The sequence below is a fragment of the Motacilla alba genome, chromosome 9 (genome assembly GCF_015832195.1).
Source record: "Motacilla alba alba isolate MOTALB_02 chromosome 9, Motacilla_alba_V1.0_pri, whole genome shotgun sequence".
NCBI lineage: Eukaryota > Metazoa > Chordata > Aves > Passeriformes > Motacillidae > Motacilla > Motacilla alba.
In genome coordinates this window covers 18,475,234-18,761,916 of record NC_052024.1, presented here as the reverse complement: position 1 = coordinate 18,761,916, position 286,683 = coordinate 18,475,234, and the positions used below count along the sequence as shown (strand labels likewise).

The 286,683-nt window shown below is 40.9% G+C and overlaps 5 protein-coding genes across 22 annotated transcripts; 3 read left to right on the top strand and 2 right to left on the bottom strand.

Annotated features, from left to right (window-relative positions):
- The first annotated feature begins 38,365 nt into the window (after positions 1 to 38,365).
- Positions 38,366 to 48,148, top strand: ACTL6A (actin like 6A). 2 transcript variants are annotated; one of them, XM_038145389.1, is made up of 14 exons: positions 38,366 to 38,722; positions 39,515 to 39,591; positions 39,790 to 39,964; positions 40,321 to 40,421; positions 41,680 to 41,777; positions 42,462 to 42,556; positions 42,783 to 42,889; positions 42,972 to 43,061; positions 43,249 to 43,310; positions 43,635 to 43,749; positions 44,071 to 44,151; positions 45,089 to 45,184; positions 46,188 to 46,274; positions 46,863 to 48,148. In XM_038145389.1, exons 1-14 carry the CDS (start codon positions 38,698 to 38,700, stop codon positions 46,941 to 46,943), a joined length of 1,290 nt encoding a protein of 429 aa, XP_038001317.1. In that variant the 5' UTR covers positions 38,366 to 38,697; the 3' UTR covers positions 46,944 to 48,148. The 2 variants fall into 2 exon arrangements, with proteins under 2 accessions (XP_038001317.1, XP_038001318.1); XM_038145390.1 differs by lacking the exon at positions 38,366 to 38,722 and adding an exon at positions 38,756 to 38,961.
- Positions 48,149 to 49,283: 1,135 nt separating this feature from the next.
- Positions 49,284 to 53,786, bottom strand: MRPL47 (mitochondrial ribosomal protein L47). The gene is made up of 7 exons (XM_038145391.1): positions 53,300 to 53,786; positions 52,451 to 52,596; positions 51,816 to 51,876; positions 51,069 to 51,165; positions 50,374 to 50,504; positions 50,005 to 50,100; positions 49,284 to 49,581 (listed from the first exon to the last, which is right to left on the bottom strand). Exons 1-7 carry the CDS (start codon positions 53,749 to 53,751, stop codon positions 49,464 to 49,466), a joined length of 1,101 nt encoding a protein of 366 aa, XP_038001319.1. The 5' UTR covers positions 53,752 to 53,786; the 3' UTR covers positions 49,284 to 49,463.
- Positions 53,787 to 53,939: 153 nt separating this feature from the next.
- NDUFB5 (NADH:ubiquinone oxidoreductase subunit B5) lies at positions 53,940 to 57,803 on the top strand. The gene is made up of 6 exons (XM_038145392.1): positions 53,940 to 53,989; positions 54,212 to 54,344; positions 55,243 to 55,309; positions 55,937 to 55,998; positions 56,871 to 56,977; positions 57,553 to 57,803. Exons 1-6 carry the CDS (start codon positions 53,955 to 53,957, stop codon positions 57,671 to 57,673), a joined length of 525 nt encoding a protein of 174 aa, XP_038001320.1. The 5' UTR covers positions 53,940 to 53,954; the 3' UTR covers positions 57,674 to 57,803.
- A 2,077-nt stretch (positions 57,804 to 59,880) lies between these two features.
- On the top strand, positions 59,881 to 110,750 carry USP13 (ubiquitin specific peptidase 13). The gene is made up of 21 exons (XM_038145388.1): positions 59,881 to 60,162; positions 69,752 to 69,877; positions 73,876 to 73,936; positions 82,910 to 83,031; positions 83,452 to 83,594; positions 83,795 to 83,979; positions 88,917 to 89,011; positions 90,629 to 90,816; positions 92,298 to 92,369; positions 92,630 to 92,723; positions 95,871 to 95,996; positions 97,841 to 97,994; positions 99,275 to 99,449; positions 99,828 to 99,916; positions 100,276 to 100,398; positions 101,803 to 101,829; positions 102,544 to 102,687; positions 103,650 to 103,816; positions 104,331 to 104,493; positions 106,009 to 106,093; positions 106,726 to 110,750. Exons 1-21 carry the CDS (start codon positions 60,010 to 60,012, stop codon positions 106,817 to 106,819), a joined length of 2,586 nt encoding a protein of 861 aa, XP_038001316.1. The 5' UTR covers positions 59,881 to 60,009; the 3' UTR covers positions 106,820 to 110,750.
- Positions 110,751 to 118,082: 7,332 nt separating this feature from the next.
- On the bottom strand, positions 118,083 to 219,153 carry PEX5L (peroxisomal biogenesis factor 5 like). Of its 17 annotated transcripts, XM_038145581.1 has the most exons (18): positions 218,846 to 219,153; positions 217,845 to 217,938; positions 154,657 to 154,722; positions 152,762 to 152,866; positions 151,404 to 151,442; positions 140,793 to 140,904; positions 138,752 to 138,961; positions 137,555 to 137,681; positions 136,948 to 137,044; positions 136,444 to 136,518; positions 131,498 to 131,593; positions 125,010 to 125,126; positions 123,946 to 124,089; positions 123,007 to 123,077; positions 122,043 to 122,240; positions 120,560 to 120,725; positions 120,025 to 120,182; positions 118,083 to 119,396 (listed from the first exon to the last, which is right to left on the bottom strand). In XM_038145581.1, exons 2-18 carry the CDS (start codon positions 217,863 to 217,865, stop codon positions 119,195 to 119,197), a joined length of 2,004 nt encoding a protein of 667 aa, XP_038001509.1. In that variant the 5' UTR covers positions 217,866 to 217,938; positions 218,846 to 219,153; the 3' UTR covers positions 118,083 to 119,194. The 17 variants fall into 17 exon arrangements, with proteins under 17 accessions (XP_038001509.1, XP_038001512.1, XP_038001507.1 ...); XM_038145584.1 differs by lacking the exon at positions 154,657 to 154,722 and having other exon boundaries at positions 218,846 to 219,149; XM_038145579.1 differs by lacking the exon at positions 218,846 to 219,153 and having other exon boundaries at positions 217,845 to 218,269.
- Positions 219,154 to 286,683: the final 67,530 nt, after the last annotated feature.

Genomic DNA, 286,683 nt, shown 5'->3' with positions numbered 1-286,683 from the left:
GAGCTGATGTGGGGACCCAGAGATTTCACCGGAGGGTAGGACCCTTGGGAGTGGGGACCTGGGGATGGGGACACGGGGACATCAGTGACAGGGAGATGGGGGTCCAGGGAGCAAGACGTGGGTGGTGAGGAGCTGTGGAGGGCAAGGGTGGCAGTGGGGATGGGGACATGGGATGTGAGGACCCCCTGGAGCCAAGGGGAGCACTGCCTTCCATGGACCTTCGGGTTGCTGAGCACCCCGGGGCAGGCAGCCCCCTGCTGCCCCCAGGATCCATGGCTGATGCTCCACTGGAGTGGCCTGGGAGGGACCTGGGGGCTCACTGGAGAAAAGGAGGCTCAGGGGGACCTTACTGCTCTCCACAAGTCCCTGACAGGAGGGTGCAGCTGGGTGGGGTCAGGCTCTGCTCCCAGGGAACCAGCCATAACCTCAAGCCATGGGGTGTTCAGCTTGGACATTCCTTCCATCAGAAGGAATTTCTTCAAAGGGATTGAAGGTGGTGGGGTCACTGTCCCTGGAGGTGTTGAAAGAAAGACTGGTCATGGCACTCAGTGCCACGGTCTGGTTGATATGGTGCTGTTCAGTCAGAGGCTGAACATGGTCATCTCAGAAGTCTTCTCCAACCCAATTGATTCCGTGATCAATTAAAGTCCTATCTCCTCCTGAGCACGCAGCAGGGTGTGGTGTTTCTCTCTGCTTAGCAGCAGAACTCCACTGAACCTGGCAGATCAGTAATGTGGGGGGGAAAAAGTGAAGTGTGGAATGGGTACTCAGATCCTGGGTGTCCCTCACAAAGCTGCGATCCCACATCCCCTGGTGGGGCAGCCCTCCTCACACCAGCATGTGGCAGACAGACAGACAGACCATCAGAGGCTGACTGCCAGGGGTCTGTCAGTCGTGTTGGATCTGTCTGACCATTCCACGGCTGATGCTCCTGCTGCATCAAATTGCCAAACTACAACCACAGCCAGCCAGAGACCTGGGAGGACGTGGGACAGCTGCTCTGGCCACACCTCTGGGTCTCTCCTGCTCCCCTGACCCTGATGCCACGGGGACACCTGTGCAGGAGTCAGAGCCTGAGCACAGCCCTTAGCAGCCCTGCTCAGCCCTCCAGCACCGACCACGGCACACTTGCACCATCCATCTTCTCAGCACGGGTCTGCCACACCCTCAGCAACACAAACTGTCAAATTTTTGCAAAATATTTTCCATGAGTACCAAAACCTCTGTGAGTAAAGCAGTCTTTGAGCTATTAGTGTGTTACTGATACATGGCCCAGTATTAATGACAGCACGTGCTGGAACATACAGTACATACTGTAATGAAACAGCTCATTGCTTACCCTAAATCAGCCTGAAAAAACATGCACATTCCCTGACTGACTCAAGCCTATGATTTTAATAGCTTTGTCCTGGTTGCAAAGTCTGTGTTGTGCTTCCCTGTTCTGCAATACATCTGTCTTCCATTTATCCAAAGGACAGATGCCATTCAGCAATGTGTTTACTTTGCATTTAATGAGTGATCGCAGCAAAAATCAACAAGGAAAGGGTTTGATTTTGTTGGACCGTACTTGAGGAAAATACACTTGTCTCAGAGTCACTGTATCACCACATAAGTAACTTAAATTTTTATAAAGGGGAGAAACTGGTGCAAGGATAGTTCTCCCTTAAAATATACTTGATCCCTCACATTCTTCCTAATACAATCTTCAGAACCCTCAGGAGTGATTACTGACAAGATACCATCCCAGAATGAGCACACCATTTCTCGTCTTCTGTTTTCAAACAAGTCTGGAAAATAACAGCAAGGAAAGCCCTAGAAAAGTTCAGATGGTATTTGGGTAGCTACATATTATTCAATTATCAGGTCTTGTCCCTCCAGCGCTAACTAAACATTTAAAATTACATAATTTATCCTTATGACTCATTTGGGAGACAGGGAAGATTCTTCAGTTGCAGGCAGTGAAAATGAAGCACACAGGACGGGGTTCTCCACAGGGGAACTCATCCTGCAGGGTGGCATTGATGTGGCTGTGGTGGTCCAAGGCAAACAGCAATATCCTGTCTTGGACCAACCAGCACGAATAACAGCAACTGCCCGTTCTTATAAAACTCACCTCATCCACTGGGTAGACAGTTTAGTTATTTATTAGATGAAGTTACAAATTCCTAATGAAATAGAAATCCCCAGTTTTCCTGCTGGCAGTGTTTTACCACCAGCTTTTATCCAGTTCAGCTTCTGATCACTGGTTTCACATGCCAAACCCCACTCTGCAAAATCAGAGCTACCCCTAATGAAGCCATTCTTATGCCAGTTCTGCAATATGCTTTGTATTATTTTAGAATTTATATAAGGCATCAATTTGTTCTGCAGTGAAACAGAAATCTTGAGACACAGTGCCAGATTAGTTTTTAAAATCAATATCCTGATCAGTTTCTCTAACATGTTCCCTTTGAATTATGAGCTACTCCAGCCAACGCAGCAACTTTGGTTTCTGATAGATTAAATGCTACTGGAGGCCTGTGGTGCTTGGAGTCCTGCCCAGTGAGTCTGAAACACCTCCGAAGGGAAGGCAGAGGAAGGGAACCTGTTTGGAGATTGTGCTGATTCAGCTGTAACTGAAAACCTCAGCCAGGACAGCTCCAGCAGCGCCCTAAACACCCTCTGGATGGAAATTTGTGAAACAATGTGTTAGATCAGTGAGGGAGTATGAGGAAGCAATGAGACATTTTCTAAAAAACTTCCCAGTCTTTCTAAAAATCTTCCCAGCCAGGCAGAGCTGAGGCTGAAAGGCAAAAAAATGGACAGGGTCACGTATAATCTAAATTACTAAAAATGCCACCAGAGCCTCTGCATGTCTTTTCTTGGTTCCAGAGAAATGTAGGGTTCACTGTCAGCCTGGTACTTTGCCTGTACCAGAAAGCCCCTACATTTCATTAGCCCATTATCTAATTGCTTCCCAAAACACTTCAGGATACACATGAAGGTGTCGTGTTTGCTCAGGAGACAAGTAAAAGGAAAAAAAAAAAAACAACCCATAGCTAAGAGACACAGATCCAGAGGGAATCCCCTGCACTGGTGTGACTGAATCACACAACCCCTTTGACTGACTTCAGGAAAACAAAAGAAAAAATAAATTGCTCATTCAGACTTCAGAATTAATTTATTGAAGGGGCAGTCCACTTCCTTTACACCTCTACAGTGTCAGGGCTGGTTTCCTTTCAGGGTTGTTTGTGTCACTGCTCTCCCCACAGTTGCACCACTGCCTTTGCTTTATCCTCTTTCTTTGTTAATGTCTGACAGCTCTTCTGCCACTGCAGTCTGCAGCTCTTCGGGGGAGATGTGATAATCTACATCTCTTCTCCCTCACTTTGCATCTTTCTTTCCAGATCTAGGAACTAAAATGGAACTTAACCCCTTATTGATAAGTGAGCAATCTCACTTCATTTTATTCAAACCTTATGGAGAGCGAGAGACTTAAAAGTTCACTTAATTTACTGATTGAATTACTTGCTAAGCAGGATTACACATATTATCTTTATATTCTATATACATGATGGAAAACATATCCTCCTTCAGACATCCCTTCCTCAGTTCATTCCTAAATATGACAGCAAAGGTTTTCCTGCTTTGTCTTCAATCTCCTGGTTTTACTCTTACTGGACTGTAGCATTCACTCCTTCCTTCCAGACCCCTCTGCTTTCCCAGGGCACAGCTGGTGTGGGACAGATCCTCTCCTCTCCCACTACTCTTCTGTCACCCCACAGCTGATGCAGAGTGGCCTTTCAGAGCACCAGGGAGTGGTGATCTCTGCACACCAGGTGATGCTCCCCATGAAAGCATCTGAGGTGGAAGTTCAGTTCACGCTGTTTCCATGTGTCTAGAATTCCTGGCAGGAATGTGTGAGGTACCTGCACTGGCTGCTCACCACCAGCTCTGCTCCATGGATCTCTGATTAATGGGGAGGTGGAGGGGAACGTCCTTGCTGTGTTTTATCAGTGTCCCTGTGTTACCAAGACACAGGGAACCTCAATTTCTAGGGCTGCCAATCCAGCAGTTCCTTTTATATCCTCATGCTAATTTTCAAATATTTTATTCAAATTAAAAATTAAGGAAAAATAATGTAAGCACAAAGCAAAATAATGACAGTGGACGTCAGTGTATTTACTTTTTGAGGTCCTGTAAAATAATTTATCAAGCTACACAGCTGGATCATTGTGCAGCTGCAGGTGACTCATCCTTTTAGGAGAACTGAACAATCACTGAACACTATTTAAATAGAAGAAAGGGGAGTGGGGATATATGGATAGATGCTTTACGTGCGGCCTATATATATGCATGCATTTCTGAATATATTAGTATTTCTTTCAGATAAAATGATGAAGGATACTCGTGGAACCACTGAAAGTGCTCTTTGTAAAAGAAAATCAAAGGGGCTGAAAAAGCCATTTGAACTAAAGTGCTCCCATCTAAGATCAGTTTGACACTGGGATCAGTCGTGGGTTTCACATGCTTGCTGGAATTAGCAGGGTACTTCACTGGTATAATTTGCAGGGTATTTCACTGATATGATTTGCAGGGTATTTCACTGCTGGAATTAGCAGGGTACTTCACTGATAGAATTTGCAGTGTATTTCACTGCTGGAATTTGCAGGATACTTCACAGATATAATTTGCAGGGTATTTTACTGCTGTCTGAGATGACTTGGTGAGGCAAAGGCAGAGCTCTTCTCAATCACGGTGCTTCTGCAGTTCTCTGCTGCTGCAGCCCAGCCCACTGGCAAGGATGGCACGTGAGGGCTGAGAAAACTCCACAGTGTGTTTTAGAAATCCTCTGATTCCTTCTGGAGGGGGAGAGGAGTAAGCAAGGAGAGGAAGGGGAATCTTATTTAAAACCTACACAGAAAAATGTAAGAGTGTGCCTACAAATGCCAGCCTTAGGGAAAGAAGCCTCTCATCAGCTCTGTACCTCTGGCAGCACCTTTGCTCACCCTGGCCAGGGAGAAGGCTCCTTTCTGCCATGGGTGGGGAATGGAAATAGACACTTCCATAAAGTGCTGTCTGCTCAAATGTCACGATGTTGGCTTTCTGCCCCATTTTCAGCTGCAGAGAACAGCAGATGGGAGGGGCAGAAACAACGAAGATCCCTTTTTAACTCTCAGTTTGAAAAATCTCCCAGTCCTTTTCAGCCAAGTAGGCCTTCTCCCACCTATTCTGAGCATGGCATTTTCCACATCCTGCTTTGGAAACTACACTAACTTCACCATATACCAAACATAATCCTCAACCCCCAGCATTTTACAGGGTGTGCAGTAGGGAGCAAACAAGGACTAATGTGCTGCCCAGAGAACAGCAAGTGATCACTTTTTGTGAGTTTTCAGTTACTTCCTCAACCAGTGAAGAGTATAATGTACATTAAAGTTGTGTGCCAGGTATAAAGTGTAAGGAGTGCAGACAAAAGAGAAAATGAATAGTCATGAAAGGAGCTTAACAAAGCATTCAGTAACTGACATGGGTAGTAAAAGTGTGGAATTAGGAAGAAAGGAGTATGAAAGAAGAATTATTTTGTTCAGTCTGTTCAGAAATTGTTTGGCCTTTTCATGGAACAAGACAGGAAGCCAAATGAATAAGCACGATCAGGAATATTCATTACCTTTAGAAATTCTAACAAATATCAGCCACTTTCTAATCACAACAAAACCAAACCGCTTTTCACATTTTTAATGAAAGATTCTTGCATTCCACTGCTACCTAATCTTAGGAAATCACAGGTGTAATATTTTTCAGTATGCGTATCCACAGAGTGCCACCCACAAGCACACTCACATCCGAAGCCCTGCAGCACATAACCTCAACACTGTCCCCTTGAGCACAGTTCATGGCAGCTTCCTGCAGGCTGCAGAGCACCAAGCTCCCAGGTGCCACACTGGCAAATGCTTCAGTGAAGATCAGTAAAATGAACCAAGAATTTACCTCTGTGAGCTGCAGCTGCATTACACTAAAGTTCACAAATTCACTTTTGGGATCTAAGCTAACTCTTGGGTGTAGGGCAGCAAGAAATACTCACTGCAGTCAAGGGTTGCATTCAGAATAATTACAGATGGTTTCCTCTTCCCCTGGACTTTGAGGCTGGGCACACACCAAGCTGTCAGCAGTGGTACTCAAGCTTGTAGTTTTGAAGTTTTGCCATTGAACTTACAAAACATTTGGTACCCAAAGAGTTTTATGTTCATGAATCAGGACATCTGACAGGAGAGGCTGGGATGCCAGGTCAGCAGGGAGACAGAGAGCATTTTTAGGGAGCTTTTCAGCATAATGCTGCTGCTAGCTCTTTACCTCCATCAGCATCTACAGTGCTGCTCTGACCCCAGGCATTCCTGAGGGAAAAGGGATTCAGTTGTGAATTTATGATGCTGGAAATGGCACTGTGGAGGAACAAGGTAGAGGAATGACACTGCCTCTGGTGTCATCTGCAACACTTTTATAGGGCTGTAAGTAATATAAAGTTATATAACAACTGTGCCCTTAACAAACCACTGTGCCCTGCTGGTGAACACTTTATCCAAATTAAACTGGGGAGGGAGGGAATAGAGAGAACATTAAAGTTTAAGGAGAGAGCCGTTCATACCCTCTGCAGAGCCAGTGCAGATCTGTACTGTGGCTGTGTACCAGTAGTTAGTTACTAGGATTTGCTACTTGCATATCACACCTAAATGGGCTGAAGTGTCCAGAACATTTGGGATTTTCTGCAGGTTGAAGGCTAAGATGTCTGTGGTGGTTTGGATGTGTGCATCAATGACGGTGACTCAACATTTAGAGCTAATTCAGAAAGGAAAATGAAGAACAGAGGCTTACTGGGTTTAACTGATAGGCACTTTTAGAAGCACATGGAATAAAATACCTGGTTTTATGTGTGTTTTCCTTCAGTAAATAGCATAAGTAGTTGCATGGTTCTTTTTTGTCAAAGCTTTTGGACTGTTCTTCAACTATGAATCTCTTTCTCTGGGAAAGTAAGGCACGGAATGGTGTAAACAGCTTGTCAAGCAACCAGTGGCAGAGCCAAAATCAGAATTCAGATTGCTTGCCCACCTGTTTCCTTTCATCCTTGCTGCTGAGCAAGTTACCCAACACGTGAGCTTTTCAGATGGAAGAACAAGCGAGCAAATAAAGAAGTGAAATTAAACATAAGCAGAGTGAAAATGACCAGAATGAGAAACTAAACAAACAAACTGCAAAAAAGAAATAGTAAAAACACTATAAAATAAAATCAGAGATTGCAATAAAGAAATAATTTCCATTTTAACGCATGAGAGGTAATGGTGTGCTAATGATTTTCCTCATACACAGAGGGCTTTGGTCCAAAACTCTGAATGAAACCATTCATGCTCTCGTGTGTATTTTTTTACCAGAAGTTATCTGTGCTCCTAACCCAAGATGCTCCTGATTTCTGTTCTGTTGCCAGCCTGTTTTCACTGTGTGTCATCCCAGTGCTGGGGAAGGCATCAGCCTGACAGCTCCACAGGCTGGAGTTCCCCCTCTGAGTGCAGGGAAGGATGCAAGGCAGGAGGCAGCTGCTCCCCCAGAGCCTCAGCTCTGCCCTGCCCCAAAACAGCCCTGGCCTGCGAGAGTCACTTGGGGACAAGGGCAGTGCTGGCTTTTGTGGTGCTCCTTCTGTTGGAGCTGGGCCAAGGCACAGCTCACATCATCCATCAGGCTCTGCTGACACGGGAACAACTCCTGGTCACTCGTGGCCTGGGCTGGGTTGCACTGGGCAACAGGCCATGAACAAAAATCCTATGTGAGCCATTCCCAGCTCCTCTGAGCCATTCAAGGCCCTGTAACTCAGCAAAAGAAGAGGCACTTTTTAAAATGAAGCTTCTGACAGATGACAGGGAAGCAGTCGCCCCCGCACACACCTGATTCACTCACGGCTCTGAACTGGCATTCCTTCAGGAGCTGCGATGGGCCCAGAGCTGCTGATTCAAAGACACTTGGAATAAGAACTCAAGATTGAAAGGTTTTTGTTCCTTCCTGGCTTGGTGCTTCTTTCCTTGGCCTGCTCTGCCTGCCCATGCTGAATGTCAATCAGCAGAGAAGTTGCACCTTTGCAAAGAAGCCCCAAATATCTTGGCAAATACATTACCAAGCAAGTGGAAAAACCCCAAGGTTTCCACTAATCCAAAGAAAAGGCTGGAGTAGAGTGGTGGAGCTGAAAGCTGGACAGGGACAAAGGATGAGGAATTGATAAAGCTGTACATTCTTGTTGAAGCTATAGCAGACACAGAAGTGTCTTTTCCAGAAAAGATTTCTAAATGATGCTTGTAGTGCATCCACAGCTGATTCTCAGAGACATTTGCATCAAATATCCCTGGAAAAATTCCCTCAAGGAAACTGCCAGAATGAATTGCTAATTGCACATGCAGAGAATCTTACGTCAAAGTGGCTGTGATCAACCCAAAGTATTTCTCAAAAAAGGCAATTGCATTTTTATTCAAGTCTCTGCCACCTTATAATTGACAGCTATTTGATGTTCTTGGAATGAGTAACAGCTCAGTTTATTACGAATTTCTTAAATCCTGCAGTTAGGACCAGCCTAAGTGAGCAAACAGAGATAGCTGATTTGAATTCAGCAAATTCAAGTCTCCCTCTTTGATGGTCTGATGAAACTGGATCATCTTGATCTTTTGTTACTACTGAATAGCTGGGAATAGGTTTCTTTTGCAACCTGTCAGTTTGACAGCTCCATTTAGAACAGGAGCTGTTTTCCTGATGATTTCTATGTGAAGCTCTAAGTGACTGAGCGTTTTATCATTTAATTTTAGGTAGCAAATGTTTTGTATTTACTATGTTTAACAGCATTTTCAAGGTCAATATAGCAGGATATTCCCTACAATTGTTTAAATTATTAATAAAACATTTTGAATCTTAGAAATAAATACAATGGTTTTAAGATGGCTGGTTAAATTCTGCAGCTCCATTGATTAGAATCCTAAATAACTCCATTCATTTAATGAAATTCATTGCAGTTTCAAGCACCTGTAACAGGGAAAAAAAACTTTACCTAATTTTTTTTTGCAATGCTAAAACAGAAAGAACAAATGAGCACTCAGTAATGCCAATATGGATCCTAACATTATCTCCATTGGGATGTAACAAAAAGATATTTAATCTTTTAAGGCTCAATCATGTTCAACAGTGCCAATTACACAGGCAGGGTAGGCTTCTCAGAGCAAGTATGAGAAGAGGTTTGGCAGCTCTTTGGATATCTTCAAGTTTCCTGCAAGATCCCACTGCAACAAGGAAGTGGAGAGTTGAGCACTAGACCTGGCACAGTAACCTCATTGATCCCTCAATTATTTCTGCTAAAAGAAAGACAAATAAATATAGCAAGAGGAACTGGAGAAGTCAGGCCATGCTGGCTTGTGTGTGCACTGCAGAAATTAGTAGCAGAGGCAGAAATGGGGTAATGTCCCTGCATGATTAACTTCAGACCACCCTGATTAGTGGCAAATAGGAGAGAGCTATAGATCTATACAAATGTCATTAGAGCGAGGGCTGTAATGTGATTCAGGGAGGTGGCTGCAGTGGTAGCTGGTCCCTTGACACACAGACAGATGGTGTTTTAGCAGTGTTGTTTCACCCCTGTGCTAAAGAGCAAGAACCCAGCAGAAATGTGTGTCTGTGTGAGGAGGGAAGCAGGGGCTTGGTGTTATTGGCATCACTGGGCATCAAACTGGTGACTTAAACTGGCTGGGGGAGAGTCAGGGCCCAAGGCAAAACATCCTTCAAACCCTGCACCAATGCAATGGGGTTTGATCTTTCCAGCATTCAAAGTAAAGAATATTTCCTTTCCCACTGTTCCCCTGTCTTTTCTTTCTTTCATTCCTGTTCACTTTGCTTCATCTTGAAGTCCTACAGGCCAAGCAGCACCTGCCAGGGCAGCTCTGCAGCAGCTTCTGCTGCACAGTTCTGTTTCAGGGGCTCACCAGTCCCAGTCCCACTGCCTGGGCTCCAGCCAGCCCTGCCCATGCTCAGATTGCTTTTTCTGGGGATTTTTTGGCAGTTGTCTTCCCATAAAAGGGCAATTTTTAACTCTTCTCTCAAGGGAACTGGTGAGAAACAAACTTTCTTTAGGATAATAAGAGAATGATGTTTGCAACTCCATAAAACTTTTGGGATTGTTTTTATAATTTAACCTGGTGGTCTCTGTGATATGGCAGCATCATCTACTTCAAGGCATTATACCCGGAGAGCCAGAAGCAAGTCTGTAGGGAGTTGCCCCACTCCTTTTCTACCCTTCAGCTAATTAAGAATGACTGAGCCCCTCTCTGATGAGTTGCAGGGTCTGGATATGCCCAGTGCACCAACCTCAGTGCATTCATAAGCAAATGGATTTTTGTCATCAAATGATAAAGTTTAAGGAATAACTGAATCTTAGTATATTTATATCCAAACAGTTTCCATCCATTAAAAAACCCCAAAATTGTAAACGAAAAAACCACACCACACAACACAAAATGACAGTGAGCATATAGGACAGAAGGAGGTTAACCATTTGAAACCTTGATTGTCCATTTTACATTGATGATTAGGTTCTTTAAAGGCTAATTGCAGCTGATCTCTTTTTTTAACATTTTATGCTGTCTGCCATCAATCTACAAAGCACAAGAATACAGTTTTCTGGTTTACAACCTCGATTTAATGCTGTTTGTAAACACTGGGGAACAAATGCAGCAATGTCATGCAACTGATGAGCAAGGCCCTGAAGCACAGCTCACAAAACCATATTCCATATATCCATCTTCTAAGGGACATAACACAGTCACTGTTCATCTTCCTTCGTGGTCATGCTGTTCACACCAGTGGGAGGACGCTCCCTCCTGACATATGACTGGGCAAAACATTAGTGTGCCTTGAGAACACCCCCTGTCACAGCGTTCAGGCACTCTGTGTCCAGGCAGAGATGGATGGAATGAAAATATTCTGGGATGGGAGAGAGGGGAGATGGTTCATAGGCTTTGGCACTTCCTTGGAGCCCTGGTGAGGTGAGCAGTAAATGATGTCACCGATACGCCGGAAGTCCCTGACAAAGCAGGGAACCAAGTCCCCAGTGCTGAGGGACCTTCTAGCACAGCTATTTCTGTGACCATGCTGTATTTGTAAATTCACAGGGGAAGCAGAGGGATTATGCACAGAAGACAGTGCTGTGCTTGCTGTTTGTTCTGGACACAGAATAATACCCCGAGCTTCCTCTGAGAGCCTGCAGAGGACATGGGCTAAAAGAAAGCCTCTGAGAGGAAGTGCTGAAAAGTAAATAGGCAGCACAGGCAACGCTGCTGAGACACTGCAGAAGTCAGGCACTGTATCAGAGTTTTGGTCTGTACTCTGAACGTAAGCATGGGAGACAGAAATGGCCATATAATTCTTTCTGCTATATATAATTACATTCTTAACCTCTTTTTCTTTTTTCCTTTTTCTGATAAAGAGGAAATAATTCATTTCCAGGAATATAAGTGGCTTTAATTCACTTAGACCAAGCCTCTTTCTTTTTCTTTTCTTTTTTTTTTTTCCTGATTCAGTGCCTGACTCAGAACCATCATTCTTACCACTTCTGTCAGACTATCCCACATTTCCCAGTGGTTTTTACTACTGCAGTTTGGAAGCACTCTTTGTTCTTACAGTCCCAGTGCCTACCAAGGCTTTTCTTTGCATGTTCTTTGACATTTTTTCCCTAGGAGCCGGATCCTTGTGTCCTTACATGTGAGCCAAATCTCCCAATGAATTTGCAAACATGCAGGATCAGCAACTTAAACAGTTTATTTGTTCTTCGGGGTTTTCTGTGTTTGCAGGAAAAAGGACGCCTATAGGCAAACACTGCATCACCAGGTTTCATCTGCACAAAAGGGAAGCTTAGAGAGGAAGGAAGGCACAGCAGTGCAGAGTTAACGATTAAAAACAAAAACAGCCTTCTCAGGGGTTTTTTTCTGAGAGGATGGTGGTGGCAGATGCAGTTACAGGACACTAAACTTGTTTCTTGAAATACATCAAAAGACTCCTTTGCTGGGTTTGGCTCAGTGTCAGCAGTAATAGCTGATTCCAGTGTGTTGTCAGAATAATATAAATCTTTGGCTGTATTTTTGAGACACCTTTCAGCTTGGGTATCTATACTACATTGGCATTTAGGAACCTGGAATTTCTAACGGCCTGGCACCTCAGGCTGAGAACTGCCTGCTCCCATTTACTTCAGCTTTGGTGTTGGCATCAGAGGATTCTGGCCGGGCACGTTAGGGAATGTAATGTATTCGGTTTGTGCCCTACATATAAGTTGAGATCAGCATCAACGACCAGATCCAATCTGCAGCCTTAATTCAAACAAACAGCACTGCTGACAACATGATTGCTGTGGATAAGGACTCCATCTCACAAACTTAGATATCAGAGAATTTTCAAATTTCACTTTAATACAGGTGGTCCCTCTTCTGATGTCAGAAATTTTATGGCAAGTAGTGTTGGTGATGAGCCAAGGCTTGACACGATCTAACTGTATAATTTTGTGAAAATTTGTGGTGAGACAGGACCATTAATATTTTATTCTGCAGTAGAATGAAAACCTTTTTTTGCTCTCTGTCTGCTGTGCACATACAGAACAGAGGTATTGCTACGGATCAGTGGATTTTCCAGCCAGAGAGATTATTCTGATCTCTCAGCCTGGCATTTTCCAGCAACAGTCAAATGAATTTCCTGAGAAGTTTGTGCATCAGATCCCTTAACTTGCCAATATTAATTTGGATCACACGTGTGTAGTCTTATGTGGACAAACCCTCAGCTTGCTGTGCATGTGGAACATCGCGTTTCTTCCGCAGCTATGCCAGTGACCCACACTAATGGACACATGCCTCATTTCCAGTCTGACTCTATCTGGACTCAACTTCCTGCTATTGCATCTAAGTACATTCCAGAAATATATTTTGTTGAATTGTTCACCATTTCAATGGGATAGAGTTTGGGACATGTCATACTGATTAAGATGTACTTCCCCAGGTGTTTTACAAAGACTTTTACCCTAATTCTGTTAATTATCTAGATCCACCATTCTTATATTTTCTACAAAAATCAAGCAGATCCATTCACAGACATGTACCCACCCAGTTTTGTTTTCTACACTGCTTCAATTTCAGCTGAGATCATTTCCATTCATGGCAGGTCCATTTGTACACAAACAGCAAAGGACAGGGGTCTGACTGCTCAGCTGAAGTCAGAGGTTCAGGTACTTCTACCTCTCACTGGGAGCGTACACCTCTGTATTCAACCCTGAAAACAGAACATAGGAGACAGTGCCACCACCTACCGAAGTTTATGCCACATCAGCACCCCTTTGCCAGCATTCCAACAGAAAATCACGTTTTGCAAAGGCTATTTTCCCCCACTGACATTAAAATCAGTGTCAAGGCCATCAGGGAAAGCATCAAGCGGGCACAAAGTCTGCCACAAGATCTCAGCTGTTTGTGCTACTGCATGAGCCTTTATCCCTGATGGCATCCCCCAGAGCAGAGAGAATCATCCTTGTATGAGAAAATTCAGATAAATCCATGCTGGAACAATGCAATGCTCTGGAACACTGAAACAGCTTGTGGATGTAAAAATCATTCACCAGTACAAAACCAGGGCGTTGCTGCATTGTCTGCAGGAGACAGCGACATTCAGCCCTCGGGGGAAACAGCAAGGAAAAATGAATGCAGCAGGAAATCTTTCTAAACAAGAAGTTGGCCACATGCTAACAGCCATATGCACTTTATTTCATAAAAGCTTCCCTGTGTTTCTATTTCTTATTATAATTCTCTTTAAGGTGCTGATCCTTCAGGTAAGAGTCACCTAAACATAGTCGTCTTCCTGAAAAAAAAACCAAACTCACAGACCCTTGGAATGAGGAAATATTCCTCTATTATTATTATTATTATATTTTACCCCTCTGGACACTAACACTGGATATAGAATTTCTTACATCTTATTTTTCTTTTTTTTTGGTGCCTGTTTTGCAGGTTGAAGAAAATGACTGTAAATCAGTTTGCATTCAAAACACCACACTTGCACCTAAAAGAACAGGATATTACACCATTAAAAATAAGATTCAGTATAATGGAAAAATTTTCTGACTGACAGCATGGCACCTTTTGAGTCATAAATTCTCATTTTTATAGGACAAAAGGGACTATCACAATCACTGTCTGAATTCCTATATAACAGAGACAATGTAATTTTAAACAACAATTCCTACGTCAATCCCTTCTGATCTGCAAGAAAAACTTCTACTTTACATCTCACACCCTGCAAGCAGAATACCCAGGCATTGTTCATCTTTGCCCATAACAATTATCAAACAGATTTACAAAAAACTGATAAGCAATAGGACAGAATCACATCCTAGTTCAAAACAAATTTGAACACAGATGAATCAGCACACGGAAATAACGATAGGATGACAGTATCTTTCAGAGACATCATCTTTTACAGGCGAAGCACAAGGTAAAATCAAACTATTTTATACTTCACGAAGTTCCTGTAATTGGATCTTGCAAAATGGCTAAATGCTGTAATGGATCTGTTGCTTCATTAGCACACTCTGACATCCTGCAGCAGCGCATCCATCAGGCTCCTCATTCCCTCTGGGGAAGGCTCCTGCAAGGGGCTGCCACAGACAGAGTCAGGCTCTGCAGGATCAGCAGACCTGGGGGTTTTGCTGTGCCCTGGCTGCAAACCAGGGAGGCTGGGGCCAGGATGCCAAATTTGGAGGGAGAGCAGGTTGTCCTCCCTGCTAAGGGGACCAGTGATAGTTACAAGTGATTTCTGATGGCTTTGAATCACCGTGAAGCTGGTGTGGGCGAGAACAAAGGGGTGAGACACAGATTACACTTTGGCCAAGGGAGCTTCAGGCCAGTTTGGAACTTGTAATGAGAATCTCTGGAGTTTGTCTGGGAGAGTCACAGCTTTATATTTCTACCCCTGCCTCCCTTTATACAGTAAGTTAAGAAGTGTAAAAAATACTGTTAGGAGTAGCTCAGGTTAGATCTCCTAAGAGCATTGGTAGACCTAGTTGAACATTTCTGTGCATGGCCTAATTAGTATAAAAAAAAACCAAGATGAGATTTTCAAAGGTGGTGAGACACCCAGTCCTGTGTTAATCTTAACTTTCACCTTATATTGCTTCTGTATTTATGTGTGCCTTCTTTTAATTAGATCAACCTTAATTTGGAACAGTTTAATATCTGAAACACCTTATTAATATCACAGAAACATTAAACAGAAGTTTGCATTAGAAAACTGGAAGTAAGTTAAGACCTGAAAATGTGGCCTCTGTCTTCAAGCCTGTCTTAGTTGATAAATCTGTAATCAAGGCCTAAAGGTTGTAACATTTATGCCAAATAGCCCCAAAACATAGGATGAGCAGGATACTTTCCTGAACTTGCAGACTGGGGGCACCATCTATGTCCACATGTAGTTTTTACTGTACATTATTTCTTAACCTTGAACACTTCATCTTGCAAATTAGTATTGCTTTGTGTTTTATCTTTTAAAAGAGCTGTGGTTATACTGGCAGTAGCACTGACATGGTTCTGCGAATCCCACAGTTACAGTAAGGACTGCAAAACACAGATCACTCAGATCAAATTAACCTAAACAGTGGGAAATAAACATAAAAAGCTCACTTACCATGAGACAGTTCTGGAATTGCACCAGGGATGAACCTGTCTCTGTGGGCTCTCCCAGCTCACAAATCCTAAAGCATCACCTGCACCGGGGTGATGCCCAACGTTGCTGCCCTTGCATTTGAACAGAAAGCCCCTCAGCTGAGCTCAAGCTCTTTGCCTCCCCATCCACTGGTGGTTTAAGCAGACATTTGATTTTTCTGTTCTGTGTTTGCTGTAACTATTCATAGCAGCTAATAACTGACACCCTCGGGGCTGTGATGTCAGCACACTCCGCACCCACGGAGCTCTCCCGAGCCAAGCCCAGAGCTCAGCATGCTCAGCTGCTCCTCAGGCAGGCTAAGGGACTGACACACCACAGCCCAGCTCAGACATGCCAAACAGGAGGAAGCTCATCTCTCTTAAAGAAATTTCTTCCTCTCGTAAGTAATCTGCAGGCAAGATTTGAAAAAGGGTATTTGTTTTTTGAGGCTGCCGAGTCCTTAGTGCAGTACTAATCAAAGCCCAGCCTCGCTGGCCATCCTCCTGTCAGTGTCACATGCAAAAGTTTAGTGCACTTTTGGAATTAACACCAGTCCACTATACACATCACAAAGAAAGCTACTGAACAGGCAGTGAATGGCAGCCCATCTTTGCTAGTGATCTCAGCAGAGAGGCAACAGTGATCACGGACACCGAACCTTTCCACTCACCAATATTTGCTTCCAGTGTATTTAATGATTCATCACCCTAGAAACCTCCATTTGGTTGGGTGCATGAGGCATTTCTAATTTCCTTTCAAAAGATGAAGCTCCATTCCCTTGCTTATCATATAGCTCTACTTTACACCTCTCACATTTAAGTTAATTTTTCTGAAAATAGCTACACCCAACTGTAGAACTCTAGAGAAGTTAACACTCTTTGTAAGATGGTACCAATGTTTCCTTCAAATTGTTAAAAACCTCTCACCTTCCAGGACTGCATGATGTTTTCTACCCCAATTATATTCCAATGTTTTATCACATTCATCCTTCCACTGATAAGTGCACTCAGGTTCATTCCCACCTCTGCTACTTCCAGTTCACAAAGCCCCAGGTTACAGGTGAGGTTATTATTGAACCCAGAGTATCTGGTTTGTACAGTATGAGACTTATTTATATGACATCACCAGCAAGCTGGTAAAAAAGTTAGCCTAATCCTTTTTGAATATCAAGACAGTCTTCCTCAACATTGGCAATGCCTACCAATGTGTCTAACCCAGGAATTTCACCTGACTACACTGGTAAATATGTTAAATAGACCCAGAGAAACCCAGAGAAACACCACTAGCAACATTTCTCCAGCCTTGCCACTTTCTTTGGAATAGAACTTTAGCCAGCTCACAGTTCTTGTGTTCACCACTTCCTCTTCCAAATTCAAACCCAACTTCCTATGGGGTATCAGTTGCCGGATAAGTGGAGGAAGTTCACCCTGCATTATGTTTTCCCAGGTGCAAGAGCACAAATTTGTCCTTGTTGAACTTCATAAGTAGGGAAAAGGGGTTTAGGCTGTGGAGCAGCACCCAGCACTGTGTGAGAGCCAGAGCAGTCCCCGGGCCGGGGCTCTGTGAGCAGTGCCCTGCCCTGCAGGGTGCTCCTCCATCCCTGTGCCCAGCATTTCTGGTCACTGGTGCTCCCAGCACAGCTGCAAGCTCCCACAGCTGCTCAGGAGAGCTCTCTGCTCTTCCTTGGATTTCCCTGGCTCTGGGATTCCCCCCTGGCACCTCACCCAGGACTCAGCCACAGGAGGTGCCCCTGCCCCAGCTGCCTCAAGGAGTGAGTATTTACACTGTCACCCGGATTGTAAATACTGCACACGCTTCCTGGTGACATTATCAGCTGAACTGGATCTCCTCTCTATAAAGGGCCACTTAGTACGAGGAGGAAGTTCCTTCTTACTGCTTTATTTAGGGATGGTGGATGCTGATGCAAGATCTGGTGATGAATGTCAGCCAATGTCAGCTTTCTTGTACCATGAACCATATTATTGTCATTGTTCCCCTGCTTCATTTGGTCTAAAAATAGCTTCCTATTACTATTATGTTACACCAGGTCAGGCTTTTTTACGGACAAATATACAGGAAAAAAGCATGTGCTCATATTTTTAATTCCTGGTTGCAGCACTAAGTAAAACATACAGTGAATATCAGGATCAAATCATAGCATCTGTCTGTTAGGATTTGTTGGTATAGAGCTGTCACCCACACGGCTCCTTGTCTGGTATTAAACAAGACAAGTGCAACAGAGAAACATGAGAAGTGTTAATAGTGCTGCAAGTCAGCTGCAAAGAACTTCCAAAGCTAGGCCCTGGATGCAAACTTTTCAGCAATTAAACTGAAAACTGTATATTTAACAATAAATTTAAAAAAAATTAAGTTTAAAAAATCTATCTGTTTGAATGAAAAGCCAAATTTTACATATCTACCTTTCAAAGTAAAAATACTGGTTTTTTTATTAAATCACATATGGCACAAAAACTATTGCTCTTGGTTCGGCTCTGTTTTTCAGAGATGTTATTGATCTAAACAACACAAGTTATGATTTTGCCTGGGGCTTTTATGAAACTTAGCACTAATTAGAGAAATAACCTTCCACGTGTAGGTAGGAACATAGAGGAGAGTCCCTGACTTGGTTAAAAGTGCAATGCACAGACCTAAGATCAGCCCCGTCCATCAGACAAGTGATTCAGCCTCCACACACGAGCTCTGTGTGTCATATAAAGAGCAGAAAGAGAAGCCTGAGGACAAAAAGGAAGTTTCCCAAGGAAAGAACGTTGTCAGTTTGGGCACAAAGTTGCCTTTGCAGTGGCCCTGCATGGGCTGTGTTTAACACCAGCCCAGGGGCTCAGGGCAGGCACTTCACCCAAGATTCCCACAAAATCACTGAAGGGTGTCCAGCTCCTCCAGAGGAGCTTCAGAGCAGAAGCCATACTTGTGGACTCTGAACTGCTTTCTGAAATAACATCCTCTGTATTTAATCTGTCAGTTGTCCAGGAAAAATTGCCTTCCTCATTTAGGCACCTGTGTTAGGCATGCAAGGTTAGACAATAGGAATTGCCTTGCCCATCTCCTTCCCCGAGCCTCTGCACCCCATCTCTGTTACTATCCCAAATTTGGCTGCAGCTGAAGTAGCAGATTTTATCAGAGCTGTAACTGGTTCAACCACACTCTTCCTGCTCTGACACTTCTGGTTGTTTGCATGCCTAAACAGCACCTCAGTCTTTGATCCCCTCTTGAGAGCATGCGCTCTTAAATGGGATTATTTTTAGTTCTGTGTCTGTGACCATCTCCTCCAAGATGAAAGAGCATGGGATGACAATGCCTACGTAGCTTTGGGGACTGCTTTCATCCTGATTCGTGGAAATCCTTTTACAGGAATAGCACACTGCGTTTTTATAGACACACAGTGACTGTTAGTCTCCTGGACTTCACCTGAATATCAATTTATTTACTTGTAATTTGTCACACTTTGATAAAATAATTTCTCATTTCTGAGAACACAGCACACTGATTAATAAAAACCCCAGTCCACTACTTGTCCTTCCTACTATGGTTTGTAGGCATAGAACACATTGATACATTTTCCTGTGACAAGTGACACAGAAGAGTGGCTTAAACTTTTTGAACAGAAAAATTGTAACAAAATTCTTATGAGAAAATACATTATGCATGTGATTGACTTCATTATAAAACACATTGAGATCTGTGGATGAAGACTACTAAATAAAAACTAATTATTATGTTTTAGGTTGGAAAAGACCTCTAAGATCACCAAGGCCAACCTTTAACGTCTCATTGCCAAATCCACCACTAACCCATGTCCCCAGGTGCCACATCTCCACATCCTTTAAATACATCTGGGTGTGGTGACTCATCCACTGCCCTGGGCACCTGTGCCAGGACGTGACAATCCTTTCCATGAAGAAACTCTTCCAAATATCCAATTTAAACCTCCCCTGGTGCACCTTGAGGCCATTTCCTCTTTTATTATCACTTATTATTTGGGAGAAGAGACCAACACCCACCTCACTACAACCTCCTTCATGTCACTGAGTACTTTGGTGCTGCTCTGTGACAAATCCAAGCTTTACTTGAAACCTACCTCATCATCTGTGTGTTACCATATTTCTTCAGAGAAATTGGCTATTTAAGAGTCTGAATGCCTGAAAATAGAATTACTATTTGCTCTCACACCAGCTTTCCTCTGTACTACAAACTGAATGAAAACAAAGCAGATACAAATGGACAGTTTTATTGTCAAGCTGATTAGATTTTATAAAGCCATTCAGAAATTTATTTTGAGCATACCCTGTACTTCTGTAAGACCAAAAATATTGCTCTCAATTCTGTAAGATTTCAGGTTTTTCTTGACAACACCCCTGCTCCTTTTGGATGGTTTTTAGTCTTTTTTAAACTTCTTTAACAGGCAAACTGAATCCTGCCTCTTGACAGCATACCAACATACCTAAAACAAGAAAGTCTATGTGCTGAATGCTTCTTTTGCTACCAGCTTCAGATCAAGTCTTTGATGAGAAAAACACATTCTTTTTTGAAAGCTGAAACACGTCAGCAAATGCTGCTGCAATGTATCTGCTTTACTATAAAGAAAAGCCTCTTTAAGAAAAGGCTGTGAATTCACATTCCCAATCCAAACTGTGCGTCACACTCTGAATTTCCTGGTCTGATAGCACCACTAAAATGCCTCCCAGAGACTAAATTCAGCCTTGATTCAGGTTTGTGTGGCCAGCAGAGAATTAAGGAAACCCCTCAGCAGGGTCTAATGGCTCTAACAGCTTCTGTGCTAACTCCCAGATTCCCTCCTCATAGAATGCAGCCAGGGAAAGGAGCATTCATCAAAAACAAGTATTTCAGAGGAAGATGAAAGAATCCCTATCCAAAGTAGGCAATTCAGAAGTAGTCCAGCCTCTAAATGACACTTCTTTTTAGCCTCCATTGAACATTAATGATTACAACTCTACATTTCTAACTTGTTTTATGATGTTCTTTCTACATTACATCACACTACTCCGTGTATAAAAACAATGGAATGAAAGCCTCTAATTTTAGCTGTCATAAGTTAAAGAATAAATGGCAGCAGAAGCTTTCACATATAATTGCAGGATTTTAGGTGACTACAGAAAAAATTCTCTTTTCTGTACGTGCACAAACGCTCAACCCTTCCAGCAAAATTTCAGTACAAAGTTGTGTGTGCTCAGGAGGTAATGGTGAAGGTGTCACTGTGCTCAGAAATAGAGCCAACTTTCCCCTGTCACATTCAGCTTATTAATAACCCCTTATTTCTGTCGCAATGGCACATGTCTCTCCACTCCTTGTTATTGTTATGCAACTGGAAGAGCTTTCAGAATCTCTCCTGGCTGAGCTTGAACAGGTAAACTGTAAAACCCAGCTTGAATTGAGCTTTATGCCGAGATGCTACTGCAATTCACACGATGAATGCTGAGTGACACAGAGTACGCAATTATGCAAGAAGAGTGTTTGCAACAAGCCATCTTGGAAGTGCTTCCATTTGTGAGAGGATTTTTTCATATTCTGAATCTGAATACATTAAAAAGCCTGTAATCACTTAATAGAGTCAAATTTGCAATTCTTAATTCTGAATATCTTCTATAACGAAATGAGCTTCTCAATTCTTGTGATTAACTTGCAAACAAAGCCAAATACAAGAAGCTGGCTCAGAAAAATCAATGCAGGAAATCACTGCCAGATTTCTCATAAATATTTCTGCCTTAGAAACCACTGGAATTTACACTCTCTTTATCACACATTTTATAGGACTATATGCAATTACAGCACTTCCTACACAAAATGATACAGATCTGGGTAAGATCTTGTATAAATGGATATGAAAATTCTATACAACCTACTGGCAAATTGCCAAAGTGGCCCTTGTGCTTAGAAAACAGCACATTGATCTCATCTGGTCTCTGTGTTTACACGTGTATGCCAATATTGCCACAAAGCTGCTTTGTTAGATGTGCATTTTCATGACCTTGAAGCTCAGGATAATGTATTTCTCATTCTATTCAGCATCATCACACAAGGGTATCTACAATCATTATAAAAAATCTCCAGTCAGAGAAGTGGGGGAAAAAAAAAGGGACTTGGACTGCTCAGTTTCTAAATTAAGCTATATCTGAAGTTAAAAATAGCCCTTCCAACTGAAGATGCTATGCTGCCTGAATTTAAATAGCCTGCTTCTTTCCCTGGCAGATAACATTTATTGTGTTCTGTGCTGCGAAAAAAAAAAAAAAAAAAAGAAAAAAAGATAAAAGCCTTCTATAAGGAGGATACCTTTAATTTTCTGTCCAATTTCACTTCACCTACCACGACACAATTAAAGAAAGTCAGTGTTCTACCTGGGAATTGTATCCATTTTGCCACAGATGCATTCCTCCAGTTTTGCTAAAAGAGATATAAAATAATGCATGTTATATACGTGTGACCTTTTCTAGCTCTTCCTGCAGAATTTTCTGGGAAGGTCTGTAGTAAGAATATTGTCTGAAATGCAATCAGATTTCTACCACACATCCTAAAACTGCTTGTGCCATCTTTTGTTTTCATTTACTTACATACACATACACACACACACACATATATATATAAAAGTATAAAAATATAAAAGTATATAAATTATATGTATTTATAGATATTTCATTGCTGTTTCTGGATAAAAAGAAGTATGAAATGCAGTTGCACACAGTACATGTGAAATGGTTTGCTCACCACCTTTCCCCAAAGCACTGAATGGCAAAGCACTGAATGAAAAGGAGGAGAAGCTGTATCCCTTTCCTCTCCAGCCCTAACACAGAGCCAGCATAAGGATTTCCATATTATCCATATTCCTACTGTAGTCAGAGGCTGAGAGGTCACAATTAAGCTACACAGGGCCTGCTAGTGCTACTCACATAGTAACTCCAGCATTGGTCTCTAGCACATGAAGATTGGAAAGGTAAAAATTCTTTCAAGCCACCCTGGCCCTTCTCACCAGTTTGAGTCAGTTCTTTTTGTCAGAATTTCTGGTGCCCCAATCTGCACAGTTTTAAATTAGAGTCCCTGTATCCCATGCTCACCCTGGGAAACTGTTAATTTTCCTCAATATTCATTCTAAATTTACTGTGACTTAATTTCATCGTTTTCTGAGATTAAAATCAATCAGATTCACTTTTACCTTTTAGGCAAGAAAATAAGAAAGGTGCACTTCTAATGTTCAAAGTGAAACTTGAATCTTGCTGTATTGAGACAACTCTGCTTTCCCCCTCTTTGTTAAATTGCAGATTTTATATGAGCATTCCCAAAGGAATAGCAAAGAGAGACCCAGGAATAGGTAAATGAAAGATGAGATGGATATAAATGCTCCTCTAACCCCCGAGCAAGACTTTCACATTAGTCACTTTGCGGACTAAAAGCCTGAAAGATCCCCAAAAGCTTTATAAGCATCAATAATATTTGCAATAATGTAAGCCAGAGGCAGTGATGTAAATTCTGCAGCCCCTAATTGAATAAAACACCCATGGAAGTCAATAGGAATTGCAGTCAATTAAGCTGTAAATATTTCAGGCCCTGAGCTTTTTACATAATGTTACTACATGGCATCTCTGAGTACTTTCATCCGTGCAGGGCAATGAGTGCTCAGAAGCCCCTGTGGAAGCAGACAGGGCTGGGGCAGGCACACGAGGCCAGGTGTGCAGTCACCAACTCCCACCACGACCTGGCAGGGTGCCAGTTCACTTATCCAGGTGAGAATCTGAGGCTGCTTTCACCTGAAGGCATCAAGCAGCAAGGGCGGTTGTAAGGATCGGGGCTGAATTTGGCTCCTATTTTAGGTGAAATGATAAATAAAATTAAATCCTTGTGAAATTTGATGTGTGTGCCCAGGGCCCTTCGGAGGAATGCAAATTCTCTGACCAAGGAAGCCGAGCAGTATTCAGAGCTGTTAATTACTTACCAGTAAATGGTAGGTGTGTGGTGAGTCCTGCCATGGACAGAACAGTTCACGCTGTCCTTTGCTGTCACACCCTAACTCTGCTTTATCCCAGCTGCGAGAAATGAGACCTACACGTGCTACTCTGAGAAGTGGCAGGGGAAGGAGGGTTTGTGTGCAGCCCTGGCACTGAGGGTGGTTTAGGATCTCTGCTGCTGCTGGAGACAGGGCTGTGGCTGCCAGAAGCCATTCGCATTGCGCTGTGTCAGGAGCTTCACTAAAGCACACAATAATGCCTGTAATGAGTCTCCAGAATCACATTTGTGAGGCCTGCAGAATGTTTCTCTTTCCCAATGTGAATTACTGAGTCATCCTCTTCATGTGAGACAGACTGAATTCTCTTCCCAAAGAGCTCCTTTGAATCACTATTACCACCAGATAACAGATGTTGCTCTCCAGGAAAGTTTTTTCATACAAGCTCTTATAATCATGGGGATTATTTCAACTTGACCTTGTAACTACAACAGAAAAACAGGATGAACTGGGGGGTCTCAGAGGACTGTGTGCTCCAGTACTTTGCATATCTAAGTAGCTAGGCCTTGAACAACATGGCTACTCAAAACACTACACAAACAGTAACAGGAACACCCATAGACTTATAAGGTAAATACTACTAATCCCCAGTTCACAAAGCAGAGGAAACAAGCCCTGAAGTGTTTAATGGACTTGTCTGGCATCACACAGCAGCTACATAACAATTCAGCAATAAGTGATGTATGTTCAAAAGCATCTCTCTTTGAAACTTAGAGCCTATGGATGTGCAATGAAACTCAAGTTAAATACTTTGAAAATAGGACCAAAATGATAAATTGGAAGCTTTGAGTAAAGTGCTCTAAAATGCCCATCTTCTATCAACCACTTCTGTTTCAAACCACAAGACATTTTCTCTCCCAGTACTTGCTCAAAGTGAACCTTACCACACACTTTAAAAAGACACACTGGAAGTGCTGTAACACTTTCCAAATTTCAGCCTTTCCTAACCATGCATATTGCTGGGCAAGCAGCAGTAACTTTCCTTCTGCATGCCTTTGTTGTGTTCCTGAATTGCAGTTTTGGACGATGAAGCACATTTTCACCACTCTTTTTTCAAAAATGCCAGTAACTGACAGTTTAAAACAAGACATTTACATTGCAAGTATTCTGTGCCTTGTGGGGCCACTTTAACTAAGTTCATGCAATTAAATTATTCTCTAATGCTCTGAAAACACACTGACCATGATTTCACAACAGAGTTTTGGAGTTACATCACCAGATCCCAGAAGCAACAGAGCTGTGCTTACTTATAGCAGTGGACAGTGAGGCCCAGGTAATGAAATAACAGCCTGGATTCCAAACAGTGATAACAAAATGCAAAACCATAAGGCTTTGGTTTGATAGAAATGAATTAGTAAATTTTTCATCTGATGTTCTCATTAACCACTACAGTCACAAATTAAAACTCACAGTATTCCTGTGAGATGTAGATCCAGAGAGATATTGCTCATTAAAAAACCTACAAACCAACCAACCAACAACGTAATCTGTTCCAGATCATGGATAGATGATGTCTACCAGATAAAATAATCCATCAGGTCAGGAGAACTGACCTCCAACAGCAAAGGCCACAGCTCAGGCTCAGCTGTCCAGAGCAAAGATAGCACCAATCCTGTTATCAATAGTGATGTGCTTTGTCATACACTGTGTTTAGGAACTATTGCTCCCTCAATGACTATTCACCTTCATTTATTTTTTGCCTTCTGTTTGGACTACTGAATGGTTTTAGACATTCTTGAACTTATCCAGCCTGTCTCAGTCTCTCCTGGAGAGATTTTTCCTTTTGGCTTCTCTTTTGCCATCCTGCCATGTCCCCCCTTTCATCAGCATCTCCTTGGTTTTCAGCCTGTGCCATACTTTCCCATCCTGGTCTGAAGCCTGACTTTTTGTCCGTGGATCAGTTTGTGCTGCTAATTATTCCTCTCCCCAGGGCCACAGATACCTTGCCTGAACTACTGGTAGTTATCCTCTGCACAATACAGCTATGGAGCATTTTCAAGTTGGAAAGAGAGATGGTGAAGCAGATAGAAGGTGGACAGAAAGATAAAGACTGAGGCTTGTTACCCACCATCTTCTCCAGGAAGGTTTACCTCTGAATCTCTCATTTGAAAACCTACTTTCCTAATTACCTGCCTTTATCTAAATGTCATCATGTTATTTCTCTGTCAAAAGACACCACCTAGAATAATACAAAACCATCATTTTGAGGTTCTGCTTCCCAGATTACTATAAAGAATGAAATCATATGGAATGCTGATAAACATTAGATAACAATAAATTTTCTTTGAGCTTACTGATTTTTTCCTCTACTGTGCAAGCATTTAATATTATTCATATCCTAAACTGCTTAGAAGTGATACCCAGCACACAGATGTCAAAAAACAGCAACAATTTTTAGAAAGGGGGAACTTTCTGAGCAAACATATTTTCTCAACAGCCTGATGAAAAGATCATTTTCATCTCAGAGTTTTAAAATTGTCACTCTGAATTCTCTTCTCTCTCACATATACACATCCAGACTCACTGCTGCGCTCCAGTTGCTTTGATAATGCAAAGCTATCATAAACACATCTGAACACATGGCAACACCTAAAATTTAGCAACTGGAATTTACCACGCTAAATCAAGTGCCCCAATATATTTTTCTACTGGGGAGAAGTGTGAGCCAAAATTACACTCTATATATATTTGCAGTAAGCAGAAAATAGAGTAGAATAAATACACGCTTTATTCTGGTTTATATATACTGTGCCCATCAGGACAGGTGAGATTGCCAGGACATGAAGCACATGTGCAGATGCACATATATTAAGCAGCAAATGGTAATTCTGATGAGACAGTTACTAATTTGAACTTTGATATATTGGCAATTCTACAGAAAAACAATACAACCACCTCATCAATTGTCCTTCTCTCCCAGGAAGCCATCACACAAACAAGGAACTGTGCCAGAGGAATTCTAAGGGGGGGTCATTTAAAACAGCAACAACAGAAACCAAATGAAACCATCCCAAACCAACCACTTCAGCCACATCCATCACAACCCAGATTACACCTAAACACTGCGTAGAAACTTCTGAGGTCACTGGGAACATCTGAATAGATTTTTTGCCTCCTTTCTCATGTATTGTTTAGGTGCCCTCTCACGCAAAAGAACAAAATCTGGGCCCATTCTGTGAGGCAATGACCACCAGCAGCTTACATTACTGATCCCAGTGCCACAAAAAAGGTTTGCAGCCTGAAGGCTCTGTTTTCTCTTTGTCCATAGGTGAGCAGAGAGTCACCTGTGAGCCTGCAAGTGGCTATTCGACAGAAAACATTTAAAAACAACAGGAGTTCAACATCTTCAGCAGCCTGTGGGACAGGACTCCTTTCTGGATATTCAGTTCCCAGCTGATGAGGCCTAATACACACATACAGCACAATGAAGAATATCCAGGACTTCCCATTTGCCTGAGAGGCAACCACACTTCATGCTCTGAAATCTGCATTACAACACTCTGAGGGTTTCTTATTTTTAATTAATTATTCTGAAAATGTTTTGGGGATGAGTGGATGTATATGGTGATTGCAGTGCTAAGAGAGGCTGTGGGGTTCATAATTACAAAGAGAATAGAATCCTGCCCTCCTGTATATGCAGCAATACTAAGATTCCATTGTTCACATTAGGTAAAACCTCTCTAATTTCAAGGTCAGCTACATGTATAACAACAACAACTACGACAACAGCAACAAAATAAAGTAATGATGCTCAATGCTTTGAATAAATCCAGACAGGACAGTTAATAAAACAGAAAATTCCTCACTTACCTCAATAGTTGCAAGCTGTTATTTCATACTCTGTAAACTTTCCCTCCCTGCTAACTAAACAAAAGTTCTGCAATCTCGATGCTAGAATAGCTCTCAAATACATACTGCAGAATACCAAAAAAGAGAAAGCCTATGTTGTCCTTACTAGCAGGCATCTCTCCAGGGATGATTGGTCATTACCCTGGCAACCCTCACAAATGGCAAATGACGTAAAGAGAGTGGGAAAAAAAGCCACTGAGAGAAGAAAGCACTATATGCATTATAGATAGTTCTGGGAATCCATGCTCACATATGCATTAAATGGCTTCAGAGGAGCACAGGGACCTTCCATTTTGCAGAGCTGCCTGCTGAGGTGAATAAGAAACTTTCTAATTTTTTTCTTAATCAAAACATTGGGAGCATCTCTAAGTATTTAATTGAAGCAAATTGGGGGTTGATTATTTTAATAATTCAGACACTGGGTTTATTCTCTTTTACTTTTTCAATTCTGTTTATATTTCCCATTAAAATAGCTCACAGTCATATTCAGACAAGGGTGGATGTATTTTTCATTATTCCTTTTCACCTTATTTGTTGCTACATAAAGTTACCTATTATTATATTTATTCCCTTTATGTCTCATACCCTCATTTTTCCCTAACAATTCATTTGTACAAATTGTACAAGAGTTCCCATGTTTATGTCATTAAAATATTAGCCATTGTATTCAGTGTTACTGATAATTATGCCTAAAGAAGATGTAGCGCTAGCCAAACACCAGGGGACAAAATAAAAAGCATTTTGCTATTTTTGCACAGAACGGTTACAGTGAATTTGATCATACTATGATCTGTCTGTCACACAGCAAGAGGAATTTGGGTGTGGTTACTTCCACAATTAGATTTTAAAAAGCACAAGTAAGATAAAAAGGAAATCTGCTTTGAGATTGTTTAGCATCTGTACCACTCTACAATTCAATAAAACTGAAGGAATTCTGGGTACAAAACCCAAGAAAAGCATCTTCCACCCCTGCTTGAATGTGTTCCCAATTACAGTCCAGGATCAGGCATCCTTCTCCCTGCTCTTCTTTAGACCTCAGATCTCTGCATTCCTAAATGTGCAAAAAACAACTTTCCAAGAGCATACTGGAGAGCATTAGCACTCAGATAATTTCATAACCTAAAGGAAAGGGCACAATTCTCTGAAATAAGAACTGAAGAAGTAAGTGAGGTGAGGTGCCTGCTCTAACCACGTAGCTATTATGTAAAAGTTGGATGGAAATGGCTCTACCATGACAACTGAGTTTCCTGTTGAACTGATGAAAACACGTTAGATGTATTTGAACTCTGCCCCACTCCAAACCTGAATTGAAATGGAAGTGACCAGCAGCTTCCAACAGGATATTTCTGTCCCTAGCTGCCTAAATTCAATTAGTTACAGTTTTATGGAGTAAAAGTTAGCACTCACTGCAATTCAGATTGTTATTATTTTCCAAATCTACTACTCCATTGCAATCAGGAGGAAGGTGTTACACTTGTCTCATGACAATTTTCCAAAAAGCCATTGGAAGTGACTGAGTTTCATCACCAAAGAAGTAATGAACAGAAAGGATACTCCATAATGCTCCATTAGGTGTACTTTATTTATTTGCTGAAGACAACTCATTTTTAATTATTTAAACTCTGGCAACATCATACTAGCAAATGTAGTGCTGGGTTGTGATTGACAAATATCTTGGTCTGAGCAAAGTGAAATCTCAGTGTAACATTACCTCTGATACATCTTTTTCCTCACAGGAGGACAAGGATTACTTTGTGTTTAGAAACCACAGAAAGCAAAGTTTAGCCATTTGTGCAGGGCCAATGAAAGCTCTATGTTCCCATAAATCTTCACCCTGATGGTCCAAGTCTAAGCTTCCAATTTTTTTTTTTTACAATTACTCTTTGCTGAAATTGAGATCCAACTACAAACTTTCCACCAACCTTCCACTCATTACCAAAACTAAACAAAACTCCTGCCATTGGTGTTCCCAAAGTTGCTTTTGTAAGAACAAATGTGGTCTGCCATGGAAATATTTTGTATTACATGTTAGTAGATGTAAGACCAAAAGTATTGAAATACACAAAAATTTTGTGTGTTTTTGCAACACAGATTGCACAGAGATTTCTGTGTTTTGTGGTCTTAACAAAACCTTCATATTTTCAGATCATATCCAGGCCTGTCACCTTGCCTTTGCCTGAGCATGTGAGATTGACTCATGTGAATGTTCTGGGCAGCACAGCAGGGACAAATCCAGCCAATGAGTGGGGAGATGGGGAAGACACTGGTGCAAAGCTGCACCAGGAAAAAAGAGTTTTAAATGGAGTCTTAGGAAGAGGCACAAATTAAAAAAGGGTTGCCAGTCCTTAAAGGACCCTTTCTATACAGTGGTATAATTTGCCAACACATTAGCAAATTAAATTAAAAATTCATCAGTATGTTAAAAAAGACTGGAGACAGGAATCACTCAGTAAGTAAATTATTACTGATTTTAAGTGATTCATCACAGAAAAGGATCAGCTCACTCAAGTGAGTGGGAATTAAAAGATTTCAGCATTTTTCTGGCTCCACCATTTAAATGCTTGTGAAATGCATCCTGTTGCAGAATCCATTCACTTAACTATGCCTGTAGTGACCCGGTGGAAAGGACAATCACATCCTCTCCATACTTTCCAAATTCTGTCTTTTCTCTTAGGTGTGTCTACTCCAGTCTGGTTTTCAGCTGGAAAAAAATGAGCTCAGGTTTAGCAGGTTTATGTCCTTTATGCCATAGAGTCACAGAAAAAATCCCAAACCTATCAGAACATATTATCTCTCCAGAAGCCCTTACACTGTCACGTCATGTAAACATCAAAGGGGAGAATGATTTTTGTTTCCCAGGCTATGGATATGATTCTGAACAATACCCTGTTAAATAAGGACAATATATTCTTTTTTCCTTCTCTGTCCTTCTAGAAGAAGGACAGACGTGTGCCTTGCCAGATGATGCCAAACCCATTATTAGTGTCCTTGCACTTCTCCATTAGCAATATTGCAGCAAGACCAGCTGATGTCAAGGGTGTTCATGCTGAAAGATAATATTCCTTAGGAGGAGAAATTACAGCCTTTTAGCATTCTCTGGCTTTCCCACAATTCAGCTTTATCTGGGAACATTATTCCAGTGAAATTCAGTGAGATAAACTAAGGACTAGAAAGTACTAACTTTCAGAAAATGCAAACATCTGAACAGGAGCACACTGCTGTAAAGCAGCATCCTTCACTACCCCATTTTAATCAAATCCATAGACAAAGTCTGCATTTTAACACAGACGCATCCAAACACAGGATGACTCCATATTTTTCCCAGGTCCTGCATTTGCCATCCAGCACCTTGGCGACCCAGACCTGCCTCTGCTGACCCCATAAACCCTGTGCTAAAATACTCCAGCGGGTGACAATCACTGTAACGGGGAATGCTGGGGCAGGAACACTGGAGCAGCTCTGACCAGAGGGGACAACAGCAAGTCCCATCATCCCAACACACCAGAGGGGGTAAGGTCACCTGTGCAGGTGACACCTGTAGAGTCTTTGCTGGCTCACTCTCAGGGCTGCTGGTTCAGATTGGCCAACCCAGCCAAGCAAACCACAATCCTGAGGGGTGCTGCAGCCTTGGGATCCTCACAGCTTGGACTGCAACTCACAGTAGGCAGCAGATCTGAGGTGCCCAGCACTGGCTCTCCCTGTGCTGGCACTGGTGAGCCTAAGAGCACTTGTACACATGTAGAGAAACCATGTCTGCAGCTTTGATTAAGGCAGATCTAAACAAGCCATTGAAAATACGCAGCTTCTGGGAAATACAGCTTAAAAGGCCTGGCTTCCTCCAGTTTTGTTTCATGTTTAGATTCTTTGTGTGTCTCAAAAAAGCAAAAACTTCTGATCAAAGCTTTTACTAGGATAAAGATACTCATGCAGTCTGTGTTCTACATGGATGATCTGTTGCCAGCTAATATAATGCAGCTCGTGCTGCAACCTTATCATTTGTGGAAGCAATCAAAAAGGTAGCATGAGCCCAGTTTCCTAAAACACTGGTTTAAAAATACCTGAGACTTGCTTACATCAGTTCTCCCCACCATAAAGCATCCCATTGCTAGACTGTCTTCCATCTCTGTTCTTCTTGACTGGTCAATGAAATCAAGCAATTTATAGATACAAAATACCAAGATTTTCATGGAGTGGTGCTTTTATATGCTGTTTATGCCCTGTGAGAAAGAACATCCCTGACCACCCTCCTAGCCAGGATTCTCTATGCCACGCTTAATTCTCATATATAGGAGTAAATAATGAAGACTACCCACCCATGTAAGCTGACATATCAGGACTCAAGGAAGATCCATCATCAGCAGATCTGATCAGGTTCTCTACTGTACCACATCTTTTTCTGATAACACTTGGAAACACTCATTCCTCTCCATTTCACTTGCAAGGAAGATGTCTTGAGCCTGATGCACACAGTTTTGCTGTACTGAAATAAAAGACACTGTGTCAGTGTGGTGAGAGAGAAGAATCAGTCTCCAAGATAGCCACATAAGACAAAGGAATTACAAAAGTGCATGTGATATAAAAGTCAGAATTCCTAGATTAGTCATAAAATATGCCATGAACATGTTTGTTAAGGCAATTTCAAATCATCAAACAATAAACATCAACAAATGCAAATATCTTATACATACCATCCCAATACTTTTTAAAATGGAGCATAATGCAGATGTGTGTTGATGCTGTATTTCAGCAGCTGACACTTTTGAACAGCTGTAGCATGACTGCCCTGGAATAGATCTTTTGTGAATAAATATCCAGATAAAGCACTGCAATCTGAAGCTTCCCTCTATAAACTGGTAATTCTTAATAAAAACAAACCCTTTTCTCATCAGACTTCTTGCTGCAATGCAACTGCATTGCTCTACACGCTCATTTTGGATGACAGAGTACCTACTTGTCACAGTAATGACATGAATGAATTCAAGAAAGAAGGGACAATCACTTTGCAAACATGCCCATCCAGCAAATACACCATTGCTTTTCCTCACTGCTGTTTAATAATTTAGTTTACAACAGTATATATAGATCTATTTGGTGATACAGTAATACATGAATCTAAACCTCCAAGCCAATACTTTGGTTTTTGAAGCCCAGCAGAAATAATGCTGCTCTCACTTGTATTGCAAACCCTGCAGCACTCTGTGGATTGCCAGTGTCTCTGCCCCTGCTTTGCCTGTGCCCTCTCCTGATGGCAGAGCACACAGGACAAACGTGGTTACACCAACACCTCCCCTGCACAACAAACATTTCCTGATGCCAAGTGCAAACAGCTTTCTAAAGTAAACCAGACCCAGGTTCCAAGCCCGATGACACAAACGCGTCACTAGGTCTGTAGGGTCAGTGGTGAGCACATCCCTAGAGCTCTGCTCCCCACACTGCCTCATTTCACCCCCAGAGTCTCCACACTGCACCACAGTTTGAAAATGCTACTGAGGCAAGCCAGCACCTCCTGGAAAGGCAGGAACAGGGATTTGAACCTTGCCATGCTGCATCTGGCCAGGAAGCAGAGCAGTGCCCCGTGCTGCCTGCTCGGCTCTTACAACCACACTCCCACTGGCACAGTGGGAAGCGCAGGGGATCAATGCCCTCATTAATGGCAGGGCTCAGGTGACACAAAGATTTGTCAGGCTAAGCTGGTTCCCAGCTGTAAGGAGCTTTGTTTCTGCAGATGGGAGGTACTGAGCCAGGTCAGGGTTGGCCCAGCTGCCAAGAAAATAAGCCCTGCAAGAATCCAAAGCGACTACAGACCAAGCACTAAGCCTGAAACAGTGAGTTCTGCCAGAGCTGAGCCAAGTGAGACGTAAGTGCACAAGAGACTCATTTGAGAAGGGCAATGCAGGCACACTTCAGTTCTGGCCAGGGCCAGCTCAGCCCAGAAGACCAATTACCTCAGAACCAGTTCCAGGCAAGTATTGCTGTACATTGCTGATCAAATCTGGCTCTGTGATCCTTACTCTGCCTGAGCTAAACAATGGAAAGGTCTGGAGGCCTCTGATTTGGTTTCCCAGGAGCCACTTACAGTACAGAACTGTGAAGTAGGTCTGTTATTACATGGTTTTCCCCCTGTTCTCCAGCATAGCCTAGTCACTATCACTCCAGGCAGTCAGATGGAATCTCAGCATGCTCTCTGAAATCGAGTCAGGCCATCCATTGGTGAGGGAAAGCTGACTGTGCATTAATGGCAAGCACCATCACCTCTTCCTTCAGTCATGCTCTTCAATAAGAGTGAGTCATGGCTCTTTTGCAGAACTAGTTAAACACACCAGCTCCAAAAGAAGATTCTGGAACATATAACCTCAGGACTGCCTGGCTGGAGTCACAGAGAGATTTCAGACACATCTCCTTTCCTCAGAATTTTCAATTGCTAAGAACCAAACAGCCTCTACAGTGGCCATCCAAGTTTAAGGTGTGTCTGTCTTTAGTCCATTTGATATGAAACAGAATTCAGTGCTTGGACTCCAGTTTGAGAAAAGAACCTAAAAGTCACTGTGCCAGTGTTGAGGCTTATTAGTGAGGCTCAGCATTTAATTTCTGTTCTTGGTCATTTTCTGCAGGACAGTGATACTCAGCCTGCCTGTGAGGAAGGGGAGTGTTTAAATGGACAAAGCACCCAAGTACTTTAGCAAAGAAAGTGGAAAGCTGAGAGGTCATACAAAGTTATTGAGTGAATAAGTATTAATGATTATTTTGCTTTTCCATCTACAGATGCCTTCCTAGTTCAAATAAACATTTAAGACCTCATCTGAAAGTAGGAAAAATAAAACCTTTAACATGCATTTTGCAATGAAGAAACAAGGAGGAACCCAGACATGATGAATAAGCCATTGTCCCAGCCAGTCTGCTGGCACTGCAGCCTGGGAGACTGGCTGGCAGCTGTAGGGCACAGCTCAAAAGCAACAGGCCATCAGCCACCCCACGGGGAAGTGCTGCTTGTTGAGAAACAAAAAATCATTCTGTTCAGTTTTGGCTTGACATGTACATTACTTTCTACATTGCTTTATGTCACCAAAAAGGTGAATGAACTTGAAAGACTGAAGTCTTAAAAATCTCAAAGCAATAATTAGGAAACTTCTGTTTCTCCAGATTATTGCTGATGGAATTAATTTTTGCCTATGAGTGATTGTCGTAATACGACACGAAGAGACGACACGGACACTGCTGCTCTCCAGGTGAACAAAAAGAGGGACATTTATTTTCTGACTCCAACATTTATAGTTTTCCAAAAGTGACAGTGGATTGGAGGGTGACAGTGCCACCTCTCCAATGACACTGGACAGACCAAGAGTCCATCAATTCTCTCCTCCTCCATGAAAGAATGCAAAACATAAGTTGTTTACAGAACTGTGTGTGAGAAAGTTTGTTACAAGAATGCAAACATCAGAAGGCTTAGCAAAGTCTTAGAAAATCAGGGTGACAAGTGATCATCATAATTTGATGTCTTGGTTCATGCCATACTTTTAAATGAGTCTTCTCTTTATTCCCATGGACAATTTATGCCAGTGTCTGGCTCTAGAATTACTACATAATGTCAGATACTGTAAATCAGTATGTGATACTCCCATGAAAAGCACATGGTTTGTGTTACACCTGCATCCACAACTCCTGCCAAGATATTATGGCTATTTGTACCAATATGGAAACCTAGATAAAATACAGTTATTGTTCCTATCTACCTTGGTTTTATAATCCTTACCTCTGATGAAAGTAAGCAAAAATTATTAAAAGACCCCCAAATATTTGCGTTAATTACGGAAAGTGGTAGCAAAAATACAGATTTCACCTGCTCTTATGCAAACATAGGATGATGTGCAGGAGTTCACTGAAATAATCTGAAATTAGCAACTCTGCTTACAGAGGTTAGACTCTGCTGAAAACAGATGCCTCAAGTCTATTTCTCTTGTGCATGGAACAGCGCAGGGTTATCCACCTGCTGCAAAGCAAAGTCACTGCAGAACCTTGTCAAGCCACAGTGATGATGCTCTGCACACTTTCCACTGATGGAAACGCCTGGAACAGTGCAAGGAAGACAAAAGCAGGACCTAGACAGTTGTCAGTATGTATTTCCTTCCCCTTATACCCCAGACTTCTTGTGAATTGCATGGATTTGGCTTTATTCCTTGTGGCTATCAAATCCTGAGGCTTCTAGATACCAACATGATTTCCAGGGCATGTTCTTGTGTTGAAGAAATACTGAAGAAAACTAAAGCAGCAGAATGCTGTGTTGGTTTCTATCTTGCAGATCAGTCACAAGCAGCTGTTGTGCAGAGAGCAGGGTCTGGCTTAAAGTGTCACTTATCCCATGAATACAAGGAATCATCACTGCAAAATAAAGTACAAGAAGGAGCTAAATGAAGAACCTCTGACATGGCAATTCCAAATTTTCTGAACTGCTTTTCCCATCTGCAATTAATTCCTCCTCCTCAAAGAACTACGCCTTGAGTATTAGTGCCACATACTGGAAATCATGATAACATACTCATTTGAAAATATTTCCTGACACAAAATGAAGGTGCACTGGCTTTACAATGTATAGTTAAAGAAACAGCAGGATTTATCTTTCTAATGCTAGCATCTATATGTTGTAGTTGTATTGTACTATAAATTATAAAAGAATTTCTTAATTGCATGATAAAATGGTGACATTTGCTTCTTAAAGAAACAGAGACTCAAACTGTGTGTCAAATTAAGTTCCTTGTCCTTGAGAGTTAGCAAATCAAATAATCTCCTTTTACTGTCATAACTGTGCTTAAAGAACCCAACTCAAGTGGTTGTCCCTTGGAACGATTGGATTTTACTCCTTTTCCCATGTTTTGACACCCTCCCCCTCAAAGGGGGATTGCTGTTGACCAGCCCAATGTTAACTGCAGTATCTTAGGAGCTGCAGTACAAACACACACATCTAGGCTGCTCTTCCTCTTCACCAGCATAAAGCTTGCTGAGATTTGTAGTGATTCGTTAAATTCTCAACACCTTTACCAAGCTTATTTATTCAGCTTCCAGAACAAAACTACTGGGTACACCAAATGTGAGTTTTATCTCCCTGATTAAATTCAGTGTAAGTAGGGAGGTATAACTGAAACTTTAGCCACAGGTTAGGAAAAAACCCTCAAAGTTTTGTAGGAAGTTCTGAACTCCCTATCCAAGCAAGACACAGCAAGCTCACACCATTAATTTTTGTTTTATGGTGAAAATACAAGAAACATTTCTTTTTATCATTTATAGTCCAATAATTAGGTGCTATTAAGACTGCTCATTATGTTATCCAAAACTTTATAGCTAAATATAAATGTAATAAGTAAAATATTGTATTAAGCAGGCTAAATCTAATCACTTGAAGATCCTTGCTACAGTATTACAAAAATAAGCTACATATCTTAGGTAAACTTTAAAAGAACACACAGCTTCCCATCCCCTCCAAAAACACCTATCTCATGTAAAAATTCAAAAAGGCGCACACCAGGAACACTTGCCCTTTAAGCCAATTCCCTTGTTCTCCAGTTAAACTTTTAGTCTTCTCTAATGCTAACTGCTGGTTAGGCCTGAGGTCTTTCTTTTGTTTTCTCTAATTCCTACAGCTTTATAGTTACCCATCTCTAGCTGTTCTGGCTGAACACCAGGTTTGGCTGAGTGCTCTGACACCAAACAAGGCGATGTGAAATCCTAACTACAAGTTCAGCTGTAAAACTGGCAGCTGAACTGCCCAGCTCTGAGACACACCAGCCCCGGGGACCAAGGGCTCTGCTCCAAGCAAGAAAGGAACCACACGAGGCAGGGCTATCGAGATAGGCTTCAAAAGCTTTTTGTTCTCACTGGAAGAGCCCAACAGAGCAGTGACAGCAGCAGCGGAATCACAGAATCAGTTAGGTTGGAAAAGATCTCTGAGATCATCGAGTCCAACCTGTGCCTGGCTCAGTTTGAGATGATTTCCTCTGGTCCTGTCGCTGGTTGCCCAGGGGAGGAGGCTGATCCCACCTGTTACAGCCTCCTGTCAGGTGGAACTGGGGAGGGCCCAGGAGCAGCGGCTCCTTTCCACAGTCCCGAAGTTTTGGAGTCATCCCGCTCCTCAGGTGGCAGCACGTTCGCCCTGCGAGCCCTCAGGATTCACAAGCCGCCTCTCCCCACTCCAGCAAACCCGGCAGCCTTCCCTATCTTCCCCACGTCCAGTTCTGGGCTCCTCAATACAAGAGGACAGGGAGCTCCTGGAGCCGCTGCAGCGGAGGATGATGAAGGGACTGGAGCGTTTCATGAGGAGAAGCTGAGGGAGCAGAGCCTCTTCAGCCTCGGGAGGAGGTGAGCTCAACAATGTCGGCAGGGAGGTGTCAGAGGATGGATCGGGCCCTTCTCAGGCGGTGCTGAGCAACAGAACAAGAGACACCGAGCAGAAACTGATGCACAGGAAGTTCCACCAGAACATGAGTAAGAACTTTCCTGTGCAATGACCGCTCACTAGAGCGGATTGCCCATAGAAGATGTGGAGTCGCCCTAACTGGAGATACCCCAGAACCCTGTGGACGCAGTCCTGTGCCACGTGCTCTGGGACGACCCTGCTGGCGCTGGGAAGTGCGACCAGAGGATGCACTGTGGTCCCTTCCCGCCTGAACCATTCTGTGATTCCTCTCACGGTACCCGGCTCACCTGCCCAGCTCCTCTCACCCCGCGCCTCCTCTGCCCTCACCCCGTCCCCTCCCGCCGCCGCTCCCCTCACACCGTCCCCCCCCGCCCTGCACTCCCTCGCCCGCCCGCCCTCCGCGTCCGGCTTCGGGATTGGCTGTCCGCGGCAAGGCCCCGCCTTCCGCCGGCCGGGATTGGTCGGTTCTGCCCGCGCGGCGCTGCCATTGGCGGGCGGGCGACGGCGCTGCGGGTCGGGCCGCGCCGCGGGCGGGGAGCGTGGCCGGGCCGCTTTTGTTGCTGGGTCGGCGGCGAGAGGAGCGGGCGGGGAGCGCGGGGCCCGCGGACACCGGGGCAGGCGGGGAGCGGGGCCGGGCGGCGCGGCGCGGGCACGGCGGACGGCGGGGCCGGGCCCGGGCCCAGCGGCAGCCATGAGCGGCGGCGTGTACGGGGGAGGTGAGTCCGGCGCCGCCCTCCCCTCCCCCGCCCCGCGAGGCGGCGCGTGCAGCCCCGGCGGGCGCTTCCCGCCTCCCTCAGCCCGGCCCGGCGCTGCCGCGGCCCCTCCGCGGCCCACGCGTGAGGAGGAGGAGGCGGCGGCGGGCCTTGTTTGTGTTGTTTGTGTCTCTCGCGGCCCCGAGGTGCCTCCGCCGGGGACCGCTCGCACCGCGGCCTTGGGCAGGATCCGCCGTACCAAGGTCCGGAGAAGGTCCCCGCACTTTGGGAGCCGGGTGTGGTTCTCCCGAGCCCCTCTGCACACCCCCTGTGACAACAGATCGTTTCCGACAGGTTTCCTTTAGGATGGGCATAGATCAGCAGGGATCGGGCCCGTAGGGATGGGCGCTTCGCGCTCTGACCCCTTCCCTCACAGTGTTGATGTTTTCAGTCCCACCTTCCTCATCCTCATCACCCGCGGGGGCTCCGGGCTCGCCTGGCTTCGTGTGGCTGTTAAACTAGAACTTTTTGAAAGTTTTATCTCGCGATCCGTTTAGCTGCTACTACGTTTTCCCTCTTCTACTAAAATTCTCTTCCTTACGCCAAACGGAGGGATTGCAATATCTCACTTAAAGCCTGTCTGCAGTTTTCCAACAGCTCTGGTAGCGGGAGTTCTGAGCAGAGAAGTTTGTCCTTGCTTTGTAAAAGATCCCTTGATTTGCTTGTCTTGCTTTCCCAGTAAAGCAGGCAGTGGGCAGGGAAAGGCCAGGTTTGCAGAAGAGCGTAATAACCATTCTTTATTAACAATCTTTTCAGATGAAGTTGGGGCTCTGGTTTTTGACATTGGCTCGTACACAGTGAGAGCAGGCTATGCAGGCGAGGACTGCCCAAAGGTGAGAGAATCTGTGCCTCGATGGAAATTCAACATGAATTTATGCCTTAAAAAGTTTTCTTTGTGAGTTACAACCCTTCTGAACACATTGGGGTTTGTTCTGACTGCATTGTGTAAATAAACTTGTGAATTTATGAGAAAAACACCAACTTCCAGAACATTACTAATCCTTATGTACTGCTTGCCTCTTGCCTTGCAGGTGGATTTTCCAACAGCCATTGGTGTGGTGCTGGAAAGGGACAATGGCAGCACTCTGATGGAGATAGATGGTGACAAAGGCAAACAAGGGGGCCCGACTTACTACATAGACACTAATGCCCTGAGAGTTCCACGGGAGAATATGGAAGCCATTTCACCATTAAAGAATGGAATGAGTATGGTGCTCTTGTGTTTTTCTGCCTGAATTTAAAATAGCAGGAAGTTATGGTCATGTTGACAGATGTTATGTACAGCAACAGAGGCTGTAAGAACAGATTCCTGGTTTACAAATAGCATGGAAATGTGGTTAGTTTTCACTGTTAGTGGGTTTTCAGCATAATTGTTGAAGTCATGGTGGTTGTGGAAGAAGAGAATTTTTTCTGCAGGTCTATTAGAGGAGGTGTATGTCTGCTAAGGACAGCTTTTGACTGAAGAGCTCTATGCAAAAAGCTAAATTGGAAAGCCTTTATGTGTTTATGAAATGAAGCAAAACTTAGAAGTAACTAACCTGTTTGTCTCAATGTTGTTACAGTTGAAGACTGGGATAGTTTCCAGGCAATTTTGGATCACACTTACAAGATGCATATTAAATCTGAAGCAAGTTTGCATCCTGTCCTTATGTCTGAAGCACCAGTGAGTAAAAGCAGCTGTGCATTTTGATAAGTCTTTTTGATAACTCTGTAAACATTAGTCCTGGATAAGTCTGACAATGGCTTGTGGGTGACAAGTGCTAAAACTTGGCTATAGAAATGACAATTTTAAAATACTTGGACAGCTTCTGGAAAATGTCTAAAAACCCCTCAATTTGAAATTGTTCGTATGAGTTGTATTAGAAAGTATTTACAATATGCTATTGTTTTTCACTTACTGAAAATAAGCCAAAAGTTAGAAAAAGAAATTTTACTGCCTAGAATAAAAAGAAAAAAGATGTTTGGATGTCTTATATATTAAGTTACACTTAATAAAATGCCATGAAAAATCTTGCTTCATTCAGCCTTACAAGTAATATTAAGTGACACAGAATAATATTTATAATGGTAAAGTTTCAATTTTTATGTCTTTGTTTCTGTAAGTTGTCCTGTAAGGTAGCTGAAGTGGATGAAAACAAATTTCTGGGAAAATCTGGACAAGGTTTCTGTCATTTTAAAATGTTCAGCATTTGAAGGTAGATCTTAAAGTCAGAGTAGAAAAGGTAGACCTGCCATACACAAGTGATGCCTTTCTTTAATAAAATCTTATGAAAAGGCTTTTCTTGAATTTCTTTGTTCCCTTGTGTTGTTGAATCACAGCTTGTGGAGTGTGGTTGAATTTGCAGTGGCTGTTTGGTGGCTCAGTGGGTGTCTGAATAGAGACATTCCCATTGAAATTCTCCTTAGAAACCTCATCTTACTTTGTTGTATTGGCTTGGAAAAAACTTCACATTTTCAATAATGTGCTGAATATTTGAGATCTAGCCTGGCTTAATCACAACTACAGTAGAACTGTAGAAAGGTACTTTGGGAACTGGAAAGTCTGGATTTATTTTTCTTCCCACTGGGCAAGTTCCTTCATGTATCTTCCCCCTTGTAATAGGCAGGGTGCTCGCTGTAGAGAGTTCTTTGGGAACTTGACACTGAAAGGGCTGCAGGAGTGTAAAGAAATCTATTGTAACAGGAAAGGTGTGTAGCACTTTTGTGTGATACATAAGCATTGATGTATTGTAGTATAAACGGAATGAAAAAGGTTGTAAGAAGCAAATAACTAGAAATCCATTTATGTAGAATTTTGGTAAGATTGGAAACTGTGGCTGCACTTTTTCTAATAACTTCTTTATTGTGTTAGCAGTCTATTAGTGTGCAAACACAGCTTCCTTTTGGTCACTTCCTTGTGGTTTGGGTTTATTATTTTTTAGTGGAATACCAGGGCAAAGCGTGAGAAACTGACGGAATTGATGTTTGAACACTACAACATCCCAGCGTTTTTCTTGTGTAAAACTGCTGTTCTGACAGCGTATCCTTTGAAATGTTTCGCTGCATGGTTTTATTTTCCTCCCCCCAGGAAATTATGGTAAATGTTTTCCAGGCAATTCTGAGTATAACAGCATGCCTAACTTTCTTCAAATTGATTTTTTCCATAAACATCCAGGGAGGAAGTAAACAAATGCATTTTCTGAACTTTAAGGCATTAGAGCTCATTTTTTAAGTTCTCCCAATCTGACTCTGTCCTTGGGGTCAAAGTCTTTTTTTTTAATTATGTTTTTTTCCCATTGTATACTGTGGATAAGAATATTACAGACCTGAAATGGTGGTGTCCACACTACTAAATATGGTAATTAGAGCTTGACGATTTCATAGCCTTAAGAAGAATATTTGTAATTATTTTAAACTAATAATATGTTTCCAGCTTCGAGTCTAAATGAGTTGGATGTACTTAGAGCTTGCTGCTTAGTAGTGGCATGAAGTCTCACCCTTGTGCCTCCAAAGCTTGAGTTAGTTCACAGATGGAGGTTAAATGCTGCTCTCTTTATGAGATTGTGCACAGAAAGATGGTACACACTGGAAAAAATGACAAATCCCTTTGTAGAGGCAAGGAATAACATGTCGGGGTCCTCATTCCTAGTTATGATTTAATTGCATGGCAGCACTTTTTTTCTAAAGTGAAAATTACAATGTTTTCCTTAATCACTTTGACTAGTTTTGCTAATGGGAGATCTACAGGTCTCATCTTGGATAGTGGAGCAACACACACCACTGCTATTCCCGTGCATGATGGATATGTACTTCAGCAAGGTACAAACTTTCATGGGTAACAGCACTGCAGTATCAAGCGATTAGAATGATTTCTGTTTGTACAGTTTTGTTACTGCTTTTACATCTCTGTGCCCCCTTAAAAAGGAAAAAAAAAAAAACCCTGATAGTGTTCACTGACAAATAGTTGGGAGAGTCTGTTCATGATTTGGATACTTTCCAGAGGAGTTGTTTTGTTTTTATTTTGGATCCCCTCTTTGCCTTCTAGGTATTGTAAAATCACCACTTGCAGGAGACTTTATCACTATGCAGTGCCGGGAGTTGTTTCAGGAAATGAACGTAGAGATAATTCCTCCATATATGATTGCTTCAAAGGTGGGAAAAGAACTTTATTTGAGAAGTGTCTTGGGGAGAGGCTTAAATGTTTACCTGATGATTTTGTACCCTACAATCTCAGGAGGCAGTACGTGAGGGGTCGCCAGCAAATTGGAAGAGAAAAGAGAAGTTGCCCCAGGTCACCAGGTCTTGGCACAACTACATGTGTAATGTAAGTAGGTCATTCCTCCTGCTCTCACCTCCCCCGAGGGTTCCATAAATAAGTTTTGTTTGCAAGTGTATCAGTGTTTTCTCTTGAAGAATGAGAAAAATCTTTGAAAAGTTTTTACCAATTCTATAAATTTTATAAAACTGAAGAATAAAATTAATATGAATTCTTGTTATTTTTAACTCCACAGTGTGTCATTCAGGACTTCCAGGCTTCTGTCCTCCAAGTATCTGATTCAACCTATGATGAACAGTATGTTACTTTCTTCTATCTTGTAAAATCAGTCACCATTTGTGTGTGTGGTGCTCAGCCTATTCATTGCTGTTGACTGGTTTTGTTATGGAAAAAGGTTTTATCTAAAAATTGATGATTTATGGAAGTAGGAGTACTGCATATACCCAGGTGATAGTTTTTTGTTGAATATTCCAAGATGAGATCATATTAAATATTATTGGAAGTGTAAGTCTTATGAATCACGGTATTCCCATTGGAACTGTAGTTTATAACACTGCTTAGATAACTTGACATCCTGTTTAGAGAGCACTTTAATGTGTTGCTTTCTGTCTGTTGCTCCAGGGTGGCAGCACAGATGCCAACAGTTCATTACGAGTTCCCCAACGGCTACAACTGTGACTTTGGTGCCGAGCGTCTGAAAATTCCTGAGGGATTGTTTGACCCTTCCAATGTAAAGGTAAAACCACTGTGATAGCTGTGATAGGAAGGCCCTGCATGATTAGGCTCTCACATGGCACATTTTTAATTTTGTGATGTGGATGTGTTTGCACTGTGGGGTTCTCCTGGGGGTAGAATTTGCCTGTCTAGAATTGTGGCTGGGGAAGGATGAAATGTTCAAATTGGGTGGTGATGGAAAAAGAGGGATATTTTTGTTCCTTCCTTAACAAAATGCTTAGCTCCCTCTCCAGTAATACTTGTAAAATTCAGCTCATTCAGGGCTTTTCTATGCCTTACTCTCTTGAAGCAGTGATGCGTAGATTCCTGATTTTCCCTGCAGGGTTTATCTGGTAACACGATGCTGGGTGTGAGCCACGTTGTCACAACAAGCGTTGGAATGTGTGATATAGATATCAGGCCGGTAAGTGCTACTCAGCCAGGCAGTATTTTAAGGCATAGATATTTCTGTGCCAATACATGTTTTTGGGACTAGAACAGCAAAGGGAAGAGATTTCCCAGGATAATGATAAATATGTTAGAATAATTCTGTAAGTATTATATATTTGTATATAGGGATATGTACGATATGTACCATTAATGTTTTCTCTTACAAAATGTTAAATCAGGACCTTTTACTTAGTGTTTCTACCCATACTTAAAAATTTGATGCACAGATTTTGTGGCTGGCACTGCATAATTTGGATTGGACTGGCTTCAGATAAACGTTTATCTTTGTAACTCGGAGTGTTATCTTCAGATTTTTAGGCATCGTTATGTTTAGAACATACATGGAATTTATAAAGAGGAGAAGTTCTACAGGAAAACCATTATTTTTAAAATTCATGTGCTGTCTTTCTCTGGTGTCAGTTTGATACAGATTGCTTGAGAGTTCTTTCAGCGATTTTTTTTTCTGTTAACCAGTGTGTGAGGAGGGTTTAGTGGGCTGGGCCATGGTGTGTGTTCACCAGCTGCAGCAGTAGTGAGATAGAAAACTGCTGCAGGGCCGTGGGGTTTTCTTTTGAGGTTGCATTCAGCTGTAAAAACCTCAACAGTTTGCACACAGGGGAGATCTGCAGGTTGAGGGTTCTCCATAGTAGAAATTGTTCAGTGAAATCATGTAGAACATATGGCTTCTACCTTCCTTTTACAGTTTAATATTAAATGCCTTGCAATATTTTTAAGTGATTAAATAATAAATATAATTGGGAGAGGTAATACTGTTGGCATCAAGTGATGTATTATTGTGTTGACTATGCATACTCATGCCACCTCTCTCTACTGTGAGAAAGAGCCGTTTTCAGAACGATTTCCAAGTCAAATCTCCAGGTTTGGTTTATTTATTTTTTTTCTCTTTTTAGGGTCTCTATGGCAGTGTGATTGTAGCAGGAGGAAACACTCTAATACAGAGTTTCACAGACAGATTGAACAGGGAGCTGTCTCAGAAAACCCCACCGGTAAACCAACTCTTTCCATTGCTACATTGAGTACTTAACATTTTACTTTTCCTGCCACATAAGTACACAAGGATATTGTGGCTTTGATATTCCTAGGAACCTGACAGCTGAATAGATTTCTGCAGGGTTAAGAAACCTCCCTCTCTAAAGAAAAGAAAGAATTCTTGAAGAGTTTCACACAGAATAAACTCCAGTAAATTCTTTGAGTATTTTACTGCTCCACTCTTGCTTTCAGATTGTGATCCTAAGTTCTGCAATTGTCCCCCAGCAACAGCCAGTATTTCTCTTGATGGTCTCTCTTTTGAAGTGTTGCTGACTAACTTGAGGCACATTCAGTCATTCTGCCTGAGGTCACTTTGTTGTGGCACTTGTTTTTCCTTGATTCTGCAGACAACCTAAATCATCAGGTTTTGTCTATGAGTAACATATTTACATATTTTTTAATCAATTGATGTTGAAGAAAGTATTGATACCTTGCATCTGAGAGTAGATACCGATTATGATATTTCATGAATTTTAGTATTCAAGCAAAAATGTTCTGCTTGGGACAACTCTGTAATGATGAATGTTAGGAGAAACTGAGAAATATATTCACTGCTTATAATAGCTGAGTAGGAGCCCATTGAAATTCAAAGATTTTATTGCTCTAAGGCATTTTGAAAGCAAAAGGATTGAATGGATCCAAATAAGAGCAGATGACTTAACTCTAGCAATGTAAGTCATTTCAGTCCCAGTGCAGTGGAGATGACACTATACACTGTGGGATTGTTGCTCTCCACCTGCCCCATTCCTTGCCTTAACCATTTGCTGTTGGGAGACAAGGTAAAAACCGTATTTCCTGTTTCACTGTGGCTGTTTTGAATTGTAAATGCAGGGCAGATGAGCAGTATTGCAGATGTACTAAAATGGACCTTTTTCAGCTGCATATTGGTATAGACACCAGGTTCCTAAAGGTCACCAGCTGACATTTGTGTGATGCTTGTTTTGCTCCTTCTCTGTGCAGAGCATGCGCCTGAAGTTGATAGCTAACAACACCACTGTGGAGAGGAGGTTCAGCTCGTGGATTGGGGGCTCCATTTTGGCTTCTTTGGTTAGTAAACCTGTTACTTTGTTGCTGTGCTGAACAGCACTGCCACCCAGACATCTGATTGCCCAGAAGTGTGCATTGCAGAGTCTCTCCTACATAATCATAATCTTGGCTATCCTCATGGTAAGGGGAAGAGAATCTATTTTAGAGAGGCGTGAGTGTTTCCAGTGACAACATATCCTGCCATGTTCTCCCATTTTTAATGGCAAGGTAAAACCTTGAAATACAAGTACTTTCTCTAGACTGTATCTAGTAGACCATGAAAGTAGCAAACCTGTTTCTGCATCATATTCCTGAGGTTCATTCTATGGGTAACTGAGCACTGAAATGCTTTTTGGGGGTTAATTTATCATCATGGGAAAGGGAGACTGGAATCAGCATTTGGTGCTGCACTTCCTGTCTTGAGTTCAATCCCTTAGCAATAAAACTCAAGGAAGAGTCAGTTAAGCAGGTCAAGTCCTAATACTTCATTTAATGTAAGGACTTGCTTGTTTTCCCTCCTAGGAAAACCTGCTAATCATAAATCAATTAGCCATCATTTGTGTTCTGATATTTTTTTTGTGTGTTGCTTTTGTTTCTTTATTTTTGTAGGGTACTTTCCAGCAGATGTGGATTTCTAAACAAGAATATGAAGAAGGAGGGAAACAGTGTGTAGAAAGAAAATGTCCTTAGACCTCTTTACTGTGAAAACTGCTGCCTGCTCGGTGCTCCTTCTGTTTTATAGCTTTAGCATACTCAGGAATGGGATGGACTCCTTTTTGTAGGAAGTTTATATTGGGTTTTTTGCATAATTCAAGCTCCATTTTAACAAAGTTAGAAATTTTCAGAGACCTAATTGGTACTATAATAGAAAAAGGATGTTTACGTCCCTTGTAAAGCAATAATTCCTGTAACAAGCATTTTATAATTTTGTATAAATGTCTATTTTCTCTAGTATCTTTTCCTGGGAACAGCTTTACAGGTTAGCTAATAGATAGAGGCATAATCTTGCAAATACCTGTGCTTATTTATTAATTATTTCTTGTCTAATTTCTTGTCTACTTTCACATACTAGTCTTCCTTGCTGGTACTTTGGCCTTAAATTGCTCTTATTTTTCTCTTAAAAAATAAAATTTGGTCTTTTATATTTGAGCAAGCTTGTGAGTACTTGCAGAGAAAGTTACTCTGCTGTTTTAAAAGTTGAAAGTTTGTATTCAGCAATCTATTTTAGTGTAAACTTTTACTGTATCACAGAAATGTTACATTCCATGGAGTGAATGTTATATTAAGCACTGGTTTGTTAATTTTTTTATTACAGAGCAGTTTCATTTCAGTAAGCAAGCAATGCTTTCCACCTGATGTCTAAGAATGTATTTAATGCCTTTGTGATGTTGGTGAGAAGCAAAGCCTGTTGGAGACAGGGAGATTGAGACAGAGAATTGCCTCTCCAAGACTGGGAGCAGAGTCAGAAGCTTTCAGTGCTTGACCCTGCTGCAGGGAGCCCCAAGTGCTGTGTGCTCATGGCTGGTGTGGCTCCCCCTGTGCCTCCCAGCAGCGTCTGTAAGTGCCTGTTTTTGCAGGGGGAAGGTGCACTCAGGGTCACAGGAATGGGGATGACTTCTTTTTTCAGCAGGAATTGGCTGTCAAGACGCAGCTCAATGTTGCTTTTAAGCTTAATTTACAATGGTGTGATGGTCTGTTTGGAGACACAATGAAGTTTTGCTCCTTATCTCAAAAGCTGTGGAAAACCAAATAGCATTTAACCGATCTAAAAAAAAAGAAACAGTACTGCTACATTTTTGTATCCTAGAAGATCATGTGGGTAAATAATTATGAGGCCTCTATTTGAAAAGTTTCACATTACCTCCAAATAATAAAGTAATTTATCAAACCAATCTGCTTTTGTCTTATCATGAGAATGTTGAGTTGCTCTTTAGACAAAGTTGCTTGATCAGATTTTCAAGGCTATTGACAAACCATATTTCTCTTGCAAAATGAGGCAAACTGCAAAGTCACCAGCTCTTGTCATTGTGGAAGAAAGACTCAGTCCAGCTTCCATTCAGGTGGAACATGGAACACAACTGAACTGCTGCCTCAGTGCACTGCAGTGAGTGGTGGTTTTAAGCTTTCCTTCTGTGGCATGCTTAGATTTCATTATGCCAAATCAGCTTTTATCTTCTGTTTCTCTTAAAAGAATTGCAGTAGATTAGTAATATCTGCTAAGGTTCCAGCAGCACGGGGAGAGCAAAACAACTGCTGGAGGTTTTTTCACACTAAAGATTCTGAGTTTAAAGAGTGGGAATTTTGTGTGATGCAGAGGAGTAAGTGAAGGTCCAAATGATGGAGATAGATACTCTCAGGAAACAGCACTGGTTCCCTTGCAGTGTTTTACCACATTATACTGCTGAGCACATTTGCTTCCTTTTTGACTTTAGATTTCTAGATGACCACATGTGGAGTTAAAAGCTTTCCTGAAATGAAAGATGAAGGTGTTTCCATCAACTGAGAGCAACAGCAGTACCTACTTCAATTTCACAGAAGACTCTTGCAGCCTTCTTTCAAACATTTTGCACTGTGCAAAAAAGCATTGTACAATAAGTGTTTGAATTGTCACAGAAATCAAGGTAGGACAACTGTATCAGAAGTTCCCATGCTGAGTATTTCAGACTTTCTAAGAAGCCAAACTTAAAGCAGTGGAAAAAATTCCTGATAGCAGACCAAAGAGCCCATTTATGCAGAGAGCAAATACACCTTGCATAGCTTACCTGTAACTCGGGGAAAATATTCAGGAAAGCAGCAGGAAAAATATGATCAGGGAAAAGGCTCATATGTGAGCTTCAGATGCTCTCATGTTTCTGTCTGGTTTTAATGCACATTTGTTCAACTAAACCAGGTAACTATTACCCCTACACTTGTTACTGGCAGCTGGCACTCCGTGGCTGATCTTCACTGTCCCTAATGTATGCCTCACTCTTGTAACAGCTGGCTAACACAACATTGGTTCCTCAAAACGTGAGAGATCAGATGATTTGAGTTAGGCACCATAGCTGCTTTTTAATTCCAGATCACAAGTTTAATTAAAGTCAAATGTTGTATTAAAAACAAAAAAAAGATGGAGACTCTGGAATGCTCAGTGGAGTTGTTTGTGGTTCCAGAACATGATTCATGTTCCACAGACACCTGATCAGTTGCTTGCAGTGCTCTTCCAGCCTGCTACTGGCTCTGGGATTTCACAGCAATGTCAGGGAACTTCCTTTCCAAGACCTTCCGCCTCGTCCTCTCCAGGCTCTGCTGCCTTGCCCTTTTCCGTAAGGCTTTTTCAAGTCTGAGTCTGAAACGGAGAAGTTGGTGTGGTTCATTTCCAGTCAGCTTGAGACAACTTTAATGAGCTCCCCCCCTCAGTCATACAGAGGCACTCAGTGATTAACAACTTCATATTCATTTGCTTCTGGTAAGTACAAAAGCCTGTAGAGTAATATTTTTACTTTGCTTATGAATACTATGGAAGTTCAGCTTCTAGGAGGATTTTTGATATTCTGCACTTGCAGTCACTTTTACAGTGCTACTGCATAACCAATGTACCTTAGTAACTAAGGTGGGAACAGAAAAAAAGAAACAGAGCAAGCTGTAATTTAAATAGTCTAATTTTCAGTCTAGTAGCTGAAAACGAAAAGATTACAGCTATTTTTTTCCCTTTAAATTGGAATAAGGACATAAACAGATCAGAAGATAACTTTCAATGTCAAAATCTTACCTGATGAAGTGATTCACGTGAGGCAAGTAATAGAATCTCTTCTTTTTGTGTTTTTTGTTCAAGTGCCATGGTATTGGCCATTCCTTGTAACTGTACCTGTTGGAGACAGATAAAAATGATTACAGAATGTATATGTTGTTTTAATTCTAGGATTTTACGTTTCTCTTGGTTTCAAGTACAGTGAAAGTGGTCTGGGAGATGGCAGAATTTGTATGTGGGTATCTATTTCCAGCTCTTGCTGGTTTGGTTTGTAACTGTGTCTCCTGTGTTCTGTACAGTCTATGCATCCTTCCTTGATCAGATAAGGATTTTCTGGGAGAGAGACACCACAAGAAAAACTCACACATTAAAAAAGAAGGTTCTCCATACCAGAAGGTGCGTCCCAGGAAGTCCTGTCTCCACTCGCCAGGGACTGGCTTTTCATGGCCCGTTTGTAAAAGCCTCAAAGCAATTTCTCTTTCTCTGACAACCAAGTCTATATTTTTCATAGATGTTTCTACCTGGAAATGGTAAAAATTTCAGGATGCACCAACAAAAAACAATGCTGAAAATTTAAAAGATCTCTAAGACAAAATTTAAAGGGAAAACAAGGTAAAACATGCTGGAGTTGGATCATGAGTTCTCTCTCAGCAGGCCCTGTGTACTAGAACAGTAAGGAATGGGTGCTTCAACAATCTAATTTGACAGCAGGACAGATAGGAAATAACTGACAGTCTGATACTTGATTAAAGACCAGCTCGGTGATGCATAAAGCCAGATCTGATGCAGAAGTAGGAAGCTCTGAGGCCGGGGTCAGAAGGAAGCAGGAGAAGCAAACAGAAGATTTGCTTATGGTTTGTAGTGTCTGTTGTTATTTCAGTTTTCACTGGAGTCTGGTCACAGCCCCAGCAATGCCCACTGGACAATGAGAAAGCTGCCTCGACCAAATTATGACTTGAGCAGTTAGTGCATACACTAAAATCAGGGAAATAATTTTAAGAAAAAGGTCTTTAACAAGTTTACAAACACTCGATCTTTCAGCAGTTTTTAAGAGTTACAGTTTTTATGTAGCATGAAAAAGGCACCTTTTCTAAGCGCTCTGGACTTGGCATAGGCTTGCGCTGTCGTTTGGACTCTTGCTCTAAAGTTAAGAGCATGTTCTTTTCTTTCAGCAGGACATACCTGGAGCAGAAAGCACAGTAATTCAAAAATGACTTTGGCATAGCTAAGCAGTTATTCACTTACTATCTGTAATCCCAAAGCCTGCTGGCTTCATATAATGAAACGAAAGAGGAGAATGAGGCAGACAGGTTTACTTAGTCTGGAGTAAGGAGGGCTTAGGAGGGAGGAGTTTAACACTGAGTTGTTTTCCACTACCTGGACAGAGCCAGATTCTTCTTTGTACACATGAAAAGGACGAGACAAAGGAAGGAAGAAGCTGTTCACAGTAATAATTAAGTTCAGCATGAACTTAATCCAGCTTCAGAAACTTCCAAAATAGAAGAAATGCAGGCCTGAGCACCCTGATGGAATGAAGTGCCCACCCCACCAGAAGGCACTGACAGCCAAGTCTGTCCCACTCAAACAACCCCCAGAGGGTTTGTACTGAACCTGAGCCCTCTGAACTAGACACAGCCGTGCCACAGGCACCTGCAGTGCAGCTTCTGTGCTCCGAGCAGGGCCAGACCAGGGCTGTGCCAAGCCCCAAGCTGGCTGGAGCCTGCAGAGCTCTGTACCAGACTAAAGCTCCTGGATCATGAATTCACAGCCACATTTTATTGAAAAGTGCAGAGCTGCTCTGAAGGAAGAGAAGCTTCTAAACTAAAACTTACCAAAGTTTGTGCAAGTCTTCACTACTCTTGCCCCTTAGCTGCTTTATATTCCATGAATCCCCTGTGAAAGATAAAAAACCCACCATTAATTTAATGAAACAAAGTTCTCTTATTCTGGAAAATAAGAAGTGCTTTTATTAGGCTCAGCTGACACAACAGTATAAAGACCACTTTTAAAATACCACTGCTTGGACAGCCATTCTTGAAGGATATTCAGCTTTGCTTTTAAAATACAGTACAAAAAGGCAATTATATGTAGTGGTTAATTGTGCTTGTAAAAGGCTGGGAATACAGAAAGCTGTCAGATAAATCTTTACACTGAACTAATTTTCTTCCATAGTACTTATATTTCATCAAAGCACATCTCTTCTGGGATACACTCTCACTTCAGAGCAAGGCAGAGGATTTACAGCAAAACATTTTGTTGCACAGTTGCTGTTTGCTTTTATAAACACTGAACACACACACACATACACAGCAAAAATTAACAGGCATCAAGATGCACAAGTGGATGTATGTACACATACACAGAAAAATAAGTTTTACGTTGCTAAGATTGCTCCCTATAAAGCAAAAAAAAACCAGGTCCGATTTCAGCTCAAAGATCACTATCAGAAATGCTAAATATAACTCACCAGACTTCACACTTTTTTCCCCCCAGTTTCCTGGATCATCAAAAAACTCCTCCAGACCTCTCCGAGACACGGTTGTGTGCAGGAACTTCACCTGATGGAGGATCTCAATTTTTGGTGGGTTCTTGTGGTACAGATTCAGTGCCATCCTGCATAAAAGTTAGAAGGAAAACTGTGTATGATAGGAAAAATAATATTCTGCTAAATGAGAATGTTTGTTTCATTCACAAAGGCACATGTCCTGCAGATCACAGCGTGTGGGGAAAAAGCAGAGTTTTGGTTAGTCACAAAGATGTCATCTTGGTGTTTTCTCCTCCCCCTCATCTCATCTAATTATCAAATTCCTATACTTTGATAAATAACAATTAAAAATTAAGGAATAAATCTGAGCTATGCTCAGCTATGCTGTACAAGAGTACATCATAGAAGCACAGACCTTCTAGCATTGGAAAGGACCTCTGGAGATCATGCAGTCCAACACCCCTGCCGAAGCAGGGTCACCTGGAGAGGGTGACACAGGAACGCTCCCGGGTGGCTTTGGGCCGTCTCCAGAGGGGGAGAATCCACGCCCTCCCCCGGGGCCTCAGTGGCAAAAGCCGTGGGCAGCCGGCAAAGCACAAAACCCACAGCACAACGCCTGCAGGGTTCCACAGGCCCGGGGAACCGCTTGGTGCTGCCCTCACACGCTGCCTGCGGCCACACACCACGCCGCAGCCCTCAGGCTGGCGGAGCCGGGACGCACGGACACCGGGACGCACGGACACCCGCCTCCCGCCACAGGCTCTCCTTCCTCCCGGGAACCGCGCCCGCCCCTCCGTGCCTGAGCCCGAGTCCGCCCGGCGCAGTGCGTACCCGGGGAGTCCCGGCCGAGCCCGGGGCAGGCGGAGCGCGGCCGTGAGGCTCCGGCCCAGCGCGGCCATGGCCGCCATCGCCCCGCGTCCTCCCACGGCGCCGGGGGCACGGGGCGGGAGCTGCCCTTTTCCAAGATGGCGCCTGCCCGGCCTCACCCGCGCTCTCCCGCCGCACATGGAGCGCAGGGAAGGCTCTGCCCTTTTCCAACATGGCGCCCGCGCGGCTTCACCTCCAAGCCATCCCTGTGCGCCGGGGGCACTGGGAAGGCTTTGCCCTTTCCCATGATGGCGGTCGCCGGCTTCACCCCGCGGCGGGAAGCGGCGCCGCCGGCCCCGCCCCGTGCCAGCCCCAGCCATGGCGGCCATGAGCCTGGTGCTGCGGGCGGCCGCGGCCTGGGCGGCGCGGCGGGCGGGCAGCGCCGGGACCACCGGGATCGCCCGGACCACCGGCATCACCGGGATCGCCCCCCGCCTCCCCGGCACCCTCGGTACGGCCCCGGCGGGGCAGCGGCGGGGCGGGCGCGGCGGGGGCCAGGTGACCTTGCGGAGCGGGGCAGCGGTGCCCTCACGGAGGCCGCGGGAGGGCCGGGGGCCGAGCAGGTGCAGCCTTGTGTCCCCGTTCCTGTGAAAAACTGCCGGGTTTGGCTAAAAAATGGATGGAAACGGGCGGGAGGCCGACCCTCCTGGCTTTGTAATTGTCCATTTACTCGGCTCTGTGTGGTGACATTCACTGATTCGTGTGTTGGTGCTTACAATGGGCATAGACCTCCGTCTATAGTTAGAGGAAAAAGAGGTTCATGCTAACAAAATACGAAATTGCCTCAGGCGAGCTGCAGAAAACTCAGCTGCTCATGTGCACTCTGCTGTTCTTTTTTCCTTTCCTCACGTATGTTTGACCTTGTCTTGGCGTAAGCACCAATGGGGCACAAAACCATAATACTCTGGTTCAATTTCCAGTTCCTGTACGACACAGTGGTGACCATGGGAAGAGAATGTTTATCATCAAGGCAACAAGTTTTTATGATTCCCGATTTCTGAGCTTGTTGGTGAGTTAAAAATCAAATGTATTGCATTGAGTGTAGCACATCACTTGCAAATGGTGTAAGAGTGTCTAAAATACAATTTCCTTTGTTGTTTATGCGACAGCATCTAAAATGTGGCTGGCACTATTTACAGAAACAAGAATTTCAGGTCCTCTTTAAGAATTTTTTGGTCATATGCTGTTAAATCAGGGCCAGATGAAGTTCAAAGACTGGCTATATAGCAAAGGTTGTGATAGGTATTTAAATTACTGCTGTAGTAGCATTCTTAAATTACATGTCTGTGTTCATATATGCATGACCCACAAATGCTTTCTGCTCCATCCTCCTTTTTGAAACCTATCAGTTACTCTTCTGCAGGGTTTGCCTTCACTTATCTACACCACTAACAGCAGAGGTGAGATTTAGGAAGCCTGACCTGAGTTTGACCCCTCCAAAGTCAGGTTTTGGATAAATCCTTTTATAAGCAGCAAGAGCTGATTCGATACAACTCCCTTCATGTGATCAGGACTCCTTTCTCTGCCTTCCTCAGCTACAGTGGCTGCACTGGTGTTGGATTCTTGCTTTGCTCAGTGCTGATTGCATCTGGAACCAGCCATGGCAAGATGCTGAGGCAGATTTCAGGGAGGCGTTGCTGTTTGCTGCTGCACAGACTGACCCCACTGGGAGATGGGAACTGACCTGAACGGGCTCAGGGGCTGACACAGCATCACTTTTGTGTGTTCTGGTTCAGTAATGAACTCACTGCAATCAGCAGCGTTTACACACAACATCCCTTTCCAACCTGGAAATGCAAATCTCAGAGTTATTGGCTGTTCCACTATTCTCAGATATTTTCAGATCTCATGTAAATTTTGTCAGGGTTCTGAGTTTCCCACACTGACTGTTTTTATCCCCTCTACAGAGATTCTATTTATTCCTGACGGGAATACCAGTGGCTGTGCTCTTAACATATATCAACATCTTTATTGGTGAGTGCTCTGTCAGGGCTAAGCAAAGTACAGTCAGAGTTATTAGATGGGAATTAAGCAAGCTGGACAGAGAAAAAGGGCTCTTTTAGGGCTCTCCTTGGAAGACCATGGAATAGGCCTAACAAATAAAAAGCAAAAAACCAAACCCAAACATTCTCTCTTCCGGCAGTCTTTCAAACATCAGTGAAGTTTAGTAACTTGCTTTAACAAGGCTGCAACTCTGGCTTTTTATCTAGCAAAGATGCCAAAATTCTGCTTGGCAATACATGTGTTAAATCTACCACTGTAATGATATGTAATTAATTTAATAGAGAAATCAGGAAAAGTCCATGCTTTCAGCTCCTGTACTTCAAAAGGTATTTCTGTGGACTTGATCCGAGTTGTTTCTGCTGTATAGCTGCTAATTTTACCCTTTTGGTGTGTCACTTAAAATCTGTGAGTAGATACTTGCAGTGTGATGGACCTGCAAAAATTGCAAGTTCACTTTTTCTGAGTAGAGCTCACACTGAGGGATTTAGTACTCTCTATGTGGAATAATGATCTTTTCCTTATCTGAAAAGCAGAATATAAGGTAGCTTTGGAAAATAATCACAGAGTTAAACATTCCTCCCCTCCTTTCCTTGTCAGGTGAAGCTGAACTTGCAGAGATTCCTGAAGGTTATGTTCCAGAGCACTGGGAATACTACAAAGTGAGTGTAACATGTAAAAGGGTGGGCATGTTATGGACAGCCTTTCTCTTGATGATACTTTTGGGAGTAAAATGAACGGAGTATGATGATGTCTGTCAGTGTAGTAAAACTCAAATAGTGCAGTTCTGATTTTGGTAAACTTTTTTGTGGCTCTATGGAACATGTAAAAGGCTGTAGAAAATCTTAATGACACAAGCAAAGGCAAATGCTGTGTATGCAGTAAACTGCTGAAACTGTATGCCAAGAATTTTTCTATAATATTCCTAAATAGTAAGGAAAGTCCTCTGCATTCATACCATGCAGGTTCTGTCTTTATTTTTTTTCTACAATGTCTTAAGAAACTGGAGTTTAAAGTGACATTTCTTTCTTTTGTTTTGAAGTCCCATATCACACACACTTTCAAATCTAGAACTGAAGATTTTTATAGTCACAAACTCAAGGTTGTATGGTTTCAATTTAATTGTATTTTCTTAAAATTAGTCCCTGGCTTCTTGTTGCAAGCATTGTTTTGTTTCTGATAGAAAGTAATTGAATTCAGCAATATGATTGTGACTGTTTCAACTCATTTAGACTTTTGTTCCTAGTGAAATGCCCTCTATGTGGAAGCAAAATTGTGAAACTATTTTTTGCTGCAGAACAGTCATCTGCAGGTCATCTTGGCATTAAGGATTGCAAAAGAAATATGACTTTTTAGGGTTCTGATCTCACAAGTACTTGTGCATGTTTGTAACTTCACATGATGTAACTTTACATGTTATGATTTGAACGGCAGCACTCATGGTGTCCATGACATCTTTTCAGGACTGTGGATATACAAAGTGACATTTCTGCTTGGAAATTGCACAGACAATCTCTGCTGTTTTGTTTTCCAGCACCCCATAACCCGCTGGATAGCTCGTTATGTACTTGACTCCCCTGAGAAGAATTATGAGAAGGACATGGCCCTGCTTGATGTGGAAGTGAGGAAATCTGAACTCAGGTATGCTCTGTAGTTGGGGGGGTTAAAATCCTGGTCCATACTGTAGCTGACTCTTGGATTTTGCATGACATACTGAGCTGGATGCTGACATGAAGTGCTTTCATGTGTCCCCTGGGTGCTGCCTGCCCTGGCTGCTGCCAGAGTGGAGTCACAGGATCTGTTATCGCTGCCCTCTCAGGATTCAGGTTACCAGAACAATCCAAGGGCAGGGGGTCTTCAAAACACTTAGTATGTATAAAGGTGTAGCTCTGTCTTCCTGAATCAGCAAATGGAGCTCTTTCTGCCCCTGCTAATGCTCGCAGCTTAGAGAAGAACCTGTGATAAAACTGCCCGTATTTTTATTACTCCTTTCTGGAATGGCTTGCTGAAACCACCCCCGCCCCCCCCCCCCCCCCAAAAAAAAATCCAAAATTAAAAGATTTAATAGCTCATGTCTTAGCTGAACCCTTCATGTTTTGGTCAAACCTGTGTTTCAGCAGTATTTATAAACCATTGATGCTAAAATCATTGCTTTGTCAGTAATGCTCATAATCAACAAACTTCATGCTGAGGGTGTCTCTTGCCTTTTTTTTTAGGCTGCTGGAGTTGGAGGCACGCAGACTGATGAGACACCGGGGAGATGGGCCTTGGTACCATTATGAAACACCTGACAAAAATCTTGTTGACAATTCTATGAAAGCCACACCTGACAATTAAATAATTTTAGGCAGTGTGCAAGGTCTTCAGTGCATTCTGACAAGTTGTGACTGCGCTGTGGAACAGACATCCTGCTGTTTGCTGATGGAAATGAATAAACAGTGTTTGTGTTGATTCCAGTATCATGAAAGAAACTGTGTGGCAGTTTAGCTCATACAGCTGTTAAAGCTGTTAATCAGTGAAAATGCTTTATGTCAAGTGCCAACAATCACCCCTTTCCTTCAGAACATATGTACACGAAACAAGTTGGTAATAGTAGTTTTCATTTTGGGATTTCTAGTGTTTATAGTTTTAAGTGAAAGATACAAGAAGCTAAGGGTTTTTTGCTTTCTCAATGTTTTGTGTCAGGTAATTGGTGGAAGATGAACTAAATAGGAAAAGTACCTTCACACAATACCTGCCATGCATTTTCAGAACTGTATAGCTGTTCTTCCAACATCACTTCTGGCAACTCCTTAGGGAATATGAAGAGTTCTCTCATCACCTGGCAGGTTTTTGCCACTAGAGGGATGTGTTTCATCAGGGTCTACAGGCCATGGCACTCTTTCTTTTAAATTTCTCAGGAGTGATGGAAAGTGCCTCTTACAGTTTGTGACTCTGAATTATCTGTCCATATTCAAAATCCTCATTTTTAAAAGGAAATAAGCTCAAACTATACCCATATCATCTAGTGATTTGAAACTTAGAAGTCTATGTTTTTTTTACATTAGGCAACACTGCATGGACTATTTTAAGCAAAAACTGCCTTGTTTGCTGTTTCCTGGCACTGCCAAACATGAGAAAGACATTGATTTTCTATCAGTGCTTTGCTTGTCCTTTTTTGATAGAGCAGTCTTTCAGGTTAGATGGCTCATATGTCTTATGGCTCTCATTGTTTATAAATGCTGAGTTATTAATAAGAGAAGCCATTAAAAAAGCACGAAGTCTCCTAAGGTAAAATAAACCTGTCTGACCCTGCATTAGTGTTTTTTATCTAGCATCCAATGATGCTTGCAAGTCTGATGTAATGTCTGTTTTTCAGTAAGCCTAAAACCACTCCATGGACATCACAATCTGCCCTCAGTGTTTCAAATTGTTCCCAACACTTGATTTTTCAGTAGTAAAAATTGCTGAGAACACTGTGCTGCTACTCTGCTCACCCTCACAGCCTGCTCATAGCTGGGTACAAACATTTTTCAATTCTGTTCTTGAGATTTTCCTAGAACCACCTTTTGAAAATTTTAATTTTGAGGTAAAAGGTGCTTCTAGCAAAGGTCATATCACCTCCTTGGAAGTGATCAATGAGTCATTGGATATATTGTGGATGAGGGGTGGAAGGCAATTCATCTGCTTTATGCATCTTCATTTTACATGGACTGGTCATTTCTTTCATGCTGTTCCTGCCAGGCATATGTAGTAGTTATTAGATACTGCTTGAAAACACTATCAATATTTTTTTCCCTACGAAGGTCATTCTTATTTCTCCCTTCTCTGACATTATTCTTTCGAAGTGAAGAGCAGAGAGAAACACAGCAAAGGTCAAAAAAGGGCATTTTAAGGTAAAGGTACTTCCCCTGAAGCCATGAAATTGGGAGTTGGCTCCTGGCAGTGCCACTCAGGCATCCCAGGACAAACCTGCTCTTCTGGAGGGCGAGGACATCCCACCTGTCAGCACGGCTGGTGGGACCTGCCAGGGCCATGTGAGACACTGCCACAAGGAGGGGCTGAGAATGAAAATACAGAGGAGAGATTGTTTACTGCTTGTATTTTATACTAACATATGTACATATTCAGATAGATATATATGTATTTATAGACATATACCTACATATATACATATATATGTATATATACATACACACACACTCACCCAGATATATATATATATATATATATATATATATATATATATATATATATATATATATATGCAGTCTTTAAAAGCTTAAAAACAAACAACAGAGCGTATAAAAGAGTATTACCGGTCGGAGGGAAACCTGCCCCGGGCTACCCGCAGAGACCGGGAGCCAGGTCTCCGCGCTGCCCCTCCGGGAGCGAAGGTTTTCGGGCGGAACGCGGGGCCCCGGCGGGAATCCCGCCCCGCTGCCCTGCCCCGCGCCCGCCCCCGCCGGGACCCCCGAGTGCCGCCGCCGCAGCTGGTGCCGCTGCCGCTGCCATTGGATTAAAAATAGCATCTTCCCTCCCCCTGCCCTCCCTCGGGCCCGGCTCCCGCCGCCGCCCTGCCCCGGGCCCGGCTGCCCGCCGCCTCCATCGCCCGCGCAGAGCGGCTCGGCAGCGAGGGCGGGCGGCGGGGAGCAGGGCGGGCGGGCAGCGGGGAGGGAAGGGAGGGCTGGAGGATGCAGCGGGCCGCGCTCTTCCGCGGCGGCGATGCGCAGATGGCCGCCGGGGACCTGGGCGAGCTGCTCGTCCCCTACATGCCCACGATCCGGGTGCCCAAGTCAGGGGACCGGGTCTACAAGACGGAATGTGCCTTCTCCTACGACTCGCCCGTGAGTGCAGCGATCCACCCCCGGCTGCCTCCGCGCCCCCGCCCGCCGCGGCCCCTTCCCCTCCCCGCTCAGCCCCTCGCAGCCTCCCCGGGCCGCCGCCTCCCCCTCAGGCTTCGGAGCCCCCCTCGCCCTCCTCCACCTGCCGCGGCCCCTCGCCCTCCCGCTGCCGCCCGGCCCGGGTCGCGGCGCTCCCGCACATCGCCGCCGCTCCTTCCTGCGTTTGTTTGTTTATTCCCCTCCTTCAAGGCGCTCTGAAGTGGTTGCTCGGACACGGGGATTTTGTGGTTTTGGGGAAGCTTCCCTGCTTGCTTTGCTTGTCGGGGTCTGTCTGCTCCACCCGGAGCCCTGCTTTTGCTTTCACACCGGGGTAGTAAAAAAGGGAGAGTAATGGCCTTCTCGTTGGTTTATTTTGGCGAGCGGATGTCAATTATTTTGCTTTCCTACTGCCTCGGTGCTCGTTCTATTCAAAATCTTCAGAGAAAGCCTCCAAGGCAGAGGCTCATCCTGAAAATCAGCGTGAAAGTTCCCCTGAAACACTTTCTCCCCAAGGGTTTCAGTTACATCACTGAACTTCAATGGACTTGTAGTATTTCCCCACCAGCTTGGTTCGTTTGCTGTTAGATGAGTGTTTCATGTGCAGTGAACTTTCTGTGGTGTTATTTCTATGGTGTCTTACAAAACATCCCCCAGCTCCACAGATTGCATGTGTTCCATGGCAGATACGGGGCCTGACTCAGTTTTTAACTTCACTGCTGATACTGGAAGCCTTCATAAATGGGCAGTGCTTCGTAAGAAACAGGTGCTTAGAAATTGGTCTTTATCAAAAGAGGTTGAAAATTTTTGTAAAAGTTGCTTCTCCACAGGAAGCTGAGGTTTCCCGAAGGTGATTGAGCACTATATGTTACTGTTAATGTCAGTGGCAGCAATCAGAAGGAAGCTCATTGCATTACAGAATATTCATTAAAAGATAATACCTTTCAGACACATTTTGGAATCCTTTATCCCCTTCTATTTGATAATTCCCCCTCTCTTTGATAATTCCTCTTAATGCAGAAAATCATACTTGATTTTAAAGGTGACTCAGCTGTCTGGTGTTCATCATGTCTTGTTGAACAGAGGTTATTTTTACCCACACTCTTCAGATCTCAAGTGTCACCCAGCAGCCCTGACTGTACTGGGAGCTGGGCTGATTAGAACTGCCAAATCGGACTCCACCGCAGAGGCGATAATTGCATTATAGACTTAGGGAGGTTTTGGCGGGGAAAATCAATATACCACATTCTTTCCTTCAGATTTCTGCTTGGGTGAACACATGGTTGATGTTTTTAGTAACACTTTCAGGCTTGTTTGATATTGTGGTTTATAAAAAAGTTTCTGTTAAAAAGTAGGGAGGGATAAAAAAATACTGCTACAGATTAAAGAACAGTCAATCACCACCCCCTGCAACAAGCCTCAACTGAACACAGCAAAAGCTGTGTTATTAGCGGAACAATATGTTTGAACAAAACATAAAACATTTGAGCCAAACTTAACAGAAACTATGGATACAAGTAGCAGAAGGAGTGGAAAGCAGCATGTATGATTTTTTTAACTAAAAAAAAAAAATCATACTTTTGACTTAATCAGGAAGAGATTTCAGATTTAGGAATATGTTGCCCTCCAATGTAAAAACTTCTTGTTTAAATTGTGTTATGGGCATTCTCTGGGCAAAAGGCTTAGCTGAACTTATGCAGTACCAGTGAGAATAAAAGCAGGCTCAGTTTCTGTTGTTTCTCACAGCTTTTCAGCCCATGCCACTCCTCTGCTTAGCTGAGTGAAAGATTTGCCTCAGATTTTATTTTAGATTGCCATATAATCTAATAGATACTTGGATATTGCTTGTAGGATGGAGATTCTAAGGGGCATATGTAATGTGTGCCTCGTAGGGTAAAACACTGTCATTTACAAATTGAACATAGCACAGCTGTGTTCTTGCAGTATTTCATTCAGAAGGAAAGTGAAAGGATACCCACAGGTTGTTTCTTGGCTGAAGAGAGATGTTTATGTTTTGTAGCAGGTTGATTTTGTGACTTACTTTCTTAGGTTATCAGTGTATTGCCTAAGTGAGCCTCTTCCTCTTGAGGTACCTCCCTCTTTTTGAAAAAAGATATGCTGTTGGCCCTGTTATAATGTTCAAGAATTAAAAAAAAAAAAAAAACCAAACAAAAACACCACTCTTGGTTTTGTTAGCCATGCTAAAATTCCAGATTGCTTTTTTGCTGGAGGAGGTTTTTTCAATTGTAAGAATATTTCTCAGTATTTCCTCACATCTTCTCAATTTGCCATTTTAAAATATGCTCCTTGCTACAGTTTAACTTCAGCATGTCATGTCATACCTGGTCATGCAGCAGCTCTACAGTCAAGAGTCTTTAGCTGCATTAACTGTATATTAGTCCTTTTCCTGTAGGGATTGTTGTGATCTTTAAAATACACTGAAAACCATCAGACCTGGGAGTGTTAGGGTACAGAGTAATGTTGTTATTGTAGAGAAAGATGCTGCAGCAAATTTGCAAGGACCAAGCAGAGTGGAATGGTCAAAATCAGAGCTTTTCCTGTCAGGGGGTGCCAAGGAAAATGAGGTGCTGGGAGTGAGTAGCTCCCTCTTCTACTTCCAAAGCTTAACGTGGCAGTGATGTGGCTTTTGCAGCCCTGTTTGTCACTCTGTCAGCTGTGTCATCTTCTCTGGGTTTGAGTAGTGCATCTTCCAGTGGATAGAGGCAGCTTCACTTTTGAGTGTTCTCAAAACTGGTTGAGGTTCCTTTTCCATGAGGTTTCAATCTTCCTTGGATGAAGATCTGAGAACAATGTCACCTTTGTGCTACAGTGAGAGTCATTAGCTGAGAGACTTCAGAAGTGAGAGCTAGGAGTACAAGTGGCTATTTAGTGTGTTTGTTCCACGTGGATTAACTGTATCGCAGTGATCTTGTCAGAAAGGTGGTATTGTTAGAAATATAAACAGATGAGAAATTAATGTCTTTAGATTTGGCCTTCTTCCAACGGAACATACTGGGGCTGGTCCCTGGAAAGCTGGCAGGAGCAGGAGGCAAATTTGTTTGCACTTAAGAGACCTAGTGATACTTTTTAGTTTGCTTGGCTCATATGAAAACATGCCCTTTATGATTCACATTTTAATTAATTTTTTGAGATTTTTTGATGTCTTCTAGAAAAACTGTTTCTCTGGTGAGGGCTCCTGCTCCAGTTAGCCATTCCTTTGTCCAGGAATTGAGGAGGGAAGGCAGGCTGCCTACAAAACACGAGCCTGGCCTAGTGTTGAGTATTGCTTCCTCCAGGGACTGCCCCAGCAGCTGTGGGAGCCAGCCACCTCCCTGCAACTCGGCTGACAAAGTCCTGCACCTCTCATTATTCAGATCTGAGGTGCAGTCATGTCTCCTGGTGACTTTTTCCACATCCCCAATGCTGTACTGCAGGTTTCTTCTCTCCTATTTTGTCCACTGTGACTTCTCTTCCTCTTTTGGTGGATGAGCCTGACTTTGTGTTCAGTAGAATGCAGAAGATATGAAGGTTGCATTAAATAATCTTTTGTTGTACTATTATTTTTTTAGAAGGATAATACTCAGCTTTGGAAATTCCACGTTTTAATGTGATCCTGATCTCAAAAACATCTGATCATTTATCACAGAATTGTAGAGTCATAGAATATGCTGAGTTGGAAAAGAGGCACGAGGATCCTTGAGCCCAACTCCTGGGCCTGCACAGGACACCCCAACAATCCCACTATGTCCAAACACTTCTTCAGCTCTGTCAGGCTTGGTGCTGTGACCACTTCCCTGGGAAGCTGTTCCAGTGCCCAGCCACCCTCTGGGTGAAAAACCTTTTCCCAATATCCAACCCAAACCTCCCCTGAGACAGCTCCATGCCATTCTCTCCATTCCTGTCACTGGCTGGGAGAGTGACACATCTGGGGGAGAGACAACAGCTGGAAAAGGGATTCAAACTGAAGCTTTAAAAGGGCTTACTGTGAGCTATGGATGCTGCACGTGGATGTGCCCTGAAGCCTTCCCCACGAAGGGCATTGGTGGCAACCCCAGCACAGCTCATGAGCCTGACACAGTGACAGGACCAGGCTCTGTAGAGTGCAGGGCTGTGTTTGTTTGAGCAGCTGAAAGTTTGGCTTTGCTCTGCTGGAAAACCTTGCTGCTGACAACAGCTTCCTTTGTGAATCTTGCTGACTTCATTTTTGTGGCTCGGGAACTCTGTAATGGTTATGTTGGGACCATTCCCAAAGTCTGAGCTGAGCTGATGCTCTGCTGTTTGTTGTGCAGTTGAGACTGAAATCCTTGAGAGACTGGAGTGTGTAAGGGATATTGGTGATTGTGTTGCATAAAACATTCTAGAAATAAGCACCTCCTGTCTGGCAGTTCCTTTGGTCAATATTCCTTGAGGGAAATCAGAAAATCACTGAGGCCCGTGTCTGTGAGGGGTAGGCTTGGATCTTGTTTCTATTGAAGGAATGAGAGCAGCAGAGAAGAAACAAGAGGACTGAACACACCAAGACAAAGGGAATACTCCAGATGAGGATTTTGGCCTCGCAAAATGACCTCCAGTTAGTGAGGCAATAAATTGCATGGTGATCGGTGATCCCCTGAGAAGTCAGAGCAGTGTGGTACTGCTGCTTGACAGGGACATGCCAAAGCTGTCACATGGGCAGGTGTTTTGCTGGCTGGAAGTGCACCAGGACACTCAGCTGGTTCACATCAGTTAACTCACTGCTCTTGTGAGGTTGGTGAGTGGTAACACCAGCAGAAGTTGTGCCTGCAGTGGGAAACTATGGTGCTTGGGAGAACAACCAGAGTGTAGGTGCATTGTGCATTTCCTTGGGTTGATTTAAATTTGGATCTTGCTAGCCCTTTCTTCATGTGTCACCGACCATCCTGTTACCCAGAGTGGTGCTGGACTGGAATATTTTGGATAGCAGAGAGACCTGAATTCTGAGGTACCCAGAGTGTCAGAGAATAAATACAGAGATGCAGATGAATGCTGGAGCTCTGCTGAAATGCTGTGGAACCATCAGTTTTCCTCTCAGCTCTTCTCCCCAGATTTTCTGTTCCAGAAAATTGTTTTTCTGACCAGCAGAGCTGTACAGCCAGGGTTCTGCACAAAGCAAAATCCCCACATCTCAGGTGCTGTGGAAGCAGTGCAGGTGGCACTGCTGGGGCTGCAGTACTGGGCTGGAGCTTGGCAATCAGCCCTGGTGGATCTCAGGCACCTCTGCCAGTGGCTCACACAGCCTGCACCTGGATAAGCTGCCCCAAAGAGGGGTGATGGATGGGTGGAAGTTCTCTATTCCTAGTTGCAGGTTAGAAGCACTCCTGACCCAGCACTGGTTTTGCCATTGTATTTGCTCACTAACTGTGAAGCCTTGATCCTGCCTGTGCATGTCACTTGTCCCAGACACTGCTCTGGAATTCCTATGCACTGCTCTCGAGTCCACCTGTGATTTATAGGTGGGTGTGAGCAGTCCATGCACCTCTTGGAGTGGAGGTTTGGGTTTGGTTTAGTGGCTGACTGGCCCGTACAGCTTTTGTCTTCCCAGGAAATGCTCTAAGTGCTGTACTGGATTGGCCTTGTTCTTGTGCCCTTTCAGGAGCTACAACAGAGGTATCAGGAATTTTGTTAAGCAATTGTGAATTAATTTGCTTGTGGGGAAATATCCAGTGCTATCCAGTGCTTTGCAGTGCTTTTGTAAAGGAAGAGCAGGGGAAGGATTTCTTTTGCACTCCATGTTAACAGTCCAATTACTGGGCCCTGTAATTTATCTCCTACTTCCACATCCTCTGTCCTTTCTTTCTCTGCCCAGCCCAGCTCTTCTTTTCCCATCTCTCATCTTTCACCAGTTCCAGTAGTACATGGCTCCTCTTCACTGCTTGTGTGTAGTTTGACATCAATGTTTGTGTATGTCAGTGTCCTTCCAGTCCTTATTCTGATTCTGTTGCTTCTCCCTCTGATCATTTTTTTACCTGATGCCAAATCTTACCCTCTTATTATTCCTTTTCTGCTTTCCTTTAGTCACCATTACTTTCCTGTCACCTTTGGGTGACAGAGGGCAGTTGTCTGTAAGGCAGACTCACACCACTGTTCATATCCCATGTTTCTTTTGAATGTGACTGGATATATTCTTGGCCAACACATTTTTTGTGTTGGTTCCCCCACCTCACTCCAGAAGTAACTACATTTACTGCAGTGGAAACTTAAATGAACTTTTTGTTTGCTGGAGCCATCTCTTTGTCCTGTTGTGTTCAGTTGGTTGTCTGTGGTTTGCTGTGGGGTTTTTTCTCCTTGTTTCAATGTAGGTAGTACAGGTACATGTCAGAGAGACAGGCTTTCTTTTTTTTTTTTTTTAATTATTCATTGTAAATTATTATGTATCATTGAGATGAATATTAAGTGCCAAAACATCTGTTGTTCTTCTTCAGCCTGCCCTGAAATAAAATATATGTCATTTAGTTAGACTACTGTGAGATCCAGTGCAATGTGTGTATGTTAGGGATGGTCCTGTAACTTTTCAAATATATTAAAGATTGGATTGGAATTATACAGCAAGCCTCTTTTGACCACAGCCAGATTAATTTTTGGTGATTCCTGGTGAACAGACACCCTGAGCAGAGCCTGTAGCAGTTCTGTATGGGCATGAATTTTGTAGGGAACACTCACATGGAAACCATGACAGAATGCACAAAGACAGTGATGCTGTCTCGTAACTGGTACATTTTATTTTATTTTATATATATATTTTATATATATATGACTGGTACATTTTATATATATATATATATATATATATATATATATATATAATATATGAAGATGACCTTTTCATTCTTCATGCTTGGGTGTGGAGACTCCAGGTGCCATTTTACTCTCTTCTGTGATATTGTCTTAGCAAATTTTGCCATTTTTCCAGAGGATCTAAAGCAAACACTGTGCATGAGACACTGTCCCTGAGTCTGTAACTGTTTGCCATGTTAGGAGTTCACCACAGCCCTCGTGTTTGTACAAAGTCATTGTTGTCTGAGCCACTGCAGGAGCTGAAATTGCTAAACCCTAAGTTTCCCTGAGGGATCTAAATGGTGTGTGAGGGCTGGTAATGGGATGGAGGTCATTAGTTCAGTCCTGATCAGGTTAGGGGTGTTTGGAAGCTGTTGGTGTCTGGTGCCACGAGCAGTGTGGAATGAGGGCGTGAGCAGGAATGAGGGGGTGACCTCTCTCTCTCTGTCCTCATGGCTGGCACTTGTGTTTGCCTCTCACCCACCAGCTTCCTTGCTGCTTTTGAGTCTGAGAGGGAGCAACTGGTGCATTTTACCTCTCTTTCCCTGGGGATTCTCGGCCTCTTTCCTTCCTCCAAACATGAGTTGGTGTCTAAATAAGTAAGAGCAGCTCTTTTTTATTTTTTTTAAATACTTTTCTCTCTGCTGTGGGATGTATGTTTCCCTCTCTGAATTAGCACCTGGCATACCATGAGCACCTTGGCAGCAAAGAACAGGCAGAAATACAGGGAGGAGCACTCCATTTTCCTTCTGCTTAGAAGGTGAGAAGGGTGATCTGCTCTCGAGTGGCCTTCTGGGCAGTGGTGGAGCCTGACCAAGTACAAGCTTCTGCCCCAACAGTGCCTTTAGACTGGAGTGATAAGGGAAGAGAGTGTTTGTACGTTGTTTTATCCTGAACTTCCCACTACATGTCTGCTTCATCCTCAAGCAAGAATGCGGGGAAAAAATACCCAGCTAAAGTTCCTGGTTTTGTCTGTCAGGACAAGTTATGCTTTTCTGGTGTGGAATAGTGTCTCCAGTACTGCAGATAAGCTGCCTTCCTCCAGCATAGACTTTCACACGCATCTAAAATCATTGTCAAATAAAAGGATTTACATGCCACAGGCAATGTGAAATATCATTCCTTCCTGTTTGTCTGCTCAATGGGGTTAAATTAACCAGCTCAAATTTTGTCTTAGATCACAGTCAAGTGTTTTTTTGAGCCCCATACAGGGGCCTAACCTTTAACCATCTAAAAAGGTGTCTTTTTCACACAGGCTTCTGTTTTACTTTGACCTTTTGGGCTTTTGAACAGTCTGTCCACTTCTTTCCAAGCTGTGGGAGAGGACACTCTGCCTGTGCTCTCTTGGAGAAACATCTGTTTTGTTAGTAACCACAACCAACTTACTCAGACTCTACATTTAGCTCCTATACTGAAAGTGTCAGGTTGTTGTCATAGGCTGCCTCAGAAACGGTTCAGTGGTCTCTTGGATTCCCTCCAGAAAATGAGAGAATGATCTCCAAGAAAACAAAACTTTAAACAAAGTTCCTGAGACCCTAGAGTGACAACACTGTATATTTTTATTTAGACTGGGTACCTCTAGGATCCTCTTGTAGAGGACACATCCATGACTTTCTCACAGAAAGAGGTAATGCAGAAGGATTTGGAATGCAGGATAGACTAGCAGACAGCATGTATGTGTCTGATATGACTTGCTTCTGGAGATAATGATGCTTACTTTCATATATATATTTATCATTTACTTCTGAGGTGCCTATGAATGAGTGTAGTTCATGTTGTTCTTTGGGGAATTTAAGACAAGATGTTCTGTGCTGTGCAATAGCACAAACATGCTCACAATAGAAGGAAGGTCACAGAGCTTCTGAAAGGCTCAATCTTTGTTCTGCACCACCTACTCAAAACAATACATGTTAGAGGGCTTGGAAAAGTTGATCCAACACCAATGAGCAGATGACTGAAAGTCCTCCAGGCAGTCTGATGTAGGAGAGATCTTGGAGTGGTGCTGAAATTGAACAAGACTCTGGTAACAGCCAGCATCAGTTTTAGAGAGAGCAAAAAGTGATGCCAGCTTACGTTACTGAAACGTCAGCATTTGTGATCAGCACCAGGGGTATATATCTTTATATTCCCTTTGTAATGCCCTTGTCTCCCAGCTCTGCAGTTGCATGAATGGACAGGATCCCTGATAGATACTGAAGAATGCACACAAAGCATTTGTCAAGTTTTTGTTAGCCAGTTTTAAGGGCTGTGAGGTTCCTTAAGATCTTTTATCTCAGGCAAAATTGTGATCAATTGTAGAAGTTGTGGCAGAGTCCCTGGACCATCAGCTCTGCTGTGCTTCTAGTGTGGAATGATGTTCTTGCAATGAAATGCCCACAAGAAATTCTGCTGTTTCAAATAAATTCTCATGCTTATTTCTATGCTTTACAAATTTCCATGCCTATGGACCTCTGTGGGTTGGGCACTCAAGTGGAATTTTTCAAGTCTAACTTCTAGACTTCCAATTTGGACACTCACTAATCTGTAGTTGCAAAGTAACTCGTTTCAAAGGGTTTCTATAGGCTGTGGGATATGTGTTATGACATGTGATATGACGGGGAAGTTTCTTAGGGGACTGATAGTGTAAACACCATAATATGCTATGAAAGCCATATTTTACGTGTGTGCCTGATAAGCGAAAGAGTCTGCAATTCCTGGGTTTTTTCCTGTGTGCTGGGTCCTTCCTGTCCTTCCCTGCTGTAAGTGTTCGTGTCACTCCTTGCAGGATTCAGAAGGAGGTCTCTACGTGTGCATGAACACGTTTCTGGGATTTGGAAGGGAGCACATCGAACGGCATTACCGGAAAACAGGACAGTGTGTCTACCTGCACCTGAGGCGGCACGCGAGAGAGGTGAGACCTGCGCCTGCCCAGAGAGCCACCCCAGCAGTTCTCCTGTCTCTTGAGCTCATTTGGGTGATGCATTTCACACCAAGTCCCGAGTGACTGAAATGCACACGTTCAGATTTGGGGCTGGATATCAAATCCAGGTGCTTGGATCCCAAGCAATCCTACAGCTTCAGTTCTGAGACGAATCAAAAGCCCCAAGGGGTCAGACCTTAAAGGCTGCTCCTTCCTGACTTCCAGTGGTGTTTTTCACTTATCATTTCTGTGTATCACATACATATTTTCTGCGTGTTATGTGCACATTGTACATAGCTAAATATTTTCTGAAACCTGCCTTTTAAGTGTACAGTTACTGGGTTTGGCTCAGAGTTGGCTAGAAGCTGCTGATTTCTATTTTTCATGTGAAGTTTCATCTCAGGGTGATAGGACTCCTTTTCATCCTAAGATTCCTGTGCAGTTAAACCCTGACCAGGCCTGAGATCTTAAGCTTAGCTTAAATTAATGTTGGCCCTCATTTAGCCTTTCCCCACACATGGATGTGCACATACAGCCTCACATTCACTGCTCTTCCATCCCATCACTGCATATCAGCAGTCACTCATAGCCTGTGCCTTATAACCTCTGCTTGTCTGTGGTTTGTCTGGCATCTTTAAAAGACTCTTAATTACTTCTGACCTGAGCTATAAGGAAGGCACTGGGTTTGCTTATAGCTCACTCTCCCACAAGCTCTGTCTCTGTTGGCAAGGGCTTAAAAGAGCTTCCTTGGGTTAGAATCCTTGTTTCTCATTCTCCAGCAAGGCTTCCCCTGGGTGATGAAGGCCTTGAGTTATATAAAGTGCCCTGACCACTTACCTTTTTGCCAGGAGAGGAGTGTTCATATTTTATCAGAGTTACAGTGAGGTGGATTGCATGTCCTCCAGGATGAGATGTTAAATGATATTTGTTATACTTTAGAATTGCCTTTCCTTCTAAGGGCAATAGCAACATTTTCCTTCACTCTGTTAACTGAGTTTTTGCAGAGCCTACTCTGGTTTTAGCAGTGGTTCTTCTGACTGAATTTAACACTCCTGAAAGATGCTATCTAGAGACAGGTGGGCAGAAATCCTGTCAGCTTTCCTTGTATATAACTTTCTTCCATAAGTTCAGGTAAACTGGGGTTAAAATTAGAACTCAAAAATTCCTTTCCTGATAAAGATTAGGCTGAAGAACTCCGAAATGGAGAAACAAATATCCCAACTGTTGTTAGTTGTTGCAAACCCCTTTGATTGAAGAAGTTCAGTGGTTCCTGTTTCTCTCTGGATGAATCATGATGTAGCAGAGGGGCTGGCTCTGTGCTGGAAGGTGGCAACACACTGCTTCTCTGGGTCATGTGGCAGAAAACAGGGTTTGGCTACACAGTGCAGGTGAATATTGCATCATCTAATGGGGCTCGTAGCCAGGATTCCTCATACATTAGCTGTGGATTTCTTTTTTTTGCCATGACTATTTGCTTCTTAAGTTTTATATGTGTTTTCCTTTGAGCAATGTGAAACATCAAGTGTTTTATGAAGTGTCTGGCACGTGCTGCATTGTGGTTTTGGTTTTGAAAGCCAAGCTTTTAATGGTGTAGGATACAGTAAAGCCAAAGGCATTGGATGTGCTATCTTAAGATTCTTATAGTGAGGCTGCTATTCCTGCCTGTGGTTCCCTTGGCATCATCCTTGCAGAATGCACTGCATTGCTGCAGAAATCCCGGCTTGCTTCCCAGGGTGTTTGGAATAAATGTCATTTGTGTATCTTGTCACAATTCAATTAGAAAATAAGGGTCACTTCTTCAGCCTGCTGGCTCGAGTGGAGCTGGACTATTTGCCTGTGGCAGCTCAGCTCCAGAGGCCTCTGCTGAATCATCAGAGATGGGCACAAGTGCAAGTTATAGAGCACCCCCCAGTAAAATTCTTAGATAAATAAAGGAAATTTATTTTTATTTTTCCTTTTCCACAGTGTTAAATTCTTCAGAATTTTTAAATCAGCCTCTTCTCTGTAGTGCATGACTTGATTCAACTGCCTGGGTGCTGTTCATTTCCAGGCAGAGCTTCAGCTTGGTGCTGTAGTGATACCTCAGCCCTGTTGAAAACCCTGGGCAGAGAAGCACAAAGATTTCCTGCAGGGATAGGTTTCTGGATGCTATCCAGGGATGATGGTGTTATAAAAAGTGAGAGACAGCAGAACAGGCTGCACTGTCACCTTGTCCAAGGAGCATCACAAATGGAATTTGATGCCACTGCTGATGCCTCATGTCACTCCCATTTGTTGGGTGTGTCACATCTGTTATAAACAAAAATGGGTTTGTGAATGGAGAATGTTCTCAGTGATTTCTGACAAGGTAAAAAAAAGACTGTTAGGTTGTGGGTGTTTCAGGAGTATTGAGCAGCTTTGATTCTGACGTATTTCTATTTGGAAAAATCAAGCTGAAATCATTGTCAGCTTGAGTTAAATATAAGCACTCCATGTGAATTCTTTCTCTTTGCAATCTCTGGTCTTAATGACTTTCACAATATCACACTTGGTGACATCAGAACTCAGAAACTCAATTGGAGTTTCCCAGTATTGGAAAAAATGTTTTTTAGTTCTGGAAATATAGTCCTCAGTGAATGTATAATTTATTCATAATTTATTTGCAATTGGGTTATGCTGTTTCTTGCTACTGCTTTTTAAAAATGATTTAAAATACGTTTAAAATAGATTCCTGGCTACTTCCTTCCCACTTGTTAAATTCCAGCAGCGTTAAAGAAAGAAATATTCTGCATGTTATTTTCAGTCCATTGAGGAATTTTTATTTTTATTTGAACTGCTGGAGTTGCAACCCTGACTTTTCCCTAGGGCTTTTCTACGTGGATAATGGATTCTGTTCTCAAATGCAGCCCAGGGTGTTTGTCGGCATCTGCTCTTTCTAAGAATGGAAAATTTTCCTATGATGTATAAGACCTCACTGATGATTAAAGCAGTTTGCTTAGGCCAAAGCTTTAATTTACATGGTGAAGGGAACCACCCAAAATATGTGACCCTCTTGCCTGCGAAGGGGCAGAGGCGAGCGTGAACTTTCCCTGTGGGCTGACAGGTTCTTGGCTGCTTTCTCTCCACCTGTTGTATCCCAATATTATTATTAAAAAAAAAAAAAAAAGTTGCCTAACAACCTTGCCAGTTACACTAACATTACACGCTACATCATGCATCATGTTGGCACCAAATAGCCACAGAGGTTTTTTGATTTAATTTGATTTAATGGTGCTATTTAATAAACAGCTCAAGGAGTGAGTGCACTGACTTTGACATTTCCTCAGTTAGTTTTGTTTTCCCTTATAGTCTGAGGTATTCTGAATTGGAAAAGTCATGAAACTTAATCTCATTTGGAATTTACTGTTTTCTGCTATGGTGCTTGAATTAAAAAGTACAATCAAATCCCCCTCTAAACAATTGCTTGAGTGTTGTCAACTTTCCTCCATACTTTCTAATATTTAGAAAACATGGTGGTAATTTGGATTAATGGAAGCAGGTGTAGATCCTGATGGAAAAAGCATTTTTTTCTGGAAGGAAAGTGAACTGAACTAACAGATCAAAGCAAAGTGGTCCTACTGGAATCAGTTATGAAGGCTTGAATCCTTTATGCAGATAATAGCCTTTTCTTCTCTCTAACTCAGCTTTAGTCATTATGAAATACTGTTGGGGATCTAGTGGAGAGGGGTTTGAGAGGTGCTGGGTGTCTCTGCCTTGGTGACAGAACAGCTGCCACCCCTGGTGGCAGTGGGACACTCTCTGATCAATTGCCAGCAAGCCAAGAGTGAAGGACTCAGGTGGAGGCTCCCTCTCTCCATGGGGGTGCTGGGCACTGATGGGTCCCAGTGTCAGAGAGCAAAGAGCATTTACATCCTTGCTCATCAAGGACTGTGGTTTGATGGGAGGGGTTGATGCAGATTTACTGTTGTCTCACTTGATGGATTTTTAATTGTTTCTTTCTCTCTTTCCAGAAGGTACCAGGAGCATCTGGTGGAGCTTTACCAAAAAGGAGGAATGCTAAGCTATTTTTAGGTATTGTGAGCAGCTGCTTTCACACAGTCCTTTTCTGACCCTGTCTGCATGTGGACTTGGGTTCTGCCCACCATTGTGTCTGGCTCTAGGGCTCCTTTTGGGTTTTCATTTCCTGCTGTTTGTTTTGGTTTTCTTTTTAACATTTGGTTCTAGATTGTAAAGGTTTTCAAGGAAAATAAGTAATTCTTAACCATTTTGGTGCATACTGAAAGATGTCTGTATATATACATGAAACATCTTAATGTAAAATAGATCCTCAACTACTCTGAAACAGCCTAGGCTTTGAAAGGCATTTTTTACTAATTCTGTCCATTTTCTCTCTCTGGAATTTCCACAAAGCACTCTTTTATTAGAATGTTGGTCCATATTAATGTTTAGATATATTAGGGCCTCACTGTGGCTCAGTTCTGCTCAGCAACTGGTCATGGGAAGGGCTGTTACCATTTTAAAGTTGTTACACAGGTAGATGTCCTTCAGTGATGTTGTGGTCTCTCCTGTAATGAATACAACTGCACATACACCATGAGCATCTCTAATTCTGTTATGTCCACAGTTCTATTCCCTTGCTTCATGGAAAGCAGTTTTCTTACCATGCCCATATCATCCAAAATCCATTTATTCAGATTACCCAGAAAACCTGAGGGACTCATAAATATGGATGAGGAGAATGTGATGAAAAGCCTCTCTTCTCTCTTCTCCCACAGCTTGTGGTGTTTCTGCAATTCATCTATTATTTATTGTTTCTGTATTAATGGTGAATAGTGAATTTTTCTTCAGGTAACGAAAAGGTGAAATGTTTTCTTTACAATTGCCAGCTCTTATGGCTAAAGAGAAGCAATAGAATGACCTTCTGTTGGAATTGCTTTGATCTGTGGAATGTGTCCCTAAGAGGCCTTTGCGGGTTGTGATGGATTAAATTGTTGTTGTTAATGTAAGTCACTCTTGCAAGGAGGGCTGAGAATGAAAAAAGACTGAAAATGAGTCATAAAAAAGTTAAACTTGTAGGAAGAGTGTTGCACCACAGGTGCTGCTCTAAATGCCATTTACTGGCAGTCTACACTGAAAATCATGATTGTGACTGGATGCTTACAGAATAATTGGTTCAGAAACAAAGCTGGCTGCAGTGCAGCAGTGGTTGTACAGTGTTAGCAATGTGAGTGTAAATACAAAGTACAAAAGCACATTCAAATTTTGTTCTTGATGATCTTCTGCATCCATCTGAAGGTCCCTGTCACTGAGGTGTGCCAGCACACAGGGTACTGGCAGAGTGTCTCTGATGTGCCACTTTGAAATCCTCAAATTCCACCCTTGTGCATGAGCATTTTGTTCCCTCTGAGTAGGTCTTGAGCAGCAGTTCCAAGGGAACTCCTGAGGGCAGTGCAGTTTCACTGGGGTGGGTTTAGGACATGGATCTATCACTGTTTAATCCAGCACTTCAGGAATCTAATGTGCTTTTGAAAATGTATCTCATCTGGTCTGTTCTACTGCAGTCTTCGTTGCAGCCCCTGCTGGCTGGGAGTGAGCTGGTGTCAGGTCTGCTCTGTTCCTGGAGGCAGTACTTCCATGCTTCCAAATGCATTGTGCCCACTTCTTTGCATCGGCAGATGTTAACTGGTTTTGGCCATGCTTAAAGCAAAGAACAAAGAATTGTTCCTGTCCTTGTTCACAGCTGAGGAAACAAAAGCACAGAGAGGTAGCTGATTTGATCATTTTGCATGTGACAGCAGCAGAGGTGGTTTGCAAAATTTGGTGTCATGTCTCTTAATCCAACATATTTTTCATTGGTTCAGAACTCCTGATCTCATCTAAACAGGTTGTTTTAATTCTGTCTTTCTTGTTGTGATCTTGGGCACTATCACAGAATCATTGGGGTTGGAAGGGACCTCTGGAGATCATCAAGTCCAATCCCCTGCTGGAGCAGGATTTTGTAGAGCAGGCTGCACATGATCCTATCCAGGCATATTTTTAATATCTCCCAAGAAGGACACTCCATGAGCTCTCCTGGCAGCCTGTTCCAGTGCTCTGTCACCCTAAGGAAGCTTTTCTTCATATTTAGGTGTAACTTCCCCTATTTCAGTGCCTTGTCCTGTCACTGGGCACTGCTGAAGAGAATCTGGCCCTGTCTTCTTGACACTGCCCTGAAGATATTCTGTGCCCTGATAAGATCCCCTCTCAGTCACTTTTGTAGGCTGAACAGGCCCAGCTTGTCCTCATGAGAGAGATGCTTCAGTCCCCTAATTATCTTTGTAGCCCTCCAGTGGACCCTCTGCATCAGTTCCTTGTCTTTCTTGGGCTGGGGAGCCCAGAACTGTTGGAATACTCCAGGTGCAGCCCCACCAGGGCAGAGTAGAGGAGGATGATCTCCCTTTTGATCTGCTGGCCACACTGTTCTTAATGCCCCCAGGATACCTCTGGCCTTCTTAAAGGACATGAGGGCACGTTGCTGGCCCATGGTCAATTTATCCTGGCTGGTACAACCCAGGTATCTCTGTGACCTGCCAGGTAAGGCTTGCCCTGGCAGACAAAAGAGACAAGGATCAGTGGCTAGCTCCAGCATCCCTCTGTTCCTGTATGTCTATCAATAATTCCCTGAAGGCCCAGAGATTTAAGCTTTGTGTACAAAGTCAATCCAGTTTGGGCATTTGTTACATTGCTTGTTATAATCCTCTTTGATGTAAAACTATTAAAGATACTAAACCCTTTTCAATCTCCTTAGTATTAGGAAAACATCTTTTGGATGCTCACTGATTACTTTCTAGCACTGCTGCTATCTAGTAAATGTAATAGAAACACAGGCTCTTGGGCCAGTCAGCTGCAATATTTATCTTTCCCTAAACATGGAAAGATTCACAGCAAAGTGTGGGTGCCTGTGCACAGGTGCGTCAGGTTCTGGGCACGTTTTGGTTTGGTTTTCTTTGGAGAGGGCTGGAGGGTGTTGGCTGTGAGTGTTCTGTGTAATCAGGGAGCATTACAGCATTGTTTATTGAAATGCATGAACTGCCTTCAATCTGGTTGGTTTAGGTGTTGCTAGACAGTGTGGACATGGCAACTTCAGCTCAGGCTGTGCAATGTTTCAGGGAATTTGGGGTGATATTTAAAGCAGACTGTCTGTCTTAGTGTCGTCTGCGTGAATAACAAAAACTCGGTTAATGGGGTGTACTGTGATCATCCTTATGAGCTTCTGGTTAAAAGGGGTAGCATAAATAGGGGGAAGATTCTTGTGCTGAAGGGATTGGAGGTTCAGTTTCTACCATAATTACCAGCAGAGTCCCCCTGAACATGTTATCCTGGGAGTTACCAGCAGAGTCCTTCAGAATGATCTAATTATGAAGAATTAATGCAATGTAAATAGTCTGGAAAGGGATTGAAAACTGATGAAACTGAGTTTGCTGGTTGATTTAAAATTACCTAGAGTTAAATCTAAAAATGGTTTTTAAGGTGTTACTGAGTAACTAAATAATAGATGAAGTAGTTGAAAGATGCAAAGAGTACAAGAGAGGTGCTTGGACTGTGTGTGCACAGGGATGTGATCCCAGTTGCTGTTGCTGCTCAGAGAGGTGGTTCTGAGAGAGAGATGGGGTGAATGGTTCTCTGAAATGTCAGCTCAGTTGTCAGTAGCAGTGCGAGATTTAGGTGGAACACCAAAAAAGCAACACTTTATATTTTGTTTTCTACCATTTTGCTTTATAAAGTGAACCTCTCTTTTGAATTGCGACACTGCATCTACACACAGTATCTCCCCCTATTTCCTTCTCCAAAACCAACTAGCAAACTCGATTCCCCCTCATCCCCAGCAAACAAAACACCTCAGGCAGATATTTGAACTCTGCATTGAGGGAGGAATCGCCCCATTTTTGCCTGGTTCTGGTGCCCTCTTCCTGAGCATCTGTTGGTCCATGCCAGAGCCTGGACTGCTGGCTGTACAGAGCTGGCAGAGTGACTGTCATAAAACTCGTCCCTAGACAGATGTCCTGTCTCAGATTGGTTACCAGAGCATCATCTGCCACTGCAGCAAGCTGTGGCAGCTCTGTTTTGAGCAAAGTCAGGGCTAACTCAGACCATCAATTAAAAGTGTTTTGAAGTCCTCAGATGAACGGCTCTGTCAGCAGGTCTGTGATTGCTGCTGGGGAGAGTATCTGTGACACACAGAGGGTCTCAGGACACCTTGGAAAGGAAAACTTCCACTTGGAGAGTCTGGGAGAACTTGTAAACTTGCTGAGCTTTTCCTGGATGGCACCTCCCTGCTGATGGCAGAGGATGGACTCGTGGCTACTGTTTCCAAGTGTAAAGACCACTCCTTAGAGTGGCTGTACTGCATTTGACCACAGCTTCACTTTGTTCTCCCAGGAGCAGAACCCTGTTTGCAGTAAGGGTGTTTTTGTTTGGAGAGCTTCTGAAGAGGGCTTTTACCATGAGTGGTTCGAGTTTCTATTTATGTGGGTAAGCAGAAATAGAGTATCTGTATCTGTGAATGAAAAGTTGTGATGTAGGAGAACTTAAGCATTTCCTGACAATATTTTTGCAATTTAGCCCAGTAAAATAGTGCATATTCCCCAGCAGCAGCAGTAGAACTGATTGGCTGTTGCTTTTTAGCTTTGCCATGTATGCTTGAATTGAGCACAGGATGGTGAGCAGATACTTAAACTAATAGAGTCTTAAGAGTTTGCTGGTTTGGGTAGAACTGTGAAAATTAGATTAGGTTAAGACAGGCTAATACTGCTGTCAGAAGAGTTCTGAATTTGAATTTTCGTGGTATAGTTTTGCTTACTTAACATGTGGCTGTGCCAGAAATACAAGGGATGAGGTCTTATCTAGCAAGAGGTACAACATAAAAATGCTTTGGAGATGTAGCAAACAATTTGAATGTTCTTTTACAAGTAGTGAATCAGCCAAATGATCTTTGTAAAAAGTTTTACTTTTCATTTTTCCGCAAAGGAAAATGTTGTGACTGGAAAAAAAAATTAAAAAATTCTTCTGTTTTATAATTCATCTGATGAAGCTAATATTGAAAACAAATTAACTGAGTAAAACAAAGCAAATGCCTGAAAACAAATTAACTGAGTAGCTTATAGTTTGCAAAGTGCTGCTGATGTAATTCACTATTAATTAGGGGCAGGAAGAAATAATTTGATTTAATGACCCAGGTGTCCCAAGTCAATACAAATTTGTCCATTGCTTTCAGCGAGAGCAGAATCTAGCCCAGATTCCTAAGATGTCTTTCTTGGGTTTCAAAATTAGTTGTAGACTTGCTAGTCAACACCTTCATCCAATTTTCACATTTGCATTCCCTTTCACACACACACAGACACATCCATATGCGCAGGAAATCCTGTTTGGGGGTCCTGTCTGGAGTCTTTTATGCCCCTATTATTAGTGCAGTCAGTTGGTAACTTGTCTAAATCTGATCTGGACACATCCACGCCTTCTCTTCCCCTCTGCTGGGTTGGTTTTCATTACAGTAGTGTCTCTCCCAGCTGCTGTTTTCAGTCAGTTCAGCAGCAGCACATTCTCACCGTCACTCAGTGATGCCGTGTGAAGTGCAGTAAATTTACTCTACTCACCCAAAATATCAGCACCAGTTGAGCCTCTGCTTTGAGGTGTCTGCTGCTTTGCTTTGCCTGCCCTCCCAACACAGCACTTACAACCTGTGGATATTTGGTTTTGGTGGCCAAAGAGCTGAACTGAGGCTCTCAGGAAGGGAAACAATGTTCTGTGGGCCTTGACCATCAAGCTGTCACTCCTTGGAAGGATTACAGATTGGCTGGTTGTCTTGTGGCTCAGTCTCAGAACTGAGTAAAGCCTTTTCTTTTGCCTTCTACTCACTGTGCATCTTGGAAGAACATCCTTGATCAAGAAACAACTTTGAATGAAGTATAGTGCTTGAAAGTTCATGCTTTTCAGTCTTTTGTGGTAGAGTAATTTTTAATCAAATATGCTCCTTTTGCATGTAGATTTCTCCCTACTCCTTTTTCCTGTAGTTGCTCTTAGTCCTCCCTAAAATTCAGCGCTAGAAACTACCTGCAGACTGCACATGATGCCCAGTGGCTTCAGGGTCGAATTCTGTCCACATTTAGTGTGGGCTCCATTGCCTTCCGAAGTCACAGGTATCTGTTTTTATCACTTCTGCCCTCATGCTATCTCAGCCTGGCTGGCCCTTGCACAGGCACAGAATTTCTTACAATTTCTTCTTTTCATATAATTTCTTACCAAACTTAACAGCTATGTCTCTCAAGCCAAGATTTAAAAATGTGAGTGGGGATTTGGGTATTTTCAGCTGACATCATTGAGGGGTCCCTCTGAATGTCCCTAAAAGGGATTAGTTTATATGGTCACCTGCTCTGTTTGGAGGGATTTCAGCCTGTGACCTTAGAAGTCCATTCCACTCTTATGTACTGGATCTGCACCCTGAGAAACTGTCTTCAGAGTGATAAGGCAGTGCCTTTTAATTCCAAATCAGAGGGAGTAGGTGTTGGGTGAAAGTGTACCAGTTTTAGGTGGTCACCTTCAAAAGGGGAATTTTAAATCCTCATGGTGTTTCCCAGGACTGTTATGAAGCTTTGTGCATCCTTTAAAATAACAAGTGGGTGCTGCCAGGTTGGTGTGTCAGGCAGAAAGAGTCCCATGCTGATGGAACACTGTTTTCTGCTTTCTGCTGATGCAAATGGCATGAAGCCTGAGCAGTAAAAAGGAAATTCCCTTCCCTGCACACAGGAGGCTGGTGCTCCTAAGCATGTGAAGTCCTTAGATGCCAGCAGATGATTGCTAATAGGATACTGTGTCTTTCATCCCTGGATCACTGGTTCAGATGCAGGTCAGGCCAGCAGCACTGCAGTCTCTGCTGTTTGGCTGCTGTCTGGCTGGGGAGATGAGCTGCAGTGTGTGTCTGAATTTTGAACACAGCACGCTGTAGCATTGCTGTTTCTGTAAGGGGCTTGCAGGTGCTTTAAGATAATGTCCAGAGCAGAGGGCAGTGAAGATCAGCGGGGGTCACACAGTCCCCAGAGCCCGGTGGCCGCTGTGAGCTGGTGCCAGGTTCCCTCTGGTGGCTGAGGCACCGTGTGACCACAGCCCTGCAAGACATTCACTGCCTCCAAACCTGAGCTTTTATCCTCTCTGAGGAGCCTCTCTCCTGTTTAGGAGGTGGTCAGTACTTTTGGCTTTGTTGTGCTGGCCACCATTAAATTTCTGGCATTAAGTGAAAATCCCTGAGATGCGTTGCCGCATGCACCATCAGCTTGGAGATCCTCAGTTTCCTTGTTCCACAGAGTAGAAGAGCTGTTTAAAACTGCAGCTGTGGAGATTCACTCCTGTATCAAGCACAGGACTGTAATACAAACTAAGAAAGAAGCCTGGAGTAAAGTGAGGGATCATTATGAAAATGGTGTGATTTGGGGAATTAGTAATGAATGAATACGTTCTCTAAAAATGTCATGCTTTCAGTGGGAGACAATGTTCTTGCTTTTGTGTCTGTGTTGAGCTGATGAGAAAGGGCCTTTTTTTGGTTGCTGGTGAGAGAGAGTTTGTGTTGCTGGAAGTCACTGACAGTGGGTGTTGTCACCTCAGGGCTGGCTGTTGCAGCAGGTGAGCCAAAAGCTGATGTTCCTCTCAAGAGCTGTTCTTTCCAGGTCAAGTTAAAATATATTTTGAATCTTGTTTTATCATTTGGGTTGCTCAGTCTGTTACTGCTCTCTGGGAGCTCACTTTTCTGAATCTGGCTCCTGTCATCCTCACCTCTGTCCCAAACATACATTTGAGATTTCAGGCATTCCCAGGGTGCAGTGGCTGCTGCCAATGCTCATTTAGGATCGAGTGACTCATTAAGCATCTGCTTGTACTAGGGGGAGAATTCAGAGCCAGCTTCGGCTACTGCTCACACATCTCTTTTTTTGGTTGAACCTTACTCTGTCAGTGACTGGTACATCAGAATACAGTGGATCCCACATATCCAATGGGAGAAGGATCCAGAAAATCCCATTGTTGCCTGGGCAATACTTGCAGTTGAATCTTGCAAAACTTCTGACATTGCATGTTTGGTTTTACATTTTTCATTTGTCCTAGGAAGAGCAGAACAAGGTTTTACTCAGTCTCGTCACTATGTGATAATTAATAATAATTATATTTTTTTCATGCAGCTAGAGACACAAACACTAGCCATTTAATTCCCAGTATACCCTCCTGCTTCTCTATGGGTCCACATATTTCTGGGCAAACATTTTAGCTGATGTTGCTTGATCAAGGCTCATATTTAAGAAAAGAAGTCATTCTTACACTGGAAGGGAAATGTACACAGATGCTGTGCAAGGCTTGATCTTCAAAGGAAAGCTTTAGTAGCAAATGAGTGCTTTTTAAACAGTTACCCTGATTGAAGAATGGAGTTAGCAAGAGAGGGATACTGTTGGTGTTACTGTACTTGCTGTAGCTATATGAGACTGGATGAGACACAGGAATACTTCCAGCCATGGACATCTTATGGGAGGAAAGGCCACAGGTCCAAGATGGATGGGAGCCACAGCACGTTTCAGACAGGTCTGTGATCTGGAAAATATGGGGTGCTCATTTTATTTGTCCTCTGCAATTTGGGCATGTGCAGTGCAAGCTGGTCTCCATGCTTTATAGCATTTCAAGATTCTGGGTAAAAGGCACAGCAGTATGGCATCCTGATCTTGTCCAAAAGGAGCAGCATTTTGTTTGCTGCTCTGCAGAATGCAATGTCTGCAGCAGTGCACTGCTTGCAGAGAGGCCAAACCAAATGAATCTGTGATTGAGGATGGCGTTAAGTGGAGATTTTGGTCCTCAGAACGTTCTCTTGAAGGATGGTGGGATTTCAGTTTAGATCAGGGTTTCATAAATATTTCTAGCTAGAGAAAAAACTGGCTGATGCCAGGCAAGCAATGTTTATAGTGGTACCCCTGTCACAGTTTTGGAGCCTTGATCATGGGACAATCTCCTAACATTGCCCATCTTGTTTTCCAGATCTGGAGATAAGCAGTGATCTCAACAGTGATGACTTTGAATATGAGGATGAAGCAAAACTTGTTATCTTTCCTGATCACTATGAAATCTCATTACCCAACATAGAAGAGCTGCCAGCGCTGGTCAGTGAGTGTGTGGAAGTGGTTGTAGGAATTGTCTCCTGTTTCTGTTTTTGTCAACATGGTGCATTTTTTCTTATGTGCAGTGCTTGTTTGGACATAAAGATGATTCTTTACCTGCTATAATAGAGTCTCAGTCATTTAAAAAAGTGATCTTTGCCTTTGTTTCTTGGATTTCCTTCTATCTCCTGTATTCCTTCCCTTATTATGGTGCCAGCTTGTCCTAGGAAAGCTCACATAGCACACGTGCTTACTCTCCTGCTAAAATAATGACGACAGTCTAAAAGATTAGATGCATATTTGAGTATATAAATAGTCCTACTGATAAGCAGTTCTGTATGTGGTTAGCAATAGGCTGAATGCCAGGTTCTGTCCAGTCACTGAGTCGTGTCAGGCTTTGACTGACATCCATTTGTCTTCCAGGTGACGATAGCTTGTGATGCACTGCTCAGTGCAAAATCACCCTACAGGAAGCAGGAACCTGACTCCTGGGAAGAAGAGCTGCAGGCGTCTAAACATGCTAAAACACTTGTACAGTTAGACAATGGTGTTAGAATTCCCCCCAGGTGAGGGCAACAAGGTTTGTTCATCGTAGGCTCTCTAATTCAGTCCGGGGTAGCTGAACTAAAGGCAGGAACTCAGCCCACGGTTCCCTTGAGTGACTCTGGGCTGGGTGTGTGGGTGGGTTTGACCTGCCATCCTGGGAGATACGGAGCTGGCTCCTGCCTTACATATTGCTGCTGTTTCTCCCTGTTGTGTCTGGCAGTGGTTGGAAGTGCTCCAGGTGCGACCTGAGGGAGAACCTGTGGCTGAACCTGACTGATGGCTCCGTGCTCTGCGGGAAGTGGTTCTTCGATGGCAGCGGGGGCAACGGGCACGCCATGGAGCACTACAGGGAGACAGGCTATCCCCTGGCAGTGAAGCTGGGAACCATCACTCCTGATGGAGCAGGTCAGTCGCAGGGCATGTTCGGACATGAGCTACCTTCTGTGCATGGGGCTGACTGTGGATCTGTTACCAACTGCGTCTGTGCTTCTAGTGCAAGTGTTTGTGGAAGGAAACTCTGTGAGTCGGGGTTGAGGGGAGTGACACACACTCCCTTCTGAGAAAGCCCATACCTCTTCTATCTGCTCATTTTATATTTTATATAAATATAAAATATATTTATTTGGAGTATTTGCATAATACTGTGGCATTCACATTCTCTGAAAAAATCCCTTTGCTCAGGATTTTTCTCCTGGGAAGCTGAGAGGCCTCAGAGAAAAGGAAAACAACTCTTACCTCATTTGCTTCTCCTGTGTTTTGCTCATGTGGAATGTGTGAGTTGTTTGGACTCATTGGCCAGTTGGGGGCCAAGCTGTCAGGACTCTGGAAAGAGTCACGAGTTTTCATTATTATCTTTTTAGCATTCAGTAAATATCTTTACTGTATTCTTTAGTATAGTATAATATAGCATTCTTTAATATAATATATTATAATAAAGTAATATAGTATAATAAAGTAATAAATTAGCCTTCTGAGGACATGGAGTCAGATGCATCATTCCTTCCTTCGTCGGGGGTGCTGTGCAAATACAATATAACACTAGGCTTATAACATAAGAATGGTATTAGTCTGAAACAACAGACTCTAGAGAAACAATATTTTTTAGTTCTGCTACATTTCCTAGGACAAATGGTTCATTTTTTGTAACAAAGAAACAACAGCAGGGTAATGATCTTTTTAAATTTAAAAGTCTCTTTGTAACAGCATGTATGGGCTTTTTAATCATAGTGGAAACTCCTCTTTTTCCTTGTTGAACAAAATGTTGCTGAAACAGTCTAATGAACACTCATCTTCATGGGGCTGCTGTGATGCTTGTTTGTAAAATGTGTGATGATCTTGAGAGGGTAAGAAAGCTGTAGCTGTATCCTTGTTTGCATATTCTCCAAGTGTGATGTTCTGCAGTGTTGCTGCAGAGGGGATTATGGTGTGTGAGGATTAGATGGAATAAAAACATGAGGAGCTGAAAAAGTTGTGAGCAAAGAGATCTTTTGTTGCAGCTGCATGGAGAAATAAAAATGGAAGAACACATAGCATGATTATATTTTGGCTTTAGTGCTTATGACTACAGAGATGAAAAATTGCTGTTTAGAGCAGCCCTTTTTTTTAACAAGCATCATTTGAGAGCTTTTCTAAGTCCTATTCAGTGTTGGGGAAAGGCAACTGTAGTCAGATTCAACCAGCTGTGCCACAAAAACACTGAGCAAAAACTATTTTATTTCTTTCCCAGATGGAATGTTATTTCCTTGCATGAGCCTGGCCTTGGATGATTTCTATCCAAATCTCTCAGTTATTGGAGGTGTTTAGGATTTGCCCAGCTGTAGCTTTCAACTGCATACAGGATATTCTGTAGTGGTTTTTTTTCCTCAGAATTTTTTCTTTTCTTTCCCATCTTTAGCAGCAATACTTGTTTCCTTATGGCTTCTGTCCTTGTGCCTCCCACTGATCAGCTGCTTCCTCTCTTATGTGGCCTTTGGGATAACAAAGGACAGGCTGTCATCCTTCCCTCTGAATGAGAGGCACCAGCTGTTCTCCACAGACCTTTGTTCTTCTGGATGATGTTTACTTGGTTTCCCTATAGAAAAGTCTTCCCTCCCCCAACCTTCCTTGTTCCTTCTCAGTAATTATTCTGTCTCTGATCTATATTTCTGTAGTACTCATAACCCCCTCGATGGGGCTGGGTGATAGATGAGCTTCAGGAAAGAGGCTCTGCGGCTGATGGTGACACAAAATCTGTCTGTTTTCTGCTTCCCTGGGTTAAAGGTGAAGGGGTGATGGTACAGGAGTAATAAGCACTGGTCCCTCTCCTGACATAATTTATTCCTTTTTCACAGCAGTAGGAAGGAGAAGGAGGTGGTGCCACTGTTCCACTGACACTCACCCCACGTGTACACAGAGGAGAGCTCTTTGTCTTGCACTGAGAAATCTGTGCTGAGTACACTGTGAAAGGTTCCTGAGGTGTTAGCCCCATTTTGCAGCTGTCAGCAGACACATCTGGCATCAGGGCAGAGACTGAACCAGGCTTCTCTTCCACTCTTGTTCCTTGGACAGGATGTACCAGGGAGTCATAAAGGTTGTTTGCCTCAGTAGGCTGAGCACTGGGCAGCCTGTGTCTACCTGCTGCCTCTCTTGACTGGATTTTATTTCCAGTCACTGTGAGGTTGCTTGTTTGGAATGGATTGAGGCATGGAATTGGGCACTGGCAGTGGCAAACCCCTTGTGATCAGTGCTTGAAGGAGCTGCTTTGTGGATGCTGATCTTAGCAGATGTCAGGTACTTTTGGGGGAATCCTGAGCCACTTCTTTCTTTAGGGACGGTGTTACCATTGCCTGTTACCATCTAAGTAGGAAGGAGAGATGTCTGAACGGTCAGAACAGGTGTGAATCTTGAGCTGTGGAAGAGAATGAAGTCAAGTAGCATTGATATTTTTATTTCCTTAAAATAACATGAATCATAAATACTATTATCAGGAAAATACTATTATCAGGAAAAAGTTTTCCACCCAAGGGGTGGTTGGGTACTGGAAAAAACTCCCCAGGGAACTGGTTACAACACCAAGCCTGAGTTCAAGATGTGCTTGGACAACACTCCCAGGCCTGTGGTGGGATTCTTTGTGCATACTGCACAGGGCCAGGAGTTGGACTGGATGATACTGATGGGTCCCTTCCAACTCAGCATATTCTAGGATTTTTTTCTCTGCTTAATAATATTCTGTGTTGCCTGTCTCAGATTTGTCTTGGTGGGTTTTTGCCCCCTTTCACTCCTCCCTTTTCCCCTTTTCTCACTCTAATGATGCCAGGTTCTTGCGTGTCACATTTGCTGACTTGTCTGCACTCCTCACCTTGCAGAGTCTGTATGACAGCATTGCACACCTGTGTTTGGCAGCTCTTACCTTCTGTCTTTGATTTTTTGAAACAAGTGAGTTCTGTCTTTTTCCTATGAATTTAAGCTGCACTGCAGAAAGCACTGAAATAAGGCATGAGCTGGGCTTGAGCACAATTTTAGTCTCGTGCTCCACTTTTGCTGCTCTGGGCCAGTAGTCCCAGGTGATTTGCTCTCTGCAGTTGCCAGAGCAGAGGGAAAACAATATCAAAAGCTTCCACACTGAAAGCAGTCACCCAAGCTCTGTTGCTGTGTAATCTCACTCCATGAGGGGTTTGAACTTTTTGGGATCCTCTGGCTGTGCTGTGACCTCACCAGAATGCTATGGGAACGTTGTGATGCCATGTGTGTGGATGAACAGTCATGTCTTCTGGGTGCATTTGCTACCACACAGTGGAATTCCAGCAGATGGGCAGCTAGAGCCACGCACATGCCACAAAGGTCATGGGCACCAATGTTAATGGGGCATCTGCTGGCTGATCAGCAGCTGGCAGCGCAGCTCAGAGCACAGCTCCCTGCTCTGAGAGGTTTTCCATAGGGCTGGTCAATGTTAAAAGTTAGTGTTTGAGTTCTTGGCTAACCTTCAGTCTATCATTTCGGTGTGGGTTTGGTACTAGCAGACCTCAAGGAGAATGCCTTTTGTTAAAGGGGTGGGCTGAGTCAGAGCCAGGGTCTGCAGCTGCCAGGAGAGGCTGGGGTGAAGCTTCCAGAAGTGGTATTTGTGCTGTGAACAGCCTTCATCTGTGCTCCTGCTATCTCCTCCTGAGTTTGCTTCTCTTCCTTTCTCCTGGCTAAGCTTTCTCTGTCGGCCTAGGTCTGCTCTTATGGAGCAAGGTCACTGTGAGAAGCTGCTGGGCATGGAGGGAACTTGCCTGAGGGCAATGCAGGGAGGCTGGCACAGGGGTTCTGGATTTTGGTATGAGGAGACCCCAAAGCAGTCATTGACTACAGGGGTAGAGACCTGATCAGAGAAAAGATGGAAAGCCTGTTCAAGTCTTACCAGTGCATGTCTTACGACTTCTCTTCTTGTATGATGCCTACAGCTTTATTGTTATTTGTTCATGTAGGTGAAACCTGCTCTCAACTCAGTGTCATTATAGCACTTGATAGGTAAACTCTAAAAAAGAATGGTTTTACTCTAATTTTTCCCCTTCTTTTGGATTTATTAAACTTGGTTTCATATTGAAAATATCATTATAAGACATACTGCTTCCCTTCACAATCTGAACCTTACCCTGCCAGAATGTTTATGAGCTTTTACTTAAGGCTATAAGTGTCTATCATAAAGGACTGAAATCTAAATCTCCCATACAATAAAGCAAGACACCTCACTCAGAAAATCAGCCTTTCTCCCTAACCAAAAGGTTAGATTACTCTTGGAAGTCCAATCCAGTGGTATGTAATTCAAAAAAACCCTCCTTATTCTAATAAAAAATTTCTTTGTTCTTCCTGCATCACTATGTGAAAAGGGCAAAAGTGGATTTCTTAAACTGTACTAAAAATTAAAATATTATTGCCAATAGTGAATTGGTGTGATATACTCACAACTTTAATGGATCTGTCTGTATCTAGTAGCTCTACAAAAATGCATAATCTCTTGTTGTCATGTTCAAAATGTGGGCTGGCTACGTATCTGAGAACTTTGTGTGCCCCGTTCCTTGCTTTCCCTGCAAATTGCTTATTTAGGGGAGAGGAAATACTATGATCCCTATAAATGTTCTTAGGTTTTAATACTGTGGAGGCACATAATTTCTTTTGAGGAAAGTGCTTGAGGTGACTGTGTTAAGATATTTACTGAGCTATGTGTTTGTCTGTGCACTTCTCTGCTGGCCAGACCCAAACTTGGAGAATACAAACAAGGCATTTTGTATGGGCAGCCCTGTGCTGAGAATGCAGTATTGGTAAACAAGGAGAAAGGATCACATTTGATACTGGGGCTCACTGGTTTCTCTCTGCTTTTGCAGATGTCTATTCCTTTGATGAAGAGGAGCCGGTTTTAGATCCACATATAGCAAAACACTTGGCACACTTTGGAATTGATATGCTGCAGATGCAAGTGGTAGGAAATCCATCTTTTATTTAGCTTGTTGTTCACTTCTTTGTTCTCTTGGGGGTGGGAGAGAAACAGGAGAAGAATGACACCTGTAGCTTATTTGTGATTCCTTCAGACTGTTACGGCAGTATTCAGTTTTGTAAAGTTCAGCCAGCTAATCTGGGGGTTGCTGTCTGAGGTCTGAGTGAATCATTGCTCTCAAATCCAGAAATTCCCTTCTGAAAGAGGTACCTTGTGGTATTTAGTTTGCATCTTTCACTTTTTCTGTGTGATGTACCATTTGTCTTCAAGATGATAAACCTCATTCAATTAGAGAAGAATGTCTGGAATATTTAATTACAGTAAGTGGAAGAAATCCTATTAAATGTACAGATACAATTCATTACCAAAAAGAAGCTAAGCAATGGATAAGTTAAAAAGTGGCTGAAAGTTATTTATGTAAATTTCAATTTAGGTTTTATCAATAAATACATTAGAAAATGAGAAAAATACATTCTCTCAAGTCTAGAAAACAGCATGGTCAAAGATGTGACATGCTAGAAAGGGACTGGGGAAAAAAGGATTCTCTGTGTGTGTCTGTATTAGTAAAGAAGTACTTTTAATGACTTGTGTTTTAGTGGATGTTGATTCCACTTCTCTTTAAATGGTGTAGGAAATCAGAATAGGATATGCTTATAAAGGCAGGTGTGGTTTTTATGGTGGAGTTGATTTTTTTTGGCTTGTTTTGTTTTTTTTTTTTTTTTTTTTGTTTTATGTTTTTAGCCCAAGCATATAACCTAGTGTCATTACCTGGAGAACATGAAAATGCTAAAAAAGGAACAAACCTGATACTGGTTAAGTGTATTTCATTGTCCAAGTGGTGAGAAAATTATATTAATTGAAATTATAGAGAAGAGTTAAACTGTGTTTTCAAAAGTCTTCATGATACTAATAATGTTTTTGGTGAACTAATGTCCTTGCCAGGATCATGAATAAAAAGATTCTTTTATCCAAATAATTCTGAAAAGCCTGCTTTACTCAGGAGACTTGAAAACCTAGTCTTAGCTGTTGCAAAGGTTTCACCTCTGGTCTTTGGTCTGTACGATTCTTTGAGAAGTGACAGAGCAGTGCCAGCAGTAAATGACACTAAGGTGACCTGCACCTACAGGCTGAAGGCTGAGTGTAAAGGGGAGAAACTTCAGTGTCACAAATTATTGGCTTTTACCACTTGAAAGAAGGGAAGAGTTGTTGGATCTGCAGCTTTTCATGTGGTTTGTTTGTTACAAGCAGCTCCTACAGCAGCAGCTATTCCTGACCATTACAAATGGAACAGGAAACCTGAAAAAATGCAGTGTTTGATGCTGAGCTGAGGTCACAGGCCTGAGAGAAGTGAAGCTCCCAGCTGGGACTGAGGTCACGACTGAGAGCACTCAGTGCCAGTGGCTGTGCTAAAGAGCTAAGGGTGTATTGGAGGAACAAACTGCTGGCTTTCTGACCCTCATCTTCCCCTACATGCAGGATTTACCTCCCCTTGCCCGTTGCTTTGGCTTTTCATTTCTTGGAGTATAGCTCACAAGGTTGGTGGCAGCGGCACGATTATGGCAGAAGTTCAAGGGACTAAGATGAAAATCTTGTTGCTTTCAGACAGAGAACGGGCTAAGAGATAATGACATAAAGCCAAGAGTCTCAGAATGGGAAGTGATTCAGGAAGCTGGTGTGAAACTCAAGCCCATGTATGGCCCAGGATACACTGGCATGAAGAACCTGGGGAATAGCTGCTACCTCAATGCTGTCATGCAAGCCATTTTCAGCATCCCTGAGTTCCAGCGAGCGTAAGTAGCTCCGCACTGCTTCTTGTCACTAGCTGCTGCATTCATCCATTGGTTGTTTTCCTGAGAAACATGGTGGTTCTGTTTTTGTCCTGCCTGCAAACAGGTCTCTTTCAGTGAGTTCGGTGGCTGCTTGAAGGATTTAGTGATTGTTTTGGTCTGTTCTGGAAAAGGCTGGAACACAAAACCCACTCTGCCTTCAAAATAAAAGCAAACTGTCTCAACATCAGTAGTGGGAAATCATTTGCCACCTTGGATGTTTGATATCTGAGTCTCTACTTTTTATATACAGATGCACATATCTCTGCCTACCTGGGCATCATCAGTATCACATTAGGGGGCTTGTACTGGCCCGTGACAGGAGTCATTCTGTGTGATTTGTGCCAAAAATTTGCACAAACGTGTTGATATTGATCCGTGTTAATGAAAAACACTGCACCTCTTGGATGCCAATCTGGCTAAGGGGGGAAGCTATCAGAGGCACATTTTAATTAAAATTTAAAAAAATAGTGACAATAATAGTGTAAATGTATAATTAAGACTGAATAATTAAGAGAGTAAAAGGACAAAAGCACAACAGAGAAATATTAAATAGACCTGACTGATCAAGACTGAACACATCATTCCAAGGAGAGAAGCCTTTTTATAAGGGATAGTCCATGGTTTGAAATAAAATTCATAGTGCCTTTTCCTTCCAAAGCAGCACTAGTGTATGTGCTGGAAGTGAAGCTTTTAGGTTTTGGAAAGCCTCCCAGGTTTTCATGTTAGAAATCACCTTCTGGAGAAGAAGAGGGAGAAAACTCGTGTTTATTTTCTTTGTTAGCCATACGGAGTACAGTCTGTAGGTTCATTAAGTGACAGCTCTTCTACCTCCTCTGTTGAAAAATATTAAAATGGACTTTATTAAGGAAGATAATTTTCCACAGCATGGTCATGGGAGTTACCTGGAGGACCTAATGTCATCAGAATAGCGTAGATCTTTGATGAGAGAGGGACCATTTGATGGCCATACCTACCCAGCCTGTTTTTTCCTGTGCTCAAGAGCAGCCATGCTCAGAGAATGCTGCTGAATGCTTCACTTTCCAACAGGCTGGCTAGAGCAATGTTTCCCTCAGTGTTGTCAGAATTACTTCTCTTGTGAAACTCAATAGAAATGTTCTTTACATACTTCTGTCCTGATGCGAACTTGAATTTGCTTGGTTACGTTGGTTGGGAGTAAAAAGTACACTGGTTCTCAACTCAGCTCTGTGGTTTTGACTGACACCATCCTGCAGCTTTTGCAAGATTAAGGAATAGAATATAAATTCCAGATGAACAACACAGCAATATTCTTCAGAGCTAGAAGCTTCCAAGTAAAACCTCAATGTCCATTTCTTAATTTCTTTACTATTATTTCTGCATGACAGAAGCACTCATTGAGGGTAGATTGAATCGTATTGATAGCTGCAATATTTGAATGTTTCTGCTTTGTTCTTGCTGCCCAGGTATGTGGGAAACCTTCCACGAATATTTGACTACTCCCCTCTTGATCCAACACAAGATTTCAATACTCAGATGTAAGTGACATTTCTCAGTTATTTACTTGGTCAGGTTAAATGGAATCTAAATGATTTAATGGCAGAGCAAAAGAACACCTTTTCATGAGCTCAGAAGTGAGGTATGACTCAGGGAGATTGAGATTTGACCACTTAGTTGCAGGTAATGATGTTTCATCAAGGAGTGAAAAGCAGTAAACTTCTTTTTTTATTTGCTTGAAGTAAGTATTTTCTATTTTTCTCACATGTTTGTTTCCACCCCTCCACTTTCTTCCTTACAGGGCTAAACTGGGACACGGCCTCCTTTCAGGCCAATACTCTAAGCCACCCATGAAATCTGAGCTCATTGAGCAGGTGATGAAAGAAGAACACAAGGTATTTGCCTGAGTTTGTACAGCCACTGGTAACTAGGTAAAAGTGATATCCTGAGAAAAGGGAACAGGTGCTGGGCACTGAGAAACACGTGTGGCTCCAGCATGGATGGGATGCTTAGCAAGGTGGAATGTGAAGATTACTAAGTCAGGGATAAATTAGTCAGGCACTATTTGTGCAGTGCATCAAAGCAAGCCCTGCTTCTGCTGATAAAGTGCTCTGCTGCTCCAGTGATGAGTGCAAATGTTCACACAACTTGCAACCAATGTTTATCTTCTCCAAGGAACAACAACAACAACGTTATGCAGAGAGTCCTGGAAGCAAACTCCTAAACCCTCTTTAAATTACTGAAAGTATAAAGAGCTGGAGAATTGTTTCCAGGAAGTGTCTGACAGTATTCCACTTGATTTCAGGAGCAGGTAATGCGAGATTAGGTGGTGCTGGGGGCTTTGGAGATGGAGGGGCCATGCAGAGCCACAGGAGTAATGCGTGCTTCTGCCAGAGAGGGGTGGTGGTGGTTGCCACAGAAATAAATATTTTCCTCTACCTTCATCCATCAATTATTGACATAGGAATTTCTCCTGAGGTCAGAATGCCAACAAGATTTTGGACAGACAGAGCATCTGATACAGAGTAGTTTGCATGACCTGGAAGTCCTGTGTCTCCCAAGTAATTGCTTTGTACAGTGGCAATTCATTGTTTTGGAACAGCAAATAAGTCCTGCTTGTTCCCATTAAATAAAGTTGAAGGCTAATCAACACTGGGGCAAAGCAATAGTGGGACAGATTTCAGCAAACTCCATACATTGAGTTACGTGTACTGACTGACCTGCTTTCCTAAATACAAACAGGATGTGACTGGAAAATACTGTGCTGGAAGTTCACGGATCTGAATCCTTGGAATAAAGCTGCCCCTCCATGTTTAGCTCAGCAGCCACTATTAGATGAGATATTGAGAACTCTTTAATGACAGATGGGATAAAACTCTGTCAGGTTGTGGAGGCATCTACTGACATTTAACAGTACTTGTGTTCATTAGTTCAGGTTGATGAAGCTGAAGTTACATGAATGAAGCATCCTTATCAAGCAATTCAGAGCATATATTAGGATTTGAAACAGCTTTTACAGAATTTTTGCTTATTGTATTGATGGCTTGTCTGCAGAAAAAGTCAGCTATAGATATTTTCTCTATTCCTTCACTCTTGGAATACAAATCTATGTTTTTTTCAGGTTGAGGATGCTTTTTTTTTCTTTTGTTTGCTTAGCATTTTAGGCCTTAAATGTTTTCAAGTGCTTCTGCTTTTTGTCTATAATATCAATTATTCATTTGACTTTTATTCCTTTACTTTTTTTTCCCCTTCTACATACAAAGAATTTCTCAATCTTTCTGAGCCTTTGGAATTCATCCAAAGTTTTGGGGAGTTGTTGCCTGTAAAAGCATTTATGTGAGATCTGCAGTGGTCCAGCACAATCTATATTTAGCTAAACTGTTTTGCAATTGTTGATGGGGAAAGTATGCCAGGTATTCAGTGAATATTCGTGGTGCTGTGCAGTTGAAATTTTTCACCACAGAAATTTAGCCTGGAAATGGCAGCATTTTCCTTGGACCCACTTTAGGATTAAAAAGAGGCTGAATGCCTAAAGGATCATCAGCCAGGGCTTGATTTTCTGCTTTGAGCTTTAACATTTCATCTGGGTTTGGTTTGTTTTTTATTTTTTCCCCTTTTATTGTCCTTGAGGTAAGATTGCAAGACTCAATCCTTCTTTTGCAAACTGTCACACATGGCATGCTCCTCCTCTTCCTGCTCAAGGGGCTGAGTGCAAAGTGTATAGGTGGAAGCAAGGGTTGACTCCAAACTCACTGCATTATCCAGCATTGTGCAGCAGTGTGCCACATTCCTGCTTCTGGCACAGGAAGAAGCCTGGGATGTTGCAATGTGAGCTGCTTTATGCACTTCTCTCCCCAGTCCTAGCTTTGATGAAAGGCAGTTGAGGGCACTGAAGCAGTACATAACCCAGGATGCAGGAATCCCCAGAACATCTCTCTGTCCAAGCAATACAGGGACTCTGTCTCCTGATGGGAGCCTTTAAGGATCATCTTGGCCTGATGTGGTTGGTCGTGTACTGCCAAAAATTGAAAAAGCATTAACAATTATAATCTGCTTCTGATTTCAGTGGGTCTAGGAATACTGCACCCTGGTAAAACAAAGAAAAAAATATTCTCTTCCAGTATTTTATATGGCCTCTTTTTCATGCTGCTTTTTCTATTTTTATATTCATATGACAGTGCAAGTGTAGTAAAGAATAAAATTGGCTGAGTTTTTAACAGCCTCTGAGAGATCCTAAAGGTTATACTTTTGCTTGGATTGTCCAGAAAATTATTTGGTTTCATGGATGGTGAGGGAAAATCTGAGTAGTAGATTCTGACCCCTTCAAAAATGTTATTTGAAAGGCATAACAGCTAGGGTTGTCTTGAGGATCTGGAATGGTTGGAGAGGTTCTTAAAGTGATATAAATGATTAGAAAGTCAAAACCAGGACTGTCTTGGAAGCCAGAGATTTTTAATTTAGGTCAGTTTGATCCTGATGTAACTGAATGGCCAAAGGCAATAAGTTATGGTTTTTCAACACGACCAACACCTGCAAATTGCAAATTCATGTCTGCTCTTAACATCTCGCCTGGGAATGCATGCTGCACACATTAGATGTTCTCTGCTTGGTTCTGCACAGCTCTCTGGAAAGGTTTTGTCCTGAGGAAAGCTGCCAGCTGATACACCAAAGTGCTTCAATGCCCTGGCACAGGGTTCTGAAAGCAATATCAAATGTTATATAACAATGTAGGCTTTCAGCCTTTCTGAAAACTACTAACCTTTAAAAACCTCCCGTAATCTCTTTAAAATGCCAACCGCCAAAGGACAGGTAGAGTGAGTTCTGCAGGAACTAAATCATAAAACATATTCTAAAAGCTCCGCAAATCTTGTTTCAGGACCCTTCCCATTTTTATTAAAATAGAAATATAGGTGAAATGGAAGCTATCATTCTTCCAGTGCTAGAAATGGGCCAGAGATAGATTTAGTGGAGTAACTTTGAGATATTTAGTTCATGATTAAATAAAAATCCCTTTTTAAATGGTTTTTCTCTCTTTTATTTAGCCTCAACACAATGGAATATCTCCTCGAATGTTCAAGGCATTTATAAGTAAAGGCCACCCAGAATTTTCCTCCAATAGACAACAAGATGCACAGGAATTTTTCCTACATCTTATAAATCTAGTAGAGGTGAGAAAACCTGAATTGCTCCTTATTTTTCTGGTTATATTGGACAATGAACTGTTACACAAGTGGCTCATATTTTAGTTATATTATTTTTTAGTCTTAGATATGCAGAAGGTGGGACTAATTACAATGTATTTTGTTTTAGAAACATTTGCTTCCTTAATTCTTCCTCTTCTTTACTTTAGACTCTTGCATGACCATGAATGGGGCCAGTGGTGCTGCTAACAAATATAAAGAGGTCAATCTTCACTGTACAGGCTATGAGATTCATAAACATATGTGACCTTTTAAATTGCTGTTCCTGTTTACCATATTGAAGTGTACCATGGAATATTAATGAATTGGGTATTATGATTATTATGATTAATATTGTTCCAAATTCATGTAATTGTTGGGAGCAAATTAATTACCCTGTCCAGCTGTTTTACAAATCTCAGCTGTATGTTATTGAATCATGGGAGGAAGGATTCCCCTGCTGAAAGCAGAGTGGCTGTTTGTCAGTGGAATATTTCTGTATAAAGCTTTAGTTCCACCAAGCTCCAGCTCAGTGCTGTGTGTCAAGGAATCATACTGTGAATTTTAATGCTGTCTTTCTGAAAAGGAATTTACAAATACATGTAGTTTGGATGTAAAGCATTTCTTGTCTACCCTTCCTCCCTCGTTTCCCATTTTCCCCAAGAATCAAGGCTTTTTATTCATGTGTTCAGTCTCTAGATGAAGTTACTCACATTTGTATGCATAATGTTCCACATCCCTAAATGCATGTACTGATTATAGGGTGGTTAGAAGAGACTTTTCTGTTTCTTGCCTGATAACAGGCATTAACATGAACAACAAAGAGGAGGTATATTATTTGCATGACATTCCCATCTGGATAATGAACTACAAGTTGCTTGTTCTGTTTCAGTGCATATTCAGAGTGGTAGGAGCAATTCTGTTTGCTGAGAGGATGCTCCATGTTTTTTATCTGAGCTTTCTGTAACTTGCCACCTTCCTACCTTCTGTTCACCTTGACTCAGTCAGGATCTTGTATGTTCTCAGAACCATACCCTGGCAGTTCTGTGTGTAGAAAGATGCTGCTGTGAGTGCAGAAATTGTGGATTTTGTTAGTTTTTCTCTGTAGGGGCCAGAGCTCTGCACGCAATCCAGTGTGAGCTGAGCTGCCTGATCAGTGTCTTTGTGCTTGCCTTGAAACAACCAGCAGTCTTTGGGTTTTCTGGTCATTTTAGTGATCACCACATGTCAATTCTTTTGCTTCTTTTCTCTGCCAGGATTGGCAGTATTTCTTGTTTGGATTTAGATGTTTAGTAGTTCTTACCTATATTATAGTCTTACGAGTTGTGAGTTTTACAGTACTTCTCTCTAGCAAGGTAAAAATGAAGTTGTATCTTTTGCTCTACAAGGCTTTTTAAGGATAAACTGTCTAATTAAGAAAAGGCACCAAAACTATTTTTACTTTTAAGCTAATAACTAACTACTCGTGCTTTGCAATGTGGAGTTTTTTATCTAGTTACACAATACTACTTAAACCTATGGAGAAGAAGGTGAAGAAGAAGGTAAAGAAGGACTAGCTTCTGCTTTAAAACTTTCACTTTGCTTTATATATATTGCTACATTCTAAAACCTTAAACTCTAGGTTTTCTGCTATGTGATATTACACACTTCTATCCAAGCTACACACTCATACTCTCAGTCCTATCATTCAATTTTGGAAGCTTTCTCCACGGCTTCATGTCAAATGCAGTGTTCTCCTGGGGGTCAGTGTCTGCCAGCACAGAAAGTCTAAAATTCTTAGCACCCAGTGTTCCAAGAGCCCCAGAAGTGATTTGGTGTGCTGTTCCTTTCAGAGGAACCCCGTGGGCTCAGAGAACCCCAGCGATGTTTTCCGGTTCCTGGTGGAGGAGCGCACGCAGTGCTGCCAGTCCAGGAAGGTGCGCTACACGGAGAGGGTGGACTACATCATGCAGCTCCCTGTGGCCATGGAGGCAGCAACAAACAAAGGTAAAGGGGCCAGCTGCTCTGCTTGACCAAGGGATGTGCCACTTTGTGCCCAGAGATCCCCACCAGCGCTGAATCTCCTTTGTCCTGGACAGTGAAACAGTTGGTGAAAGCGTCTTCATTATAAAAATGATCTGAACACAGCAGCTAATTGATATCTTTTAAAAACACACACTCACAAAGAAAAGCCAAAACCAAAACCCCAAATCTGCTTTCTGTTCTTTAGCAGCAGATTATGAGATCTAATGTGGTAATAGAGAATAGGAGTATAAGGTATTTGGTAATCTATAAATCTAAAATACACAATTTGGGTATTCTGGGCTTTAGGGGAGGAGGGAGGGAGGATGAAGTGTGGGATGTTGATTTGATAAGCAGGAGTGTTTTTTCTCATGCCTGTGAGAAGCACCCTTGTTTTTAAAGGAGAAAATGGCCGAGGAGGCTTGAGCACTTGGGAGCAGGAGTGAGGCACTGACAAGTTGTGGTTGCATCTTCAGTCAGTGGTGAAGAGCCTTGCAGAAAAACATAATAAATGTATGCTTGAGGTAGAAGTGAAGGGGGCATCACTAGAACATGAAGGGAGATGTGCCTCTGATTTCCCACATAATCTGAACATTTAAAATATTTTAAAACCAGAAGGTTCTATTTGGATTGTTTGATGAGATCCTATGAAATACCACAAGGCAGAGAATTCTACCTACTTTTTACCTAAGCCTACACCTCCTTGCACTGGACAGGAAGTTTAGGAGAACTTTGCATTCTTTCTTCATCAGTTTTGGTGATGACTCTATTGCTTATAAAAGAACATGTTATTTCCAGGTAATGACTCAGGAGACAGATTAGTTTGTGAATTTACCATATGGCACTGCTCAGCTTACCAGTGTCAAGACTTTTTCTAGATCATACATAATCCTGGCCTGTCTAAAAAGTCAGATGACACAGATAGACAGCAATAACTTTCCAACTAAGACTGAGCTCTGATAAATCAGGTGTGTAGCATTACTGTTCACACAGGATTTTGGCTGTCATGGCAATGTTTTCATTGCCTGTATGCTGGTACTTCCAGTTCTGTGTTTTCACCATGAACAGAATCCTTAAAGATGTGGCTGTAAGTGTAGCTGCTGACCCCAATGCAGACAAAAAGATTTGATGTCTAGTTAAAAGTATGTACAACTTTTATTGCTAAGTAGGTTTTTGCATTTCTAAAACTTGCAGAAATAAGCCTGATGAGGAGCACATAACCATGACAATGTTCATTAGCTTCTAGTGTTGTGTGTATTTCTCAGATGAATTAATTGCCTATGAGCTGAAGAGGCGAGAAGCAGAAGCTGCAAGGAGACCTCTGCCAGAGCTGGTCCGTGCCAAGATCCCATTTAGTGCTTGTCTGCAGGCCTTTTCTGAACCAAGCAATGTAGAGGATTTCTGGAGCAGTGCCCTTCAAGCAAAATCTGCGGGAGTTAAGTAAGTGTGTGTCTGGCTGCTTGTTAAAGATAACCTTGTGCTTATCTTGCTCCCTGGGCGTGGTGCAGAGAGAAACACAAAAATGCACAGTGAGCTCTGGCATCATATTGGTGTTGGGGCTCATCAATGTGACATGCAGATCAAGCCTTGCAAGAGTTGTAATGATGAACTGAGCAGGAAGTTAATTGTTCTCAATGGTCAGACTCCAAGGAGTGATGCAGTCTGGTTGTTGAGAGCTTGAACTTTAAATGCTTGTAGGGTTGGATCCTTTGCATGAAGCAGCAATAGCTCATCTCCATGTGCATGAGGTACTGGGATCTGTGCTGCTGGGGATTCTGTTGCCTGATTTCAATGAATTGTGTTTCTTGTTCTTCCCAGGACTTCCCGTTTTGCTTCCTTTCCTGAGTATTTAGTGGTGCAGATAAAGAAATTCACCTTTGGCCTTGACTGGATCCCCAAAAAGCTTGGTATGTGCTTGTTTTATTTACCTTTCTATCCCAGATAATTAATAACACGTGCACACTATAGTAAGAACCTGACTCAAGTAATAAGTTTGTACTGTGACGATCCTAATTGAATCTTTCTCCCTTTTGCAACAAATTTAACCAATCCATCAGGTCTGTGGAGTTAAAACACAGTTTTGTGTAATCTGAGGTGGTTAAATTGTGCTTTGGCATTCCAAATTTCCCAAAGAGCTCTTTTCAGAAGGAGAATCCTGGCTGTTTCTGTACCTTGAGTAGCAGGGTTCCCTCTCTGAAGGGGTAGGTTGCACCATAAGGTCATTTTGCTGGCTGCAGAAGCTTAGCCCATTTCTCTGCTCTTGTAGATGTTTCTATAGACATGCCAGATTTCCTGGACATCAGTCACCTCCGGGCCAGAGGGCTCCAGCCAGGAGAAGAGGAACTCCCAGACATTGCTCCTCCCATTGTCATTCCTGATGATCCAAAAGGTATTTACTGACTTATTCTCCCCTGTATTCCCCTTTCCTTCTAGCACACAGGGATTCTCTTGAGCTATGAACAAAAACCCAGCTCTGTGCTTCTGTAATTGAAGACTCTTACAACACCCCACAGCCTTTTTTTCTCCCTACTGGACACCTCTAGTTCTTCCAGCTTTCCTGTTTTGGGGATTTATTGTAGAATCACAGAGATTTTGGGGTTTGGAAGGGGTCTTAAAGATCATCTAGTTCCAACCCCCTTGCAATGAGTAGGCACACTTTTCCCTAGAAGGTTTGATAAATGATGTTGCTGTCCTTGACTCCCTCCAGAGAGCCTTCAGTGCATGTCCATGACTCCCTTGGAGTAAAGTCACTGTGCACTTCCCAGGTCCAGCACAGTACAGCAAGACTTAATACACAAAGGACTACAGTTTAAGGGAGCAGCTTTCCAGGCATAGGCTAAGACTCTAAATTTTACTCATTTTAAAAACACAGAATTGTTAGGCCCTAGCAGCTGTGCCTGCATGCACAGTCCTCTTCTCTGGATGTATACAGGCTGACATTAAAAAAAGCTCTGTCTCAAGGAGAAGATGGCAAACAGCTGACTGTAATGTTTGTGGAGAAGAAAGAAAGAGGAGTGATTAAAATGCTGTGCTGTTTTTTTTTTCTTTTCCTCTTGAATACTGTTCCTTTTATGCTGAAGTTCAGAAACAAGAATATTAAATATCTTCCTTCTTTATTCCCTGGGTTTCCCTGGAGAATAAAATGGTTTATAGCAAGTAAAATCATGGTTTTATGGTGTGACCTTAGACCCAGGTGGCTGCACTTTCCCCCAGATGACTGAAGTCTGAGTGCCTCAGTATTCAATATGAAGCCAGTAATGCAACTGCTCTCATGAATGAGTGCCTCCATTTGCTTGGATATTTATGATAATCATGGCAGAATACCATGCTGTCAGTATGTGAAAGAGAGCTAGTACCTGAAATGGCGTGCAGAGCAAGGATATGGCAAACTTCAATTCTCTAAAGGTTTTAATTCCATCCCTTATCTCTGTAAGTTCCTCACAAAGGCCTTTACCTTCTTACCCTCTTGCTGAATGGACTGACCTAGTTTTAGTGTAAATGCATGGGTGATGGTACTTTTTAAAAAAAGATTCTTGCTTAGGTCAGCCATCAGCTTTATTTCCTACTGGTTTATGGTATGAGTGACACTTTGCTCTGAACTGAGTTAGGGAAAACAATTACTGAGCAGAAATATCCCTGCTCTAATTCATGGCAAAAACATCAGGGAAGTAAGGATGAAACTGTCCTGTCTCCATGAGGTCAAATATTTCTATGATTTTAAAAATATGGAATTGTTTTACCCATATGGATCTACTTAGCCTTTTCCCTGTTTTTTCCCATTGCTAATTTTCAGATCACATGACGAACCATTTCATGGAGTGTACGTATCTCATTTTTCTACTGCTTAAAAAATTATTATGCTTTTGCTCAGCTGATGGCTTCTCTCTCCTCACAGAGATGCATGAAGCCTTGCCCTGCATGCTTCCTAATAAAAGCTGATTTCTGTGCTTGTTCAGTGTTTATTTCCTTGTGTGCAGGACTCTCTTTGAGGGTTAGTATAGCCAGAATATGAGCTGTTCCTCTGCCTGCTGCCCCTCAGGAGGATCTTGCAGTTGTGGGGGTCACAGCCACTCGATCCCTCTGCACTCTGATCTCACATAAAACTGTCTGACCCTGTCATCCAGAGGCTGCCAGATCTGGCAGCTGTTATTTCTCTAACCTGCAAGATCCTGCCTCTGAGAGGGGCTTGGTTTTGGCTGCCATCTCTAGCTGAGCTCAGCACCTGACTTCCTCACCCCTTAAAATCCAGTGCTGAGGTATTTTACAATAAATAAAGTCCTGTCAGAATTCATCAAGATTTAGTGATCTATGTGCGGATCTGTGTCCCTGCTGAGACAAAAGATTATCAGTAAGTCCATAACAATGACTGTAATGCTTTGTACAAGGCTGTTTTCTGATGGCTGTGGGTTTATTGAAGTACTAAACCTAATCCAAGCAGTATGTACTGTAATATATGGCACCGTGAGTAACAATAACAAACATTATGCAATGGATGAAATGAGACTTTTATATTTTAGAAGGTCCTTTCTTGCAGCCCTAGATATTGATGAGTCTTCAGTTATGCAGCTGGCAGAGATGGGCTTTCCTTTGGAGGCGTGTCGGAAGGCTGTGTACTATACAGGCAACCTGGGTGCTGAAGTTGCTTTCAACTGGATCATTGCACACATGGAAGAACCAGGTCAGTGACTGGAGGGTGTAAGGCAAACTCAGCTCCTGGTTGTGGATTTTGGCAGTCAGTAGAAATTTTATAATGTGTGACAGAGAAACAACGACGCCCCCCTTCCCCACCTGGGAAACCTGGAGGTGTGAGTGAATTTTCCTAAGCTGCTCCTGGGATGTGCAGATCTTGACCATTATGTGGTATCCTCTGCCTAGAAGAAGACAACAAACTAAGCTACACCAGAAGTCCTGTCCTCACCACTGGTGTGGGCCAGCTCTGTTTCCACCCTTTGGCTAGGTCCGTGCTGCTAAGGGGGAAGCTGACTTGTGACCAAGTGTAAGTACAAAGAATCCTGTGGTCTGGATGCTTTCCTTCCATATCAGCCTTCTCTAGCTCAGGCTGGAGCGTTCATGCCATACTTGGGCTGTCTAGTGATGGACAGGGCTGCTAGATGTTCTCCACTTCCTGTGTTTCATCTGTGCAAAGTTTGGACTCATGATTCAGCACTGAGTACTCCCTTGCCAGGAAACCCCAGATTTGGTTGAGTTCACGCTTCACCATGAGCTTTTGTGTTGCTTGTGTAACTGGGGAATGAGTTTCACTTGGGCTTAGCAGACGTTTTCAGATATGGAATCGGTTCATTTTACATCTGTGCACTGGGTTGTCTAGTATCCTGATGCCATCATTGCTTCCATATCAACCTTTGCTGCTTTCCTGCAGTTGTTTCACTTCTGCAATGTGCTGAGTTATTCCAGTCTGCTCAGTATGAGCACGTGCACCTAGATATTTTGTAAACTGCACATTCATTTTGTTGTTTTCAAGGCTTTCCACACATCTGAGTCCGAATTTAGATGCCAGTGAAATGAACTTTGATTTCAGGACTGCTTTTGAGGTCCTGTGTGTTGTTTGTTTGTGTTTGTTGTTGACTTTCCAGTTAAGTGAGGCAAAAGAAGGAACTGATGAATGTTTGTTTGTTCCAGACTTCGCTGAGCCGCTGGTCATACCTGCATTTGGAGAAGTTGCTTCCAGTGGGGCAGCTGCTTTAGGAGCTGTAGGGTTAGATAACCAGCCTCCTGAAGAGATGGTTGCAATTATCATTTCCATGGGATTCCAAAGGAATCTGGCAATTCAGGCGCTGAAGGCAACAGTGAGTTCATGGGTTATTGGTAGTACTGGGGCTTTGTTTCATGTTCTGTGCTTTGTGCATGTGTGTGCTCAGATGCCTTTGAAATGTGTGCAAAAATCCAGTTAGTGGATGATGAACTTCACTGTCCTGGAACTATCCTGGTGAAGCATGGGATGCCTTACTTCTCTGGAGTTGGGAAGGTGTTTTGTGTGTTTCACTGGAATGGTAAAGTAAGGAAGGCAGCGAGGAAAACTTACCTGCTTTTACAACCTGTTGAAAAATAACCTGGATGCTTCAAGACTGTGTGTGTGCAAAGTAAGAACCTGGGGCAGTGGGTCGCAGTTGTGGCATTATTTCTTTCCCATATGTCAAGATTTTGCAGAGTGCTTGCTGAATACTATTTTCTAGGGAAGTAGAGGTATCTTAAAATTTTTAAGTGCTGTTAACATGATCCTTACTCTGTTCAAAGGCTGATGAGTGGCAGCATGGTGTTAGAGTGTATTAAAGGCTGCTCTTTTGATTGTTTGACTGGCAGAACAACAACTTGGAGCGGGCACTGGAGTGGATCTTCAGCCACCCTGAGCCTGAGGAGGAAAGTGACCCTGCTTTGGACACGATGGATATGGAGAACAATGCTAATGCCAATATCCTTGCAGAGACAGGGTCAGAGGGACCCAGGATCAAAGATGGCCCTGGAAGTAAGTTCTGCTTCAGCTTAGACCTGGCTGTCATTCTGTTGTCACACCCACCCCGTTCATAGAGCTGCTTTGTGTTTTGAAAGTAGTTATTGTGGGTTCTTTTGGACACTCTCCAGACAATTTACTTGCAGTCTTGTTTCTGGGGCTGAATACAGCTCTGTGGGCCACTGAGCTCTGTGGGCTGTATTTGCTCAGAAAACTCTCTGCTTGGACTCACTGAATAAACAGAGCCCAAAGTTTCTTGCTACCCGAGCACACAAGTCTCTCCTGGCCTAGGTTTACTTTTTGTTCTGTTGCTATAAGATAAAAAGACAAAAAAAGCTAGAATGTTTAAGTCTTCAGGGGTTGAGCATCCTGAAGACAACACTGCTGCTACCACAAGCACAGTTGGTGTCCTGCATGTTTTGTTTTCTTTTGGTTGAGATTCTCTGTCATACTGCTGCTAAATAAACCACAAGATGGGGCTAATGTACAGCAAGCAAAGTGGAGAAGAACCTCCTGGAGGTGTCACAGCACTGGAGTACAGAAGCTCAGTGGTGCTGCTAAGGATCTCACAGGAAGTTTTTTGAAGGGTCTTTACTGATGAGTTCTGATAAGTGTAGTATGTTCTAAACTTCTACTTCTGATCTTGAATGTAAAGATCTAGGAAAAAAAAATTACCAGACAATTTGATTTTTGTGTCTGTGGTTGCTGCTGTTATACTAACATTATAAATATCAACCTTAAGTCTTTTGGAGGCATGGGAAACATGGATTATCACTAAGTTAAAAAAAAAAACAAACACACTTGGAATAATTATTTCTTGTACTTAGCCTTTATAGTCTGAGACCCTTTGCTGAGTGCCTGAAATCCTGATAACAATCCTGATAACAAACATTCTGTAAAATAGCTTCAGAAAGCCTTCTCCAGCAAAATCCAGGCCCATGTCCTTATGCAATACCCTGAAAGAAGATACCCTTTTAGTTTTAGTGCTAATTCAGGTGAATGGCATGAATGGGTGGGGATCAAGAGCCAGTGCTGAACTCTCCAGAGACTTTAGGCATAAAAATTGTCATTGTGTTAAAGGAAGACCTTTCTTTTCTGTCCTCTCTTCTATGCTGAAATACGGACTTCTGTGTTTTTGGATGTATAGGAGATCTGTGATCACACATATAGACATAGCTAATTTGTGTGCAGAATGAGCTCCCTGATTGGCACTTTCTGGGGTGCTCTCTGTGAACTGGGGATGAATCTGCTGTTTTCTTTCCTAGTCGGGGCTGTGATCACAGCCCTGCTGTATGTGCACAGGTCTCGGTGGGTTTGATTTGGATTGGTTTGGTGTTTGACAGTGAATCTGAGCCACTAGTTAAGTTGGGAACATTCTGCAGTGTTAACAGAAACTGAGTTTGGGGATGCAGGGTCTGTGCTGGGAGTGCTTAGCTGCTTCTCCAGTATTAGAAAGAACATTTCCCCTGGAGTCATATTGCAGTGGTAGCAGTGAAAGACTTAGGGTGCCATTTGTATTTCTTAAAACAGGGTATGAGCTGTTTGGGTTCATCAGCCACATGGGAACATCCACAATGAGTGGCCACTACGTTTGTCACCTCAGAAAGGAAGGAAGGTGAGTGCATCTGGGAGAGACACAGGGGATTAACAATGTTTGATTTGAAGCATCTGTACAGAGCAGGGTGTGCTCATGGCAGACAACACAGGCTGTTACCATCTGTAGGTTTCCCACCAAAAAAAAGAAAATTGTCACAGATATGATGAGTCAGTTCTGATCCCACTGAAGTCTGTGGTGAAGTGTACCATTGGCTCTCCTGTGCTTGCCATTCCAAATCTCTATTTAATTTGGGGCATTGGTTCTGTATCTGGCTGAGTTTGTCTGAGCTCTTCCCAACTTCCTTTTGTTGCCCCATCAATGGAAAGCCATGGAACCACGGGCTGATACTGGTGCTGCTGGTACTGTGGTGCTGATCCTGGCTGTGATTCTGATATGCTCCCATTATTTGACATTGGGAATCCCTGATTTTCCTTCATTTGAACTGTAACTCCACATGCTTCTGCACATCTCTCCTCCCTTTCAATTCCTGACTCCGGCAGCTGGTTTGGCTGTTTATCTGATCCTTTGTTCTCATTACAATGCCTAATTTTAGATTTTAAACAATTTGAGGTTTGGGTCTGAGAAGTCCCTGATAAATCTGTGGTGGTTTTTTTACTCACGGAATGTAATCAATCTTGTTTTCCTTTCAGATGGGTGATCTACAACGACCTTAGAGTCTGTGCCTCAGAACGACCTCCCAAAGACCTGGGCTACATTTATTTTTACCACAGGATACCAAGTTAGGCCTCAAATCTATCACCTGGCCTTAAGAAGCCATAAGCCTTTTTAAGCTGCCCAAAAAAAGTGTACAATAAAAATCTAAAACCAACAAAAGACCCCTTAACCCTTGGACTGCCAAAAAGCAAAGGAAACCATGGGATGTTTATAGTGTATTTAAAAACAATCATTTGATGCCGCCTTAAGTGTTAGATGGAAGATTTCTATTAGGTGCTGTATAGGACATTGTTTTAAATTTATACACCTTACAGGCCATGTGGATTTCTGGTGGAGTTTGCAGCTAGTGTGTGGAGAATATGGAAGCTTCAGTGTTGAGCAAAAACAGTTCAGCCCAGCTCCTGCCTGTCCTGTCCATGCATCCTTTGAAGACCACAAACAGATATTTGTCTCTTTGGTGACTGTGTTTTCATCCAGAGTCCAGATCATGTAGAGAAATCATTTGAAGGGAGGGGATTTGTGGCTGCTCTTCAAAGCAGGATGTCCTTTTTCAGAGATTGTTTTCAGTGCAGTGGGAAAAGTCAGCTGAAGTTATATCTGTTGGAATTCAGTGGTACAGTATCTTGATTGGACTTTTCCAGGCTTAAGCCTAAGAGACTAATGGAGACAGGAGCAATCTCCTGTCAGTGCCCTCCACATTTTTTGCCAAAGAGAAATTTTATTTTTGCAGACATAGGTTTCTTCATCTTCACTTGAATGTTCATTTTGTAAGTTCTACCAACAGATTCAGAATTACAGATGGCTAAAAGCAGCAGACTTTCTGACTATGAAATTAAATGCACACCCTCAGGAAAGGCAAGGCTGTTATTTAAATTTTGTTTCCTTATGGAGGAGGTAAAGAAGGGTTTAATGTCCCATTATATTTATGTCAGGGAAATTTGTATCTAGACCACTCATATTCCATCTGAAATCAACTCCCTGACAAAGTACTTGCAGTGCAATCCTGCTTTATGCTAAAGATTTCTTAAATATTGACTTTCATATCTGAGTGGAGGAAATTGCTTAGTGAGTTTTCTGATGTATTGATTTACCCCTCTCTTCCTCCAATAAAAAACCAAACCAAAACAATCAACAATCAACAAGAACAACAACAACAAAAAAAAAACCACAATAAAACCCCCCTTGAATTGATATTTTCACTTTCTTTAAACTTGCAAATGCCTCAATAATCTGATCTCTTCCACAGACACCTTCTAAAAGGGGTCTGATATCTCTGGCAGGGATGATGGGGTGGGTAGGCAGGGGCTGGCCTTTCCTGTCTGATTTTTTTTGGTGTTATTTAAGTGTTTTTCACAGGTGAGAATATATATGTGAGTTTTAAAATGATATTTGAAAACACTAATTCTAGACAAATTACAATGGTGAGTGCAAAACCTTTCATGATTCCAAAAAAAGAACAAACCCAAAGGTTCACAGTGTTGGACACTGCTTAGAGGCTGTTGCTGGAGTTGCCTTGTACAATGTTACCAAGCCCTCAAAATAACTTGCAGCAGTCAAAAAAAAACCCACCAAAAAAACCCCAACACTTTTGCAGAGTGCAGGAGAGCCAGAGAGGTGTCACTACATTTTCTCTGCTGTTCCTGCCTGCAAGTTTTAATAGCAAAATCCAGGCAGCTACGCACTACAGAAGAGAACCCAAGTTAAACATCTGTTTATGAGAAGGGAATTTTACTTTTTGCATTGTCTGAGGAAAAATAATTCTCCCTCTGGTCATAAAGCCACACACAGAGCCAAAAACCACTGGTGGTATTTCAATCAGGTTTTGATCATAAAAGATTGTGAGAGAAATTCCAGTGCAGTAATTGTGTAGAGTGTAAAGGTGTCCAATTGCTGGGAGAGCCCCCTGCACTTGGAGCTCTTGTGGACACATTAGTGCAGTGTCCTGGCACATGGCCCTGTGACATTCAGCTGCCTTGTGCTTATTGAGCCACCAGCTCTGGATGAAATGAAAGCTGCCAGTAATTTCTTTGCTTCTTCCAGATTTTGGATATTCAAGGACTTCACCAGAAAGTGACAGGTTTGAAAATGGGATCAGCAAATTATGCAGTGATACATCTTCTATTTAAAGTGAAAGAGGAAAACTTCTGTATATCTCTGTGGTTTTTTGTTCTGGCAGTAGAAAAAGGAGAAAAGATCTTTTTATACCCCTTCCTTTAATTTTTAATTATTTTTTTTTAAATTCCCATGTATATTCCAAAGAAGTTCAACACAACAGCTTCCCTCTTGCCTCATGAACTTAAAGGGCTATTTAGAAACACCAAGATCTGGTGACTGCTGCCTTTTTATTTAGAAATGTTGGGTAAATAAAGGCCAGCTGAGTAACCCCCATGTTCATTACCCAACTGGAAGCATGGCTGGTCTTGTAGGGTCAAGGATGGAGCTGGAATCTTGCAAACTGTTCGGTGTATTCCAGAGGTGTGATGGCTGTGGAGCTGCCTGGTCTCAGGGGGCACATTTGGAGGGTGATAAACTGGAAATGGTGGTTGGAAGGGGAGGGCCCTTGGCTGGCTGTGGTAAGTGAATTGGAGCAGCTCAGGTCCTGGAGTTCTTTTCAGTTCATCACTTTTGTGTTTTGCCTGCCCAAACCAAAGTTAGTCAGTAGAGCAGGGAGCAGTTTAGGGGAAAGGATTGCAGGTTTTCTAAAATTCAGCAGTTAAAAATATGATAGAAGTTCTTCAGTCAGGTGCTTGAGGAATTACTTTATACTCTCCCAAAACAGTGGCCTCTCTCCTTTTTTTGAGTGGCTGGTTAAGTTGTCTCCTTTTTGTGATGGGTTTTGTGTGAAGAACATCAAGAACCTGGAGGGGCAGGGTGTAAACTCCTGACTCCTCAGCCTAATGTGGGGGGGAGAGAAGTTTTGGGTTTTGGGTTTTTTTAAACTCCAGCTTTGCAGAAGCCCCACTCAAACAGACTGAACTGAGGAGATGCCTGATCTGCCAGGCTGTGCCTGCTGCAGTCTGAATGTGCTGAGTGGTGCCAGGGCACAGCCTGGGCACACTCCTGGGTCTGGGGGCTGCAGGAGCTGCTGGGGGCTCCGTGAGCTGGGAGCTTCTTGACACAAAGGAATGGAGGGAGAAAAATCACTGTGAGCTGTTAGAGACAATCTGACCTGAGAATTGCAACAAGCCAGGACCTGGCAGCAAATAATGCTCTTATTTCTCAGACTTATTTTTACTTTTTTTGTATGATACATTTAGGTTAGGAGAAAGGAAGGAAGGAAAACTCAATAACTTTTCCTTGATTTCCTCTTCTCCTCTCATTCCTAGCAGCATGCTGGATCCAGTAGACTCCTCATTCTGAGTCACAATCTCCTGTCTCCAAAACACATGTAGACACAAACTCCTATTTAATCTTCCTAGCTAAAATATAATTAGGATAAAAATTAATTTATTCAGACCAGTAGTTTTAAAATAAGTGTAGATGTTTCCGAATTCCAAATCACTTGTAACTCCACTGGGTTCAGTGACATTAGCTCTGACTGACTTTGGTGTAGGTGAAACCAACATCAGCCAGTTCTTTGATTCAGACAGCCTCCACCAGGTCACAGGACACATTCAGAATGTGGATGCATCCAGAGCTCATTAGATTCCTTTAGAAACCTCTCCAACCGATTCCTTTTATTCTCCATCCTGGCAGCAGCCATTTTTATCCTCTTTGCTGTTCTCATGCATTGGAAGTCTATGCAAAATATGTAACTGGACATTTTATTTTTCCCTGTCACCCTTCCTACCTTAATGGCTGAGATTGGTGTCTGATTTCTGCTCAGTCTTCAGTGGTTTTACTGTTGTATCCTGGAATTGTCTGTCCTGGTTTACTTTGCACCATTCAGAGTTGTTTGCTTGAAGCACTGTTAACTTTCTGGAGAGTATTTGTCTGAGATGAGAAAGGCTGTGAATGACATTGTTGCAACTGTTTTAAATTAAAAAGAAATATTCTCACATCTGGTGACTGTGTGGATTCTTGCTTCTTTATTCCTGTCTGTACTGAAGAAGAATAGACAGAATTTGTTTTGATGCTGCCTCCCACTCTTTGTGTTCATGTCTGGTGTTAGAAAGACCCTGCATAGGGAACAGAGAGGTTTGTGAGAGTCTCGATTTCTTGTGACTCCTGGCATTTCTGTGGATTTAAAAAAAAAAAAAAAAAAAAGAGTAAAATCCCCAAACTCTGAGTGGATATACTACATGGCAAAAAATAGAAAACAGGTTTTAAGTTAGATTGGTTTGTTTGTTTTTAACTATTAGGCCTGTTGATCTTCTTTGATCATAAGAGTTGGCAATGTTTGTGTGGAATAGTGCTGTCATTTCACTCCAAATTTCTGCTTTCTCATGGTCTGTAATTCCTCATACTCAGAAATTTCTTCTGCTGCTCATTAAAGAGTCTGTTTTCCTCACGTGTAAGGACTTCATATAGAAATGTGACTTTTAGGACTCTGGTAGATGCAATGCTGGAAAAGAAGACTGAGGGGTGGCAACTTTTTATAGGATCACGGGACCAGCAACTGGAGGAGAAGTAAGAGGTAAATCTGCTGGCCTCAGTGACACTTCTTGACATAGAAGTAGTGGACATGTGCCATGTTGAGTGATAAGAAATGTAGGGATGGTTCAGCTTCTGCAGTCTAAATTTAATGATCTGTTTTGGTTTCTCTTCTGTCACAGATGTCCTTGGTGACCATGGCAGCCCAAGCCACGCTGTTCACACCGCTTGTGGCAACTGGAAGAGGTGGGAGAGTGGCTCCCTGTAGAAGCTAACCAGCTCTGATCAGAATTTCCAGGAATTTCCTGTATAGGATTTGTGCCTGCTAGCTTTTGCAGACTGTTTGTGGGAGGCAGTGTTGGATAACTGACAAGTTCCCACCCTCTGCTCCCCCTCACTAAGTGGGAAGTTGCGTCTTTGTGTCCCTCAGGTGTACTACAAGCCTAACCCAAATAAGGACAGCACTGACAGCCTGTAAAATCATTGAAATGCTGTAAAATTATTGAAAACAGTTACTGCATGACTGACAGCTGTTTGGAGTGGGTGATTATGTTTTCAGATGTCTTTACCAGTGATTTTTGAGCAGTTTTGTGTGTGGATTTGGTGCTGATGCTTTTCTCTCACTGTCTTTGCCTTTAGGACAGCAGTGCTGTGTTCCTGATCTGGAGCACATAACCAAAGGATTTGTCAGTGCATTTCAGCAAAAAGAACTAAACTAACTTTAACATCTCCCAGCAAAACACACCAGTGTCAAGAGCTCACAGTTAACTTCATCCTAACCTAAGGGTTAGTGTGGTTTTTGTGTCTGTTCCCTTTTGTTCCTCGGTGGAAGGTTCTGGTTGAAGCCATAGGTTTTAGCCAGTTGTTTTTTCTGACAGAGCTTTTCCTCCTGCAGGTAAACCATGGCTGTGTGTTCTGTTTGTTTTCCTGGAGCAGCCCCCATGCCCATGGAGAGAGTCCTGCTTTTTCCATGTGCTGTCACTGTCACAGCCCCTCGTTGGCTGTCAGCTTTTGTCCACAGCAGCACACAGGAATTTTTATCCCTCATGTCTGTGCTTATGTCTCACAGCAAAAACACAGAGCAGGAATGACATCAGCCTTGTCAGCACTTCCACCTCATCCCGTGAAGGACAGAACTGGGAAATGCTGAGAGCCAGCTCCTACGGTGGTATGTGGGAAATTGCTTGAGTGATGACTTCAGTCACTGCATGTTGGCTTTGCGTTTCATAAAGGTTGATTTCTGATATTATTTCTTCTGTTTTAATTATTGCAGAGTCTTCAGGAAAATTCTTATCCACTTTTTTCCCATTTTCCTCATATGGGCTGTATGTGCAGAACCCTTTGGGCCAGGCCTCAGCTGGCATAAATTCCAGTTGTGAGTAGAATTGAGCAACATGTTGAAATAAAAATAAATTCTAAAAATAACTCTGCCTCAGAGTTTTAGGAAAAATGAAAACAAAAGTATATTCTGGACTTAACTTTTAAGCAGAGAAGCATGTTCAGTTGGTAAACAATAGAACAGAATACCTCATTGAAAAAATCCTTTCAGTTGGAGACTTAGATCCTTCCTTTCAGTTTAAGTAATTGAAGTCAAGACCCTTTCAAGTTGAAAAGAGATTTTGAAATATTTGAAGCCACAGACAAAGTTTATTTTTAAAACATATTTAAAAATCGCACAGTTATAAATACAATTAATAAATACAATTTAATATGTGGAAAAGAACCCAAGGAAGGCATGCTTCCATTACAGTACAAAAATACTACATTAAGTGTGGTGCTTTGCAAATAGTCATCTATGACCTTAATAAATTTAACACATCCAGTATGCACATCATTCTTTTTTTGAAGAAATAGATTATTTTAAACAGCAGTGCAGGGAAACACCAAATTAAAGCATCAGTAAACTCTAGGTCTGTGTTTAATATTATACACAGCTGATAATGCACTAAGCATACAGAGGCAGAGTTAGCTGTAGTAAGAAACTGGCCTTGTACCCCGTATGTTCTTACATTCAGATTCTGAATCTGGGTCAGTATGAGCCTTTGTAAGGGAATGTAAACATTCAGGTGTGGGGCTGAGCTCCCACCTGAGCACTGCTGCCCAGCCCTGCCCTGCACTTCCCCACGGACACCGGGAGTTCAGGGAGCTCTGCAAGGGTGTGCAGCAGCAGGGCTCTTCAGATGGCCCAGGTGAAAGTATCTGCCAACCCTGGAATCACTTCTTTCCTCTATGTTGGCTTAAAAATAAAGCCAAAAGAACTGATGCAAGATTGCAAAGGTTTTCAAACAGTTTACAGCATATAGAAGAAGCCACACAGAATGCCTCTCAAAACTATATAGTTTTATTTTACTCTAGATATGTTATACTCTGATATATAAAATATATTTATAAATTTTTTTTAGTTTTTCTGAATTTACAATAGCTTACTGATATTAAAAAGGCTATTTAAATTAAAGGTTCAGCCAATGTCGATGGCATTCTGTAAATGTAGAAGGGGAAAAGAGATCAAAGCACATCAAGTCTTGACCATGCAAGCTTGCTCAATGGGCTGTCACATATTGCAAGCATTTGTAAAGTTACAGCATATTTTAGGAAAATTTAGATTCCTTCTGTCTCTTTACCTTGACTTATGCCTGTTACTTTGTGGGCTGAGGCTCTGAAACTTCCCATGGATTCTCTGACTTGTCCGTTTTTCATTTTTCTACCTTTATTCAAAGTGTCAGTGATCTCTTCATGCATGGCACTCCTGTTCTCTGATTTATTTCACCAGTCCAAAAATCAGTAGAACCATAATGAAGGAATCTGATTCTAGCCTAGGTAAGGTTTGAATAGTAGATAATACTGTATTGCATATCCACCACTTTTTTTCACAACGTGCAGTGCATTTTGTCTTACCATTTTTGTGAATACATGGTATATTATTAACATTTATTACATAGATTCACTGTACAGACTGCTAAGCTGACAACACTGGTGACCAGAAATCACATTTTTTCAACTGTGCAGGTAATTCATGCGAAAATAACTAATATGTCTCGTTTTGCAGATGCAAGTTTGGGCAAAAGAGATCTACAACCAATTTATGCTCTGCTCCATTTCTCACTGGCTCCAGCAGACAATGATTCAGCCTCAGGCTTTGGCTGTACCAGTGAGGACAGCAGTTGTTATTTCTGCCATGGAGGCCTGTGCTCTGTGGATATTCCTAGGATACCTGGCTGTTCTGTGGTTGAGACTAGAGATGGAAATGGGAAAATCCAAACAACCCGGCTTCACTGTGAAAGCTGTGCAGATTGAGCTTTTTAATTCTTGAGAGGGTCCTGCTCTCAGGACTAAAAAGCAGGACTACAACATGTCTACAAAAGCTGTTATACAGATGTCTGTTATTAATTAAACATTTGGAGCAAACATGAAACCCACAACACAAAGTGAATTCTAAGGATGGGATTTTAAAAGGACTCTGCATTTGGTCTATCCTGTTCCAGGTCGAATGAACAACTCAGATCTGAGTCTGGCAGATGCAAAGGACTTGTGAAATGTTCCACAGGTGATATGAATCAATAGTTTAAGAATACCCTATGAGTGAGCCTTCTGCATGCATTCTCTAAACACATGCTCAGGTAGCATTGCTGCATGCTGGGGGTTAATATTGCATAGTGGTTACTGGTTAATGCAGTTGCATGCAATATTGTCACATGAGGTTTTGTGTCATTTGAACCTCCCCCTTAAAATTTTTACAAGTGCTGTGATTTATCAGATCATAAGAAAACTCCACCAGATACAGCTATGTTTATGTGTGTGCCCAAAAGTCAGATTGGTTCTTCAAGCTGACAGAAAGCAGTCTGTGGCCACAAGGCTCCTGTGGTCATCCCAGTTTAAAGAGGTCAGCCAGCAATGACCCTTTTGCCTTCATGGCAAAGCCTCACTCCCTCAACAATCCCTGGGACTGCAGTGCCCGTTCAGCTCGTGCAGTGGTACCAGAGCCAGCCCTCTCCTGAACTGATCATGCCAAGTGCTGAGCACTCTGGTGCAGACTCCAGGCTTACAGGGTTCAGCAGCTTGATGGATCAGGCTTCTAGGTCATAATTATTCCTAAAGCTTTGCAGAGGACAAGGACAGTCCCAAGCTGGGGTTAGGAAAACTTCTTTTTTTCATTGCATGAAATATAAAAAAGGAAAAAAAAAGGTTCAAAAACTTGGAATCAGTTGCCTGGCAGTGATAAATCACCTCTGGAAAAAGAGAGGAGTAACAAGAAAGGGAAACAGGAGTGGGACATGGTGATACACCATTGCAGCACTCTAACTGGGCCTCAGCTCATAGATGTTCTACAGCATCCTGAAATGTCTGAGTCTCTCTGCTGAAATCAGTAGTTTCTGTGTGAAACTGCTTCCCTAGACCTGAGCAACCTTGTGTTTGTGTCACCTTCCTGCCCAGGGGCAGGGTGACCTGGCCCCTGCAGTGTGAGGCAGCGATTCCCCCCTGCTCCCAGGTAGTGCCAGGAATGCTGTTTCCCATCTTCCTTCCCTCCTTGCACACCTGGGCACGTCAGGGATGGCAGGAGGCTCTGACTTGGTCGAGCTCCCAGGGAGTGCTGAGAACAGGACCCAGATTTGCTGTCTCTCACTCTCAGGCTCAATCTGCTACTGTTCAGCACCCGCCTTATTTATCCCACCTCATGCTTGGTTAGAAGCACAAGTAGATGAATTTTCTATTCAGGTTGTTAATATGCTGCAGCCTCCCCACATGTTTCCTCTTGCTGTTTCAGGCAAATATATAAACTTGTCCTGAATATTTAAGGAAAGCCAAGAGGAGGTCAGCTCAAAACTGTCTCTAATCAGCTCAAAACTGTCTCTAATCGGTGTCTGCTGCACTGACAGTGCTTGGCAGAGGGGGCTAGAGGAGGATGATAAAGCCCAGGATCCTAAGGAAGTGCCCAGAAGTCCCAAGAGTTGCTGGGCCTGACCTGTTAGAGTGAGGTGAGCTCAGTCTCCAGCCACTCCCCCACACCGACCAGTCCAGAATGGTGTCAGATGTGCCCCTGTCCCCCATCATCTGCCCTGCTCGAGCCTCTGTCAGTGGCACATTGTTGACTGGCCATAGGCTAGCTACAACAGGAGAGAGCAGCTGGGATCATCTCAAGGCTGTGCACCTCTCTGGACAGGCTTTGCAGCCCATGTCCTGCACAGCAGAGCTGAGAGGGGCTGGGGGCTGAGCCTGCCTGCCAGCCCTGGTGAGGGCTGGGGGCTGAGCCTGCCTGCCAGCCCTGGTGAGTTGTCTCAAGGTTACACACACAGCTCCTGCCAGTCCCATGGTGTGGGCATATGTCAGCAGAGAAATGTAGTTTTGAGCAGTGCATCCCAGGATAAACCAAGAGCTACCTACTTAATTTGTTCTTTTTGGAGAGGCTTGGACTTGCATAACATTTTCCTAATGATTTCTGTGTTACTCATCCACAGGCTGGAGGAGATGTTTAGTGAACTGCCACAAGAATCAAATACCCCTTGTCATTCTGACTCTGAGAAATACTCTTTTTTTTTTTTTTTTGTTGCTGTTAATTTCAAAGACATAAAAATAAAGTCCCTGAACAGCTAATTCCTCTGCATAAGCACTGATTATCCTACACCACAGCACAAAGGATATCCTAGAAGAACTTGTGTGATGGCAGGGCATCAAGCAAAACCTTGTGTACATATGCCTTTGCTTTACAGCCTCTTCTCAAAGCTGCCTCCCTTCTCTCTTATCACTTCCCAGATTCCATTGCACGGCACCTTCTGCTCTGCCTTATCAATAAAGAGCTGTCATCACACATCGCTGTCAAAGCAAAAGAGCAAACTGTTGTCAGCAGATATGCATACAGTAGCCCACTTAGCCAAAGTGACATTCCCAGGCAGTCCCATCCTTAGAGAAAGCTGCAGGAATCAGTTATGAAACACCTGATAGGTAAACAGGAATATATGTGCAAACAAGGAATTAATACAGCACTCTTAAAAAATTTTGGTAGCTGTTTTGTCATCTCTACTCAGTGGGAGAGAGTGAGGGGTAAGCCTTTTATTTTTCTAATGACAATTATTTTTATTTAACAACCTCTAGATGGTGATTAGATGCAGTGATTACACTGTCTTACATGGAATTTTCCTTTAAGTGGTGGCTCAAAATAACAGACAGCTGCAAGAAACTTTAGGTTGGTACTGGTGAAACTGTCCAACTCCCACAGAGCATCTTTCTCTGTGATCTGTGCAGTTGGATTTCTTTTTTTATCCCTCTGAGCTGGATTTTTCTTCTAATGTTGTTTATAGGAAATGTGCTATTTGTCCCACTTTAACACATTCCAATAGCTACTCTGCAAATTGAATTCCTGACCACAGATCAACACATCCAATAACACTTTTTATCTCTTGCTGTTCAGGAAAAATATTTAAAATATCAGCAACTGAAAATCACCTCCTAAAAATTTCTCTGCCTTCTTTGATTGACACATTCACCCTGAGCTAAAAGTGATTGATTGTAGCTGAGTCAATTCATTCATCTGGGATTGGTACTGCCCCAACCCTGCTCCCCATTCATCCAGCCAGGGAAAATGAAGGTAGTGTTTTTACACACACTTAGATACTTAACACATACTGGTGTTATCTAAGGATTTTCTCTGGTATCATGGAGGTCCTGGAGACTTTTGCTGCTGTTTGCCATAACAGCAGGATCAAGACTTGGTCCCAGTCCTACAAGCATTGTACAGACCGATTTCTTTAGGGAAAGTTTTCCCTTGAGCATGGTCTGCAGGCAGTAACTCCTACAAATGTTTTTCTTCATTTGCAATGAAGATCTGTAGCTTGTTTATGTTCTGAAATGACATCATTTGCATACAACATGTATGTGCATGCACATGCATGTATATGTGCAGTACCTGATGGATGCATATAATCATCTTTCTAGCTGTTAAAGCAGTTTATACTGTATTTGCATTTTTAAACATAAAAATATTGAAAACCCTCTCATTACATTTCAGGTAGTTATATTTGGTCCTCTCTGTCAACAAGGCCATCCTGTACATTCCATTGTTGGTGACTAAAAGAAAAGCATAGCACTATTTTACAAAAAGAAAGATTAAAGTGCATAAGTACACAGAAAGGTGCAGACCCTGCCATGAGCTCCTTCAGCCTGTCCCAGATCAAGGACAGCTGGTTTGAACAGCAGCAATTCCAGTGCAAATTGCCTCTTCTGCTGGCTACCCTTGGCTTCCCCAAATGTACCTGGCCTCATCCCATAGCCCTGCATGGACTATGTTCCTCCTGACGTTGCACATGGCTTTATGAGCCTGCAGAACTGGGCCCAAATTAATCCAGGTACCTTTGGAAGCAAGAAATTGATTGCCAGCTAATAAATACATTCGAAACAAAACACATCCCTTTTACATGCATCTATTTTCAGAGCTGTGTTAAAAATGGACCTTGGGAAGATTTTTTCATCAGAGAAACCAAGGGATAGGGAATCCCCACTGTGGGGCAAAGTGGTGTCAGCATAGTGCAATGAGCTACTAAGCAGGTTCCTTGGATGCACTGCTTGCCATTCTAAGGTGCAATAACCATTATCTAGGTTTCTTCTTAAGATACTTTTCTTTTTACAGCTGTATGTATACAGAGAGATATAGCTTGCATGGGATGGAGATTCTTCAGAAATTGCTATTTCATCTAGTTCAGGGCTTTGTCCAATTAGCCACAGCTCATTTCAACCCTTTGAGTTTGGATTTATTTACACTATTTTTGTGCTTTTGAACTTTCCCTTTATGAATAATGTCTGAAGGAATTCCCCTACTGATCTACAGTCATGATCTTCTGGAAAATGTGGTCATTTGGGGATGAGTAATAAAAAAGTTCTCTGTTTCCTAATACAATTTAATCAATTTGTGAATCCTTTTTATTAGGGCTCTAGATTAAAAGCTCTTAAGAGAATGTCTAGATCACCCACATTGGCAGCTTGAAATAGTTCTGGCTGGTCCATCATAGACAGAGCAATCCGAAGTGCTGCCCAAATATTGCCTGATAGAGCAGGGTGGGGAACGTGCTGATTCCTGCTTTTCCTTTGCAAACTGAGAGCAGTGAGGAAGTTGCTGACAGCCTCTCTGTAGGGAAGAAGAAAAAGAAAAAAGAAACAATTTGCTTAACAACTACAGGCAAACTTTCTAAAGTTCCATGCCAGGCTTAAATACACTATTTTACAATGTAAAATAATACAATGTGTTGTTCTTGCTTGATTTTCATCAAGCAGGAGGGCATGGCTTGGGGTAACACAAAGCTCAGTCTACCCAAACACTTGAGGGTACTGTCTTCATTGCAGCAAAGCTCCCCTTCATCTTCCCTGTCTCAACCTGACAGCTGGGACCCTGGCATATCACCTTGAATATCACCTTCGTTCCTAAAGGATGCTTTTGATGGCACGAACTACTTGAAGCAGTTTAACTCAAGTTTCTCCTTAAAAGAAAGGCTCTTACATTTTCTTTTACAGAGGCTCTTAAGAGCAGGACTATTTCAAGTGTAAGAACAGTCCCACTGATTGTAAGAGTACTTGCACTTAGAGCTGCAAAACAGCTTTTTAGTCCTTTGTAAAAAGTTATGACAACATTTTACAATAGCTGAGATTATGCAGCTATATTCTGATTATTTTTTCCTTAGATACCTCCAGCTTGAAAACGAATATTCGCTTGGCAGTTGTGACGGCTGACTTTTTGTTTACACATCTTTCATGCTCACCTGTATGCCCCTAGGTTGATGCAGCTTATCCCCAGGTTGTATCTGGACCTGATGAAGCCAGGCTGGATCTCCAGGGCTCGTGTGTAGGCCTCCACAGCTTCTTCACTGCGGTCCCCGTTTGCCAAGGTTGCCCCAAGGCGGTTCCACAACGTATAGTCCTGGGGAGAAAATGACTTTTCTACTGGAGGTGTCAAAAACCAGACATAATGTCTCATTTTTGCTTGCAAAGAAAAGAGGACTGCATAAAATAGTAGTATTGTATCTTAATTGACAAGAAATGTGAGGTTTGGTCAAAGGCAACTTTATGTGTTTGATACCATCAATCAGCACACAGGTAGGAATTGGACATGCATAAATCTGCTTCTGAAGAGAAGAATTACAATATTAGTTACGTCTTGTAATTAACATTTCTATTTTGGGTCTTAAAATTTTAATGGCAGAAGTGGCATGTCATTAATAATAGCCTGATCCAGACAGGAAAGAACAAATGGCCTGTGAAGCTAAATTTAAGAAAATGTCAGAGTTTAAAATGTACCTCTGGTCGAACAGTTAAAGCAGCACTAAATGCATCTATTGCTCTGTTAAATTCTCCATTCAGGTGGAAAAGAACCCCAAGTCCTGTCTGCAGGTCAGGGTCTATCATATCCCCATTCTGGTGAGCAGCCTCCAGGTACAAATCCTTGACTTCTTCAAGTAATGAGCTAGAAAAGGGAGAAAAATAACTTTAAGATCCATCATGCAGTTATCATACAAATATTTTAATGTTGATTTCATAGCCTGAAATGAAAATCTTTGTGGTGGATTTATCAGAAGTCTTATATTCCTAAAATTTGTGAATAAGCTTCTCCATCATGGCAAAGGTTTGCTTCAGGGTGCTGTTGTGAACTCATGTCTGAAATAAAAAAAAAGTTCATCTATGAAATGAGGTCAAAGTACAGCTGTGAACCCAAGTGGAATGACATGAAGGTTTATTAAAACTATTCAAATTAGATGAGTTTCTCAGACATAAACCACTTCTTTACTGGCAAAAATAGTAGTATTTTTAAGAGGAATAGAAAGGGACCAGCCAAGACCCTTGAAGAAAGATGCCAAAACATGAGACTTCTGTGCCCACTGTAACTTCTTAAAACCTTTGCACTGACAGCACCAGATGTCAGCAGGATGAAGCCAAAGTAGAATAACACACTTAGCAATTAAGCAGAACCTGCATATTTTATTTTTGCTCATACGAAATTATCTTGTCAACCCAGGACTTGCAAGTGATGAGGGTAAAACATAAGGCCTGTCTTCAAAATGACAAGCAGTGAGATAGCCTGAGTGGTTCTTTAAATCATGTTTATGCCTTTAATGACTTTAATATGCATCTCACAGTCCAGAGGTACTTGTTTATTGTGCTCATTAAATCATTATGAAGGGCTGCCAAATCATGATTTTTTTTGTTATTTAAGATGGCCAAGATAAATCAAATGGCTGTGTTGTATCTTGGTTAGAACCAGCTTTTAAATAAGCAGGTGCCACCCCCCAGTATTCTCAGAGAACTCCTGTTGCACTGCAAAATGGCTCATTCCTGGATTCTGCTGGGCTGGGACATGGGGAAAGAGCAGGAACAGTGAACAGTAGGAAAAACACACAACATAGAGCTGGATAAAGGCTTAGTATGGATGTGGAAGCAGCTGAAGGATGAGGGTGCAGGATGTGGGAATAGAAAGGCAGGAGACAGGAGAAAGGCAGGATGGAGGAAAGTGATGGGAGTTGAGGAGAAACATCCTTTTTCAGCTGATTTTTTTTTCTTTTTTTGGGTTTTTTGGCTTTTTAACTTCCAAGGATGGCATAAAAGATAAACCCTTCAGTCATTAATTCAAATGTTCTCTGTTGGCTTCCCTCTCCTGCTATTAGAGACACGTTCTTCCATCACAGAGAACAGGCTGGACTTCTACAGAACAAGGGGACACAGCTGGCACCACCAGTTCTAGGGCTATCATTAGTATTTCCACTGTGAGGATTTCCACTTCAATTACCTTTCATCTGCTGTCTTAGACATCCTCCTTGTAAGTGCTGGGGACCCTTTTTTGCTTCTCACTATGTACTTGTATTTTGGATTTTGCTTTATCCAGTTTCTCAGGGCTTGATAGGCTTCTTGTTGATGGCCAGTGTTGGTGTAGCTCACAGCCAGGGCCATCAGAGCTTTCAGGTTGTTTGGCTGCAGTTCCAAGCACCTAGGCAGAAAATAAAAAAGATATTGAGATATTTCTGCAGCCAAGCACAATGCTTGAAATGTTCCAAAATAATCCATGTGAAGAAAATCACAATCATCATTGTTGCTCTTTTGAAAACTGGGGATGAGCAAGCTCCTAAATCAGGCAACTCCTTGGGTTTCTCTCCAGGTAAGCTAATAAGGGACATATAAACAAGTTTGAGCATCCTTAGGAGAAATAATTTAATGGTTATCAGTGCTGCTGCAATTGAATATTGCTTCAAATGGAAACATAAAAACCCCTTACAGAAAGATAGTAATAATAATGCTGATATTTTGGAGCTCACATTTTATCTACAAGAGTTCTGTGATCTTCACAGCTCCATCAACCTAAAACTGTTGGCAGTTTAGCATTCAGCAGCTGAAGGGAGCTCACTCCAATTAAGAAAACCTCTTCATTAGAGGACAGACTACAGAAAATATGCCAAGTGGCTGGAATGTAAAAAAGGCACTTCATTTGCATCACGCCTAACTCGTATTTATTAGGCCATGTAACTTTTCTTTTGTGCATGTGCTTAAATTACTCCATGAAATATTTCACTCATTTAATAGAACTATTAATCACTAGTCATCCCTCTGAAGTCACTGGGAGTTTCTATATCTGTGTCAGTGCTCTACTCTGCTAAATAAATGCTTCTCATTCCAAGGTAGGAATGACATTAAACATCCCCAGGTCTCCATTACCCAGCCCTCATCAGCCCCCAGATTTGGGACTGATCTCCCCCTACCTCTGGAGGGCCACGATGGCTGCCTGCTCATTTTCATTTTCTGCCTGTGTTATACCCAGGAACTGCCAGGCCTGCAAAAATAATAATCATTCAGTTTGTTACATAAATCCAATTGCAAACAGAGTTACAACCAATATCACTGTTAAACACAGGGGTGAGGAAAAGCAGCAGATATGTCCAGCACTAACCACAGATTTTTCTACAGTGTGCACACCAAAGTCCCAATCAACGCACTTCTGAATATCTTTGGCCCTAATAGATATTTATGGTCCATGAATGCCTGGGTATTCTGTCAGCATACAAAATCACATGCTGATTTCTTAAATTTGAGTTACTGGACATTTTAAATTTTGCTAAAATTTTATGGAAAATATAGAAGAAGAATTATTTAGCTGTATATTATATATAGGGAGTTATTATATATATATTATATGTATATTATATATTAGGGGTTTCTAGGGAGCTTGGGATTCTCTGATTTTTGAAGTACACTGTTTAATTTAATGTAGGAGGAGATTCAAAGAACCCCAGATACAGCATAAATATTTTTAACATTTCACAAAAACCAGACTTTAAATATAAACTAGTCGAAAACAGCAATATTGAAGAAATTTATATAACTTCAAAAATTTTTCAACAGTCTTGTTAAATCAAAAATATTCATCTTTTGATAGCAGTGTTTACAAGATAGTTGGAAAATATCAAGATGTGAAGGGAAGGTTTGAAATACTTCAAACAACAATATTTCCAAACCAGATTCTCATCCTATGAAGAACTCATTGTTGTCTGTTTAAAGGCACACACTGATTCATAACCCTTGGAATCCAATGTTTCAGTCAGTCGTGCCTGGCACAGGTCTGAGGCCAGAAATCATTCCCTCATCCCATGCTGCTGGGAGCTCCCTCTCCCTTGGCCAGGAGAAGGCACAGCAGTGAGTACCTCAGCATCGTTGGGCTCTTGGAGAATCGCAGCCTCCAGGTATAAGATTGTAACAGGCAGGTCACCTTCCTTCATTTTTTTCAGTCCTTCCTCAAAAGCACCAGGCCAGTCTTTGAAGGGATTGTCAGTGTGGAAATAATAACCCTGGAGCAGAGAGATAATGGACCCGTGATGAACGACAAGTTGCAGGGAATGACAAGTCTAAAAAATGCAGTGACTCACTGTTTTCCAAATGGGTGTAAACAACCTTTGCTCCGTGGAAATGGCACGAGCTCCCCCCGTGGGATTTCAATGACAAAAAGTGTAAAAAGTCATATCACTGGGCATTTATTTTTCTGCTCTTTATTTTTACTTTAGCTCTGCAGTTGTACCTACTGGTACTTATGCAGGGCTCTCCATCAAAGGTAATGTCAACAACAAACAGTGCCAAGAGCAGTGCTGAACCTCTGAGCCCAGGACATCCAAAGTGGTGGTAAAGAACACACACCAAGCAGCTGAATCCCTGCAGTGCTCATAACCTCACAGCTGCTCAGTTAAAATCCTGAAATCCTCAATTAACCTTCCAGAGACACAACAGTGCTGCAAGCACCTGAGTTTATTTTAGTATTCCTTAAAGTTTTGCCTTTTTCTCTTGTCACTGCAGTGTAAAGGGTGTGTGGTAAATCAGCTACATAATAGAAATCAATTTAAATATGGAGTGGAAGGAATGAAGAAAGGAGAAGGAATCTCCATAATTTCTATCCTCAACAGTGTTTGAATGTGCCAGCCCAGGTGTTTTTATTTGGTGCTTTTCCTTAAATGCCTGCCTTCAAAAGTGCTCATAAATCCAGCAGTTGCTTTGTGATCTTTTCAGCTGAATTTAGGCTGTGTGCAAGCCTCAACATATTCTCACTATGGCAAGGTCTTCCAAATCTGCCCCACCCACAGGCAATTAAACAGGATGAGCTCTTTGGGGTACAATTAGCTTCCATGTCCAAAGAATTTCCTTGGGTTCCCTGGAAGAGCTGAGGCTCCTCTCAAAGCTGCACAGGGGGGATGTACTGAAACAAAAACCCCGCTGTTACCTTCTCGATGGTCGAGATGGTGACTTGCCCTGGTGCCTCCTGGTTCTCTGAAATCCAGTTTCTGCGAGCCATTTCTTCCCACTCTGCTTGCATTTTATCCCAAAACTCTGTGTCAGACTAGAAGAAAAGGAGGAAAACAGAAAATGAACGACAAAACTTTATTTTAAAGGTTTTTTTTTTTTTAAACAATTTTTGAATTTCTTTCTACCAGTGGTCTGAGTGTCAATTTTGCTGAGCAGTATTAGTTCTATTATTAATCACATGGATTGAAATACTACAGCTCCTGTTTGGAATTCCATATAATTAAATCTCATCTCTTATGCTGGAATGCATTTTGTCCACAGAACACTATCTCAGAGGCAGTGTATGTCCTGTTTGAAGCAGGATTTGCAGCAGCTTACACTGCATCTTATTGATGCTAACAGCAAATTGTTACATAAAATTTGAAGGCAATCAATGCTGCAAGTCCCTGGACAAAGAAAAGTGAGAAAAAAACAAAGAAAAATCAACTAAGTGCATATGCAAAAGAATAACAATAGATAAAACAGTTTGAAAGAGAGCAAGCATTGCTTACTTTGGTATATTCAGCATAATTTTCAGCTGTGAGAAAGAGAAATGCCAAGCTTAGACAGAGGGTGTTTGTGCAAGGGATGTAATACAAATTGGGCTTTTTGACACAGTGGAGAAATCTTAATACTGCATTGTATACTCTGCTGTGAGAGGAATCTACAAGAGATTATAAAATAATACAGTAAGATTAATATTCAAAGAAGAGGGGAAAATGCACATACAAGTGAAAGAGAAATTATGAAAAACAGATGAGATTTAGGACGACGAATGAGATTAGCAACGACCAGAAGGAGGGAACAACTGTGGCTACTAGAAAGTGATGCCAAGAAACAGAAATAGAATTATAGAAGGGGAGAAGCCAAATTAAGGTGCTATTTTTTCAGCCTCCACACACTAGTCATGGGACTCAGAGAAGGAGATCCATAGCAGAGTATTTGCAGAGCACTACGAGCCTTTCCAAAATTCTCCAGTTCCTACAAGGACATGGCCACTGTTTCAGAGGGCTGACAGCACTGGGGGCACAGCTATATCAAAGACAGCAGCACAAATAAATCAATCTATTGAGATTTAGACAGAACCATTTGAGAGCAAGGTGCTAATCAAAATTAACTGAAGGTTTTATGAACTGGTCCAGCTAGTTTTGTGTGAGTCTTTGTTATAAGGCTGACAGCTTTGGTGCAGCTTCACAGGCAGGCATGACTGGAAAAACAGAGCTTAGACTGTGATTGCATGGCTTGCTGCAACCCTGCTTGGGTGCTGGGGAAAAGGAAAGCATGCTGTCCTCCATTCAGGAAGAAATTCAGGACTGGCTGAATCATGCAGTTATTGGATCTGTGAAGGTATCTGCTATGTTCCTCTGTGCAGAAGGAAATAAATTGAGAATCATTCACTCTTGGACAGGAGATTTCACTCCAGGTGATAGCAGTGAACTGCCCCTGACCACTCTGTTACACCACTTCAGAGTTTGCTCTTATTCCTGACTTGAAGAAAATACTTTCATATCAAGAGTTGTGAGATTGTACTGAAATGTCCATTTAGGGTTTGAAAAGGCTGGGGCCATGAATCAGATCAGTCCCTCTTTAACTCTTAGCAGCCATGAGCAGAGGCAATTGAATCCCCAGAAAGATCCTGTTCAACAGATGCCTCCATCAACTGCTTCTCATTCAGCACAAATCTGCCCAGCACTGAAATCAAAATTGTCATCATGATTTAACTAGCAGTAAATTTGAGATTCAGCATGAGGTAAAAATGTGGAAATTTCCCTTTCCTTCAGATTAAAATTAATACAACTACTGAAAACTAATTTGTAATGGCCTTATTTAACCAGATTAAGTTATAGAAACAATCATATATATGATATTTATATGATGATATATATATGAAATAATCATATGTATGGTATTTACATCAGAATTTTTCCTTGCATTTTTCCCACAAAAATGCCTTATGAATCAGTGGTGTGGAAACATCAAATCATATTTCTACAGATAGTAAGCAAGTGGATTTAGGTCTTAAATTCAAATTCTGCTGCTTATTTATAAATTTATATATTTATAATTCTCACAGAAGTTCACTTTGTTTGCACTCTATGTAAAAACCCAGTGAATTATTGTGCACTCAAATAGCCACCCTGAACTTCCGTTTACAGAGTCAAAGGAGGGGGGAAATGCAATGAGACCAGCTTGCTATAATCTCTCTCAGCTCATGCTGCACTCCTTGGGCACTCAGAGTCATTTTGCCGTGGTTAGGGAAGGTTTGGGGCAGGCTGCAGAACTCTGAGGATGTTCAGCACGAGGGGTTCCTGAAACAGCCTCAGCAAAGCTGCCCTGTGCACCTGGACCAGGCTCTGATCCAGCGCTGGTACCAATGTCAGCAGCAGAGCAGCTCAGTGTCCTTGAGGAAGAGAATTGTAAATATTACACGCATTTAAATATTGGAAATACTACTGTCTGTGCTGAAGGCCTAAGTCTATTTCAGCTGCCGTTAGTAGCAATTTTTTTCATTGACTTCAGTGGCAGGAAGGTTAAATTAATATTGAGCCTTTCTGAAAGCCTGGCTTTGGATCAAGGCTCCCAGGTCTAATTTTAGCTCTATTTCCTACACACCAGTGCCAATTAACCTCATTTCAATGTTTGTGCCACCTTAAGGCTGGCAAAGTACTTTGGATAAACCAAGAGTTTTCAGCCCAGTTGAACACATTTAACACATTCTCAGATCATCTGCAGCAGTTAAGAGGAATGACAACCAGGAAAAATGTTCATACCATCTGACTTCTTCCAAGCAGAAAATTCTGCATTTTGTCAAAGAGGCTATTTTTACTCTTAGTATTTAAAAATATGCTGAAGCAGTTAAACAAATGGGAGGAAAAATATTCCCAGTCTCTTTATTTCCTATGATCCAATGAAAGGGGGCAGGGGAAGTATTTATAAATTTACCTATTGTCATAATTTCTAGAATTTTGTCTGTCCTGTATTGCCAAAAATTAATTTGAAGCATTCCTCGTTGACCAATGCATGAGCAAGGTTCTGTCATTGTTCTCTGAATCACTGCATTACCATATTCTTTGATGTGAAAAACACAGTGAATTAAACTTGTGTGCTTAACTAGGTAAGATTTCCTTATCTGACATCTTCCTGAAACAAAATCTAAATATTTTACTGAGGTTTAGAGATAAAAAATGTTTATCAAGGCAGAGAGTCCCACTGTGTTTTGAAAGAGTATAAAATAAAATGCATCTGACTACTCAAATTCCTGGTTCCTAATTTAAAATAGGGTTTGGCCAGTTTTAGGCCCATCCAAAGAAATGTCTAAATAGTGAGACAGGGATATTGTAGGTACAGAAAGGATCCAACCAGTACTCATGGGAACCACAAAGCTGATGTCCTGGAATATGTTTTCCTAGGCTAGAACAAATTAATCCCATCTTTTTCCTCCTATTGTCACATAATTTAGCTGTAATGTGCTCTGATGCTTCAAAGCAGTACATTACACAGCAGATGGTTCATGTGACATTGTGTTGTAAATAAAATGATGCTGGGAAGGACAGCTCAACATTTCTTATGCACAAGCTCACAAAGCAGTGTGGCATCTGCGGTTTAATCAGAGAAATGTGGAACAAGAAAAAAACAAAACAGCTTTTTTCCTATCTCTGAGACTTCTCAGTTGGAAGTTTTTGCACCTCCTTACTTTTATTTTTATTTATTCTAACTCATCACCAGTAGGATGGTGGTTGATGAAACGATTGTTTTAATGGAATCTAAGTACAGGATGGATCTCAATCCCCATCCTGGTTGTTTTTAAAAATTCAAAAGTACAAATTTTTGGTGAAACAGAGCTAATTATCAGAAAGATTGTGTCATGGCACTTTGAAAATATTGAGACAAAAAATCATGAGGCAAAGATCAAATCCCATTTCCAGAATAACAAAAAAGGTAGCAAGGTCTGCAAGCACCCAAACATTGCAAGGGAATCTGCACCCTCTCCAGTAAAAAAGCTGTTTTACTCACCACTTTATTCTTAAAAGATTCCCCAATGGCATAGACATCTTTAAACCTTCTTAAGAAAGAATTACCTCACAAATCTTCATTAATCTCAAAGTTTGACATCTTAAAACCATTCCCCAAGCGCTGAGGTGAATACTGGGTGGAGGATAAAGTTTGGTGTCTTCATTTACTGAATTGTTAATTAATTCCTTTCAAACTAGGCCACCAAGAACCTCAGATTTACTTCCTTTTCTTGATCAGTCTTCTGGCTAATCTTTCCACTTGGAGCTTTCCCAACTGAAGAATATTACAGAAACATCCAAAGCCTAAAAAATGAATTTTTGACCTGTATCTATTCTCTGCTTAAGAAAGCACTAATCTTTCTGAGATGGGCTCCAATTCATTTCAATCACTCCAGCTTTCTTACTACTTCATTTTAGCTAGGATGAAAATTCAGCTCTTTTCATATGCAAATGGAATAACTGCTCTGCAAGGTCTTGAAGAATCCTTCCCTTTACATTTTAACTACCTGGCCCAAGGTTCTATTTTAAGCAGAAGGAATAACTTAAGGCTGCCAGCTACAGTTGGGGAAGCATTTAATTTGATTCTTTTTAATAGCCATTTTTGAGAGTATTTTAAAGTATTTTAACAACTTGTCTCTGTTGCCTCAGAATGACCTTTTAGTCTGTAGGGTTTTGGGGTTTTTTTACAATATGTTCTCCTCCTTACTTTACTCTGCACAGTAATTCAATAATGTCTTGTAATCTGTTGTTGGACTCAACTCATTTTTCTTACTGCTGAGTGTCTGGAAACTCCCCATCACACAAGTTTCTGGCAATTGCAGGAGTACTGAAATCATTTGCTCAACCACCAGCACTGAGATGTTCAACATGAGATTCCCTGTGCTGCCTTCCCAGGTCACAGCACAGCACATCCCACCCTGAGGATCAGCGAGTGGGAACATCTAAAGCATTTCCAGCAGTGGCAATTTGAAAGCAAGTTCCCTCCTTTCCTGCCAGGAGCAAAGGTGTGTGTGATGAGTGACACCAGAAACATCTCCTGTGCCTCACCAGCAGTTGTTGATAAAGAATTTATTTGATCTGGAAAGAAAAAATGCCTTCCATGCTTGGTTTATGAAAAAGCTAATTCACTGATTTTGTCCATTTTAGTCCTGTGTGCTTAGACCAGATTTTTTTGTGTGTGTGCAATAAAATCCCAAGAAACCATGGTAGAAACCTTGCATTTTACCATAGCATATAATAAAAAAAAAAAAAAAAAAAACCTGTAAAAATCAGAATAATTACTCCAACAAGAAATTCTCTTTCTAGCTAGAAGCCAGTATCAGACTTAGGCATAGTTATGTTTCTCATCAGCCAATATTAATCTAGAATAGTTCAACTGTCAACACTGGAATTAGAATGGTCTATAACTGGAGTTAGAAGAGTATTAAAATACATGACTAAAATTTAAATCTAAACTCAAACATCCCTAAAGTGTTCTAGATGGTTTGGAGAGTAATGAGCCTGCAGTGCTAAAAATAACCAGTTTTGAGGAACTAGTTTCACAGCTTCATCCTCTGCACCCTAAGAACTCATTTCAGCAGCTGTTACATAATTTAGCCTGAAATTCTGTCCTTGCTGGAATGGAGCTGTCTTGGCTCTCTGTGGTGATAGGGTTTTGAAGGGCTGCTCACGGAAACCCTGAGAAGATAATGAGGATAATGATGCTCCAGACCAACGCTGATATCTAATTTTTCGTGGAGTTCTGCTAAAAACCCTGTGTTCTACTTTGTGTCTAGACAGGATCTATTTGGACTAGTGGTACAGGATAACACTCAAGAGATGTTTTAGATCTTGGAAATGCAGAAGTCAGTGAAAAAAACCCAGAAGTGCAATAGGAGAACTATCCAAATACCTCTATCTTCTCAAACCAAATAGATTTACCAGGAAACAAGAATGCTCCTGTGCTAAGCATTCTGCCACTGGTTGTAAAAATGTGAAAATGGTGCATGGTTGGTGCTTCTGCACAGCTCTGCTTTCCAGCAGGTAGTTGTGCTGTTCATCAGTGACTCTGAGCTCTGGTTTCACAGGGGAGGCTTGGTTTGTGTCTGGGTGTAAGGAACTGATGGCACACAATTCCCTCTTCTACTTGTGGTTCAGAATTAGCTACATTTATGGGGCATTTACCCATTTGCTCTGGCAATAAAAGTCCAGCTTAAAAACTTGGTTCTCTCTAATGTTTTTTTTATAGCTAAGTGTTTTGGAGTTCCTTTTCTTAAAGAGACAAACTGCTATTTTAAATTAATAGCTCCATGAATTGCATCTTTTCTCTGTTTTAAATAATCAAATTCCAACTCTCTCCTCTGCTTGTGCTGCAAGATAAAAAAGAAATCTGTAGAACATCAGCTGAAAATGAAAACAGTAAATGAAATAATACCTCAACAGCTGCCTTTGCTCTTTCAAATTCCTCCTCCAAGGAGTGATTTCTGGAGAGAAGAGGTGTTCCCCAACGCTGCTCCTTACTTGACCGTGCCTAAAGAATAAAAGAATAAATCAGGAGGGGATGATAGACCCTCTGTCACACTTCTGAGTTATTTCCTTAATTGTCTAGAGTCCCAAATGACCTTTTTCTTGGGGAAAGCTACTTCTTTCCCTGCATGAATTCCTCTGAATTCTCTTATGCTGTAGCAGGCACCACTTCTCATGGGAAGCAGAGCAATTTATCTTTTCCAGATTTTTCATTTCACTCATGATGTGTGAAAGAGACATATGAGAAAAGGCAATGCAAGGTTTGGACTACAAAAGGAGAGAGCTGACTATATTGTATAAGACTTTTACCTTCCTTGTTCCTTCTACATTATGTGTGGCAATGTTTTCCACTGACTATGAGCCAGGAAGAAAACATTTTTTTTTCCCTGCACAGTTTGTGTTTTTCTTTCAGGTTTTCTTTTGGGATCACATTGGAGAGTCAGGTTTGCCCTGGATAACACTGGAAGGGCAAATCCTTTTTACAATCAGCATTTCTCTTATGTACCATACTCTTGGTCAATCCCACTGGAAGCACACAATAACTTTTCCCCCGTTCCTTTTCTAAAAAAAGTTTGTTTGTTTGTTTTACAAAAAGCACTGTACGAAACCAAACAACATTTAAGGATGGCAGAAAAAGCACAAAGTGGCCTAATCTTGCTAACCAAGGCTCTGACTGCTAATCCCTTCCCTAGTGTTTATCAAGAGGTTAAACTCATTAGCCACTTGGGTGCCCGTGCTTCCAATTGCATTAATTTCCGTGATTATTTTTCTGATGACTGTACTTGTAATATTTAATTTCTGTGAACCACACTGCTAAAAGACTAATTTTGATCACATCAGACTCATTGAGCTGTCTCTGCAAATGTTGGAATGGGCTCTGCTGGGATGGAACATCTGACACTCACATGTATCACGTGTGATGTATGGTCAAACACTTTTCTCTGTGGTTGTACACACATGGCCCTTTTCCTAGAAAGATGACATTTATTTGTCAAATGAGCCCTAGGTTTTCTGTTTTGCTCCTGAGGCTTTGGTCTCTCAGAGAGTGATGGGTGAAATGCACATTGAGTGGATGAAACACATAAGGTAAGAAAACAGCAACACAGCACAATTTCTGTGAGAGCTCGTGGTGGTGGTGGGCACTGGGAGTGTTCTCCTGTGCTGGCCTCTGCACTTGGCTCTGACAGGAAACTCAGAGTGTGAGGGAATGTCCACACTGAGCATCTATTGTTTCTGCTTTCACATTTTCTTCCTCTCGTCCATGTTTAGAAAATACTATTTTCCTTTGGTGAGGCCAGGAAGAGATTTTTCATCGAAAAGAAACTGAAACCCAGTCCTATACATAAAACAGTTCTTTTCCTGATTAATAGAATTAAGGGTAGAAGAGATAATTGGTTCAGATAATTCGGTTGTCTGTGTATCACACGATGGCATTTGTCTCTCAACATCCATGGACCAAAATGATGTTCTTCAGAGAATAAACTGAGGTTGTCTGGAATAAATGTTTTTGAGGAAGCTGCTTGGGTTTAATTTGAAGTTATCAAGAGACCTTAATGTCATCACTTTGTTTGCAATTTATTTAACTGCCCTCCTTGTTTCTCTTATTAATTTTAATTTCAGTTTCCCTTCATTACATCTTTTTTTTTTCATACTTTTTAATACTCCTTATTTTCTCTGTAGAAAGATACTGATGATTTTAATCAGGTTTTAGTGATATAAGGACATTTAATGATATAAAAGCATAAAAATATTAAAAATTCTCAAGATGAGACATTCAGATTTTAACCTTTTTGTGTCACTTTTTACTCTCTCCCTTATTTTTTTATAGCCATACAGACAACCAAAATTAACCCTTTATTCCAGCTTCTCTATGCAGAAACAAGATGTTGTTTCTCCTGTCTCCCACTAATTATGTTTGCTTCTCCACACTCCTCTTCCCCAGTACTGCACAGGGAACACTCGTGTTGTTTTAAACTGCCTTCCAGCACAGTGTTGTAAGCAGAGCCTGCATTCTTGCTCTGAAATGTGTGATTTTCTGTGGGACTGTATTGCAATATGTATTTATACAGTTGCCTTGATCACCAGCTCCTTTTTACATATCCTTTATTTTCTTTTTTTTTTTTTTTTTTATTCCACTGTTGCATCATCTGGAAATTCTCTGAGGAATTTGCTTGCATGTTTATTTTCAGATCAATAAAACTGAAGAACATTGTTTGTCTTTGGAATCCCAGAACAATCCCTATGTGATTACAATTCCTAGTAAATAACTACTGCTCCTGAGACCTCAGGTTGGCCAGTTTAAATCTGTTTAACAACTGCTTTATTCACATTGTGTTGCGCCAATTTTACAACCAGAATATGACATATTAATTCAAAACTCTTGTAAAATATCACACATCAACATTTATCAATTCGACCTGTAATCTGATCAAAGAATTACATTTGTTTTTCTTGACACAGGACTCTATTGATAGGCTCTAATTATGTTCCTGGCCTTTTCATTATTTATGGCTTGGCTCCTGCAAACAGTTTGATTACTTCTGCTTTTTACCCATTTGTTTCCAGTGGCTGCCATTCCTTAGGTCAAGGACAATGCTGTAAATGAGGATGTTCAGACTGAGCTGTAGTGCAGAAGAGCAGAGTGAGCTTCTAGGGGCAGCACGGGGGGAGCAGAGGACAAGAAGCACAAAGATCCCCTCCTCTGGCACACGACACTTTGTCCCCACATCATCCCCACAGAAACAGACCTTCCCCTCCATTAAATGAGCATTAGCAGAAGCCACATAAGCTGCATTTGCACACAGCACAATGCAGAGTTTACTGTGGGTTGTACCCAGGAATGCAGAGCCCCTTGAAAAGCCCCAAACTTGCTGCTTTTTGCTGCTCCAGGGAGAGGGGGTGGGAGTGGAGGGGCAGCCCTGGGGAGCTCCACAGCTTCAGCAGGGGATGGGGTGGGGCTCTGCAGCTGCCCTAAAATAACCCTTCAAAATTCCCCCCACCCCCCCAAACACTGTAGGACATCTCAGCACCAATAAAAGCATAACAAAGAACTTTTCAGAATAGCAAATAAAAGAAAGGACAAGCATACTTTGGGCCAGTACAGTTTAAAAGTTAATAATATATAAAATATGATGTGAGCAAATGCTGAGAAGCAGGACAGCCACATCCAGTGAGAGCCCCCAGTGACCACTGCCCATTACAGCCTTCAAACACATTTCTGCCTTGTAGTTCAAAGCTTGTCTCTTGGATTTTGTATTGGCACAAGTGCTGGTAAATAAAGGATTTTCTTAAGAAGATTGCATAATTTTAATGAAAATATGACCTAGTTGCTTGGCATTTCACTTTGAGGAGCTAAATCTAACATGTCAAAGATGAGTGATGAGGTGATCGGGAAACTGCTGATGGAAAGCTGCAGCAAGTTTGACAGGATGAAATCTTGAGGGTATGGCAGAAGGTGTTGCATTTGCAAAGGTTACCCTTAAATGAGATAGACAAGACCTATAGAGGACAAAGTATGGAAAACATATGCTTTGCTAAAAGCCCTAACGTGATTTCTTCTGCAAGCAGATTAAGAACTCGGTCGAGACAGATGAGCCTGAGTGTTGGGAGCTGACAACTCTGACAGTCCAAGTACAGGCAGGATGAAACAGGCAGTGAACAAAACCACACTTCCCAGTAACCTACCTAGAATAAGAGCACATTCTCACTTCAGGTCATTTCTCTGCATTGTTAATTTAACATTTTGTTGCTCAAATGGATGACAGGTTCAAAACAAGCAGGTTACAACAAACCAAAACAAAACATGAAACGTACCAAGACAACAGATAAGAAATTTGCTCTCTGGTGGTTTTTTTTTTTTTTCAAGTTGGCTTATTCAGCTTCATGTTTTTTTATCTTGAAGTAACAGTCAGTTTACAAAATATTATGGAGGCTCAACTGACTGAGCTGAGTGAAAAATGTGGATTTTGGCTTCTGCAGTTATTCTAGTGGAAGATAAATAGGAAATAGACCTTGTAAGTAGAGATACACTGCATTTGTGATTGCTTTTACAAAAGCTACTGCGTGTAAATCCTGTGACTGTCTACTTGACTTACACACATCTTGGTTGAGCACAAATGCCCTGGAATTTAGATCTGCTGGGCTGAGGATCAGCTTCCCAAAAGAGGGTCAGAGGTGCTTCAGTATGAGCTCAAAGCATGTGAGGACACAGCATCCATTCCCAGTGGATGGCCCTGTGCAATAGGTGTTTTCCATTACTAAGATGCACAAATCTATTGTAGAGAAAGGAAAGATGTCATGCATTACAGCTAGTGTGAGGCTTTCCAGAGGGGAAAAAACCCTGCTTGTAATGTAGAGATGGCAGTGAAGTAAAGAACATGTTTTTGCCTAAGGAAAACCCAAAAATGGATCTGATAACTGGGTTCTGTTTCTACTTTCTAGGAAAAAAAAATCTCGAGATACACATTTGGCAAGTAGTGTCTCATTTTTTCGTTTTTCCATTTTCAAATGAGGCAATTATTTTTCATTAATTTCCAAATTTTCTATCTGACAGAAGGTTTTTGAAGTCCAGGCCTAAAAATAGCTGTGGGAGGTGACAAAATGATTTTCAACCAAAAACCAATCCACCAGAAAACTCTCTCTTCCCCCTTCCAGTGGCAATGGCTGAAGTCTTTCAGTTAAAAAGTAAGAAGCGGCAAAGAAGGTGTGTGAACAATCTGATCTATCAGAATACAGATATAAATGTGTTTGTCTATGTACCTGTGTGTGCATACATACATGCAACCCTCAGTAATGATTTCCAACAAGACCTGTCCAAGACACAATACAACAGTGGAATTGGGCGAATCTACAAACCTTTAGCCCAGAGCCCTCCGTATTAGAGTTCCTTTTCCAGCAGGAAAAAGTCCTGTGACCACACTGCTCCCCCACCTGTGGAGATAAACTGCTAATGAACATTGCTGCAACGATTGCTTCCTGTTTTCCTCAGCAATTTCCCACTTCTGGGGGTTCCTGCCTGGCCAAGAGACCTGAAGGATAGAATTTAACATGGGTAGGGAGCCACCACAAATCTGAATTTCAGAACTGGAGGGAGGGGAAAAAGATGGTGCTGTAGACTGTAGTTTGAAGTTTTTCCCTCTGTATAGGAAGGCCAGAGTTCACTGCAGCATTAAACTCTGAATGTTTCTGGCGCTGTCATATTCAATTTCATACCCTATTCATTTCAGAGGCGTGTGAAGATACTTTCCCTGATGATCCTGAAAATATCCCTTGAACAGTTCTCCCAGGATGTCAGTGATTAGCCAGTGGGAAGTTCCTCCTTGCCTTTTTATGGATAATTAATCTACCAAACCCTCTTACCTGTATTGAAGGTGCAAGCTCTAATTCTGATGCTGAATCAGAGTCCAAGGCACTCTTGACATTAGTCAGCTCAGACTGTGATCTGTTTTCTGTGGACCTAGAAATGATGCATTTACACACTCAGCACTGGGATACACTGCCCTGTGTCTTTCAGGTTCACAAGCACACAGTGATTAATCAGGTTATTTCCTTCAACTGAATTGTTTAACTTGCACTAACACTTAATCAAAAGTGCCTGGACTCTTCTTTGTGTCCTCATTCTTCCATTTCATAGACGGGGAAACTGAGGCTAGACAAGACACGAGTCTGTGCCTCAGTCAGTGCCTAAAAATCAACCACCACATTCAAGGATTGCACTGCATGTCTCTGTAGAATTCTCACCACCATTTATTAAGTAACTGCACCTGCAACTTCCCACAACATTAAAAATTGCTGGCAAAATGGCATTTTATAGTGCATTTGCTTATCCTACATTGTCCAAAATATGTGCTTGGGCACATTTAATAAAAAAAAAATTCATAATATCATTTGTTATTAAGCAAGCATCTCTGTGAATTAAGAAAGCTGGGCCGGAAAGATTTTTTTTAAGGAAAGCAAAAAGTTGTACCATAAAATCTCTTTTGATGGAGCTCTGGATGATGAAGATGTTCGCTCTGCAGAAGGGTGGGCCTTGCTACTCCTGTCTCCATGAAAACTGACATCATCCCACTTCTCTATCTGTGTCTGAATATCAACTGAAAAATAAACAGAAAATATGAATCTTTAAAAGAAACTACTGCTGAGAATTTTATCTCCTCTGTAAAATGTGTATTATAGAGAAAATAATGCCACCAAAGCCTCTATTTTTATAAAAGTCCAACATAAAGAAATATTGTGCACTTTTCTAGTTGATATGGTGTGAAAATATTTGGAAATCCACAACATTCTTCTAAGTCTGTTAGCATTCATGGTCAGAATGTCAGTGAAACTTGACTCAAAACGAGTAATTTGTATGTAATTTAGACAAATTGCAAAAATGAAGCTTCTTTTAGAGACTAACATGTAAAAATGACTATGTAGGCAACTGATACTACTCAGTCATGTCAGACTCACTTTGCAAAGATCAGATGCTCAGCTCCTGTTTGAAGATAAAGGTCTCTAAAAGAATTTCTGTGATGATGAATGGAAAATTTGCTGCCTTGGTATAAATTACATTTACCTTGCAAATTTCTCAGTTGCACTGCAAGTAATTTAGTTTGGATGGAACTAAATCAAATTCACCTTTTCCAAAGCTTGTCAATGGATCAGGCTTGGCAGGAAATTGAGTTGTTTTGGGGATTTTTTTTTTTCAGTCTATATAAATATATCTCTCTTGTCAAGAATGGATTTTTTTCTCTCCAATGCATAGATAAAGCAGTATTTACAAATATAAATGTGCATTTCTGACACCTGCAGTTCTGAAAAGGATATCAGTATGGGCTGCCTCTCATTTGTGTCCTTTACCAATTTCTCATCACACCCCCACAGATTTTTCTACCATTTTACATACCCTGACTAAATTCCTTTTTCCAAAGAAATTTCAAATCTTCATTAGCGCACTTAGTGTCAACTTAATAGGTATAATGGCAGAGGCAAAATGTAAAATGTGTTCACAGTGTTTAAGGTTTGAATTGCTTCAGGTAGTTTATGGTGGGGAGCAAAGGCTGCACTGCTGAAATGGGGTGCAGCAAAAACTCTGGTGTTGCTCCTTATTTTGTGCCGGTAGCCAGGAGAAACTTGTGCTAAGCAGGGCAAGGGAGCACTGAGAAAACAGCTACACTCTTACCTAAATCTAGAGAAGACTTGTCTGCACCTCTGGCAGCCTGGACTTTCTGCTCAGAATCCACACTGATCAGGTCAGGATTCTCTGTCTTCTTTCTGTGGGTTGAAGCTTTTAAGCCTTCAGTCCTTGAAGGATTCTCTGATTTCTTTGCTTTGTTTTGGGTTTGTAAGACAGGTTCACTAAGATCCAAGAGATCCAGACCTGTTGATAATACTTAGAGACAAAGTGTTAAAATTCAGTGTTGTTTGAATTCAAATAGCTCGCTTTTTAAGATTTGTTTTAATTGGGGGGAAAAATTACTGCTGTGTTTGCATTTGGCTAGAGTAAGTGTGTATTTCCTGGCTAAAGAGGATGACCAGTATGTTAAAATCTTCCTGGGGATTTCAAGTGCTTAACTGAATGCAGTTTAGTGGATTTGCAAAAAAGGCTTTTCCTCTGAAAATCTTAACGACATCTGAGGTTTTATGGCTGGGCCTTCACAGGTTTTCCTCTTTTGTGAGGGTCCCCTGTTCAATTGAGCTTTTGGATAAGATTTGGTTTAATCTTAGATTTTTTAACTCCTGGTTGCAGCTGCTGAGGGCAGTGCTGTTGTGCCACAATCCATTTGGGAATAGCTCTTGGGGTGGACCTGGGTCAAAAAGGAAAGAAATGTTTATCAATGTTTTCTGCTGTAGTAGGTGTTTGTCCTTTGGGCCATAAATACTGAATATGAGGTCTAATGCCATTTCTATTAAGGACTGTATCAGTATGGAAGAAATGCTCCATTTCAGCTCTTTTAAAATTTGCCTGAAGAGTAACATTCACAATTCTTTAGCATGTAAAAGGTAGAAAAAACTTCTTTTTTATCATCATGTTACAGGGCAGGTGTTTTTGACAGATCAATTTGCATTACCTCTTGCAGTGCTTTATCTGTGTTCTTGGAAATCAGTGAATTTCATCAGTCTTCATAGAATATTTTTTTTGTTCTATTATTAAATAAATCTAATTGACACCCCCACCCCAATCTGATAGATATTCAAGGCAGGTATAAAATTTAAAGGTAAATTTCAAAACAAACATCATTCCTAAACAACCTGAAATAGTCCTATTCATTCCTTTATCTTATAATATCTTCAGCTATTTTTTTAAAAGGGAAAAATTATTACTTACAATTGTTCTCTAATTCAGTATTTTAGCTTTTGTTACTAGAACTTGCATGCTGCTTTAGACACATTAATTAGATGTGCAGATAATCACTCAGCTGTCAATTATTCATTTAATAATTTGCATGGGTATAAATTTTAATTAAATGGCTTCTAACAAGCCAAGTCCTTTCATGAGGCAGGAAGAGAGCCCAGTGGTGCTGTGCTGATATGATTGTCTCAGCTGATCTGCTCAACAGACACCAGGTAGGAGTGGGTTGATTTCTAAAAATGCTTCCAAATGACAATATACTTCAAATAGAATTCAGTATAATTCAAAAGATTTTCAGGATTCACTCTTAGATGTTATTACCTTCTCTACTACCTCATTACAACACAAAGGAGGTAAGAAATGTATTAAATCCTTTCACTAACAAAGTGTCTGAGCTCAGCCTGGATAAAATGTTCTGATACCTCCCCCCTTTTTCTCTCTAACAACTCATCCAAGATTTGATTTTAAAAAATCTTCCTAGAGTAAGGAATGAGTTTGATTAAAACCAGACTAAATGTGGGTTTTCCCATAGGTTAAAGTTTTGCAAAATCAAATACAGAGAATTGATTCAGACTCATATGTACATCCTGTGAGACTTCAACAAACTGCATTAATTTCAGCCCCAAAGACCTGATAGAATTGATGTGATTTGAATCACATCAGATTTCCCCTAAAATGTAATGAACAAAGCTTTTCTTCTTCTCTTCAATTACAATTTAATACCAGCTTGTGATTTTGCACACAGTAACAAACAAAAGTACTTTGTGCACACTGTAACAAACCAAGAAATCACTTGACAAAAATGTGCCATAACGAAGCTAGAACTAAAACTACTTTTCTCTAGAGAGGGATAGTAAAGAACATTGTTTACCTGCAGTATTCGATGTTACAGGCCTGGCAGCAGCTTCTGGCTTAGTTTCACAGAGAAAGTCATCAATGGAGGGGCTCAGGAGGGGTCTGCTCTCCTGTTGCTCATTCACCAGCTAGCAACAAAGAACCCCAGGTCACAGAGTGTTCTTGGGATGCAGAATTTACAGAAACAAAGCATATTCTCACAATATCGTGTGCTTTATTTTTAATTGTGAGAGTAAGATATTGCAATTAGACGATGCACAAATAGCACTGGGATTAAAATAAAATAAGGTTTAGTTACTCTTTTGGGGCAAAATTATATTGCAGTTTAACAAATCACACAAAAAATAAAGCAGCAAGATGATTTTTCCTTAGCAGTTATTGCATACTATTGCTTATAGGGCTAAAGCTACAACAGGGCCTGATGCAGCTCCCTTCAAATCCATGGTGAAGTTGCCCTTCTCTATCACCAGGAGGCTAAGCAGGGCTTGTTTTGCTTTTTTTAAGTGGCCTTTTTTCCCCCACGAGTAACATGCTTCCCCACAGAACTTCCACAATAGCATTTTGTCTTGCAAATAAGCATGAGCCCACTAAACAATAACCTGCTGAGACAGGAAACACTTCTCTGCCACAAAATGATATGTGAATGACAGTGGATGGAGCCTGGTGAGGGTATGAACTTCCTGCATGAGTTCTGGCTGTGGGAAGACTCATAAAGTGGTTTTTATTTATGAGCAGTTTTCCATTTTTAATTGGGTGAATGTACTGGTGTTCTGCTACCTGACAGAAATCTCTGTATTACAGGCTATTTAATGTATCAGAATTAAAAAGATAAAACTGTACAAATCTCAGAAATAAAAGTCTCCTCTTTGCCATCTATCTCTGATTAGAGGATTAAGACCTCAGCTGAGCTGGAGAGATGTCTGATGGTGTGCCCTGCACTTACATTATCTTAGTATCTTAATTTCTTTATCTGAAAAAAAATGCTTTCCCACTGTTGCTTTTGTCTGGAAGTCTTTCAGCTTTATTTTATCCTCTCCATCTTCTTAACCTTCTTCCATGGTTGAATTTTCAAAGTTTTCTCTCATATATGTTAGAATTTTTCAATTTAGCGTGTTGACATGGACTAAAACTGGCCAAAAAGGGTATTTACTCATCCTCATGTTTGTTAAATACTGGCTCTGAGCTACTCCAGCAGCAGGATTATCTCTAAAGTTATTACAGCAAACCAGATTAGATTCACTGCTGGTCAGTACTTGATTTCTGTATTGCACAGCTGCAGCAAAATACTGGAGCTATTGAAATAACAAGCCCACTGCTATGATGGATCAAACATTTAATCTGATATCCAACACTGACTTGCTGTGCTGCAAGTCTTGCCCAAATGCATCTGCCCAGGACCTCAGAGTTCTGCACTGAAGCCCCAGTGCAGCTTCCATGGAAGAGATGAGTGACTGCCTGCCCAGCTGAGCGCAGCACAGCGCGCAAATGCGGCACCGGAATCTAGAAACCTGGCAGTGATGCTGTCCCACACTCCAAATGTGCTAAACCCAGATAAACCCCGACTGCAGATGCACCTCACCAGGGAATTAATATTGGGGGTTTAACTCTGGGTTGCCTGTCCAGGTTGCTGTCTCATTCAATGCACAGAATTCCTGCTTAATTTGGTACATCTCAGCACTTCATTGGAAATTGCATTTATATCAACTGCACACCTTTGATTTCCATTATTCCCTGGTCTACAAATTTACCTGATGATTATATTTAGGAATCAAGCAGACCTATATTTTCTTTCTATGATTTGGTGACAGTCTTACTCATGACTATTTTGAAAAACATGTGGATGCCTTAAGTTAAGAGTTGAGTCTTTTCCAAGCTACTTTTAGTATTTGAAAATTTTATTCAAATATCGGCAAAACACGCTTGTATATATTTTTCTTTTTGCATTTACAGAGCATAAAGAAAAGTCCTAGACCATTTAGAGAGGGACAGGAGGGAAGACAGAAGAAGAATCATTGAAAATAAAAAAAACTTCCTAGGAAATACCCTGTTTCTGTGTCTGTAAGACTATCAATAGGGTACATTATCACATAAGAGTCAGATGCTTATCAAATTTCCCATTGCATTCCATGGAAATTTTCTTTAATAGGAAAGAATGGGGGAAGGATGAAATGAAGATAGATTATGAGAACCAAAGTACCCAAGTTCACTCATTGCAGACAGTGAAGAATAGAAAATCTGAAGACAGCTGGAAAGGCACTTTATTGCCCAAACCTGCTGCAGAGGTCAGAGGATAAACTCTGGGAAGACCAGAAATAATGTTAAGAATCAGAGTCATAGAGGGGAAGGAGATAAGACTTAATAAAGAGCTGAATTTTACTGAGGTCTTACTGAAGTATGAGGTCTGACAAGTTTTTTTTTTCCTTTTCAAAGATGTTTATTATGTCCTTAGTATTTTCTTTATTGTGTTCATTAGATTTATTGCATTTAAAGGAAGACTATAAGAGTTTGACTTGCTTAGGCTAACAAAATGAAGATTGAGTAGGACTGCAGGTATTCTTCATGTACACATAAAGGGGGATTGGTCAGATGACCCTGGAGGAGCAAAGTTAGTCCAGCTATAGAGAAATGCTGGCCCAGTAACAGAGTTCTAAACTGGGCATGAGAACATCTGGTCTGGGAATTAAAGGAACTGAACTATCACAGCAGTGAACTGCATGAACAGGTTTTTTTTCTTACTGTAGGGGACAAAATGCCCACCTATTTAAAATGGCTTTTGCTAAGCCTTCTACATCTCTGTTTATGATGGGACTGTGACCCAGTGGATCTCTCCTAGTCCTGGGCCCTTTGCTCCCATGGCTAAAGACTAGAAGCTGTAGGAATGTCTTACTGAAATGTTTGTTCCTGTGAAAAACAATCTGCTTTCAACTCAAATATTTTTGTCAAAACAGATTGTAAAAACATGGCCATACTAATTCTCAATAAACACAAACTACCTATGTATAGCAATAGAAAATATTAGGAAAACACTATTTTGGCATGAAGCAGACATTTAATGATGAATTAAGACTTAACAAGTTAGAGTGCCATGAGATGATATTTTTCTGTAGAGAAGTGGGCATTGGGGTATGTTTCTGACATTATTCTGTAAGAAATGCCACTTGTTAAGCCACTTGGTCTCACACTTGGAATTTCATTTTGCTGCCTCATACACTGCACCAAATTTATCCCTTGCTTAATACTGCACAAGTTATTAGAGTTATATCAGGCATGAATTTGAAGTAGTACATAAAAGATTTATGAGATGAAAACTATGATCTATATTAAACCAATAATTTATGGTTCTCAAGCACTTTTTAGGCTGAAAATCACAGAATGCCTTAAAACATTCATGAATCAAGCCTGGCACCACCACAGAGCTGAGGAGTATTATCTCTGTGTGGCAGATGAGGGGAGCAAAGTGAAATTAAGGAAGTGACCCAGCATCTCTGGGTGTTGGAGAAGCAGCACTGGGGGCAGGAGCTGATCCCATGCTGGATTTATGTGCCCAATATCTGTACACACACCAAGTGGTGCAGACTCAGCCTGGGAAAATGGGGGTATCTCAGTACTAATTTAGCCAGTGGGTGCCATAAATTCTCATAATATCTTTAGGAACATAAATTCTCTCTGTAAGATTCACTTTAATTAAAGAAGAAGCCCACACACTCCTTTAATTGAGGGATATGTGAAATCCGTGGAGGCTGGTATTTCCTACTAACAACTCATCTGTAGACACTCATCCATAGTATAAGATACTCCTAAATTCAAATGAGTCTTCTGGGAACAGCACAGCAGAAATAGGTGATTTTCCTACCCCAGTACTGCTCCTGTAATTTTTCATTCCACAAAGCATGTAAATGGGGCTTTTGGGTGCTTTGGGAGAGATACTGGGAGAGTCAAAAGTGTCTGATATCAGCCCCAATCCTTCAAATATGCAAAGCAAGGAGCATTTAGCAGTAACTAAGGTATGGTCCTTCCATCCCATTTCATGTTCTCCCTTACTGCATTCCTGATCTTGATCTGTTTGCAGTGCATAAAGCATGCTGGTTTGTTTCTTTTAAAAAATTTTACTAGGGCATGACATAATGCTGGTCTATAAGATAAATTATTTAGACTCTAAATTGGGAGGGTTTCCAGTCAGGCATGGGCAGCTAATTAGCACCTATGTTTTGAGCACAGAGTGAACTAGTTCTCTTAAATTAAGTGCCTAAATTCCCTCCATGTTCAATAGGGAGAGATAAATGCCTAGAAAAGCTATTCCAGAGGGAGATCATGCCTGCCCAATTTAGGCTGTCCCTCAGAAGGCTCTCAAAGGCACCTAGCTTTCCCCCTGCTATATATGGGATTTATTTTAGAAGGACTGGCTCAAAAAGCATCTAAAATTTAGATGTAATTTGCCACTGAAGTGAGTTGGATTGAATTTTGGATTGGATCCATTTTGTTGCCTGGTCCTGATTGAATTACTCATGGCACTAATTTAGGAAACCCCAAACTACTGCTGGGTAATCCCCTGTCCAGTTCAGCATCAAAGCTGCTCCTGGGCACTGAGACTTTTTCCTGTGCTGCCCCCTCAGTGTGGGGAGAGGGTGGTAGGGCTGCCTCAGTGGCAAGAGCTGCTCCAGAGGGCTCAGAGTGAAAATGAACATGGGACAAGGCAGGAAACATTGAAGTCAGATTTCCTACTGGAAAAATGCTATATTTGAACTTTGTTTTGAGAAACTTGTCTGGTCTTTGGGTGACACTGGAAAAACAGGTACCAGGGTCAGATTGATTCCAGCAGTTTGTCAGCGTTATGCTTAGGCAGAGACTCCAGCAAATTTCAATCACCGATTATTTTTACGATACACAGCAATGGTTTCTGACAGACAGGTTCCCTGCACACGTTTGGCACTTTGGTGGCACTGCCTGGGATAGGAGGAAACAAATTAATTGATTTCTACTACCTGGCTCTTTCTAAAAACTGATAAATGGGAACCCCAACTAAGAATGTAGGTTATTGTTTTCTGGAGCATAACTGGAAGTATTGGCCTGACCGTCATGTCTGTGGATCATTATCTTGGCAGGATAAGAACTGGAAGAACTCCTTTCCTGGTTGGAGAGGGGTATTTGGAGAGGAAACTACTGACAAACTGAGTAGTCTTGTGATAAAATTTAATTGCATGAGTTTTGTTTTTCTTCTTTTGTCGCTTTTATGATTTGTTTATAAAGATTTCACAATCAAAATTAATGCTTCACACTCTTTATTTACTCTTGTGTAGTAAGTGTGATTACTACATTATTATGATTACTATTATTCTTGGCTTTTTGCCCCATCCTTGCACCAGAGTGATACATTTATTTTTCTCTGTCACTCTACTATGAATGTATGTCCCAAAGAAGCTGAATGAGAGCCAAGTATCTGGTTTTCACCAGAAGAGAGAATCAATTCACGTGGCACTTGGAATAACTGGCTTCTGCCTCACCTGAACTGTGGGAAGCTCTAAAGCTGAGATGAGTTCTTTGCACCCTCCTCACAGAGCACCCAGGTGCTGCTGCCTCTCTGCAGGCCAGCCCTGCTCACCAGGTGACAACCAATGCTCTCTTGCTTGGCAGCTGGAGGTGTGGGGTGTGAATCAGAGGTGACAATTTCTTACCTGAGATCACACAAGCCAAGTCACCCCAGCTGTCAGGGTTTGTGTGAAGCCAGAGAAGCTGTGGGAGGGCTGCTGTAGGCACTGCATTGGATGTTTGAATTCATGTGCCAGCTGGGTTGTTAAAAACCTTGTTGATGTTGCATCTCCATAAAGAGCAGTTGCATTGCTGGGTGACAACTCTCGTGATCTCTGTGTCACACCAACGCCCTGCCTGTGCTTCTGCGTGCTGACCTGTGCAAGTTATGTTGTGTTGTTGTAAAATCAAGCATCTCACAGCTCAGTATCTCCTTCCCTCTGCTCAACCTGGTCTGGTGAAAGGAGGTTTAACATGGCAGTTGTGTCTGGCTCCTGCATTTTGGCCTGGCTCCAGCTAAGCACTTAAACATGCCCTGCAAAACTCAAGGTTAAGCACGTGCTTGACTGTCCTGCTGGATCAGAGCCATGGGGGAAGAGGAGGAGGAAGGTCACTCTTGTCATATTTTAACTGTGACTGACAGTTTGGCCTTTACCCACACAGAAATGTTTTTTATTTTAAATCTGCTGATTGCATTCATGCCTGCATGCTCCAGGCACTTCTTTAAGTTAAAGGAAGCTGTTATCAAAAATGGAGTGCCTCTCCCTCCTGGGTGTTAGAAGATTTTATTTCTCATTTGGCCATGTGTTTTCTTTGTGGTGTTACCTGGTGGTTTCTGTTTTAGCCTCTCCCCTGCCCCATACCATTAGCTAGGCTGAAGATCTACTGCAGTGATCAAAGACAACATTTTGTCATCACCATAGATAATTTGAGATCCCTGCTGTATTTTTCCATATGGGCTGTAATTGCTTGAAAACCACATGGATTTTTTTTTTCTCTTGTCCTCTCTGTGGATTTTTCTTCTCAAACAAAGTTCTGCAGTATATCTAGAGTTAGGCTGTGGTTTTGGATGTGTCAGGTCATAAGAAGCAAATCATAAGTTCTTGTTAAATGGCCTTTTCCTGCCATGGCATGCCTGGCTGCTTTGGGATGTTTTCAGCAGATTGGAGAGCTTGAAACTCATAAGCTGTTAGTGAATTGCATTCAGGAGAGTAGTTTCACTGAAAAAACAGCAAGTTCAGTCAATCTAGAACTGTAGCACATGGTTTGCAACTCTTTAACAGGACAGTATATTCATACTTGAAGTTTCTGTAAAGTAACTCCTATTAATTAATATAAAAATCAGAGCTAAACTTACGCATTATATTATTCACAAAAAAAGTTTGTCCAATCTTTCTGTCCTTAAGGAATAGTAAGGAATTTTACAATGTATGAAATGGTGTGGGTAATTTTTTTTACCTTATTAAAAAAATACACCATCAATTCCCGTGGTAATTTCAAATTTAAATTGTAATTTTGTGAAAAATGTATTTAATTTATGTGACAGAGAGATCTACATAACTTTAGGAGAGCAGCCAATTTATGACTTTTAAGCATATTGTCAAGGCAATTTTATTGTCCTCATGAGAATATTCCTGATGAAATTATGCATACGGCCCTAAAAGCAATAAATGTTGAGCAATATTTAACTTAGAGGTAACGAATCAATTAATATTTGTACTGCTAAGCATGCATTTATTTATTTTTATATTTCTTTTTTTTTCTGCTCTTCATGTATTTATCCTGTCCTAAAGGTAGATGAAAATGAGTTATCAATAGGACTGAGGATGTGTCCCCTGATAAAGTACTCAAAGCTTTTGTAATAAATCAGATTTGAGATGTATAGAACATAATGCTGATAAATTTATCATTAATCCTTTAAAAAGAATTCAAAAAACAGGATCTCAAGCCTAGTTATCCTAAGATCAGTGAGGAAATTTCCACTATTCTCAGAAGGCAGATTGGAATGTACAATGAATTCTTGCACTTTGATAATGACAATAATTAAAACTGGCATGATTTTTGCCTTTTTACCTGAACGTATCTCACTTCGTTAAAACAGAGTGAATTCTGGTTTGGGTTGGTGTAAAAGAGAAGGGAAGCTAATTGCATCCACAGGAACATCCCACCCTTCTGTTTTAATCTTATTGGGAACACATTTATGGAGTGGGCTGGAAGTCAGTGCAAGCCTAATGCTAAGAAGCTTAGAATGAACATGATTGATTCAAATGGGACTGTTAAGTTTATATGGAAAACTGTGATTATGCAATCAAATCCATGCAGTGAGCCCTTGATACACACATCAGAAAATCTACTAACAACACTGGGAGCTGAATATTAGCTATCTTTAATCTGTTTCCTTTATAAAATTGAATGGAAGCATTTAAAAATCTCTTGTTAGAGACTTAAAAAACCCCAAACAACCCACCAAAACCCACAAAAAAGCCCCAGACAAACAGATATAAGAAAAGCCTAACAAAGCAAGCAAAAAAAAAAACCACAACTGAACCTAAGCAGAAACATACCATCACTGCCAAAATAAGTAAATAAATATGTAAATAAATATGTACATACATATATACATACATACAAATATACAAAAAAGCAAATGAAAACCAAAACACCAAAACAGTGGAATTTAGGCAGTGGAAATGTTGGAGTATTTTATTCACAAGCCCTTAAGCAAATATAAATGTACTTAGATCAACTAAGTATTGGCATGCAAATGAAGTTCCCTAAAAAAAAAAATAGTTCCTACTTTGAATATTAACTAATACCTTATAGACCCTAAAAAAGCCTTAAGCATCTGGTGGAGTTAATTGGGGGGTAGTCATGAAGCATATCTCTTTTTCTGACATGTGCTGTAGCCTGCATTTTTCACCGGGGAGGATGAATTTCAGCGTGTTCCTTATAATGTAATTCCAGCTTTTTAAATTTCTTCTTTCCAATTCAAATTCTAAACCCTCAGTGTTTTGCGGGCTAACTTTTTAAATAATATGTGCTCGAGATCAAAACTGTGCTCTGAGCAATGTCTGTGTGGGTCCCATAAATTCTAAGTAGGCAGCTCCTATATTTTTCAGATAAAAGCAGAAGTGGAGAATGGCTTTCAAGATAAACTTTGCTTTTCTTTTTGCTGTTGGTGAAGTTTTCATGGACTCCCATTTCTGTTCTGTATAATTGCAGAGTATATTGGCCACAGGACTTTCATGGACCACTGCAGGTCTTTCTTTCTGTTGGCTTTGTAGGGATCCTACCATGAGCATCTTTCCAACCCGTGTACTCTAATAAGGAACCTAAATTAGGTGTGATGGATCTGGGACAGATAACTCTGGTGACTCTGTGAGATTTCTTTTGTTTTTGCTGGCAAAGCATTTAAGCATGAACTTTTTCACTGCTCAATAAAGCAGTTAATCATATTTTAAAGTATAAGTCTGGGTCGAAGTATGTGATTGAATCAGATCCTTTGAAGTTCACTGACCTGTAGTAAATTGGGAATTTCATAGCTGACTGCACAATTAAACTTTGACTTCAGGGCATATTTAGGTTTAAATTTCTCATTAGGAAGTAATTCTGAAGCAAGATTTTTTTCTCCTGACAAATGCAAAGAAGCTGTGAAGAGGTTAAACAAAAACTTTATTTTGCAATTAAAACCAAATTTATGCATGATTTTTCTAATTTATTTCTGTGCTTCTGGTAGAAGTAATTGGTTCATAGCTTAATATCCAGGTAATCTTTGAACCTTCAGCAAGCTTTCTTATATGTTTTCTAGGTTCAATTCATATGAAAAAATTACCTTTTTTCATTTGTCTCAGTCTCTTATTAATTATCTTTTAAAAGATAAAGAGAGACAGCAACATGGATAGAGTCATATTCTACAAAATCCTATTAGAACTGAAAGATCACTCTCTTGATGCTTAAAGTATTAAATTTGGCAACTACTGAATCCCTTTTCACACCAGTAAGTGTGAAGAAAGTGACTTTTATAGAAGGTAATTGAGACAGGAAGACAGGATTACAAAAAATAGATACTGAAAGGTCCATTCAATTACCAGGAATACTCCTCTGCCTACTGTAGTACACTCATTACTGCTGGAATGGTGATTGAGATTCCCAGTTGCCATATACTGCCACAGCCCCACAGGAGCCTGCAGGACATTTTTGGTTCATGTTATTTGAAGATTTGCCTTCAGTTTTGATGATATAAAACCATATCTGATGGTATAAAATAATCTGTGAATTGGAAACATAATTTAAATTTAATTCACAGTACTTATACAAAAAATAGGTGTCATATTTTAAAAGCTGGGCTTTTGCCAGGAGCATTACAATAAAATGGGACTATTTATCTGTCTTGTTTTGTGCTGGATATGTTTTTACCATTTTCCAGAGGAACAGAGCAAAGACACATATTTTAAATTGCAAAGTCAGGGGCATATGTACATTATCAAAAAGCAGATTTAGAGACTCCTTGTGTATCAGATTCCAATTATGCTTCCTGTGGAGTCTGTCTCCACAGTCAGACATGATTAATCCTCCGTTCATCAAGGATTTTGGAAATGGGAGATGTCACTTGTTTTTTCTCTGGGAAAAGCCAGTGCTCCTCTGTGTGGGCTTTGTCCTTGCATTTCAGTTGCAGGATTTTTGCTTAGGTAGCTGTAAGGCTGGAGCAGCATGGACACCTAAAGCATTAAATTACTCCCTAAGGCATGGACCTGCCCGCACTTGGTTTGGTGGCGGTGGGACCTTTGGAAAGACCAGGCTTTATTCTCCTGACCCATCTGGCTCGGGACGTTTGCAGTCAATCTGGAACTGGTTCCACCCCGTGAGCAGCAACCACATCCATCTTTTCCATCATGTAGGGAGCAGAGACAGACACCGGGATGGGGATGGCTGGCACAGCAGAGCGTTTTCCTGCGCGGATGGTCGGGATGAGGGGCTCACACGGACACACTGCAGTGACAGCATCTCAAACCAACACTTCAGCCACAGGGAGGGGACAAACAATGTATGCAACTGCACATCACACATACATGATGCAGAGATGGCTATGGAAAATACTCACTTTTTCACTCGATTCTGCTTCCTTTTGGCTTCTGCACCCCTTTGGTGCATAGCAGGGAAGTAGGTATTTGTGTTTAGTGGAAGAAATTACACTGACTAACAGACATAAGCATTTTACTCATAAATTTATCATAGACTATTGCTGAGGAGACTGACAGACAGCCACTACAAATGGTGTGTTAAACATTTAATGAACCCAGGCTGAACTCCTGGCCCTGTTGAACCCAATGGAAGTTTTTGCATGTCAATGTTTTTGGGGTGCAGTGAAGGTTCAAAGGGGGTGGACTTTATGTGGGTTTCTAATTGTTTGTTAATCACTTAATGGAAAATAAGAAATGATGCCTTAATCAGAGCATCTTTTTCCTCTGTGCAATTTCTTCATAGACAGTGGAGTTCACCATGAACAAAACCTGGTGTTCAACAGGGGCTGAGGAGGAGGTGCCAGACCTGGTTTCCGAATTAGTAGATGGTATTTCTAGAATGTGTATTAGTGCAGCATATCTGCGATGCTCTGCTAGAGAAGTATGTGCTGGTGTGTGTGCATCTTAGAACTCTCTAAAGTACAGCAGCTGTTATCCTAAATCATGAGAGGAATAAAACAGGACTGTGGATTTCGTTTAAGGCTCTCACGTAAAACCAGCTTCCAGCAGTTTCCATTCCTGATGAGCTGGAAGTACTTGTGTGCAGTAAATATCGGCAGTAAACTAAATGCACTTGCCTGGGGAACAAATTCATGTAAGAGAGCAACATGAGGGAATAAAACCCACTCTGATAACAAGAGTGCTGTGGTTTACAGTAGCGTTCAGTCACTGTCTTTAAGAAACTAATGGAACCACCAAATGCTTGGTGGCTGCTCCAAGGTACGTGTAAGATTTAGTGTGGGGACGTACGTCCTTCCTTTGACTGAAGGTGTAGAAATGAAAGCAATGAGATGTGCCAAGTCACATATTCTGATCCAGACCAGGAGCAGAACCCCAGTGAGAGCTTAGGAATGGGATCTGAGATATTGGTAATGACACTACTGTGACACTACTGTGAACTGATGCTTTCTTATTTTGCATATACACCGAATGGAAATATTTTATATATGAATTGCAAATGAGTATTTATGGCATGACAACTGATGGCATGAATAAGAACTGAAATTTTAAACAACCCTCTGGTAACAGAACTGGGGGAAAAAAATGCATTTTTGTTTAAATTTTCACGTAAAACCATCTAAACCCCCAATATTCACCCCAGGCTCTTTTCCCCCCTCAGTGAAGCAGCGGGATGCCACTGGCGCGGGATGGGTCACCCAGTGGGGCTGGGGACTCGCGCAGCGCCCGCGGCCCCCTCAGAGCCCCGCGCTCTGCCCACCTGGGATGCCACAGTGAGGAGGGGCTTTTCTTCTGCAGACTCCTCCCTCGGAATCTCCTTCATCACCATGGCCACAGCCTTATCGGCCGCCCTAGCGCCTTTGCCCTACAACAGCGAAACCAACAATGGCGCCAAGTCAGCAGCGGCTCCGACCGCCTCCCGCGCGCTCCCGACCCGGCCCGGCGGGACGCCGGCCGCGCCCGCGCCTGGAAGCAAAGCTCGGTTGGAAGCAGAACACACACACACACGCTGGTTAAAAATAGTAAAAATAATAATAATATAACAAGTGGTCCATCAACCCAATGGTTAAGGAGGCAGCTGGGGTCTAGCCGTGGTCTGGTGGCTCGTTCGAGTTGCCCCAATGAAGTCAACAGGAATCCGGCGCTTTCCTGCTGGGCCGAGGCCTGCTGGAAGCTCCCCCGTGCCAACCTTCTGCAGGATAGGATCCCCAGAGCAGTAGGCGTTGGAGGATCAGCCCGTTGATTTAATTTTGGTTATCCAAGTTTATACCCAAAATACTACTTAGTGGGTTTTTTCTGTTTTTTTCTTAAAAATAGCGTCAAGCGGAGTTTTCAATAAAGCACAGTTCCTTGTTGTTCACTGAGGCAAACTCTCCCTGAAATTTGAATGTATAATCTGGACCCACAGAGTTTATAGCTCTAGTAACATTTTAAAAAGCAATTTACATCATATAAACAGTCTGGGTTTTTGCTAACAGAACATACGGAGCCAAATTCTGCCATCATAGGCATTGCTACAGCTCTCCCTAAAATGATGATTGTTGTAGAAATTACTGTAAGGATTTTTTTTTAAAATTTCACTTTTCTTAAACTTCTCTTAATGCATTGTAAATATTCTGGACAAGATTAAGCTATTTAAAAATTATTAAATATAAATTAGCCAAACAAAAAGTGCATCAATTTTATGTGCCATGCTGTTTGATGTCATTCTTTTTATTTAATGACGGGCTTTATCATCTTGAGTTCGTGTGGGTTTCTGTATCTTGATCTTTGGTCTTATTTTGATCTCTGCCTCTTGCAAGTGACAGAGAAGGCTGGAGCTTACACATAAAGCATCACAGCAGAGCTGTATTATGCCAGTGACCCTGGGCAGGTCCTTATTATTATACTTTAAAAGCTCCCATTGATTTCCACAGAAGTTTTAGCTGTGCAAAGACTGCAGGATCTGGCTCCATAAAAGTATTTTACACTGAACTCAAATATATTTAAATCCTTAGAAGTCTATTAACTTAAAAGTCTATTAACAGAAGGGGCTCTTTGCTAAGACATCATATACAAGAATTATCTTCACTAGCAGTATATTCTGTGTCAAGTAAACCCCACTATTGCTTATACCAAACTACAGATGGTTTCAGGAGCATTTCATCAATTGCAGGTAAAACCATTATGGACTATCGCAGGTTCTAAACGGGTTTTATTACTGGTCAGGTCAATATTAGATTAGCTTGCTTGTGCAACACATCACAGATACCCTACAGAGAGTTCTTTGCATGCTGCAAGAAATTCTCAGAGCAGAAGTGTCATAAATGATAAGCATGCTGGACTTGTGATGCCTTTGATATCCAAAGAACTGCAAAGTCATTGTAAAATTAAATATATTAAATTCAATGAGAATTACATTTAATTGGTAAGCATATCAAAGGTTCTGGGCCAATTACGTGTTTGTTCATGATTCACATGACATATTCCAGGTCTATGAAGCTTGTTTCCAGTATGACACATGAGCTATCATTAGCTAGCACTAATAGCATGCTCTTGGTCTTTATAAAATGTAGTCCTTTTGTGCTGAGTGCTAGAACAAAATCGTTTATCAGCTAGGAAGGATGCATTGGAAAGCATGCAGTGCTTTTTATTTCTTGCAGAGTAAAAACCCACCAAAGCAAAGGTCAGGTCACTTTTTTGAAGACAGAGCCACTTTTTCTTCAAGGTTTCACCTACTGCCTGAAAAGAGTCATGATACTCGTATTAGTGCCTGCTGTTCATCCTCCACACACGTAACTGCAAAGCCCTGGGAGTGGCTGACACCAAATATAAAATCTGTCTCACCAGTTTAAAGTGGCCATGCTACAATGGAGAAAAGCAACCCAAAGGATACCTCTGTGCTATTTTTAATGAGCAGACTTAGTTTATTTGCTGGGCAAAGCAAGTGGTTTGATGCTACCTTTTTTTAAAGTTAGATCTTTAACTTTCCTAAAAGAAAACCACTCTATCCTGTGTGTAAGTCAGGTTCACATTTCTGGCTGTTTAGCCCATGGTGTGTGAAACTTTTTGAAACTTGAACTTGTTAACAATTTCCTGGATGTCAAAGAGAAAGCCAATGCAATGGAATAGCTTAAATTGTCAAATTCTGCTGGAGGGGTACACAGGGGAGCAATTCACTGGAAATTGCAGCTTGTTATTCTGTTGACTAGAAATTAATATTGTTGTCTCATGTAAGGTAGGTAACCTTGAAAATTTTGGTCTCTCTTCCCTGCAGTGACCACTGTGTAGCCAATTCTTGCCTCTGAAGCCACTAGGCCAAAGAACTGGGGAGAAGTAAAACCAGTTTTTCTGTGGTCACGATGACCTTGTTACTGTTGTCAACTGTGGCTGAAATTAAAATCTCCAGCACATTTATGACAATAACTAAGAATTATTATTAAAGAATTATTATTTTTAAGGTGCTATTTACTTAGCCTCTTTTGATATTAAGTGTTGTTTCTTAGCAAGCCAAAGTGCTATATAAATTTGCGTGGCACAGCAGTTTATTGCTCAAACCCTGTAATTCTGTAACAGCTAATTTTACACATGCCAGGACTTCAAAACAAACAGTTTGTTGGTAGTGGAGGTCTGCAAGGTCAGTTACTTTCTCATTAAACCACAGTTTAACAATTTAGTAAATAAATTTCATCATTCCCTATTAGTTTGCAATATAGAAATGGAAATAATTGCGATGTAGAACATGACAACCCACGGGCAAATCATGACAAATGTGAATTGATGAAGGAAAAAATGTATTATTTGTTTAATGGAACATGACAAACATGTCAGTGTTTCGTTATTTGATACATTAAAAAAATGCAGCAGCTTCTTTAAGTAATATCTCCAAATCCAAATAAGGAGTAGAGTTCAGAGTATTCCCCTGATGCTAAATATTTATAACAGCATTGGGTTCAAAACTTAATAAAAATTTCTCTAAGCTTTTCCTTTGGGATCAGAAAATGGGTAGTAATAGACATTTCCATAGGAGTATGCTGATTTAGCAGGATTTTGTAAGGAAATACTTTCATTCTGCTGCTGTTTCTGAATAGCTCCACATTCAATTTTGTACAAGTCACATTACTTAGATGTGGTACTTAGTAATGAGTATTTAATTAAATTACTGTAAGAGCATCTTAATGTAAATTTCTAGTGCAGCATAAAGTGGATTTTTTTAAATAAGTGAGGCATACACCTTTGAACCCTGCTCATCTAGGATAAAGCTTTTAGTACTTGGGAGCAACAGATCACCTTCAGGCCCTGATGGGCAGATCAGAATGAACACATGTTCACACTTGAGACATTACTATTTAGTACCATACTCTATAATTCTGTAATTATTTTCTTCATTATAGTGAATTGCAAATTAGTTCTTGTGTATGAAAAGCCAACAGCCAGTGCTTTGTAAATGTTTAACATTTTGACAACAGTATCTAAACTATAATGATTAATTGCAGAAATTCTTTGTTGTCATCTATGCAATAAAATGATTTCATCTAAAACCATTTCATAACTATAAGTTTGTTTTGACAAATATTTAAGGTACTTGAGCCCTAAATTCACTTTTCAGGAATATTTATAGCATCTGTTCTTGTGAGAAAGTGAGCAGAAAGAAATGGAGTGATCAGATTTTTTTTTAAATATGTATGTATGAAGAAAGTATCCCTTCATTACACAGACCTGTGCTGTTCCATTTATTTTTCAGTGATCCTACCCAGCTGTTTCAGCTTTAATTGACACACTGCAATGCATCCCTTCACAGAAATCATCTCAGCATGGGCATATTTAAATTTAAACTTCTGTAAAATAGAAGTTTTAAGACAGCTTTCCTTATAAAGAAATTTGATAGATAAAAAATTTATCTTCAGGCAGTGCTGGTACAGGTATGGCAGGATTACTGCTTCCATGGGCATCTCCCTTTCTAGCCGAGGAGAAACAGAATAACATTTATAAATGTAATGCCAAAAAATATGGCAAGATGTCCTGACCTTTCCCCCCTGGGCTGTTGAATTGAAGTGTTTGAAAACAAAATAAAAACAAAACCTGCCAGTTCAGGACATCTTGAAGTACTGGTCTGCACTTTAAATATCTTTAATAGGTTGTGAGGGCCTTTGTAAAGCAAACTTTATGAAAGATGCATCAGTGAGAACTTGGAGTTTGAGGAGTTTGTCCTCCTGTGCTGGGAGGAAGAGCAGGGAGAGCTGCTGAACGTGTTGAAGCTGGGAGGCTTGGCTGCCCTCCAGATCCCCAGCAGCTGATGTATTAGAGTACCAGCTAAGCAGCCTATTCCAAATGGCTTTATGCTCCACAAATCTTCCTGTTTCATGCAACTTAAAAATAAAAATGAAGGGAAAAACTTGACTTTATTTTTTTAAATCATGCAGTGCTAAGGTTTTTTTACCTCTCAAAATGAGCACACAGAGCTATGCAACGGTACCATGGGAGTTTCAGTCTCCACAATACAACTGTGAGCTCTTGATTTACATAGGATCTGTTTGTGACTTCAAATTTTTCCCTTCTCAGGCTTTTATGTTCATGTTTTTCGCATATGTCTTTCTTCTCATCTATACTTTTCTACTTTTTTCTAGTGGGGTTATATCTTGCATTTTATATATAATTAAAAACAATGAAGAAACATATGGTGAGGCAGTTTTATGGATGAATACAAGATCGATATTTAAACAGAAAATTCTGTTTCATCAAAGCTTGTGGTAGTTTTTTTTATTATGAGCTAATAAAGTCAAGTATATATCTAAGATAGATGGGAACACAATTCCTTTAGGCAGTGCCCATTTGGTGAGGAAATGTGAACAAGCTCTCTGTCCTGAACTGGAAGCAGCATTGTCAGGGTTCAGACTGGGTTTCAGAACCTGAGCTACTGTTTTGATCCTGTATTTACATCATTTGGAACCTCTTATCAAGCTCTCTGTTAGTGATTATCCAAACTCTTTTGACTCGTGACCTTCAGTAGCTCATTTTTACAAGATTATGATGAAATACAGACAGAGCTGTAGAGGAGGCAGCTATAGGAAGACTTGCCCAACAAGTAATTTATAGTAAAGCAGCTAAATCCATATTGGCTGAGTTCACAGTGTTCTACTCCCCTTTCATCCCCCTCCCCATCTTTTCATTCTTATGTTGATGGAATAACAGATTTCAGTGTTAATATGGGAAGACTTTACTGCATTCAGGAAAAATGGCAAAGAGAGTGACAAAAGCTAACAAAAGGCAATCAGCATAAATATTACATTTACCCTCTCTGGGCTGTGTCTAATACCCATTTAAATGTGGATTGGGTGGTTAAATTGAGTCCCAGTTTGAGAAGCATTTGCATGGAAATGGCACTGTAAGGTTTTCTGTTTGACTCAGTAACTCTCGCATCACGTGTGCTCCCTTGAGAAGCTGGCTCAGCCTGAAGCCTATAGATCCATTCCCAAAGCCAAGTGGGACAGCTTCCAAAGCATCCCTGGTGGAAGCTGTGCAAGACCCATTTTGCTCTCAAGAACTTGTACAAAGTTACTTGACTTAACACATCTTAACACAAATTATGACTGGAAATTAATAAACAATTCTGTCAAATCTATCTCATTCTCCATAAGCCAGTATGATTCCTGCAGGCTAAAAGGAGGATGTGAAATAAAGGTTTTTTTTCTCTCTTAAGTCAAAGAGTTTTATTTGGGGTATAATAGGGAGTGCATGGTTTGAGATAACAAGAAGACAACAACACTGTAATGTTGAAACAATAACGATGATTTAACTGCAAATAGTAAATCCAGCTGGGAATATAGGGCAGGGTTGGTAAGAAGAAGGAGGTCTGGGACAGAGCTAATATTTAGAGGTTGTTTAAGGTTCTGCTCCTTTTACGAACGAGTTATATAATAAATCTCCTTGTGATAGAAGGCTTGGATGAGATGTTTTGCAGTCTTTTCTTTCTTTGCAATTGTCATCTTTTAATAAGACCATTGTGAATACACAGAAACTATTTTTTAGCACTTATTTGATTGACTTCTTAATAATTTGGAATTGCATTACCAAAGGGATGAATCCTTTGGCTGCACAATGGTATGTGACTTCAAAAATCTTAAGGAATAGCTGCAGGGTTTCTTTCATCTCTGCTTAGTCTGTGTCAAGGAACTTTGTGAAATCACTGGGTTTAGCAACTGGCTATTTTAAATTTGTTTGGTAGTCCTCAGCAGAGAATTAATACTGAAGTATTTTCTCTCCCATAATTTGAGTTCCTTTTATGTTGGCTTCAGTATCATGATCCCCAGTCATAACATGCACATAGCAACAGAATTACTTGCCATTATTTGCTATATTGCCATGATGATGCATGTGCTGAATTAGAATAAGAGATTCCTCTGGTACCAGTTCAAATGAAATTCCAGGAGATCAGGTCACTTTCAAAATAAACAATTGTGACTAAAGTGCTGTCTGTTGTTTAAATGTTTACTGCACACATGATGTGTAAATGATGGATTTTGCTCCCTCATTTCCTCCCAGCACATGATGTATTGTTCTTTGAAGTGGTAGGGGTTCCTCACCTCCTGCTACACAATTTTTATGGTTTTGTTTCATGAAACATTCAGAGAATGGGCTAACTCTGCAGTCTGTTTAGGAAAAGCAATAAAATAAACTGAGAAGTGGTGGTATTTTATATGGAAAAATCAGCAGCTTATCAGTGAGCACGAATATAGGATAGTCTTTGCAAGAAATGCAGAATATAAAACATTGTTCCAAGTTAACTGGAACAGGCAAGCTTTTACAAGTTAGCTCTTTATTTTACACTTCATGTGTAAAAGACAACTGGAAGTACAACTGTGTCTGGAATATGATGCAAGTTATTTTTAAAAGAAAGTTATGCAGGTTCTGATGTTTAAATCATATAATCTGTGCTCTGCCAGCCTGGAGCATAGAAGAAATATGCATTTTCTCCTGTGTTTGCAGACTTTGTTGTTCTTGTTCCAGATATCATTATTAAATCCTGCATTTCACAGTTGTAAACCTGTGTAGCCAGAAAAGGAATTAGGTCCCATTAGCCCCATATTTTTGTTAGTGTAGACTTTTTCTAGATTGGGCAGACACTCATCAGGCATTTAGAGTGAGAAAAAGACAGGCAAAGGAATGAACACAATTTAAAAGAAAAAGAAATCTCTGACAGAGCTAGAAAAGAGATCTGAATACATAATGATCCAATCATGTCCTACAGATACAATTCTGTGTGAATTTTAAGTAATTTTCAAGTCCTGAAACTGATTTTCTGCACAGAAAGGAACAGGTACTCCTCTAAAGAATATAACAGAAATTTTTATCAGAACTGTTGGAGGGGCATAACAGTTGCCTGTTGTTTCCTCTCGTTTTACATTAGCAGATTAAGAGTCCAAATTGCTTATTTTCATAGTCAAAGTTTTACTCTTATTTTGGAAGTCCTTAAGGAAGGTGTTGTTTAGGAGTTGAATGAGGGTGACTGCTCAGATGACGTGTTATAAAGTTCTGCATGCTGTTTTGAAAAATGAGGCATGTATTTAAATAAGTGTCTCTTATGTCTCTTGCTAGGTACCTAATCTCTGAACCATTTAAAAATAGTATTAGTTCTTAAATTACTTATTTTGATTGTTCTGGTTTTGTTTATGAAGGATGACAGCTTGGGCACTGAAGACAGTTTGTAATGCATTGTCACCACTATTAACTCTTATTGAAGATTAGGATGAAAATCTCAGGATTTGAGTTCTATAAATATTTGGTAAACATTATGTGATCAAAATTCGTGTCCTCAGTTTAATGTTTTCATACAGATTCTTTTATGGTTTGTGTATAACCATACAAGATTTAGTTTTGTTTAGGATTTTTGTTTTTCTTTGGCTCGCTTGTTAAACACCTTGCTCAAAGGCCATTAAAAACAAAGAAAGCTTTAATAAACATGAAAAGCTAAAATATATTTAATCCGAACATAACAATAGATGTGATTCTACCATGTAAAAGGATGGAAAGATGATGAGGCAGTGAATTAATGGAACAAAAAAGTATCAAAGGGTAGCTGGAAGTTTGTGATTTGGTTTGTTTTGAAGCAGATTTATGTTACTTTCTTATCATCTGTGCTTAGACCTGTACATATTAAATAAGGAAAACACATACTGGGTAGCAGGTTTGAAAACAACAGGTCAGGATAGTTTATGATTGAAAAATATTTTTAAGACTTGTTTTCCTGACCTATATGAGTTCTCTCTAACCATGGTTTTAAATGCTGCCAGGATAAATTGAGCCCTTCCTGTAATACAAACATTTGATTCCCACCATAGTATAAATTCTTAATATCTTTGAATTTATTATGTAATTTTTTTTTGCCACAGCCTTAAGATTTGAGTCCTTTCTACAGTGAATGGTGTCAAAGTGGAACTCTTTTAGCACTTTTAGCACTTTGGTCATAAAGGGTCTTTATGCTGTATCCTTGACCCAAAATTCATTCTGAGTCTCTTGTGCTGTGTGTTCTTTGCAACAAAGGGCTCAGAACCTGAGTGTACTCCAGAATAAAACCCTATTTTTAACCTGTATAATAGAGTATATTTACCCCCTTATTTTTATTCCCTAAAAAGAGTAAATTGTCACTTATCTGACAATGGCAATAGCAGATGAGGAATTTGAATAACAGCGTGGCTGCAAAATAACTTCATGTCCCTGACCTAGACACGGCCTCTGCATGCACTTTCAGCTTCAGAATGATCTCATCTGATGTTCCAAAGTATGTTAATGCTGCAAATGCTGCAAAAGCAGCATTAACAGCATCATATAAAAGCAGCATTAGCAGCATCATATAAACCTATTTAGAGAGGATTATGCCACTGTCCCTTCATTTACACAGTTTGGAACCCTTCAGGGAGAAATTCTTAAAATTGAGGTAACATGACTGCGATTTTAAAATATGTTCCTAATTCTCTGACGTGTACTGTTAGTGTGGAGAATGGATTTTTCTACTCTAATATTGCAAATACATTGTAATTACAGACATGAAAATGAAAAAAAAAAAAAGTAGGTGCATTAGTAGATAATTACTTTGAGACCTAATCATAAATTCAGCTGCCTTGGACAAATAAAAGTTTGTTCAAAGCAAAGAATCACGGAATGATTTGAGTTGGAAGGGATCTTAAAGACCATCTATTTCCAATTCCCTGCCATGGACAGGGACACATTTTACTAGATCAGGTTGCACAGAGTCCCACCTGGCCTGGTTATCTATCTTTACTGTTTTAAGATAATTTTTTAGCATAATGGGCCACATCAGTTGCATTTGTATAAATCTGCTCCTTTGCATATATTTGCAAGTATTCTCTACTTTTTTTTTCTTTAGTGGATTTAATTTCATTTTCATATCAATGACAGTAATTAGCACCTGGCCTGCTCTACAAGGAGCTGAGAGCAACATCTCTATTTTTGATAGCCAGCACATCACTGATATCAGATATTCTCTGTACTGCTCTGCTTGAATAGGCATTTACCCTCTCCTATATAAATTTTTTAACTATTTTATTTCTTTTTACATACTTACATGGTAAAAAGTATCTATTAAAGAAAGAGCAAGAAAATTATGTACTTATTCACTCACTTTATACACACTTTTAAAATGTGTTGCTGTAGGAGTGTATAATGTTTATAAAGTGCAGTATTTTGTGGTCCACTTGTGCTTAGGTTGGCAGGATCCTCACTAGGGAAGCAAGTTCTCTGTTTTTGTTTTTGTAATTCAACAGTATCACAAAATTCAGTTGTTAGCTATCAGTTTGAGGATGTCTGCAGTGTAATTAAAAAGGTGGTGAGTCCACACTTTTTACAGCAGCTTACTTTGGCTGGCAGTGTAGCAATTTTGTTTAATAAAAACTCTGTGGGTATCTACAACATGATATCCGTGACCAAGTAGTGAAAGCAGTTGGTAACAGCAAATGGCTCTTATGGAGAAATTCTTAATCCTCAAAACATCTTAATTAAGATTTCATATGCAAAGCAATTGCTAAATCATCAGTTATATTTTCCAAGAAGCTTCCATTGCGATTACTTTCTTGGGATGTAAATGATGCTACTTGTATTTCAGAACTGGGTTCTGGCAGATACAAAACCCCGTGGAGGTACAGTTGCTCCAGTTAATGGATTGTGCCTGTTCAGCTGGGATGTCAAATCTAGCACCAGTCTGTCCTGTGTAGTTAAAGCTAAACTGAATCTCCCCTGCACCCCAGGGCACAGTAACCTAACGCTGTGCAGGTTAAGAGGCCTGACAATAGCATGACAGCTATTGTCAGAAATATTTCTCCTCAGAGGTCCCATCAAAAAAATAAATCTGTCTCAATTGTGCAGTGCAGTCCTGTACTCTGCTGGTGTCTCCTTCCACATGATCACATTCATTTACCACATTCTGTTCTTGAACATCAAAATCGATCTTGCTCAAGTGAAAGAGCAGGGATGAGTTAACCATCTTCTGAATGGCTTGCAGGCAGCATCAATAAATGTGCTTTTATCAGAGAATTAGCAGGCTTGTAGCTGAGGGAAAGGGGTGCAGCAGCTCACTCATGTCTCATTGTACCAAGGACTAGCCCAGGATGTGGCTGACAAACACCTGGAGAGGGGTTGGGTGTTTCTGGCACCCCAGGGTGGGTGAGGTGTTAGCCTGGGTGTAGAGGATAAATTGTGGAGCTTCAAACATACATATTTGTATGAAATATGTTTATATATATATATATAAATTATATATATTTGTTTCTTACTCACAGAGGAGAGCAACTGAGCCAGCACAGGGAAAGAAAAGTCAGTTTGCTGTTGTAGTACTGCAGTAATTCACTGTCCTGTCGCTTTTTGTATTTAGGAACAGAGAGTGGCATTAGATAGCTTCTCTAATGACAGTGCCATGACTGACTGAAATCAGTCTATCAGCCAGTTCTCTGGATTTTGTATTCACTGAAACACTCTGCTGCTTCATTTCACTCTGAAAGTCTTGTAAATAAGGAAGTTTTATCCCAACTTCACTTTCCCATTAAGTGTGAGACACTTCATATTAATGAAACTGCAGTGAAATGATATGAAGGATGGCATTGTCAACTCAGATCGTCAAAAATTACTTGAATAAATACACAGGCATATGCTCAGACTGGCAAGGACTGGAAGGTTGTTTTCAGCCCAGATAGCACAAGCATAATTGAGGAATAAAAGAAGCTGCCGCAGATGGTGATAGCAGTGAGAGGCCCAGTGACATGTGCTTCAACTCCAAGTTTGCTACAGGGGAGTTACTGAGGTAGGATAACACACCAGAGCTACTGCCAGAATCCCAGGCTCCAAGAAACATGCTTATTAGCTAATTAGAGTTGCATATTCATGAAGAGAGTGAATCGAATCCCTCCTTCCTATGGGGAGGTGTTGAGGAGTTGAAAAGCAAGGTGAGAAATGTGTGTTTGTCCCAAGAGATCAGTGCCAGAGAGCATCTGGCGAAGACGAGGGAAGGAGGATTTCCAAGAGTGAGGCAACCTGTGGTCCTGGCACACTGTAGGCACTGCCTGGGCAGGGGGAGGAAGAATTACCTGTAACCGTGTCAGTTGCCCAGTGGGATCGGAAAATACCCGTGCTTCCCTGGAAGGGAGGGAGGGTGTCACCTGGGTCACAAGGTGGCCTTGTTTGAAACCCTGCCAAGCTGAACCGAGAGCATCCACAGCAAGACCAGGATTTCTTTTTCCCCCCTCCTGTTCACACCTAAACATGAAGTGCCTGTGGAGTCATTGGCAGCCGAAAAAAGTTCGAGCAGCTGATTCCTGGTCAGTGAAGTGGAAAGGATAGCTTGGATCAGACTCCACACACTCCTCTCTGAATTGCACTGTCCACTCAGCAGCTACACTTGAGTTTTTACACATGTTTTGCCCCATTTCATTAATAGAATAATTTTTTTGGTCAGTAACAGTGCCAGTGGTTGGAGAGAGTTTCGCTACGGTAGACTGAGAACTTTTATCTCAGTAGATGAAAGACCATCTCCTTTCAAATGTTACTGTGTTATCCTGAAAGTGTTGGGAAAAAGCCCTCTCATTTTCATGCTCCTGTTCCCTGATAGTACAGTTCTATTTTCACCAAAGGGTTTTTTTTGTGTTGGTGTTTTTGTTAAATGCTGAGCTTTTATTTCTCTATTGTCCGTGACCATATAGTGTAACTGTGCATTATTTCCATATACAGGCTTTACATATTTCTATTTTGCACTCTGTAAATATCCTTACATTACCAAAGGCTGTGAGTTTCTAGAAACTCACTTAAAGATCTGCTTGCAAATGTAAAAATATGCATGTTCCACCCACAAAGATAGCTGGAAATCAATTGTTAATTAAAACAAGGCATTGTCTTCTGTACAAATCTGAGCTCTTTAAGAGTAAATGCAGACAAGAGACACAGACAATGAATGCATGAAGTGCTTGCATTTGAGTAAATTTAAAATTTCAGTCTGAATTTTGCTGGTTTATTTATGAACCCAAATCTCTGTGCATGATTGGTTTTCTGTGCACAAGAGAAGGATCAAGAACAAAAGATGGTCTTTTGTTTGTCTTGTAGCTGCCTAATTTAGAGCTCCTATTACTGAGCATGGCTTGTTTAGACTATATCAAGTTAGCCCTTTTACTCTAATGAGGAGTATTACAGATAGCACCAGATCAGCAAATTACAGATGACATTTTAAATTGTTACAAATACTGTGGGAGCCACAAGAAGGAGGACTTTCTTCCCAAGGTTTTTTTGTACCATCGAGAAAGTGGCTTTAAATTTCTGAGCTGTTTGATACCATGTGATATAGAAATTCTTAGTAATTCCTAGCTTTTGAGGTTAGGATATGCTTTGTGCTCACCTTAGCTGGCCTCATATATTACAGATGTAAAAAGCCTTTCTTTGTTTTGTACATCACTTGTATCTTGCAGGGAATATGCTCTAAGACATATATATACATATGTGTGTGTGTATATATATATATAAATTTTCATGGAATTTGTATTATTCTGCTTGTAAAGTGCTCTGGTGCTGCTATTAAGTCAGAGGAACATCTTTGCTGACTCTCTGACCTTTCAGCTTGGAGGAAACCAAGCTCAGATGGAGACACTGATTTGCTCCCTCCACCTGCCTGGTGAGATACATCCCCAAAATCCATTCAGGACTTCACTTCTCCACTGGGAGTAGATGGTGCTGAATATTCCCACAGGCAGGGATTTCAGCAGCCTGGAGAAAGGATCTCAACTGATCTGGAGGGGAATGTTTTATTTTGGGAAACTGCTACCTTTCTTCTTCTGGGTTCACACTTCAGGGCAGGTGTGATGTTTTGCTGAGAGCATTTCATGAATTTTCAGTTTGCATCTCCCTTCAGTGTGCTTAGGATTCTCTGCTGGATGTCCTCTTTTTTGTTTTGCTGCTATTTTCTGGTCTCTGTAGTGCAGCCCCAAAGGCAGCAGAGCCCCTGCTATCACAGGAGTGTTCTGTTGAATGTGGTAGTTGAACTCCAGATAATCACTTGCTGTCTGCTTCAAGTATGATTTCTATAAATCCTCCTAGGAGATAATCTATAAAATAGCAATGAAGGCTGGTTTTTGATCCTTAATTTTACTTTGCAATAAATCTATCAACACTTGAAATTCATCCTCTGAGAATTACATGTTCAGTGAGTCAGAAATGCTGTTACAGAACTAAAATGAGATATTTCTGTTTCACTTTGTGACTACCAGGATGTTTGCCCTGATGTGTATTGCCCCTATTCTGTTTCTTATACAAAATATCATACCTAGAAGCAATAGGTACTCTTTGTATAGGGGGATGGGAAATATTCTCTTTTGAAACTGCTGAGTTGGAGTTACCCTGTGAGCCAATAAATCTCAGCTGTGGCCTCTCAGGGACACATACCCTGTTGCAGAAGCTATTGTACTGTGTTGACATTTCTCCTACCCTGTTTATATATTGATTTAATATCATTATTTAGAAAAATATACAAGAGTGGTCTGGAATAATGATCACCTTACAAGATGTCCAGAATAAAGCGGTGTTGAAACATGGATTTATCAGGAGAACTGCTGGAATTTCTGTTCATTTGGCACCAGCACCAGTGTAAATGCTATGACAATATCCTTGTAAATGTTCCTATCCAGACTGCATCTGCCTGTTCTGGCTTGTGAGCCTTTGGCTCAATGTCTGACTGGAAAAATCACAATGAAAAAATGGTTTCTTTGACCCAGAGCTAAAGTGACTATCAATGCAATGCAAAATTATGAAAGTAGTTAGCATGGAATCAAAGGGAATGTTTTACTAAGTTATCCTGTTACAGAGGTGAAAGAAAAATATATAGCTCAGAAAGAAATCAGTAACTGAAAATTTGGAACTGGCATCTCAAAATATTTTCCACAGAAGACTGTCACCAAAAGCTGGAGATGTTATAAACCTAATATGTGCTGTATTTTTCCTGAAAAATCTCTGTTCATCAAATGTTTATTAAAATTGTAGTCATGCTGAAGAAGCCCACTCAGTGAAAAGAAATATGGACATTTAAAACTAACTTATATATATTCAACCGAAAGGACTTTCTTGGTTTGTTGGCTTTTTTTTTTAACCAATGCTACATGTTTGCTGCATTAGCTGCATCTTTCTTCCTTTGCTGGCTTGCTCTTCTATGGATGATTTCCAAACAAAAAACTTGGATCTCCTTTCTCAGTTGCTCATTTTGTAAAAACGACCTAAAGTTGGCAGCAAGTGGAATAAAACCATCAGGACTAGAGGGATGTAAAGGAACTTCTGAATTTTAGGGCAATGTTCAGAGCTCAACAGGAAATCTTTGCAATGCAGTTGTCATTTCTACAGTAGAGCTGAACAACTTTTGGGAACTTGATGTTTTTCTCCCTGGGGTCTTGATGGGGGATGGATGTGAGGAAACACATCTACAAAGAACTATTAACTTCTAGAAAGTTGTTTAGAATTGTGAAGGCCAGAGCCAATGCAGCAACAAACTGCCTAAGAGGATTCCAGTGTGAAAGACAAATTGCAAGAAATCAGGGAATGTGGCACAAAGAGCAAAGAATAAGCACAGCTGTCCCTCACCACTTTAAAGAGCAAATATTTTTCCCATCAGCATTTTATTTTTTAAACTAATTTCAGGTATTAATGTGAAATCAAAGATTAGACTGTCCTTTTTGCAATAACTGTGTCTGTAGTCTCCTACTTCTTTCATGTATAAAATGATTGAAATAGGAGTGAAGAGCCACAAGCATTATAGAGATGCTTTGTCTCATCTAGGATGCTGGGAAATTATGATGTAAAACAAGCTACAGAAAAATAATAGCATTTTTGCTCAGAGAAATCCAGAACAGTATCTGCTGATCTCTAGCATTCCGTTATCAACTAGCAATTATCAAAATGGCTAGAAGGCAGTTTAAAATACTACAGACTCTCCTATTGTGAGGTTTTAAACTGCTGCCTCTCTACAGCTGGTACTGCTGTTTTACAAGCCCCTGAGAACATGAATATTGTGTCTTCTAGGAAGTATTTCCTAAGTCTGAGTAATGCAATTACAGAACCAGAAACTATACCCTGGATTGTAGTTGTAGTTACATGTGACTCTCATATAAAGATAAAAGCTTGTCTAAGATATAACAGCCTATTTTGATGCATGTAAGGACTAAATCTCATACATTTAAACCCTAAATATAACTCCCTGTCTGTAGTTAGGGATGGGACCCAGGTCAGCCCTGTTATCTGCCCTCAGAGCATTAACCTGCAGGCATTTAAGCAGGGGTTGTGGTTTGACACTGTAAGAAGTTAAATGCTCCCAATCCCATTGCCTCCTCCAGCTATAAAGGGGGCTCAGTAAATCCCCTAAGCAGGAACTACATTTAGCAAAATAAGTCCTCCTTCTCTTGTTTTAATCACTTGAGTTCCTGAATTAGTGGGAGCATTCAGAATCCATTAAAAATAAACATTGAAAAGCAGCCTGAAGTTTGCGTTCAGTCAGCACAAACCCATTTGTGACTGAAATTTCCAACTTTAGGCTTTGCTTGGTTCACAGTGGCAAATGAAGCTCGTAATTGTATTGTGAATGATGGGGAAGTATGATAATGAAACATCTGGAATATTTAGGACAGGGAGAGCCTGGAGGTAGCGCCAGCCAGTGTGCACAGCTGCAGCAAGCCAGAGCTCCTGGGTGGTAAATACTCCTTATCAGTTCTTTGTACAGGTTTAAAACAAACAAAAAAAAAGAGTTGTTGATGAAATTCACAATCCTATTATCAGTTTCACCACATCTCCCTGTTCCAAATCCCATCAGGGATTGTGTGTACTCACAGAGAAGTGCCTGTCCCCTGGTTTGAGGAGAAGAGACAGCTCTGAAAACTGCCAACGTCAGGCAGAGGAAGAGGGAGCAGAGATAATGGAAAATGTCAGAAGTGAAGAGAAGGAGAAGACTGATGAGATCATCAGCCCTCATGAAGTATGTTGTGTCAGAGGTGGTTGACATGATGAAGCGAGATAGCAAGCACACACCACACTGAAAGTTTCTCTGCTTCTACACTCGCATATCTGCGACACAGTTTTACTACTTTTTAAAGCATTTTTTGCATAATGGTTGGGGTTGGAAGGGACCTTAAGGATTATCTAATTCCAACCCTTCTGCCATGAGCCAGCATGCCACCCACTAGCTCAGGTTAGCCAGGGTGCCATCCAGTCTGGCCTTCAACACCTGCAAGGATGGGGCATCCACAGCTTCTCTGGGCAGCCACTGTCTCACCACCCTCTGGGCAGAGAACTTCCAGCACTCCCAAGCCCTCCTCTGCAGGGCTGTCCTCAATGTTTGTGATTAAAGGCTCAGAGGGGAAAAACCACTTTTCCCATGGACTTTGTCAGCCTAAATGTTCCAAAGAGTCTGCCACAGCACTTGCAGCATAGAGAGTTTGAAAGGCATTGGAGCAATCAAGAACCTACAACAAGTGAAGGTCAGCAAATGCAATTGTGTTATAAGGAATTCATCATGGCAGTGCACTTCTACTTTTATTTACAGTTACAGGTAATGATTAAAACCTGTGGATTTCAGAACTCCAGTTAGGGCAGTCTCACAGCAGCTGTGAAATTGGAATACCAGCACAGCATGTTGCTCTAACCTAACACCTCACACTTGCAACTTGTCCTATGTACTTACTTTGAGGGAAGGTGAAATGGAGCTGGACTTGTTTTGTGTGTAGTTGCATCTGCCTCCATTTCCCTGGTGTGATCTTTTTGGTAAGAATGTATTTTTAATCTCTAATAATCCTATTAAAGTGGACAGGTAATTGACATATGCTTGTGTAATTTCTATTTTGTCTCCTTGTCCATGTGTTGTCATTTTAGTCTTTCTTATGTTATTTTTAATTGTATTTTTGTATTTTCAGGGAAGTAAATCTCCTATGTTTGGCAGTCTTATGAGACATATGGAAGTATACGGAGTTGTGCTCCATCAGGACCTTGTCACAAGGGAGGAAGGATGGTCTTTGTTCCCAACCATGCAAGAATTATAATGGCTAAAGGTACCTTTGCAAGTTCTCCTATCAGTACATTCTCAATAGAAGTTTTGCAGTGATTTGCTAAAGTTCAAAAACATGTTGTGTCCAGTCTTTGGCAATTTCTGTGCTACGAATCAACCTGAACTTCCACTTTGAGAAAGTTCAGATTGGTAGTAAACAGTGAAAACTGATTGTCCTAAACTCCAGAGCTGCATAGCACAAATATGGTCTGCAGTAATCTTACAGCTCTGCATCTCCATGCACTGCACGTGGTAAGAAAATATTGTCTCCAGCTGCTGCATGCAAAAGACTTTCTATTCTGAGGCACAGCATTTCTCTGTAGGGATACATTAGCTGAATTTATATATATAGCTTGTCAGAAGTCATAATCTAGAGAATTAAGCTTTTAAACATTTGTGAACTACCTTGTATAATGAACTTCTTATCCTGCTTAAATTATTGAAAAGACACAGTGAAGTGAGACACTTCATTTTGTAGAGTGAAATCTTTTTAAAAGACCAGTTAGGGAGAAAATTCAGCATCTGCAGAAACACAAATATCAGAGTTTCAAAGCTTCTAACCATTGCATGACTGTATTTCAACAACACATTTGCAATAAATCACAGCATGCTTTCCTAAATGTACACAAGGATGTAAATAGGTATGAAAACTTCAACTGGAAAGTTCCATTAGTTGCAAAATCTTGCAAGATTCATGCTGCCATGTTATTTTACCCATTGCATGTGTAAATACCAAATAGAGCCAAGTTGCACAGGGCGACCTCTCTTCTTGAGACTAAAGGTCTACCACATAATCAAAGATAGCAGTAAAAATTCCAATAAAAACTGGAATTTAATTTTTAATCTCTAGAGTTCTAAATAAGCCTTAAAAGTAGTCTGTGGAGGTTTAGTCTCTGCAATCCTCCCTTACAGTAGATTTCCAGCTCTCAGCGTGCAGTCTGGCAGCAGTAAGTGCTCTGTGGCTGGGAGCAGCTGTTCATGATGGTATCCAGCAGCTGAAAAAACCCCACGGAGAATGCCAAAAACCAAAGTTTTAAAATCTACTCTAGAAACATCTCTCCACTCCCCTTCCCCTAAAGGACAATTTATTCTCAAAAACTAAAGTTAATTTTGGATGAAAAAAAAAGTATATCAAAATGTAGAGAGTTTGCTGCTTGTTTTGGGGTTGGTTTCCCCATCTCCTCCCCTTTTTTTCTCCTATCTATATCTTTGCACCTTCTGAAACTAATCAGATGCCTTGGCACACCAGATTGTGTGACTCCTCAGCCTTACATATGTTATAAATTCAGGATCCTCTTTCTGAAAGGCTGTGAAGGGATGTCTCCTGTGAGTCTGCCACACCTGGAAGGCCAGGTGCATCCTTCCTCCTAATTCTGTCTTGGCAATTTTTCAATATGCCTTTCTTGGAGCTGGTTGCTCTCAGATAACAGATTTATCTTTGTCAGGAAAATGTACTTGTGCTTTTGTTGCAATGTGTCTTAGACCAGTTTGGAGCACTTGTGATTCTATATTCTCCTCTTGGAAAATGTAGGTGGACTTTGACATTCTTAGAGAAGCCAGAGTTGTTGATGGATGGGTTGAAGTCAGAGTTTCTCGTAGGTGTATGCAGCCCTTGTGTCCATGAGTGACACTGAAAGACAATTCTGCTGTCCCCAGGCCACCCTGTCACTGTCACCACTGCCCAGTGTGAATTCTGGGAATGGCTGCAGCCTTGTCTTCTCCATCCCCTTCCTGGGAGGTGAGTTGGGAAAACTCCAAGTACAAGTGCAAGCAAGAGGAACAAAATAATCTGCTTCTTTTGACTGTCCTCTGCTCTAAACCCATTTTCTGCAACTCTCACCTGCCTGTGGTCAGTGGAAGTAAGGACACCACAGCATGGGGCTGGAATTCAATCACTGGAAGAGCTACTCATAAGACTATTTAGGAGCTTTCTTCAAAGGAGTTACTAAATCTGCTTTGCCATAGGGAGCACTCTGGTGCCCTGATGCAGCTAAAGAGTTTCATCTTTTTAAAGCATTGCATTTGGTGTAGATCCACAGAAAATACAGCTGAAGAGGTGGCCCAGAGAGCTCTGTCAGGGTGCAGCTTTCCACTGAGTTCCCTCTGAGAGTGTTTGCAACCAATATTGCTGCTGGTATATAGCTATGGTTGGTGGGCACAAAAACTTCTTGTGGTGAACTCAAGTGCTGTACTCTTGTGGTTAACTCAAGTGCTGTACTCTGACCAGACTCTTTTGAGTCTGGTTTAATTCATTTGCAATAGAAGTAATAGATGACCCTCACCACATCTGCACCTGACTATACCTGGCACTGGATCTTTGCATTTTGCTTATTGATTTCATAGCATTTAATGAAAAATGTGTTCTAAGCTACTGCAAAATTGTCACCGTAAATGACGGCTCTATGGATTTTTAAAAATCATCTTGTCCATTTCTTTTTATTTTGACTTGGCTGTATTTCTGTCGTAAAAATAATTTTGAAATGGTATTTTTTAATAGAGCACTAATGAAATCTGCAGGCAGCATCAGAAAGCCCGTTGATCTCTTGTCAGTGGGTCCCACAATACTGGCTGATGATAATTTTCTTTTTATGTCAGAGAATGTATTTCAGTGGAAGCACTCCAAACTTAAACTAACTTGAGAGTTTTAATTAAATGTCATTTGCATTTGGCTGCTGCTGTCTGTGTGGGGAAGAGTGGGATGACACAGCTTCTTGGTTCCCTTAGCTGTGCTGTGGTGTTGCTGAATGAAGCTTCCTTTTTGCCTACTGTAGGATGGAAGACAAAGCAAAATACTTGTTCTTTTATTGTAACTGTTCATTCCTGCTGTCAGTGGGATACGTGGGACCTGCATCACGTGAGAGGCAGGAAATCATTCATATTTAGGAAGAATATTGTTAACACTTATCCCAGGAGCCTGAATGCATTTCCCAGATAAAGCCTGTGATTCAATCAGTCACCAGATATCAAAAATACAAAGGTTGTTAATGCTTTTTTGCAGTTGTTATAAGTTCAATTAATGTCTATGTGCTACAAGGGATATTATCATATGTGATTCTCTATAAGATTATCTGCTGAAGATTTTTAGATTCTTTGTATGATATAAATACAAATACCTCCTTTGGTGGGGCTAGGGGGTTTGCACCAGGTGATCTCCAGAGGCTTTTCCAAACGAAATTATTCTATGATTCTATTCCCTTATTCTGAATTTAATCTTTCTTTCCTTTCAAGTGAAGAACTTCTATATTGCAATAGTGGGCCCAAGGTGAGGGAGCACAGGCACCTGTGTGTGAGTCATTCAGTACCTGGGTGAGAACTCGGGGACGGTGTTTACCAAGCTGCCCCGGGTTCCTGTTCTGCAGCTGCCATCTGGCAAATTGCTTTCTTACAGATAGTGGGAGTGTTTCATCTCCAGCGTGTCATATAATGTATAGACTGCGTGATAATCCTGAAGATACTTGCTGCAGCACACTGGGTCCTGTCTCGGGGAAAAGCAGCTGCGAAGGAATGTGAATGAGCTGGGAATTTGAAAACATTCAACTGATAGAGTGAGTAATTACTGATCTGAAAGGAAGGGTGTGAAACCTCATCCCTGCTACTGAACTGAACACAAAAACCCAGCCCCTTCAGCACAGGGAGCTGCAAGTCCCAGCAGGATGTCAGGGTTTCCCCTCTTCTTGCTCACCCTCGTGCTCTGGTCAGGGCCCTTTTGGTCCAGAGCAGGAGGAGGGACCCAGGGACAGCCCTCCAGGAATGCTCTAAGTGCAGATGGCAGCGGCACCACTGGATCAGCTCCTCTTCCCTCTCTGTCACTTTGATTAATTTGTGCAAGGATGCTCTGCAGCCTCAAAGCTGATGATTTAAGATTAGCCTGGGTCAAAGAAACAAAAGTCTCTGATACATTTCACAACTGATGGATAGGAGCAGTTCTCTGGCGCAGAGAACACAGTGGCTCATCAGGGCATTTCCAGGGGAAACAAATGTTACATTCTCTGTTTGTTACACAAGGCAATGATCTTTAAAATTATAAACTGTTTGTTTCAGTATGAAGAGAAAATGACTATTTTTAATAGTTGCTCTTCACTGATATTCTCATTAAAAGAGGGATCTCACCCTCTAAAGGGGAAAAATGTCAGAAAAATGAGGAATGTGCTGAACAGACAAGGAGAGCTTTTTGCTGGCAAGGTGCTAACTGGTGAAAATGTAAATGCCTGACCTTTAGATTTCTGTTGGGAGTTTTGAAATGTGTCTTTGTTTTGAAAAGTGAAATTGTTACATGGTTTTTGATGGAATTGATGAACTGTAATGGCTGTAGAGACAAAAGCATGCCATCTACAAAACAAAGGTAAAAATTAGGCTGCTCAAGAAATACATTTGGTTTCTATGTTTTGTCAGAAGACTATAAACAAGAAATAATCATAAACAGTATTGGTGCCTCTCCAATAATTTCATTTTACTGATTTTTCAAAAGCTATATTAAAGCTTTGGTTGCTATCCACCCATCAGAAACATTTAAAAGTGCAGGTAAACTCCGATTTTTTCCTCTAAAATAATTGAACCCTACAGAATTGCTAACTATGTTCAGGAGGATGATTCTACTGAAGACTATTGTCTCCTAGGAGATAATGATCATCTTCATTTTCACGCTTCTAGAAAATTCTCAGTACCTTACAAAATCACTGAACTAAGAAATTAATTTCTGTTGCTTGTATGAGAACAATAATGTCTCCAGACTCACTGTTTTCAAGTAGCTTTGAGTACTGATGTTTACACCAATTTGATTTTTTCACAGGTAAAATTCTAACAAGAACAATGGCCACATGCTTCCAGTTCTTGGTTTTCATCTCTTCTTGTGTGGTAGTTGTTTTGGACCATAAATTCTTCATGTAGGCGCACATCATTTGGTGTAAGCTATCACAGAAATACTGTCACAGATCCATGCTCACCAAATTATCTTGTTACAAGAATCCACCCAGTTCCTGTCTACATGGAGCAGCCAGGCTCTGTCTCTTCTCCTAAATTTCATGTTCTTTCCACTCAGATTAACAGTGAAATAGGCACTGGCCCCTGTTTGCATCCTAACTTGAAATCCATGGTGAGGCACAACATAAAAATAACCAAATCTCAATGTTAGGCTGCAAATTTTGGATAATCTTTTGACTAAGTAGTGTGTCACATAATCACTGAAGTAAAATAAATCTTCAAATAAAGAAAGCATTCCTTAAAGGCTAACAACTTGGAGTGTAAACCTTTTCCTCCAGTGAATATTTGATATAAACAATGAATCTAAACTACTTTATAATTGGTGCTAGAGACGGGTTGAGAATTCAGTCTGTCCTTCTTGAGAAGTCACATGTGAACAGTTCCTCATTTTCAATTCCAGACTTTTTATTCAGAATTACTGAATGGATTCTTATGTAAACACATTTCAGCCTACTGAAGAATTGCGAATGTGCTTTCGGTATTCAGCTCCTGTGTGATTTGTTACTTTCAGGATGTGGTGTTGGCTGTCTCTGTTTCGTGGTGGGATGAATGCAGCTCTAGCAAAGCCTGGAGAAATGTTATCAGAGCTATAAACATTTTTTAAAAGCTGATAGAGGAAGGCTGGCTGAGTAAGGGATCTTTACATATTCTCTTCTGGCTTTCCTGAGCTGAACTTTGCTAGAGGCATTGTTACAAGGAGAAAATACCCTGCATAATGTTTAATGTGGTGACATTTAAAGCATATGTATGCGTATGCATTTCTGTGTCAGGACTTAAGCCTCAGGCATTGAGGACACTTCTTCAAGCCCTTCTGTTAAATCCATTAAGCATTAGCCTCTGCAGCGCTCTGCTCATCATCACCAAGTTTTGTAAGCTAAAGGTGATAAAACATGAAGGAGGAAAGAGTTTGCCAAGCAAATAAATTGAACTCTGTGGAAATAACTCACATTATCGTGTCACAGATACTGGTATTGTTCTGGAATTGTGCTGCCTATGCTCAGACACTTTGGGTTTGAATGTTACTTTGTTTTGTCTTGGGACAAAATATAGAAAGGGAAATTATATATATATATATATATATATATATATATATATGGAAATTATATTTAACAGGATATATTCAAAATTATATTTAACAGGGTAAGACATGGTCTATGATGTTGTCAAAAGCTGAGAGGAAGAGATGTGCTAGGATGAACGTGGTGAAATTTATAATTTACTGTAAGAAACTAATTCTCCTTGCCTGTGTAAACTATTAATCTCTCCTTGAATTTATCTCCTTAGAAAGTTTATGAAACAATTTGTTTACTGATTTTCTTAATGCAAATTTCTACTAAGCCTTCATGCTTTTTCTTCCCTAAACTGGTGCAGTACTTAAAGGATGAGTGGGGCTCAGGCTTGGTGCAACTGTTTGCATATGAACACATGGACTCTTTTAAAATATCTTTTTTTTCTTTCATTTCCAAGGATGTTGGTTTTTTTCCCCACCTACGTAAAATATTTTGAGTATTTGCCACTGTCCAATCTGTAGAAGACTGAAATTTTATTGAAACTGAATATTTTGGACGTATGATCTCTCCTTGAAGGCTTTCAGGGTTGCTTTTGTACACACAGCCAGCTTGTGCAGAATTCCTCTAAAACCAGTTATACTGGAAATCAGATATAGATTTTTTTTTGGCGTGAGGGGAGAAAATGACAAGAAAAGAATACATGTATCTTGAATTCTTCCTGCATTTTTCCTACCAAAAGTACTGAACTTTTATAAACTCATCGTGAGGGAATTGCTGTATTAATTACTGAAATTTAGCAGACTCTGAAATGCAATTTAGGTCCTGGATTGCATTACAAGACAAACAATGCTAGGTGGGTTGGCATTCAAACAATTTCTACCTATTTACTAGAAAACTTCTCAATGTTACTCCTTTGAAAGCTTTAAGTCAGAGAAGCTTTTGAGTCGCAGATGCCTTAAAATTTCAATAATTTTGAGAAGAATGTGCAGGCAAGTGTTTCTGTTGATTTAAATATGAGTGTTTATTGACTACCTGATGCTTTGGTAGGCAAAATGAGATCCAGGTAAGCCCATGAAACCAGGCTGCACCATCCCCTTTGAGATGACAAAGTTATTTGCAGATGCCTCATGAAGCAATGCATTGTTTATTACCTTCTGCTTTTATAGACCTCTTGATGTTCTTCCTGTTTTTCTGCTGAGAAAATGATGTTATTCCAAGACTTGTCATCTTCCTGAAGAATATTCAGCCTATTTTGTGTGACATGAAATAGGACTGGAGACAAATAGCATTTTCCAAGATGCAGAAACAATTTTCTGAGAAATTTATTAAGGACAGGGCACACTGTATTCAGAGAAACCTCAGGAAACCTTCACTACAGAAGACCTGTATGGCTCTGCTTCAGAAATGTAGCCACCAAGCAAACGAGCAAATAAGATTGTTAGAGGAGGATTGTTAGACATAAAGCTGCTGAGTAAGTGTGATTTATTGCAGCACTTTGTTTCTCAGATTTGAATGTTGCTTTTAATTTTGTGTGTTTTATGAAATACCACTCACATATTTTTGTTTGAATAAATCAGGATAAGCCCTAGTGAGATTTTTATTGCTTCTAAAGATGTTTTATGAGTGAGGTTATTCTTGTGATCACCTTTCTGTTCCTTGTGTTTATCACTGCAGTATGTGAATGCTTCACAAATATTTATCTTTGCATTCCCTTACCAGATCTGTCTGGGCCCTGACAAGGACAGCATTAACCCTGCCTGTGTCAGCATATGCATTCTGGCACTGGAAGTCATCCTGCCTGGGCACTGGAAATCACACAGACTGAATTTTAATGCTCTGGCCTGCACTATAACACCTCTGAAATCCACTGCTGCCTGTTCAAACACAGATTTCTGAATTCAGAGCATAGCCAAGAGACAGAGGCACCCTGCACAAAGATATTTAGCTAAATACTCAAGTTTTTAGCAGCCTGGAATGACTCAGTGAGTAGTTGCATTTTTGAAGCATCTGAGTTGACCAAAGCTGCCAGAATCCTCAGCATTATTTAGTGCTTTGCAAAACATTTTACCTTATTCTGCCCCTATTTAATATATTTTTATGGTTTTAAAAAATTTTTTATTTTTGTGCACTTGGTAGATGTATCTTGGGAATCTGGGAAAAAGCATCCTTGATTGTTACTACCTGGAATACCTCCACTGGCAACATCTTGCAATTTATACCCCTTTTTAGCTTGCATTTCCTTACTGACAGGTGAATGCAAAAAATAGGGGAGATCTTTTGACACTTTGGGCATCGACATTTCTGCTGGAGGAGGAAATACAGAGAATCCTAGAATTGGCCATGCAGTACTGTTTAAATAGTGGAGGCTTTGACTGTCTTTGAACTTCTAAATAGTATTTTATTATCATACTTTGGTATCTAGAAACAGTGAAGAAACAAGTTCCTGTAGAAGAACTGTCTTCCTTGCAAGTGCAAAATGAAATTCTTTTATGCTGTGACTGAGCATATCCCAAATAATTTTAAGCTACTGATTGATTTTCTCTTGCTTCCTGCAGGCTCTTTGGTTTAATAAAGGGTTTGAGCAGTGGAATGCAGAGCGACTGATTTTATCCTGTGATTAATCTCATCTATGACAGTTGAGGGATACTTCTGGCTTTTTTCCCCCATATTTTTTCCCACAAAAACCTTTCATTTATTCATAGCTGTCTCATAAATGACTACACAGATGACTAGATGCTGTTTCTAATATTTCTTCTTCCACAGTGTGGCCAATAAATCCACTGGTAATTACAGGCAGCTTCCTTTACAAATGTTTCTAAAATAATTCGATCGACAGCTGTTCCTCCAGCTCGTGACACCCATTGACAACAATCCAGTTGAAGTGCACACCTTCAGTGCCATTCACAAGGATCTGGAGAGACAGGGCAGGGCATGCCCTGTTCTGCAGGCACAGGCTGAGGAGCAGAGGGATTGATTTTCTAAAGGTCAAGTAAGTGCACGGCAAGGCAGGGGTTTGAATATTTTTCTCCAGCTCACGAGCTCGCTTTCTAAACAAGGAATTGTTTCCCTGGGTGGGAAGTGGGGGCACTGTTTGTAAATAATTTTCACTTGTAGATACGTGTGTGTGTGTTTCTAGTGGAGGTTGGAACCTTTGCAGAGGGAATTCAGGCCTAACAACTGTGACACTGCTTTTGTTAACTGCATTTCTAAGTCTCTCCAGATATCATCCATGGATTTTCCTTCATTGTGAATTTTCCCTCTCTCTGAGCCACAGGTAGAAAACCACTGGTGTGGACTAAGAAGTAAAGGTGGTATTTCTGTCTATTTTGTATTTTGCTACTGCTGCCTGGATGGCTCTGTAGTTGCTTGGACATTCTGGATCATTGCCCCTGGCTCACGTGCTCCTTCACAATAAATGGTTCCTTAAACCCTTACCTTCACTACCCTTATGGTAAAGTTTAATTCCTTTGTGCAGTTTTTTAGCTAAATTTGACCACTACTGCATGGCAAGAGATGAGATGAGGTCTTCTCCAGTAAAATGTCTGTCTTTGAGAGTATCTGCCATCTGATCAGCAACCACACTGCTTCCTGTAACTTCACACTTACTCAGTCTTTGCAGAATCAACCCACTGAAAACTGACAGGAGAATTTGGGGTAGTTTTAATTAGTGATAGAAGAAACTTTCTTAGGATCTACTGAGATTGCATAATCTGGAGGTGTGCAACAGTCGCCTGTCTTGCACACAAGAATTTCCACCAGCTCACCTCTCTAAAGTCTGTCCTTCACTTCCTTGCCTTTTGTACTCTCAGAGGTCTAGTTTGGGCTGAACTTCCTATCTGGAACCACATGAATTCAGCACCAAGCAAGTGAAAAACCAAGCAAATTTCTCCTGCTTTTCTGCTCACCTTCCTCTGATTGCTCCTTCTCCACTCTCCTGCTCCAGGCTGTGGCAGACTTGTGAACCTGACGTGAGGCAGGAGGACAGAGCTGGAGAAAGTCAGCAGCAAGGAGAGGTCCAAAGATAAAGTACAAACATAATTTCAATCAAAACCAAGCTGTCTGTTTCTTATAACAAGAATGGATATATATATAAAATCTGCATAACCTTCATATACCTTCAGTCATTTACCCACAACTTAATTCAGGGAGGAATGATGCTTAAATCAATGTGATTAAGTTCAGCTCCTGGCTCTGCTACAATATTTTTGTGAAACTTTGCCCAGATTTTTATTGTTTCCATTTGTCATCACTAAATGCACAGTGGTAACTATTTGCCCATTTACGAAGTAAGAATAAAAATTTCAAAAGTGGCAGACTATTTGGCAGGGAACATTTAATTTAAAACACAACTCCTGTTAGATTTTCCCAACAGTTTGTTTACCAAAAGATACAGATAAGAAGTTTTGGATGTTTTTAAAGTTATTTACAAAGATTAGGTTGCTGATCCTAAAGAAAGCTGGGAAGATAGTTGTTTAGTGATTCTCTGACTACTGCAAAGCCTCATCTTTAGGCACTTAATGAAGTGGGACTAAGACTCAGACAAAAATAAATTGCTTGAGCTGTAGGAAAACACTCCATGTCTGCTTGCCTACCCCAGGGATCAATACTGGATGAACAGTGTTAAACATCTCCATTAATGACCTGCCTGATGGGCCACGGTGAGCCCAGCAGGCTGCAGACACTGAATTGGGAGTGGCTGGGTCACCAAATGGTTGTGCTGCTGATCAGAGGGATCTCAAGAGGCAGGGAAAATGAGCTCCTGAGCTCAACAAAGCCAAGTCCTGGGTCTGGTGAGGAATGACCCCCCTGCACCAATACCAGCCATGAGGTATCTGGCTAAAAAGGACCTTGGCAGAAGAGGGCCTGGGGGCTCTTGGTGCACACCAAATTGAGTCCAGAAAAGGGCAGGGAAGATGATGAAGAGAACTGGAGAATCTTAAATTTGAGGGATGGTCAGAGAGAGCACCCAAATGTGCTATCTAGAAAGGCTGTGGACTCTCCATCCTTGGAGATACTCAGAATCCTAATGGACATCATCCTTGGCAACTTGCTTTTGTTAACCCTTCTCCTAGTAGAGATTACAGAATCTCTAGAGGTTCCTCCAACATCAACACTTACATGATCCTGTGGAACTGATGAAGAGAGGCTGAAGTAACTGGGGCTGTTTTCTATTTGGTGCAGTCTAGGAGAGTGAACCCTTGCAGCCTGGTGTATTAACTCACTCATGACAGTTTCGTGTGTCTAAGCCCACCCACAGTGTCCTTAATTTTACAGTTAATTTTGACAGATTTATGTAAAGTCTTTGATGTGAGAATGTTTTTTATTTGTGGGGAATATGGCTCTGAACCCTCCTTGAGCTGTTCATTGACACTTCCTCACGAACTCTCAGATCTTACTGTGATAAGCAGGTCCAAATCTCCATGTACTCTCACATTTATTTTGAAAATAGGCACGATAGCTTTGAAAAGTTTAAGCTTCTATATTTTTATGTACAGTGTTAGGATATTTGTGTGTGAACAGTGGTAGACATGCAGAGCTCAATGTGTGAGTGTGACCTCTGGGGCATTCTGCTTTGGCAGGATGCTTCTCCCTGCTGGAATACTTAATGCAGCTATGTTTGCCAAGCCAGTTGAGAGGCTGAGATGGAAGGTGAAACAAAGGTGCAAAGTATTACAGTAACATGATATTTACTCTCAAGCTAAAGGGCTCTGAGCAGGGGAACCCAAGGGATCTTTTTTTATGACAAAAGTAACATTTCATTCCAGGGTTTTTGCTAAGCTTACACATCTCATATGTGAGCACTTTGCAGGCCTTGCTGGTATAATTGCATCTGCAGGTGATGATAAGAAACAACTTTTCCTGCTGAGAATATCACAAACAGATGCTGAATTCACAGTAGATTACAATACATTGAGCCTTTGCAGTTTTTACCAAAGAGAACAAGAAATTGTTGAGACTACACGCTATTAGGTGGGAGAAAGCATAGCAAAAATACATATTGTCCACAGTTGTGGAATTTATTATTCTAAGCCAGTTGAAGTCTACATACTGAAATAGATCCACTCTGCTAAGAAAAAATTTATATATATATATATATATATATGTATATGTATATAGTGCACCAAACTTTCTAATTTGCATTAATTTTCAGTCAAATGATTGTGTGAATTCTCCTAATGCATAGAGTGCAAAGTTTGCTCATAAAGGATTGTCCACGAGGATTTAGCTTGGAGGAGTTGAAACTGAGAGAACAGTTTGGCAACAAAAGAGAAAACTTTGTACTTCAATCCTAATTAAAGCTGTCGATGTCAGATTCAAATGCTGCTTTTTTTTCGATTCACATTAAGGCTAGTTATTGATTTCAGCACACTGCAGGAGAAGAACAGCAAAGGCAGCATTAAGGAGATGTCTGCTGCACACGTGCAGGAGTCTGGCCAGGAATTGAACGGTGTAGAGGCTGGAAACTTTGGATCTTGGTACCATGAGCAGAGTCAGAAAAGCACAGATTGAGGCTGAAAGACAGTGGGTGATCATAATGAGACACTAATGGCTGGAAAATGCTCAAAGAGAAAAATATCCGAAAGCCACGCTGATTTATCAGTGCTCAGCCTGTACTGGTAGGAACTGCTCTGCATATTACACACAAATCTCAACATACATGCTTCCTGTATTACAGTAAATCTGATACAGCTTTCCTCAGCATGGTAATCTGCATTTATTGGCAGTCCTGTCCCCTTCAACAAGGGGTGCCTTGCTGGATGTACCCATGACAAGAAAGAGGTGAGAACTTGAAAGACTGTTCCAGATTAAAGCCCAGTATAAATTAACTTGCTCAAAGACACCCCCAGTCACCTGCTTCTTGCAGCTTTCATTAAGAAGCAGATCCCTCTTTGGAATGCAGATTTGGTAACAGCTAATTAGTTTGTGTAGCTAATATTTTACAGAGTCTTTCAGGTTATGAAGATAACTAAACAGGATGAATAGGAAAAAGCATCTACATCTTGCTGATAATAATCAATCCCCAGGTATTTCCCCAGCTTAATGTACATTGAGACATCTTTCAAAGCCAAATGCTGTTGGAACAGCTGAGAGAAGCTGCAGAAAAGCCTTAAATAGTGATTTACAGCTGACTGCTTTGGACTTAAGGTACAGAAGGGCTGCTTGCTGTAAGATGCTTTTCAGTGCTGGAACTGGGGGCCAGGAGAGATCAGCGGGAGAGAATGATCCAGGCAATTCCAGGGACAGAAGAAGTAACCTGAATAATCTGTCCTGTTGGGTCAGGGCAGGAATGAATGCTGTATTCACCTCTGTGAAGGCAATTTTCAGCTGAGTGAGATGTGGATATGGAAAAGCCCATTTACAGTGAAAAAGATCAGAAGGGATTTTTTTCAGCTTGCTGTTACTTGGATTTATGTGTCAGCAGTCAGGTTTCAATGAACATTTTCACTATCTAAATATTTTGTTCCTTAGGTAACTCTCTCTTCAGTCACTGAGTTTAAAGGTGAACCAAGGTTCCACTCTTGGTTTTAAAAGAAATTCAGTTCTGTTTTTTCAGTGTGCTTTATTTGTAGTTCCACGTGAAGCAAAATCAAACCAGCTTAAACATGGCTCTTTTTTTAACATGAGGGAACAAATAAATAATTCTTTGTATGTGCTCAAGCACTCTAGGAGTATGTTTGTGGTTCCCCTTGCACACACAATTATTTTCAATATGAGGAGTTTTATACTTTCAAATCCCTGAACTAGTCCTACTTGCAGGTCTCTATCTTCTGAAAATTCTTCTCTGAAAAGAACATTGCAGATTTAGATTCAGTGTTGTCCTAAAGTGGCACTGAAAGTCAAGAATTCCTGAGTTCTTTAGGAATACAAACCAACTCATTAAAAATAATGAGATAGTAAAAATAAACCTGTCAATTATTCTGCTTGCTTTGTGACTTGTTAAGTCTACATTTCAAAGTTCCTCTCCACAACCAAGAAAAGCTAAACACATTTAACCAGAATCAAAAGATGTGTGACTCTAGAGGCTGGCTGTTTATAAAAGAACAGAATAAGACCAAAAAGCAAATTGGTGAAAATGGAAAAGGATGCAATAACATTAAAAATGAAATTTATGGAAGAAAGCTCCTTTGTGTGGCACGCCGTTGTGGATGGAAGTCAGCTGGCATTCGTTGTATGTGGATATTTTGTTTATTAAGCCAGGAGCACGTGTACAGGAAGGGGACAACTGATGCAGATGAGGAAGTGACAGTCCCGTGTAAAAATGTGCATTCAATTTGTGTTTTATTGAATGCTGTCAATGGATGGCTTGGTGAATGGCAAAGCATCTGTCTTTTTAAACATAATTGAATTCTCACTCAGCTTTCCATCTCAGATTTGTTCCCTTGATAATAAGCTGTTCTGTGGATGTGACATCATCCATTGAAACTGCTCAGAACCTCACACAATTATTAATATATTATCATTAAATTGATAGTGAATGGTTTTCCAAGTCATAAAATGAAGGACCAGATCCTTTCACAATAAAAAGGATGTAAAATAGCTAATTACTTGGACTGAATTGCCTAAATGATTTTGTTCTGCACTTTGTGTGTTAAACCCTGACAAATGAGGGCAATTAATACAGTACTAAAGTCCAGAGTGTGCAACTTACAGCACACAGTGCTAGGAGAAATTATTCTCCTTGGTACAGTTGTTTTTCAGTCACTTTCAGGTATTAGGACCCACCTGTTTGCATTTCAGCCAAGATTCCAACAATATATAAGCTACCAGGATTTTATTGTGTCTGCACTGGCCCACACGTGCTGGATGTATGGGACATCCATAAGTGGTTTGTGCTGCAAAGCTTGTGAGTGCTTGTGAGGTCTTCCTTGTTACATGGCTGTGCAGCAAGACAGTCCAGATCCCTTAAACTTTACACAGTCTCCAAAATGCATTGGTTATTGTTCAAATGTATCAAATATTAATTATGTATTGTATACATGTCCTCCTCTATGCACCTCCTTTCTTTTCAATTTCCTTAGGTGGGCAGATTTTAGATAGAAAATTTCTACTCTAGTCGTGTAAGTTCTAATTTTAATTTCTCTAAACAAATGTTGTCTTGCCCAAAGAGCTTCTAAATGAGGTAAAGGCTCTTTGGGGTTTGGGGTTTGGGTTTGGGTTTTTTGATGGAGAAAGGAGGTCCTACAGTAAAATTAATTATTTTGCAGTTTCTCAATTACCTAGCTTTTACTTCTGTACATTCCCATATCGATGGGTTTCATTCTGCCTCTGTAAAATTAACAAATAAATGTTCTTGTATCTCTTTTGCCTGCTTGGTTTAATCTGGGAGGTCTTTGGGGAGCATATCATGTTCACACAACATCCTTCTATTTCACCCAGGAGTGCCACAGTTAGAATAATCATCCTCTACCCTACCCTGTCTATTTTCCAAAATTATTTAATCTTCCTTACTCCATCAGAGTGCTCACATGCCAAACTGTAGGACACCCTGGTGTAGTGGAAGCCATTCTTACTACTATTCTATTGTAGCAAGTCCAATTTGCATGGAATAAATGTTTTTTCAGTGGACTGCAGAAAGCCCTGTTTATGAATATAGAGAAAACCTAGTGGGAGAACAACTAAGAGGAGAATACCTTGAGTTGCAGACCCTTGCTTTACTGAACCCTTCATTTTTACTTTTCAAATAATCAGCAAAAGAAAGACTAAAACTCGGGTCTTTTTCTGCCCAGCATAACTACTTTGGCCTCTGGGTTGTATCCAAGTTTGCTTTTATCCCTCTTCTGACTGGTGCTATGAATATTTCATCAAATCCATGCAGTGGAGCAGATTCGGCAGGAAGGAATGAAAATTCCATTAATGCAGCAGATTGTCCTACATCTGCTGCTTGGGGACACCTTGAAGGTGGCAGATGTTGTTGTGGATTCCACAGACACCCTCTGGAAGAGGGAACCTCTCTCCTGGAGCCTGAGGTGCTGGGGAGAGCACTGCTGCTCCTCTGTGCCTTGGGAGGGGGACTTGGGCCACCTCAGTTTAACAGGGACATGTTGGGTGTTGGATTCCCAGGAAGGGGGTCAGAAGAAATCTTTCCTCTGTCTCAGTAATAAGCCAAAGCTGCCTTTTCTGAGCAGTGGATTTCCTGAGCAGCTCCAGCTCCAGCTCTGAATGACTGTGAATGGTGATTTCAGGCATGCATTCACCTCAGGTGCCTGGGGCACAGCTTGAGCTGAGGATTTCAGGGCACAGTGCAACTCTTCTGTGTTAGATGATGCCCTGTTCAGCACCACTGTGCCTCTGTGCTTCTCCTGCCCTGACCAGGTGCTTCATGGAAAGATTAGAATCCTAATGAGCAAGTGTTTTCCAAAGATTTAATATCTTTTCCTCCTTTTTTTTTTAAGCTTAAAGCATTGTTCTGTCCACAAAAAATTTCAGAATATTTGCAATAAAAAAATAAAGTGGTTGCTCAAATAATCAAAATCACTGCCAATAGTACATGGGGCAAACAAGCTGTGCTCTTAATGATGCAATTTGAAAAGCACATGCCAAAAGACAAATTAAACAGCTTACTAAAGATCACACCAGTTAGGGTAGCAGAGCACAGCACTGTTGGATGAAAGGCTGTAAATAAAGAGCTCTGACTTCTGTCTCGTTAAAGCGGTATTTCACGTGACCTTCTGCAGTACTTGAGCTGCACAGCCACAGCAACACTTGCAGGAACAGCAAAGAACTATTTTGGTCCTCTTTTAAAGAGGAGATAATTCAAAGCAAAGAGAAGTAAAAGTACAAAAGCAGAGGACGTACAGAAATATCCTTTGTTTCTTTCAGCTCAGAGGCAAACCATTAATCCCACTAGGTGTATAACAGCAAGGGCAGAGAAGAGCTGGGATGTGTGGCCACACCCACTGCTGATCCTGTTTTATAGTAAACCCAGATAAGACCAGACCTATCTGAGCCGAGTGAAGTGTCTCTGCTCCCATCTGGATGCAATGTTGTTTTTCCTTGGAAGCCTCTAGAGGCACTTGAGATGCTCTGCCTCCTCCTCAGTACTTCAGGCAGTGTCTCATTACAAGGTGATAAATAACTGGCCTGCGGTTTCTGCAGCTCGCTAATACCAGAGACAGAAATAAAACCAGCCAGAATTCTTCTCCCTATTCATTTTCAACTTAATTAATAGTGAATGGAAATATTTTCTATTAATGAACTTTGAGGAAGCTGAAGCCTGGACAGGATGGAAAGAAAATAGAGAATAGTGTCACCCTCTGCACACAGCGACACATCCTCCCATGTCATCCTAAAATTGTCAGCTTTGATGCTCCTTTGGATGCTTCCTTTCACCCTCATCATGTTCTTCCTCTGCAGCCTTGTGTGCTTAGGATGATCTTCGTGAGATAGGTTGCAAAGCTTCTTGCCTTTCTCAGCCTAAAAGCCCCTTTCACAGTCCTGCTTTCAGGAAGGAGTTATCTAGCAGCAGAGTCAGAAAGAATTAGAAGACAGCAAAGTCTTGTGCTTGGTGAAGATGAATAAAAACATTGTGCTGGTGCAATAATCAGTGCTGCACTTAATTCGCTTGCTGTAGCTTGTCTAATAAATACCTGGTTCTTTGGACTCTCCCATCCTGTTAGATGTAAATTAATTAGGATAATTTTGACTGACACTGCTGAGTTGTTTTTCTGCTGACTTCTAAAAAATTGTTTATTTTTGCTTAGATGTTCAGTTACGTTTTGCTGTGGGAAAATCTAATTGTCAGCTATTAGTGGCACTGCCAGGAATCACCATGGAGGCTGGTCTCCACTTATTAATGGGATTGCTATCTGGTGTTTTCTCTCCTCTCATCATTTTTCTCTCCTCTCATCAATTTATAAGTCTTTCTTTACACCTCTTAGCTTTCAGGCAATCTGCTTTTATTCCTCTCCTGGCCTCTCCCTACTGGCCTCAGCAGTTTCTCTCTATTCTTCCTTGGCTCCTTCTTCTTCTCCTCATTTTAAGTGCAGGTTCTCTGTCACCATTTGATCTCTCAGTAGTGATGGCCTTTTATTCCCTGCCCTTTGTTTCTCAGTCTGGCACAGTCACATCAGCAATCCAGGCTTGGCTATCTCCCACCTGCTGCTCCCACAGCCTTTTCCTAACAGGATCTGCAAGAGGAGCAAGACCATGCAAGGCAATGGGATTTCACTGGTTATTTTATGTGTTCAGTAAAAACACATACTGGCAACAGAATTTTTGCTGCTGCATAGAAACTTTAGAGTAAATATTGCTTTTCTGAGAGTTACCACTCCCAGCCACAGCCAGCTCTTGGAGGAGAGGAGAATGGGAGGGGCTGGAATAAACCTTGTTCTTTTCCTCCCATTATCTTGACCTAGGAATTTCATTTGGCTTTACATGGAAATTTGAAAGTTCAGAATAATTAAAAAAAACTTTCAAAATGCCCCTCTTCTTACTCATTTCCACACTTCTATTGTAACAGCATTGTTATCAGTGTAATAAGATTAAACTGAAATTGCCTGTATTGACTTAGATTTTGCTGAAGAAAGCAGCTTGTACCCAAAAGCATACTTGCTTTTTTCGAGCTGTATCAGCTAATCTAATAAAAGATACCATTTTCAAAAAACTCTCTTTGCTTATGCCCATTCTTCATCTCCTCCTAAATCAATAAATAAAGTTAAGGGTATCTAAAAATAAACCAGGCTTGTTTTGTGGCAGGTTCCCAGGCACACCATGCTAAATACCTTAAGAATCTGGCTATACATCTGCTCAGCACTATTTCATCCGGGAGACAACTGCTAGGAGGAAAACCAAGGCAGAGTCAAGGACCTGTATTTCTTTTTTTTCAGAATGGAATTTTCTCACTTTGCATAAAAGACTTATTTATGTACAGACAGTGAATCCTAGAGCCATGTAAAATGGCAGGGTAAATTGTTTACTGATTCCTTCCCCAAGAGCATAACTGTTTAGAGCAGTACAATTTCACACACCACCTGACACTGCAGATGCATTTCATTCTTGTAGGCTTGATTGGTACTGAACATTTCAGTATTGCTGTAAATAAATGAAATACATGGCAGGTAAAGAGATTACAAGCACATTTCTTCAGAGTAAACTGGAGGCTTTCAAGCAAACATCTCTTAATAATGTGTTGACTAATCCATAGTCCTGCAGTTAGTAAGGTATTCCCTCGAATTTCATGCAATGTAATGAAAATATTCACACTTGTATCTAACCCTTCACTCCTCATCTGAAAATGTAGGATTCTGAAATGTAGTTATAACCTTACAAATGCTTATTCTGTAATTATTTGCATGGAAAAGAAATCTCAAATTCACAATATTTTACTTTTTTTTCCCTCCCTTCTCCCTTCTCCCGCTTCTTATGTGGAAACTTCTAAGGGAAGATAAGAAATTTATAAGTCCTCAAAATGGTTCATCCCCAACTGTTCGTTTAGTGCCCATTGTCTGAAATCAAAGCACTTCCAGGTTACCACAGTAAACACGAGCCCAGTGTGGTACTGGGGATGTTCTTCATCACCAGGAACTGCAAAGTACTTCAGAAACCTGAAATTTCTTTGGGTCATGTACTGACTGCCTTGTGGAGCATGAAAAATGCCCACCAAATCACATTGACAGATATTTGGCAGAATATATCTTAGAAGATATTCTTTTCTTGAACCTCCCTAGCATGCATTTTCCTGTTCCAGAGATGTTGATTGAGATGTACAGGTAGAATATTGTCCTTACATGTAGTGTTTGAGGTTCTGAAATTCTTACTTTTTCTTCACTAGCTGGTGCTTGGAACTCACAACTAGATTTATTATTTGAGTGCAATTAGTCAGGATTTAAACCAACAAACGAGGGCTTCTTCATTTTGCACTGACCACTGGAGCCACTTGGTGACTATGAATTAAAAGAGAAATCTACTTTTATCCTCAAAAAGATACTGAAACACTGTTTCCCCTAACAATAATTCAGCTAAAAGACAAAAAACCTTTTACAAAACAGTCTGCTTCTTGAAGCTGCTTGTGCTTTTTTTCCTTTGCACATGTTCTGAGATAACCAAACCCCTCTGAGAAAGCAGGAAGAAAAATCTTGTCTTTAATCCTGCTCGCCTGTGTGAAAAGTAGGCAACCTGGAGGGAAAACAACAAGCCTTTACTGGTGTCAGAACCAATCATTTACATTAGTGCTTGAAGATTGGGCTGCATTTTCAGTTTTCTCCATCAGCATTCTGACTTCTGTGAAGTAGAATGAGCTCAGTTGGGGAAAACATATGTTTAGAGAGTGTCAACTGAACCTTTTTTCCCTTCAAATCTATCTCAGTGTACAGTAGGAGGAGAAACTGTTCCCTAAAATGAGATTAAAAGAGTATTTACATTGATATTGTAATTAAACTTATAGCTCTCCCAATTTCTCTGTGAGAAACTATCTGGAACCCTCTGGAAAGTGTTCCCTTACATATAAAATATTAAACTGATGCAAATCAAGCATTATATGAATATGAAGCGAGCATTTGATAACTCCTCTGTGAGAGCTTTCAGTGCTATTGCTCTCAGATTGTGCTTAACTTTAACATAAATGATGGCAAAGTGCTGTCATGGGTTTTTCCCAGTGTCTTCAGAATCTAGGATATTACCATAAAAGAAATGTGTATGACCTGTTTTCTATCTTAATAATAAGCTACATGAATCAACGGAGTTGTTGAGAATTTTGACTGATCTGGGTCTGACCTATACCCAGCAGCTGGGCTGAGGTCACTGCACTTTACCTGTTTTGTGGGATTTCTGCCAGACTAGGGAGCCAAAATCTCTGATTGCCTGTTCTTCCCTGGCACATGACCTGGAAACCACTGTGCTGTCAAACAGAACACAGGCACAGTTTGAGGGGAAAGCCCAAACTACCAGTGCCTGTACTCAACTTTCCTCTCTGCTCCCTGCTCTGTGGATCCAACAAGCAGAAGGCAAGAAAGCAAATCATGGAAGATCATGGAAAGCCACAGCCAGGAGCAGCCCTTGTGCTGCAAAGCCCCAGTTCTCATTCTGTCATTGGCAGCAGTGGGCAGTGGTCAGGTATCAGCATCCTCAGTAATTCACCCTTTGTCCTGCTCGTTCCTCTGTGGTTTGCACTCATGAAGCAACTCACCAGCCCTTGCTGCACTTTCAAAATATGATGTTCCCATTTAACCAGCAAGGCATGTGGGCTTCTTTGCATAAACATTGTTAGGTGCTTGTATGCACTTACAAGGCAATAATCTGACTGCAGCTATTATCCAATTAAACTGACAGAACATGACAGGAATAATAATATTAGTGTAATAACTCCAAGGGAGAAGGTGTTAGTTGAACACTGTCTATATCCCAAATACTTTTAAAACTTCAAGAGTTAAGGAGATTTTAATTTTATGTTTATTTTAGGAATTACTTGGCTCTGTAAGGTGTAAGTCAGATACCACTGTTAGAGTTTGCAAACACAGATGAAGTCTCATAATCAAAATGATGCAAAATAAGTCCTGATCAAAGTGAATTTTTTCACTTTTATCTTTTTTCACTTTTCCAAATGTGAGTTTTGATCAAAACCAAATGATCAAATAACACAGATTCTGATCCACTCCTATGGCATGAGCTGATACTAATTATGGCATTCGTGACATTTATGTAAGAGTGGAGCTCACACTTGTGTAAGGGCCAGCTTGGTTGACAGTGTGGCATCTGAGATTTCATTTTTTTTTGCTGTGCTGAGCAGGCCAATTTGAAAGGCAATTGGGTTTGTGCTGGGCTTCTAATTTAGAAATTGTGCTGGAGAAGGAACTGTAGTTGAGAAAACACAGTTAGGTGACTGTGTTTGGGAAGAATGTGAAGGGAAAGGACTTCCCTCTGATTCCTCTGGTCCTCTGTAACACAGCACATCAGGTCCACAGGCTCTTGATCAGTGGATAAATCCTGAGCTTAGCTGGGAGCTCCCACCTCCTGCACACACCCTGTGCCTGTGCTGCACAGCCCTGCTCCCATAAGGAGCCACCCAAACTCCTGATTTACAAAGACTGATCTTTTTAGGACTATCCAACTGCTTTTGTCCTTGTGTGGGACTCTCCCTCCCCAGGACCTCCAGCCCATCACTGCCTCTGAATCCTAGGATTTGGAGCACTATATGCCAGTCTAGGCAATAACAAGGGTGGTGCAGGCTTTCCAAAACATCACTCTCAAAAGAGCAGCCACGCACTGAAGATGGACTTATGACTAAAGAAGATTTTGAGTGTTCCTTTATGTATTTAGGAATGTGTTCCTTTATGTATTTAGGACTTCTCTCATCTTCTTAGATGAGTTGCCTGTGCACAGATTGTCTCTGATGCATGGTCCAGCGCAATGTCTTGAAAAATTTGCATAAATATTAAATAAGCAGCTCGATGATATGTAGTAAATGACTATTTGAGGGAACACAGCCTCAATGTGATGGATTTTCTGGCTTGCAGTGACAGATCTGATGTCATGCTCCGTGCTAGAGTAGTTACATTACTTCATGCTGCTGGCACTGAGAGATCCCAAGCACTTCCATCAGTAGGGGAGACAGGAATAGCTTTGAGAGTAGCAATGTTCCCTACAACGTTAAATTAGATTGGACCCCTTGGACAGCTCCTTCTGTTGTTTGTCTATTTGTTTTTAGGAGACAACTGGGTAGATCTCATCTAATTATTAAGAGTGAGATTCAGTCTTGCAAGGAGATAATCTTAAAGAAGTTTTGTTTGTAGGTAACAGGAGTTGGGCACAGAAAGCAGAAGCTGATGTTGACTAGCAGTAAGTGTCGTTAGTTGGCTGGCATGACTTATGCAGATATTTTGAGACATAAAATCACTACAGTATCAGTGTTTTCCAGATGAATATTATGTAGGGAATAAACCCTCCCTGTGTCCTAGTCTGAGGAAAAGGTATGTCAAAGAAATTCTTAGTGACAAAACTGCAACGAGCACTAGACTGCCTCTGATTTTTCCAGACAGCATCACTTATTTTTTTTGACAAAAGAAACTGCTGAGAATGGCTAAGACAGCAAAACATACATATCACCCAGAGACATCAGCACAGTCTACCTGCCCTCTGCTGACTGCTTGTTTTCACATAATTCTGCATATTTTTGCATAATGGGCATGCTATTATTTCCATGAGTACATTTTCAGTTTAGAGATTTTGAAGCAAACCTTCTCTCTCTCAGCTATGAAAAGCTTCTTCCAAAGTTGTCATTACCATGAAGTTAGTGCTGGGTTATACAATTAGGAATAACTAATTAGACAAAGCAGGTAACAGTGCTAAAACCACCCCAACTGTGTGCATTTGAAGTGAATGATGCATCCTGTTTAGCTGGGAATGCACTGGGGAATGCAGCAGCTTGTCTGTCTCTTGTTTCTGTCAAGATTGCTTGGCTTTCTGAAAGATGTATTCTGAACAGTCTCTTGGTCTCAGCTGAGGAACTGGAGTCTCATTCTTTGGTTTGTGCCACTGCCACTGGAAGTGGTCCCTGTCCTCTGCCACCTTCTGAATCCTGCCTGGGAATTGCTTGGAGGACTGCAAGCTAACAGAGGGTGAAGGCCTGTCAGGGACCATTATGGCAGCCTAGCAGAGATTATTACAGTCCAGCATCCAGGCCCTTCCCTGACCTTTTACCAGCATAAATAAAACCTGTAAAGCAGCAGCATTTAGCCTAATTTCTCTGACTCTGTGGTCAGGATTACTGCCTGGAGGTTGTTAGCCATGTATGAGTTATTATTTTAAAAACAGGCTAGATTTTGAAAAATGAAGCTTGAAAGCTCTTTGAGGCTACTTTACTATAACTGCTTCCTAAACCTGAGAGGTGGGAAAATGCTGCATGTTATGCTGCTTTCTCTGCTCACAGCTCAGGATTGCTCTCCATGATCTGGTGTTTTTGAACCACTTTTAAAGCAGATAGACAATGTGTTTCAGGAAGATTTATGGTACAATTGCAGTATACTGGAGCATCAGAATGAGGAGGCAGCAATGTTAGGATTTGCAACGGAAAATGTAACTTGTACATTTGATTAAATTGCTGGCCACAAACTGGTTTGTGTTCCAAAAGCATGAATTTGTCAGATCGTTTCCTCATGGGGGACTGCTGGAGTTTTCAGCTTCACTCACACATGGCATGGGCTTTCTGGAATTGCAAATGCCATGTTTCCTTCAAGCACTGGTGTTTGGAAGAGGGAAGGAACAGACTGAACAAAAAAAGGCAGTATAATTGAGTGAGATTCTGGAGCCAGTGGATGGCTGTTTGTAGAACCCAGCAACAGGCACTTCACTGATGCAGTAAGGGGAATAGTCTGCAGCTGCTCTCACAGGGAGCCTGCTGATTTCCAAGGCACCTAGGGAGCTAATTTAGGTACTGAAACTTAGGTCTACAAGTTCTGATGTGTTTTACCTCTCAGTCTGCTGTGTAGCACTGAAAAGTGACTTCCTTCTGTAGCTTTTACCATTTACAAGATGGAGATAAATCTACTGACCTGATTTCCAATGGCATTCTGGAAATAAGTGAGAATTGTATAAGATACTCTGCTGAGAAAGCCTCACACGTGTCAGGAGGGCAGCAGGTACAACACCTGTCTCTGCAGCACCTCAGTGACCCTGGTTTTGCACACCAGCCTCTACCTACCCCTGGGCTCCCCGCTCTGCCACTCACTCCTTATGCCCATCAGCATTTTAAGGCAGAACTCTTTCACCACTCTCACCCCTGCCCTTCTCTGCCTGTGTAGGAATGAGAAGCTGTGTGTATTTAATGAGTACTTTTAGATTTTTTTAAAGTTATCATGGTGATAAATAGAAGAATTAAAGGCACTCACATTTATAACATACCCACAGACCAACAAAACCAGAGAGCTCTTTCTTCTTTCTCCTGATCCAAGGGCCTGAGTCCCAAAACAACTTGGAGGAGACCACAGGGTAGTGTATAGAGGCCCTCTGCCTACAAATCTATCAGCTGTGGTGAAATTTTGCAATAACTTTCCTATTAGGTACAATGTAGCTTGAGGCTCCCTGTGTATTTTTCAAAGACACTAAATCTTAGGTGATTTTCATTTTTGTTGCGTGTATGTGTGGAAAACAAGCAAGTCCACTGGTGAGAGCCTGCAAACCTGGGAATAATGGAGTTAGAGACATTCCCTCTGCAGCTTTCTCAAGCTAATGGCTCACCCCAACTTTCATTTTGTTTTTCTCTCTCAGAATCTCTTTGCTCACTGCTGCCAGCCAGAAAAGCAGGCTGAAGCTCACTAAGATGAAGTAGCTGGGTCACTGCAGAAAGTGCTGATGTGAGCTGTTTCTTAACAGGTTGAGCTGTTATTTTCCCACATAACCCTCTGGATGTGCTAAAACAATAGATTTTTTTTAGTCTGGGAAAGTATGTGAATCTTGGACTAAAGCTATGGATGTACTGCATAATTTTTGATGGTGCAGGATTTAGTATTTCCTGTCCTGTGTCTTAAAAACTAAATAACTTGCTATAGTGTAGTAGCCAATTCCCACTATTTTGAGATATATTTCAGATTATATCAAAGGATCTAAGAGAAGAACTTGACAGGTATCAGTGAGTTTAACCCCATGATCAATCTCTCTCAGATGGGTTGGTAGTGTCCCTGAGGTGTTTTTATAAAGAGAGGAACTAAGGCACAGAGAACAGGGGATTGCATTTACAGGCACAGTGGAGCTTGTGTCCAGTGAGACTCACTCTTCAAACACCTTGGGATCCCATTAAAAGATCTTTGGTGTATGCCAAGCTGGCAACACATCAATAAATATTGGTATGAAATGTTGATTTACTGTTGATTTGCTAACTCTGGGGTCTGTACAGGGTAGTTTCCAGCATGACACTAAAAGTTCATGTTCAAGACAGAGGGATTGATAAGAAAATATTAAAGTCCACACACAGAGAAGAATAATTTGTAGAATTGTTATGGAGATGATATTCTGGTGTTTACTGGTAGTTTTGGATTGATATCACAGATTTCCTTTAATTTTACTTTTCTGGTTACGTATATAAAAGTACATGTATAAATAAAAGCTTGCTTTTCCAAAATGCACTTAGAATTTTAGCCTTAGTGATTACCTCTAGTGAAGAGACAGCTATTGATTTTCTGGGGACAAGAGTACTCTTATTATGTAGAGGTTACAGTCCTACAAATTTTCATAATAACACAAGATATTTTTCCATTATAGGTCTGGTAGGAAGGGAGAATGGAAATTTTTTCCAGTCTCTTTCTGTGACCTTCCAAATGATTCTGTTTAATCCTGCATTTATCTGCCTGAAGCATTAGTCATACAGGTAGCCTATTTAGAAAAGTTCTTAACTTCTTCTATATACAAACGACCTAAACTTCATGTGAAAACAGATTTTGATTGATTTCTCTAGTTCATTCTTAAATCTACTATTGGAGATTAGTCACAAAGTTAAAGCCACATTTCCCAAGCACCTATGGCTGTAGAGCTGAGTATATTCAAAAGCACTCAGGTTGGAAAAGGTTCCTTACACAAATAGCTTTATTTCCCTCAAGGCTCACACCATCTTCCCAGTTCTATATGAAAACTTTATTCTTTAAATACATTTCATATTTTAGATAAAGCCAGAAATCTTTCAAGACACTTGCACTTCAGATTGCTGCACTGATAAAATAGACAGGGATTTATTTTAAGAAGTTTCAGGAGGGTGCAGCCTCTGCAGTGTGAACTGCAGCAGTTGTGGCCTTGCCCACTCACTGCCATGAGCTCGCTGTGCAGATGGATGCCAAGGACCAGAAAGTTCCCCCAGCTGCAGGCTGGCACTGAGAGCTGCTGCTCACTCTTGGCTCAGTGTTTCAAAAAATGGTTGTCTTCCTTCTGGCATCTGCCCTTTCTAATTTTTCCTTAGTGCTTAGAGCACAATATAGACAGGATCCACAGCTTCAAGTGAGAAGATAAAAGGTCGTGTCTCATGGCAGGGTCTTCAAGCTATTTTGTTGGAGCCATTGGAAATTTGTTATTTCTTTCCACGGCGTAGTCACTCTTTGATGTGTTGGTAATCTCAGGCACTGAATTAACTCCAGCTCACACCCACTCCATCCAGAAAGCACTTTAGACACTACTTTTTGTGGGAGGTGATGGAGTGAAAGTGGAGTATAAGTATTTAAAAGAACATCTCCTATTGCTCAGTAAAGTGGTTTTTTTAAGAACATCTGTGTTTTGTTAACTCGCACACAGCCATGGGCAGTGTGCTCTGACTAAGTTACACGGGGCAGCCTGGCAGAACCCAAGTCTGACATACTGGGAATCACAAACACCTCACAGGCTGTCTGGGTTATTAACATATCCCATTTAGTTTCTGTGAAAACTCTTCAGTATAACCTGCTATGCTGAGCTGTCAAAATGTTATTTAAATAACACTGATGGATGGCACGTAGGAGACAGGCCTCCCTTAAGCAAAACACCTGGCACCCAGTAGCTATTGATAAAGCTTCTATTTTATCATCTAGTATTTTTTAACTGTAATTTCACCCCTAATTGTATTAAAAGTAAGCTTTAAAAAGAGATTATCTTTCCCTGGGAATTTCCAGGTGACAAGTGGCACTGCTCTCCCCGTGGAACTGTTCCTGTGACCCCCAGCTGGAGCTGGTCACAGGGCAGGACACAGGCTGACCCACACTGTGCCCAGGGGGACACTCTGGGGACAGCTGTGCTGCCAAAGCAAAGGGACCAGCATTAAGGAGCTCCTCCATCAGCTTCTAACAATGGCTCAACAGGCGCTGAAGGAACATTTCTGCTGAGAACTCAGGGGACCCAGGTGAATCTTAAATCAGCTCAATGTGGCACTGATACCACATCCCAATGGATCCAGTCTGCCCTGGCAGAGAAGTGGCCAGAATTCCTGTCTGGGGCTTCACTGCTGGCATTCCCAGCTGAGGGGATCTGGGATTTGCTCACACACTGAGCAGAATGATGTGTCTTGATTAAAGCTCATTTGAATAGCTTTGTTTTGAGTAAATACAGCTGCAAGGGAAAGGTGCAAGCACACAATCTTGTCAGTGAATTATTAAAAATCAACTTTTGCTGCTGGATAAATACAAATAAAATACTTGGAAGAAAAAAGAAGTTGTTGGTCAAAATGTTAGAAATTCAAGGTAAGGCACAGATTTAGCTAAGTCAGGCTGACAGCATCCAGGCAGAGATTCATTTCACTGAGGTCTGCTGAGCCTGTTCTAAATAAAACAAGTAGGTTTTGCTTCATAAACAAGTGGATTAATCCACTGAGTCCCCGAAAAGGAATTTTTTTTTGCCTCTATATTGTCATGAAGATGTAATAAAAACATCCCTTAAGTCCTAATCCAGCATTAAAAAGATATGGTATTTTGGTTTGAATTAATGATACTGAATAATTTCTGTGAAAGGAAGTAAATATCATACTGCCAGAAATATATAAGCTTCTGAAATTCAGTATTCCTTAGCTGATTGGTCCAGATAAATATTCAAGCATTTAGCGATGTACTTTTCAGGCAAGGTCACTCTATTTCTGTTTTTTGTGTACACAAAATATTTCCAAATCAGTGCACTGCATTTTGGTATTAGTTTTACAGAAATTACTACTATTTATGCCAAGAAATGAGAAGGGAATTAACCTAAGAAATTGGTATCTTGTTGGAGTTAACAGGCTAGAAATGAATACAGAGAATGTGAATGGAAAGCATGGAATGTTAAGTAGTTATTGTTTTAAGCTGGGAGTATTGGCTTGGCTATCATAAATAAGCAGGGCAGTGGGTGATATTGCATGTAATTTCCACTGAACAGGGAAATGATAACTTGGTGGTGGAGTCAATGCTTCTGCTATCCTGACCTGTGTTTATCATCACCTTGATTTACCAGCACAGTGCCATTTCCCTTTTCAGTCTCCCTCTGGTCTTTTCTTGGCTTCTAACATTCTCCTGGAGAGAGGACTGTCTCCAACTGTAGTCTGTTCATTGTCTTTAAATATTGATTGTTCTTCTTCCCAAATCAGGACACATGCTAACCTATTTCTTTCCCTGACAAGTACAAACTTCCTTGTCTTTTTCTTCCATTCCTAGTGTGGGTAAAAATGGTTCTTCCATGTTTTGCAACTGGTTGAATAACCTTATTACCTTTCCATGCATAAGAGAGGAGTTCCATATCTGCAGCCTTGTCCACATCACTGTTAGTGAGAACTGTTTCCAGGCTTAGAGACTGTCACTCCCTGTTGTGTTAACTGGACTGTAAAACCCCTCATGGGCAAGAACTTTCTGAGAAAATGCGAAAATAGACAGATGATCAAACTACCTCAGAGGAGGTAAGACTACCTTTTGCCCACTTTAATATAGAGATATACACTCTGGATATACCTGTGAATAAATTTTATATTTTCTCTGCAGAACAGCTCTCCTGTTACGTGACCCAGCTGTTTTCTAAGAGCAGATCAGAATTCCCTGCCACAAGACTAGAGGTGCAATCCTGGTTCCTCCAGAGGCAATGGACACTTTGGCACTGTAAGATCATTTTGTGCTGTGTACAGCAGGAGGCTGCTGATGCCTTGAGGGTTTTTCCTCCAACTCCTCTGACTGCCACTTCTGACCACTGTAAGTGAACTGGAAAACTGAGTTGGAACAAGAAGGCTCTTTTGACTGATTCTTTGTGTGCCTGTTTACACAGCTCCTGAGTCAGCTGCATGCTTCATGGCCATAAATGTAATTTCAAGCCTTTTCATTACAACTTACAGCTTACCTGAGAATTCTAAAAATATTATCTGCTTTATTATATTACTCCAAGGTAGTTTCTAATGTATTTTGTGTGTGTACGAAACAAATATTTTGTTGATGCTAAGAATACTTTGAAATGCCTGGAGAATCACTGCAGGAGTATCCTGAGCAAGTGAAAGTGGATTTTTGCATCACTTAAATCTTTAGACTTAAAATAAATGCTTTTCCAGAGTATATGCTGTTCCCATTCAAATGATGATGTTGAAGATCAATTGTGTCAAGTGTGTGAAGTCCATCAGCCTGTATTATGTTGCAATTCATATGACTGGTCACTAAATGGATCCTCCCAGCCTCAAAATCTGTCAAGGTGTGGGAACACAATTTTTTTTTTTGTAACTTCAAGTGTGGTCCAAATGTCAAAAACATTTGCTAGTTTTGCTATTAGTTATGCACCTCAGTGTATGTTTATAGTCTTTTAATCAGTACAATGTCGAAGTTCAGTGGGAGCTTCTGCCTGGTTTTGTCTCCAGCTGCCCACTATACATTTGTGTAAAGGTGAAAACTTAAACTAGTAAAAATTTTGGTATGATCAGCTTCATTTTTCATTTTTCCAGGAGGCTCAGGTTCTAGAGTAACTAATTTATCTTCATTTCCCTTACAGCTGTTTTTAAATTGGATTAGAGTTTAATTTGGAACTCTTTTGTGTTTTCTCCTTTGGGACCAACCATATGGAAAATAATAAAACAAAATACCTTGCTTGCAGCACTGAAATAACTTTCAATAAAAAGGAAAGTATTGAAGCAACTTTACTAAGTGACTAGGATTGTTCAAATTAGTTACAAATGATATCTAAATGAAATTTTAGAAGGGACTGTCTAGGCTTACGGAAAAAGAACATGTTAAGTGAAGCTCTACCTCTAAGAAGAGTAGAGCAGAGTACCACTCTAATCAAAGAACAGTTCATTCATTCATTCTTCTACATGTCAAATGATTGACTAGAGAAGAAAACCCTCCATGAGGATGAATGGTATGAAAAGGAAAATACTAAGCAAGAATCTTTTTTTTTTTTTTTTTTTTTTGTAATGAGCAGAAATTTGCAGTAGAGAAACTCGGGTTTGCTCTAGAGAATAAACCACAAGTAAACAGGAAGTGGTGGCTGAGGGCTGGTTTATGGCACCCTTACTCCAAGAAAAATCTTACTCCATTAGCAGCACCATTAAATCCAGCAGTGCTACTTGTACAAAAAGCTCATTTTCGTTCCTTTAAGTTGTCACAATCTGACGCTACAGGAATAGAGTTTGTAAGACAGCCATGAAATGTTTTTCCATCGCTGCTCATCTGCACATTCATAATACATCAGAAATACCTTTTTTTTTTTTTTTTTTAGCTCTGTATCTATTCTTGGCCATGAGATTTTGATAAAGAATTCACACAACATCCTGCATCCCTGATGTTTCGTTTCTACCGCTGCCCAACTGTATCTGTCTGCATGTACCATTTCGTTTTGTACATCTAAGCACCGACGTGGTCAAAAGGTTAATACGTTGCAGGGGAGGAGGAAAGGGTTCCCAAAAGGTTATGAGCCTCCCTAAGGACTTCACAGCAGCCATGATACTTATATTCCTTTTAGATGGTAATATTTGGCAACACACTGGCATGCTTAAATTATCATATATGCAATTTATATTCCCCTGGTTCGCTCTCAAAGCCTCGCTGTTCTGAAGCAATCTACTGCTGGGTGACAGAAGATCCAGATCTCGCTGCTCAGCCTCTGAGTGTTTGGAAATGACCCTCTTTTTTCAGAGGTGAGAAAACGTTCTGATTCCTGCACCTTACGGTCTCCCCTGCCAGCTGCCCGTTTCTGACTCCCTTTCGCATTCAGTCTCTTTACCACAGAATACAAAATCCTCTTAACAATTTCCCCCCCCCCCCCAAAACTTACCTTGCAGTATTTTGGTAGCATATTATCTTGCACTGGACTTTCTTCCCTGGAGCCTGGCATCAGAGTCCAAATGAGGTCATTAATCTAAAAGAGTGGAGTGGTCTCATGCTAGCCCTGGTTCCGGAGGGCGCCGCGCTCGGTCCCGTTCCAGGGAGCTCTGCAGCCTGAGCTGAGCCAGCCCTGGGCTCCCACAGCAGGACTGCTAATGGTCAGGAGTGCACAGCTTGAGCACTGCTGTGTCAGTAGCAGGAAGCTTTTACCATGCCTGGGTTCCTGTCAGTGCTACTAATTCAATCACTTACATATGCAATAAATTCACATGAAAAATTAACAAACACCTAGCCAGCAGCAGTGCCCTCTGTTCATTCTCTTTTTCCTAAAAAAGCAATGTAGCTTTCTCTTAAAATAATTGGATTTAATGGTTTCTTTATTTCAGCATTTTGTGAAAAAAATTCCTTTATTCCTAAATAGCTTCTCAATATTAATCCATAACATTATTTTATTTAGCTTTTATTATTAATATCTTCCATCAGGTTCTCTTCTAATTACATCTGTATCATCCTTTGAACTAAAAGGGACTGTGCAGATGTCAGGGTGCGGTATAGCTCAGCAGCTTGCAGTGATCTATTCCACTCAAGATCTATTTGATTTGATTCTATTTTCCATCTCTAAGATCCACTACAGATAATTTTTGGTATCATTAGTAGTAATAGCTCTAAAGGCAGTGCAGCCTAAAGAGGAAGAAGGAACCTGGGACTCCTTTCTCCTCCTAAACAAGAATCCCTAGGAAACTGAAGTCCAAGTATCACATCTTTCCTTATTACCTTTTTTGAGAGATTGTTGATGCTCCCTGGAGAGCTGGTCTGGGATTCTACAAGCAGCAGCCTACAGCTCACACAGTCTAATGACAAAGAACTGTGTTCAGAACTGAGAACAACTTAAAGCAAAAACTGTGGTCTTTAACAGCAGGTTTGTTGAAACTGTCATTCCTAACACAGCTTGAGAAAAGAGGGTGAAGTGAATGTACACATCCCCTGCCCACGGGGCAGGATAAGATTTATACCAGCTGTTAAAGCAGCTGGTGACCACAGTGATATTCAGGATGCCTTTGGCATATTCCTTCTCCCATAGACGTGTTCCAGCACCTGGGGCCATGTGTGTCCACTGCCTGGCCCCTCTCACAGCTGCTTTTTGCCACTATAATAAACTGACAATCACATGGGCAAGGATGTGTCCCAAGACATATAAAAGAATTAATCTTAAATTCCTGTGTCCACTTAAGTGTTTCCTCTGAGTGTAGTATGGAGATTAAAATATCTTAATTCTCTAGAAAATTACTGAGACCTTTAACTCTTTCATCAGGTCAGTCTTTGAAAAGGTTGTCTCACTATGTTCTTCAAAGTTTCCAGTTGATATGTGTGCTAATTACCATGCTAAGATCCCTTCCATGCTCCAAGTATTGTGCTCTGTGTTCCTGACAGTCCCCTCCATTCCAGCCTTTTTCTAAAAGTTACTCAAACTGGTTCTACTGCTTTGCACGAACTCTTCTGCTTCATACCTTTTCACAAGTCTGTATCTTGAAAAACCACTTTGAATACCTAGATCAGTACAGCAGTTGCTTTTTTGCAATATATCAATACCAGTCTGTTCCTTGTCCTCTTATAATTATCATGTTATGTGAATTATCATGTTATTACAAAGCCATCCTGAAGCCAAATCACCTTTTTTTAGAAAAAAGGCTAGGAGCAATACATTGTAATTTTTTCTGCATTATATATGAAAAATGGAGAAGCTAGATGGAGAAATCTTTCACTGTAAGCAACAGCAAATCCAGCAAGGTCAGCTTGATCCTGAAGACTCTGCTGGTGTGGCCCAGTGCAGCAAACTGATCTGTGGAAATCAAGAGTGGCCTCACAGTGCTTTTCCATTGACTCCATTTCTTTTGTTATGGATTTGGAGTATACAACAGTTATGAGGTAAAGCATTGAATGAATTGCATTACAGTTCATTAGCCAGACATAGATGGGATTATACTGCGACACAGTGGTGCAAAAAAAATTGTTGTAGTTTCGTAGAACCAATGGATAAAATCACAGAGGGGGGCTGTGCTATCTGCTAGAACACATGTTCAACAAGCTCCGCTCCTAAAACTCTGACCCCTCATTCAGCCTGGCTCAGAATGGGATTTTCCTCCTCCTCCTCAGCCTCTGTGGTTGGGGTTCAGCTGTGCCATCCTGCCTCCCTTTCCAGCACCGTGCTGCTCCTGGGCAGGATGCTCCCAGCTGGACTTTGCTTCAGAGCTCCTCTGCTGTTCTCAGTTTTCCTTACCCATTCAGGGTTCTCTGTTATTGTGATACCCATCTGCCTCCCTTCCCTCCCATGAATTATTCTTCTGTCCATGTCCTATCAGCAATATCCCAGAAGGAAGAGCCAAATTTACTTGGCCATGTTTCCATGTTTTGAAGAGAGCCCTTTCGAATTTGGGATTGCATTATTGTTATGTATTTACCAACTCCCCTAATAACTCAGTTATGTGCAGGGCACTGAATCCTGTACCATGCAGTTACACTCCAGTTTCTGAGTGAAATCTGGCAAAAAAGTTATTTTTAAGACGATTTTAATTTTTATAAGAATAAAACAGTGCCTCAGTAATTAAAAACAAAAGCACTTGCCATAACTGGATGGTATCTTTTAACATACATGCTGCCATGGTTCTCAGCCAGTATTAATTAAGTATGAATTAATTTCTTATTAAGTATTAATAAGAAAGTGACACAGGACAGAAATCTGCAATGGATTTCCTCTGGAAACCATACTTCTCAAATTTCAAACATTATTTTGCTATCAATAAACACAACTTCTAGGGACTGCACAAAATTAAAGCTGCAGAGAAACAAATGGTTACCTACACTAAATAATTGCTTTTCCTCTTAGATAGTGTGATCCTGTAAACATAAATCAAGTAGAATTAAATGCAATGTCTGTAATATATTTTTCCTTTATGAAAACAATTTGACGAGAAAAAAATCCCAAGTGTGGTTGAACTCACAAGCAGTGACTCTGTTCCTTTTCAAGAAGTGTCAGCTATAAAGAATAATAAAAAAAACCATGAAAAATCTGAAATTGTCTTTGACTAGTAAACTTAGAGTATTTTGTAAAATATTTGCAGTTCTTTGATACATGTGTATTTAATTGTCAGGTAAGTGGGAATGACAGACAGACATCATCTCTGTGGTTTCAAAATAAAACATACACTAGAATGTTTTATTTAAGTTTTTACCTGTAGATGAATGTAAATGTTTCTACTGCACTCCTTGCAGACTGCTGTCCAAAAGAATGTGCAGTTGACAGCAACAACCTTCTTGTCTGAAATGCTAGACGTGATTTTAAATCTTTAGAACTGTTGTTTTAGCAAGAAAGTCCAGAAATCAAAGGCAGCCTGTTGGCAGTGATGTACTGAAAGCACCATGCAGACACCATAGCTGAAAAAATACGTTGGTTGTTTATTGTGTATTAGTGTAACCCAAAGATTCTATTTCCTTGTGAAAAGAGCTGTAAAAAAAGTCACTAAAAACCTTATTAGTGCTGTGTTTTGTATTTGCAGATACAGGAACACTTTGTACATAGGTGTCAGCCATTTGCTAAATTCAGGTTTGATATTTTTGGTCTCTCTAGCCTCTGTCTATCGTGTATGGTTGGCCACATCAGTAACATCTACCATCTAATTCTGCAAATGACACACAGGATGGAACTCCAGCATGTTTGTGTGCATGAAGGAACAGTAAATACTTGTTTGTAAATTCACATAAAATTGCCTTGCTTGCTGCTTAGCAAATACACAGAATCTATATGCAACAACATGAATATACAGTTTTTCTGTGATGATTAATGAGTCTGAGTTAATTATTTGGAGTTTAATTCGAATTTTTATTTCTGGTATTTGTCAGCAACTACTTCAGAAAAAGACAGTGAAATTTGCTTTCTCTTTGACAACTATAAAACACTTTAGAAAAAAACCATTCATTTTTTTGGCGTAATGGCAGGAAAAACACTTATTCCCCTGCTCAGTCAATTTAGTGATATGCTTTTGCATATCTTTGTTTAGCCAATATCCAGTGATCTCACCTATTTGGAAACTCTTTTGCTGGTGTGACACTTGAACTTCTAAGATCTGAGTAGCAGAGTGATGCTCAGTACACCACAGCACAGAACTGATAATGACCAAGAGCTGCAAGGCTGCAGTGATATTATCAGGTTGTGATTGAGTGTTCAGGGACATCTGTCTCCCTGATACACGGTGAGATGCAAATCACAGATATGAAATGGGACAGGAACTCCAGAAATCAGATACTGAGATACTTTTATGAGCCCGGATCAATCCAGAAATAATATTCTGACTCAGTACAGGGATGGAGCACCGACTCTATGATGTGGCTTTGTGATCCCCTCCAAAAGAACAGCCCAAAGTGAGTTCAGTAGTTTTTCCTGACCAGAACTGCAAAACAGAAGACCGTATGCTCTAAATAATAACCAATGCATTTGCTTCTGGAACTCAGGAGAGAAAAGTGAGCTGGTGGTAGTACGGAAAAAGAGCTTAGTCCTGACTCAGCCAACGTCAGGGAAAATATCCCTGCTGGTTCTGATGGGTTCTAGTTTACATCCTCATGCACACAAAATTTGGTTATTATTGAAATACATTTAAGCTTCCTGTTACACAATGTTGACACAGCTGGTGATTTCCAGCCCTCGGTGCCCACATGAATACGCGGTGGTGAAAGGCTTCAATGTCTCTAACATAAAAATCGAGTTTAGCTGTATGGGGGAAATACACTTCCTCTGATTGTAAAGGTTTTAGATGAAGCAAAACCATGAGTTCAGCAGAGTGGGAGACTTGATAAGAAAGCTGGCAGAGAGAATATTCAAACTTTGGAGCTCAGCTCTAAACAAAATAATGTTTTGGACTTGGCAAAGTGGTACAAATTTGTCACTGCCTGTGTGGGTCTCTTAGCAGGAGGTTACTCAAGCTGTGAATACAGTCAAACCTTCCACAGCTGTAACACGAAGACTTTTGACTTCTTGACATTGAGTATTTTGGTTTTTCTGAACCAGATTCGGGGTGTGTTTCTGCTGAAGTCACAGAAATTTGAGAATGCAATTTCTGAAAGACTTCTGAAGAGGACTTCAGAGGGGCAACGGAGAGGGGACTTCACTGATTTGTATAAATATCTAAAAGGAGGGGTTCAAGAGGATGGACCAGGCTCTTCTGGATGGTGCCAAACAACAGAACAAGAGGCAATGAGCAGAAATGGATGCACAGAAAGTTCCACCTGAACATGAGAAAGAAATTTCCTGTGCAGTGACTGTGCATTGGAACAGACTGCCCAGAGAGGATGTGGAGTCTTCCTCCCTGGAGACACCCCAGAACCATCTGGACACAATCCTGTACCATGTGCTCTGGATGACCCTGCTGGAGCTGGGAAGTAGAACCAGGTGATCCACTGTGTTCCTATCCCACCTGAACCATTCTGTGATTCTGTTAAGACAAGGAAGGTGCTGTTCCTTCCTCAGAGGTTCAATCTTCTGGTCTCACAGGCAGCATGTCATACCAAATCTCTCAGAAACTGACTCTGTTTCATCTTAAAAGTAATTAGTTTTTTTGCTTCCACTATTCCAGTTGGAAGGCTACTGAAAGTCTTGATTGCTCTAATGATCAGAAACTTTCTTCTAATTTCAAACCTAAATTTATTCACAGCTGGTTAATATCCATTTGTTTCCATGCCAGTTTTGTTCTTAGCTAATTTAGTTTTTTCCATATCTGGTGTTTATCTCCCTGATGCATTTACATGCTGTGATTACGGTCCTGCTGAGCTGTCATTCTGCTCAATGAAATAAGCCAAAATCTTTTGGTCTCTTCTTGCAAGATAGACTTTCCCTTCTCCTTGATCATCCTTCTTTGGAGCTGTTTCCATGCCTCTCTTCTGTACAAGATTCTCAACTGAAAATCTGCTGCTGGCATTGTCAACTGGCACTGATATTTTCCTGACTATTCTGGAAAAAAACTCTTCTAAAACTAGATCTGCATCTGTCTTTTTTATGGATGTATTTTATCGACAACTTGCAGTCATTATATATATGCAAGTCGTTCTTCTCAGTAATTCCTAAATGATAGTCCATGGATTAGGGTAGGCTTTTTGTTATTGATGATAGTGTTAAATGAAATTGTATTTTTATTGCTAAAGTACAGACAGGTCCCTCTGTGTGGTGACTGGAGCTCAGCAGTAGTGAATGTTTCCCAATATTGACAATGTTTTCCAGCACTGAGTAATCAACAAATGCAGTCACCATCTTCCTGCTCCTTGTACGTCTGTGGATGAAACATCAGAAACATCCACTTCCAAGAGTGATCCACAAAATCCTCCCCTGTTAAACTTTTCTCAGTCTGACAGTCCTTCCTTTAGTGCTCTATTTTTCATTTCCCCAGGAATGAGTTTCCTGCCTCCTTTACAGATTTGCTGCTATTCTTTACTTTCTCACACTTCAATAATAATTTCTTTTGTAACACCATAACAAATGCTTACCAAATATCATATAGATCATGCCAGTTATATTTCTCTTGCCTAAAACCCCAGTTATGATAACAGAAAATGCTATTGGGTTAGTCTGACATTATGTTTTCCTGACAAATTCAATTTTTTTTTTTGGTCTAGGTTTGTTTAGTTTTCCTTGAAATCTGTTCCCTAAAACCTTGAAGATTACAGATAGCCATATGGGTATCTGGGCTGTTAGTTGTCTTACCATTTTTCTCACCTTATCTTAAATCTGGTATATTTTCTGTTCTGCTCACATTTGTAACTAGACTGTAACATATTTTCTACCAAGTCTTCAATTTAATATAACACATGTGTAATAGCTGAAGAATTCATACCCTCTTAAAAATTTTGGTTTCGCAACATAAATTAGGTTATCCATAATACAGATGCCACTTGGAGTATGTTTTACTTCTCCTCCCCCTTTTTCATGAGATAACCAAAAAACTTCCAGTGATTGTTTAAATATACTTTAATGTATTTCTAAGATCCAAATAAACTTTACTTTAGGCAACTTGTACTTTTTCCTTCTGCCTATGAGGAACTATCTTCATCCTCTGTGTGCTCTCCATACTCTGTGTTAAGGCATAACCTCAACAACATAAAAATAGAAAATATTAGTTGTGAAGCTTCTTAAAAATTTTCTGCTCATTTTCTTTGGGTACGGGTTCTTAATATAACCAACACCTTTGTTTTTCTGCCTTTCCTGAACAGCATGTAATGCTTTTTTGTGAGTATTACATGGATTATTGTTCTTTCACTATTTCCATATAGTATCTACCTGTCTTCAAATAATTATGATTTCTTCTGTTTGCACAGGTTCAGGCAATCCTATGCATCTCTTCCAGCTGTATATAACTTGCCACGTTGTGTACATCACCCGAATTGGGTAAAGTGGTAATATCAACTGTTCAGAGCAAAACCAGCACTCACTTCCTAGCTCCCATACTGGTGCTCCCATTGTTTTCTCTGTTGTAAATCAATTTCCCCCCTTTCTTTTATTATACATTCTTTCTTGTGTTCCTTTTTCAAAGCCTTCTTAAAATTGTCCTGGTTCTTAAAAGGAGTGTTAGACAACAAATAGCAAAAGATGAAAGATGTCATCTACAACTCAAGCCTGCAACTGGAAAATTACATTCCTTGTTAAACTTCCATGAATGACAGCAGAAATAACCTGTCACTTTGATAAGACACATGTCAAGCTGTATTTTTTATTTTATTAATCATTTCTGTCACATTTCTGTCATTACTCCTATAACAATGGTGTCCAAGGCCATATTGAGGACTAAGGCCATCTCCTACCTAGCATAAATATTATGAATCTGTTCTTTTGTTTAAAATATTTCTTTTTCAGATTTTAAGAGGTTCTGACAGATTACTAACAAATCAAAACGTGATGTTTACTCTCAGTTTTACATAATACTCAGAAATACTCAAAAAGCTTCTATTTATTGTAGTCCTTGCTTTTTCCTACATTAATATTAGCAAAACTGACCACAGGAAATTCTGTGAAGTTAAACTCTAATATTCAGCATTACTTATTGAGAACCATATTTCTGTATTTCAGGCTAAGCTTAAAGGGGCAAGTATTCCCCTTCAATTGATTTTTAATTAACAGTGAATAAGAGTTCCTGGACCCTTTATTGATACACCTACTAGTCAGAAAATGCTGAATTTGAAAAGGCATTTCGTGACAGCTTTCCTGCCCCTATCCAGGAAAGGCTGTATTCACTACTTGGCACTGGAGCTTTGGAACCTGACTGGTGACATTGGGATGACAGAAATTAACATGGAAAAGACATGGAAGCAAATGACTGCATTTTTTACTTTTTTACAACAGTGTAATTTCAAATTAGATACACTGACATAAAAGTTAAGATACAGCTGGCTCTAATGTTGGTGAGGCAAATTTTAAAGTTTGTTTCCTCAGCTTTTGAAAACTATTAAAGTCTATAAAGCCAAATGATTGATTGTAAATGCATGTCAAAATAATTCTGAAGGTCTCATTTTTAAATGTCAGTGGACAAGAACATCTGAATGTCTTTTATGTATCTCATAGCAGCAAACAAAGTCATAATGTAATCAAGAAAGGTAATTTGTCTAAATTCATTGCACTGCACTTTCCTTATTACACATGCTTTTGCTCTTCTAAATGCATAGATGTCATTCTGTTCTAAACGTATATTTTATTGAAAAACGCTGTCCAAAAGTGTTGGTAACTTGTATTCAACATCCATACTGGGTTAAGAGGTGTAAAAAGGAAATGATATGAAATGAGCATGTTACCAGAAGACAGCAGACTGCTCTAAGACAAGTGAACATGAAGCAGTAGAGTGTTCCGTGTTTTACAGAGAAACTCACCAACACTTTATTCAGTGTGGCTCTTTTCCTGCAGGATTGCCAAAATAGAGAAGTGTGTCAGAAAAGGGAGTTTATGGGCACGGGTCCACCCTGCAAATGTTGTAGATAAAATTCAGGTGTTTTTTGTAAAGCTGGCTACTTCCCTTCTCGTGGCAGTCCCCCATTGCTTCCTAATCCTCACACAGCTTGTGAAGAGGGAGCTCTGCTGGTGAGAAATTTTCCACCACCAGTTCACCTCCCTCTACTCATGTGAGTGAACTACTACTGAGTAGAACTTTGCTGTGGAACACTTTTGTTTTGTGCCCAAGAGCTGCTGAGAGGGGGCTCAGCCCCTGCTGCAGGCAGCAGTCATGGGTGGTGAGCTGGAGGGAAAACACCACAAAAGTGGCAGGAGGCAAAACATCCCACGAAAGCCTTCAAACTCCAGCCAGGAGGAGGAAATCAGCAAACAGGACAGTGAGAGGAGCAGCAGTGGAAAATCTGAGTGTCATGATAGGCAATGGAGAAGTAGAGGACGAAAACTTAATGCTTAATCTGCTATGCCAACCTAAGAAGTTTGGCACAAAATGGTTTTTTTGAGAGGAACTGCAGTAATGCTGATACGTGATTAATTGTGCAAACTTTGGGAAAATCACATTCAGGGGCTAACATTAAACTTTGGGTTGTGATTTGTATTTCTGGACATGGGTAAACTGATGAGACATAGAATTTTTTTTTCCATTGCGTATAATGAGTTTCACTTACTTGATACTTTAGAATTTACTTTATTTATATGCAAATAAACCACTGGAAGTAAAACTAATGTACCAATGACTCAGAACTTCAAAAGCCTGGGAGCATAGCAATGAAATGTTAGACTGTTTATAATAATTCTAACCTGGCAGAAAAATTTGCTGAATTTGGTCTTTAGGATCCTTAGGCATTTTATTAGAAATATTACTGGACAATGATGAAAATCCATCGATACAGAAAGTCACCTCCTAGTTTACATGCCATGACTCTGATTTAGTAGACAAGTGTTTCTCTCAGTTTTGCATCACCTGTTTCTGAAACAGACTGTGCAAAATTAGATTCTGTGATACAAACAACTAGTATGTACTTTGTGTGCTGGGTAGATTAATTCTAAGTACTATTTCGATGCTTTTACCTTTTTCATTTTCAACATTTGCAAAAAGAGTAGCAAATTAACCCGGATAGAGGATTTTAAATGGACCTGGTTTGTACATCGATGCCCTTTTTTTTAAAGCTTGCTTAGAAACAAGATTATTATAAATTACAAAATAATCTAAAGCCGAGTTATGAGACGGCATTTTCTAAAGTCTAAATTTCTGCATGAATATTTTTCCATCCTTTCATGCCTGTTGTTCTATTTGAACAATTCATCCTGATACAGCTGGTGAACTTTATCCCGACTTTTTATCCTCCTCCTTTGCATAGTAAATTGTGACAATAGTGGTAGATTAAAAAAATAAAGTACAGCATGGTTCTTGAGTAAACAGTGACTCTTTGGTGAAAGTTATATACTGGGTTTAGACTAACATTTATATTAATATATGACAGGGACTACGCATGGGGCTGTTGTTTTTCTATTTTTTGAATGAATTTAATTCCAGAATAGAGGGGTGGATCCTTAGTTAGTTAGTAGATGTTCTTCTAATTTACATCCAGTAAAAATACAGCATGAGCCAAGAATTTCTGAGCCTTTGCAAGATTAGGCTCTTGTAAAACTGCTCAACAGCTTCAAGGAACGCTTCCTCTACCACTACTTCAAATGCACACAGTTTTCACAGTTTCAGTCTGCGCCTTTGCCAAATGCAATTTATTGCCTACTTGCTTTGAATTAACTTCATTCTATGAAAGTGAGCTCATTAGTTTTACCTTTTTTCAATTTACAAGGAGTTCATAATCTGCTGTTCAAAACTTGGTAGAGCTGCTACTGAAATACTGGAAAATATCAAGGCAAAATGGAAAACATACCACCATAAAGACTGCCCTAGTGCTCTGAGTACTTAGAAAAGAGTTGTAATAATAAAATATTATCAGTTTATCATAATGTAATTTTACCTAGGATAGGAGTTATGATTCACAGACACCACTAGAGATCAGTTAAGATTCCAGCCACGTGCCCAGATTTATAGAATTTTGTAGATTAAAGTTATTAGGTTTATGTTGGTATTAACAGCTGAGCTGAGATTCAACTTAGCATTGAACTGAACTTTACAATATGCATATTCTTTGTGGGCTGTTTTATTAATGTAAAAATGCACATTACTTTTTTTAATTCATAACTGTTTATTAGCTTGGGGTTTATTTATTTTAGGTAGCAGTGTCACCAACACTGTTACAGTATTTTTAACAGGTTCCCAAGTAAACCAAAATGGGATTTGCATCTGCAGTTAATATTGAGATTGTCCTGCTTCCCCTTCCTCACTGAGTTAGCTGTGTCTTAAATGTTGAGAAATCAGTGCAAAAATGCCTTTAATAAAATATTTAGCAGTACTTTTCATGCCCACTAAAACATGTGAAGCCCTTGAGGTTCCAACTTGAAAGAATTTTCATGTACACATACTTATTTTTTTGTAGACCCTCTAGGATCATATAGATAGGTGTGTGTTTGACAAAACAAAATGAAATGGGAATGATTAATATGGATCATTTCATGTAAATAGGAAATGCCAGTGGCACAATGTTAATTATCACAACACAAGAATTAAGGGCATGAAGCTGATCGCCTATGCAATTAAAAGTTTAGGAGACAAACTATCTGATCTGGAACTTGGCCAAGGCATCTTGACTAACAAGCCTGCTCCTGCAAAAAAAAAGTGCCAGAGGAACTCTGATATCCCTGTGTGGTCAAGATTTCTGCTTTGTCTAAATTAAGCCATCTCAAAACATAACACTGCCATATATATAATCCCATGCCAACATTTGGCAAAGCACTTCTTCTGTTCAACCATTTGTGCTGGGGAAGGCTGACTAAATACAGCATCAGGGCAAACAGTTTTGAAAGCATTTATTTTGAATTTTATAGGAAGCCAAATGCTGTGCAAATCCCGTTCTGTGACTGAAATTTGCCCCCTGTTCATTTATAGTACTTTCATAGAAGTCAACAGGAGGACTGGTACCAGGTCTATAATATACTGTAAAAACTTTAAAACATCTTATAGTTGGTTGTTAAAATGACAGCAATTTGAGAGCAGTGATTGGGGACTGAACTCAGCTTATGTTCTGCTTCCATCTGGTCTGCTACTGTTCTGTTGAAGATGGAAAACCACACACACAGGATTGCACACGTTATCCTAAGAGACAAATACTCTCTTTCCCCTGTACAGTTTAGCATTTAGACCTGGCTCTTCTGCCTTATCTGTGAATCCCAGGGTGTGCTCCCATATCCATCAGATTCCATCCTGTCAGAGCCTACATCTACTGAATTAAACAGGACTCCTTACATAACTGAGCTTGTACATTTGTGGACAAACAACCCGTGCATCTCATCTGAAGTTCTCTCTCTCATGCAGAAGCCTCACCCCCAGGGCTCAGGAGGGGCAGCTGCTGCCTCAGGACCCCTGGCAGTCCCAGTGGTCACTGTGCAAACCCAACCAGCAAACACGGAGAAATCAACGGCTTAATCTCATGAGGATGGTGAGACAGCTTTGAAAGAGCTCCTGTGGCACTGCACTTCTCTGCATCCTAGTGCTGCTCCTGCTGTGGCTCTGGGGAAGGCCACTTCACCTCTCTCCTGGTGTTTCATCTGAAAGCATGTGGTGCACAAGTGATAGCAAAAGCAAATCCTACAGAAAGGCACCTAGAAATGTGAAGGCAGGACATACCTTCCTGTTGGATGCTTTAAATTGCCTTTGGAATTTTAGCTTAGGACATTTTTAGTATTTCTGCATTGTGAGGCTTCACTTAGAAACCAGTAAGGAGTAAATCTAAACCTAGGTCTGTGGAATAAACAAAGTGATTTTCTGGCTTTTGGGGAAAAAAAAAAACCCCAGCAAAACAACAAACCTAATCCGTACTATAAACAAAAAATTAAGAAGAGATACAATACACACATTATGGCCTGATGTGGTAAAGTACTTTTGGTGGTGGACTTCAGCAAAGCTTAAATGCAAAGTATATTTCATCTACACTTGCAAAATTTACTGAGCTTAGTGAGAAATTCCCCACTGAAGCTGATAATGATTGATGCCTCTCCAAGATAGGTAAAATCCCAATCTCTGTAATTATGCTTATTACCTTGTTACAGTTGTTAAGGTTCTCCCCTTTTAGAAGTATTCCAAGAATCAGCTGAGTTACAGCAGGCTATTAGTGAAACATGGGCTCTGCAAGCATCTTTTAAAATAAGGGGACTATAGAATTAACTCTGCAGATTTTACTTTTATATCTGAGAATAGAACATCAGGAAAAGGGAAATGATTACTGGAATTCTAAGTCAGATCCTACATTTGACCCCAATAACTTCAGAAGAGCTGTTGCTCTAAGATGTGTAGGATCAGGTGTTATATATTGGCCCATCATTTTGCATTTGGATGTACCCAGTGTAGTTTACCCAGCTAAACACCACCTTCTCTTCAAGAAGTGTAAGTTCCATTAAGGGCTCAGTGCTTTAAACATCAGATCATTTTTGCTGAGTAGTCCAGGGTGCTGACCTATGTGTCTGACTTGATCCACCCAAACTGGGATGAGTTTATGGTTCACCTTATTTTAGATCAATAAGTAATTGCAAATAGCTCTTCCTGAATTAGTAAAAGTCTTAGAAGAAGTCTTGGATAGTATGAAAGGACCTATAATGCTTAAAATGTGCTGACATTTATTTTTTTTACATGTATTTGTATGGTAACTTAGCTTATGTTCCAACATGGTTTAACCAACATTACAGTAGAACACAGCATTGCAAAGAAATTAGCTTTTTATTGTCTTTGCCTGACTCAAGGGCTCTAATTAAGGATATACTAAACATGAAAATTTCTCCTAAGGCTTTAAGCTTTGTAGATGTTATCTGAAGCTCATTAATGCTTCCTGTTAGGACAAAAATATATTCAAAAGTTTGGATGATGAACTGAGGTGGGCTTTTGTTTTTTAAAATTGTAAGTGCATTCAACAGGAATAGAATTTTTAATTCAGCATGCCTTTTAAGAGAATTTGGTTATAATTTATTTATATTTGAGCTAAAAAATAAAAGTATTTTGAAAGAAAATATTAAAGTACACCAGTCACAACATATTTGCATGTTTTGACCTTATTTCCTATTGCAAGTTGGACTTCAATCTTTGAATGACTCAGAAAATTTACAGTGCTGTGAGACACCTCAAGATTCCATTAGATTCCCTTTTATAAAGTGCTGTTGAAATGTCTGTTGAAATCTTGCAAGAAGTCACTCACAGCAAAGAACGTCTGCTTTCTTAAGGATGTAAATACCCATTTGGCAACGTCCCATTCAGTAGCATTATTTATAGGACTGGTTTTGTGTTTTAACCTTATTATCAGAAATAAATGGTAACATGCATTGATTACATCTCCTGTTAAAACCTGTTTGCTCTCCTGTTACAAGCAGTGTTATGTCACATTATTTATCACTGCTGCGACCAGATAACACAAACATGAAAGAGTAACCGGTGTCATTCAGCTCTGGAAGGCAGTGCTGGATCAGAGTCCTGCCTTAACTCATCTGTACCGTGCACAACCTGGGCTCTGACACTGCTGCTGCCCCCCGTGACCACTCAGCCAGGGTTTAAATGCTGAGCAAAACAAACACAAGTGGTCAGCTCGCACCTCCCGAGGCTGCGGATCCTCTCTGAACAGCCTCGGCGCTAACACCACACACGACTGGTGTGTGATAAAAGCATTTGATCCTTCCTGGCAGTGAACACCAAGCCAGACTGGGTCAAAGCAAAGAATGAATCTGGGAGATCAATGTAAACCTTTACTCCACTTTGATACGTCCCCCTTCAAAACACACTTGGCTTTCCAAGGAAGAGCCATGCGAAGGAGAGCGGGAGTCAAGGTTAAAGCCATCAGGTCCAAGGCAGAAGAATGTTTTTATCAGGGAGGGGTGTATTCTGCCAAGGCAACGTAGATCAGTAGGATCATCAGACAAGATTTCTGCCTAAAATCTTGACGTTTCTTCGCCATGTGTTTGAATTCATTCTACAAAGTCATTCCGTGGCTTAGCAAAATTAACCCTCATCCCGTGTGGGGAGGGAGGAATAGAAATCCATCACCTTTAAACACAACACATTGAGCAAATCGACAGTTTGAGTGTGTTGTGAAACCTTTGCAGATTTTGCAAAGCAAGTGCTCTGTCTTTTCCCTTATTGTTTGCCCTTCACTTGACATACAGGAAGAGATGCATCAAGAGGATGGCAGGAGACATGTGTCACTTAAAGCATGCCATAACAATGTTTGCTCTGGAATACTCCCTCGAATCTGTTTGAACAAGCAGGCATCACACATGGAAAAAGACACAGAGAACTTCACCTAGTTACAAAGTTGACAGAACCCCTCTGCCATCCTCCCCCGCCGAGCAGCGCCAGCCCCAGGCACGCCGCTCCCTTCGGCCCTGAGCCGGAGCGCCACGGTCACACCGCACCCGGTCACTTGTTGCACAGTGCCAGGGTGGCATGTCCCCTCCGCTGAGCCCACCGCAACTTCCCGGAGCCGCGTTCCAGCGGAGCCCGCCCGGAGCTGCCCGTGCGCGCCGCTCACCTGCATGTGTCCCTGGTACATCCTGCCGCGGCTGCTCGGCTGCCCTCAGGCCGGCAGCTCGGCTCTGCGCGGGGGCACTGCTCCGGCCGCTCCACTACAAGAAAGAAAAAAAAAAAAAAAAAAAGGAAAAAAAAAAAAAAGGAAAAAGGAAAAAAAAAAAAAAAGCCTAACCCTGAACGAGCTATTTTTGGCTAAACAGCAAAATTTGTCCTGGCAGCTCCTGTACTGGTTTCAGTAACCCAGAGCTGCTCGGCGCCCTCCTCTCGCCTCGCTGCCCGCGTTTCCCCCTGCGAGGCGGTGCCGGCGCTGCCCGGGAGCAGTGCCCGGGGGTGCTGGGCAGGCGGGCGGACCCGGGCAGGGCTGCGGGCGGCCGGGCGGGGAGAGCCGCGGGGCGGAGCGGGGCCGCCGCTGCTGCCGGGCCTCGCCCGCCCGCCCGCGCCGCGCCTCGTCCCGCTGCAGCCGCCCCGGCCTGGCGGCCCCGGCCCCGGCCGCCCTCCCCCGCCTCCCGCCGGCAGCCCCGGCCTCCTTCCCGCCCCCCTTCCCTCCTCCTCCTTCCTTCTCTCCTCCCTTCTTCCCTCCCTCTCTCCCTCCGCAGGGGGAGCGCGCAGCATCCAGGGAACGCGCGGAGCCCCGGGCGGAGCCCGCCGGGGTCCCGCTGGAGCCGCCGCGCCCCGGCCCCACCGCCCGCCAGGGCTGGCGGCTCCCGCTGCAGTCATTCAAAGAAACAAACACAAAACAACGGGGAAAAAACCCCACAAAAAATCCTGCTGAGCATAACAACAAAAAATCGGAGCGTCCCGGACTCGGCAAAACCTGGATGTGGCCCACGGAGCCCTCGCGGGTGGCGAGTTTCGCCTCCCGGCGTGGAAGCGGAGGGGGCGCGCAGGGAGCGGCCCCGCGCGGGCGCATCCCGGGAATGGTCGCTGCCCGCCGAGCGGGAGCGGCGGCGCCGCGCTGCCGGCCGCGATCAACCGGGTTTCGGCAAAAGGAGCGGGCCCTACCTTGTGCTCTGCGGATGAAGAGCGAACGTGATCGCTCGTGATTCCCAGAAAATATAAGGAGACTCTTGTTCAGGCTTGGTAGTATCGCTTAGTAGCGTTTTCCAGCGCTTGCCAAAGACATCGTTATATAGGCAAAAATCTGGCACCGGCCGGTACGTGCAAGATTCTGACCTTGTAAACTGGCACAACAGGCCTGGCTAAATCCTGAAGGAGACACCTGCCTCATCTTGGATCCAGCTTTTTTCTCTACTTCGCCACCTCAAAACTGAAACTCCCAATCTGCTAAAAGGAGCAGCTGCTTCAATTTCATCGTAAATTTCTGTCCTACCCAGTGTGTCTATATTCAGTAGCACAGAAAACCTCCAGCGCCTGCAATTTGCTAGATTGTGTAATTTCTTGGCTCTGAGCTCTCAAGTTTCACTATTAAACTACACAAAACTTTATGATGGTTCTGATAGACCAGAGCAATCCAACCTTAAATGTGCTCCTGTACTAGAGCAATGCAAAATAGATTTCTTATTCCTGAAAGCAGCACAGTTGTATCATCACAGCCCTCATTTCAGCTGACTAAAAAAACCTTTTTGAAGTGTTCCCATTCAGCTAAAAAAATGGGGTTTTGCAGAACATGAGTTCGTAAAGTCTTCAGTGATGGCATAAGCAAAATCTATCCAATTATTTTTTTCACTTAGGCTTAAGAGTTTTATCTTTTAGATAGATAGCAAAAGTGACAGTTCTCTTACATCCAGTGAATATGTATCCAGCTCACTGAGATTTTCAGAGCAGCCGAGGAGTTTAGCCATGTATTGGTGACAAAAGGAAAGAAGAAATGAATATTTTTTTGTCTAAATCCCTTAAGCTGCTTTGAAAACCTCAATTAAGAGCTGATGAGCTTAAAATACGTCTTTGGGATTGTCCATACATGTTAGACATATATTACTGTAAAATTTCACAAAGGGTGACTGCACTTAGATAGGTGAAAATATCAGATTTGAATTTCTATGGTTTCACTTAAAATGCATGATATGGAGAACAGATTTTCCAGATGTAAATATTTGGCTGCCTTTGTGCTCAATTTATAAGTTTAGATCCAGCTGAAAGCAACCAAGTCCTATTTATACTTGGAACCTTGATATCTTTGCTGTTTGTTGAGATTTATTAGACTCTTTAGCTTTAAGTAATCTTGAAGGTGCAATTTTTCACTCTGACTACAGTAGATCCAGAGTGTCCATTCCTGTGTCAGTGTGCAGGTTTTCTATCGTAGCTGAATGTTTCTAAGGCACTTGAAAATATCTTTTTCTTATTTTTTTTTATTGTTATTGTTGTTTTAAGTCTGAGGCTCTTGGTTTTTTCTCGGGGTAAAACTGGGGGAAATTTGTCAATGCCAGTGTATAGCAATATCTCCTTTCTCTAAATCTAAGTATATGCATTGTGACTTAAATATTTTCTACAGTGTATGAAAATCACACTTATAGAAGAGTTGTTAATTTAGCTATGGTTATTCATGCTATGTTATTTGTGAGTGTGGGACAAACATTGGTAGAATTTGCCAAGGTCCAAATGCTAGAAATTAATAGTGTAGTGTGTGACAGGCATTTTTCCTAATGCATCTAAAGCACAATTCGTTGCACAATTTGTTGGTGCAGTGGCATGTTGATGTCACATTTTGGCAGGATTTGAGTGATCCAGTAAAGCCAGATAGATCCAGCTTTTGCCTTTTTCCTTAGCAGGGGCTGAATCGCTTGGCACTGGCCAGGGAGGAAGCTGGCAGAGCAGCAGCTGGTGCAGAGCAGAGATGGAGGGAGAGGCGTGCAGGGACAGAGGGGCTGCCAGGGGCTCCTCCTGCTTGAGGAGCCGCTCCTCAAATATGGTTCAGCCCAAGCTACACTCACAAGTGCTCTGCTTCCACAAGTGTAAACTCTGCCTCTGCTCTCACTCTTCACAAGAGGAAGCTTCAGTGAGATTGTTTCTCTCTCCATCTAGTCCTAATCTGCAATCAATGTATGATCCTTATTGCTCAGTTACACTGCAACTTAAAAAATGCAGTGCTGGGTGCCGCAGAAAGCATTAATGTGTAATTCTGTACCATGCATAGAAAGGCAAGTTCTTTACAGCTTAGAAACAGGTGAGTGCCAGGATCCATAATCTTCTCTGACTCTGCTCTGTTTATGAATGTGAAAATCTGTTTTGTTGCAGGGTGTAGATAATCGCACAAGGTTCACTTGCTTAAAATGCTTTGAAAACATTTTTCTTTTGTGTTCCCTTTTGGTCTGTCTGTGTGGCTGCATTAGTATTTGAACCAGTGATGTCTGTGTGCTATGATCTCTCTAAGCTTTGTTGTTTGTTATGGCAAAAATGGAAAAAAATCATGGTAGAGAATATGAAAGTCGTAATGTTTGTTAAGAAAAAGAAAAGTCACCATATGGCGCAACAGATTTTAGTTAATATTAAATTGCCAGGGAAAATTTCGAGGGAAGTCAAATAAAATTCCTTTATTTTACAAATAAATGCTCAGATTTTGTTTTGGAATACATTGCTGGGGCAATTTGGACTATTGGGAAGCCTGAAGACATTAGTGGGAAGGAATTCTCAGAAATACAAAGCGCACAAGGTGATTTTGGAGAAGCTGGCAGCTACCTAGTTACTGTCAACACCCTGACACTTAACTACCCCTGGGAAGTGATAGAGATTTCATTCCTTTAGACCTTACTGATATTTCTGTCATCCTGTAAACTTAAAAACTCCTAAATCACTGACTGTGAAACTGCACACAACCATTTCTACAGATTCCAAGTTAAGAACATTATTCTAACATTCTTCATTAACACAGTGATAGGAATGGCAGGGTCTGGGATTCCCACTCCAAGAAACCACATGGCAAGGGTAAGTCCTGATTTTTTATTAGGAAAATCTTAAATATGTACAGATAAACAGGCCTGCACGCTTCATGTAGAAAAGTGAAAATATCTTCGATGGGTTGTGTGCAAAGAAGTGTTCGATGGAAGAGTTTGAAATGCAAATTGGGGAGGATGAGTTGTAGCACATGAGACTTGGAGGGGCCACTTGGAGGAACTTGTGCCTCTGGATGCCCAGCAGGCTGCTGTACCCATCACTCAGGGGTGCTTATCTGACCTCTCTGAATCTCTGGTGTTTCTCAGGTGTGACAACAGGTTGTGTTGCCAGCATCCAACAATAGCACGTGTTTGGTCATAAAGACACAGATTTGCTGCTTTGTTCAATAATAGATTAATGTTCTGGTGTGTGTATGTTGTATCAAACATCAGTCTATCAGCTCATGTAACTATGGAGATAAGTAATTTGCATACATGGCAATTCTTTGGGTTAATTTATGCCTAGTGCCTATATTTTGTTAAGTAATAGATCCTTACTAACATTATTATTAATAAATATTTTTGTTAATGCTGTTTTCTGCTAACTGAGAATAATTGGCCTAATTTGTGAAAACTTGGAGCTGATTAAAAATTAACTACTGAAAATAACCTAGCTTATTCTTAGACTCAAGTGAGGTTGCAAAAAACTGTCAAAATTAATATATTAACGTATTAATAGTGTTAAACTTTATCAATAACATACAATTAGGATTTGTAATATTGTTAGTTCTGACAGTTCTAATTACACTTTATACTTTGTTTTCTAGTGGCAGTTAGAAGGCATGAAAGGTACAACCACACATTAGTGAGAGTGCTAATTATATTATGTGTATTTACACATTCCTTTCCTATGCTAATGTGTTTATATATATTTAGGGCATACATATAAAGAAGGTTTTTGAGATCCTTTACATGGTTTAATGAATAGTAAATGTGAATAAGACGTAATCCAAAATTAATTTTAAAATTCTAAAAGTTTTGCTAATGATGCATATACAATGTTTAATTAAAAAGAGTCAGGGTAGAAACCACCAGCCACAGTAACAAATGGCAATCAGGTTGCAGATAGTGCGAGCAGAATACTAACAGCATAATCCTTCATTATGTTGGAGTGACACCAGTTTTATTCACCTGCAGCTCTGTATCTGTTAGTAAATACCAGCCTAGAACTTGTCAGCACAATGAAGAATAATATCACATTATTACAGATGGTAACCAGCATAATTACAAACTCCCAGTCCCGTTTCAGCGGGAGTTTCTGTTGTTGTGGCCCTGTTCTGTGTGTGGCACATCCCTTGGTGGCCCAGTTTGATGTGTAGGGCAGGTGCTGTGAGTGGCACTGGGGGAGCAGCCCAGCTCTGTCCTGGCCAGCTCTCCTTGTGGCATGTGTTGGAGCAAGGTTACTGCTTCACAGAATCACAGAATAATTCTGGTTGGAAGGGACCTCTGGGGGTTATCCAGTCCAACCCCTGCCAAAACATGGTCACCTGAAGCAGGTGACACAGGAACATGTCCAAGTGCGTTAGGGATGCCTCTAGACAGGGAACTCAGTGCCCTCCCTGTGCTGTCCATCCCAGTGCTGTGAGCCCTCAAGGCGAAGTTCTTCCTCATGTGAAGATGGAAGTTCTTGTGGTTTAGCTCATACTTAGTCTGTGCTCTCCTGCCCATACCTGAAACAAGTGCTGTGGAGAAATTGTGACTTCCCTGGGAGAGGTGAGCTCTGAGTGGGTTTGCACTGAGCTCACCTTTCCCTCTTGTAATGAGCTCAGCAGGAGCTGGTGCTGCAATGAGCAGCCACTGAGAGAGGATACAAGCCATGGTCAGAGAGTAACACATCATCCACATCGAATCATCAAATCATCTGAACAGGAAATTGCCTCCCAGCGGGTCTGTCCTGCCTTTACCCCGCGTGGTTGTGTTTCTGAGCACCATAGTTACTGTTTGTGCAGCCGCACAGTCAGCTCCTAGCACGGGAGGTTTGCTTTGTTTGCAGAGGAGCTGGTTTGGATGTGTAGTGATGCTGCTCTCCACGCAGAAATGCCTCATGCAGAAAGGATCATCTGCCAGTACGGACAAAGAAAAGAGGAGAAAGCATGGCTTTCCACTCTCACCAGGCACCTGACTGCAGATCCCAAGAAAGCTCCAGGTCAATGGCCAAACAGCCATTGCTCTAAAGTTTTCCTGAATTTGGACCCTGGTGTACCTCTGCTGAAGTCAACACAAACCTTTCACTGACTCCATCAAACAGAGTGCATGGATAGGGGCCTCATCTACCCAAATGCTGCAGACTTGTAACTTCACCATTCCTCATTTATGAAGTAGGAAAAGGTTTCATGGAAGATTTTGAACCCCCAGAAATACACTGGTCCTGCAGCTGCTGTGATTGCAGTGTAGCACAAATGTGTTGGGGTTGATTCTGCAACCCCATTGAAAGTCTCACAGTGTGGGAAGTCCACAACCCAACAGATAATCAGCTCCAGTTCTTAACTACCCTATTATGTGAGTTTTTACTATTGACCCATTTAAACAGGAATTGATGAAGTTTATGCCCTTTGTTCTACTTGCTTTAGACAGAATTGATGTGAGAAAGGATATATTCAATTTTCTTTTGTGGCTGCTCTGTACACATTTTAACAAAATTATTCCATCTTCCTGTAATTTTCTCTTTTCTAAAAGATTAAGCAATGCCAGGTCTTTAAACCTTGTTACACAGGTTGGGTTTTCTAGATCTTGATCATCTCTTTTGTTACTTCTCTTAGACTAGTTTACTTTAGTAATGACCCAAACTGGACAAGTATGAGAAGAAACTCTTCATGTGTGTTACATGCAGTATTTCTGTTTCTGCATCTCTCTGTGGTGTTGCAGCACCAGGATCCTGTTGAGTAGTGTTAAACTTGTGATCCTGTTGCCTCTGGTGATATTCCTGAATCATTTTCTTAGCCACTGTGGGTTTTGTGGCTGATTAGTCCTACCTAACTTTAGAAATGTGATGCTCTACTTAACCACTCATATTCTGCTTCTTCAAAACCATTTTCTGCCTTTATTTAGATGTTTTAAAATTTTGAGCACATCCTTGTCTTATTCGCTTAAGCTTTTTCTAGATTTATGTTGCTGGTAAATTTAACTAATATGCCTTCTATTCCTTTAGCCAAATCATTAATGAAAATACTGGATTACATGCTGGATTGCCACTCAGGAAAACCCTCTGGTTTGACAGTGAATCATCAGTAACTGTTTTCTGAGTAAAGCTAAGCAATCATTTAAGTGGGGCTTTTCTAGACTATGTTTTTCCCTCAGTTCTTTCTGACTAGATTGTAAAGTTCTGATTAAATATACCTACTGTGTTTTGCCTGCCTGTAATACCTGTGGCAGTGCTGTACAGAAAAATCAGTCTGCAGTGCTGATTACTCCTCACTTATTTTCATCTAGGTATTAAACCAATTTCTTTGTTACAGGATTTCTGCTGTAACTAGAAATAAGCTTCCTAGCCCTTTTTGCCCTATTTTTAATGATAAGCACTGTGTTTGTACCTCTTTATAAGTTCTGTTTAATGCTTCTGAGGTTGCTTCTATTAATGCTCAGAGTATCTGAGGGAAATTTTGATCAGGTGGAGTATTCTGAAGATAACTAACTTGCCTAAATTCTTTCAAGTCTGTGTTTCCCATCACTGCTGCTAAGTCTGTTGTGCTTCCCTTTACACCTGACCATCTTAGGTAATTGAAATCTATCTTTTTTTTCAGATACCAGTAGGATTTTAGTTTCATATAGCTCACTGGATGTTCCAAAACCTGTTTTAGAAGCTGCATAAGTATGCAGGCATTTATCTACTCCAGGCTCCTGGTGTCTGTGCTGGGTGGGTGACAGTACCCAGCCTGGCTGTGATTTACACCTAGCTTTGGTATATCTGCACTGCATTGCCATTACATCAGTGAGTGCAATTTAAACACATAAATTTACCCTAAATTAGGAAAATTTGCTTAGGTAGAAAACTTGCTTATAGAGTTCATGAGAGTCTGGCTTAAATAGTTGAGTATTGCTAAAAATGTTTCTGCTGCGCTCGTACCTAAAACATGCTGGCCCTGAAATGAAAGGAAGATTTGAAAGGATTTTCTTCTGATCATTTTTTTTCTTGAGTACAAAACCTCTCTTCAGATCTCAAAGTGAAAATTTGGGTCTAATTAGATTTTATCCACTAGTGATTGCTGGTGATACAGATGAGACATAGTCCTCTTACTATATTAAACTGCTTTTCTGTTTGTTGTACCTAAAAAACCTTCAGAAATGACTGGATTCATCAGAGCATCCATTTAGAGCATGGCTACTGACATAAGGGACTTCCTGGCAGCACAAGGTTTAATGCTGCCATATAAATTCATGGTAGGCAGCATGAAAAAGATATGAGAGTACTTTGTTCCTCAGATCCTGTTCAATATAAAAGAAAGAAATATTTTCATTGAAGTAGGAATATTCTTACTCACTGGAGAGGTACTGCAACACAGAGGAGTTAGAAAACCCAAACACCTGGGTCTTAAGAATTGTCTTTAAACCACAGATCTCAAGGCATTTTGGGAGTAAGTGCTGTTATCAGCATTTTGTGCAGGCAGAGAAAGATTGGGAAATTCCATCACTGGCTGCGGAGGTTGTTAAACAGCTCAGAAAGTTGAGACATTTTATGATCAGCAGTTCCAAAAACATTCATCAGGGAGTATTCAAGGAACTGCTTAAGAATGTCTCTGGACTGTTAATGTTGGTTTTTATTAATTGATACAGCACTGGGAAGGCAAATACTGTGCCAGAATTTTAAATGGGATGGCTTCATAATTACAGGCCTTTCAGCCTGGTGCCAATCTCTGGCCAAATAATGGAAGACTGATATGGGATATTATTAGCAAAATAATCAGGAATAATGTAATATATGGCAGTTCTTATTGGTTTATGGAAAATATATCTTGTTGGACTAACTCAATAACTTTCTTCTGATATATGAGGTTTGGTTGATGAATGTTCTGGTGCTGATGTAATGGACTTTCTTGGGGCATTTGTCATGGTACCACACAACCTTTGATTAAGGAATGAGAATAATGCAAATTAAACTGGGCAACATATTACAAAGACCTAAAACTGCTTATCTGGTAGTCTTAATATGCAAAGTGGGAATTATTATCCAATAGGCTCCCTTAGGGATTGTTGGGTCATGCTCTGCTTCCTATTTCTTTTAAAGACTGGGAAATTATTTAAAAAATAATAATGATAAATTTATGTAGATAGAATAAATTTGGGGGCCTTGGAAATAAATTTAGTGAATGGAGTGATTAATAAATCATATACACTTCAGTAAAACTGAAGGTATACCTCTGTCTTTTGAAGGGCAAGGAACTGGACTTTGATGATCTTTATGGATCCCTTCCAACTCAGGCCATTACATGGATCTGTGATTCTGAATTATTATTGCAGGATGAATGACTGACCTGTGAAACAATAACTGAAAGGTGTATGGGGGATCATGATAGATAATTGGGGGAATATAGGGTTGTACTGTCACAACAAAGGCCTAGAAGTGGCCCAAAGAGAACCTCCCAGCAGTGATGATGGAGCGTCCTGTGTCTGCAGAGATGTGATAACTTCCCCAACAGCTGAGTCCACGTGGAGATACAGATTCATGTGTCAGACAGGAGCAAAGAGTTGGTGAAGGCTTAGAGAGTGATTCTTTGCAGCAAGATAATCAAGGACTTGAACTGATTTAGTCTAAGCAGAGGTAATTTGTCCCAGCCTGTGTCTATATGAGGTACAGAATATGAGGCTGAAAAACTTCAACATAGCAGTTATAAGGAAATAAAATGGTGCAAAGTTGGAAGTTAGGCAAAGTTAGACTCTAGGTGCAAATTTCTGTAATAGTGGTGATAAACCATTGAAACTATTTTTAAAGGATCATTGTGGGTTCTCTGCCTGGAGTTTTTAAAATCAGGATTCCTTGGGTTTTATTTTTTTCTGGAAAATATATTCTACTTCAAGTAGGAATTGATTTAGACTGAACCTGTAGTTGTGTTATGGGAACATTGTGTCATGTTATTGATCATTGTGTTATTGATTGTTGTTAGAACTGTTTTCAGAATTTCTAAACTGATTTACTCAAGCCTACCCAGTGGGACACTGACAGGATAGTACCTGTTCCTACTGATTCCCAGCCCAGGATGTTATCCTCTATACCACACAACTTCCTACTAATTAAGAGAAAGGCTGGAATTTCTTCAATATATGGTTTTTACACGTGCATGCATGTGTGAGAGTCCTGCTTCCATGCTCAGTGGGGGAGGTGAAAAGGAGCTCTTTCCCCACCTGTGCACCTTGCCCAGGAGCAGTTCTCAAGCTGTACTTTGTGCTGGGTGAGTGCAGCAGTGTGGAAACCCCAGCCAGGGCCAAGCTGAACCTCAGTCTGTGGCCTGGAGACAGCTGATGTCACTCTGGGAAGGCTCTTCTTGGAAGTCAGGGATATTTTCCCCCATACACCCCATATCAGATGAAGAATGTGCTTTCCTCAGTTCCCTTGGAGCCATCAAAGCTCTTTTCATTACAATTTTTGGCTTTCCTCTACTGCACTGGCTCCCAAGTCATTACTTTCCTCTGCTGAGCAGGAAGTTTGTGTTTCAGATGCTCTTTTTTCATAATGCATGTTCAATTTCAACCCCTAACAACATTTTTTATTAATAATTGGTCTTCCTCTTCCCCCCCTACCTTTTTTTTTTTTTTGTAACTGAAATACCTGTGTTGGCTAAACGGTTCCTATCACACAGGTCAGAAATTGTTTGCTGACAGACAGAGAAGGTGTACTGCCTAAAAGGGAGGAGATAAGAAAACACTCTTCTGAGACCTGTTTTTGTGGGATCCTGAACGTGTGTCTGTCCCACCACCCCAGAAGGCCAAATCCTTACGTCCTTGCTCAGATGCTTGAATACGAGAGGTGCTCTGAAAGTTTTCAGTCCAGCTGGGCCAGTTCCGGAGTGATTCAGTGTCACCCCTAAAGTCATTTGGTATTCTTTATGTTTGATGTGGTGTCATGTGGAGAGGCAGCACAAGGCTCTCTGGGTTTTACAGCATTTCACAGCAAGAGAGGCAGCCGTGCAGAGAAGTGTGTACATCAGCTCGTTGAGAAGGGAACAGATCCTCATCTGATTCCAGCACAGGCTGGTGGAGGGAGCTGGGGGACACCTGCCAAGGGAAAAGCTGCTGGGTCACCAGTTATGGTAATACACCAGCTTCAGTTCCTCTTTTCTTCTGCTGTTACAAAAATGGCAAGACAGGATTAATAGCAAGGAAGTAACTTTTAAAAAGCAGGAGTTGGTAAATGTCAGACTCAGCGTGTCAGACTGGTCTGCCACAAACAAATTCTTCTGCTTTTTTTTCTTTTTGGGTTTTTTTAACCTGTCTTTCAGGCTCATTATTTAATGGTTCTAGGCATATTCATAACAGATATTCATTTTGACTACCGAGAGGGGAGAAAAGGCATCTTTTTTTCAGTTGCTAACAAAATATTGTCTTAACGTATTGGGATGTGTAGAGGGTAGCAGACAAAAATTGGCGGCTGGGGTTCTTTGACAGAGAATAAAAAGCTCACTCTGGATTTTAAAGTTCTTTAAAGAACATGCATCAGCAGCAATCAGGTCTAACAGGCTGAGATAGGGTGAGAATAATCATTTGCATCTTATGCTTATGTGAGAAATATCTCTGTAAAACAAGTGATTAAAGTGCACCACTGGGCTCTGAAGTCTGTCTTTTGAAAAACTGATTCTTTGAAAGCTGCCTTCTACTTTGTCAGTGCCAGGGAAACTGGTTTCATTTTAGGAATTCTTTAATATTTATATGATAATATAAGACTTCAGTGCAGTGGAATGATTTTTATGTTGGCTTTGGGCCAGTTTAACTACCTGTCCTGATTGTGAAGAACAGAATAAAAACCCCACTGGAATAAGAAGAGGTTATTTTCAAAGCAAATGTGACTGATAAAATAACACAAGGCTCAGAAAAAAATACGGGATTTGCACTTACAGATCTCTTGGTGCTTGTAAATCTAATCCCAAAAAATAAGCCCTTCTCATTACAACCAGCTATGTAAGAGGGATTCTGCACAGCTGTGAAACTGAATAAAGCATAAAAATAAAGCTTTACAGGACAGTTGTCACAAGTTTTAATTGTTCACCTTTTTTTTTGACTTTTAAAGTGAATATTTGATTCTCAGTAATGATGAATTTTCATAATTTTCAAAAGGAAACACTTCCTCACTTTGTGAGGGATGTTACCTGGTCATGAAAACTGAGGGCTTAGACTAGGAATTTATTTAAACTTTCCTAGCACTGTTTCTCTTTGAACTTGTCACTAGCACAGCCTCCCTACTTCTGCTTTCTCAGTTTCAATCATGTCATTAGCTGCACATGTCCCAGGGCCAGCAGAGAGTTATAAACTCTGCTAAAAAGCTGTTACTGACAGCTCATCTTAATGGGGGTATTCAGATTCAGAAAGTAGCATGAGCAGATGTGATCAGTAAAAAACAAACCCAATGACTAACAGACACAAAGCCACAGAGCTATAACTATAAATACAAACAAATCATTGTGCTGTGCTCGTTTTCACCGTGACAGACAACCTTTCACTACAACAATACATACACAGCAATAAAAGCTGGAAAATCCTGGAGCAGATCCTCAGCAGGGATAAATTCTCCCAGCTCCATGACAACAGCATCGTGATAATTTATACCTGACAAAGGCTTGCTCTTTACAGAACAACTCCACCTCTTTCAGAGTGAAATTCATCTTTTTGCAGAGAGATATTTACCTTCCCTGGTGCAGGCTTAGCAAGTAAATCCTGCATGAGGGGTTGGAAGGCAAATAGATCTTGTGCTGCTTTGCTGCATCAGAGTATTTCACCTGCTGTGTTGTTGCATTGTTCAGATGAACAATTTGGCCTCCAAAGAATTCCTAATAGGAAAGGCTTTGCTAACTAATGTCAGAGTCAGCTGGTGTCCCTTGAGATGCTATAATTAAGATACAGCAGATGTTGAAACTTTTCTTCAGAAGGTACTAGTGATTAAGATATCATGTGTAGCAGACATATGCATTTGCTTAGACACAAAATAGGGATTAAGTGAGATCCCTGTTTCATGAGGCAGGGAGGAAGATGCGGTGTGTGCTGGGAGATTTGTTTAGACAAGCTCATGGAAAAGAATTAACTTGGGAAGTGTCTGGCTGCTGAGGAGCAAAAACGCTGCTGACGTGTGGAAGCTGGAGGGCATGTAGAGAATTTGTGCCTTGGCAGAAGAACTACTTGATAGGTCCAAGGAGGAGACAACAGCCTCATTTTTTAATGCATTCCCCTTTACTCACTTTATTTGGATTACTGCATATCATCCTGCTTTGCTCTGTAACCAAATGAATAGATGGAGGCACTTTGGAGAAAAGTTTGGGTCTTGTCTCTCTCTGCTTTGGAAGCTCCCAAATCCCTTGTCCTTCTCTGAAGTATGAAGTGATTTCATCTGAATTTTTGCTTTATTTTCTGTATTACTGCTTGTCTGCTGTTTCCTTTTGCTAAAGATACTTTGCCTAGTGTGTATCTACTCCTTGTGACAGGGTGTTTCTTACTGGTGTGATAAAAATCCTTCCAGAAGCTGATTCTGGAATACTGATGCTCCAGTCTCAGAGCCTCTTCATAAATCAGATCAAGGAAATTGCTGCTTAAGCACTGTTTATGCAAACTTTGGTTCAGAAACTGAGTGGTGTTTCCATTTAGAATTCAGAAAATGCACTTCAGCTGTATAATATTGAAGTCTTCGCTCCAATAATGGATAAAGAGACTTTAATGTGTTCAATTAAAGCTTCACAATTCTTGTAGTGGTAACAGATTGTGCTATCACCCTACGAGAACTGTGAAGTGAGTTAATAGTGATCAAAATATCTGCTGTGCCTGCATCTCAATTTTCTTGCATTACTGGCATGTTGGCTCTGCTGTCTTGCTTAAATTCCAGGTAAAAAAAATATGTTCTGCCCACCTTAATTGTAGCTCCTTCTGAAGCACTCAGCACTCCTTCAGCTCCCCTCCTTATCCTTTATTTCTGCTCCATCCTGTTGAGCAGTTACTGGAGCTGTCAGGCTATGGAGCTCTGGTCATGATTCCTACACACAATCTACCAGTTCATTTTCACAGCACTTTCTTAGGACAAAAGGCAACATATGAGTTATTTCTTTCCCATACAACTGTACAATTTCAGATAAAAGTATGAAGGACTAAGGCCAGATAAGTGAATGTTTCTGGGAGCTGTGTTGGCACTGTGCATTTGGTATTCTTTTATATGTACGTCATTTGCAGTAGCAAAATTAAAATATTTTCAGAGCTAAAAACATTTACAAAAATAACATGACAAAAACACCTGTAATCTCTTTGAAGTGTGGACTGCAGTTCAGCCGAGGTGTCACTCTTCTATTCTAACTAATATAGCAAAAATGCTTTCAATTTTTTTACTCTTTTCTCTTAAGCACTGCAAAACCTTTTAGAAGTTTTAGAAGTTATGGATTATTGTCATCTTCATTTGAGAGAGGAATGTACTGAATCTCAGAGGAAAGTTAAATGAATTGGAAACTTTGAAGTACTGACAACTTCAGTTTTGAAATCATCTTCTTTCTGAAATGTAAAATCATTTGTAATTGAAGCAAAACTGTTCCCAAAATCTGACTTTGTATTTCTGAAAGGGAGTCAGAAGAGTGTTTATATAAGCCTAAAATACCTAAATATCTTAGGTATGACTGAAGCTATTTCTTTCGGCTGGGGAGTGATCACTTAATGACTTCCTGCAATCCACAGTTACAACCAATTCTTACTTGGCCATACTGTAGAAACTGAGCTGTTAATAACCATAAAAGATGACTGACTGCTTCCTTTAAAACCATGAGCAGAGATAAGTTGAATCAGTATTGTTACCTCTTCAGACCTTTTTTCCTTTGGTTTTGGGGGTTTTTTTAAACCAGATTAGCATAATAGGTTTCTGACCTTAGTTAAGTCTCTTAATCTGTAGGGAAATGTTTCTGGTTTTGTTTGCCTAAAAATGCAAAACCTAATGACTGGCAGAAGAAATACATCAAACCAAAGGTACTTCTTGGTTCAGTCAGGAACTTAACAGAGGAGTAAAAATGTTGAATTTTGGCTTCAACATCATGTAAACTGCATTTATTCCTCCATCAGCTTTGAATTTTTAAAGGGAAGGATACAGCTGGGGAGATGAGGCTGTATTTCCAGAACAGACTTTTCCTCCAACTTTGCTCTGTGCCCCGGACTTTCCTCCATAACACTGTCACAAAGTGAATTTCCTCTGATAGGTGACCTCTTCGTTCTCTTCTTGTCCATATTTTAGCTTTATTCACTCCATTAACACGCTACAAAAATTCACATTTTCAATTGATTCTGCTGTAAGGTGCCACAATGTCCTGCTGGGGTCACCAAGCAAAGCTGACACTGAGATACATATGGTCTTTGCTGGAGAAAAATAGGGAAAATAAAACACAATAATGTGGCTGTTTAGGTGAGTGATGAGGTTCATGTAGTGCTGGGCAACTGAACAACTTGATATGAAGATATCTTGAGACTCACAACCAGATGTTTCAGAAAGAAGAACAATTCTTTCTCTAGAAAGAAGAGCACAAATACATCATATCTGAGAATAAATGCGGGAGGTTGGGAAATTTCTTTTGGCCTTCAAGGCCTTTCTCAGAGGGCCTTGATGTGCCTTTAAATTGAACCCCTATTTCAGACCCAGGAAAAGCTGGCACACCTGAAAGACCCTCTAGTTTTGGCAGCTGCTCTCCTTGGTCTGAGAAAAAGAGCCAGCTCTGTTTCTCATCCTAGATGATTGTGGCTGTAACAGCATTTACCACTGGTTTGTCTGTTTTAGTGTTGAGAAATTCAAGTATGTGGGGTCTCCACGTCTCAAAAGTTTCAAAATTGGAGCTCATTGAACACATGAAGTGGTTAAACAAAGAGCAAGACTCTTTAGAAAGCTGGTAAAGGATTTATCTTCTGTTGTCACAGGATGAACTGTTCATGAACAAATGTAAAAAGAAAGGTAAAAATCAATTCTGCATGTTCATGCAATTCTTCATCGTGTTCATTGGCATATCAGGATATTTAATGAGAATGTCTCTGGCACTCAGACATGGATGGAATCAACAAGTTTAAAGAGCTATAAGTTATATTTATAGACCTGTCATTCACATAAGCCAGATAGCCAGTGTGTGCTGGTGAGTTACACTTGAAAGAACAAAGAAATTCAACGTGGTGCTCTGCAATGCAGCTTTGGGTCATGGTCACTTTTCAAGCCCTTTGTCTATTCAGTTCAGTGAACAGCTGTAAGGACAAACCAGCATCCAAACACACGTTAGAGATGCTACCAAAATGTGATGGAAACATCAGCTCTGCAGTGCTGAAAGAATGGGAATCATGGAAAGGAAATGGACTGGGGCTTTGTGGTAACAAATAAGGGCTGAGTTGTGGTGGGCTTATTGGCCAGCAGTGGGCTGGGATGGGCTGCTGACTTTTCTGCTGGTTGTTCTGTGATGTACCATTCAAGAACATTTCAAAGCAGAAGAATCCACATCCTTTTGATCATAAATCCTGAGCTTTTCTGAGCAGAGACCTGGAACATTTGCTGTTTTGTGAAGAATGGGGAACACATGGTTCTTTGTAAATAATAAATGATAAAAATAAAGCATGAGTAACCATGCTGTAAAAAGAGGGCAGCAAATGCATTGAGAAATATCAACTGCAGGACCAGGATTACCTAATGAGCTATGATTTATTATTTGTCGTTTAACTTTAGAGTTTTAACTTCTAAACTTAACTACTTCATTACTAAATGAAGGGCTTCTACAAAATCGGTCTTTAAAAAAATTGAAGTACGGAACTTCAGGTAGGATTTGTCAAAAACTAGAAACAATCAGAAAGAGGGTATTGAGAAAAATACAAAATGAGATAAAATACAGTTTGAACAAAAGAACAAAGTTTGAGTTCTGTCTACTTACAGCTTATCAGTAAAATAAATGAATTTTGTGGGATGTGGAATGCTCAGATAATCTTCTGAGTAATACTGAATGTCTCTGTCGTAGGACATGCATTTAATAAAAGTTTTCCCACAGAGTAAAATGATGTTTTGAGCTGTTGTTAGGGCTTGCCAAGGGTGGCATAGGGATGAGAAGAGAATATGTTTAGTCAATACATATTTTATAAATATTATTTTTAATTTTGTTTTATTCTTTAAATTAAGAAATTAACTTTATAAAGTATTTTCTGGCAGGCCAGGCTTATGTGACAGCAGAATCATGAAAAATTTTTACATGTTAAGGATATATTCCAGTCAAAGTCATACAATTCAGGAATTGTAATGTTTAAAATTTTTTCTCTAAAATAAAACTATTTTTGTGTTTGAGGATTTTAATTTTTTTGATTCTTCACAAAGAGCAGAGTTCTCTGTAGAACTGGCATCTTTCATTGCAACCTCAAAATGAAATTCAAAGACTCCTGTCCTGTGAATATTTTATATAACCTTAGGACAGAACTGATCCTGCCCATGAATACCAAATACACCACTTACTTCTTTCAGTAGTCACATTAACCATTTTTTCCTTCCCATGATGCTGTGAAATGTATATTTTCAGGATCATATTACAATAATGTCATGATAAAAAAAATTATTGATTTCTTAGACAATCTCTTTACTATAATAAATCTAGCTTGCTTTTCCAAGTCCAGCTCTGAGTTGCAGGCTCTGATCCCAGGAGGCACAGAGCTGCAGAGACTCTGCTGTGATGGACTTTCAGGTGTCACTTCAGTGTCCCCACTGTTTATTTCCCTGTATTTTAGAAAAATAGTACAGGAACTCAACAGAATGAATATGGCTTCCTGCTCTATCAGCAACACCTAATCTGTCTTATCTCAAGTGAGCTTCACATGCATCCTTTTATTATCATTTGCTTCACCGGAAAGAAAATTTAGTTTTTATTGTTCTGCTACATCCTGTTGGTACTTTATATATTTATCTTCAAAGTTTGGTGACATGGGAGTCCCATGTGTAGCAAGATGTCATCTCTGGCTGTAGATCTGTCTATCTGTCTATCTATGAATGAAAAAAGGAGAGAATGGGTAAAGAAGAGAGCTATTTGCATTGGATTTTTTTTTTGTGACAAAATTCAGCACGTTATTTATAGGCAAATCTATCCTATTAAATCTTGACAGAGGGATGTGTCAGCAGAACTTCCTGCAAAGTGATCCAAACTGCAGGTGCCCCATAGCGCCTGATTATTTTGAAGGCTGGGAACAGTGCAGTGATGCTCTTTTCCCTGTAGGAGTTCCCTGTGCAAGTTTTGGAGCAACATCTTTAAGAATATTGCCAGCAAATTCACTATATTTGTATGCTCCTACGAGACCATACTAATGGGAGAGAGCTGCTTTGTTCCATGAAAAGTACTTCCAGGTAATGGCTTTACTCGCAGTGACAGGCAGTTTGTGATGATCCAGAAATAATTCTCAGGACTGTAATTTTTTTTTTTTTTTTTTTTTTTGCAACAATTAGCTGGAGTCTGCAGAATTCCTCACTGAGGGCTGGAACCAGAAAAAGCAGAGTTGACTAATGGAGCAGTGTGTAAGTGATATAGAGGTCACCTACCCATGGAGGACTAGAAAATGGTGCTCCACATTCTTGTAACAGCGCAGCATTTTAGAGAGGAGTCGAGTATTTTTCCACCAGACTATATTTAATATTCCAGAGCATGGCTTTTCCTTCTGAGTTTGAAATGTCTGACTATGGGAGGTTTTTAAGCATTTCACTGTCTCCCACCCAAAACTGGGAAGACAGAGAATGTGCAAACCCCTTGGCAGCTGCTGCCATCTGGCAGGAGGGTGTTTGACTTGGGTGTGTGATGGTCAGTGGTAGGGATGAGCAGTGTCTGACAGTGAAATGGTCCTGGAAAGTGATGGGGTTGATTTTCAGTCCAGTCCTTGCCCACAGCTGTTTTTTTCTGCTTTATTTTAACTATTTTATTTTTTATTTTAACCTTTTATTTTACCCACAGAGCCAGGATATGGCTCTTCTCACTATTGGGAAAACTGGCAGGAGACACCCTAAAATCTTAAATAGAAGGTTGCCTTGGACTATAGGAAAGTTTCAAGGATCTTTCTGGATGTGCTGGTGGATTTTAGAAAGCTTAATAAGCAAGAATCACCATGAAAGCTATTTCAGTCATAGACAGGCTTGCTCTTTACACCTTCCAGCCCCAGAGCTGTACCCAAAATAGCTATTTGCATGTTCCAGGCAGGAAACACATTTCAGTTTGGTGATGAGGAGAAAGGCTGTGGTTTTTGTCTGTTTCTCTGATTTTCTGCTGCAAAGGGATGAGTTCTGGTATGCACATGGCCCTTGCAGTGTCCCTCCCAGGCCCCAGCTTGGTGATAATTGGTGATGATTCCCATGCTAAGGAAATGAGTAATAAAAAACAGGCTGAAAAAGGTAAATGAAATAAAAATTTTATCTTAGGGGCAGTTCTAGCCAAAAGACCAAAAAAATTAATTATTTTGGAGCTTATTAGGGACCTAACTTGTATTACTCTCTTTCTTACAGTGCAGGGACACAGAAATCAGATATGAACTAGATGTTAAATTAATGAAGGTTAAAGCCAACAGTTTTAGCTGATCTAATTTTCCATTGCATAATGCAGAAAAATCTCTCTTTTGGGGGTTTCTTTTGAAGGTGAGCAAGGGAAGTGGAATGAGATGTGTCCCTGAGGTTTCTGAAGTGTCACACCTTGAAGGCTTCATATACATTTCTCTAAGATGTACAGTGGTATGGAGACTCTTCCTGATAGCAAATACCAAAAGAGGTGAATGAAAAGTACAAAGATTTGTTAAGCAACTAGAAGTAAAACAATTGTTCAAACCAAATCAAAGGCTAAAATTGCAGAGGAGTGAATGTAATTAATAGGAAGATCCTGCTCTGTGATACAACAAGTACAAAACCAAATCTAAGTGCTAGACCTGTTATTTCATGCAAGTAGAACAATGAGAGATGAAGGAGTTCAACCATGGAAGACAGCAAATAGAATTAGAGATGAACCAGAGTGAAAAACTAGAAGGAAACACAGTAGAACACAAATGAAAAGTGAAAATAAGCAAACATAGTCAATAGGATAATGGTTCTGAACTAAACAAAATCTGGAAGGAGAGTCTGGAAATTGCAGTAGGTTTCATAGTCCTTTTCTCTGTGAAGGATGTGACTAATACAGTAACAAAGATGTTACTTGAAATGATTAAGATTGTGAGGCCAAGTCTGTTTTCTAATCTGCCTCAGTGTTTACTTGTTTCTGCAGAAGCAGAAATTCCATCAGCACAAATCCCAGCCAGCCTGTGCCACGAGCAGGGGACTCAGGCAAGTGCGAGTGTTGTCACTGTCAGCCCAGCACTGTGGCTCTGAGAAGACTGAGATGCTTTAGCAAAGGGGCCAAGGAACATTTCTGGAGCTAATTATGGAGTAACTGGATCATGGCAAGCCCTCTGCTAATCAGCTCTGTTAGAGGTAGACTAAGGCCCTGCATTACGTGGTTTTATAGAATTGTCTTTCGAAGCCAAGAGGCATGAGAAATCAAGACAGCCTGTTTAACACATGCTAGAAAACCTCATTTAATGATTCCTGTATGCTGCCTACAACAATGTAAGTATAAACATACATGATTAAAGCCTGAAAGTTGTTCTTTGAAGATAACAGGAGGAGGAAGAAGCCAACTGCAATCCTTGACTCACAGGATTGCTGTAAGCCATCCATGAAATAAAATAAAGAACTATTTGAGATGTATATCAGGCAAGAAATCACCAGTAGAACTGTGACAGAAATGTCATTTTATAAGGCATTAGAGAGATTTGATTTGGAAAATCGAGAACAATTCTTATCACTCTGGTTTAAAAAAAAATACTTGCAGGCAATATAGACATATTTGTCTTCAAAAGGAGGGCAAAAGGAATTGAGCTGCCAAAATGAAGATGAAGTGTTGCCATGGTTATCACTGGAGCTGCTCTGGACTGCTCTTCATCTTGGGGTTGCAGCATTAAAGCACCATGAAAGAACTGTCCTCTCCCAAACTCAGCAGCATAGCCAGCCAGGCCAGAAAACACCATCTACAGAGCTGTGAGCTACATACAAATACACTTTGCTGGTGTTTTTTGGAGTTATAGTGGATATCTATATCACTGGCTGTAATTACTGTTCATTTCTAAATCTCTGATTTACCTTCAACCATCAATTTGATGTAATCAGTCTTAAATAAATACAATTTGCTTCATTATTTTTTCACGCAGCTGAATATGCACAAAATAGGTTCACACACAGACCAGAATATGCAATAGCTCTGCATTAGGAGACTGGGCACTGGCAGGACTTTAAAGCTGTTCAATACTCAGTAACTCCTTTTTGTGACAGAAAGAACATGGCATGAGGTTTGAAAGCATCCTTGAAGATTATATTTTTCTGAGCACAGAGTTGTTTGTATTAAAAAAGAATCTGAAAAACTGCTTCAAGTCTCTTAAACTTTCCAGTTCTTAGTTTCCTTGTCACTTAAATGGAGTTACAATTTATGACAGATTTTCTGGCTCCAGTGGGTCTTCACTTTTACTCGGAATTAAACAGGTTCTGAACAAGACCCAATGATTAATGTTTCAAGAAAAGAAATAATTGCCAAGTATTATTAATTTAATTTCTCTACAGTATTTATAGACATGTTTCATAATTCTGAATCAGAATCTCTTTTCATATTGAAAAGCTATGCAGGAGACAGAGGTAATGACATACTTCACACACACACCTTCTTAATGTATGCAAATTATTGTGTTTTTAGAAATTACACACAGCCACTGCAATCCTACAAACCCCTGCAAATTAAAATGAAAGAAAATTACTTTAAAACAGCCTTGTTCATTGAGCATTTATCTTTCTACTAGACAAGAATATAAAGTAAAAAGAAACTCAGAAAAGCCAGAGGCATGAGCAGAACTTCTTATCACAGCAAATGATCCAACTACTTACGAGATGCTAGTTCTGAAAATCAACGAATAGTGACAATATCTTTTAAGAAGATTGCAACACTTGATATTAAGTTTTCTTATCTTCCTAAGGACCAAGTCCTGGCTCTTGGTAAAATCACAGAGGGTTTTGCTAATGCCTCTAATGAGAGCACGACCAAACCTCAAGAGGCTAATTTGGGAGCGCATTAGCTTTCCTGAGCGCTACCGTGAACAAGTTCAAATTAGTTGCATCACACTATGGAATAAAAAATCTGTGCTTGCTTTTGTCTCTTTGTGTCTGTGCATGCACGTATGAAGAAACTTCAGTTCTGCAAAATATAATATCTTTTCAGTGCAAAAAGCTGGCATTTTTCACAGCGAGGGGAACTGGCCCAGCAACCAGTTAAGCTCTCAGATGACATCTGATAGCTTTTTTTCTGTTTTAGCAGAAAAAAGTGCCACAGTTTATTGTTTATTTTACACAAAATTATAATTTGTAGAAGCTTTGCCTTTGGTGTGGTGTATCTGATTTTATGGGAGGAGGATGTGTCTGGATTCTGTTCTTGTGAATTCTCTGTTTATGCATGGATAGTATAATCTGAAATGCTATCAAATTCAAAGAAATAATTTTATATAGTTGTGTACAGATGGGACAATAAACTACTTCCCTTATTTTCAGAAGGTTCTTTGAGAACTTTGAGAATTAATTTGAAAACAACTTTTCCAGTGAAGACTGCATTGCTTGAAGCCATGTAGGAATCACAGAGGTATTTCTTGGTGTGAACTGCTGTAGAGTGAAAACTCTGTTTCATGTGCCTGATGTTATATAAGCAAGATTTGTTTTAGAAAGGCTAAAATCTTTTAATATGCAGTTCAACATATGAGAAATACAGAATGATTAAAGAGGGATCACTATTTTGTAAACAAGTTGTGAGTATCATTACAGCCTTTGCAGAAATTAAAAGGTTATATTGCTCTACAGAGTTTTAGGGAGGATGTTACATAACTGCTTAGTGCTTTCGCTCTGTTTGACAGCCTCTGTATCTCTCTTGCTGCATCTGCACAGAACTGATTGGAATATGAAGTGATTTTTTATGCTTTCACTCTTTTATGGCTATAACGGGGTCTCTGTGGATGGGTGCACGGTGCAGTTCAGGGTCTGGGTAAAAGATTGCTCCTGGCTTAAGGACCATGAAATGGCCATAGATGTATGTAATTGGCTGGTTTGCATGCATAAAAAATGCAAGTCAGAATCTGCTCTGGTTTATGCATCATTCTTTGTCCTCGGAGAGGCTTTTTATCATTTGTAATTTCCTCCTGAGGAGTGCCCCACATGCATTTCTTAACCATGTACCCTGAAGCAAAGAGAGGTGCCCAAGAAAGGATGGGAATCTTGAGAAATGCTGAACAGCTCCAAGCTTTCCAGGAACTCTTTTTCTACATGAGGAAATCCTGCAGAGTTTTAGGATTGTTTTCTTTCACCACAGCAACATCCACACCCTACTGTGCATTTCTGAAGCTGGATTTCAGGTATCTTGGTGGGTCCTGAACTGCTGCAGACAGTAGATGTGTCTCACTAAAGGCAGGCTGCCTTACAATCTGGCTGGTGACCCAGGGTATAAAATACCTGTTTGCCACGTACAATATGCTTGTTTCTGGAAGCTCAGCAGCCGGTGGAAATCAGAGATCAGAAACTGTCATTTTGAAACAGCAGAGAGCAATTGAAATCTACCTGAGGCTGGTTCACCTGAGGACTGTGTGCTTCCCCTCCTTCAGCAGCTGAATTCCCAGTGCACCAGGCTGAAATGCCACATTAGTGCTCATGTCAGTGGGAATTATGTGTGCAGCAAGGAGAAGTCAGTGTTACAAACATGGCTTTTCAGTGTGGGCTTCTGTGTTTTGGCATTTTTAAACCTGATGTTGTATCCATGGACAAAGTTAAAATTTGTTCTGCATGAGTTTCAAAAGCAAGGCAGTAATATCTGGAAGCAGAGGCATCACAGGAAGGGCCAGAAAATTGCAGTTCCATCCTGGCTCTGTCACTGATTTGCTGCTGTGTGATTTCAGAGAAGACATCCAGCATCAGATCCAAGTGAGTGCATTCATCTGAACCAGTGATCCTGACTCCCAGCCCAGACTGAACTAGTGCAGCCACTGGGTTTAGGGCAGAATTCATTTCTCCCTAAAGCAGGTACCTGAATCCTACTGATTCCTCACAAAATAAAAGGGTGCTTTAGCATTAGTCTAAAGGTGTTTAAAGCTGTGTGAGAGAATCACATCTCAGCTCATACAAAGTGTATGACATTCACATAACATGTATGGTCAGTGGAGATCTGCTTGGTTAAATCAAAGGATTTTTCAAAAAGAAAAAGAACACCACCTTCTTGATTTTCCAGTGCTTGGCTGGCACTATAGCATATTTCTGTAATAAAAATGACTAACATTGCAGAAATAGTGTTGTTTTTTTTTATTCAGAGGCATTTGTTGGACACTTACATTCATTATCATCAAGGGCACTAAGTAGTCAATTTTATTAATGCACAATAGATGTAACCAAATTGGAATAGTTATATTTTGCACTCATTTTGTCCAGCTAAATAAGATTTATGGGAACAGAGAATCATGGATCAGATGTTTACATTATTGAATATGGACAGATTATGAAAACAATTTCCAAACTGATTTACAAATGAGTGCAATACAATGAGTAATATTCTATGAGAGTCTGTGGTTTCAGAATACAATTCTCAAACTCCCGGCATCCCCAGTTGTTCTGGGGAAAATTGCCTAAAAAATAGGAGCTATAAGTCAAGGCTCAGGTCTTCCAGAAATTCATCTGGTTGCATGTCTTGTATTGGTGAAATCCACTGTGGCACAGCTTGTCCCATCAGTTTTGTATAATGAAAATAAGAAAAGTTTCCACAACCACATCATTTCCCAAATTTATAGGGACTTTACCAGTTGTGTGGCATATGAATATTCAGGGCTTTTCCCCAATGTGTCAGAATATGCTATGAATAATTTACAGCTGTAGGCTGAAGTCTTGTCCTTTCAGCTTTGGAAATGTATGCATCAACACAGACGTCTCCATTTCCTGCTACTGAAACTGTATCCTAAATATTCTTTGTTCTAAATTGTCAGCCTTGCTGAGGAGGCCCAGGACACCAGCATATACATGCACTTGGTGGTGTTATAATTGTGGCTGTCTAAAGGAAATAGAATGCCTCATGTAAATGATTATCTGCGAATCCAGAATCCTTCCTATGCTTGGGCTCTTCAGCAGAGAGTAACAAAGATGTTTTATCCAACACACAGAAACTGGGCTCTGAAGCACATTAAGCAACATGGCCCACGTTGTTTTCTAGATGAAGTTTCTACATTTGATGCTCTCCCATCAGACATGGAATATTTTATTACATTATTTTCTTTAGTTCTAGAAACATGTTTCTGTTCCATACGTAGAAATTCCTGTCTCAAGACAGTATTTAAGTGGGAGGTATTTGTATGTGTGGAAATAGAGTGGTCCATGCTTCACAATTGAGCTTTAATTGCAATATGTAACTGTGACAGTGAGATTCTAGTAAGGTCCTACTGAGAATTGTCCTGGCCTTTCCTGTTGCTTCTAGAGAATTATATGGGTTTTACCATATGTGATTCTGCATTTAATGTTAGAATCAATTAAGTCTATTTGTCATAGACTCGTTCAAAAGCAAGAATAGTTTTTAGGAGGGAACTAGAAGGATGACCCAGGAGTTTTCTTCCTCAACTAAATGTAACACAAGCATTGTTACAATAATTTCCAGTGTGCATAATTACCTGAGCATCTGTGGACTATTTTCTTTTCTGATTATCTCACCTGCATTTCCAGTTGCAACACTGTATTTAACAGAACAGTGGTTTATTTTCAATTCATGCAGAAACCTGACAGGCATTGCTGGGATCACAGTTTTATTCTGGTATTAGGAAAGAACAGAATCTTCTCAACAGACTAGTAAATATTTGTTTAGTTGAAGACACAAATGCTGATTTCAGGTGATTTAAAGACAGTCTATTTTCATTTAAAATTAAATAGGTTGAGTGAGGATTAAGCCTTTGTGTTATTATTCAAATTACTGAGAGTGTGAATACAGTCTAACCTGAAGGCTCAAACCTACAAGTTGATTAAAATTATAACTGGAATTTTTTCTGTTGGCACTGCTGGGGTGCACAGACACTGATTCTGGGGCTGACACAGGCACTGACTCTGCCATGGCAGGAAGAGGCAGGGGAGCCACGGCCAAGCCAACACACCTGGATTTCAGGTGGGGAAATCCAGCTTGCCAACACTTCACCCAGGGAGTGAATTCAATCCCAGGTCAGGGGACATGAAGAGAAAAGTGCCCCCAGTGAGGACACAGGAGGCTTGTCCTGGCAGGCTGCTCCCCTGGGCATCACCCAAACTGGAGAGAGCAGGTGCAGCTGGAGCCTTCAGGGAGGGTCTCTGTGGGTGTTGCTGGATTTTCCCTCTGAGAGCAGGGCAGCCAGGAGAAGTCCTGCATCAATCAGCCCAGGAGGAGCAGCTCCAGCTGCCACTGCTGTGCAAAGCAAGGCTTCAGCCTGAGCAAGTTCTCTTGCTCCCTTGTCCTTGTCCTCTATCCCACTGACCAGCTGGTTCCTCTGGAGAGGCCAGGAAGGGCAGGGTAGATGTGCCTCGGGCACACACCTTGGCTTGGGCTAAAGAACAGAGGAAGCTGCTGGAGAAGGGAGATACATAATCTTGGAGCTTTTGGAACAATTTTACCAGAACTGATAAAGAAGAACAAGGGCTTGTGTGGGAAAGCTCTGACACATACCCACTTTGAGATGTCTGGAGGATCACAGCAGCTTCTTTTGGATTTACCCATGGAATCTGAAGATTGGCTTCGTGTTTGCTGCTAGGTGCATGTTCCATTTTTATCTTTCTGCTCTCTGCTTAGGAACTTTTCTATACTATATACTCCCTCTTCTCACTGTTTCTCCTCAGGTTTGGAGATTTTCTGTTTTGAAGTGCTAAATAAATAAGGATAGAACTGCTGCAGTAGAATTTGTATTTATGAAACTGCTGCTGTATGAGGGGCTCCGTGGTCTACACAAGGATAAGTAAGAAACAGTTTGATGAAGAGGAAGAGATCTGTGTTTAATCTCTGATGTAAAGAAACTATTCCAATCTGACATGTGTATTAACTGATCTGAATCCCTAGGAAAAAAATAAGGAAATATAATAGAAATGAGAATTCTGTACTTAATTAATTTAGTCATTTTTGCTTCCAAATCGATTACTGGCTCTCCAGTTGAGATTGACTGTAGTTCAGTTGCTACAATAATATACATCTGACAAAGCAAGAAAATTGAAATCAAAAACTTTGCACAGATAAGTTTTTTAATATTGCTACACAAAAATACCTTTCTGTAAGGTAATTGTGAGGTAGGTGTTACCTATTACTAGAGTGAAGAGAGAAAAAAGAAATACCATATTTCTAAATGTTCGCTTTCCTTCTATTTCATGGTTCAAATAGGGGAATTTAGGTTCAAAATTCTGTGTAAACAGGAGGCTGCATCCCATCAGAAAAGGTTTCCCCGTGTGAGATTTTCTGTAGGCTGCAGATCAGTTTGCCAGTTCTCAGTTGGGTGTTTTTGAGCGGGATCAGAGCTGCCATCTTTTTCAGCCCATGACATTTGCAGTGCCTGTGCCTGTGTGGTTTGGGCTGTGGGAGGTTCCCTGTTGGCAGCAGGAAGAGCCAGCAGGGCTGGGAGCATCTGCAGAAGGGTGGGCAAGGCTGGTGAGCAACAGCCTGCTCCAAGTCAGCTCATCCCCACAGGGAAAGGCTGCTCTGAGTCACACCCAAACCACAGGAGGCACTGCCTCCCTCTAGGACCCTTCCTCACCAACCCACTTAGATGATGCTCAAATACAGAACTTCTACCCTCAGACTGCCTCTCTTTCCAGAAAGATATGTGCTTCTTTGATCTCTTCTTCTTTAATACCCAATCTTATATTCTAGTCTCTGCAGTTAACAAAGCAATCACATTTTAAGACAAAGTTGTTTACTTAAGTCTTTGCAATATGGACAGTGTCTGAATAAAAGTGACAGAATTTCTAAATAAGTTATGCAACTCCAGGATTTTAGTTTCAAATTCCAATACCTTAGAGATAGTGACTTTTTATGAAACAACTGAATTTATGCTCTCAATGGAGAGTAGGTGCTCTGTGTGCTCTGAACCTCAGCCAGGACCCAGTAGATTCTGTTATGAAGAAGGATTGTTTTTGCTTCCCTCGAGTCGAGGCATCAAATATATTTCTGATGTGATGGATCACTGTAGCAGAATGGTTTCTCTGTCTTTTTCCTTTAACTGCTGCAAGACACATATAGAGAGAGAGGGCAGGGCAAGGAGAAGACCTTAAAAGTGGATGAAAGTAGACTTGAAGTTTCAACAAGGACTTGAAAAATCTGTTGAATTAAATACATTGGTGCATAGACCTGTGACTGGAACATGTTATCACAAGTCAATTTTCATTTCATTATGTGACTAATTACTGTAGTTGGGGTGGCAGCCCCAGAAATATCAGTCCCTTCAAGTTCCTATACCAACAGGTCTCTTTGCATTGGTCCAAAATGATCTGAAACTGGACAGAACTCAAGTATTTTATTTCCATTATATGGAAGGAATATTTCTCTTATGTCTGCCACAATCATATATCTCATTAAAAACCTCTAGATTTTTCAGCACCCCGTTAATATTTACCTTTTGTTGAACATTGGCACAACTGAACGGAGTTTTTCAATGTTCTGCAGGTGTAGCTGAAAGCAGGAGCTGTCCATTGGACTCCTTGGTCCCCCACAGGTGTCATGGTATGACAGGAAAGAAGATCAAAATGGAGAAATGAAGGCAAATCAGCCTGTCTGTCAAATAAACAACACATCCTATCCATGCTTGAGAACCAGACTCTAAGCTCTCATCCTCTCTGCTGCTGATCTCTTAATTTATGATAGTTTGACAGATGGAAAGGTCACCGTGCAGGTTTTATTTTAGAGGTTCATGCCATAGTAGCTTCTCTGCCAAGGGTAATAAGTTACATTAAGGAATTTGCCAGAAAGAACAAATCTGTCTTATTCATAATTAGCTGAGTTCTAATTATTTCTCCTAAATGGGCAGTCAGATAATAATGTGTAAACAGAAAGTAAGCACAGAACTGCAATTACTACACAGTGGATATTTTCCCCCAAGCTGTATAATGCCTTTAAGCTTAACCATTGTACAGAGCAAAACTCAAATTGGGCAGACCACAAACCTGTCCAAATTTTAAATCATCCATTTTTCCCTGTCATGGAAAGAAATGAAGGGTTCTTTTTCCACACTCATTTACCTCAAGCATTTTGTGTCATGGGAAATGGATCACCAGTGCACAGGTCTGGCACTAATAACTGTGAAAAACCTCCTGAGTTTTATCTTCAGTTCCTGGTAGGTTTAATAGACCCAAGCACAAGCAAAACATAATGAATATCAGAAAAGTGATTTCTGGTTGAAGAAAGCTGACTGAAACACCTCATGTACTTAGTGAAGTTTTACAAAAGAAATTACACTAGAAAATTGATGAACACCTGAAAAGCTGATATCAGCTGTAATTGCTTCCTCCTGAAGCCTGGCCTCAGTGATCACAAATGTGACAGTCCGTGCTGCCAGCAGGGAGATGTCTTTGGGGGTTGCCCATGCACTCTCTCCCTGCTGCTGGAAATGGACAAAGCTGTCTGTCTTTTCTGGGTTTCCCATGAATGGAATGCAAAGTTTGTCACTAACCATTTGCAGTAGATTTTAATGGTAAAAGATAAAATGAAAAGAGTTAAAAGTGTCTTTGATGGGGCTGCCCAATAAAATTGTGTGTGGACGCAGCAGAGGTACCTTGGACAGCAACTCCTCTTCCCACGTGCGAGGGAGTGAGGGAGGCAGCAACTGGAGAGGATCCAAGGTTGCACAGTGCCAGACAAATGAAGAGGATCACTGAGGGATCAAATGAAGGTTGCTCCTTGTGGGAATTGTGGGAGAGTCACTCTGTTCTTGCAGCAGGTGCTTCCAGAGCCTCAGGTAGGAATTGCTGCAGAGGGAGCTGAGAAACCCTTTTTGTTTGTCACCAGCTCTCAGTGCAGCCCTCATGTGCAGACTCACCAAACAGCCTTCTAAAGGCCTTTCCAGGGCAGTGAAATTTCCATTAGGGAGGTTCTGGAAACTAACTTTCTTTTAGTTCTTGGAACTGAGAAAGAGTGACAGCTGCATGCATTTAAATTCATGTCGTAAGGAGTGGAAAGTTTGCAAACGGTAAAACCCTTTTAATTTCAATACATTTATACTGTAATAATGACATAAATAAGCTTCTTCAAAGGATTTAGGGCAGGTATCTGGAAAAACATTCTGTCATCTACCTTTGATGAGAGCTTCAAGGCAAATAATAAATGAGCAGATGAAGCTTTCTGTGGAAAGCCCTATTTTCAAATATGTGCAAATAACTTCTTCAGTTCTTGATAGCAATGTGCTAAAAGCAAAAGCAAATCATTAAAAAAATATAGAAGAATACTTCCAGATTAATAGGTCTGGCCACCCTAAAATTTCTCTCAAGTATTGCCAGTGGATAAATTAATGGTTCCATTTCCAGTGAATTATCATCAGACTTATTTTCCAAACAGTGAAAATAAAAACCAGAAGAATCTAATCCATCCTTCCTTCCTTCCTTCCTTCCTTCCTTCCTTCCTTCCTTCCTTCCTTCCTTCCTTCCTTCCTTCCTTCCTTCCTTCCTTCCTTCCTTCCTTCCTTCCTTCCTTCCTTCCTTCCTTCCTTCCTTCCTTCCTTCCTTCCTTCCTTCCTTCCTTCCTTCCTTCCTTCCTTCCTTCCTTCCTTCCTTCCTTCCTTCCTTCCTTCCTTCCTTCTCTCTGCTTCTCTTTCTCACTCTTTCTTTCTTTCCTTCTCTGTCACCAGGTGGGTTTACAAATTGAATTTAATGATTGACTAGTTAGAGGCACAAAGAAAGACAGCTAGAAAATGTAAGTAAGTGAAGTAAAATAAATATGTTGAACTTGATGAAGCCATGACTCTACACAAAAGTTTCAATAGGATTTGAAGGAAATCCTGAGGAATACATGGAAGAGGTCTGACCTGACTTGAGTTCCAGAAAGGGGAAACAACTCTCTTGTGAATAACAGGCAGATTTTGGGATGACTTAAGAAAAGATATCCCTACTGGGTGATGCAGGGTACCATGCTGCAGTGAATCAAGCTGTGCTGTACAATCGTCACTGTAGCTTTAGGCAGACTCTCAGACGTCCAAACAATAACAGCCAGAGGATATCCAAGCCCAGGGATAGCTTTAAAACTGCTCCTATTTCCTCCCTGAAAGGCAGCATGGTTTTAATTCCCAAAACCTGGGCAAGGATTCAGGAAAGACCAGGCCAAGGAAACTTATCAGTAGGGGATATTTTAATCACTAGCTCTAGAGCTCTAACATATCCCTTCTCAGAGGTATTTAATAAAAACAAACAACCTAGTTAAGAACATAAAAGATGTATTTGTAAGAGATGAAAGGAAGTCATGGTTTGGGCCATTGCTCCTTTTTTAATGCATCACATTCAGTTCAGCAGCCCACAAATTAATTACTCTCATAATGATGTTGTGAAAATAGACAGGAAGTTAATTATGGACAGTTATTCAAATTCAAAAGGGTCAAAACAGGAAAATGCCCACATGCAAATCTATTCAGGTTGCAAAGTCAGCCAAGAAAATCAAATTATTCTTGAGACAATGCTGTATTTTAAGAACTTCAGGAACCTGATTGCAAGGGAACTACCACAACAAGTAAAATGAGGTATGTGACTAAGTGTCTTCCTGATTCAGGCCATGTAGAAATACAGGGCAGAAATAGGAACAAAATATTTAGATTTCAGCTGGAATAGCAAGAGCTGTTTAGTCGTGAGAACTGTGCTGAAAGAAGATGAAAGGTTTTCAGAAGAGGAGTGTTCCAAAGGGCAATAATTGCTGTCATTACAAAATCTAATCCTGAACCTTGTATTTGTATTCCAGAAATCTTTCACTGGAGGGAAGGAATGGGGCTGTTTTATGGAAGAGTAAAATCAAATTTTTGATTTGAGCTGATTCTGAGAGAGACTGTGAGGGAAATTTTTTCCTGCATGACTTTTTAGCTCTGTCTCCAGCCAACAGATATTATTATCCTGCTTTGGAAATTGTTATTATTAAATATAATAGAACATGTCCTTACCTTAGTTCTGCCTCTGTGGTTTCAGATTTCTCCTACTGGATTCACAGGAGTAAATTACAACTGTATTTGCAACAGTATGTCTTAAATGTCTTCATCCAGCTGAAATGTTGAGTAAAATCCTTGCTCAATTAAAACTACAGAGACTTTTGCCAGTACTTTTAATTCATTCAGGATCCTGTCCCCTGTTACTTCTGCAGAACTGCCCAGAGTATCCAGGTGATCCAAGTTCCTTTTCAGTGTGGAACTGAAACCCAAACACTTCATCCCTTGCAGGACTAAGGAATTATGTTCTCCCTACTCAGCCATGGTTTCCCACTCTATGGATGGCTCTGTTTCAATACAGGGAGCTGTGGTTCATTCCATGATTGAGATGGGTTTATTTGCAGTTTGGGTTCACAGGGGGTTGCTCTAGGCCCCTGAACATCCCTGTGAATGGTTGCATCCATTAGCAGGGAAGCTATATATTCCTGGAAGAAACATTTGCAAGAAAGATTAACCAGTAAAAAGGAGTTTTCGTTATTTTCCCCCCTTTTATGAACCTTCATTTCCCACCTTTTATGAACAAGGTGTTTAGACTTAGATATTGCTGAAAAATTACAATCTGCTCCTTGAGATACCAAATGTCAATTAATTCAATTTAGTTAAAACACTGATTTATGTTCTGAAAATGAGTCATTTTCCATTTAGCTACAGAATACTTCACTTTCCACTTCAAAGAGAAGAAATAGCTCACAGTAAATATTATCTTCCCTTTAAATATTTTTACTCATAGCACGTCTTGAAAATACAAGGACTGTGAAATTATTTAATCCATTTTCTAACCGAGGTCTATCTTGTAGACATATCTGCACAATGCACATCATAAAAATATTAAACACAGTGAAATATTATACAGCATAAAAATAGAGTAGCTTTTTTATGGCTGACTTTGAATCTGCAATCAGCCAAAATATCATTAGCTATCCCAAAGTCTTGAACATGTAGCTGATGAAAAGCTGAAGAAGGGGATGAAATTTGAAGAATTATGTGGTTAGTTTGTATCAGCTTTGATAGGTTATTTTCCTGTAGAGTTTAAAATTTAAGGGAGGAAATCCTATATCTGAGCTGTGAAATAGTATTTTCCTTGATCATCTGACTTTTTTCTTATAATTAGTGAGATACAGGCAACCAAACCCCCAGATTTTTAATTTTGAATTGTAGTCCTGTCATACCTTCCCTTCTTCTATCTCTATTTTCTCCCTCTCTTATGTTGTTGTTTTGAGGATTTGGTTTGGCATTTTTTTTGTCTCTGGTATGAATTTCTTCTCCTTTTGTTTGTTTATTCAAATCCCTGCTTAAGGCAGGGAGTTCTGTTTAGCACCGCTGAGTACTAGCCCAGCCTCCTCAGACCTGACTGTTGCAGCCCCAGATATTTTGCAGGAGGGACTGAAATTACAACATTACTGAGGAGTGGATCATTTTGATCAGCTGCTTTTCCTTTCCCAGAGGTTCCTCTGATTTTTATTCTTTGGGACATGAGAGCATCCCATTCTGTGCATTCTTCCCACACCCCTGTTGACATGGGGGTGCTGTCCTTCAGCAAATCCATCTGTTCACAGTCTGAGGAGACAACACTTGACCAGGCACCCCTTTATTTCCTCTTCTTTGGGTTTCTCTGTGCTGTGATTTACTGGCACTTGTGTTAAGCTCTGATCGCTGGATTAGTTCATGGAGAAATAGGCAGAGAGCTTGTACTCTGAGATTTTGCAAATATCAAAGAATCATAGAATGGCTCAAGCTGGAAGGGAGCCATAAGGATCAATTTATCACAAGGATATATTGTTGTTGGTTTATTGCCTGTGTGAGCTTTCTTAACAATGCACTTAATGGTACGACTTTGAAATGTGTTGTACATTCTTGATGGGAAATTGAACATTGTGAATATAAATCTCTAGATGGATTTAAAACAATAGACATATTTCTTTATTTATTGGAATTCTACCCAGGCAATTAATCTCTAAAAACAATTCAGAGTTATTTTTAGCTTGAACTTTGGGAGCCTGGCTCAGCTCTCACAAGCACTTCATCTGGAGAACCTCACTGGGGCTGGATTCTGCTGCTCACTGGCCCAGCAGGGAGGTCAGGGGGGCACTCAGCATCTCTCACTGCACCTGGACACAGACTTTGCAAGGCAGGACACAGAGAAAACTGACTGAGCTTGAACCTGCTGTACGTAGGAACCCCAGCACCCTCTTCACTGTCTGTTTTTTTTTCTAATCTAAATCCTGTTGGAGTTTGATTTGCATGCTGATGACTAACACCGCTGAAAAGTTCATTAACTCATAAGAACAGAAAATCACACCAGATTGTTTAACTCAATTAATCAGAAGTAACTCTCACAACAGATTGAAGAGTATTAGAACAAAAAAGGGTGTCCTCCCTGCGTGTATCTCTCCTGCAGTGCAGCATGCAGATGGTCATCTTTAAATCTCGATTCTTAAACTATCAGAGAATCCAAAATGAGGACCCAGGCTTTGCAATCTCTATGATCAGGGCATGGCAGCTGCAAAGGTGGAGCCCATGGTTATAGCAGCTCTTCCCAAGCCCTGAAGGAGGGAGCTAAGAATGGAGTGAGATTCATCCTTAGTGCTCTACTCTGGAAATAACAGCATTTGAAGAACAGTTGTTCTATGCAATAATTAAGGTTTTTTTCATTTCTGAAAGAATGGATTTCACTCAGCTGAATTCTTGTGGATTTCTCTTACTCTCTTCCATTCTCCTCTCTCAGCTCTCTGCAAAATCAGGTCCAAAGAGGGAAAGCAGACCTCTGCATGGCATAGCTGGGTATTTTCCTTTCTTTCATATTTCCTTTTCTTTCAGATTGCACTGAAAGCCCACCAGCCTTTATAAAAAATTCTCTCTTTCTTTAGTCATGGGTAGCTATCAAAGACCTTCATTCAGTAACTGTGGCCACCAAACCCTGGTGTCTTTTTTTCACATTCCAGTAGAAGGAAGACAAGTGCTAAAAGTTCTCAGCAGACAGGTGAAGGCATTCTTTGCCCTGAAAGCTCTTCTGTGCCTAGGTCAGGTGCTCTGAGGATATTCCACAAAAGAGAGAGGGATACAGAGCAGGGAGAAACCTTGTGCTGTTCAGCTGTGATACTTCACACACACTGAGATCCTGTTTTTCTTCTTCCCTGGCATTTGTGGCAGCAGCTCTGAATGATAGTTCCCACAGTTTGATGCAGAAACATTTTGCTGGGGAGATAGGTGCTGTAATCGCTGTTTAAATTTAGTATTATGGCTAAATGCCCTTGGCTGCTCCTCTGGCAGCCATTGAGACTTAGCTGATTGATTTCTCAGCTGGTGAGCAGGAGTCTGTAGGGAAGACATTGATTTCTGTAAAGCTGGTCATATCATGTCCTAGGATAATAAGCAGCTTAATTCAGGCTTTCAGGGGTATTTTTGAATGAAGCTGGGGTCTGTGTCACCACAGCCCCCTGCTATGACTTGTCCTGTACAGAGGGCAAATTGCTCACCTCCATTTATCTCCTTAGTGTTTTGACATATCTTGGAAAAGCAGGCATTGTTATCTGGATTCAGGGAGAATTTTTATTCTTAGTTTAGCTTTTTAGGCAGCCTTTTTTTCCTTCTCCCTGCCCCTCCCCTCCTTCTTCCCTCTGTGCTGTTGGTGTGCCTGGATGTGCATGAATGTGTGAGTGAGAGGCCACGACAGGGATGGCTGATAATGAGGTAATTTCTGTCTTCCCCCTTCCCTCCCCTTTATCCTCCCTTCTCCAAACATTTTCTAAAAAAGCATTAACACGTGGCAATGTACATTTATTCTTTCATCCTGCCTGCTCAGTGAAGCCTTTGGCGTGTGTTTAATTTTCTTGTTTTGATGCACAGATTTTCTCGTGTTCTGTATATTACTGCTCCAGAAGGCAGCACTAGAGCAATTCATGATTTCTCTGAGCAGAGGGGAGCAGGGTCCATCAGTGCCCTGACATTGAAACACTTTGTTTTTAAGGGCAGACCTCATGAGCACTTGTGTGTATTAAAAAATTCTCCTTTAGTGTCATTTCAGACTCAGCTCTTTTTGATAATAGGTGTCTGGGATCAGTGATCAGAGGAGGAAGAAATGGAAAAATGATGGAATGAAGGTGCATTTCCTTTGAATTTTTCACAGCAGACTGCTCTCAAAAGAAAGCAAATACAAGGGAAATACAGCTGCAGATGATGACAAAGGAAATCAGATTTGTTTAAACACAGCTGGAAACAATGCTGGAGATGAAGAGAGTGCTTTGAAATAATTTTTATGGTCAGTAGCTGCATAAGAACTTTCCAAATAAATTTGATTTTCTCTCAGGCTGAAATGCTTTGTGCAGTAACTTTTGGGAACATTTGCAATGTATCTGGAGACTGAAGCAATTGTTAATAATACTGTTGCCTTCTGCCTCTTGTTTTATCAAAAAAAAAAAAAAACCAACAAAAACCCAAAAAAACCCCAAACCAAAAAAAAAGCATGTTTTTCTCATAGTAATCTGATAAAGTAAAGACTATCCACTTGTCCTCAGACTTTCTTTTCTAACCACTCATATCAAATGCCTCTCTTTGGATTGATTTTTTTTCTTCATGGCTCTTCATAGGCCTGATTTTTTGATACCTATAAAGAAGTAACTCAAGTAACTCCCTTTACAGTGCAAGGGAGAGAAACCCACAGTTTCAGCCCACATGGGCTGAAATTTTCTTTTGGTCAACCAAAATATTTTTTTTCCTTATGTACTGTGGCTTTATCTTGGTAAAAAAAGATTTTAAATTTTGATAACTTTTTATTTAAATTTTTGCAACTGCTGGCTGTCAAGAATTTTGGGAAACTTTGTAGGTGACTAGGAAATATGGCAAAAGCAAAGGTAGAGTTGTATATTTTATTTTAAATCTCAAGGTTTTTTTATTCCAAATAAGTTTATGTGCTAGGAACTTATGCAAACAAACCTGGGTTGGAAGTATTTCATACCCTACTGTGCTGTGTTTATGTAAGGACTCCCAGGACTCAGTTATTGATTTTTTAAGTTGTTTTGATTTCATATTACTGAATGGATCAGGAGGGGATGTTGCCCAAATAAATGGAGAAGGATCAGTGTGGCTCTGGTCATTTCTGTCCCACACACTAAGGAGCTTATTCCTGACTGGCTGATCCTAATGAGGAAGAGTAAAATGCTATTAAGGCTTTGAGTAAATCTCCTTGCAGAATAAACCTCTGATGTGCCATTTGGATGGCAGTGGCAGGGATGTCATTTGATGAACTGGGAATGGGTTGGAATCTATAGATGCCTGATTTCTAGTGACACCAAGAAGAACCATAATCTTGGTCAGGTGATAATCTTGGTTTCCTTCATCTTAATCTCCGAGTTTGCAAGTGATAAAGTTTCCTCATTTCCCCTGATGGAGCTCTTGTGCAGAGGGAAAAGCTGAGTGAAGAGGAGGAATGCAGCCCTGTTGCTTGTTCTGAAATGTATTACAGATGAGACCAGACAGCAGTGTGTTATCTGAAAGGCTTTTATTCCTTGCTACCTCGGGGACAATTGAGCTTTAACACATGCATAGCTGATCTTGACAGCATGTCTCTTTATCTATTAAGTATCATTTACACTGCAGGCTGGCTGAGAACTGCATTCAGTTAGTGCAATTTCATTGCCAGAGCATTGATCAAAAGGATTTTCTTTTAATGCTAACAGACAAGGCACAGGCTATATATGAATGTAAAATGGAGTTCTAGAACACTGAAGGACTTATTTCCTATTAGAAGATAAATTTGTGTCATTAATGAAGTGGTGAAGGATGTTTGAATTCTACTTTGTACAACTTCCATGGAGGCAGTGCAGTAACCAGACACCTCTGTGTATGGAGCCTGCCTATGTCAGTGAATCATTAAAAAATCATCAGCATTTGACACTGAATTATTGAACTGCAGTGACAAGTCATTAAACCCCAGTCCTGCAAATTATTGCTTGACTTTTTTTCCTCCTGAAGATGTATGATGAGCTATAGAGGGAAAAGGTGCTTTTTTTGGTCCTGGTACTAGGGATGGCTCTAGGATAAGCTGGGCTTGGCTCCTGTTTCTGCCAAAAACTATGGCAGAATTTAGATCAAAAACATCTAAATATCCCCTGTTCTTCCATTTACTATTAAATGAGAAGAATTGCATGGCTTTCTCCCCCTCTGCATTTGGGGGAAGTGACTGTCATGTGTTTGCTCAGTGTCAGTGACAAAAGGGTCCCAGGTTTGGGGGTGCACACAGGCACCACAATGAAGAAAAAGGAGCAGTCATAACTAAATGCAAATTTCTGTTATTTACTACATGTGTTTTCATAAAAATAAGAAAACATTATTTTGTCTGAGACAGTTCTTTGTAATCAGACATAATTACCTGCAAGGACTAATTAACTCATGTGCTTTCTAGAACAATAAAGTCTGAACTGCTTTTTCTGCTCCTCAGAGTGAGAACATATCCGTGCTTTATTACCCATTCTTAAGGACAATATGCCTTAGAGTACAGACTGTGGTCTGTGTTGCTGCTTGTAGTCATGAGATTGTTAATCACTCTTACTAATTTGTTTTCATAAAAATATTATTTTATGTTACTGCTAAACTTCCTTTCTTACTTAGTATAATAATAGTAGGAAATGTTGCCAGCTTGTGCTGTTCATTAGAAAAAACAACTTCTATTCAGTGTAGTCCAGGGTGATACTTTCACAGGACTCTCATTTCCATGTTAAAATTATGTTAAAATTTAAGATTTAAATGTGCTTGCAGAGATATTCTTCACAATTGCAGATGCATGAACACCTCACAGCGCTTGAACTTGCCTGATCTGCTCCTGGGAAAACCAGCCAAGGGATCACTGTGCACACAGAGCTGTCCTGCCTCCAGTGCTTCAGCAAACCAGAGCTGCCTCCCATCCCAGGGTGTGGGCACACCTTTGGAAATCCAGCTCAGAATCCTTCCATGTCATTTAACAAAGTGTTCTTGCTATTCAGAGGTGTAAGCTATGGTCTCCAAAAGTTTCAAACATTTTTGAGAGGTGGGTTTTGATAGGCAGAACTTTTTCCTGCCACTTCTGTGTAAGGACAGGATGCTGTGTTCCCCTCTAAAATTAATTCCTCAGCTGAGGTTGCTGGGTGGTGTCAGCAGGTAAGGCAGGGACATCAGTTGACTGAGAACTGTATGGAAGTCAGCAGCTCACATCAAATACCTTTGGATGGCTTTGAAATTTGACAACTTTGTCAAGTCATGGCAGAGCTGATCTTGCACTCTGTGCCATATCACAATACTTAATTCTTGATGTAGGCTCAGTTAAAAGAATTCTCTGGGTCTTTGTTCATTTTTTGATGCTGATCCTCTGTCTTGCCACCGATGATAAATCAATATTTTGCATACTTAGTTATTATTTCAATTAATGTAATTTGTAAGTCAATGCCAACTTTTTCTGTTTTCCAGACATCATCCAAATAGCTGGGGGATGTTCCCTTCACATACACCTTCCTGGAATTCAGGAAAGAGAAATTAGCTTTTCTATCTGAACTCTGAGTGGTAAGAGGTTTCACTTCTTTTGATATTTTTGTTATGCAGGGAAATCAAGTCCTGGAATCAGAACAATTCATTTATCTCACAAAATTAGATTGGTTTCGGCACAACCCAGTGAAGAACATCTGTGGCTACACACAGTATGCTATTATTGTATCAACCAAATGAGAGGACTCTACATGGTATTTAATCTGAGAGATGCCTCTAGTGCAGCTGTTAAATAAAGAAAAAGTGTGATGGTTTTGAGTACATGATGTACTTAACTCTTTTGCTGTGGCAACTGTAAAGCCCAAACAGAAAGAATTATTCTGTGAAGGTTAGAGAGCTTCTTGCATTTGTGTTACCTCTGCACATCTGAGAATTTCTTCCTTTGGAATATTGAAATCTATTTTAAAAATAAAATTATTTGATTTGTAGCTGGTTCAAGTCCTCCACAAAGGCTCAGTAGTAGAACTGGTTTTTATCGCTTCCTTCTGAAGTACAGATGATCTTGAGGTGCAAGAAATCTCCTCTCTCCCTCTTTTGTCTGGTACAACATAAAAGAGGGGAGAGGCTCATGGGCTGATGGTGTTTATTTAATCCTTTGCAGCAGTCTGTCAGTGTTGGGACTTTCAGAGAGTAATTTCTGAAGGGTATCATCAGAGAATGCTGTTCAATATTTCATGGTCAGGGAAATAATTTGAAACCCAAGAGACTGAGGCACTTGCACTGTTTAAAGTCCTTAGACTTCTGTGACTGCTTTCAGAGGCAATTTGGGGACAGCCTATTATTGTATTAAAGGAATACACAAACGCTTCAATTTTTTTGGGACCCAATAACCGATTAAAAGAAACATGGAATGAACAGAAGAAGAAAATATGAAGAGTCCTTTATTCAGCACATGGTGGCTGTGTGGCTGTCTCACATAACTTTGTGGGATAATCAGGAATACTTAAGTGAAGGTGAAAAATAGCTGGTGTCATTAAAAATTACTGGAGGCAAATGGGAAAGATAGGAGTATAGAGAAATGCTTTTAATTATGCTCACATTAAAGGATAGTGCAATTAAATGGACTGGGTTGAACTTCGGTGACAATTTCTGGCAAAAGTACTGAAGCAAGTTTATAAAAATAGAGGTCAAGGAGCTCTGGTTACATCTTATGCAAGAGTGAATAGAAAATATGAACCTATGACCTACTAAACCAAGTGCATTAGGTAATATATATCTATATCTGGTAGTTTAATCGGTGGCTTGGAAAAGATATATTGCATTTTTGGAAACTCAGTTTAAAGTGCACCTGGAATTGAAACTAAGCACTGAAGTACAGAACAAGCAGGAATAATAATGTTCTCAACTATGCTACTGAAAGTTCACTGTGATTTTTGGGAGCTAGACCATAAAATGACTGAAAATAGGTACCATATTCTTTCAGCTTCAGACATCAGTAGCTACTGAGCCCTCCCTAGGCAAAGAATGTTGTCAGGAATCTGTGATTAAAATCAATTACTGCCTAGGCAGCCTACCATCTGGAGGAGGGAAAGCCTTTCATTCTCTTAACTTGTGCATCTCATTTTTGAGTTGTGAAAAACTCAGGCAATCCACTGTGCCCAGTAACTCAGCTGCTTCCGTCCTGTTCTGTATTCAAGTTATTTTCAAAGATACGTAGTCAAAGCTTTTTTCCCCATATTTTTATGAAGTATCATTAAATTGCTTTACTTTGGTAGCCAGTTCCTTCTGCACTTAAAAAAAAATATTTTTGATGAAAGATAAAAAAGTTTACATTGATAACTTTGCAAAATCTGTGACTTAAAATACCTGCTGCATTGTATTTTCTCTAGATAGATCCGTTAAGTCTGTCATGTTTAGAAGGTTCCATTCAGGTGGAAGTGGAAAGGACATCCAGAATGTGTAAGCCAAAATTGTATCACACATTTATGTCACTCTGATGAATTGCTTTGAAATAGTCCCCAGTATGATTTCCACAAAACGTGTTTCCGAAACTTTTTTTCTTTTAAATGTCACTATCTTCTCCAGTCTGGGAAGATAACTGAATCATACCTGTTATTTATGATCAATTTTCTCTTCCTGACTTCTTTCTGAATTGAATTCAGACAAACGAAATTAGCTTTTGGGATTTCAGGTGTTCATAACTGTTGTTGACCATGATGGTCATTAATTGCATAATAAGTTACATAGATCTTCTGAAATTGGAGAGCAACACTTCCTGGCATCTGAGTAGGTTGGTTGAAAAATACCTAGCCATTTATAGAAATTCTGCATTTAAGTAGTGATCCTAAATCCAATTCTCTAACAGGCTTTTCATATCAGAACTTCCTTGTGAATGATTAGAAGGTGATAGTTGGTCTTCTCAGTCGTGTCTGCTAGTGATGCGTAAATTATCCTGTGTGGCATAGATTGACTTTTAGTTGACATAGAACTATGAGCTGAATATCCACCCCTTTGTTTTCAGCATTTAAAGTTGAAACTCTCTGTATACTTTGTAGTTCCTACCACTTCCATGTCCATCAGGGCTGAAACCTTGGCAGCAGTGCCAATAAACCTCTTTCCCAGAAGGATGAGAGTGAAGTAGGTCACCTGTACTCTTGTGGCTTTGTAAAGGCAGTATCTCAACTGTCTGTGGGATGAAATCCTCAGGGATTTGTTTTTCTCCTTTCTTAAAAGCACCTGGGGTCTTGGGGCCACATTCCTGAACAGAAAACAATAAAGCTTGTGCTGGAGGTTTGGCTCCAAGTCCCTCTGTGCTGATGTTTGAATCCCTGTGCTAGTGAAGACATAGATGGATTGTCACCCATTTCCCAGGCAGCATTCTGGAGCTTGGGGCTCACTGACAGGAATTTTGTTAATTGAGGTGGGTGAGAACAAGCAGGGCTGTGAGCAGAGTAGGAGGGAATGGCTCAATGAGCAGGGAAAGGGCTCTGTGGTGTGAGAGCTGTACCCAGCCACGAGTCCTTATCCTTCCCTTCTGTGGAAGGGCTGAGGAGCAGCAGGGAGCTCCATTCCTTTGCTCTGGGGGTCTACTTCAGCCTCATAAATGTATAAATACCAGGTTGCTGCTCCCCTGCAAGAGGCGGGCAAGCAAGCATCTGAAAAAATGCTGAGTTGTTTTTTCTGATGCTGTTTTCCCTTCTCCTTTGTAGATTCATTTCCCAATATTTCTGTATTTGCTTGTCTGAGCCACAGCAAAAAGAAAAGGAGAGCAAGCTGTCAGGGTGACAGCAAAAACTGCTCTCCACTAACAGTAGGGAATGACTGAGAAAGGTAATGAGAAGATATTTTGAGTTCTTATTTTCTTAAACTGTATTACATAAACCTGCTCACTCATTGTTTACCTCTTTGTAAAAGGGCTGATGTGTTAATCAGAGTGACTTTATGGACAGTACTTTCAGTTTAGTGTTTGTTGTGTTGAAAGTGCAGAGATTGCCTTGCAGCAATGGTTTGTGAATGATATTTCCAGTTTTTGTTACCAGACCAAAGAAGCTTTGCTGCGCTAATGGTGCGAGATGAACGAGTCTGAGTTATGAGCACCTCTCAAGAAAAAAGCAGATCCTGATGGCACTATACTTTAATAAAGATACTTTCCTTCCCCTGTCAAAATGAATTCCCTCTAATTTTGTAATTTTATTGCACCTTTCTTACCAGCTGAAAGAATATCAGTGTTCTGCCAAATTCAGCTTTAGCAAGGCCGTCCCTTCCAAACCTGTTATATCATATATTGATAAATAAGAGATATGTAGATTGAATGAACAAGCTATTTGTAAACCTCAGGAAATGTTTCAATTAAAACATTTCATCTTCAGGATGCACAAACAGCTATCTTTCTAAAGATATAGATTTGAGAAACATGGGTTTAATATTTTTAAATTCCCATATCTTTTTTTGAGCAGTTGCATGTCCATTGTGGTTACAAGGGATCTTTATAAAAAATGGAGCTTTCTTTCTCTCAGCAAAAGATATTTTCATTGTAAAAGGCAGTAGTGAAATAAAAGGAAAGAAAAAGGAAACAAGGTGAGGGTAGGGAGATACTGGCACTCTTTTAGTCAATACATCAGCTATTTGTGGCTGTTAATCAGATGTATTTTCTTCATTGATCAAATGACACATTCTCACTTGGTGTGTGTGTATGATGGTAATGATGCTGCAGCTGCAGGTGAATAAGTTGGGCTTTCGTCCAAATCTGTAGTGTGGAGCATGAGAAAATCCACCTGGATTATTAATGCTTCATTTGATCTTGCATGTAGGGGGTTAGATTTCAGTTTGCATGTTAATAGTAAACTCATTTAGCCTCTGAGATACCGTAAATATGCCACACTCTGAGGATGGCAGTGGTCTGTTGAAAGGCCTTTGCTCAGCATTCATTTGATATGAATCTGAGGTAATGAAGCTGAGCATGCAGTTTGGTGTGGCACGTTCCAGGCGTGGAGCACAGCCACACAAAGGTGTCCGAGCCATCCAGACCAATTTTATCTGATAAAGCAGCTGTGTGGCCACCAGGCTTGTTCTGGCTTGCACCATCCAACACAGGAGTGCCTGTCACAGGCTTTCCATCTGGGGGCTGGCTTTGTGCACCTTTCCTTGCAGCATCTTTCACAAATGAGCAGGATTCTCACATAGTTTGATTTCGTGGTTGGCATTTTCATCAGAGTAACAAGGACAACAAGCCTCTATTAGATTTATGAAACATTAAATCTCCCCGTAGGGTCAGGTTGCCCAGAGAAGCTGTGGATGCCCCATACATTTCTATAGGTTCTGAAATGACTGTTTCTGTCACTTTGTGTGCCTTTTGAGCCACATCAGCTCCAGCTAGTGCAATGTGCAGGATTCCCAAGCAAGGTGAAATGTCAGTTTAGAGACAGTGTTGGCTTGCTAACTTAATTTTAAAAGACAGATTTTTTTTTTTTTTCTTTCCTTACAAAAGAAAATTGGGATGTTAAATGAATTTTTCTCCTTTTCTGGGAGCTTGAGGCTACAGTGGGTGACTGCTATGTTTAAACTGCCCCAGTCAGCAAAGTCACAGGTTCCTCCAGTTGAAAATTGGTCAATTATCAGTTTCCCCAAGCAAGAAATACTCTATAGCCAGCAAATCTGTCTGACTTGATTAGGAAAGTTGGAGTGAAGGCATTCAGCCTCTCTTTACCTGGGGCTAGGTGCTTCTAAAAATTCTGCTTAAAACATGTTTTACGTCAACTTGCCTATTTTGCCTGTTCCAATCAAACACTGCCACCCTCTCCCTTCTGCCTCCTCACAGGAAGTGCACATGGAGTGTACTGAGTATGCCAACATTTTTTTCAAAAATTCTTTCCTGAAGGGTTTTCATGCCTCTCTGTTTTTTGGGTAGGTTTTGACATGGGTTTTTTTTGTTGTTGTTGTTATTATGTATAGAATTTAGGGCCCCAATACTGTAACTGATTCTGTGCAGAAATAAACCAGTGCCCATTTGTAGCCCCATCAATTCTGAAGGATGGGATGGGAATGCCAGGGGAAGGCTGAGTGAAAGGGTTTTGAGTTAGTCACAGCCTTGAGATCATATAAAAAATATACAGCCTCCAAATTATCCAAATGTTATGTTAGAAGATCATAAACCAGATATTAATTCTGTAAACAGAGAGAGATTAAATATCCTGGGTGAGACAGATTTAATAATGAGCTTGAAAATCAATCAGACACCCTGACCCCTGTCCTTGCAGTCTTGCTCTGAAGGTTAAAACCTGTCAGCAGCAGCAGCAGCTAAAATCTGTGTTGGACCATCTTTGAGCACTCCAGAGCACATCCCACCTCCTGCCCACCCTTCGGGGGTGCACAGACCCTTCCTCAGCTGGTTCTGGGCTCTGTGGGATTTAATCAGGTGGGTGGATCAAGCTTTCATATCTGGGTGCTGATTCTGGAGATTTTCCTGGACTCATTGACTTATCTTTTGTTCATGGAGGATGCTGAAAAACATTAAGAATCATGAAGATGACAAGCATCTCTGTTTTTCAGTTAATCGTAAATCTGTGGAGAATTTATCAATTTTAGTTTAGGAACTTGTTCTAGGAGTAGCCTAACATGCTGCAGGGCAACTCTCCTTTGAATTAGTTAAAATCTTTGCTCATGGCAGGAAAGTACTGCATGATTGTTTTAAGTAGATGTCACTTGGTTAATATTTTTTCCTGATGTTTGGCTTAAATTTATTGGGTGAATATGCACCATTACAGTGTCAAACCCCTCAGTTTTGACAGTTAAAGCACTTTTGCACTACGTTAATGAATAACTGGCAATGCTTTAGTCATCAGACAACACCAAGAAAACTGATGCTGAGTTTCCACATATGCAAATAACATAAATTGACTCTTGGGTTTTTTTAAGACAAATGAAAAGCAAACAGTTGAAGCAAAATTAAACTGCCATTCAGCCTGCGTGCTCACAGTAACTTCTGGTGGCTGCAGTTAATGTGAATGTACATTTTTTTTTGGTTCAATCATTATTTTTAACAGTGAAGCCTATCTAATCATTAGCTGGATCGTGAAGTCAATTCCTTTCATGTATTTAGTAGCTCATCTTGCCTAAATTGTTTCAGTTCCTCAGAGATAGTTTTTGAATATGCATGACATATTTCAGCATAATAACTAGGAAGTCATTTTATGTTGCATCTCATTAGCAAAATAAGTATCAAAACAGGTTTCCCTGCCCTTAGAGGAAGCTCTTCAATTAGCTCCAGAGAACAATTCACCTTCAGCTCCTTCACACTTTAATACCTATTCCAGAACATTTGATTTTAAATACTGGACTAGACTCACTTTAATTTCATCGCATATAACTTAGTTTTCCTCTTCAAGGATCATAGAAGACCAGACCAATTTGGGACTAAGTTGGGTATAAACCAAAGTCTGAATCAAATAATTTGTTCTGTGCTTTAGCAGAATGTTTTGGGATGGATTCCTCATCTCCTGCTTTCAGTATCATGGAGCAAGGCTTCTGAGAGCATCTGGCTGCTCAGGTTTCCCCTTCCCACAAACTCAGGATATAGAGATATAATTTGTGTAGTGGAGAACCCTCAATTCAGTGATCCTCCTCCAGTGCTGTAAGAGAGTGCAGAACTTGCTCCACAGTTTTTTTATGTACCACATCAATAGATGGTCTATAAAATAAATTGTATTTATGTGGCTCTAAAATACGAGTCATGTCTTAAACAAGTAAATCCTTGCACCCCAACTGGAATAGCATCATTCTCTGCTGCAGCAGAACACAGAAATCCCTGAAATGTGGTTTGTGGTACCACACAACAGTTTAGGACAGAAAACAGCTCAGCTGTGTGTTCAGAAGTAGAGAGAAAGGCTGTGGAGGTAATTTGTGATGCTGTAGTCAAGACACAGTAAATTTGTCTTGAGATCTTAGGACTACAGTCCCATGAGTAAATAATCATTACAACTGTTGGCTTCTTCTTGTTCTCTTGGGGTTTTTTGGTGTTTTCCCAGATGGCTGCATTTTCATGTGGATAGAAATTCACAGTAGAATCCCTGGGCCCAGGGGATGTGTCCCAGGAAGAATGAAAGAGGGGTTTGAATATCTATCTGCTAGAGCCCAGCTCTGGTGCTGTAGTCTGTCTTTGAGGCACCCTCAGTAAATACTGATTTTCTATGAGGTTTACACTGCGTTTTTGTCATGGGGATCATGAGGACCATGAGTTTGAAGAAACCTTAAGATTTTTGTAGTACACCCTCCTGCTTACCTCGAGGCAGATCAATATGTGTTTTAGAAATAAAATGCATGTTGGGTTGCTGGACCGGAAAACAAATAGTTGTTCTTTCACTCCAACTTGTAACAGGCATGAGGCAATCTTGCAGATACAGGGATCTGTTGTTTAGTAGTTATGATCATGTTTGACACAGTTTCCCTTCATTTGTCCTCATGTAATCTATTAGAGATGTTCATATTGAAAACAAAGCCTTCCTGCAAAAGGAATCTGATGGAAACACAAGATATGCTGCTGTGTCTACAGGACACTCAGTCATTCAGGGGAAAAGGAGGATTATATGTCTGGCTTAAAATTCTGACATTAAAATTAAAATTCTAACAGTAAAAACTGCATATTGATAATTTGCAGCTCTAAATACACCACATGAACATTTTTTGCTGCATTTTGTACACATTTTGTGAAGAACAGATGTGGAATTCACTGAGCCTTATGTACTGCGGGTTGTAATGAAAAGTGAGGAAAATACAGGATGCCGTAGGAAAAAAGATGTGTGATGTAAATGGAAACAAATTGCATCTCAGTGGGACATGGCCTGGACAGAGCAATCATTCTTACTCCTCGAGTAATTTCTATTTCTCCAGGGAGCTGCTTTATGATTAATGTTCTTTGTTTATGGTACACTTATGTCTTCAAGAAAAATATAAAATACCGAAGTAGACATGTCCTTCATCAAGCCTGGCAGCGTGCAGGCCAGCAATTATTTTTATATAACTTGTATTGTGTGCAGTATAAAGCTCCCATGCAGTGCTGAACACTGAAGGGCTGCTAATGCATTCACAGCACAAGTTGGGAGAAAAGAATTCTGTTGAGTGGGGCTATGGAAAAAAAAATCCCTTTGGCTCTCCAGCCTGTGTGTACTGATGAGTGGGCTTGGGGCTGAGGTTTGATGCTGTCATGCCTGCAGGAAGTGTGGATGTGACAGGAAGGAGCTCTTCTCTCCATCCTTCCACCCCTGCACTGCTTGGGGGAAAGCTCAGGGGCTGTGCTGGAGGGCTGGGAGAGGTTCCTCTGAAGGTTTGGATCAATTCTCATCGTATTTCTGAGTAAACCTGTAGGGACTGCTTTGCTTCCAGGCTTTTTGGAGCAAGCATCACAGTTTGATTCCTTCTTTATTCAAACCCTGTGAGTGTTGCATAGCACTAGCTCTGAGCTTAGCTCCTGTGAAAAGACATTTCTGTGATGCTGCTCATGCTTTAAATACATCATCTGTGCATGCACAGTGAACTCACATCTGTTGAATGAAGCCAGTCACAAGTTAGAAATATTTCCTCAGTGCATTAACTTGTTTAAAAGTTTTATTTTGATTAAAAATCCATGGTTTCAAGCAGCATTTGTTACTTTTTTCACAAATTCATTTAAGAACTGTCTGATCAAGTTGACCCAGCTGCAGAACACTGGATATTGTGAAGTTTCTATTGCTAAAGGAAGTTAAGCTCACCATCACTAAGATTGTCTGTAACCTAAAAAAGGAACTGACTTCAAGAAATAAAAGCTTCTAAGTCAAAATTTGATCAAAACACTTCTTCGTTGTAGGAGAAAATCTGGATAGCAGACAGACAGAAAACTCTGACGTGTGTGTGTAGTAGGTTAAGATTACTTGACCACAATTCAGTGAAATGCCCCAAGCATTGCCTTTCACCTGCATCCCTCCAGCAAGGAGGACTTCACTTTTATGCAAACAATAAGGAGGAAAAGGGCCATTTCTGTGCTGGGATTTGAATTCCCCAGGTGCCAGGTTTGAGCTGGCCAATCTCTGTCTTGTCTGCCTCCCATTTCATCTTAGCTGATCCATGGCATCAACAGCTCTAGTGCTGGCTGGCTCCTGACTGCAAGAACTTAAATTCTCAGAGCTCTGTATCTCTCCTGTTATTTGGGAGTTTTATTCTAACCTTGGTTTTGCAATCCAGGGGTTTCCTGGCCAAGTCAGATTTTGCTGTATCACAGCTTGAAAAAGTGGCTGGTGTACATTGAAAATACCAGATGCATACTAAAAAAACCAGTAAATAAATTGTTTTTGGGGAAAGGATTCAGACTTTTAAATAAATCTCATAATTTTTTAACGCCTGACTCACATTTTTAATGCTAGTGTTGGCAATAATGCTGTTTTTCTCCATATGGTTCCGTTTGGAAGGAAAAAAAAACTAACACTACCCAGTGGGACACTTATCTTGAAATTCAAATTGCAGTGGTAGATATGCAAAAGAAAGAAGATGAAAAAGGAGAGAATGCAAAAATCAAAAAATCCCAGGACAGATGTTTAGAGATGGATTATATCTTGTCTTCTCAGGGATGTTCAATAAAATTAAACCAAATGAATTTGGATTTGAAATGTATTAGTGAAGCCATAATAAATCGTTTTATGTACACACAGTCAGAATTTAAATGGCCTCAATTTGCTTTAGTGCAATTCACTTTGAAATGAGTGAAACCAATTTATACCATCTCTATTTCTGAAGGAAAATCCATCCTCCTAGCAGAGCTGATCTGTGCAATTTGCCTTAAATTGACACCTTTTTGGTTAATTCAGCTTCTCTTCCTGAGTGTCCTTGACATATCTGGGAGCTAACAAAGGGATGAATGCTGCCAGATTCAGGAAGATTCTTCCCTCATTATGCTTACCTCTAAATTTTGCAGACTTTTAATCTGCTCTGTGGAACACGTTGTGTTCCTGCCCTGATGAAGGCAGTGAGAGCAGGAGGTCAGAATTAGACACACTGAGATGGTGTGTGTGAGATGGTGTGTGTGAGATGTTGTGTGAGATATCTGTGAGATGGTGAGTGTGAGATGGTGAGTGTGAGATGGTGTGTGTGAGAGGATGTGTGTGAGATGGTGTGAGAGGATGTGTGTGAGAGGATGTGTGTGAGAGGATGTGTTTGGGATGGTGAGTGTGAGATGGTGTGTGTGAGATGGTGTGTTTGGGATAATGTGTGTGAGATGGTGTGTGTGAGATGTGTGTGTGAGAGGATGTGTGTGAGAGGATGTGTTTGTGCTTCCTCAGGCAGATGTGCTCCAGCTGAGGTGGTTGTGCAGCTCCACCCTGGGATCCTGGAGCTGAGAGCCAAGAGCATCTTCCCTTCCCTTCTCCAGCTGCCTGCCCTGCAGAAAGGTGGGAAGAGGAGAGGGACAGGAACTATCCCAGCCCTGTGCCCTTTGCTGCAGCTCAAATCAAGGTGGCAATAATCAATGCGAGCATCAGTGCAACAGAGAGAACCGTGTAGAAATCAGACAGTAATTTTTGTACCCAATTAATACTGGCACAGTGTTGAGCTAATGAGGCCTTTCTGCTTTCTGCCTCACAGACAGGGCCAGGTGAATGCCACAGCCAGGTAACACCAGCTCCAGCACAGAGCCTGCCAATGCAACAGAAGCCAAAGAGATCTTTGCAGCTAATTTTAAAAAGCAATAACCGGTTCTAACATATGCACTGTTTCTCATGTGCTGGCAGGATTTCTGATTTGGTGCTGGGGGATCTAAAGAGGGATTAATGCATTGTCTGAATGAGACACCACCATTATCCTTCTTTGGGTTTGTTGAAATGGAAAGCCTGGAAAATTAGTCTCTATAAAATAGCACATGGTTGTGTGAGATTTGGATTTAATGACCCAGGATATCATCTTAATTCCTGCCCCACATTTTAGTTCTGGTTTGGGTTGATTTTATTTTTATATTCTCTAAGCTGCATTCTTTCATTTCGTGCAATCAGATGAATAATTTTTGAGTTATGGAATAGAAGCCGCTGTCCATTATTTTAAATACTTGCACTAACTGCTGTCTTTGTCATCAATTTTATGAAGCACACATTTCATGTCACTCAGATTATTTTCAAAATCAGTACCTAGCCTTTCTATGATACGGGTCTTTAAAAGAGGACTTGGATTTCTATAAAATTTTGTTAAATTGAAGCAGTTTTTGAGCATCTCTGGTGGTTTTGAACATCATGAGAATCATAAAAATCTCACCAGTATCTAACTCACCTTTGAACTCCACTGTGAAGGGACAGTAGATCTGGAGAAATTGTAGAAATCTGAAATGCTTTATAACAAAAATAGATCCATCTATGTGTGCAATCCGACAACAAGGCAGATTAATCTAATTGTGATTCCTCTGGAAACATAAGAGACATTTCAGACCAGATGATTTTCACAGCAAAACATTTTCTATCTTCCTTAACTGGAAAGGAAAAAGCTACATAGAGCCTTCAAATCAGGTTGTGGAGGGGTCTAAAGTTTAATACAGATCAATCCTTGGAATACAAGCCTTCCCATCCTTAATACCAAGACAGATTTTCTTAAAGCTGCATTCCCATTGGCCACATATCACACCTAGAAGTGTGATAGCATCAAAAATGTGACCTGATGCCCTTGGATAGTACTTAGGCAAAATGTATTCTATTTAGAAAGCAACTGACACCACTTATCTGCCTTTTGAAATGATTCTTTGAGTATTTTCAGTGTAAGCTGTGTTTTGGACTAGCAGTTCTCACGAGGTGCTCCTTTGCTCTCAGTCACCAGGGAGAATGTATGGAGCACTGGAGCAGCTCCCAGGCAGCCCAGATGAATAGCTGGGAGCTATCTATGTTTTTGTGGGAGTGGGGTTGGGGTTATGGCATTTTCACTAGTGATTAAATGTCTTCCAAACCTATTCACGCTGCAGAGCTATAAATTATGGATTTTTCACATTAATGAAAAGAGCCCTTGGAGCCCTCTGGAGTGCATAGTTCTATTTTTACATTTCACTATTGGAGAATGAGGAAAGATAGGCTAATGTGTTTCTTTTTTTAAAATGGCAGGAGCAGAAATTTGGCCTGTTCTGGCCTTCATTCAAGTGCCAACATCGTTTCCATTGTGGGGGACACACTCAGAGTTCATTTTTGTTACGTCATTTCGGCAGGGGGATTTTTGTCACTCACTTTGAGCTCATTAGCAGACCTGACCTAAAAAACCACATACACAGGAAATCTGAAACTGCTCCACCATGAAAATAATGTGGTATACAATCTTAGAATGGGGTTATATTTTGGAAATCAAGCTTGAAACGTTCTAAGAAATGGTGCTGAAGCTTATCATGTTGTTGTTTTTTTCTGTATTGTTGCCTGTATCTTGGTTTTTGTGAGTAAGGAAAGGGAAGAAGGTTTAATCCCCTGTGTTTGCTTTTCAAGGAAGGTTCTGTCATCCTCTGGATGTTCTGAGGAAAAAAAGAAAAAGGTTTTCATTAAAGCAGAATGAAAAAGACCCTGCCATTCCTAAGATGACTATGATGAAAAATAAATTAAGAGCAAAAGCTCCGAATCACAGGTCATCTCTACTGATCACCTGGCAATCAAAAGGGAACACAGAATTTCATTTCCACATGATCTGTCTGTAAGAGTGTGCATAGCTGTATTTGCATAAACAGTGCTCTCTCATCCAGAAGTGATAAAAGTGAAAATAATGGATCCCAGAGAGAAAAACTGAAGTAATTTATTCTTTTAGCCTCATATCACAACAGGTTTATTCTTCTTTTTACTTTTTTTTTTTTTTTTTTTTTTTGTGAATACCAAAGCCAGGTCTGCCCAGAAGTAAAAGCCACTGAGACAGCTCTGACTTCCAGCAATTCCACTTTGGATAAACAGTGTGAGAGGTTCCCAAGTTTCATCTCTCTATAAACAGGAAAAAATTGTACTGAAGTTGGAATCCCAAAAGGGTTTACTGATTTGCAGCTTGTTGAGAAGACAGAGTGAGGTCTCTGAGTGAAAGCTCCTGTTTGTTCCTGTGGGCTCAGACAGAGAATCTTCCAGCCACCTCAGCATGAGGCTCCTTCTCAGGATACAACATTCAGTTGTTGTTGGACAGGTTATCCTAAAAGGGTTTCAGGCACACAGAAATGAGGCAGGAGTGAGCAGCAGGAATAAGTAATTGCATGCAGGAAGGAGGCAGCCTTGGAGCCTTTGGGAATTGTTTACAACACGCTGATTTCTTCACTTTTCCTTGTTTTCTGGCTTTGGCAAGAAGATTTTAAAATGAGAAAGGAAAAAAAAACCAACAAAGCAACAGCAATGAAAGCCCATGCAATAAATAAAAACCCATGGAAAGAAGTCAAGACATTAAAGTTGCAAAAAGGCTGTGCCCCAGCACTATCAGAGACATCCTCAGCAAGTGGCCAAGTCACATCTCTTGGAAAGAACAGAGGTCAGGCTCTCTGGAGAAATCATTCTGTTAATCACCAGTGCCAGGCAGTCTCAGAAACTGAAGAGATTAATTTATAGATTTAATACATTGCCTATAGTACCTTAAATCAGCCCAAGGCAAGAGCAGACAGAATGGAGGACCAGAGCTGTTCCCAAGCAGTTTTCATCTTGATAAAGCTCATCACAGTTGCTTGAAAAATTACTCCTCTTTGATGTTCTACAATGCCATAATTTGGGTAGGTGATAGACTGAACTGCAAACAGTGTTTTTGATAACTGCTAAATCTAAATTGCTATTTTAATCAACTGTAACACTTAGATTGTCAGCTGATAAAAAATGTGTGCAGAAGACACATAGCTGGTGTAAGTGCAGTGGTATTTAAAATCAATATAAACTGAGCAAAATTATTTTCCTCTTTGCTTTTCTTCTTAGGTTTCTATGGAAACCTTCTTGGAGGTGGTCTGAAGAAATGTTAAAATAGAACAATAAATTGTGTAATTTATACATGCAAAGTAAATATCCTTCCTGCATTTTTTATGGAGGTGAAAAAGTGATTTCATCATTTAATATTCTTCCTTGACAACCAAATTAACTATGACCCAGTCTCCTTAGGGTTTACTTTTCTGCATTGGGCTAACATGTTTGAGAGAGGAAAAACAGACATATTTTATGCTGAGCATCTATTATTTATCTGTACTTTACTAAACTATCTTGATTTTTTTTTACAATAACAACCTTCACAACTTTTAGCATGGAAAGAGTGTCTGAAAATTATTTTGAAACTACAGCTCTGTCAAGCCCTTTGGGAACATGATGTCCCTTCAGATTTTAGCCAGAAGAATACAAAATGCAAATTTATATTGACACATCACTGTAAATAAACAGTAATTGAAGGGGTTAGGATATATCATGTCCATGTATTTTGTTAATGATTCACCACTATGGAGGATGACATTTCACTTATCCTAAAACATCTCCATATGCCAGGGGTGGCTGCTTTGATATCCAGCACTGTTCTACTACATTTAGTGGGTTTGTACCTTCATGTTTTGGTGTGTAATTTTGTTGTTTGTGTTCTCTTTGCTCTGGTCCCTGCCTTTGAAGGCTCGCTGTTGAAAACTCTGTTGAAAACTCACATTCAGTCTCCCCTGTAGATATGCAGTGACTGTCATGAGCAGTACCACACTGAGGAAACATTTGGGGTGGCTGCTGATCCCTACACTGGGTTTAACCCCGTGCTGGAAGTGAGCTTTTTCAAGAAAGGTGTTCCTGAGAGCCACAGGCATGCACACTCACTGTGTACACAGTTCCTGTTTGTTCCTCCTCCTCACAGCCTTGGAAAACCTCTCTTGGGCTCTGCTAACAGGGCTCTCCATTCACTGCTGGATTATATTCCTTGTCTCTTGTGTTCTTCTCCTGTCTGGGCCCATTAATAAACCTCTGTAAATCAGGGAAAGTTTTCATTCTCCCACTGTGTGTGCATTTTCTCAGGCTCTTCTTGGAGGTCCAGTGCAGAAAATAATAGGGAGCCTCTTCTACCTGGCTCTTCTGTGCACAGTAGGAATAGGGTTTTTTTATTCCTACAAACATGAGAAACTCTGTTAAATCTTTGAGCCCCATCTAATGAATGTCCCTGCTGAGTATTTGCTGGTATATACCATTTCCTTCCATGAGAGCAACAATAACAGGTGACAGATGAAGCTGGATGCCATTAACCAAATCATTTGCTCACCAAAAAATGTATTTTTAGTTTAATTAAATTTAAACTAAAGCTAAAGTTAAAGTTAATTATATTAAAGTATTTAATATAATTCCTGATAACAGAAAAATAGGATTATTTTCTGGAGAATAATTGAATAGTTTTATCCTGGTATTTTTAAAATAGAAGATTTCAGGTTCTTTCGAGTTTTTTTATTTGAAACATAGGTTGCTTTTCTCTTTGAGGAGAAGCTGATTACAGAGCACAGGAGACATTTAATGTGCAGTGCTCTGAGAGGGTGCACCCCTGTTTTAACCCTTTGTGCACTCAGCCCTGCCCCAGCACAATACCAGCTGAAGGGAGAGCAGAGGGCCCTGAGCCCAGAGCAGTCCAGGCTCAGCTTTTCTCAGCCAGTTCCACACCTCTGTGAACAGACATCTTCCTGCCAAATCTGCCTCTGGTCTCCCTGCTCCCGACCCTGCTGCCTCCTTCCATTCTGTGAGACAGATGAAACCCTGGTCCTGAGCTGGCCACGAAGAGGTGACTGCAGCAGCTGCATTCCCCAAACCCTGCTGCCTTTTCCTTTCTCTTTCCTTTGTCTCTGTTACCATCTCCTCATCTTCCCTACCTTAAACTGAATCTTCTTGCTTCATCACTATCTGCGGTCCTTTTCCCTTTCAAAGAAACAACCTGTCAGTGCTCTCTGTTCTGTACATAATCTTGTGGTTAATTCTTTCTCATGGAAAAGCAGCAAAATGGAGCTCTCCAATGTGCTGCCTCTGGCTGTGCTCAGGGCTGAGGCCAGTTTGAATTTCTGTTATTACAGCACTGGGCAGGTAAACAGAATCAAGCTGCTTACTTTCCATTTGCAAAAAATTAATCCCTCAGAGCTGTGAGAGCTGGTGGCAGCAGAGACAAAACCTTAAATGCCGCATTTGCAAAACTCTCTGAGAGTGCCAGAGGCCTTTGTCAATGAACTCCAGAGGGGCTGAGGCACAAATTGGTCTCAAAACCATTGCTAATCATTTCAACAAACCATTTCTGAATGCAAACAGTGTAGCCCTACCACTGAACAGTGTGATTTTCTTGTACCAAGGGCCTGGAGCAGCATGGGGTTGCACTTTGGAATTTGTGTTAAGAGGGGACCAGCCTTCTCTCACCTGCTGTGGAGGAATTGTCCCTTGTCCAGCCTCCCTGGGGCTGGCAGGCACTGGCACTGGAGATGCTGTGCCCTTATGATAGTCCAGGGGGTTTGCAGTGGAATGGTTTGTTTGATATTTCTGACTCCTTAAGCAGGAAAAAGCAGGGGTCTGCAGGAGGCTCGTGTGAGTCTGTGCTATGGAAAGGTTTCTTTTGCAGGACAGCTCCTGCTGGAACTGCCAGAACACACTCACACAGTGATGTCCTGCCCGTGGATGCCTATGCATATCTACATCTATTCAGGAAATTCTGTGATTGATAAGTTGGGATGCTCAAAAATAGGTTTTAATACTCAAAAGTGTAGTCTAAAAATAATTGAAGCACAAGGAAGTAATTTAGGAATATTTTGAAGGAGCTGGAGGGACTGAGAATAAGGGGGTAAAGCACAAGGACCCCAAAAATGGTCTGTGAAGGAGCAGGGCAATGCATGGAGTGACCTGCTGCTTGCACAGAGCCTGGAGTGAGGGTGAGCCAGGGTAGCACAGCTCTGCCTCCTGAGAGCAGCGTTTCTGTCTGCCCAGCCCCAGTGACAGAAACACCTGAAAGGCTCAAAGTGCTGCAGCCCCCCAGCTCCCCAGCTGGGCTTGGAGTCATGATGGGACCCGGTGGGAGTGTGCACAACCCCTCCATCAGCTCTCTGATGCTCGCTAAACCAGAATGATTTATCTCACCTCCACCCTATGATCTCGTTTTCTCTCTACTGCGATGCCTTTGTTGAAGTCGTTCACAATAATGGACTTCATCTTCGCTCTCACCATGACTCCTCCATTTTTACTTCTGATGGGGATTACTGCTCAGCCTTGAAGATTTCCCTTTTCAATTTTCATGTTATTTTTTAATCATCATATAATCTAGTTGGAACATTGCCTAAGGAATTTGTTCAGGTACCAGCTAATCACATTGGAACTCAAAATGAGTGATAAATGCACTGAATGCAGAAGAGCTACCAAATATACAAGGCTTTGCCAACTTGGGATGCACTGACAGTGAGTAATGGAAGCTGTTTGGAAATCCAGAGAGGGCATTTATTAGTGGTTTTGAAATGCTTGCCTTTTCACAATGATTAAAAAAGTTCATCATGATGATTATTCAGTTGCTACTTGTAAGATAGTGGCTAAAATTCTTAGCCAAGGGTTTGGGTTTTTCCCTTGGATGTCTTTCTGTATCCAGGTCTGCAGGTGCAGGGATGATTTGCTACAAAAAGCCTCCCTTGCTCGATTCAGAGTGTGGAAAAGAATCCTGAAATCATGCAAACCTTTGCTGAGATCCACACCCACAGCCTGTCTGCCTGTGGGGTTATGAGGAGCAGAATACCTCGGAATGGAAGAGCACAGGCTTTAAATTTGGTGTAGTTTGTGTACTTCCCTTTGAAAATTTGAGTTTTTAAGATGGGTCAGGGGTTGAATGAAGAACTTTGGGGGCAGAAGCACAGACACTGTGTTTTTATAGAGTACCCTGGCAAGAGAATGCAATTCTAGGTTATCTCTTCTTTAGTGGCCTCCAGGGCAGACTTGCTCCTGGGATATTACTTATCAGAGCCATGGCAGGAGATCTCTGTGGAGAGATGGCAGGGATAGCTTTTTTTACTTCAAAAAGGGGTTTGCTGTGAAAGGTGCATTATATTTTTGTAGGTGCATAATATCTTTGTACTATTGTGTTTGGTTTATAGGAGCATGAATAAATTATAATTGAATTATATCCAGCATAAATTTATATAATATTTTTAAATATATATTTATATTTAAAATAAATTATAATTTTTGAAAAGAGAGGCCTACACATTTTCAAGTTGCATGAGGAATAAATAAATAATGAGAGAGGCAAATGTGCAAATGTAGCCACAAACAGCAGTGGCATCACATGCCCTGAAAGCTGAATCAAGAATCCAGCTCTAAATGAGTCTCCATTTACAGAGAATCTCCAAAAGGTGGATTCCTCTGCTAGACCCAAGGCACAGATAATCATTGCAGAAATTGTGAGAAATGTTAAGCACTGACAGAACACTTCCATCTCCACAGCACTGAGCAATCAATGAGTTGTTGGCTCTTCAAACAGCCCTGCAAGATAAACCCTTGCTGTGCTCTGCCCTAGGGAAATTCTGCAAATGTCATGTGATGCCCTTTCAGAAACCAGTCTGTGCTTTAGAATGATTTCTGAGGCATGATAAAAGTCAGGTCTGGCAATGTCTATACAAAAGGATGCCTTCCTCCAAGGGCAGGACCATCAATCCATGCTCCCAGCACCACAAACACTGACTTTTATGATATTGTGTGCATGCCCTCTTGTATCTTCCTTCCCTATAAGTCTGTGCTTTCTGAGAACCTTTGAACATTGCTGCACAATCAATAGCTACACTGATAATATTCTAGGTTCTGTATAAAGAAATAACTTAGGAGTACTCTCTTATTTGTGCCATGTTAATAAAATTTATCCTAAATTAAATGAACATTGTGAAACTGCAACCATAAATATGAATTGGATGGTTAATCCACTTTTTCCAATACTGCTTATATTTCTTATGCTCGATTTTCACAAATATTCTAAGAAATTATTTCCTCAATAGAAGCAGAAAGTATAAAACAAATATTGAAAGAGACTCTGGAGAATGGAAGTATTAAATGGATGAAACTGATAAAAATCTAGTTTAGAATTTTATTAATTAGAACACAAACATCTATTTTGTATGACTGGAACTTCCAATCAATACACATCAGCCTCTGAATATTAAACATCTCACAAAAAAGTGCAGTTGCAGATGAAGAATTGCAGTTCTATTTTAGCTGTAGGCTCTCTCCATGAGAAGATTGCCAGAAAAGTCATTACAATGCAGGGAAATGGTGGATGCACAGTTGCAAAAGTTAGTTAAAATAATCACTTGTGTGCTTATCCACATGGGGCTGGGCTGGGTTACAGGAGGACCATGGCTGCAGTCGTTTTTGACACTGAAAGGGACTGTGGGATGCAACTGAAGAGACATAAAACCAGAGACATGAAAGCAATGGTGATTTCCCCCATGCCCTTTTTTTTTTTCCTAGATCTTTTGACCATCTGCAAAAATTTTGTTGGCTGTACATGCAGTGCAGAGCACCCAAACCCAGGGAGACAAATAATGCCTGTGTGAAGGAGGATGCCTGGTTTCATCCCTTTTGTCCCAGTTTCACTGACCAAGCAATATTTGATGATCTGACATTGCAATAGCTCTAAAACTTGCATTTTGCCCCATGCATCAAGCAAGCCAAGCAATAGAACAGTCAGAGAAATAAGTGCTTTGCTGTGAAATATCTGTTGCTTCCTCATAAAATTTCTGGTCAGAGCCAGTGGATTATTAAAAATCACATTGAGCAGAGCTGAAAAGAGTTTCTCAGTCTACTATAAAAATCGCAGAAATGTATTTTTACTCATTTTAAAAATAGTGGGAATATTGCAGCACGACATGGCTGACTCCTCTTTTAGCACAAAAAGGCAGTAATGGAAGATTGCAGGGTTACTCTGACATGCCAGCTATCTCATTTCCTGCACAGTCCAAAGCTGGGTTTGAAAGTAATTAGAATGAATACAGAGCCAAGATTTTAAGTGCTAAGTAGTACAGCATTTTAAATTCAAGTATCTTGCAGTACAAGGAAAGACACCAGCCTGCAGGGATTGAACAAATTCCTTCTCCCGGGGGCTCAGGTTTTTGTGTTTAGTCAGAAAAGTTTGTAATTGATAATATCAAAGAGATTATTAATTTTAACTGCTCATTTTTTATACTTTGTGATTTGTCTAAATGATCAATTCTCTGGCTTAACATTTCTCTTTGCCACAAGAAGAAGCAGTCAAGCAAAGCTGATCATTCTTCCATTGTCGCACTTTTCCTCATTTTTCCTTCCACTGCATTACTTTTCCTTCTGAATAGTAAGTCTAGGTAATTTGCTGTCACTTTCAAAATCAATTGAAACAAAAAGTTTAGCTTTGGCCAGGCTGCAAACACTGTTTTCCACGAGGGAAGTCATGGAAGACCATCTCTGGATGATGCCCTACTGGGTGTGCTCTGAAATCAGCTTCCTTCAGACGGAGCAGGATCCAGCTCGTGTGAGCTCAGCTGCTGCAGTGTGCAGTGCTGCCAGCATCAGATGCTGCAAATGTCTGCCAGCCAGTTGGATACCCCCAAAATGGTGTAAGGATTACAAGATGTAAAAATGACAGCTTCGAGGGTTTGGCCTTCTCTTTTTGGAGCTTTGGGCTGCTCAGTCAAATCATCAAAGCTGGCAGCAGCGGGCATGGTGCTGGGTGAGGAGGGAGGAGCTTTTCCACATACATTTTCAAACTTTATTTGTGGATGGAACTTCAGCCAAAGTTGAATAAAAGCAGAAGCTGGGGGGTACCTGATACACAATTAAAGACATGGCACATCATTTTTCAGTTGGTGAGATTTTACCTTTAAACACATCTGCTCTGAGCAAGTAGCACAGCTTGGCATGCACTCTGGCTGCCCCTTGAGGCAGCGTGGGCACCATCTGAGAGCTGAAGTGGATGGTAAAATGGTAAAATTCCCAATTTCAACGGACTAATTCAGCTGTTGATGTGAGGTAAGATGTTTGCCAGCTTAATTTTGGCACATAGACTTGGGATTCAAACAGGCCAAGGCTGGCCCAGGCCAGTGGCCACAGCTACACTTGGGCAGCACACTTTGCCTCTCTGCAAGCTCTGACACTGCTCCAGGCCCTGCAATGCAGGTTCCTTTCATCTCTGGCCAGGCAGCTGCCTGAGCAGACTGTGGAAGAGAGGGGGGTTTTAAAAGTCTTCACACAGACTGGGGGACACAAAGAGAGGAAATAAACGCTGAGTGAGAAGGAGAAAGCCCAAAGGACTGAGGCAGATGTGCCTTTCAGTCTCTGCTCCTTGAATTATCTTTGGTATTTCAGACTTGGGATGCTGTGTGTGGGTGTCATCCAGCTTTAGCTTTATTATCCACCAAAGCAAAAACTGAAAAGGGGTGGAAGAAAGGGTCTCTAAAAAACACCTGATTCACTATAGCTTTCCTTTTCCAGTTTCTGTTTATAACCCATTTTCAAACAAAGGCACAATGTTTTCTATGCCCCATAAGGGAATAAGGAATACTAATGAGCTGCAAATAGAGTAGGATGGTTTTCAGGTTTTGCAAATAAAAAACAGTGTGTATTTTTTGGTGAGAGTCAGTGGGTTGAATTCTTTGTCGTTCATTCATACTTGGCCAACCAGAGGGCGTTCACTGAACATGCCTTCAGATATAGGATGTGTATCCAGGTACCTATTTATCTTCTCTGCATGCCAGACTGCCTGCTCCCTGTGTCACAGGTTGTTTTGCCTGTAAACAGTAAGTTCTAAGTGAGCCAGTAAGCTAAGAAATGAGTTATCAGCATGTAGATGGCAGTTTCTGATTTTTTTTTGTAACTTGTTCTGCACCACACATTTTTTTACAGTGGCCACTTTTATAAATTTGTTTAAGTTGTTTCAGTCTCCTTCCAGGATGACACAGAGCTGGAGGGTCTGAGGTCCTGGGAAGGTCAGGAGTTCTGCTCTAGACTCTGGAATACCTGCTGCAGTCTTGAATGGGACACATGGAAGGCACTTTTGCCTCAGTCTTCAGGTCAGCTTAGTGCTGGGATTGCTGCTCAGTGACTTCCTTCCTGTCTGTGCATCCTGACTGTCTTTCCAGGGCCACCACCCTTTCTTCTCTCCAGTTCCCTCCCCTGAGTTCACAGACAATGGGGTCTTTTAGAGTCAGGGGACCATCAATTCAAACTTCCAGATTAAGGGACAAATTTTAATAATGGCCTGGAGGCACTAAGAAGCTCTAATGAATTAAATGTTGGAAGATAGCAGCAGCAGGAAAATGCTTGATTCAGAGATAAAGTGACCTAATGCTAATTACATCTGTTAAGCAATCCAAAATCATGTCACAAATTGGAAAGGACCTTTCCCAATTAGTAAAGAGTTCATTAAAAAAAGACTAAAAGCTAGAAGGAGATAGAAAGAGTTTGAACCACACATATATTTTAACTGGACTTGAAAAGAGAAATGTTCTTATATCTTAAGGTGTTTGCTGACTCTAAAATCTTCTGTGTCTAATTCTGAACAACTGAGATAAGTATTAGAATCACAGAATATCCTGAGCTGGAAGGGGCACACAAGGATCAGAGTCCAACTCCTGGCTCTGCCCAAGGCACCTCAGTAATCCCACATGTGCCTGAGAGTCCAAATTCAGACAGGCTCGAGTCAGTGACTCTTCCCTGGGAGCCTCTTACAGTGCCCAGCCACCCTCTGTGTGAAGAACCCATTCCTGATCTATTGACAGCTGCAAGAATTATGAACCTGTCTGCTGTTCTTTATCCATTTTCTATTCCTGCTCAGGGGTACCTTTCTTTCTTGAGGAAGATTTAGATGCTTCCTTTGCATGATAATGCAAAAAGTTGTTTAAGGCTTACAAGCATACCATGTCTTAAGAAAAAGTGAATGGACATGCTAATTATTGTTTCTCATAGAAAAGCTTCTTTTTCAAAATTCTGTCCAAACCATGACTAAAGAGACAGAATGGGCCTGGGGAGTTTAGATGTCTATTACAGAGGAAATATTTATCAGCATGGGGTGTAGACTACAAGGACTTTGTGAATCCCCTCGTGAGAAGAAGCTCTCCCTTTGGAAATGTCATCCTGTCTAGCTGCTGAGAGAGCTTACACAAGGAGGGCTCAAGGGTTTGCAGGAATGTTTAGCTCATGAATCTTTATATAACTCTCCCCTCCCATGCCTCTGACCAGTGTCTTTTTTGTACTGTCCACTGGGTAGCTTTAGTTCCCTTTAGCACCAAGTAACTGCACCAACAGTGAGACAGATTATGCTGCCAGTGACTGGAGAGAGCTGGGTTTTAATAATGCCAAAACCTCAGTGTTTTCATGGCTTCCCAAAGAGTTTGTGGTCTCTGCTTTTCTCTGCAGTGTTTGCACATGCAAGGTGGGTTCACAATGCTAACAAGGCAGACACAAAAGTGGATACACTTATTGTGGACATGAACAACAACAAGATGTGCAGGCATGACAGGAGCCAATGTGTGTGAGTGTCTACAGCAGGCTTCAGAGCTGGGATGCTGAGTGCTGCCATAGCACAAATCAGTGGAAATGATTGTGTTTAACTAAGGGGTGATAAAATAGAAGAAATTCACCTCTTTGTGTTTTACTCTTTGATTAAAAAAGACATGCTACAGCTGCATGGTAATGTGTGGTGTAATTCTGCAGTCCTTCTCTGGCCAGGCTCAGACATGAACTCTAAGTTTCTAAGCATCCCTGGTTTTCTAGGGCAAGCAGTGGAAACAGCAAGTTCTTAGTCCTTCTGCAAACTGGGGTCTATGAGCCTGGCTATAAATGTAGCCTGAATGGTGGCTTAAAAATCACATCTTTTCACTGTTATCTTGCAGAGTTCAGCAACCTTACCTGATATAAAAACATTAACTGGCACATCTGTGGGCCTGTAGATAAATTCATATCAGCTTCTGGAATGCACTTGCTCTGTTTAACTCTTACTCCTGTTTCCTATATTGGGGCACCTTAAAAAAATACCCAGATAATCTTGTGATGTTTTCTGATGTGCAAGGTCAGCTTACAGATAGTCTCTATATTATTAATGTGTTTTATATTTTGGAACCTTTCAAATTGCAGCTTTTGATCTCAGTAATATTTGTCTTTACACATTTCAAAATGTATAATGTATCCGAAAGTGTGGCTGTCAGCTGGGCTGGTAAGTATATTTCTTGCTATTATGTCAAAATCAAATATAGAAAGGTTATGTATCTCACCCAGTATCCAAGGGGAAAATGGAGCTCTGGGACTTCCATGCCTTGCTTTCATATTGGAGCTTCTGTCTAAAGGTCTTTGTACAAACATTCTGCTCCTGGTGCTGGTGATACAAAAAAGTAGCAGCTTCATGTCTAGACAGAGTCATCCTCCAAATACAGGTATTTCATTTGTTGATTGCACTTGCACAGAAACCAGAGATCAAAATAATACATTTTGATCAAGCAACATTTTGCCTTCAAACATGACTGTTCCCAAATTAAATTAATTCAATTTTGGGCAAATCAATTCATGCTTATCCTGTGGAGTTCTGTTGAGTTTAGATTCTCAAAAATCAGCTGGAAAGGATGAAGGCTGAGTAATTATTTTTACGATTGGCTGCCCATTCAATTTCTGTTTCTCTAATGGGATTGTTCAGTGAGTATTCCACCAAAAGCGCGGAAATTGGCTCAGCTAATTCCCCTCTGAAAAAAAAAAAAAAAAAAAAAAAAAAAAAAAAAAAAAAGAAATGAAAACCATAACATTGTATTTAGCTGCTTGCTTCTTCTACAGGTTCTGCCTAAACTCTTTTAGTGCATTTTAATCTGTGTCACTTAGTTGAGATAGCTGTGACAGAGGGAGCTCAGCTCTGGCTCCCCACTGAGCCACGTTTGCTGCAGCACAACTCCTACACACGCTCCTCAGCCCCACTGCCTTCCGTGGATGAGCCTGAAGCTAAAGATAAACTGTTGCTCAAAGCTCTCCTTGCTTTTGGCATCAAGAGGGGCAGTTATTAACTTGTTGCAGACTGTTATTGCTTCATTGATCTGCAATGAGTAGCAAGGATTTATAGCAAGTAGGGATCTGGATGAGTAGTTACCATGGGGAAAGGCAGGATGTATTTAGCCAGAATCAAAAACCTGCCAAGAGCTCTGGCAATCTATAATATAAATATAAATCTAAAATATAAAAATAAAACAAAAAAAAACCCAAAAAACCAAAAAACCCCGAAAAACAACCAAAAAAAAAATCCCCCCCAAAAAACCACACACCAAAAAAAGGCAAACCAACCCCCCCAAAAAACCCCACAAAACAAACAAACAAACAAAAAAAACCCACAAAAAAATCCCAAAACCAACAAAATCCAAAAACCAACTTAAAAAACCCCAAAACAGCAACAAAAAACGCTAAGCAGACAAATTCAGAGCAGACCTACTGTAGGGTGCACAGGGCAAAAACAAGGGTTGCTTGGATAAAAAACTTCTCTCAAATATTAGCCTGAGAGGGAAAAATTGTTGGAATTAACTGCTTGAATTAGAGGGGAAGCTATAAGGGGAAGAAATGGCTCTGGGATGAGGAGGGGTGTGCAGGGCTGAAGCTGGACACAAGCAACTCCCATCATACAAACAAATTATCTTCATTGCTGCCTGACTCCCCGCCTGGGACCTGCTGGTCATGGAATCATAGCACTGCTCCCCAGTTCCAACACAGATTAGTGTTATTTTAGTTCCTTTATTAGTAGGAAGAACACTGTGGAGCAGATTTATAAAGATACAGAAGTGCTTAAATCCTGTTGTTAACAAATCCTGTTTGAAAGCCAGCTATTGTGTTCTAACCATTTAATTTCTCTGATTATAACTTGAAATAAGTTACTCCCTACTTAAAATAACCAGTCAGGTCATGAATAGAAGTATTTCCTGACTGAATTTTAAGTCCTGTCTAATTATAGGCTCTCACTGGCTTTTGAATGTAGGATCTGTGGAGAGTTTAGCACATTTTAAGATAAACCTCCTGAACAAAAGGAGGAACAAAGGATGCCCTGCCAGAACAACAATAAATAAGTCTTAATCTTAAAATACAGTTCCTGGCTCAATCTTTATGTCACTCCTACTTCACAAGCCAAATTCTGCTGTGATTGGAGCAGATGGATCTCTTGCCCATCAGGGAAGAGGTGAAATAGAGAGAAGGCTCATAATCCTTGAAGAAGAATAAATGACAACCTGCAAACTCCAGGATGTGTCACATTTTACATAAACTATGAGAATCCTTGGGAAATGAAGAGTTATCTCCGAGAAAAAGTTAGGCCTGTGAGGCCTCTGATATTCCCTGTGGTTTATCATTCCTTTGTGACTGGGTTCTGCCAGCCACAGATATTTTTTCAGATTGGGAAGGTTGGCAGCGCATGGGCTGTAGGAGGTTGTGTGTTCTTTGTCTGCAATAAAATACAAGAAAGAGCAAGTGCTAGAACTGCTATTTCCTTAATTACCAGCTACATCCAGTTAGACTAAATCCTCTAAAAATAGAATTGATTTTATTTAAGTTATCACAATAGCTTTATTTAATCTAGAGCCCATATGAGCAAAGCTTATTTAAAAGCTGACCAATCTTTTTAATTAGACATTGTTCTTCAGTAACTTTGTAATGTGGGTGGAAAAACACATGAAGATTTTTCTTAAAGTAGATAAATCCATATTCATCTTTATCTTGGTTTTCCCATTGCTTTTGAGAGCAGTAGTGTGTTTAAACTGTGTCAGCACTTGGCTATGAGTGAATTGTAGAAAATTATTTTGATTGGTTTTTATGTTTTGAATAACATGTTAACAGGCAATCATTGAATTTTGCTTTGCACATAAACGAGCAAAACTCATGGGAATGTGCAATGTTAAATCAGATGTTTTACATTTAGGCTCAAATCTATCTAATAACTTCTAAATCCACTTCTGTGCAGATGCACATGCAAATTTCCACTCAAAGGCCATGCCAGGGACTGCAGGGAGGGCCTACAAGAATATTTTAGGACACTTCTCTATCAAGTCTGATTTCTTAGACCCGAATTTCATTTTAAATCAGAAATGAGTCCGTAGAAGTCAGTGGAATTACACAGTTCCAAAATTCCTCTCACCCCTGGAACCTTACACAGGAGAGGGGCAGAAGGCAAGCCTGGACTCAGGTTTCCTTCACCTGCTGGGTCTCTGCTGTGGCTCATTCTGGTTTGGACAATTGAATTCTTTGTCCCAGGGTCCTTGTGGCTCTCAGGAGATGGAGCAAACCCACAGCAGGGGGGGTTTGGGCACAGCCCACATCCCTGCAGACTGTTCAGTGCTCTGCACCCAGAGCAGGAGTCCCTGTGCTGATAATTCATCAAAGTGATCCCCCCTTTCCATGGCCCAAGTCCTGTTAAGAGTCATTAATGTGAGGAGGGTTCAGCACTCTGAACTGCAGGCTTCACTTGGGATCTCTGCTAGAACCACACACCATCTAAATACTACAGGAAAATTCACGGAAAGATAAATTCTCTGTTGGAAAGGAACATTTAAAAGCTATTAATTTAAAGACTCACCAGGGGAGGAAAGGATCAGCTTCACTGGAAATGGAAGATATAAAAGATAAACTCTTTCTGTCACTGCAGTTCAGCAGCATGCAGGACTTGAAGGCAGATGCTGTGATTTATTATTTTTCTGTGTGGATAATTCATATATGGTCTTTGTAATATGCTGTAACTTTGGAAAACACATTTGTGCCTTTATTTTTTCTATTTTACCTCCTATATAAATTAATTTTCTCTGCATTTAATGATTAGGATATCCAAAATTTTTTGCCAGTTTAAGACAGGTATTATGAAATATCCCTTGACTCTACTGTGAATCTCTGTTGTGAAAACAGCTCTTAGACATCTGCTAAGTAGGGAATATCAATCATGTAATAAGAAAATAATAAATTTATTGTTGAAGCATGATGTAGCTGCTCAGAAGCACTGGCTCTGTTTCCTGTGTTGCCACTCTTGCTTTAAAATTCTTGGTAAATTGCTCCAAGTTTCTGCTGGATTTCTATATTTGATTTCTATTCCTTTTGGGGTTTGTCTACTTAAACTATTTATTAGGATAAAGATTTTTCTTCGTCTTTCAGTGCTTTTTTTCTTTTTGTGCTTTAAAACCCTGATCTAAATTTGGGATCCAGGCACTGCTGCAGTTCAGAAACAGTGACAGATAACAGTAGCAATGTCAGGATTGAAAAAGGCAGTTCCTCTGGCATTTGGCATTTAATGTAATGTCAATATGCTGAGAGATTTTAAGAAAGCAATCTGAATCATGTTGCTGTCATTCCTGAAATTTCTGGGCCAACACAAATTGAGAGTGGCATGCATGGCTAGTATTCGGATAAAGAACTTCAAGCAAAATTGAGTAAGTTTTCCTAGAGCCTGCGTTAGACTTACGACCTTCACAGGCACAATATCAGCTCTTGGTAGAAATTGTTCAATCAATGGGAAGGACAGAGTCTGAGGGATTTACAAGGACGAGATTTGACATGACTAAAATGTTTTATCAGTGGCCTCTGCAAGTGTGTCTTTAAGCACCACTGTCATAAAGCTGATTGCAAAGTGAGAAGAGTGAGACAGCAGGATGCAAAAATGCTCAATTGCTCACTACATTACAGCTTTTACAGACCA

Bases quoted from the DNA above. Each gene is read 5' to 3' on its own strand.
- ACTL6A (XM_038145389.1), top strand. From the start codon at position 38,698: ATGAGCGGCGGCGTGTACGGGGGAG. The intron at 42,557-42,782 runs GTACAAACTTTC...TTTGCCTTCTAG, and splicing joins TGGATATGTACTTCAGCAAG to GTATTGTAAAATCACCACTT. The intron at 45,185-46,187 runs GTAAACCAACTC...TTCTCTGTGCAG, and splicing joins TGTCTCAGAAAACCCCACCG to AGCATGCGCCTGAAGTTGAT.
- MRPL47 (XM_038145391.1), bottom strand. From the start codon at position 53,751: ATGCCGGTGGTCCGGGCGATCCCGGTGGTCCCGGCGCTGCCCGCCCGC. The intron at 52,597-53,299 runs GTACGCACTGCG...ACTTTTATGCAG, and splicing joins GCTCGGCCGGGACTCCCCGG to GATGGCACTGAATCTGTACC. The intron at 51,877-52,450 runs GTGAGTTATATT...TATCTTTCACAG, and splicing joins GGAAAAAAGTGTGAAGTCTG to GGGATTCATGGAATATAAAG.
- NDUFB5 (XM_038145392.1), top strand. From the start codon at position 53,955: ATGGAAACGGGCGGGAGGCCGACCCTCCTGGCTTT. The intron at 55,999-56,870 runs GTGAGTGTAACA...TTTGTTTTCCAG, and splicing joins AGCACTGGGAATACTACAAA to CACCCCATAACCCGCTGGAT. The intron at 56,978-57,552 runs GTATGCTCTGTA...CTTTTTTTTTAG, and splicing joins GTGAGGAAATCTGAACTCAG to GCTGCTGGAGTTGGAGGCAC.
- USP13 (XM_038145388.1), top strand. From the start codon at position 60,010: ATGCAGCGGGCCGCGCTCTTCCGCGGCGGCGATGCGCAGATGGCCGCC. The intron at 99,917-100,275 runs GTATGTGCTTGT...CTGCTCTTGTAG, and splicing joins CTGGATCCCCAAAAAGCTTG to ATGTTTCTATAGACATGCCA. The intron at 102,688-103,649 runs GTCAGTGACTGG...TGTTTGTTCCAG, and splicing joins TGCACACATGGAAGAACCAG to ACTTCGCTGAGCCGCTGGTC.
- PEX5L (XM_038145577.1), bottom strand. From the start codon at position 202,245: ATGCCAGGCTCCAGGGAAGAAAGTCCAGTGCAAGATAATATGCTACCA. The intron at 137,682-138,751 runs GTAAGAGTGTAG...TTTATTTTTCAG, and splicing joins CAAGTCTTCTCTAGATTTAG to TTGATATTCAGACACAGATA. The intron at 119,397-120,024 runs GTGAGCATGAAA...TCTTCCCTACAG, and splicing joins ATCAACCTAGGGGCATACAG to AGAGGCTGTCAGCAACTTCC.